We start from the raw sequence: 288,358 nt of genomic DNA on the forward strand, positions 1-288,358 counted from the left end.
AAGAGCGACAGCTTTTGTATTAAAATCTGCATACATATATGTTAAAGTTAAATCTACCATTGTCATAAAATTCTCCATAGAACTAAATGATACGCTTAAATTCTGTTACCTACTTAAAATATAAGTAAGTATAATAATTTTTTTTTAACTTTTTTCTTACATCTTTAACAAGTACGACATTTTTAAGCACATGATGAAATGAATGCACTGATTTACTTTCTTAATGTATTCCAAATTCCTGCGGTAAAATATTATGCAAATATAATAATTGAGTTAAACGCATACATAAAACCAGCGTGACTGTACCTGGGGGTGTCCAGTGGCCAAACGCAGGGGTATCTGACCAAGTAATAATAGCACTGTTAATCGTATTGTTATGGACGTGTTATTAAACTCTTAACCGGTTCTATCTAGTTTGTATTCTTGAATTTGCTTGTTCGTTTTGTTGATGGAAATATTTAAAAATTGTACGAGTGTCTACTTAGTAATGTAGAGATGTTATTTTAAACGGTGTTGTTATTTTAAATTTTCTAAGGTGGAACGTTCTATGGGTTTGTTTTGATAACTTATTTTTTAGGGCATTTTTTATTATTATTCAGGAAATTTCGTTTATTAATTTAAATATTAAATCAGAATAACTAATGCATTCCCATGTGAGATTAGATTACTAGTATGTAGATTTGCAACGTATTGAAATTCATTCGACGTCTTTTTACAGTTGTTCACAATTAACCTAATAGTTAATCAATATCCTAGAGCTTTAATACGTATAAAATCACGTTTTTCTGTCTGAAAATACTTCAATATTGAGTCTCTTTCGTGCTTGTTGGTTTTCGTGATCAGATAAAAGATAATAGTCATAATCGTCTGAACGCTACTCTTTCGTCGTAGTCATTTTATTTGGCAGTATTTTAACTGTGTGATCAGTGTGGTCAAGTTGTCAAGAAACAAGGACTGCATTCGTATAACATCATAACATCAATAAATTGCTCTGATAATTAGATTAAGATAATTATATGTAATACTGTCTTACTATTCATAAGTGCTTGTTGCTAGGCCTACATGAATAAAGTATATTTGAATTGAATTGAATTGAATATAGCGTTAAGGTTATGATTTCATAGCGTGAAATGTCAGTGTGCTATTACTTATCTAGATTTTTTTTTAATTTATTTACCGACAGAATTTTAGATTAGACAGACATTTATGAATAACGTTATATACTTTTTATCAGTAATGCTGGTATAGTCGGAATCCGAACGGTACCTTAAAATACGTCCAGCACATCCGCACCACAACGTCGGCCTGCCACATTGCCGCCATTATGGCAGTCAACATACTGCATTGTCATAGTTGTGTAATTCAGGTAAGTTCGCACAATCCGTAATAGTTTCGCAGAAGATACAAGAATTCTGTTAATTGTCAGCAATTTGAAGTTCAGTAGCAGCGTAACGATGAAACTGATGAACGTAACGATTAGTAGTTAACACGAAGCTGGCTTTGTTATCAGTTAATTGTGGCTAGTTTTGAATGCTTCATTACACTCAAAATACTATACAAATAATGTTGATCTTTTTACAGGCGTTTTTGTTCGGGCATCGGTTATCTTTACATAGTAACGTGATAGGCTTGCAGCATTGTTCAGTTCTAAGCTGTAGTCATTGTTTCAATTAAAACATTATTTGGATTGTGGAAAAAAGGAAGTAAAGAAAAATTCGATCAACCATCAGACAAATACCGACAAATGCTTAATTAGGGGGATTAGGAGGATAAGATCGCCTGTTATCTACCTCTATCATTAATCAATTGTTTTTCTTAAAGTTGTATCTTTTACTGGGGTGTGCCAATAACGAGTATTCTATATACGTATATCTATTGGGTACACGTAATTTGCAAATTTTGGCGGCTTGAAGCCTCCCGTTGAAATAGATGCTGGTTTGTTGTAGAAAAGTTATATTGTTTCACGGCAGTCACCAAATCCTGAAAATACGAGATCAGTACCCCTAGTGTAAATATTTTCGACAGCGAAACGTGACGTACGCGTTTGCGTTAAGTGTCATTTTGTATGAGATTTTTGACTTTCCAAAACGTCCCGCTTGGCGCGCTGTTCAAAAACCCATACAAAATGAGACTTAACGCAAACGCGTACGTCACGTTTCGCTATCGACTAAATTTACACTAGGGATACTGGCATGTTATTGAGCTTTCAATTCTTTTTAAACCAGCAATAACTAGAGATTGTAGGGAGTGGATTAATTGTGCCATCGTTTGTTCGTTCCGTCTGTACATATAATGCGATTGCGCGCTTTTCTGAATATCTTCAAGAATCAAGAACCAATAACAGCAGGACCAGCACTTAGTAACGACTAGCGAGTATTTGCGGCTGAGGACCGCTGAGGTCTGGTTTGTGTTATATTTATGAATCGGGTGTTATATAAATTTACTATACAATAAAACAATGTTTTATTTCAATGACGTATGTGCATATCTAAAGTATCTTTATACTAATTAGGTAGGGATCCGTCATATTACAATCGTAAATAATGAAGTTTGAAAAGATGTTTAGCACAAATATCCCCCGAAGGGGTTTCATTAGCGCTTATTAAGAGCTCCGTAAATCTGCGCGAGGAACGGGCCGGCCACACTTTTATATTTCCACTTCCCGTTTTTTACACGTTCGTTGCGCTAGGGCTAGGAAGAAACAGACCGGCCGCCTAGCGAAGATGACGATCATTAATATAACAGTACCCCTAGTGTACATTTGATCGACATCATAACGTGACGAACGCGTTTGCGTTAAGTGTCATTTTGTATAGGATTTTGAGTTTCCAAAACGTCCCGCTTGGCGCGCTCTTTCTAAATCCAATACAAAATGAGACTAAACGCAAACGCGTACGTCACGTTTCGAAATCGAATTTATTTACACTAGGGGTACAGGTTATTCGAAACTTAAGTGAATTAAGTAATGTATGGAAATAGTCACGTGACTTTTCATAGCATCTGTCGTCCCGATACCTTTCTTTCTTTTCCTTTGGCGTTTGTCGATTACGATTGTTAGCTCAAATATGACTGAACTGAGAAAACCTAAATATAACGAATTTTCGATGTGAGAGACTTTTTGCATTTGCATTTTTACGTTTATTCAACCTCATTTACATTACATTACATTATTTATTACAGTATTTATTATTTACATTATCTAAATAATTGTTTTTAAACCTCTTAAAGAATAAAAAATTTCTTAATGTACTATACGTACAACTTCTCTTCGTTCAGAAGATGTATACAAAGGTAAAAGTAAGTACATAAGTTACTACATGTAAAAGTAATTTCTACAGGCAGGCATATTTACATGTAAAAGTAATTTCCTTTGTTTAATGTTTGAGTCATCAAATATTACCATTCTCACATCAAAGTGAATTATTTCTAATCAATTACTATTACAAGCTTTTATTTACTTTCACCTGACCGTTCTGTTTGTAATCAAATCTTGTAAGTTAAATTTGACCCACTTCCCGGTTTCAAATGAAGCTGAAAATTTGCATACATATGTAAGTCGGGTGACAATGCAATATTATGGTACCATCGAGATGATCTGATGATGGAGACAGGAGGTGGCCATAGGAACTCTGTGATAAAACAACGTAACCTAATTGTGTTTGGGGTTTTTAGAATTGTCTCGATGAGTATTAGTTACTTGTGGAAAGAAAAGTACAGTCAGCGATAAAAGCTTGTACCAAAAATTATTTTTTTGCCAAAAAGTTATTTTTGTCTTGATTGCTGTTATATAAATAAAATCTGTCTTTAAAACTCTCCTGGTATTGAACTACAAATTAAAGTAGAGGTGAATTAAAAAAAATATACATATGTGAATAAGAATTCTGCACAATACAATGTCAGCTCTATCCGTTCCTAACTCGCGAACTAACCCTTTCGCACCGCCAATAATGAAATCCGGGGTGTGAAATAAAAAGAAAAACGCTCTTAATTAAATTTTCTTTTGGGAAATTTAATAAACGCTCGCGTTCGCCCGCGAATTATTAATTTTATAATTTTTACAGCCCTTCCAAACTTTTGTTTTTCTTTTTATCGCGTTCCTAAATAACCGCGCCAGACTGCGTTACATCTGGCATTCTTTCCTAATTCATTTAAATAATAAACATATTTATTTTTTATTAAAAATACTTTAAAACGATAAATTTAATATTTGTTTATAAAAATAATAATTTACGATGCAGAAAAAAAAGGTTTAGCAATTGTGTTGTTAATTAGCTGTTTATTGATGTACAGTCAGCATCAAATGTAGCGTATGAAACAACATACCAGAAGCATCAGCTAATCGAAGTTCGCAAATTGCGGGCATTATTTTCTGTCATTCTTATTACGCCTTCATTGGAGTAAAAGAGAAAGATCGAATTTGCGAATTTCGGTTTTTGCGGTAGGCCCCCTGCAATCCTCAAAAACTTTTCCAAATAGAGATATAAGTATGGTAAACACGCCTATAATGGACGTGGCAGCAGTAATGGGATGGTCATATAATAGTATTTTATGCAACAGTTGTATAAGAAGGGTCAAAAAAGGCGAGTGGCGTGAGTTACAATGTGAGCCGGAGCCGAAGGCGTAGGCGAACATTGTAAAGGTATACGCCACGAGAATTTTTTGACCTACTTATACAACGTTGCATACAATATTTTTCCTACGAGTCAACAAAAATAAATCTTAATTTAGGTAAACAAATTACAGCAAAAGTATATAGCCAAGACGCGCGAGCATACCTTGTTACGCGCCCGGCCCGCCGCGGGCCGCGGCCGGCCGGTCAGCGACGCCTCCTCGTAACTCATGAGGCCCTGGTACTTGCTTCTTGCTAAATTAATTTTTTGGACAGTTTTTTCTCAATTTTGGCCACCGTAGCCTACGGAGACTAACAAGCAACGCTAAGCGGTCTTCGTAGTCTATGGGTGTTGCTATATTACGGGTGTCACATGCGTGTTTCTGACTTATGAAGTAATTATTTTTACTATGCAACCAAATGAATATTTTGTAAGTTGGCAGCAATGCACTTAGTTTAAAACTGTATTCGTTTTGGTTTTGTTAGGTTAGTAGCCATTAATCGCAGTAACGTTATAGCTTATAAAAGCACTAGAGCTTTTATGAGGAAAGGACAATATAGACTTTTCTTGAAATCTTTTATGTATGTTCTTATATTCGTGTTAATGAATGCATAAATTGCAGATAACAGTAGAGGAGTAGGAAAAAAATCTTTAAAATAACTATTTAAGTATTACATTATTTCATCAGTTTTTAAACGCAACATGGAAATTTTTAAACATAAACAAGAGCCATAGAGATGCTTAAATGTTGTTTTTTATTGATTTCTGTTAGTTTTAAAATTTGTGGCACCATACATCATGACTGGAGAATAAACATAGTAATATTGAAACCAATTGCAGTATTTATAATTAAATACATCAAAAACATAAAGTACGAATGGGATATTGAACTTTTAACGCATAAAGTGGGAGAAATTTTCCAGGTTTCGGTGAAATATCAAAAATACTCCAAATATTCTGTTAAATGTTCCATGATTGATGCCTTTAACGTATATATCTCGACAGTTTCTGTTAAAAGTTATCTGTAACAGTTTGATTGTTCTACGTATGGAGACATATCTCTTTTTGTAAGATAGTTATCAGAGGATGGTAGGTACGTTTGGCGCATCGTCTGATATGCTACTTTTAATGCTGACTGTACCCTTTATATCTAAATAAGTTTAATGTCTAACTTGCTGCCTGTACTTGCATGTACGGTCAACCTATTTGATTCCTAGGCCACCATAGAACCATGTCATAATGACTTCTCTACGACAGTGCTTATTGAGTGATGCATGTCATGTATAGAGTACCTAGTTAACGCGACAAGGTTCTATAGTGGCCTAGGCTTCAAATTGGTTGACTGTACTTACGAACAAAGTTAGACTGTACAAAATGTAAGCGAATTTTCTTTCTAATCTTAGGCTTTTAAAGCGCATCAGAAATATAAATTATGTGCGATAAATGCAGCGCAGTGCAGCACGAACTACGGCCGAAATAACAACAATATTACAGCGTTCTAACCTAACGGTGCAAAAACAACAAGCCATTTCCACGTTTGGTCCGGAAAATACAACAAACGAATCGAGTGAACTAGTATTGTTATTCAATGTTTTACCCATCTGATATTTTAGGGTCGTACATAATACAGTACTGTTAGAACCCAGTAAATATAAAACTAAAATTTTGTAAAACCAGAGACTAGTAAATATTTAAGACGCAAGTGTGCACACTAGTGTGCAAAAATGGGTGCACACAAGTTGATCAAGCTCTTGTGTCGGCGAATTAAGAGCTATGGGAGATATTTTTGAATAAGTTGCGTGGACCTATATTTTTACACTTGGCTGTACAACATCATGTTCCTTGGGCCCTTCCCAAGAAGCAAAAAAGTCTCAGATTGCGCACTTTATAAGAGTGGTGAGCTTATAGCGCTCTTATTATTGTTTTGGAATAACAATCGCTCTTATATGAGTCTTAGACAAGCTAGAACAGACTTTAGTAAGGTCAGTCTTATTACCTCGTCTTATATATGTTTATAAGAGCATTTCATAATACTATTATAAGCCTCTTACTCCTATAACAACATTTACAAAGTCTCATTGATCTTGAGAGTACCTGGTCTTATATCCCCTTTCTCTAAGTACATTTGATTTTATATTAGACTTTCTAAATGCCATTGTAAGAATGCAAGACTAATATCAGCATAGCATAATACTATTATAAGCCTCTTGCTCCTACAATAACATTTACGAAGTCTCATTGATCTTGAGAGTACCTGGTCTTATATCCCCATTCTCTAAGTTCATTTGATTTTATATTAGACTTTCTAAATGCTATTGTAAGAATGTAAGGCTAATATCAGCATAGCATAATACTATTATAAGCCTCTTGCTCCTACAATAACATTTACGAAGTCTCATTGATCTTGAGAGTACCTGGTCTTATATCCCCATTCTCTAAGTTCATTTGATTTTATATTAGACTTTCTAAATGCTATTGTAAGAATGTAAGGCTAATATCAGCATAGCATAAGGACACTGTAAGTACGTACTTTTTTGATCTTATTTAAAGCTATAATAAGATCAACAGCGGCACTTTAGTAAGATATTGGAGTGATATAGGATCAGGATACTAAATCACACAAGACAAGTTCAATATAAGATGATTTGATCTTAAATCGATTTTGGGAATCCATAAATTTAACCATTTCGCATCACCAATCTTGTCACTTAAATAAAAAGACATTTAGTTTATTAGTATGTGTCTAGTAATCAAGTAAGGATAAACAAATATACCTATTAAGGGTTTTACTAAGTAAAGCAAGAAACCCTAATTAATTCAACATGGCCATATCATTTGTATTCAGAATGCCAAAGTTAGTGTAAATAATCTTAAAATACTCTAATAGTGCGCTTGAAAAATACACCTACAGCAATGGCTCCCTATCAATACAAATAAATAAATAAAATAATTATAAGAGGATACAAATACCCATATTTGATCAGGCGCATGAAGTTTGAAGCGTAAAACAGGGTTTACTTTACAGTAAATAATATTTTCCCATGTGAATACTTACCGTAAAACATGAACACACACAATGATAACGAGCACGTTATTATATTTAAACATAATTCATAAACAGTTTGATAAATATTTACACTTTTTTTTTGTCACGCTGCAGTTAATTTTATTCGTACACTTATACTTTATAAATAGAATGTTTCAACTCTGTGTGATCTTCCAAAAAATCAAAATAAGTTTATTTAGGCTTACAAGATACTTATGTAAAAGCGATATTAGCCTGAGGTAGCTTAAATTAGTTTTGGGAAGATTACTGTAAACGCAAACAGCATTAAATTAGACTGATATTAGAACGATATTAAAATAAATACGCTTATAATTTGTGCCCAAATCCGGGCTTATACGATGATATAAAATCAATATAAGAGCGAAAAAATTGTAGTCTTGAGACTGTTGTAAGCGTGTTTTTGCTAGTTGAGTTATTACCATTATATAATTTTAGTTTCAAATATACGTAAACCTAAAATTTGTCGCCGACTATTTTTATGGCTCGTTTAGCGGATTCTAAAACTTAAATATTATTATAGACATGTACTTCTGTCTGCAAAAAAAAAAAAACAAAATGTATTTTTTTTTTATAAACGAAAAATTTGGAGACATTCGTATTATTCGAATTAAAAATATTGAATTGAATTGAATTGCGAACAAAATAGGTGACTAAAAGGAGAGTGATGAGTGATTATGATGAGGAGAGTGATCACGTGAGGTGGTGGAGTACGTTCGTCGGAAGACTGGCTACACGCTTAATAATGTTTCATTTGGGTCACACAGAATTAAGCGTTATTAGTGTACTTAGGTATTTTTTCATATTTTACATTGCCAAATTGTTAATCTAATTTAATCTTAATTAACATGTCGTGACAGGTCAGTATCACAGTATTCCGAAGGATCCTACACTCGATATCCGACATCCGAGAACATACATCCGACAATGTCGGTCCAACAGCTGAAGTTATCGGAAGTGCCTCTTCGACATCAAATATGGGATGGCGCCTATGCGAGGAACACTTGATAGTGCCCTATGGCGTCAAGTCCGCCTGTATGTATCAATAGAGATGTCTTATATGAATAAATACAGAAAAACACATATTTTATACATTTTACTTCTATCCGATATCCGGTTGGATAATGTGAGAACGCTCTAAGTATACAAGCAATACAAACTGAAACAGGAGTAAACATTTAACCATACAAATAACTACAGCAACTGATGATACCGCGAACAATAGCAAACAGATATTTAAATAATATAATAGCGGTGCAGATATGCAGAGGGACGGCGGTGTTTGAATAAACACTCAGCTATTGCGATAAGTGCTCAACCCGGTAGCGACTGAGCAACAGATCTGCAGGGACCGCTGCCTTATAGGTAGCTATCTATCGTACCTCTACTTATGCTTCTTTTTAACCGACTTCAAAAAAGGAGACGGCTATCAATTCGACCGCTTTTTTTGTATGTAGGTATATTAACTCAAAACTCCGTCATTTCTGAAACGACTTGGAAAATTCTTTTTTTGTTTGAAAGTGTAGTTGTAGTTCCAAGTTGTTCCGATGATGGGATTCATGAGAAATTAAGGGACTTCCTCAAATCTTGATGACTTCATGACCTACAAACTTAAAACTTACCCGAAGCGCAATAAAGATAGGAAGTCTTCCAGAACGCTGCGTCACTCATACCTAACAAAAACTCAAACCTAAAGAAGAAACTCAAACCTGTCGATTTTCTCTTAAAGTTTGAAGTCAGCGCCAAGTCAACTAGAAAAATAATTATCAATAATACCCCCAAGCAAAGCAACTAATGGACAGCTTTATTTATTTCTTATCGAACAGCACTAATAAATGAATCCAACATTTTCTAAAAAACGAACTGTACAAGAAAATATGAACTCTTTAATTTCAAAGAATCCATATCCACAACGGTCTTCTTTCTACGTCTTTCTTCCTCAACATAAAAACAACCACCCTGACCTATCCTCAATGCTCATAGCTCGAATACCACCTGTAACCCACACCGCCAATTACATATCTATAATTACAGCGACACGCTAGGCTTACTTCCATAGAACTCTTGATTGCCATTCTTATAATCTGACCGTGTTTTGTTCCTGCGCAAGTGAGTCTAGTTCTGAGATTAACCAATGGATCAAGAGCTCGAGATACGTCACAGCTATGCATAATCAAATAGCGCACTTAGAGGAGACGTGCGGGCATCAGCTAATAACGTTGGTTTTCTTCTCCGCTCCGCCGGATTACAACGAATGCTGTTGGTTCCCGCACATCTCTCTTCTTCGTTGATCTCTGTCTCAGTCGAAAGACAGCTTTAAGGTTGCTACAGCGTTGACGCGGGCGTGGGCGTGTCACTGTCTGTTTGATATATAAGTGATGTATTGAACTTTCTAATCCACACCCATGATATGAACACATTTTTTCAAGAAAATCGACATAGATATCGGTTCGCCCGTATCTACGCTGTAGTAGTAAGTATAGTAGTAATACCTAGTAGTAGTCGCTATCCCAATGAAATTATTGTACTGGCTCGACTGAATGTTGGTCTCAAGCTTTTCAAGCATTGCGAACGATATTGGTAAAAAAATGGCAGTTTTTTAGACTTAATATATTTTCTTAGGCTGGCGTGGTAGAATAGAAGTAAGTACTTGATATAATTGATGGGTTCTGAAAAAGGTAGTGGCTAGTTAGGCCGTCGGATTGCGCCGGCGGTAAGCAATTTGACAAATGCATGCGAATCATTTGAGAGTTTAAAACATATGAGTAATTTTAACGGAAGATATATTTTCTAATTAGCAGATTTTCCTTCTTTTGTCAACAAATAAATTTAAACGTTGCTTTTGAACGTGAAGGGAAATTGTAAATACCTAAGGGTGCGAGCAAACTGGCGATTTGCGAACGAGTTGAAAACGAGGCGAGCGCGCAGCGAGTTCTCCGCGAGCGCGCAACGTGTTCGCCGCGAGTGCGCAACGAGTTCGTCGCGTGTACGTAACGATATCACCGCGAGCAATCGGTGCGCGCTCGCCTCGCTTTCAACTCGCTCGCAAATTGCTAGTGTTTGGAGCCCTAAGTGTTGTTATTTTTAAAGCAAAATAGATGAAAATTTTAAACATCTTATATTTACGTAAGTAGTAGTAGTTATTCGTAAATACATATTAAAGAGAATCTGTTACATACGTCCACTTTTAAAGTATTATTTCGTATTCGTTTTAATCTACTACGACTGGTAGTTACAAATGGACACATACGTAGGTACGTACATAAGTACAAACAGTAACAAGAATTTCAAACTTACAAATATACGTTATAATATTTTGCCCTCTTGGCGAAAACCCTCTAAGTCTAACACGCCTTTTCTAAAATCAGGTAAAAACTTTAAAGAAAAGCGTCGGTGAAACGATAAATATCTACAGTCCTATTTTCCCAATTTTACTACGCAACACTAAAAACCAGAGTTTATCGTTGCAAACTAAAGTAAGCCTACATGACACGACAGCGGAATTATTCTGCCCGTTGTTTGTACACCGTACTCATGAACCTTACTCGTAGCTCATGCATAATGTATCGCGCTCCAAATAATATACGATTACGTAGAGGAAAATGCACTTTCTTTGTCTCGCTGCTCTGTGCCCGCCGAATTCGGGTAATGACCGCACGCACACAAACACAAAACATAGATTTGTTTGTGTATGTGTATGGAGAATGGCGAAAATATTGGACTATGGGCATGGAAGCGTGGCGGTCGGAAATATTATGATAGTAGAATTTGGATTTAAGCAGACGGTTGCTATGATTATCTTATGTGAAGCTCTCTTTAAATACGTTTGAATGTACTCGTAGAACGTTGGTTTGTTGATATTTTTTCGAGATATTGGCTGGTGACTTCAAGCTCAACACGACTTGATGCACCGATATTCGACGAACTGTGGGAAGGTGAACGACTGTTACCATTCAAAAGAGGAACCTAATATACCGCCGTCTCACCTACAGAAGCGACCTGCATTGGCCAAGTATTGCGCATGCGAGCACAATTTTATCGCGAAGAATATCTAATAGATCTTGAGATGTCCGAGCCATTGATAATATCTGAAATCCGTATCGCTTCTTCGAATTCTAAACAAGTTTACCTACTATTGAACTAAATTGAGAGACCACTGTATAGTTCACTCAGGAGCAATGGAATCGGATCGGATCACTTTTATTTGAATATTTTCCAACAAAGTGACCCTTTTTATTGCACTTGAGAATATGGGTACTTTACACATTTGGGTTATACAAAGACTGAATATCCTCTTGACGTTTGGATTTTAAAATTTAATTTTAAATGTCGGCCCGATTCGAATAATGAGATACGATAACGATAAATTCTAGTTTAGATAAGTTCTCATTTAGATATGGTTTGTATGTCGTATGATTGACAGAAGCAGCTCGATTCGGGCAACCAATGTCACTTTGACGTTAGAAATATTGTAGATAGATCTTATTGGGATCAAAGCGGAATTTTGACATGTCTTTTAGCTATCGATCTTTAAAAGATCTTTCCAAGATCTTAAACGTGTCTTAATCATTCTTCGAATCGGGCCGTTTGTGTGTGTTCATCAGCAAGTACAGTCAGCAATTCAGCATCGATAGCGGACTACACGACGCGACGCGCCAAAAAATATATGCCCCTCTGGATTACTCTTTCAAATAGAAATATATTATATATATATATATATATAATATATATATATATATATATATATATATAATATATATATATATATATATATATATTTATTCACAGTTCGCGTTTAAAAAGTATCTTTCAGCCTAAATTGTACTACATAAATATACAACGTGTCCCAAAACTCAACGATAAGCCGGCACCAGAGGATGGAGCTGCTTATGATTAGTCGAGAAAAAATAAGGAAAAAAATATATCTCAATTATTTTAGAAATTACAGAAAAAAAATGAAATTCATCGAAAATCGACATCCCTAATGGTATTTTTAACGACCATGTCACAAATATTCAAATATTACTGTTTTTTTTTTGTTTTTGGAAACTTAAGTAGCCCTGCTATCTAACACAGTTCTTAAAAATACCATAATACATGTAGTTTTTACACAAAAAATAATCAAAATTCATTTTGTCCCTACAATTTTGAAAGATTTTTTCTTACAGTCCACTTTCAATCATCATGGTGTAAAAAAATAGTATCGACACCACTATGGCAATTATTTTCAAAAGTTGACGCAACTAACCAAGATTCCAAAATGGTATAATACTTTAGGAAACCTAGTCACAAAAAAAACAACGAATTTTTAAACAAGAATCGACATTATTTAATGTTGGCGGTAATCACTTTTACTGTACCCAAAAAAGGATTTTTGTTGTTGAAAAATGTTGAATAAATGCAAAGAAATGGTACAATTTGTTTTCCTTTTTTTTACGCTAAACAATCCAGAATACGGAAAAAGTCCAATACACAAAACACAATCACAGTCCAAAATAATGCCAGGTCAGTACAGTTTGCAGATCACCAGTCCAAAAAGCAAAGCCAAGAGTTGTTAGTATGAGAGCCACATCAATTAATACGGAACGGTGCACAGCGAACAAAGGATCAGAGTGTACTGACTTGAAAATTGTATTAACTACCCACATTTTCCATTGAAATTTTAAAACTTGCAACAACAACCCTTTTCAAAAGTGATTAATATCAACATTTAAAAATGTCGGTTCTTGTTTAAAAATTCGTTGTTTTTTGTTGTGACTAGGTTTCCCAAAGTATTATACTATTTTGGAATCTTGGTTAGTTGCGTCAACTTTTGAAAATAATTGCCATAGTGGTTTCGATACTATTTTTTTACACCATGATGATTGAAAGTGGACTGTAAGAAACAATCTTTCAAAATTGTAGGGACAAAATGAATTTTGATTATTTTTTGTGTAAAAACTACATGTATTTTGGTATTTTTAAGAACTGTGTTAGATAGCAGGGCTACTGAAGTTTCCAAAAACAAAATAAAAAACAGTAATATTTGAATATTTGTAGACATGGTCGTTAAAAATACCATTAGGGATGTCGATTTTCAATGAATTTCATTTTTTTTCTGTAATTTCTAAAATAATTGAGATATATTTTTTTCCTTATTTTTTCTCGACTAATCATAAGCAGCTCCATCCTCTGGTGCCGGCTTATCGTTGAGTTTTGGGACACGTTGTAGATCCATATTTCTATTTGTTAAGAGGAAGGGGGACGTCCGCTTCTCCATACAAACCTAGTTCCCATTTTTCTCTCTGGATGTCATAATGTCAATACATTATGTAAAATATTTTTACATAATTTGACGTATATTAACCATAGCTACGTGATGTTTGACTTTATCCGATTCAAATATCAAATATCAAACATTTATTCAGCAAATAGGCCACAGGGGCACTTTTACATGTCCATTTTTACAAACAATAAAAATTACAAAAAAACAATTACAAATATGGAATCGATGAAATAATAATGATTTTTTTCATTGTTGTAAAAAAAATGGTGCAAAATACTGATTTTGGATCTATAGATTGGATCTATCGAGAATGAACGCTCAACTCTTATAAGTAATAATAAAAAAATCGAAAAAATCAAACGTATAGGCATAGTCGAATTATTTTCAATAAGAGAGGAAAATGAGGAGTACGTTTGTAAGAAAAGACGATTTCTTGCGGTTCCTCCATTTTCGTCTTTAGTTATTACTTATTAAATAGATCATTGTAGATATTTCGATTAAAATATTATGCTCTATAAGTTCTGAATTTCACAGTATATGTTTTCTTCCAAATTTGTACTTCATCCTGGATTAGATCCTCTGTTATCTCGAATTTGTAGTATCTCGCGGTATTCCCTCCACTGGTATACAATTTTCTGTGGCCTAAGGCCAGGTAGTTGAGCGGTTGACCCTAGGATAGTATACCTAAGTAAATACTAGTAGTTCTTACTTGGGCTCGCGTGACTGCCACCGTGAGACAGCGCGACAGTGCTCTATGAGTGCTGGGATTGTTTACATTACTAAGTACGCCATAGAGCAGCGATGGCCTGGACTGGCCAAGTTACCACAATTTTATGCATACGTCATCAACCATTTTTGGGAAAGTTCGACGGGTTTACTAATGTGTTGCAGAAGTGCTTTTATTAGAATTTTTGTATTGCATAATGTTACTTGGTAGAGATATCGTTTGGCAGAAATACTTTTGGCATACTGCTTTAATATTACCTCGTAGAATTTCTTTTCGCATATTATTATTTGGCAGAAAACCCTGACCTAAGCCACTTAGAAAATTCTGCATAATGAATATTATGCGAAATGACTATTATGGCAAGTATATTTTTTGCAAAAGTATCATTCGACTAAACATTTTTCTGCAATACGTGTTATGCGAAGTATATTTCTGACAAATAATATTCTGCCAGATGAGGTTAGCCCAATTCATCGTCTGCAAAGTATTGTATATGTAACTAGGGAATACTGGAAAGGTCCTTAAGGTATATCCAGGAGCAGCAATGAAATACCGAGCTAGCTCAATCGTGTGTATTTTGGAACTGACAAACACAAAGAAATTCTGAATGCTTTCCAAGAAAGCGAGGAGGCGAGGAAAGGCCTCCTAACTCCAAGGTGAACTGACGAATCTTTATAATATCGCAGGGTACCGCTACTACCGCTGGACTACTGGTCATTGCCAGTGATAAATATATATATTTTTTTAAATATTAGAAAACAAAGTTATTCCAAAAGACTGTCTCGTCTTTGCACCAACGTCATCATTGCCCTCAGGCACGCCCTGTTCGAGTGCTCTCGACATTGTTCGTAATCGCGTTAATCGCTGTAATCGTAATCGTTAATCGTAGTCGTAATCGCAATAGCGTGAAGTCGCATTGGGCTGGGATGGGAACTGATTATCAATCAGCATAATTGGTGTTAATAAAAGTCGTAATAGTCACATTATCGATCTTTTTGTGATGTATTCGTGGTGTACTGACGTACTTCAGTATCAAGTTGGTTTCGAAATAACGGCCTTATTCTGAACACCACCAAAACACACTTCCTCAGCTTTGACCTCTCGGGACGGAAAATGAGGCAGCTGTCAGTACTAGTGAATGGAAGCCTTATCAACCAAGTTACGAGCTCAACATTCCTTGGTTTTGAGATAGACAGCGGCCTCACCTGGGGAGGTCATATAGATAAAACGTGTGCTAAACTGGCAACAGCTTGTTTTGCCTTAAAAAGACTGGCACGAATACTCCCAACTGAGATGGTCCGGGCTTGTTACTTTGCATCGGTTCATGCACACCTGCAGTACGGGATCGAGTTGTGGGCAGCGGCCGCCGAGTGGGAGAGGGCCTTTCGCCTCCAGAAACGAGCTGTGCGAGCCATAGCGCGCTTCGCAAACCAGCTCTGCGAAACCACTCTTCAAGTCGCTGGGCATATTAACGCTTCACTTTTGATACTGCATATGGCAATTAACGTGCGCGAAGAATTGGACGCGAACCCCATTATCGAACCCCCGCGAAGATACGCGACCCGCAGCGCCCGCGCCGGAAGGGTGCCGCTAGAGCCTCGTAGACTTGCGAAATCTAAAAAACTCACCCACGTCATGGGTCGTAAGATGTACAATCATCTACCGCGGGAAATTATAGCAGCACCAAGTGCGTCACTTTTTAAATCGAAGCTTAAAAAATGGCTTCTCGAGCAGACGTTCTACGACCACACGCAGCTATATAAAATGTAATTAATAAAGTTAAAGTTAAACCTATAGTTTAACATTGTATAATATTGTAGTTACATACTGTAACCCTGACATGTAATTTTATATTATCAATAAATTATTATGATTATGATTATGATTATGGTTAGTTGCTAACTTGTGTACTTCAATTTGGATGCTGCTACATTATAAACTCTTTGCTTATGTGATTTCCTAATACGTACAGATTAAAAAGCACTAGCAGTCGAGTTGTGCATTCCAAGCTAGCGGGCGTGGGTTCAAGCCCAGACTCATAGGAATAAGTTTATTTTATCTTGTGTAAGAGGTTTCAATTTATTTTCGATAAAGAACTTCGTGGGGAGGTTCTGAACTAGGTTAGATGGCATCAGTCGCTTCCTATCATGTGTCAGAAAACTGCGGAGTGTTTTAGGACCTATTCAAGGAAATGTTAAGATGTGGAAGAACGTACTTACGATTAAGTGCTTGGTGTCAAAAAGTGTATTGCCGAATTTCACATACCAACCAACTTTTCGCAGAAGTTTCATTTGGGCGATTTCATTTCCCAACTTTACATAATCCAATCTAACCTAACCCAACCTAGTACGCCATTTTTATTTCCCAAGTATGGGTTTGGGAAATGAAATGCTTGCGAAATAATTATTCGGTAAAAGTTATTCGGCCAAATGAAACGTCTGCGAAAAGTTGGTTGGCAAGTGAAATTCGGCAATACAATTTTCGGTAAAAAGGTAGGATACCGTCAAAAATACCCAGGTAAATCCGCTTAATATGGACAATAATTTGAGAATTGCACTTACTTAAACTTGCTGTAGAGCTTTTAGCTCATATATCAGCTGCATGCTCCTTACACGTAAAAAAATTAGAAGCTACATACATCCGTAAACAAACAAAGCCTCCGGCGCCGACACATCGTCACAATACCAACTTTTCATTCGTATACCTTACTGCTTCAAAATAAGAACCACTAAAGGTCAGTTAAGAGTTGTTCTCCGTACAATACCAACATCAGCACCACTGGCCACGCGTATACTTTAGTGCTTCGAGATAAGATCTACCAAGGATCAGCAAGTGCTCATGCCCTCGTCCACACTGCTAACTGACACTCCGTATATCTTATAGCTTCGACATAAGGCCTACCTTCGGTCAATCAACTATAAGTACAATGTGGTACATCTTCCATGCGCGTCACGCACCGCCGCGACGCCGCGTCGCCGCGTAGTAGCCCACACAAGGAACCGGGCCATTTACATGGCACTAGGTTTGGACTTTCACTGAATTTTTATCTAGGGAGGGTAATGTTCTTTGGCGGCCTGATATCAAACACTCATAGGCAAGCTAAAGCTAAGTTGAATATATTCGTTGGACGTTGCGATATGTTCTTTAACACTTTCCACTAAATTTGTGCGACATAGAAACAAACACGACTCCAATCAATCTTACGAGTATGTCACACTCAACTAAGACTTGTTTTATTTGATATATATCATACATAATACATTATGTATGTGTTTATTTATAAACTACCACGTAGATGTAATTTGAAAATGACGTAGCTTGTTGGTTATGTATAAATACCACTGTTTCATTGCCTTCATCATCGTTGTTTTGCCTAAATTACTAATGAAATTGCTCAAGAACATCTACCACCTTCCATGCCATGACATATACCATACATAGGTCTTAGTAGACGTTCTAATTCACTTAGTTACGATGCGTCCAGCCCTTCCCTCTTGCTCCCAATTCCTCCATGTGAGCTCGCGTTTAAGTCTTACCCTTGAAAGCGTCCAAAAGTGTATTGTTATTCACTTCATCTGCGAAGGAAGTTAAATAGCCGCGTATTTGTATTCATTACCTGCGCCCGCGCCGCACCGAATAGCTTACGGACGACATAGCGCGTCTCCATGGGCTGATGACGGACGAAGACCAATGTAGTATTAGATATTACCGTAAGAAAACGCATATAGGGACCAAAAAAGCTAGGCGTAAATTCACGTGTGAGCGATTTTTCAGTAATACGTTACAAACACCGCATCCGTTAGATATTGCAGTGATCTCTTACTTATAGAAATGAAAGAAAAGTCACTTACTTACTGCTGTGGCGCAGCGACCCGAAGTGGATCTTGGCCTCCGACACCAAAGACCGCCATGCTTCTCTGTCCAAAGCCGTTTCTGTCCAATCGACGGCGCCGAGTTCGCTAAGGTCTTTTTGCACTTCATCTCTCCAGCGGTACCTAGGGCGTCCAGATGGTCTTCGGCCATTTGGAACTCCAGAGTACGCCCTCCAGACTCAAAAAAAAAAGAAAAGTCGCTGCTCAAATAATAGGTAGTAACTGCGACCCCAAGACATGACATGAAAAATCTCGACGGCAGATCATATGATATTGTTCGTTTGATATTTCTATTTCGTACTTACTTATGAACAACACAACTTGGAGAAGCTAGCGGTGGTTGAAAAAGAAGACAGCATACAAGGTCGTGGTAAGTCTTCTTACTGGTGTACGGGACGGGCTTCTCACAGGTTCTCACAGGCCTGACGGCTTCAACCGCTATGAAGAAATCCGATGACGAGAATAGATGAAAACGGCTGGTGAAATATCTCTCTAAAAGACTTCTAAACAGCGTATCAGCAATGAAGACAATGACTTGGATAAATTAATCGTATGTCGTATGTGTATGGAGTCGCACACACCCGGCTGCCGCTTGTCGCGGTATTAGTCCGCATTAGACACGGGCGCCGCATTGTAATCCTTCCTTTAGTTCTGGGGTTGACACAGTCATAGCGGCGGATCCTTGTGTTGCTCACAATGACCTGTTGTTGACCGGCAGCCTGTACATGTCGACTATTTGATGTCTGGACTATTTTGTGTATCTCAATGACAAAATGTAAACCGAGAGAGCGGAGAGAGGAATCTCGTATTGCACACTGCGACAGGATCTAAAGTGGTCTAGCTAGAATCTAAGTTGATTGAATGTAGACATAAACAAGCTGTATATATGAGCACAAGTACGTAAAATACATACAAATGTTTGACTCTTTTTTTTACCACTAAGCAGTCACGGTAGCCTATGGACGCCTGCAACTCCAGGGGTGTTACATGCGCGTTGCCAACCCTTTCTGAATTCTAATTTTTTTTTAAGAACGTCATAATGTTGACCCTCATGAAAACCTCGGCAGGTAGCTCATCCCACAGCAGGAGCGCCCGCGGAAGGGAGTTTCTCTTAAACCGCACAGTGCGCGACCATTTAGGTTCTTTGCTTTCATTTCATTCTTCATTCATTTTCTTTTATTTGTCTTTCATTTGCTGCTGCTTTTGTTGATTTTCAAGAATGATTTTGTTTTCATTTTGATTAAAGCTATACCATTACTTCGACAATTCGATAAGAAACGTGGCTGGCCAAGCGGTAAGAGCGTGTGACTTTCAATCCGGAGGTCGCGAATTATTCAAACCCCGGTTCGTAACAATGAGTTTTTCGGAACTTATCATTTGATATTTACCAGTCGCTTTTCGGTGAAGGAAAACACCGTGATGAAACCGGGCTAATCCCGATACGTCTAGTTAGCTATCCTCTGAGTTGGAAAGTCAGATGGCAGTCGCTTTCGTAAAAGGTAGTGCCTACGCCAATTTTTGGGATTAGTTGCCAAGCGGTCCCCCGCTCTAATGAGCTATGATAAACGGCGGGCGCGAGAACAATGATTATTTTGACAATTCAAAAGAAAAACGGTTTTACATTCCGATTATGTTTTTTTATTTATGTTAGCATAGTCAGCAAACGAGCAGACGAGCCGCCTGATGGGAAGCGGTCATCGTCGCCTATGGACATAAGCAACATCACAGGAGCCACTTAAGCGTTGCCGACCCTTGAGAACCCTAAATACCCGCTTCTTGAAGAATCCCATGTCGTAGCGCAAAGGAAATACCTCAGGAGGCAAGTCATTCCACATTCCAAACGTTGTAGGAAGAAACAAGAGAAATTGCAAAATTTTCCCATTAATTTTGTCACGTTTGTAATTATTATTTTTATGTACTAGAAAGTTTGAGCAGTCACATTCTCTACAAAGGTCGCTCGTAAATTACAACCAGCGCGAACTATTAAGTTCTGGCAGCTTTATTAGAAAACTATCCACACTAAAATACTTTCACAATCGTGGAGCCATCCCAACTTTTATATAAACACTTAGGAAGCGCAATTCATCATTCATTAATCAAGTAACTTACATCCGAGCTACGAGCTCAAATCATAATCCGAAGTCAAGCTAAATAGCCATACTTAATCAATGGTGAATCAAGCTCCCCCGCGCTCGTATCGAATCGGAATGACGTCTCATTCGTCCAATATATTACCAATACACACCACTAAAATCATACATCCACAGGATAAAAATGTCTATATCAAACCCACCCGCAAGCGAACGGTTAGTAGAAAGAATGAACCGAACCTTTTCTGACTGTGACTTGTTGTTAGTCGGTGGTTGGTATAGTGTGTAGATGCCGTGACGCAACATTTTGCATGGTGCCTGGCTGCTGGGAACGATAAATCACGTCGCCCGACAAGCAGACAAAGCCGAGTAACGCACCGTGTCTTTGTGGATTTTGAGCGATTTCGGTTTATATTCATTTTTCACCGTTGACGGCTGACGCGCGATTTTACGGTGATCGTCTAGTTATTGCTGACATGATAGTTATGCGAAACTGCGAATATAAGTTTACTATTATAAAACAAAGTTGAATTTACTATTTTTCTATTTTATATACATAATCATGAAGTATGTATTTGAAACAAACTTGAAGCTATTTTAATAAAATCCTATTAATGATCATTCCGTGTACATATTTAATTTGTCTCGATTGACTGTAAAGATGTAAAGACCACTACTGCCACATAGGTATGATATGAAGCGTAGCTATCGATACAACTATCTTGTCTGTGCTATAATCAACGGATGTGTCTCTAATAAGTACAAATTACATGTGCATAAAACCTACTACCACCAAATCAACCACCGTCAATGGTTGATACCATTCCACTAAGCATTAACGCACCCAATAAAGGTATTACCTAATTCATACCTAATAGGAGGACTCGACCACTGTGTATTTACCAACTAAGATTGAAATGAAATAAGTGATTCTCTTATCTTATCTTATCTTATCTTATTACTGTCAAACTGATATCTTGAAAGGCAGCTAGAAGTCGTCAAATAAGGAAAGAGCTGTGCACAAAAATCATGAAATATGTATGTAAAAGATGTATACTTGCGTGCTAAATCTAAGTAAGATTTCATGATATGCTAGACAGGTACAAAGTTCATATCGAGTGCAAGTAGCTTGGATGTCTCACGGGTGGCGTGCGCGTCACGCGGCCAAGGGCGAGTCGGCACGCACCAACATTCCGGCTATTCGCTAATGACCCGTCCTGGCATCTTTCCCATCGTCACTCGAAGTCAATTAACAGGTATAAGTGTACTTCAAGTACACGTAAATAAATATTGTAGATATCACACAAAAATCGACCTAGACCTGTAGCAAGCTTAATAAGGCTTGTGTTATAGGCATCAGACGACGATAAATATAGTATATAAGATATGTACATAAAACAAATTCATAACTGAAGAACAAATACCTGCGATAAACACACAAATAAATACCTTACCAGGTTTTAAATCCAGAACCTTAAGCTTCATCGGCAGGGTCATTACCAAATAGGCAAAGAGGCCTTTAAAATAAATGTAGTACTAAAATGAACGAAGCGCCACTAGCTCCAAGTAACACGAAAAAAAGCCAAAATTGTATATGCCCTCAATATCATTTAAATATCTAACGCAATCCAATTTACCTATAAATGGACTGTAAATACCCACGTGCGAAAACTACTCAATGCGGTTAAATGATCAAAATTTTATAAAAACCCCAAAAAATCATTGACAATCAGTCATAAACATCACTAAGCTGACAGTCGGCGCACATCTCATCAAAAATGGAGCCAACGCGCCCTTCGGGACGAAGGGTTTGTTCCAACCACACACGCATTGGCGACTTGGATCGGGTAAACCAGTATAATTATACTCTCAGAATCTTCATTCATTTAACACTTATTTGTGGTCGTACTTTTATGTGATTAATGGCCTGCTAGAAAAAGACGATGCCACTTTTGTGAATTTATGCCCTTCTTGTATTTGTTTAGAATGTAACTGCATTTTTATTTGATCCTTCCAACTCAACTCATTAGTGATTTGGTTCCTCCAACTTAGCTCTCTAATGTAATTCCGCAAAAGAGTCCAGAGATTTATTTGTTCTATGCTCTTAGTTCCCTTTAGTCTTCATCATTTTCTCGTTAGTCTCGACATTTTGTCACAACACGCTAAGAGAGCCTGTACACCATATACTAGCATTTTAGAATTCCGTATAGTTCTTATAAATCTTAAGGTCACATTTGACTGGTTGTCTCAAGAATTGAACTCATCTGACTCGCAAGCGGCGAGAATACAGGGCAAGCGCATAAACTATGAATTTGGCCAATCGCAGCAGGTGCCTCGATTTATTATCTTCGGCTTCCCCGTTTTATGGCTATTGATGCTATTGAATTATTGAACCGTATTGATTGTCGGTTGTTTTTGGGTGTTTTTTTGAAGTTGAAGTTCTCGTTTACTAAGTCCATCAGGACAATAAAATGGTAAATTCTGGTAAAATATGTGCACCACTTTTTGAAAATCCTTTATTTGATCAAGAGAATCAGGACGTGAAATATTTAGTAAGTATATACATAGATCAGATGATTCAATCGAAGTTACATAGATTGGTAAGTAAAATTTCAGCTTAAAAGATAACCAGGAAGTGGGTCAAATAAAAGCTTGAAACAATAAGGGTAAAAATTCGAATCTGGCAGTCATTTATATTATATTAGTGGGTATGAATTATATAGATACAAATAAACAACCCTGCGCAGGTGCCAGGATTTATTATAGTTTCCCGTTTTTATGGCTATTGGTGCCATTGAATTATTGATTTGAGGGGTTTGTTCTAACAGTGAGATAGATGTTAGTCTAATTCAAGAAAAAGGATAATATACTATATATAACTTTAAATAATTTGAATTAAAAAATTAAAAACCCTAAGGATAAATCATGCAGCGCAATCTGCAAGTTTTCATTCTATTTTAGAATTCTCGCTGTCGTATCACAAACTTATTACAGAAAACCAAAATAAACTCAAACGTTTTGATCGCTTGCAAGGCAACATCAATTCAGGTGATCAAACAAACACTAGCTTAATTAAATAATTAACATTATAATCAGCAGTTACGTTTCTCCGGTTTAACACAATAAAATTTGGCATTTTTGAAAATCTTTGCATTCCATTTCGTCTAACCTCTTCACAACTCCAACTATTGGTGTTTCATAACAATATGTCATTGGTTATACCCAAAAACATAAATTGCGTAGTAAATAAATGATGTTCTATATCTTGCGTCACCCCTGTGATAACGTTCCTCTGGTTTTATGGCAGACAAGCTATTGAATTATTGACTCATATTGATTCACAACTTTTGTTTTGTATTTTACGATTGTTGGTATTTCATTGTAGTTATCAATGGGTAAGCAAATCATCTTTAGAAAAACGGATATGCTTAATTTTAGTAGTGATGAAAACCTCTGATAATATTTACATTACCATCACTATTTTTAAGTCTTTGTTTTACATGATAACCATGGAATACGTGTTATAAAATAAATTATGTTTATGTTATGTTTATTACACTTACTTATTAGTTATTTTTTTGTGTTGCAGTAATAATTTACGCTATACCAGTAAACAAATAGAATGTATACCTATATCACAAAACTATATTTATAATCTCATATATACGTTCGTTATCCCTCATAACAGCTACATTAGGAACCTACTTAGTTAAATATATCCATGTGAATAGTCATGGGCCTAATATGTAGGTTATTGGCCCAACGTCTATGAAACATAATACTAGTTATATGGCCATTTTCACACCTGACTGTCCAATAAGTTTTGTAATATGTTAGTTATCTAACAATTTGTAGAAACATGTGCTTGTAAAAAATTGCTTAGAATATCTAATGCACTTTTAAAAATTTGCTCTAAAAAACGAAAAAAACTTTGTGTAGTTTTTATTTCAGTTAATTACATTGATGAGTTGTTGTGTAATGAAACTATTGATTATCTAAAGAAACTTAAGCGATATATCAAACGCTATCACTCATACTTACTCCTACTTTCTACACCTCCACTGATACCTTAATATCAAGTAACATGATAAGGCCTCAGATATCAATAAGACACCTCATTAACAGAAGGTCATATCATTTTATCTATCATATTTCAATTTTGACTCAAAGTCTTGGAAAATAAAGTTCATTTTGTATGAAGATCGTCTACAGGGTTCTGGTATTTTTAGGGCTGATTTAATCCATTGCTTAAACACCTACGCAAAGCTTTATCAATTGTTTGGACACTGTATCATTAGTTGTCGATGTATGTAGACTGACTATCGTCATATACAGATTGATTTGTCGAATCTCAAATTGCAAATAAAATATCCAACACATGTTATATGTTAGTATGTATGTACAAATATACATACAAAAAAGAAGAATGCAATATTCAAGCCAATATAGCAGGGAGAAAAAACTATAGGTCTATAACAGCGCAGCACAGATGTTGTTAAAATGATTAAGATAGTTTGTTATATACCATCATCGACCCATATCGACCATTTATCAACCTTACTGCATCGAGATAAGGTCTACCGATGAGCAGTGATACACTGGCGCGGTAATGAGCGATCAAGTGCGCAAGCGACGCGCGACGCGAACTTTATGGCCAGCTAATCGCTAATTGCGGGGAGTACGAATAGCGATTGTTGTAAATCGCTTGGCTGTTAACTGAATGAGAGTTAGATAGATGTTTGGCTTTTTTTAAGTTTATCCATTTTGCTAAAGCTATTTGTAAAAGATTTGCAAATTTGTAACAGCAGAAGTTTCTAATGTAAGTTTGTAACCCTTAGATGCATAAAGTATCAATACTCATACTAGAACAACCAAAGTGACAGCCGAATTCACTTTAAATTAAGAATTTAATACTTTCTTATGACGATATAAATTCTTTATGCATCTAAGGGTTACAAACTTACATTAGAAACTTCTGCTGTTACAAATTCGTAAATCTGTTACAAATAGCTAGTAATATACGCATGAAGTATCAATATTAATGTTTAAAAAAGACAAGTGCCGACTAAGTTCTCTTGAAATTAGTACTTTATTATGACGATATAATTTCAAGAGAACTTGGTTGGCACTTGTATTGTTTAAGCATTATTATTGATACTTGATGCGTATATTACAATCCATTGGAAAGCTGCCTAAAGTGTAATACTAACGCCTAATCAAAAGTAAACTGCTATCTAGGACAATGATCCAAGTAAGTAAGTAAGTAAATATTCTTTATTGCACCAACAATTATACATTTTACATACATGTAAAACTACAAATGAATTTTAAAGGAAAATAGAACCAGGGAACAACAGGCGGTCTTATCGCTAAAAAGCGATCTCTTCCAGACAACCTTTAGGTAGCAGGAAATGATGATGGTAGATGTTCCAAAAGATCCGAACGGTTAATAAAGCATACAATTGAAATTAAAACCAACCGACTAATATTGTTCTCAGCTCATTTATTTAAAGCTATTCCAGCATAAGTTGAACTGTGTACGAGGCAAAATTTTACGTCATCCGAGGTCAGAATAATACTGATCTGATTACCGAGAATAACAGTGAACTTATCCTATCAAAGATCGGTACGCGCAGCGGTGACCTGCGCGTGAGCAGCGCCGGCTACTGACAGGCGTAATAGTAATACTAGTGATGGATGCGCCGATTTGTCCATGTCTGAACTATGTTGATTAAATAACGTTTGCCTTTAGTTGATCGAGAACTTGTGTACAATCGAAGTCCAATATGTGAGATATTAATCTAGTTGATTGTTTTGGGGTCTTGTACCTGGAGGTTGGCAATGCGATCCTATTATATCTAAACAAGTTCATCCGTCCGTCTATTTGCCTATTTGGGCTGATTAACTAGGACATGCATTTTAACAGGTAAACAGTTGTTAATTCTATGATTCCTTTCTTTAGTCCTTTCTCATGACAAAACAATTACTTCTTTCTTTATTTGGTCTCTGCATATGCACGCGTTTTCTTTTCTTTTCTTACGTACAGTTTCTTACCTCTAGTCATATTAACAATATTTATGTTAGTTAGTTTTTTTTTTCAAACCAAAATCTTCCATATTCTTCTTCATCAGCCGCCACCGCATTTCTATAAACACTAATAAACGGTTAATGTTAGACTGCCACAGCTCATTGCGCACAACAAACCTATAAAAACTCTAGATATAACTGTAATATGCGTATTTATTGGCAGTAATAAGCTGAGCTTAGCTTTTTATTATTTCTAATGAGGCCAAGCTTCTGATTTACGACCATGGTCTATAATTATAAACGTAAATTTGACGACCCCGAGTTATTAGTTATAATTCGATGTAGATTTGATGTCTAGCCGTTAAATTATGTACTAGAGTACCGTGTGTGAATTATTTTTTGTGGCTACTTTCATCACTTGTAGGTATTATTCATTACAAGTTCTACAACTTTTTGTTTAGAAATCTTTAGACGCCCTCTATTATATATTAAAAAAGTTAAGGAACATTGTTACAACATAATGTTTTAAACGCTTTAAAATGTTGATTTTTGGGTGATTGTTTGTGTTATAGGTTTTCATGACTGTCGTGTGTGTAGAATAAGTGATTATCTATTGACTGGTATTGACTGGTAACAACAATTGTAGAGTTTTTAGGTCATGTGTGATAATTATGATAGTGTATAAATAAAGTTGTAAATATCACCGAACAGATGATCGAAAAATATGGTCATCCAAATTAATCCAGCCGAGCAAAATAGCTGGCATTTATACGCGGAACTTCCCATTGAGGAAAACACCATTCATTTGCAAACAAATGAAAATTGTTTATAAATTATCCCATATAAGTACTACTGTATCTTACCTAGACCTTACTTTGTTTCAATAAATTGTCTCATTGATGTCACAACTCTACTATTTTTGGATCTTATTTACAAGAAAATAAGGTCGATTTAAGACGGCTAACATTGTAGTTTAAACAGAAGCTATTAAGTTATAACACAGTGGGCAGGACAATCAAAGCAATCTGCAATTTATTGACATTTACGTCAGACCATATCTAGAGCAGCTTTGATTAAAGTATTTATAGACGCATCAGTGGCACTCCTTAAAGATTTTTGCTCAATCGGTGATAGTGACTGAGCATTATGAATTTATCAAATCTTAAACTTCGCAAGACAAATGCAATTTTCATTTGTAAAAATAAAGATTCAAAATATAATGGAATGGCAGACCTTATTGTAGTCCTCTAGGTGGCTCGAAATTAAGGGATCTATCCACAATCTATATCTACACTTTAACCCTATATGTATAGGGCACACAAAAATGAACAACCTATAACATTATCGTTTTGTATTTTTTTCTTATGCCCATTTTTTAGGACTTGAAGGAGGTGATGACGCTTGAATCTTGTGTTTTTTAATCTTGACCATTGATAATAATAATAAAGAAAGGTTAATATAGGTTGGTAGTGAATCTGAGTCGTTGAAATCCTGGTAGGCATGTAAAGATAGTTTATATTTTTCAAGTTGGCATATTACAATGCATTTATGACCCTCTGCCTATCGTCTTCATCTCATCTCTGTGTATCCTGTTATTATAAGACAATTGATTGCGTTTTAATTTAGGTAGATCTTATCAATTCTTTATTTTTATTTACCAATGGATCGGTCGAATAAGAATATTTTTGTTGCTTTTCTCTTCATACATTGCCTTCCTCCGCTGTTCCCAGAGTCACCTCCTTCATACATTCCTGTATTGAGACTAGATTTAGTCGACAGTTAGGGTAGTTTTAAGTAGCTAAAGTACTTAGAACGGATACTTATTTTAAACTTTAGAAATAAATGATGACCGTATGAAGTGTTGCGTTCCAAGCTATCTCCAATTCGGACTGGTTCTGGTCACAGTTTCGCCTCATACCGGTCCTGAAGGTTGTAGATAACAGTTATGCTTGTATTTATGTGACTGCGCAAGAGACTGGAAATATCATAGATTCGTGTTTCATAATGAGTGGAACACGTTTTTGTGGGCTAGCGCGAGCTGTGGAGTCGGCCGAGTAAAAAATATGATGGAGACGAAATAATGGCTGCGACTATTGGAGCGGCGCGCGCCACTTTACACATGTGAGCTGGCTGGAAAAAATCAACGTCATCGAGCATGCTTTTTTGTGATATTTTTATTTCAAAAGTTGTTGGGAGTTAAAACGGGGAAGGCAGTCAGGCGGGTTTTTTTTTTCACTGAATGACTATTTACGTAACGGTCACACATTAATAACGGAGTTGCTAACCTAATACTGAAGTTATTACTTAGATATATTTTCACATGTCATACTTTATTAACTCGTCATCTGTTCACCACATAAGCTGAAACTGCAGAAAGCTTATTCTTCTACTACGTTATCCAGTACAGCTACAGATAGATGTCAATCAAAAACTTTTCTACCTTAGCGAACGGATTCGTAATACAGATCAGGAAAACATTAAAGTTCAGAGTATTGGATGAATTTAGAAAACAAATTTGCTTTAAGTTTAACAAATCTAATGTTACCTACGTTAACAATAAAATTATCATAAAATTTTAATGAAATTGATTTTTCTCGAGAGGCTCCCAGACTAACAGGTCCGTGAGCATTTACATCGCGCGGGGCAACCGAGACACCGCACATGTCTCTCGGAATTAATCGAACGTAACACCTAGAAAAACACATTTCCATAATGAATTTCTTATACGAGGGCTGCTACTCACATGACTATCACCGTCTGTGAACCAGCATAACTCGTTTCTTTAATCCCGCGTAAATATTGCGAATCAAGGGGTCAAGTAAAAATGGAGGTTTGGTCTCAGTCGTGTAAAAACTGGTCTGTGAATAGGGGAAAGGAATTCTTGGATTTCATTGCTCATTATGATTATTTTTGTGATCTGAATCCTGAGGGGAGGGCAATTGCAATTAGTGCACGCTACGTTAAGGTCTAAAGCCTAACAATTTTACATTAGCTCAGGAAATTTTAAAAAACTAGCGTCAATTAAATTTCTGAATCGATGCTTTTTGAAATTCTTGAACAGTAAAAACATTTAAGCGCCTTAGTTTTTACACTTAAACGAAATGCCACAGGTTTTAATTATTAAAAAGAAATAAGTCTGTAATCTATGCCAAGACTACAAATGTCAATGACTATAGAACTGAAGCCCTCAAACGTTTTTCTGTTCAAGAATTTCGAATAGTATCGAGTCAGAGATTGAATGGACGTAGAGTTAAATTTCGTTATGTATATGTATATTATTTAATAAAATTGTAGAAACAGAACACACTATCTTTATACTGTTTCTTACCATAGCGATTCGTCTGATCTTTTTTCCACCTATATCATAAAAAAACACATCTAACGGACTTTTTTGTTGCACCGTACTGTTTTTCAAACGCTAATTCATGCTTCTGGGTCCCGTTATAGTTTGAAACCTACTTAAAGTTGTCGACTCCACCACTTTCCTTGTCCGATTTCGGGTGTCCGGGGAGCGGCGCGGACGCACCGTGTGATATACTGATATTGCCTTTTTAGTGCGACACTAGCTTGTGCCACCATCAATATTCTAATACACTACGAAATTAGAACTGAATTTCCACTGATGGCTTTGAAATTTCGTAATTTATTTAAATAGGAATCATTTTCAAGTAAATGTGTTTTTAAAAAGACATAGTAAAACATTTGATTAAATATTAAATAAACTTTAATTAAACAGTATACTATAAGTAAACAGAAATCGGAAAACGATAAATACAGTGATTTAGTATTATATTTACTTCTCAATGTTTACTGCCTGAGGCCACCCGTGGGATGGGAAAAATAAGTACAGTTAAAGATTTACTGCAGTGTGCCTAATAGGATCGAGCTGCCCTTAAAATAGTTGACAAGTTCAAATATCTATTAGGTCATATAGGCTCACTACAGTGAGCATATAGGTCTACAGACCTGAATGATGATACAGATATGGAAAGGGAAAGAAGAGCGATGGCTGTAAGAGGCAATATGATCGCCCGCAGGTTTGCACGGTGTAACGAACAGGTGAAACTACAACATTTTTAAAGCTTATTGGCATGGCATAGCGCACACTTTTATGACATTCCAATGGCAACCATTAGCAATCTAAACCAAACATGGCGTTTACAATCCGTCCGATCTCGCCAAATGAATGCGCCTGATTCTCCACTAATGGTCTAAGATAATTTACCGAGGTGACAGCTGTTTTAACGACGCTGTTTTGAATATCCATGGTGCGTTATTATATCGATAATGTTGGGCCGGTTTTTGGAAATAGCGAAGATTTCAAACTTGTCGGAGCGCAGGGAAATCTAGGTTTATTATTAGAAATTATCGATATGTCACCGTTACCGTTAGATTGTCTGTTGCAGCGTGGACTCGTTTTATAGAGTAGATATATTGTCGTCGTTTACTGTGTTCGTCGTCTAATTTTACAGAGTTTGAAAACGATTATTTCTTGGCTTATATAAATAATTAAATGCTAACAGATATAAATGGACAATGGGGAATAAGATAAAATATCTATGTTTATGCTTGCATATTTTATAACTTGATAATCTATTCAAAGTAATAATATATCTTCTTCTTCCTAGTAGTTTCCTCACTTCTGAGGATCGTGGCCATAATGCTATTGCACACCATACAGAAAGTTCAGCTCTTTAAGCAGCTATAAGATCATTTTCATTTCTCATGCTCAGAAAGAAGGTCATTGTTGTTCTGAAATTTGTGCAGAAAGTGATACGTTTCCGCAACAGAGCATTTTACTTTCCTAGTGTTTTTTTATTTATTAACGATAAGCAATTGCAATTTGGTTTTAGATGGATTACTTGTTATACAATCTCCTCAAGAAATACTGTAGAAGAAAAAAGGCATAATTTAAGCCTCGGACTATTAAACTACCTTGTCTGAAAGAAGTGCTTTTCATCCCTTACAATTAACAATCTACTGTTTATCGAGACATTGTAGAAATGGAATATGCTGTTCGGATTCCAACTGAATAGTTTACACTGATATTTTAGCTCCACTATCCGAGTAAGACTCAGGGCAATTTTTGTTTTTGAATTTGGAACTTTTTTTAATTCTATAAAGGCCACTTGCACCATCCTAATAACCCAGGGTTAATCTGTTAAACCGTTAACCCAGTGTCAAATTGTACTGGTAACCCCCTGATTACCAGTACAATAGCAGCCTATAGCCTCGTGAGTCCCGGTATAGTCAAGTAGGCACAAATTTAATTCTAGTTATGAACTCTTAGCGCCTCTTGCTCTATTCCACTAACCCGCGGTTAACTTAACAAAAAATAATTAACTCAACAAAAAATGAGTTACTGATTAACCCTGGGTTAGTGGGATGGTACAAGAGGCACTAATAGTTCATAACTAGAATTGAATTGGTACCTACTTGTCCAAGTACACTGGGACTCTCAAGGCGATAGGCTGCTATATCACGATGCCTGCGTTGTGGACCTAGCTTATGAGTACTTTGATTGTATGACGACTTTTTGAAACGATGTAATGATCAGTAAACAAAGGAAACCTTGACTGAGTCACCAAGGCGCAACTAGTCGTGAGTGCTGGATCACGTGCGTACTTTACGATCTAGCTGAACTAAACGCCATCGATTCCGCGAACGAAAGCCCACATTTTGGCAGTTCTATTGTGTGTTTTCGTGTGGGTGTTACTTTGATCACTTTATGACTAGATGGAGTATAAAACTTGTGGTCAATACATAATTGGTGCTATTAATGCGTGTGGCGACTGCAAGATCTGCTACGTCATTTGATACTAAGATAAGCCCCATAGCACATGTTCATAAAACTGATGCTAAGTTCCCAAAATCGGTGTAAAAAATTAGCACTAACTTTTTTGTAAGAGAGTAAAATAGCTTGACATTAGCGTCCACTTTCATGATACTACTCTTAAAAAGTACCTTACCTACAAGATAGGTCGTGAAGTAAAGGGAACTGGGGGTAAATAGGAACACATTTTAGGTTGCGATGCTGATTCTTCTGCAACATCCTCTATTCTCTTAGCCCACCTGATGTTAATTTCACCAAAAAAAAATGAGTTCTGCGTTTTTATAGTATACATTGGTGTAGGATGCAATTGAGCTGTGGTGTGGCTCTCGGTGTACCTAAGTAAAAGAGCGCCTTTGTGCGTTAGAAGTTCTCTTAAACGTTTTATTAAACGGAGTCTAAGGAATCAAGTCTGTTGGGTGTTATTTTGACGTGCATTCGTAAACTATCATATCTGATGTAATTAACAAAACAATCCACCGTTCTGACCAGCGTAACTCTGATCTATTCTAACGCATAATTAAAATGAAACCAATGGTCCACGCTACGCACTGACAAAATGTTTGCGAATAGCCATACAGGTTTTGCTGCAAATGCCCAAAATGGATGTAATAAATATAGCTTGCCGTTAAATGTGTTTCAAGTAGGTGGGAAGGCGTGCCTATTAATGTCACAAATATTCGAATATATAATATTTGTGGGATTGCTATAGGTAGGTAGTATGTCTGGAACTTAGATTCAGTGATCCATACAAATATTTTAGGGTTAAACGAAAGTTCGAATTCGAAGCAGCACCCTGGACTGTATAGTCTGTAGGTAGTAGTAGCGAACGAAACGCAGCTGTCACTGCCGTACTAATGTGTGATGGCGTTATTCATAAACGCGTTACTGGCCTAAATTAGCTATGAATCGTTTGTCTTTATCTGTCATTTTTACTAATGGATTTGTAAGAAAGGGATACAACATAATTTAACTAAATCAAGTTCCTAAAATTTTATAATTAAGGGGGTAAGTCCTTACCTACCTAACATTTATGCTTATGGACTGCTGTAAAAAGTAATGAAATAAACGTATTTGTATTTGTTTGTAAGAGTGATAGATAGAGACGAAGCGTTAACGATTGGCACGTTGGCTAAGCACCCAGAGGGCCTAGCCTAGATGTCAATCGTGAACAGAAAACGCCAATCAAAACCAACTCAATAAATGTATGGAAATCGTCCGGTGACTTTTCATTCGACATTTCGATATTTTTTTCTTTTCGTATGGCGTATGATGTACGATTGTCATCTTGACTAGGCCCCCTGAACAAGACCTGTTGCAGATCATTTATCGTCTAGGCCCCAAAAAAAGGATTCAAAAGCAATGCTTACTGAAACATTAATCTATGATCATATTTGTTGATTTGTCTTTAATAAGTACATTAAAAAGAGTAGACAGCGACTAACTAAATTAATATAAATTTAATTTATTACGTACGTACTAAGTTAATAGAATCAGACCAGGCTAAGTTGGCAGCGATTATGATAGCCCAGCCTGTTCAAGTGTTAAAGTAAACGTCATAATTTCATAGAAGTTTGATGTAAAAATACCACTTGCACTGTATTGGCTGTCAAAATCGCTGCAAACTTATCTTGGTCTGACTCTAGTTTAAAATATGATTTAAAATGACCCATTTCATCCATGATCGCCTGATTCTTTTTGTAGAAGAATCCTTCATATATTTCCGCCTCGAACTTGACACCTCAAACATATCAGAATGGCGTTAGAGGATTCAATCTACGCACTCACATATTCACGGAGCAAATAGAGACGCTAATACACGCATTACCATTCCGTACGCTGGGCTTCTATGAACCGCGGGACGTGTCTTAAGCTTTGCTGACGCCATGGGAATATGAACTAAATTAGACGTTTAACACCTTGGTTATATCAGACAACGTTTAGAGAACTTTTAAATTACCACGGAGTTTGTTCTTATAAAGTTGGTTATATAAGTACCCTGTGTTGCCGCGTTAAGACGGGTTGAATCGATTGATATCTCTTTTTTAGGGTTTCTCAGTCATCTATCATTGGATAGGTTTTTCAAAACCAATAAGGGTCTTTTAAACCATTTTTTTGACAAAGTTAATATTTTCTATAAACTCTCCGAAAGTAGAATACATATGTGCCTCTCCCACCACTTTTGAACCATGAGTAAAAAAAAAGATCGGTCCAGCCGGACTTCTGTTCTTAGTAAAAAGACGTACAAAGCGCTGCGAAAGTACTCCCTTAGTCCCTTATGCTTGTAATTTACGTGATACTTAATAGCCCCCCTTTTGCCTGTTCTGACAGAATCGTTACTACGAAACCCTACACTGAGCATGGCCCGACATGCTCTTGGCCGAATTTTGTTATTTATGATAGACAGGGCAGATGAATCACCTAATGGTGAGCAATCGTGCCATCGACATCGCCCATGAACATTTAAAGGGGTTGCAAATGCGTTGCCGGCCTTTGGCACATGCCAAACGTACTCACATGAGTTCGCTCTTTTTTGAAGGTTTGAAGGCTTTTGAGGGGGAGGGTTAATACTAAAGGGTGACGCTACGAACGTCTACGAACATAACCAGATACAAACATATAAGTAGATTGCTATTTTTCTATTATAACGCTTCAAGTAGTAGGTATAGCTATAGCCATAAAGACGTCCACTGGTTGAAATACTAGAAATGAACACAGCTTTCCCAAGTATCTACACAAATACAGGTTATAATGAGCCTGAGTTTACCTACAGGCATTATTCGTGCTTTAAAAAGCATTAGTTTTTCTATGGCTTCGAATTGATGATCTTTCACTAAGGGTTACTTAAGCATGATTCACAATAAAACGGTCCGGGTCTGGGCCGAGACGTTCGACACTTCGTTTTCAATGATGGGTGATCGGTGATCACGTGATGTTTTCTATAGAAAACCAAGTGTCAGACGCCTCGACCCGGACCGTTCTAGCGGAGTCATATTTTTCCTGCCTTCGACGACTTATTGATAAACAACTACATAAGGCCACGGGACCTATCCTAGATGGTAATTGTTTGCAGATAAACGAAACGACCCGCTAGGTCCCCTTAGAAAACCGTCAATTTGATCCACTTGCATAGAATGTCCACACTAATTTTTCCCTGATTTCCCCCAGGCAAAATGTGTTCCTATTCATATAATATCCACAATAAATCCTATTTCACTGATTTTAAAGGAAAATAGCCGTTATGGAAGATGTCACCAGCTTTACTGTTCCAGCTCAATCCAGTTTACGCCTGTTTTCCTGGACTTTTATTGACTGGCTTGAATAAACATTCCTCTACAGCAACTTTAGGTATGAACGCTATGACCGAGGTACATAATACGCATGCTTGTGCACACAATTATTGTGGTGTTTCGCAATACTCGTACCCGCAGAATTGTTAGGAAATAGTATTCGACAATAAATATAAAGTGCCTCTATGTGCTGGCATTTACATATCTTCCTGAGGGTTTAACAATTAAAAAGTATTTTTTATGATAGGAGGCAATCGAGCAGACAAATCGCCTGATGGTAAGCAATTAACATCGCCCACGGATATCTTCAACACCAGAGGGGTTGCAAGTGCGTGACCAGCCTTTAAGATAGGAGTACGCTCTTTTCTTGAAGGTTTCATTCCATAGTTCACCTTAACACACAGTGAGTCCTCTAACTTTATTTTTAAAGGAAATGGTCTGAGATCAGATGCTAGTGTTAAATACAATTAAAGCGATCCACTAAATACCTACACTTGAGCGAGTACACTACGATTTTCTGAGACAATGTCATATGTGGCTTTCCATCAGAGAACGTCCTTATGGAAATTAAGCATGTTTTCTTTAAAAATCGTATCAAATACTTTAGCTAGGTTCTAAGTGCAAATAAGTAGAATGGCGAGTATTTCTCTCAAAAAACACTTCCTTTGATCTTGTAACATTATCATATCTTTTTAACCTTTCATAAGTGTGTGGTGGTCAAACATCGCAGGCTCAAACCGCGGTTCTGCTTGTATAGAGAGAAAAAATGCGCTCTGGAAAATTGCAAAAAAAAAAACTAAAATCTCGGTCACGGTTAAGATATCTACTTATACTTATCATACACAGATAAGATGTTAATACTGGAAGAGATTAATAGGTATTCTTCTTTTCTCTTTGGCTTCACCTTACATATCCAGTTAAGAGGCTGTCAACACCCAATGTCCTTGAAATTGATGTTACTTAAACAGTTTTTTAAGAAAGACTATTTGTTTTAGTCAAGTAAGAAAAATATATGTTCATATTAATTATATTTCAAAGACCGTGGTTGTACTCGATACATGATTGAACGAAATCGGCTCGATAGAAAATAATTGCAAAGATTGGTCTTAAAATCACAATTAAACGGTTCTATGTCTTTATTGTTTTGACTTATGGGTCTGCAATTAAAATCACAATTTCAAAACATTTATATCTAAACCGCTGTTGTGTCAAATATTACACTAATAATCCACTTATTTTTATTTAAATAATTTTCTTATTATTACCTTGCCCAGGCCCAGTAACATGCGATAGTGCTATCTCATTTACTCCGATACAAATAGACAGTATGCGCGCTTTAGGTATTGACAGCCTCTTAACCTTTCATAAGTGTGTGGTGGTCAAACATCGCAGGTTCAAACCGCGGTTCTTCTTGTATAGATAGAAAAAACCGGTCGGGAAAATTGCAAAATAAAAAAAACTAAAATCTCGGTCACGATTAAGATACCAACTTATACTTATCATACACAGATAAGATGTTAATACTGGAAGAGATTAATAGGTATTCTTCTTTTCTCCTTGGCCTCACCTTACAAATCCAGTTAATGGCGAGCCAACTCAACTCAGGCCCTAAATATCATTAACTATGACTGTAAGTACAAACCCTCAATATCCAGATAAACCTCTCGTTTCATGTCACTGGCACTTACCCACTTACAGCGAAACCTTTAACATAATCTCAATAATAAACCCTGCGTACATCGAACGGTAGCCATCTTGTACCATCATTCACAAAACTAATTGACCTTTCATAGACCTTATTGTCAAGTGATAGGGTATATTCTAAGTCAGTTAAGAGTTCTATGATGCCCGGTCTGGTCAGCTAATAAGAGTAATAAGGATATCTCGCGTGCATAATACTTACAGGTGTCTCGCTCTGACGGCCCGTTTCTACATCTATTTTATCGACGTTTATCGGTTTTGCATTTGTAATTTTTTATTAATCTTTAATTAATGTAATGTAGATAAGAAATAATAGTTAATGACGTCAATGGTAGGCCTTGGTATTCTTTACCTGATAGACAGTTATCGGGTTTTGTGGCGAATAAATGTGTCATTTTTTATTTATGAAATAAATCGCGCTTATATAATATCTCTTATAAAAGCATCGCGAAACTAGATTGGTTTATCTCGAATCTCCATTCCGCAGTTCTTAGCGAATCAAACATAACATGCAAAAGGCGTTCGTATTGCGCCTTGACAAGTTTTTTCCTGATAGATGCCCATAATTTGTATTGTTATGTAAATATTTTACTCCGAATTTTCATTATTGTACGTTGCTAGCGTGTCTACATAGTTTTATTTGCATAATAAAAGTATTTGCAAACAAAGAATGAATTCAGGATTATAGCTTAATAATAAAGTGATAAACAATCAATTTTATTTGATATTCATCATTAAAATGGATTCTCATTAAATACGGATCAAGGAAATATTCTCGCACCTCTAGCCACATCAAATTCGCCTAACCTAGGTCCTCCAGGTAATAAAGGTTAGGAAAGGTGTACCTATGGTGCTTATAAGGTCTCCTTCGTAGGCTGCGATGTAAGCTTAAGCCTACGCTTACACGCCATTTGATCTCCTTGCAATTAAGATGTGCTGACAAAGTTGCTTGCTTGTCTTTATGCAGTTCCTGCGTCCATCCAAGATGATCCAAGCGACATACTTATCGCCAACACAGCTAGGTTGACTATGAGTTAATTTAATTATATCAATGTAATTAAAACTTCCATATACTAACAACTACCACTTCATTCGGACGATTGGCGAAAGAAGGGTAGAATGACATTATTGTTTGCAACGTAGCAAAACTACAGGACACAGCATTGAATCAACGCATTTTTTTAAAATACTGTGTCGCTGCCCTTGTAGGTAAATTCCGGCATGTGCGTGGTTTTTAAACTCGAAATTAAACCCAGAAAACGAATAAGCAAATATAACGGTTTTTATACAAAATTCAGCGCACATGCGGAATTTTCAAACATAACAACAAGTTCTGATAGATATTGAGACTTCTGTACAAAGTACTAGAGTCGAACAAACCTAATCCTGCAGCAGATTTGCAATGATAAAGTGTGGAAATGTCAAATTCTAGAAAATATGTCGTTTAAATATTGTGGCTCCACTCATAGTATCAATTTAGTTACTAATATAGATGCTTAGTGCTATGAGTATAAAACGTAGGTACATTCACTATGTTAATAGGTTAAGGGACTAATTAGGTTTAAGTGTAATTGAAAATGTAGGTATAATTAAACTACTTACATACTCATATTTACTCCGTTGGCTCAGTGACTCAAAATGAGTCCTGATGAATGTCCTGTGCTCCTTTTCGCCAATTGTTAACTCGGAGTTCGAGCAGATCCGCTTTCACCATCCCGCTCCAGCGATTCGTGAGACATTCGACAAGACGTCCTCCGGCTTGGTGGCCAGGTATGTATCTTTTCACATTCCGATCTTCATCCATTCTCTCAAGGTAAGGTTATTAAACGCATTGTGTTGTTGTAAAATACTGGGTTGAAGTCACCACGTCATCCAAATCCAGGACTTCACATACCTTTTCATTTCTTTACAGTGTGCAGTTTCCTTACATTCGAATATTTAGTATTTGAGTTAATAGCTCAAGCCAAAACTCCAAAACAGCATTAAAAACCGTTCGAAAGTGGCGTAACGCGAAAACATCGTTGGTTAGACGCCGGTATCGACCGTGGCGTGCCGTGGCGTTCGTATGCCAGCCACGTACGCCGCGTCGGCAAGGTGGCTCTATTTAGACGGGTGGTATTATAGTCGCTTACCTAACAATAGATAAAGGCTTAGGTAGGCCAGTATATAAGTAATAAGTAAGTAAGGCGAAAGATCCCAACCCAACTAACTAGATGTCTTGACCAAGTTATGAAGGCAAGTGGTCACGAACCTCATTAACAAGGGACTGACAACGATGAGAAGAGAGAGAGGGCAGTATAAGTATGGTCTTCAAATTAGCATAAGTTATTAAGGCCAGGATCAGGACATGGACCATTAGGGCGACGAACGATGGGGTAAGAAGTTACATGATTGGACACTATGGTTAGGTATCAGAAATTATATATAAAAAAAAAAACATTACATTGCGAGATCGGTACCCGAATTATTAGCATACATTAGGAGATGTCGAATGTTCTGCAGTCAAAGATGTTTAAAGCCCCATAGAGAAGAAAATAGAAGTGTTTTGATAAAATGAGGCGATCTTCGAGAAAGCGGATCAGGCTTGAGAAATCTGCAGAAGGAATAAGGTCGGATTCGCCTAAGAAAGTAGTCTCACTCAACTGCCAATAACACATGCTAGTAGAATAAATAGTTGCCGGGGCAGCAATATTCCTGACAGCCGATGTACTGAAATTAGGACTAGTGTGTCCCGATAATTAAAACTGTAGAAAACCGACGGCAGAAAACAAAATACAACTAATTTGAGTCTTTGGGCAGCAAGAGCAGCAGTCTATTGAGTGAAATCGTATTATTTGGTAATTATAGCTATTGGCCATCCAAGATTATACTTGTTATACAGTTTATAGAAAAATATCAAACAAGTGAGTATCATCGAGGTCATGTTACTTTGGTTTTCAACTTGAGTCGCCAGCATCTGCGCAACCGTCAGACACAGCGCAAGTCCCTATTAACACAATTGAGTAATCATAGTCCTTATTCCAACGTAATACGGTCTAGCAATGTTCAGGTTATGCCAGTGGTGCCGAATAAGGCACCGGACGTCTGCGCCGGGTTTGAGCCGTTTAGGTTGGCTTGATTGACAGGTATGACGATAATAAAGGTATGATATCGCAAACCGCTTGACCTTTGAGTCATCTTTATTTTATGGTTTACGAAGGAACGAAGACGGGATAGGGTGAAGCTGATGGCATCCATCCAATGATTATCCAAAAATAGGGACCAAAGAATGAGATTTAAAAGAACAATCATTGCATAGTTTAACCTATATGCGTATGACGCATGTTCAATAATTATTATCCCCAAAATTGACCTACCGATAAACCAATTGAGTCATGGTTTTCTGTCCAGGATAAGTGATACACCAGCGATTGTTTCTAAGAAATTTAACTAGGTACCTACTCGTAGATGGCGGTGTTATATTTTTAAGACACTTATTCATCATTCATTATCATATTTATTTTGTTTGGCAGAGTGATCCTAAACCTTTATAAATTCTGTAGACACAGTAATCTGTTGGCGATTTCAACTACTAAAGTTGAATGCCATAATAGTATAATATAATGTGCAAATAGTAGTAAGCTAAAAATAATATAAAAGTAGAAATATATGTAATATATATAAGCTAAGGCAAAACAAACGTTCACAACAACAGCGAAAGTGGAGCATATCTCTCGACGGACAGAAGGAAAGCATTTCCCTGCCTCGCCCGCACAAGGTCAGCGATCCTGCACAACGCACTGTACGAATCTAAACAACGCTTCTCCAGCCTTTATACACCGTAGTGTAGAACCCTACAAGTTAGTGCACATGAGTGATACGCATTTTAGAGTATCCTTAACTCATTCGCGTCTTTCCTGTAGACATCGCAGAGTTCTGGGAATCTAAAACTAGTTATTTAATTCAGTACTTTACCCTCAAACAAGAAAAATGGGATATGGATATGGGACTTTTATTGTGTTATCCACAGAAGTGACATTTTTATAAAATGGGTTTGACCAACATATAAGAAGGGAGGAGAGATAATTCAAGTCCGTATTTGACCGTGTAATTTTTATCAAACAGATTCGTCTGTGCTAGCTAGCTATATTCTATTTGGGCTTACGCCTCTCTAAAGCGTATAAACAAAGTGGAAAGAATGGATAAATTCGCTCGCTTCTGGTAAGCTTCAGCAGCTCAGTCGGTAAAGAGCGATCGAGCCGGTGTTCTAAAAGGCGCAGGTTTGAGTTTTGCCCGAAGTGGTGAATGCTTGCATTTTTATTTTAATATAAAAAAAAAGTATCAAGGTATTCAAATCCATCGAGAACCTACCCACTATGCCTACGAAAATAGCACATCATATACAAAACACATTTTACCGTCTCCACTAATCAATATCATAAGTTGTGCCCGCACTAAGCCAGGTGTCCACCGCGATAAACACTAAGGGCAGCTCAGTGATTACCATAAACTGTTTGCGTTATGCCCGCATCGCCAATAATATAAAGGCTGGGAACATTTTCCTTTTAATAACGAGTTTTTGCTTGCCAAATGGAATTGTGCGTGCATAGCGTAGTATTTAGAACGAGTAAGTAACAGACCAATTCGAACGTACAGAATAATATAATATTTGAATCATTCTATTTAGTTATTGTGCATTTCCATCGTACTTGTCCGTTCATGTATTGGCGCGGTCGAGACGCATGATAACTGAATAACATGTTTCAAATATCATTCTGATGTTAGTGTACGTTTGAATTGGCCTGTAAGCTGATAGTTGTAGACTACCCCGAGTTTTAGAGAATTCCATGCGATTTCAAAGGTCGTTGGTGCGAATATCCAGTTATAATATCGATAATCTAGGAACAACTGCAGCACACACATAAGTTGGATACCATTTTCTCTGTATGAATGCATGTTATTTTAGTTTAACATCCTACTGGGTTCTGTAGGGTGAAATTTTAACCACAATTTTAACATTTACTTTGCGTAGTGATTTAATAGGTCATACTGTATGATGTATGACTCATACATAGGTGCTACTGGCAACATTAAAATATGGGACCAATATGCCGAAATTACGAACAAAATTTTGGCCGTCCCATAAAAATCTGCGGCACCACATCAGCGTATGAAACAGCCAATTTTTTTTCGGGATTTCGGCATTAATAAAACTTGTTCAGTATGACCTATAAAGTCACTACGCAGAGTATGGCTAGTGGTTTAAATTTCACCCTGGAAACACAGGAAATCCTAGCTCAGAACCCATAGGCGTGTATGTATGATGTACCTACTTGTTTTTTGCTAATAAATATTTCTGTGTTGTAATCTTGATCATAAATATATAGACGCGAAAAAGTGCGTCTTCCTCTTGATTCATGGTAAGTAATTATGGTTTATTAGGTATATTTGGTTTGAAAGTTTGTCTGCCTCAGAATGATTTTCTTGAGTTCAGACCGGCTATCATGACTTGCTTGCTTGCTTGGCTTGCTAGATGTATGGAATCGCGCACGCAAAGGCATGTTATGCTAGCCGATTTCTAGTAGGTATGTTTTTATAGCTCCCACAGTCATACAGCCACGCAGACAGTGAGTTATCAATAAAGTATTCCGGTAGCTAGCTGCCGGCGATTACTTACCCGGCCCTACGTGACTGTACTGCCAATGATTGCAATACATTCTTACCTGCTCGTCAGATGGAGCACATGAAGGTGATACATGTGTCGTGGCCAGATCTTAGAATTGATCATTTCGTGTGGCAATCATTTCATGGAATGATCGGTTGGCCACATCATCAAAAACATACCTAAAATATAAAATCAAATCTAAAATATAATTTCATTAAATTATTAAATTTTATGATCTGGCTACGACATATGGATTGAGAGAGCAGCAGCTTTACTGTTGCTGCAGCGTTGACGTCGGCGATGACGCTGTTAATCTCCTGGATAAAATGAGTGACGCATTGAATATTCTTATTGCGATAACAAAAGAGAGGTATGGGCATTGTGAATGTCATCTCCCTTTGTGTGGTAGGGCACAGCCGGTGGATGTCATTCCAGATCTAGAGCAGAGCCCAACTGGGGAAGTACCTCCACCTTACAGAAAACAGCAGCCAAATAACACTAGACCCTACTCATAGTGTTGTGTTCCTGCCGGTGAGTAAGGTTGCCAGAGCTCAACGAGGCGACCCCCCCACGGTTTAGGGTCGGCAACGCGCATGTAACTCCTCTGGAGTTGCAGGCGTACGTAGGCTACGGAGACTGCTTACCATCAGGCGGGCCGTATGCTTGTTTGCCACCGACATAGAATTAAAAAAAAAAACTCAATTTATCAAGTAAAATGACAATGACATCGCTCGTGCCAACGCTGCAACAGCCACTGCAACAGTACCTAAATATGACATTCGGATGGCAACTGCAGCTGGACGACATTACTGTTAACGCGGCCACTATCACTGTTACATAATTTCGTTGATAAAACAAGTAACGTTAGTTGCCGCATTACTGCCGCGATTAGAACGTTCAATCCGTCACTCATTATAAATTGACACTTGATAATCGTAGCTCCCACTTCAACGCCGCGGCAATAACGTTGCAATACAAATGCTGCTACAATTACCATCCGAGTATCACACTAATGTTGCAGTATTACTGCTGAAGCGTTGACGTGGGCGATGTCTCGGTCAATCTCCTTTGTGTCATACCGTTTATTTGGTAAGACTGAGACTGTCATATTTCTTTAACAGTGCGGTGTCTATGTGAGGTGATCTACGTTTTCGATACAGTTAGTCGCACTAGCTACGCATGCTCAAAATTATTAATACGCTACTCTATTGCCCAGGAAATAAGGTTTGTGCAGATTTTAGCAAGTGTAGTTAAGTTACGTCTGCAGACTGTACGAAGCTAAAGACGCTATAAAAATAACTGGGGTTTTAGGCTATTTTAGGTATTTAGGAAGATTGCGCGCGTTGCAATGTGAGCAATTTACTGAAGCAGTTTAAAAATTTAAAGGATTTTGACGAGCAATTTAATGCATTCCAATCATGATTCACATTATGGGTGTAAGGACATTTTTCTTTTATTCTACACATTTAGGTACCTTATCATTTTCCTAGCGTTTTCCTCGTATTTTTTCAACGGCCCACTTATGATGCCTGGGATCTCTTCCTAGATCTAATCCCAAGAGTTGGCTTATGGACTAGTTTTACAACAGCAACTACCATCTGACCATTCAATTCCTAGGCTAATTTTATTAATATTAGACAAATCTGGAAAAAATGGTCGAAAACGCGCTGTACGATGATAAACGTAAACAAAGAGCCCTTTCTTGGTTTTTATTTGTCAAGTATTGAGTGGCCCACAAATATGTTGTATTTTTATTACTGCAGCAGTATTGATTGATAAATTTAACAAAAGTTTGCGTTTGTGTAGCAAAGCTTTTGTTTTAGTTAAATTATGTTAGTATTTATTTCAAAAACATTTTGTAGAAGACGTGTAAGTAAAACAAAATATTCTTATTAATTATTTGTCAAAGTATTTTTGACCCAGCCTGTATATGGAGAAGTCTAGTATGTAATCGATCAAAAGTGACCTTTTAGGGCGTTGACATTGGCTAGAAATCATCTAAAAATAACCCTCTAGTGAAAACGTCGAAGACAGAACACCCGGATGCGTGTGTGGTTGCGTATGTGCGGCGCGCGCGAGAAAGCGGCTCCTCACGCCGACCGATTTCTAAATGACTAAAGGGACCTGAGACCTCAGGGTCACCATTGTAGTTATTGTTCACATTTTGTAGAAAAACTATTTAACGTTACCAACGTACAGTTAACATCAAAAGTAGATGATCAAACTACCTGTCAAAATGATCTGCCATTATATAATAGCTTTACTGAAAGGGATATGACTCTATATGTAGAACATTTAGACCGTAACAGATATTTTTGTAAGCTGTTCAGATTTATATCTATTATGAAAATATTTTAGAATAGAATATAATTATTTTTATTCGTAAACACAAACAAGATAATTTACAGAATACAACAAAAACATTGAAAGTATAAAGTGCTAAGAAATGGCACTACTTCTGGTAGCACTTTTCACTGGTGGCAAATACTTCTGGCGGGTTGTTTTATCTGCTGATATTGATGCTGTTTGTACCAATACTCGTATCTAGTATTGTAATGAGATCACCGCGTTATGGCTTTTAATTAAAGTTACTTTTATTTGCGTATCTCAGTACCTTCTCTATCAAAATTTGAGAAGTTTCACAAAGATAGTTTATATTCGTTCATAGATAGTTCGTACCAAACTTGAATGTTAATGTCAAATTTCTTGTTATTTCAGAATGTCGTTGTAAATTGAGAGTGTAACTGAGATTGTATGGCGGCGGCCAGGTTCGTGTAATCCTTATGTCTGGCAATATAGTTTAAGATTTAAAAATTGACAGTGTGGACGCTGTTAAGGTAAGACTGGACCTGGACGTCCCGGCACCTGGTCTGAAGTTCTCGGATATCGGTGAGATCGCCGATAAGATGAGAAACGCCGCGCGATCGTATCGTCAACGATGAATATTTACTTATTTACCCGACCAATTAGCAACTTGTCATTAATACAGGTTCAATATAAAAATATCTTGGTAAATATGTATGCATAACAAACATAAACATAGTAGGTAGTTGTAGATTTCTTGCGTTGCAGTTTTAAAGGACGATACGATGGAAGAGCCAAATAGAAGCTCATATAGACCTTATCTCTGAGAATTGCGAAAATACGTGGGTTTTCCAATAACTGTTCCATGGGTTGGGCGATATCGGTTAACATTGCTGACTAATGGTGACTGGCAAAAAGTGCTAATTTATTTAAAACTGACGTAATAACCAATCTAAAATATATTTCAATTGGTTAAAATATCATTACTCATATTAAAAATGCAAAAGTAACTCTATCTGTCTGTCTCTCCTCTTCACGCTTAAACCGCTGAACCAATTTAGATAACAATTGGTATGGAGATAACTTGGGGCCCGAGAAAGGACAAAGGGTAATTTTTATCAATTAACAAAACAAAATATTGCTACTTTGAAGTTATATTACAAATAATTGGTATTGGTGCTCTCAAAGTATGTTTCCCTGTGTTTCAAGAGCCAGTTCCTTCCCGATTACAGGCGTGATGTTACAATTTTAGATATTATGTAACATAATTTCAACAATATTAAAATCATCATCATCATTCCACGCAGACGAGTTACGGGCAGGAGTTAGTGTTTGATAAATGTTTATATTTCCGCGTTGCTCTGCTATGCCGCATAGGCGGTAGAAAGTCGGTGACGAGACATATATCATCTCGGCGACGCGGATTATGCTAAATATATCGTCGAATGTGGCTCGACAACTCATAAATCACAATCAGAACGAAAATATGTTATTTCAATATTTGGAAATAATATGCTTAATCTACACTTAAAGCTTCACGAAAACGGCTAGTATTGCTTATGTAAAGAAACTTGACAAAGTATTATAATCTATCGATATTTTTTAGAAAAACATCCGTTGACATACAGCTCGGAAGAATTCAGTAGTTATATGTTAATATATAATTAGCAAAATTGTAGGAAAATCTTTCACAATCTAAAGATTCCATAAAATGCACATCCAAGCTTTATTTAAGCAACTTGATACCTTCGTTCAGCAAGTACTTATTCATTTTACATATTAAGTACTTAAATAATATAAAGGTCACTCATGCCAAGGTCTGTTTAAGTAAATGATTAATAAGACTAATAATGGAAACACAAGCATTCCTCACCACACGTAGAATCACCAAGTAAAATCACCAACAGTTGATCATTGTATTGTTGCAAAGTTAAGGAATTCACCCGTTCACTTCTTGTGAGTCCTCATCCTACATGCAATCCAAATCCACATTGTATACAGAGACAGAAAGTAAACAAAAGGCATCGCTCAGCCGTCAGCAAAAACGGGCCGTGGTAATAAGTCAAAACTGAGCGGATCCCTCGGACACTGGGTAACTTACACCGGGGTTTTTACTGGCTGTCACTCGTCAACCGACGGAGCCATGACGGGCTGCTTCGATGGACGCCCGCCAACCTCCTCCTTGAAAACAGAAAACAGTTGTAATTACAACCCATGCCAAGCAATTTGAGACTTAAAAAGAAGATATCAAGAGTTTGAAGTTACTAGAAGCACTGAATTAAGTTAGGGTTGTCTGCGGTGACAATGTAAGCAAGTGGTAGTGTTTTTTTGCCCTCTACGACCTGGCGGGCCCGACGGAAGACTGCCCCATTGTATGGTAATTCTCGACCGGATTTTGTTCGGGCTCAATTATATTATGAAGCTCAACCACACGACGAAAGTCAAAAGTCACCCGAGTGTCTTTTGTGCGCGGGCGCGTGCTGCTCCCGCCCGCGCGTGACACGCGAAAATCGCCTTAAACGTGTTAGGATTACAGGCGAATGATTTCGACATACATCTGACACTTTATCGCAATGTATTTAACGCTATTTTCGCTTGGCACTATAATCCTATATACATAAATCCCATTTGTAGTCACAAAGTCTTGAAGGGCCCGGTACGGTAGTGACACTATAAGTTTGAGGACATTGTTATATGCCTTTGACGCAATTCTTAGACAGTCATTAATATTCTTACCGAAACTCCCATTTTTTAAGTATACTGCAGGGATCAGATGATGTAGAAATATATACATACTAAATAAATGGTCCTGATGCCTAGAGTTCGAGAATAAACAAGGTAATAAGTACCTACCGTAAAACTACCCAAATATTTGTACCTAGATATAATTCAAAATTTCCCAACTATGGTCCATAAAAAACTCGAATTCTCTCTCAGCAGTGTTTCTACCAATATGTGTTTCGAGACTGAACTTTCTTAACTTTTTTGCATCCATATTTCGTTCTTCAGTTTCATAATTAAGGCAACTTGCTGAGTTTATTTAAACCTGCAGAACATTAGCGACGTTTGACTTGCCTGGTTACCTATTTTATGTCAAATATATTGCCATGGCTCTATCGTATTCGAACACTTCATGCTCCACTCCATAACTCCCTGACATGCCGTTATAAGTTACCGATACCCAAACCCGGGCCTTTAGCAAACTAACAAATTACGATAGCCAGGGCTTCTCTCCGGGACTCCGGGCATCAAAGCGGCCGCGGCCGTATACTCCGATATTTATCACCCAGCCCAGCCGTAAAAAGCTACGCGTGTGATTGAAAAACGTAGTTCCCACACAAAAAAAAACAGCACCTTTATAAACTATTCGGATCAAATTGAAAAGCCCGTCTTAGATTGGACGCTTAAGCTACCGCTATTGATTCTAAATTATTGCCGTTAGATATGAGTGGAACGAATCGGAGAAGTCTTGCTACTAGTATTGAGCAAGCGAAGTCTCGGAGGTCGGACTTGTTCCAATGCTGAGTTGCGTAACTTTGAAATTGTCTCGAAATCCTTAACCCTGGTGCGAGGACGGTGCAGTGGCCTCGGTGTGGACACTACAAGTCTGTTCATATGATGCAACCCTGAAATAGAAGCATTTAATAAACAATCCAAAACTCCCAAAATATAAGTCTGTTTCTAAATCCCCTGACTATCGAAGGAAGGCGTACAATATTTTATAGGTATGTACTTACCACTCAAAAAAGAACCATATAATGAAATAAAAATTAAAGGATATTAAAATTTACTTTAAGGTAATATTCTCAATTAGACTTTATTTGGTTCAAAAACGTTTTAGTTTGAGTGAGGTTGTGCATCTTTCTCGTGGGCATTATAAAATTTTATCCTAGTTTTCTTGATGAGCCCTTATAAGCGGATTCTACTTCTTCAAAGCTGTATGATGGATGCAAAATAAAATGTACGCAAATACGTTAACTTTTGAAATGTCTACTGGAAAGATGCCTGTTTCTCGGAACGTTTCTTACTCAATGTATTTCAAAGAGTTAAAAGATAGTACAACACTGAAACACGGTGCACAGTTTTAACATATAATATATGGATTATAATTATCTTCTTCTTCTTTCTCGTTTCCTCATGACTGAGGGTCACGACCACATGAGATCGTTATTTTGTGTACCAAGGCTCTCCATTCTGCACGATTTTCCGCCTTCCTAATAATAGGCGCCTATGTAGATCCCTGGTGTGCTTTCTTTACAATTTCCATCCAGCGGGTTGGTGGATGTCTACTACCCTATCCTGCATCCACCATGCCAACCATAATGCGCTTATTATAAGTATACATAATTACTTACATATATTCAATATCCGAACTTAGTAAACAATACATCGAATTACGGTTATACCAAACGAGCCCACTTAAACTCCCAAAAAACACGAACCGATTGCCAAAGCTCATGCTATCATTTTTCTATTTAATATAAATGTCCGAGCACTCAATTAATGTTGGGCAGCTTAGGCAGTGGGCCCCACGCTGGGCACAATTTACGGCGCTGCCACGCCGAATTAGACTCTATTATGGCATAGTTCCAGCGGTCATCGCGTTATGTAACCAGAGCATGGGTGTATTGGCACCTTTTTGGCAGATCCAATGGTCTGTTTCTGCTGGCCTAACACTATTGTGTTTTTGCTGCAATGCACTGCTTTAAGAACCATAATCAAAATAAACACGAAATCCTGACCATCATATCCTTGATATGAAGATGGGTAACATCTCAAAAGAGAAACTGTTAAGTTTTTATAGGTATATAACATTGTTTTTTGTTTAATTATAGAACCGGGTTTAATAAATATTTCTATAAAAAGGGGAAGATGTTTGTCGTTAATTATACTGTAATAAATGTATAGCTATTTACATAGGTAAGATATTGTAATCACTATATATATTTTTTGTTTTGTTTTGTCTGTTTTATCTTAACCTGTTTATGTTCAATAAAGTGACATACATACATACATACATATTTTGTACACAAATAGTACAATTAAGATGGTCATTGGTGTCGACTCAAATACTCCTCATATAATGTATCTACAATATAAACTTAAGTTTGAAGCCAGACACAATACACTGATAAACTATACTTATATTCCTAATAAATATTCAGATATGTCTCATTTACTTCATAAGCTTTAATACAAAGTCATTTAAATACATAAAATATAGGCCATAAATAATAGATTTAAATTTGATTACTCAAAACATCGTTGATTACCATGTCATGTCCATTATCAGTGCGAATAAAGCAAATAAATCAATTCCAAGTATACGAACCAGGATGGCATACTAAACGCGTCACGGCACCTTTAACCTCCTGTCCCCCATTTATTCCATTCATTACAATTCAAATCAATTCAATTCACAGGCGACAATGACCATTCGGCCCGATTTGTACAACGGCTTTTTATCACTGCGTTACTTTAACATAAGTTAAATCAATAAATTTCCCATCGACGATGCTCCGTAATTTGATAGCCTTAGACTGACCGGTGGTCAGCTTGGTCAGTCCACCTGCTTGGATCTATAAATACTATTCAATACATCCCTTTCACACTTAAGAAATTTTACATTCGCAGGTTGAGAGGCAAATTTCCGAATGGTCACCGATAGGGTTGTATTGTAATTCGATAGTTTTGAGTTTATGGGCAGCGCTGATCGCTCAATTACTTGTGTTTTGTCCGGTCCCGGAAGGTGTAAATATCGGACCGGATCGGGTATCTGGGAACGGTCGGATTTATGTGAGATATTCAAATGATTATCAATCGGTGACCGTTATTTATTGTGGTAGTTGATAGTTGAAAAATGCCAACTGCATTAGTTGTTATGCGTTCAAAAGTGTAGGTATCACAACCCCTACCTTATTAATATGAAATAGTTTGTCTCTACAGTATACAAATTCAGTGTAATGTTGCATAATTTTGTGTAAAATTCAACGACATCAAGCATTGACAACATCAGTATTATTTTCTAGGTATGTATATCATTGACATCAGTAAGTGTAATATTTGTAATATTTCACTGTCATGTAATCATAACAAGTTAACTGATCATCAAAAAAGGGTAATGTCGCAGTATAATTATGTATACGTCACACTGATTACGATGGTTAGTGGTTTTTTTTACTGAATATACATCAATAAAATATCTAGTTCGATATTAGAATATATGGCCTGGTTAACAATTTTCTAATAGTCATTGACAAGCTCCGATACTACCGAGTATCGTGCCAGAAAGCTAGTAGCATGCTAATAGTATGAGCGTGGATCGCTAATGTGTTTTTTTATGTCTTCATATCTATATACGTACGGATATCTTGAAAATCAAACTCGATAAATAACTTTTTTCTGGAAAAACAATTAACACGCAAACTTAGAACATGGTACTTAACAATTGGTTTGATATGAATTTATTGTTTCACTTACTTTTACTGGTGTAATGTTGGTGATGTCGCTGACTGTATCTGTAGGTTGGCATTTGTATTTAAAGTTGTAAGTGACTTTAGTGTTAGAATTGGGAATTTTAATATTTTTTCGCTTCAGAATCACGAGCTTTTTACATTTTTACTGAGAATAATATGTCCCTAATTTTTTAGTACATTTGGTTACGTTTTCAATACGACCTTATGAATGTAATAAAATGGACAAAAAATAAATGTATGAAATGAGGAGAATTTTATCTCGTATTGCAATCGAGAGATCTCGTGACTCTGAGTGGAAGTAATATTATATTCTAAAATCTAAAATGCAAGGGTACAACTTTCAATAGAATCGCACAGGTATGTGCAGTTAGCACCAATAGTAGCGGATGATACAATACGTTAAAAGTATAATTAGGGTAATCCTGGATAGTTAACTTTTCCAAATAGAAATAAATCTCTACAGTTAGCGTTCAAAAATATATTTTATAAGTTAATTTTTGAATTAAGAATGAATGTTGATTACAATCTGATTTAGTGTAAAAGTCCAAATAATTCATGAGGACAAACGTTTGGCAAACAAATTTGCAAAGGGTTTGACCAAAGTTAACAACAACCTGGGAAAATTACGAACTTATTTAATGTTTATGATATGTAGATCATAAACATTAAATAAAAATATAAAAAGTTATGGCGTATTATTTGAAATCTACTTCATTTACCGCGTTTACATCGCAGATTACTTTGTAAAGCCTACTAACTGACCTTCTATAAAAATAATTCTAAATCAACCTTTACGGATATATAATGTTGTAGGTATACTGTTCTTGATATCGTTTTAGGTCATTCACAAATGAAAATACTTACTTATCTATTTTTTAAGACTTGGCGAATGTGTTCGTTCAAAAACTCGTATTCTGTATAAAAAAAAAAAAAAAAAACATTATATGAACGAGTTAGCACACAGCCTTTTTGTATTTGTATGGCTATGGTTACCGTTGACAATCATGCGTATTACGCACTTATCGGGTTTCACTTCGTACGTGCATGATTCTTATTTAGATCTTAATAAATAGTTCCCATTCATGTTTTCTACACTCCTCGGTACGTGGGCGAAATTATGTCTCCACTTTTGTGCGTAAAATATCAGGTTACAGTAAGTATCATGTCGGTGTTTTGAGTCTCAGATCACAGAGATGCTTGCTAAAAGAAATATTATAATTTAAAAGTTAGCTTAGGTACTCGTAATGTATGTTTTTTTTAATGATATATGAGACAAACAATCAGATGAATCGACTGATGGTAAATAATTATCATCGCCCGTGGACAATTGGAGACGTCCTGCAATACCAGAGTGGTTACATGTGCGTTGCCGCATTTAAGATTGGAGTAGATACACTCTTTTCTTGAAGGGTTGAAGGTCGTATCGATCAGCAAATATCATTTACAGAAATGATATTTGCTGAGAAACGCACAGCTGCGGACTGCCAACCATCTAAGTGGTAAAGATTGTCCTTACTGTGCATTTTTTACAACTTTCTCATATTATGCAAGATGAATTTCTAAATCATATTCGTACTGAAGAAATTTTATATAATAACTAAGTTAACTAACTTCGCAAACGCCAAAAAAATTTATGTTGATGTTTTCTATAGGATAGCCAATGTTTCTTCTTACAACCTTAATTTAAATAACTTTTCTATCTTTGATTTCGCATTGTAAATAAAATTTTGGTTTAGGTAATGTAACAACAATGCAACAAACACCAACAGTCACAATTAAAATCTTTTCGCAAGTAAATGAAGATCCGGCTTTACTGCTCATCTTTAACAAGCACGTCTGTATGATGGAAGAGAGGCCTCCATCAGATAATACGAGTATATCCACTCCTGCGCAGGGAACGCGACCAAAACAACCGCGACCTTGTACCGTTCGACCGGGAGATAACACTGAGTTGTTGACAAATGTAGCTGGTTGAGTTGATGTGGTCGTTATTATTAAAGAATAATATTTTATTAAATATGCAAAGATTGTTAAATATCTTACGATTTGAGGACTCCCCTCAATTCTTCATTGAATCCATCATCACAACTCGACCTTAACAAAAATGTTGCTGTTGCAGACTCTTTGCAGCATCAGATTACATGTTTATATGTATAGGTTGGTTGTTGTCATTGTTATGATTTTCTTAATCCATTGTGAATATTTGTAGTAAATTAATATCAAAGGTAAAATTCCCTTTTATTCCATACATTTAGTAAACATCCTACCACTTCATCCTTTCTATTGGTCCTTTACCTCATTTATTCAGTGTCTATTTAGTTTGCAACTTATGTTTTTATGTTTACATTTATTTTCATTCCATCATTTACTGGCTTTGAAACCTATCTTTTTTGAACAAACTTAACGAAGAAGACATTTCGCCAAATGTGAAGGACGTGTCGTTGAGGTGTTCCGTTCTGGTCTTCATCAGCTGTTCCACTTCATATACTTTTAGTGTCCTGAACGTAAATGGAAATGGAAAAATATTAATATGATTGGCCTATAAGATTTGGTCGATCTTAAAAGCAGCAAGGAGTGGCGCAAGTGCGTTGGAGATGGTCGCAAGTTCTGCGACGAGGCCTCGTTTGCGGCACTGGCAGACAAAAGGGAAAAAAGGCACCGTAGCGAAACGTCACAAATCGTCGCGAACTTCCCTTGCCAGCTCTGTGGCAAAGTATGCCGCTCTCGCATCGGTCTTTTCAGTCACCAGAAAAGATGTTTTTCGGACATTGCGCCATAGATCGTCTGAAATAAACGCTAAGGCCAGTATCGTATAAGATTTGAGAAGTTCCCCTGATTCCTAAGGGATCCCATCATCAGAACTAGATTTTGACCGAATCTGTAAGTCTACTTATACAATCAATCAATTTTTGAAGTCGGTTAATAAAGATAGCAACTACAGACATGTGTCATAGTATTAGTCATAGGATAACGAGTAGGTAAATAAGTAATAATACAAGTCTTACATAATTTGTTTAATGAACGTAGGTACCTAGTTATGTATCTTCTTCTTGCATTTTATGTGACAATATACTTTTGTCTTCTCCTTTACAATGAACCAACCAATCACACTAGCTGACATAACTGTTGGCATCAAAACAAACAGCCTTTACAAGTGTACAATAGTCGGTAACCGCTTGTTTGCGCTGTTGATTATGAGCTCCGTGTGATGCCACTTGCCCAGGCGCAGAAGTTATTTGAGAAAGCTATAGACCAGAGTAAGGTGATCTCAAAATTGAATTCAAAACTTCATTCTACAAGGGCTCTTTTGCAGATTCAGTCCTGTTATGTCCCCTAACAATAGCCCCGAGATCTCATGCAAAACAGCTTGGAGACAAAAAAAGTGCGATTGTTATAATTTCACGTGATCCTTTTTACGTGAGCGAAGGCTCTCGGATTCTTTTAATTGACATTGCATTTATGCAGGTGATAAATTTGCATCACCTTCAGTGATAATTGGTTCTTGTTATATTTATTATTCAGAATAAATCAAATTGATTGAATGTGCATGGCAATAGTATAATCTTACGTAACATCGACAATTAAGTACAATGATCAACTCACAGCTCTTGTCTACAGCCCAACGCCTAAATTCAAAATGTTTCACGATGATCAAAAGATATTCAAATCAACAAAATATAGCTAAGGGGTGCAAAATAAATAAATATAAATATTATGAGACAATCTTACACAAATCGACCTATGGCCAAAATAAAAGCATTAAAACAAAAGAGAGGCGATCACGTATACAGGCTTTTACTGAGTGCGAAAAAACAGGCAACAAATTAAAAAAAACCTGACCACTTTTGGATTTCTCCAAACCCTCCTGTGGGTGTTGGATTTTGGAGTCCGCCTGTTGTTACCTACTAATTTAAGTCCTGTCTTTGTTTGTAATGTGAGCTTTTCTTTAGTACTGAACAATAAAGAATTTTATTATTATTATTTCTGTAGCTTGAAAAGCATAGACAATATATACGAAAAGCTACATCCAGGAGATGTGGTGGGTGATTGTATGTTAAAATATACATACTAACAGGACAAAAAGATTAGTTCATCCAATAAAATTAAATTCCGAATTCAATTCAATACTTCAATGTCCAATGCCACATGACATAATTCCAATTTTGGTTACGCTTTTATTCGTAGACAAGCGTTCTCGGTCACGACGAGATCTATGGTTATTTTGGTTCGTAGAGACACCAGTAACCATGTTTGCTGTGATGATTATGAGTGGTCAAAGCCGCCGCAACACCGGCTGCGCCCGCGCTTCGCGTGTGCTTGCCGCTTTCGGCTGCTTTTGGCTGCCGTCGGGCAAAGAGTAGAGATCTATTACTGCCAACGTGAATTCTTCAGTTTAACTTAAGATTTAAATGTGTGATTGGACGCTAGATATTACATATTTCGCACAAATGACATATTTCGTGACTAGTGTATATCTTAGAAGAGAGCAGTAATTTTACCCAAGCTGTTAATGTTACAGAATAGGACAGTAAAATGTCCGTGGCCCGTGGTAAACATACGTGTGTGTGTCTGATCACACAATCTATACGTTTGTAATGTTAATGTAATGTTATATCATAGAAAACCATGGTATGAATACTTGATCAGAATCTAAGGCACAGTTTATTGGAGAGTGTATAATTATATGTAGGTATTGTATTGTTTGCCCGCGTCTCATATTTAATTATTATCTATGGCGTTATTACTTGGTCAAAATCTGTCATCAAAATCTATGCAATCAGTTGATAGTTCACAGGTCTCGTAGAGAAAGCGTGTATAATTATAATTTTTGCCCGCGGGCGTACATCTTCCATACCCTCATCTATGGTGTAAACACATAGGGAAGGAGACTTTAGTTGTCCCTCTGTGGTCATCATCTATGCAATCAGTTGACAGTTCACAGGTCTACACAAAGTGTGTGTAATTAAAATTTTTGCCCGCGGGCGCACATCTTCCATACCCTCATCTATGGCGTAAACACATAGTCAGAGAAGGAGACTTTAGTTGTCCCTCTGTGATCATAATCTATGCAATCAGTTGACAGTTCACAGGTCTAGTAGACAAAGCGTGTGTAATTATAATGTTTGCCTGCCGTCGCAGCTTCCCGGAACGGTGGCGGTGCGCGTGAGAATCCAAACTCGAGTGTGCCTGAAATATGTAACAAATCTTATTGACTTATCGCCATTTGTTCTGGCCGAAGGCAAATAATGATCCAAGATGGGAAGACTTATTGTTAGTCACGCATCATAGATAACATAGAGATGATAGATATATACTTTTTATTATGCATATTTTTGATGAAAACAGTAGGCCATACAATTTTCAATCTGTGAATAATAAGTACTTACACTCAACCTTGTCGTCGCATGATAATACTTATAGCATTCCTTAATAAAAGGAAATAGTTAATAATAACACATTTTTTCAAATTCAAAGCATAAACAAGTGTTTGACCCCCTCATTATGGGTCCAGCAGATACGATGCACCCTACAACTTTTATCCGAAGCTTCACTTTTTTAATTTTCGTGTTATGAACACATCAGTATTGTAAGCAACAATTGGACATAAAAGATTCTGAATTGGCTTTAGTTCACCTGTTCTCTTTAGTTTAGATTAAAGGGTATTATTGTTATATTGAACAAAAAATACCGCGCCTATTTAACTTTGAGTGATGGAAATAACTAATAAATCAAGACTCGTGTCACATTTGTGCAATTTTATCAGCTAAATCTATTCCAAAATTACACATATTAATTACACTTATATGGAAACTAAATACTAAAATATAACGTTTAAATTACTACACACTTACATCACAATAGTTTGAACGTGCTTTAACACTCGCGCTGAGATCACCCGGTGCACGGTGTGGGCAGATTTGGCATTCGAACGTTTGTTGTCCAACGGTAGTTCGAGAATACCGCCGTAGGCGCATGCGCACAGCAAACACACAGATAGCACTAACGCAAGTACTTATGTCTTTAGAAAATGCCAAATGACATCTGACATCAACGAAAGTCCATAAAATTGTCTACTTACGCTATGTCATTTCTTTTCGGGGTTCGACACATTTTAATAAACAATACTTATTATATAAGACCCTTTGTACCACAAATCAGCATGCCATATAGTGCTTATTTTATATATAGGTAACCATAATACCTCTACGCAACCTAGGCTAGGCTAAAGGCCATAGTATTCCGGGGTCCTAAAGCAGTAAGATCTATAAACAATAAATAGTTTGCATTTTATCTCGCGCTCTATTATCTGAGATAATTTCACTGTTGTTACCCATTTGGAGTCAAGCATCATTATTGTAATGCTTAATACTTCGCACGGCCTTAGCCATCCTTTTTTGTGGGACATCAAAATCATCCCTTGGTATCAGCTTTTCTTGAAACACTTCTAGAGTTTAGTAGCATTTCACGTGAGTCGTAAACACGCATACCTACCTACTACAGTTCTGATGGCAAGCTTAACCAACTTAACGCTTACATTCGGAGCCGTTAAATGTTCTTCCCAAATTGGGGATTTGGGAAGAAGATTTAACGCCTCCGATAGTTGTAGAGAAGTGGCAATTTGACATCGTTTGTTTTGCAATTCGTATCAAAGATAGATTGTACCTATAATATATCAAAGGGCAATCGGTATATTAGTAGTTTCACAGCGCCTAGTCTGCGCATGCTCATACCCACAATACCAGCGCGACCTTGGCTCCGGTACTCAGTGGGACCAATATTTGCGTACGCAGCCGGCGCGCGCCGAGCTAGCTGCGCAAACATAGGAGCAATGACCACCGGAATTGTGCTGATGTCACTATGGACATAGAGAAAGATGATAGGAAAAGTTGGAGATAATAGTCAGTTTTGGAAGTAAAAGGATACAGTCTCAGTACCATTTTGGTGTCCTAACAGTCAGTGCAGCGAACAGAGTCGCTCGCGGTGGTGCCTTAGCTGTGATCCACTCGGCTGTTTATTTTTCTCGCGAACTCTTTCGAGGATTACATTACAAGTCAGTACAAGCAGACTAAACGTTACGAATCAGTTATATATATAGCAGTAATATGCTAAAAATTACGTAAAACCTTTAGTCCACAGAATAACAAACTTACAAACGCTTTTATTACATTTAAATGTATTGACGATTATCGATCTTATATCGGCGTATTCCATGGGATTTTGTAAATATTTTGACAGAATTATTTGGATGGTTACGTAAGACACTGGAAAACTCACTATTGAGGTAGATTTACTAGCTGACCACTGTCCTCATTAAGTTGTCAGCTGGCCCCTGTTTCACCAATCTGACATAGTAAAGAAGATCTTTCAAATCAGTAAATTTTGGTGACGTTCATAATACAAGTATTTTGGTTTATCTAGTTCATGGCATCAAAATGTGTCTTTATAGCCCTTAACTTCGGGTATGACCACAGGAGAGACGTGAACCCACTTACTAAGTATGTAAGTACTATACAGAAATAAGTTAGCTTTGAGTTGCTTACACTGATGTCCTTACTTAATAATAATAAGTTGTATGGGAGGTACGGTGAAACGTATGATTAATGAGCTAGCTTAAAACTTAATACTAATTAAGCTTGAATCTTATCAGAAATAAGTTTTCGGTGATTTTGTATAAAACTTTTAAAAATAGGTTTTTATCTATATATGGAGTAAGTAACACACAGCACACAGCTTACTTATATTTCTACGGTATGAATTAACATGAACTTAAGTCACGAACAGGTAGTCACTATACTAAACTATAATAAAATCTCGAGTAAAATAAATATGTGCTAACATAATGGTCGACACACGTAGTAGAGCTAATGTGTTTTGAATCATAATACTCCACTACGCAGTTTGCTTCTGTATCGTATAAAAACTAAACTATTGCGCTTTAATTTGTAATGCTAGAAAAATCCTACAGATAACGCTTAAAAAACAAAGTTTGTATTATGTATTTGCGCCCAATATTCTCATGAATAAAGATGTTGTTGTGGTGTTAGCATCGCTATTGTAGACATCATTGCATTTACGACTACACTTTTCTATAAACCGTTATTGAAATTATAGGTAAGTACATTGAAGTTTTCTCCTTCTATTAAGTAAGTAAGTAAATATTCTTTATTGCACCAACAATTATACATTTTACATACATGTAAAACTACAAATGAATTTTAAAGGAAAATAGAACCAGGTAACAACAGGCGGTCTTATCGCTAAAAAGCGATCTCTTCCAGACAACCTTTAGGTAGCAGGAAATTTCGAACTCATACAAAAGTCAACAGGTAGTGCAAGGAGCTAAATATGGAGACTATTAAATACAAACACACATTACCTATTATAATTTATTTGATATTTTAACATCTTATCAACCGAGTCAACGTGTAAAACGATGGTTTAAAGTTATTTCCGAACCCCAAACACACAACAACAAAACATTTAAACACAAAACGCATGTTAAAAACAAGACCAGCTTTTTCTGTGTTTTCTATTTAGAATGGTACCCAATAATAGTCGCTCGCTCGGAGCAACGTGGGAGTGACAAGCCAATAGTTTGTCGCCTCCAGCAACATGCCCTTTCCTTATTAACTGTTATAAAAACTAAATAAAACGATCGTTCCTTGTAGGAATTGCTTAGTTGAGATGAATTGCCAGTGTTCTTTGCTTTATGGCCATTCTTGGGTGTACGGTCAAGTTCACAAACATCTTTACACGCCAACGTTCCAATAATATATTTACACGACCTTATTGCCAGTGTCTTAGAGGTGTGGTCAGGAACTCTTAAAATGAATCTTATGTCACTCTTAATAAATTTTACCAATTTTACGTGTCGTCTTATAGGTAATAGACGAATTTTAACGTTTTATTGAGAATCTATCCATGTCCAATAAATTATGTCGCAATGGAAACTAGTCGAAAACTTCGTCCATTTAACGGACATTATCAAGTTCGTAAGTTTATTTTAAAACAGCGATAATGCCCAATTAATTAATATTTATTGTCACACGAAGACATCATTTAATTCGATATTACAAAATCGTACGGGCCCCGTCCGTGACATGGCCACATTAAGTTTTATAGCTGTGCGTTTTATATTTCGCTAAATGTGTGAATCCTTGACATTCGGTGACATGGAATATTCAATAGTACTAACGGCAACATTTTTGATTGACCATTATAAGATCTTATTCCTTTGCAATAGGGTTGTTTATATGTCAGTTAACAGTATTTACTATAATACATGTGAAGCGATAACGTGATTAAATTAGACACTAATTCAAGATCGAATTGTGTAAAATATAGAACGTCTGCATAATGTAGAACGTAGTAAAACAGTTGTTGCTAGAACCGGCTCTATCAATATGATGCGTTATAAAAATCTACATTTCCTTAAGTTTTATTCCACTTTATCTTACAGCTATTTGGCGAGTTCTTCCGCATTCAATTTATTTTGGACAAAAAAGTACTACGTAGTTATATTCTACCGTGCTACTTGGAAATAGGTACCTATAGTCAGCCGTGCGCTTATATAGGTAGCAATGCGAGTATAAAACTATCCCTATCCGTTAAAAGCATCTGTTCTGTATACGTATAGCTGCAAAAGTGCATTCACTTTTGCGGCTCGCTGTACTATACTATTTTGTAACAGCTTTACAAAAAGCGACATTGTTTAATACATATGGAATGGAAAAGATATTTAGGTAAAACTTTTAGGCACTGACCTATACTTTTGGCGCGTTGCATGTGCTACTTTTCAAGCTGACCACCATTTGACAAAAAAAATCTCGGGTACGGAACTAAGTAAAAACTAACGGCCCTCAAGTGCATTTTAGCAGAAACTAAAAGAAAGTAAACTAAGCCCGAATGGACAAACATCTTGAGTAAATAGCATGAAGAGGTATTCCAATGTTTGCCGTGTCCGGCGCGCGCCTGCCCGACATCTGACAGTCCATAATCTGTAATCGGACAGGTCAATGGTTCGCATTGACTCGGGCCTCCCAGGCCTGATATTAATTCTTAAGTATGCTGTCAGTGTTTTCATAATATGGCTACCGGGAGTTTGACGACGGATTGTATCACGTATTTTAGCGGGAAGAATATAAAATAATGTATAGCTTTGTTAATGAATACTAAATTAGGGAAGTTTAAACGAAACATACAATATACAGGATGTAACAAAAATAGTGGGGATCCAGTTAAGGACATATTCGGTATCGTGTTCTGATTATGAAAAAGTAGAAGAAACAAATTTTTGACACGAAAAATGTATGGGCTTTAAGGGTTGGCAGACTTTATAAAAAAAAACTTTTACTTTTTCCAAGGCATGTTTCAACCTTCTTTCTCTGAAAAGTTGGTTAATTAAATCCCCAGTAAAAGTCTAGTAAGGTTGTCTGAAAGACATCGCTCTTGACCGATAAGACCGTCTGTTGTCTGCCTCTATCACTAATCAATTGTTTGATCTGTATCTTTTACTGAGGTGTACCAATAAAGAGTATTCTATCTATCTATCTAAAATCGTTAATAATTGAATGGCCACTGGAAAGACGCCAGTGCTTCTGAACGTTTTTGGCCTAAATAAGTTCTCGATTGAGATGGGAAGTTTACCCAATATTTACTTTTTATAAGGATAATCATCTAGCTATGTCGGTAAATTAATAACAAACCTGTAAGTGGTTGGTTCTGATCTTGCTTTAGAAACTTTGCTGCATTTCTACTCTCGACTTTTACTTCGATTGATAGCGCGTCTATTGCTTACTTTCTTAGATATGGGAATGCGTCAGTTCATCTTGAACTCTAACTTTACCGGTAGATTATAGATAACAGATTTCCTCGCTATCCCCACGTGACCTAAAAAGACCTAGTGCATTTATCCCCTATTTTTTTCCGGGAGTATGGAAAAGCCAAAAGAGCAGCGATTTGAACAGTATCGTATGTATGTTCTGTATATTATTATTACTCTAACGTATTAAACTTACTAGTTTCTATGATGGAGTATACGTTAGGTAGCCGATTATGATGAATAAAAAAATATGGGACAATCTTCCACAAATCGACCTAGGGGTATGCAGTGAGCTCAATAAGGCCTGCGTTGTGGATACTACTGACGACAATAGATAGATAAATACTTTACAAAATTCATCACTCAGGAACACACAAATAAATTCCCTTACCAGGATTTGAAGCCAGGACCTTCAGCTATGTAGGCAGGGTCACTAGTCACTACCGACAGCAGGTCGTTAAACAACAACTTAGTTTATTATGATATTAGGTTGTAAGGATTGGCGATTACCAACGATTCTTAAAGCTTTCTGCTCCCTTTACTTACCAGTTTACATTTAATTACACGTTATTCCTCGATGGGAAATAATATGGTGACTGTAAAAATCGGTTACTTTTTATGGAACATGGCCTATATTCTAAAGCTTCCTGCTCCAACGTCCATCTGCATTGGGCAATGTTCTCACGCATTTTCCCGGCTAATAGAACCGAACGACACCAATAAGAGCGCAGGTTGCTGTGACACTCCGATATGGCGGACGGAATGGATCGCTTGTGGGCGACTAGGGACAGTTGCGCGCGGGAGTGAAGCAGGATTTAATTAAGAGTTGAACATTATTCATATTTTTTTAATTAATTCATTAAAAAGTTACATTTCTTCAATACAACAAACAAATTTCAATTAATAATAAAATCATAAATTGTCCATGTCATTTTAGATTACAATTTGTGTAACACAAAAAAAATACAATCATTAAAACATACTTAAGGACTAAAAATAAACTATTAATACCTAAACTTAACTATTAATAAAACTAACTTCTATAAAAATATTTTTACTAGAATTTACATTTTCCTAAGAATTTTAGTAAATGAGCGATTATATTGGAATAAAAAACTAGGTATTTATTATATGTATTGTTATTATAACGCACGCTGTGCGCTTAATGAGGACAAGGGTTTTTCATCTGAATATCTCTATATTTCGATAATATTTTACATAAGGAATTTCATGAAACATACATAGCAATATTGCGGATAAAGCTAATAGTTATTAATCTGGTTGTATTCTTTCTAAAGCAGCGTACTAATTCTATTGCTGTAAGCAAACTTTTTTAACCGGAGTCATTATCAAGAAAATCTCGTATATAGTAATTGACTGTTATCTTTTAAGATTCCATTGGCTGAAAGAAGGGTGTTAAGTTTTCATCTCTCTTGAAAAAAATCTAGTTTTATTAAATCTAATTTCTAACACTGGCTGGTTCTCTCCCGCGCACCTCCGCCGGCCGGTTGTCACCGCGATGTCGAAACGCTGTCGTGTGTCTGCGTACAGGTTTTTTCTACGGTAGATATTTGCTCTTGCGTCACCCTCCGAATTAACCAGCGCCGTTACAATTGTCTTCAAGTTTATGGTTAAAAGCTAATCAGCTGTTTATTACTTTTTTATTGGTTTTAAAGTGCCCGGCGTGGAGATGACCAACCAAAAGAAGTGTTAGATGTCAATACATATTATACAGTGTTGAAAACTTTCAAATTGTTACTGACCTTATTATTAATATTTAGGAGAATAGTTGATATAATTATATGATCGGTGTTTTTCAAACTGCATTCAAGAAAATGTGCATAGTTTAGACAACTGATGATAATAAACGTATAACCGTTTAATTAAATCTGTTGACCGATGCTCGACTAGTTTATGTTAATATTAGTTTAACTATATTTAAATACGCTCCAACCGACACTGTATCAGCAAATAATGACAGCTTGGTCAAATTTTTTTTGATATGAGTTAAGGTAACGCCATTTGCCTTTGGATGTCATAAAATATGTATTTTTTATCAAAAAAAAAAACACTTAAGATTAGGCAGAAAATATTTGGCCAAACTGAAGACAGTTCTTTGTTTGCGAATACGCGCTTTCAAATAAATAAATGTAGTTTAAAGGCTAATTTTGCTATCGGACCCTCATATCAATGTTCCAACCTTCAACTTCTTAAAATTTGTATGATTAAAACCTCAGTAAAATGTGCCAAAAACATTAATCTTCGTATTATCCACAGGAAAGATGCCAGATTTCGCTAACGTTTGTGATTGTGATTATATACCTAATATTTATTTAAAGAATTTCCTCACTTTGATGAGATATTAACTGTGCAGTTTCGAATCTTAATAATGTTGGTCAAGCAACAGACAAGGCAGATCGAAGACTTCAATACATTTTCCAGCGGAATGTGGTTTGTTAAGGATAACTGGCGAAGGAGCGTGGTTACGAATGATTTAGAGGCACAGCTTGGAATATGCGATGGTCACAAACTGGTCTGGTTGCTAATGGACTTAGCTAATGTCGCAGTGAGGTTCAATTGGCGTTTAGCGGATCAGATTATAAGAAATCTTCAATTCATGCCTCATTGCCAACTTATAGACTTAAAAAATCTGCTTTAGGAAAATATACAAAAATATGACGTTATAGGATGGTTTTTACTTACGATATCTTATTGTCAAAAATCCAGTAAAATTTCAAGGTTCTTTTAACAATTTTGACTAACAGTACGACGTTTTGATCTTGGTTAGATAAGGCAAATAAAATTTGTTAAATTACAACATAAATATTAGATTGTTTTAAGTCAACTTTTTGCATTTGAAAAGATTTTTTCTACTTTATACAGCACCTCATATATACCAATAATTTTACCACAACAATCAATATGAAAGATTAACCAACAGTACCATTTATTATTATAGATAAATGAATCAAAAGTAGCCTTTCCTTCCCTTATCATATTATGATGTTACTAAGACTTGCTTAATTTACGCAAGTATAGAAAATTTGAGTCAGGCAGCTGAATCCTTTTTACACTGTCTACAGTTTCCTTTAGTAACACATGGATTCTTAATTAAGTACATTATTACACAAACAGAAAACAAATCGGATTCCCAACCAAATTTATCAATGCCTGTGTCATTCGTTATCAACCATCAGCACTGCAACCGACTGCCAACTTGCAGTTTTGACAGATGTAAATTAATAACAAACTGCAAAAAGTAGATGTAGATAAGTCGCGGACAACTTGCGAGTCTAGTAATTGATATTATCGGACCGCGATCGGTCGGTTGGCTTAATAAGTCAATGCGGGGTGGCCGCTTGGAATTGAATGATTCTGGTGGAGCAACTTAATTACCAACATGATGTGTCCTGGCGCGATCTGTATCTGATTCAGCGAAGATCTCCTTGTATACTCGTATGCAAAGGAATCCCTGGAAGCTGGCTCATAAACATTTGAGAAAACCAGTGTCTTTTCTGCGGACATTACAAAAGTTAACAATTTGGATACATTTTCTAAGACTATCAGTATAGGTACGAATTTTAAGAATTTTAAGAAGTAGAAAGTTTTTACATGCCTATAAGAATAAAGTACAAAAATGTTGTCTTAAATTCCGTTAATTTGTGCTGTCACAGGATAGTTGCATTTTACAGCTTATTCATATTTGTATTCTCTGATTCAGCCGGTTGATTCTGTATTTAGTTAATGTTTATTTTATTGACAAGCTAAACTAAAGCTAAAGCTCACAATTGAGTCATTAATTACAGTCCAAAACAGCTATAATTTTAATCAAACATAATGAAATTTCACAGTTAAAAGCATTGACAGAGGGTTCCAGTGTGTGCTCCGTTATGCTTCCGTGCATTTCAAAAAGATCTTAAGCTCTCGAACCCTTTATTAAGATACTATCTTTAGAACTAGCATGGCGCAGACTGCTTTTGCTTTCAGAGTGCCAACATAATAACATGAACATTTAAAAAAATGGGGATTTATAGTAATAGACGTCGTCGATGAAGTGGAACAAATAGGTGTTGGTCATTGTGCTAGGGTTCTTCTTTCGTAATGGGTTGGAAAGAAATAATCTTCAGTTTTTCTGTGCATTGCGTGTTTCCCTTCGCAGGTGCTCCCATGCCGTTAGTGAATTGCTGTATCCAGTGATTGAATTGTGGCTAATTAAATGTTAGACTTGAATGTCAATGGACCTGCACCTGGGTTAAAAACGTTTTTAGTGTGAGTAATAAGTAGGTATATTATTTTGCTTTTCTTTTTAATTCATTGATTTTGTTTTTTCTCTCTGCACCAATTGTGTCTCTGTTTGGCCCTATGGTTGACTGGTAGAGAATGTCATTTGACATTAAGTACGCCATTTGTACATTGTTGTATAATAAATAATTTTAGTTAAGGTCTTTTCTGTGGGCATCATGAAATAAACGGACCTTAAAGTAAATTTTATTACTAGACAAGTCTCCAAATTGTTGACTTTTGTATTATCTACAGAAAAGCCGATTTTCTCAAATGGTTTTGACCCACCATCTTTTTCACATGTCGCTCATCGCTCGGGATTTTGCAGTCATACCCATAACATCTGACATTCTTTCCATGGCATTACTTTGATCGTCTCAATTATCTGCAAGGGATGGTGTATTGTGGCCAATACGAGTATCTGTCGATATTTCCAAATTCTTTCTTTCTTTGAATCCCCAGTCAGTCAGTCTGGGATTCAGTCGTCAGACTTCGGACCGTCAACATCTCCTGAGGATGCCTCGTAGAGAGGCGAAACACGTGTCGAGTTTTGTATTTTCGGTGATGGGTTGTTATATTTATTTGCGTATTTATGTTTGCGGTGGGAGTGTGGGTACATTAATCGCATGTAAAAATACGCAAGTAAGTATAACGGGTTAGCACTGATTGACTAGCACGTTATCTTTTCGCGGATAAGCAAAGTAATACTTTTTGTTTTAAATTTCAATAACGTTTTTTCACTTATTACGATGCATGTTTTCGAATGATTAAAAGTAGGGGAAGATTCTAAGTTTAGCACTATTAAATAGTCTAAATCCAGTGTTCTTCTATAGTACATTACGATACAAGTGCGAAAAATAGGAAATTCGAAACGAGTGGCGATAAATTAAAACACGACCGAAGGGAGTGTTTTAAATCGACACGAGTTGCGAATTACCTATTCGCACATGTATCGTACAACGTTTTACAGTACATATTATGGCCCTTTAAATGTTCGACACAGTAACATAATATGCTACTCCTCGCACTAGTGCTATAAAGTAGCCCCATATGTACTGTAAAAGTATTTTCAGTCCCATATTCAGGAGACATTTGATTCCTTGTTACATATAGGTTAAATAGAACAGATTCGTAACTTTTGATTGGAAATTATTCACATGGATTTAGAGCAAGAACCGGAACCTTTAACCGCACTTTTTTAAAACCTTTAAACATGTCTAAATCAGTTTAAAACTAAGATAAGAAAACAACACCTTGAAATTGAATAAGTGGACAGGGCGCGGGGTCGGCGCTCGCTTTCGACTCCCAAACGAAAGATCGAGATTGTGTTAATTACGATTTCGCCTGTCACGGGCACTGGCTGGCTTAATGTCCGGTATATTATTGTACCATCCACACTGTTAGCTGACCAATTATATAACTTATTACAAAGACGTAAGATCCATCGATAGTCAGTAACGAGTTGAGGTTAGTAGTATACATAAAAACTGTAGGTTTGGGCTTTCTTTTAGGTTTACCTGTTTGAGGAAAGTTCTATCTATCTTCGCGTATATTTTTATCATTCTCTTTCTTTTTCATAATTTTAATGGTTCTTTAAGCCGTTATGGTTTGCTAAGTGAATTGCATTTAGCTTTAATTTACAAAAAATATTTCTGTTGTTTATGTTGGATTGGACAACGTATCGTAAAATAAAATGTTACACTTTTCTCTTTATAAAAACTACGCAAAAAAATGTTTACACATTAAAAGCTTTTTTTTTGTACTTATATTAACGAAGACAAGTTCAGAAACAATTTAAATCCTGTTTACAATTAACCGACTACGACCTTAGGGTTGTAACGTTTTATGAAATGTGATAAATGTCCCTTATCCACGGTGCATGACCACAATAATGACCCTAATGCATTTCCAATTTAGGAAATAAGCGACCGTGACAACTTGCACGCACCTCCCCACATAGTTTTTTTTACTTAAAGGTCATACGGCCAGAAATGATTATTACTGGATTGAATGTAGGGACAAATTGATGGGAAGTACGTTTATGGACTTATTCTTAGTATTTCAGTAAGTCGCTAATGATAATAGGTATTTTTCTTGTAAGCAGTTTTTATATCGGTAGCATTCCTAATGTCTTGTGATATTATGGAGTATACAATGGAATCAGGATTTACCTCATGTGTGATGAACTTTCTCGAACATAATCGATGTCAAAATTTTTGGGTGTTAAGTCTAATACGAATTTTTTGGTTCTAGTAGAGTAGTTATATTTGCGAGAACCTTCTACATCACGATTTTCTTCTCTTCTTCCTCGCGTTGTCCCAGCATTTTTCCACGGCTCATGAGAGCCTGGGGTCCGCTTGACAACTAATCCCAAGATTTAGCGTAGACACTAGTTTTTACGAAAGCGACTGCCATCTGACCTTCCAACCCAGAGGGTAAAACTAGGCCTTGTGGGGATTGGTCCGGTTTCCTCACGATGTTTTCCCTCACCGAAAAGCGACTGGTAAATATCAAATGATATTTCGTACATAAGTTCCGAAAAACTCATTGGTACGAGCCGGGGTTTGAACCCGCGACCTCCGGATTGCAAGCCGCTAGGCCACCAGCGCTTCTTAACGATTTTCTTATTATGAATAAAGTTAATATTCTTATATAAGTAAATTTGCTTGCCTTATTTACATAGTGGTTTTAAATCGAAGGCAAATTTTTTTTTTTAGAGCCGGACCAAAATAACTCTTCACGGCATTCGTAATGAAATTACAAAGTTTGACAATGTATAAAACAGCCCAATTCGGGGTAGGTCCCATAGTAAAAGGTGCTCTGTACGACCTATATATTCACCCCATAAATTATTACAGTTTACTAAAAAGACAGCCTGTATAATGACTTACCTCACTTTGTGTGAGTAGAACAAAGTGAGGCTAGTCATTATACAGGCTCGCTGCAAACTTAGCTTAGACGGACTCTATCTCTAAATGTTCGTTTTGTTCGCGAGAAATATCATCATTGTAATGTACTAGGTACCTGGCTAGTGGCAAAGCAGTATCTATTTTGGTCTCCAAGATATTTCATCGCCATCGCTTAAGCAGTACAGCCTCCGGCCAAATTAATTACCAGCATCACGCACGGGAGCTAAACTCATAACATATTTTACCAGGACACCGGCTGTTCGAGGATTGATGACAATCCGGAGACCGATTTAGAACCTCGCTTGAGAACTGGTTTCGGTATTAATAATGTAGCACGCGACTCTAGGGCTATTCGCAAAGGTTTTAGATTCAATTGAAATCATTTTTTATACTACGTCGGTGGTACAAGCATCCAGCCCGCATGAAGGTAAGCAGTCTCCGTAGCCTATATACGCCTGCAACTACGGAGGAAGTACATGTGCGTTGCGGACTCTAACACTCCGCACCCTCGTTGAGCTCTGGCAACCTTACTCTCCGGCAGGAACACACATCAATTGCACATATTATATAAGTATTTTGTACTTTAAGGGCGTTCGCTATGTGACGCGGTTGCACGGTGCGGGTGAGCGGGTTTAACGGATCCACTGATTAACAGGTCGGACGGTATCAGTCAGTTGTTCGGCACTGTCAACTTTTTATTCTAACTGACAGGCCGATACAGGGCTGTTAATCAGTGGGCACCTTTATGAAAAATCGTATAAGGAAGGGCGCGAGCGACGGATTTTACCAACATTAGCACAGCCTGCGTGCATGCGCCCACTGTGTGTACCCGCGCCAGCTAGCGAACGCCCTTAAAATCCGTGCTAAATTAAAGTAGTAAGTTTAGGGTCGGCAACGCGCATGTAATGCCTCTGTTGTTGCAGGCGTTCATAGGCTACGGTGACTGCTTACCAGCAGGCGGGCCGTATGCTTGTTTGCCACCGTCATGGTATTAAAAAAAGTAAATGAAAGCCCTTTGTAAACATTTTAGTAGTTCTCCAGTACCAAAAGTACCAAATGATATAATATGGATTCCTAATATAAATGCAATCACGCCATCATATTCAAAAATAAACAATTTGTGTTTAAAATTTATATCGATATATCGATCTTTTAGATACTTTGTTCCTTGAAATAAATTATTTAAAAAAAACCTAATATATAATTTTGGTTTTCGTCCAGTATTTAATTAAAAACTGTTTCAAAATCGTTTTAAACACGTGAACTGCTTTTCTAAATAAGAACGAAGCATAATTAATCTAGCTTAAAACAATGCACGCTTCTCCTGAGGGCCTGATCCGAAGACACGAACGCCTTTTCTGTGTAATAAAATATAGCAACTTTTATAGTATTTTATGCAACAGTTGTATAAGAAGGGTCAAAAAAGGCGAGTGGCGTGAGTTACAATGTGAGCCGGAGCCGAAGGCGTAGGCGAACATTGTAAAGGAATACGCCACGAGAATTTTTTGACCTACTTATACAACGTTGCATACAATATTTTTCCTACGAGTCAACAAAAATAAATCTTAATTTAGGTAAACAAATTACAGCAAAAGTATAATAGCCAAGACGCGCGAGCATACCTTGTTACGCGCCCGGCCCGCCCCGGGCCGCGGCCGGCCGGTCGGCGACACCTCCTCGTAACTCATGAGGCCCTGGTACTTGCTACTTGCTAAATTAATTTTTTGGACAGTTTTTCTCAATTTTGGCCACCGTAGCCTACGGAGACTAACAAGCAACGCTAAGCGGTCTTCGTAGTCTATGGGTGTTGCTATATTACGGGTGTCACATGCGTGTTTCTGACTTTAAGTAATACTTCTTATATACTTACTTCATAATATGAAGTAATTATTTTTACTATGCAACCAAATGAATATTTTGTAAGTTGGCAGCAATGCACTTAGTTTAAAACTGTATTCGTTTTGGTTTTGTTAGGTTGGTAACCATTAATCGCAGTAACGTTATAGCTTATAAAAGCACAAGAGCTTTTATGAGGAATAGACAATATAGACTTTTCTTGAAATCTTTTATGTATATTCTTATATTCGTGTTAATGAATGCATATATGACAGATAACAGTAGAGGAGTAGGAAAAAGATCTAAATTTGCCTCCGGCGTCGAAAATTAAGGATAATTTATGAACATGAAACAGTTTTATGATTTTTGTCACTTTATTTCGTATATATATGTTTATTGTATGATCTTCATCAAATACAAAATGATGAGTACTTTTTAGATGTACTTATGTTTTATCATTTTTATGATTTCTATCAAATGATGGGAAAGTACCAGACAGAGAAAAACTGAGTAGGAAAACAATAGTAAAAGTGCAATATTTCTTTTGAGACTATAAAGAAGGAAGGACGCCAGTTTAAGGCAGACCAAGTAGAATATAGAACATATTTTCGGCCTATTTAGGAGTAATATCGTAACTACGGAAGATGAAATGCTCGCCTTTACTTCTTAGAGAAAAACGTTACCTGAATTGAGGTATATTAGTTAGAAACTAAATAAAAAACTAACTCCTATTTTGCAGCTAAGTTTAAATTTCATAGCAGATCACACTTATCTGTCTACACTAAGTGAGCAGGAAGTGAGTGGTTACAGGTAAGATAACTAGCATTATCAAAACTCGGATAAAAGAAACTGCGTAACATAACAGTAAGTTAGCGTACTAATTACGACAATCCCGGTGAAACTCCTCCATACGACGTTATAAATCTCCACTAGACTCGGTCAGAATTAATTGGCCGTCACTCCGTGGCTGTAAACCCTCAAAGCGTGTCGTCTCCAAAACATAAACCCGAGAAAAAAACAACCCGACACATTACAACACAGTGTTGAACTCCCCCAACAGTTGTACCGTACGCATCGGTGTGCAACACTGCGCTGTGTCGTAGATGGAAAACGTGAAAGGTCCGAACTAACTTTTGACTTTGAGAAATTAATTAGCGTAACGGCGATGTTTTTAATTACTTTAGTTCCGATGGTCTCGTGTGGTTTTAGGAGGCTACAGCCGGGGTTCGCCGGTCACTATGCGGAATAGAAAACAATGAAACTTTGAGCGAGGCCTGTGGTTTTCTTTTCCTTAAACTTTGTATCATTTCGTTTGATCTTTGTAACAGGTATATCAATTACAATGGATTATGTTTAGCTAATTATGTTTATATTAAGAGTTAAAATAAAGTACAGAGCTCGTGTATTTTTTTAGAGTTAGAAATGGTTGGTTTCATACAGAGTTCAAACACGTCTATTTTATCTCATACGAGTCAAGCTACTGACTTTTTTCATTGAAGCTCACTTTTATCTCAAATAATCCCGAAATATCATCGATGCTACAACTATCAAGTCCAAAAATATACGGATGGGCTGTTTTATATCTAGCATATTTGTGCAAATCTGACGTAATTATTGAAATTGTGTATAATACACTCGATGTGCACACACAGCTTCCTTGTGGGCGTGACGCGGGCGCAGTCCTTGAAGCGCAGGAGTCGGAGTAATAGCTACTTTATGTTAACGTGTTCATTATGCGGTTAGAAATAGTAGTAACTAAATTGTGTCATTAGTCAATCTGTTACTACAGGTATGACTTGATGGTCAATCAAGTTTCTTCCTGATAATTTCAGGACTAGTTCCATATGAATTTGCCACTGTCAATGATTCGAATACTCATAAGTTTAGTCCTGTCATATATATGTATTGTGTATACCTATGTAGTGTGTAAAAGTATATCACTTTGTCAGTTTCCAAATGAATTTCAATGTTTGCAGTAAATGTCTTTAAAGTTTAATAAAATTTTTCGAAGATTTCAAGAACTATCAACATCTAGCTGATTATTTTAAAGACTAATGTAAATATTAGTTTATGGAGAATTTTTAAATCGAGGTTAATACATGCCACGCTGTGTTGCGGCTCCGTAAACCAAAGATCCGCATCTCAATATCATTCTTTCCATAGCCCATTAATTTCTAAAATTTCCGCATAACGAAGTCAAGCAGCTGCGAAAGAATTTGTGAAATCTCCATTACAAAGTTTAAGGTTTAATAATTAACAGATACATGTACTTTAAAGTTAGTTTGTGTTGATGGTGTTGATCCATTTGATTTTCTACCCTAATACTAATAAATTAAAGTAAATATTTAAAACGCTCAACGCTTTCGTACGATGTGTTTAATATTGACTTTATGACTATTATAACAAGGTGGAAAATTCATTGTATATAAATGTGTCAACCACAAACTGAATTGTACCTAGGCGCTCACTTTACTTGCGACTTCTTCAGGATAAGGAATCCATGACAAAATATAGACACCATGAGGCACTCAGAAACAAAATATGTGAGAAATTCGATTTCATTGCGCGTACCGTCCTTGCATGTGAAGGCATCATCAACAATGTCAAATTTACGCGATGAATGCAAATTTTATAAGTTATTTTTAATGATATATGATGGACACAGTTATAGGTGTGATACAGCATACGTCAATATTTAACACCGCACGATTCAATCAACCATACCAATACTCAATCATACCAATAACCGCGACCGTCATATCGCACAGGATAAAGACAATCAAAAGCTTTACAAAAATCTATGATCCTAGCAGAACCATAGTAATCTTATTACTCCACTTCTAAACCATGCACTTATCTCACCAGACATAGTAGAATGCCAATTTAGAGTTAATTTACATTTCATTAAATCGCGATTTAAATAACCGCTAACCGTCGCACGCGCCGATCTCGTCCGAATTTCCGCCTGTCATTTTTTTCTCAGTGCGCACGTCAAAGCGCATGAATTAGTATTGTAATATATGCAAATGCGCTAAAGATCTGAGGTTTTTGCTCTCTTAATACTAGGGACAGTCCACAATTGAATTATCATAATGGTGAAAAAGTTAAATAATATTCATGACATGTTAATTTGGTAGTAGAGGTGTGTAATTGCTGCTCACTGCGGTCTTGTTTACATTTGGGATTACGATGTTGGCACTACTGCTTTGAGAAGGCTCGTCTCTTTTATCGGGCCCGAGACGAGTTACAGTAAAGACTGTCATTATTATCTAAATGGTCGCGCGCTGTGTGTTTTAGAGGAATCACATTTCACATTGCATGTTTATTCTGAGAACGTTACTGCGGCAAAGTGTATGAGTTTGTAAAAGTCAGCAACGCTCATTCTGGCTGTTCGCATCAATAGGCTATGGAAAGTTATTTCCACCAAAAATTATGCTTGTTTTCCACCGTCGTAGTAAGATGACATGACTGTTGCGATGTGAATTATTGCTATGAATAAGTTACGACTTCAGAGATATCTTTTTTATATGTAAGTATTTAGGGTCCGTCTAAGCTGACTCTGCAGAGTCTGCACCGACTTTGACAGAACTATGTGTAAAGTGTCATTACAAACGCCATATTTTCGTAGAAATTCGACTTTTACTATTACCTTCCCTTTGTCTTGCAGAGTTAGCTGGTTCGACTATGAGGCTCTTTGACGTCTTAAATCGCCGTTTATTAAAATTTATTTATTTTTGTTAGATCGTCAGATTGTGAATTGTGACCACCATAAGTCGCTTTATATTGTAGTAACTCTAAAATACACGCGGTTCATCAATTACTTATCTATTAATAATTCAATGGCGATGGCGTCAGGCGGAGGTCAAAGCGACATCTAAAATCCTGTCTAATATGGCGCGTCACCGTCTAACTGCGACTTGTAATATTGACAGTCCATTATTTATTAGTCCCGGGCGCTTGAGATACTGTTTCTTGTAAATCGTTACTCTTTGCTCCTGTGAATGATTTACCGTTGGCCATTGATGTTAGATATTCTGGGAAGAGATGTGTCAATGGCAGATTTATTCTGTGGTCAGACTATGGTTGGTTTATAGTCTAGTCCAGACCATATTACTGTTAAATTCAGTGTTAAAGATATTTGCTTAGCTTTTTTTTAAGCATGGACACAAAAACTCAAGAAAGAAAATATACTGCTTGTTGCCGAGAGGAAAATCCTCCGTAAGATACTGGGCTCTAAACGAAGACCGGATGGAAGCTGGACAGTCCTTAAGAACCGTGAGATAGAAGACCTAGTGGCTGAACCTAACATCATGGGAGAAAGTAAAGCCCACAGACTCCGTTGGTTGGGCTACCTTGAGAGAATGGACGAATCGGAACGTAAAAAGAGCGTACCTGGGTCGCCTAGCAGGAGGACGTCCTATCGGACGCCCTAGGTATCGCTGGAGCGACATGGTGGAGGCGGATCCGCGCAAGCTTCGAGTCGACAATTGGCGAGATGTCGCACAGGACCGAGAAATGTGGCGCTGTCTTGTGTCGGAGGCCAAGTCTCATTTTGGGTCGCTGGGCCAACGGAGTAAGTAAGTCAGTAGTTTTATTTTTCACTTTTATATTATACTAGCCTTCGTAGTTGTTGAAAAAGAAATCCTATTTCCACCCTCATAAGAATATAATTTATATTCGTTTAAAATTGAATGGTACTGCTCTCTTTAGAGGGTTATTAAGCTAGGCTTTGTACAGACAACTGACAGCGGTAAGTATTTAAACAACGGGACATTTATTATAAATATTTTGAATAGATGGATATTAGGCCGTATTGCATTATTAGGTGTTTTTAAACTAAGTATATACTTTACCTCATTTTGAGTTATAAACTAATACATAGGCTTCAAGCATCGAATATAAATTTACAAATCTGCATATTTCAAGGGTTTGATAAATACTGGTAATGAAATGTCAATGTTTACGAGTACAACTAAGCATGAACTGTGTCGTGGACATTCACCTAGACTGCCTTACTGGCTGGAATACCTAGATCAGGCTATCTTGGTGACAGGTCACTATAAACTATTAATAGCAAATTGCACTAGAATTCAGCGTTAGTTAAAACGGGCTTAATAATTGAGTAAATTCTCGACTAGACATTAAGCTTGAAAGCAATTAGGTATAAAGACATTACCATTGCAGCATGTGGCAGATGCTGTGAAAGATAGAGATAACTATGATTATTTCAATGAGCTGAAATATATATCATAATTATATGAAATAATAAGTCATTAAGTGACTTGGCTTTAGAGGCCGGGTAGCCTAGAAGTCCAGGGCGAGCCGCGTAAGCTGAAGACGCCTGTCGGACCTCAGCCTCTGGAAAGCTTTTATCACATTTTCTTGACATGACATCTATTTCACTTTATCATTTATATACAGCACCTACTTACTTTCTGCCCTGCTTATGTGACCCAAACAAGATCTTGGTCTCTGACACAAGAGAGCGCTACTCTGCCCTACTCTGCGCCACTTCACGCCAGTTGGGTATTCCGAGGGTGGACAGGTCTTTAAGGGACGGGAGTAACGAACTCCAGCGGTACCTACCTAACTACCTAAAGAACTGAAATCAAATTACATATTATTTAATAAAAGAATTAGATTTGTCGCCAAAGTTATAAGCATCGATAAGGTTGATTTTAAATTGTCACTCGTTATGCCTCAGGACTAAAGAATTCCATAATTTTCCGATCCAGTATAAAGTATAAAACATGATGAACAGACTTACGGAGCCGAGTGCGCGCGCGCAGGTCTATGCTAATAGCGGCTCCCGCGTTACGTGCCCTAATAGGTCCAGTTCCAGGCGTGTTCTGACCAATCATGGAGTCTGAGGTTCAGATTAACCAGTATAAGTGTTTTTTTTTTAATAATTTTATATAAATGTGCACCCACACCGCTTTGCAACACTGTGCAACACGGCAACATAAAATAATTTATCTAAAGATGACATCATGATCATCATCATGATGATGAGCCAGATGATCGGACGATATCAGAAAGACGGCAGGGCCGACCTGGCATAGAACCGCCGCATGCAGAACAACATGGCAATCCATGAAAGAGGCATATATTCAGCAGTGGACGCATATATGCTGAGAAGAAGAGAAGAGAAGAAAGATGCCAGGACAGGAGACAAGTGAATATCAAACAATGGCACTTGGTTCTCATCTCCGCTCATTCCTTAAAATAAATAAATAATAAATAAATTCCCTCACTCATTTCATCTCTTCTCATCTCCGTAAATTTTCGCCTAACTGAAAAGGCAGACTTACGCCAGTACTTTAAACAGCTTTCTAGATACTATAAGATTTTAATAATTAAAACCTAATTTATGAAGTACAGCCTATTCTTTCATAATACGAAACTGAATTGATACAGATCAAAGTTGAATTATGTCAGTTAGCTCGAAAACTCGACTAATCAGCGCATGCGCGGTGAATGTCACACGGTCAGCTTCTGCGCCGATCTTATTTATATCGACCGTAAACCTTGCGCGTACGCGGTGTTTCAAATGGCAAAGCGAATTGATTTTTAAGGAATGTCTATGAATATTGAATGTTTGTGGTAGATGTAGGGAAACGCAGCATTCTTTGCCAAAAAGAAAGGTAAAATCAGAAACTTAAAGAAATATCTAGTCAATTTGTAAAATATTTTTATCTATCTTGGAAGTTAAAATATCTTGGACTTCAAAAATCTGCATTAATTATGTTTTTAATCGTATTGTTCTTGTTGTCCTAAGCCACCCCAGAGGCCTTTACAAGCTCGCGCCACGCCTTCCTATCTTCAGTTCGCCTGGTGGCCTCGCTCCAGCTCAACCCGACCGCTTGTAGCTCACTTATGACGGACCGGCCGGCGGTTTCCAACTGAAAGCGGTGGTAGCTTTATTCGTTTCCCCTCTTCGAATAGTATGTGCTGTGTTGCGATTTCTTCGTCAATGGGTTGCCGATATACTCCATAGGTCTTCATTTAGAATGTTTTTTGGCCAGAAATCGCGAAGGATCGACCTGAGGGAGTAGTTGACAACGACCTGAACGAGTCCTGAGTCATTCTCCACGTTGCGCAGCCATAATCATAATAGGAAATAAATTGTAATATTATTTCAGTACATATTCACTGTCGTCCATTCCGTTAAGAACGTGACATGACAAAAAAAAACAATAATTTACTCTCAGCCCGTCAGCGTCAAGTTATCGTATGGTCGTTCCTTAAACACTTTAACCGCCTTAAGGTCAGTTTAGATCTTGATCGCCATATTGACATTGCGCCTATCCGAGGTCGGATTATAACTTTCATCCGACATGTCGTGTTTCAATAGCAATATACACCGTGGGCAAATTAAACCCGACAGATTTTATTCATGCTCACTGAAGCCAAGATTAGTATAAGCGTGCCTATAAATTGCTGAAAACATAGGTACCTACGTTTGCTTAATAACTTCGCCTGATCAATGTAGATCCTCCGTAAAGTTATTTATGTCATGTTCCTACCTTGTATGACTTTAATTCACTTATCATTAAAATGCCTGTAGGGCCACTCATTCTTAAAATGTCCTAAGAATTATTTTTTATAATAAATATGTCGTATCATTTTGTTGTAGGTACGCAGTAAATGCGGCCAGTGAGGGTTCAATTACTGGTAATTATCACCACGGGCGATTGGAGACGAAGCTCGAAGAAGTTCCATTATAATTACACTTGCCTTATAGTTAGGGTCGCAAATTAATAATTTTGTCACCAATAAAAGCGGTTAGCATATTTTCATATGTTTGCGCCTTTTTTTGTTTGTCCACTTTTTCTATGTTCGAAATTCATTGTCAATAATTTTGTAATCTATTTCTCTGAACATATAAAAAATATAAAAATTACAATAATATATCCAATGACGAATTTCAATTTTTTTTTAATGGATTTTAGTTTAGTTATTATTTCTCATAATAAAACAGAAAGGTTCGTTCTAAACTCATGGTTAAACCTAATTAAAGACTAAAAGCATCAACTGCCTATATCTCGCGTTAGAATGTCTGCAGTCTGCACGCAAATGTCAGTTCGCTATCCCTGTTGACACAAAAGGTCTCAATACTTGGACTCGCCACGCTTGTACTAATAACACTTGACTATTGTTAGCCCCTATGCCTTTTCAATAAGGTATATGATGCGTCAGTTAACTATGTCGACGATGGTAACCAATATACTGTGGTGCCTGGGGCCGATGTATTACGTAATAACTGTGCATCTTATAATAATTGCGGACCGCAGCGCACCGCGGGCGATGCAGGTATTGGATACCTTAAATTTATAAAAATCGTTCGGAAATTTTATAAATTAAGAGCTGCTGTATGTATATACTCGTAATGGAAGTAAGTACCAACAAAACATCTTGGAAATTTTTGCATGAGTTGGTCAGGCATATAATACAGCCATAGCTTCAAGTTATAATAAAGATAATATGATAGATTAGGAAAGATCTAATAAATTATTTGTTTTTAAATATGTAAATTCAAGAAAAAGCTGTGAAAAGGGAGAAAACTAGATGATATTACTAATGAAAAGGATGGTTAAATATAAGAGCGTCGGTAGAGAGTACCATTTTGTTCCATTTGGCGTTGAAACTCTAGGTCCATGGGCTCTGGTTGACTGGTTGAAGCGTCTGGTTTACGTAACTGCTGGTAACCGAAGAGCTGGCAGCTTCCTCACACAACGTATCAGCATTGCGATACAACGAAGAAATGCCGCCAGCATCCTTGATACAATGCCTCAAGGGCCTATTTTAGATTTAAGCTATATAGTTATTCATAGTAATACCTCTGTATACTTTGTAGATATAAAAGTCAGAAAGATGTAATTATGACGTTTTGTACAAATGGGAATTTCTTTGATAACAAGCAACTTCAATGAAGAGATGTCAATCATACGAGTATAAGCAAACGTGCGTAACCCTAAGGTCACATATTACATAAAAGTGTGAGAAAGCAAGTAAAAGGAAGACCATTGTTGATCTGTTGCCATATTTAGTGCGTACATATGCCAGGCGTGAAATTAATCCCGTAAATAATGTTGCCTTATACAAGAGGTTGGGAATCATTTTTTCCACCACCATCACGGTCTATCAGTTCTAAATGTACTGGTGATAGATTTACGTCTTCGATTTATTCATGAGTGTAGAAAGAGATTGCTCACCAGCTGGTGTTCCAGTTCTTTCTGTATTCGCGTGAATAAATTGTAGAGTAATTAGTAAGTAAGTAATGGCCCGGGTTCAAAATCATTTCAATCAGGTTTTAGCCACTCGTGCAGGAATATCCCTAAAGCCCATGCAAAAGCTCGGTTTTCGCAATTTATTGCAATTTTTCTAGACAGCAAAACAATTCTCTTTCTATCTTCTTTTCTAAACCTGTGGGTTGTAAATAATGTGTACTTATATTATGTCTTTATTAGCGAAATAATAATAGCATTTAAAAAGTGCCACCTTATAGAAGTTATATAATTGTCCTATAAAGGAGTTATAGATATTGTGACAAATTCTTCACCATACAAAGCCGAGTCATGTCAACTCAACCCTTAGCCTTAGCTTAGGTGATATCATAGTGAACACATAGCAAATGAAATCTATACAATTCTGATGCGTACCAATCTTTAAGGAGCCAGCAAGCAGCTCTACTATGCTTTTCGGTAAAACATGTTTCATAGTTTCCCTAGGTCTTTGTAGACATAAAAAGCCATGTACATGGCCATAGCAGACACTCGCGGTTACCATGTTTCACTTTACTGTAATCAATTTGAAAAGCGCCCGGAGCACACGCGTCGGCTACTAGGGTTGTGGTTACACTCGACCTCTCGAGCTCAAACTCATTACACGAGAAAACATGAGATTAAAACTGCTAAGGAGCTTCTAGGGCTCAAAAGACACAAAACTTGCGAGGTGATATACGTAAATACTGACAGGAAACTGCAAGTTGAACAAACACATGCCAATGTTTTATATAGGAAAGAAATAAGACACGGTACGCAGGTTCAGGCAGGCAAAAAGGCCCATAACAGCTTACTAAGCTAAACGTTTGCTTTATAAGCCGTCTCTTCAAAATCCTATTGAAGAGATGCGTTATAAAGCAAAAGTCTAGAAGAAGTGGAAGGAAAATCTAACAAATAGCGCATTCAGATACTCGAGTTTCTTAGATAATTTTGAACTATTTTATTCTAGAGAAAGTCTGCATGTCTACTATAATTGCCTAATTTATAGGAAAAATTAGTAAACACACACAAAAATTCCATGCCAAAACTACCAGATCGCCATTAGGTCAAGTGAACGTTACCAGAATTTTAGTCAGAATTGGGCGGGCAGTCACTAGCTTGTCTAGTTCTTTCAGCCCATTTTACAAGCTTTTTATTAACTTGCAATGTACCTTATGTACGGGTCAAATCTTGTAAGTTAAATTTGACCCACTTCCCGGTTTCCGATGAAGCTGAAAATTTGCATTTGCATAATTTGCATACATATGTAAGTCGAGTGACAATGCAATATTATGGTACCATTGAGCTGATCTGATGATGGAGACAAGAGGTGGTCATAGGAACTCTGTGTGAAACAACGCAACCTAATGGTGTTTGAGGTTTTTATAATTGTCTCTATGAGTATTAGTTGCTTGTGGAAAGAAAAGTACAGTCAGCAATAAAAACTTGTACCAAAAATGATTTTTTTGCCAAAAACTTATGTTTCAGGTATAAACACAATTTCAAGTGACAAGAATCCCAGCAACTTAACGCATCGAGTCAAGACTCATAAAGAAAATAAGTTCAGATCTCCACATCACTATTCGCTAGTCAGGCATCGCGAGCGTTGGCCGCCGCCGTAAAAACCGATATATCCGTAAAAAGCGTTAATTGCACATCTTCATTTGACCGTGGCAGTTCCGCTCGCCGCCCTGGGAAACGGCGACAACGGACTAATGCCCATAATTACAGGCGAGGGTCGTTCACTGCGTTTGATAGGTTTAGGTTTCTGGAGATTGGAATCTGAGGGCCTATTCCGAAATATGAAAATCATAATCATAATTTAGTTATCTGCCTCTCTATCACTCTTGCATATTCGAGCAATAGAGAAGCAAATAACAAAATTTTGATTTTAGTGTTTCACGGTTGCGATTAATGATATTAGAATTTGTCACATTGGATTTTCATAGGAATTTGGAGTAGTCGTGTTAAAACATTGAACAGCGTAGGTAAGGGGTTCCCACCCATTGGACTGTCGTTGGAGAATTCTTGGCAGTGGCTGTATCGGCATGTTTAACGGTGAAAGCACTTGAACAAAAGTGGTATGAAAATGGATCTTTCGAGATAACTTTTTACGCTCTTATTATGAGATTTAAGATATGCTGTGCATGATATTCAAATCAAATCAAGGGATTTCTGTAAATCGTCCTTTGATATGTTTATTTAATTATTAGGTACGAGTAGTTAAGTAGTCGTATTAGATAGTCATGATTTCTGTATATTCGTTTTTTTTGTCCCAATTTAAAGCGTTATTTTTAGGTGAAAAACAAACATTATACATAGCTTAAAAATGGCGTGCAGCAAATTTACTGTCAGGTCACGGAGCATAGCCAAAGTAAAGTTAGGAAATTAAAACCAAACATCACGGCAGCAATCATAACGAACCGTTTAACAGAACTATGCATCAATTTGCACCAAATGTAACTTATGAAAGCTCATAACTTTTCCAACTGACCTGGAAATCTGGACTTTAATCTCAAGTCGTAAGGTCGTGTTTAAAGAGATACAGCATGAAAATGGCTAGAAATGGATAAGTATGCATTCACGTATATGGTCAGATTATTTACCCAAATCGTTTTGCGCCTTTTATGGAAAAACGTAGCATGCAAGGTACAAACAGTAGGTAAATTAAGAAAACAAAAGTTTGAACAGTTGTTTGCTTATAAAATGCGTCATCTGTTGTTGTGTAGTTTTGTAGAAACCTCTATGCGGCAGTGAATTTTAGTAAAATTTATATATGCTGAAGCAACAGTAAATCAATCAATTGTTGTTTTTTCGACCGGTTCATTACTGTCTGGTTTCTGTGCACCGTACTTCATACATTTGACAACGTAACATCCATTGAATGCATCTGTCTTAATAAGTCCGGAATAAACAGAAGTGAGAAGCAGAATGCTTCGTGCATTCAGCTTCTCTCTTCGACTATTTAACGAATTATCTGTATAATAAATGCGCAGGATCCTATTTTGGTTGTTACGGGACAAAATTATCAATTTGAAACGAGTCAGTTGATTAGTTGGATTTTGTGTTCAACTACACACATTACATTGGGAATATTGGGATTGCAGGGAAATAGAGATTGGACGCTGGTGCTGTCTGAAATCGCCAATTAAATGAACCATTTAGTATTATAGTATCAGCGCAGAATACGGATAAAAAAAATCAGAGCAAGATTGTGGTCCTTCCAAATTTAGATGTAAATGTGGAATATAATAGTTTGTGAAATACATACAAACCAAAACCTCAAATCTTTCTTTAAAAAATATAGCAAGCATTCATTAAAACAACCCAAGTCAGGTTCGTGATAAAGCTGACATTATCAGTATCTTGTCGTGTCGAGATTATCCCGCGCGCGATAAACTAGTGAATGAATATCGATAGTTTCATAGTAATGGAGGAAAGCAAAAACGTAGCAAAGCGGCGTAATTCAGAGGCAAAAGCGATAAAACAAATAATAATAATAAATTTCTAAATACCTACTCAGGATATATTTCCATTCAATAAGAATAAGAATACGAAATGTTGGGCCTTTTTGAATTTTTGGCTTTGCCATGCATTAAACTGTGTAAGATCATTGTAATACTCCATCGTCGATTTAGTAGTAGAAGTAGTAAAACACTTTACTGTACAAAAACAGACATAAAAAATAACGTTAAACTAGAACTAAGTATTATTATCATTTGGAATTTACTGTCTACGCACATTTGTACATTTATTTGACGACCGGTCTGGCCTAGTGGGTAGTGACCCTGCCTATGAAGCCGATGGTCCCGGGTTCAAATCCTGGTAAGGGCATTTATTCGTGTGATGAGCATGAATATTAATTGTTCCTGAGTCATGGGTGTTTTCTATGTATTTAAGTATTTATAAATATTTATATATTATATATATCGTTGTCTAAGTACCCTCAACACAAGCCTTATTGAGTTTACTGTGGGACTTAGTCAATTTGTGTAATAATGTCCTGTAATATTTATTTATTAGTTATTTGCAATATGTTTTGGACCTATTTCTTCTCTATTCCTTTCTTTTAATGGGGTTACACCTATGTATACTTTATATTTTATACCCAATCGCATGTTATATTCTCAAAGCAAAATTGTATGTATTAACTTTCAGTGGAAATGTTTCGGCTAATATGTTAAAATACCTTTCTTAGGCTATAAGAATTATATATGCTGTTTGTTTCCCTAATCAATACAACAAAAATAAAACAGAAAAAAACACATCATTTGTACAAAGGCGACCTTCCTTTCAGGGATCTCTTCCGTTAACCTTTAAGCATTTAGAATATGCTATGCTTTAAAAAAATCTACAGCCATAATACCAGCTTGAAAATCTAACTTAGCCTGTTTCTCTGATGGATGACAATGTAACAATCTTTATCACTCTTCTTTTACTTGACTTAAATCGACCGGGATATAAACTGTGATTACCTTTTATATCGTTTTTGAGCTCCCGCATTTTGACGCAGTATGTCTCTTGTTACCGGGTATTAGTCTAGTGAAATGAACCGTGAATCATTCAAAACTGTCTCTCTTCTTTTTTAAACCACAATTCTAAACGATCCTCCCAATTCCCATTACTGCCATCAGTTCATAGCTTACAGCCTTAGAACACGTTATTGTCACACGCATTGCTACGTTTCAACGCTCAAGGCACGCGCATCAACCGCTAATATATTTTAATTTGTTGCAATTATACACATGTACGGCGCTGATATTATAATTTGTAATTAAAATGTATCCAGTTAGCGGCGCCGATTTTATAATGATACACGTAACTCTTATCCTATTCTGTTATTTTAAGAAGCAATATATGTATATTTTCCAGCAGCGCAAGCAGAGGTATGGAAGAATTAAAAGGAAGCGTCATTTAAGAGGAAGGCTGATTTGATGAATGAATGGGCAAACAATAAACAATTTGACGGAGTATATGACAGAGTAACTGGTTCCTGGCGTTAGTTATCTACAGACTCTGGTTCGAATCCGGTCCCACCACTGGCTTTATCACGTTTCCTTTAGTATATGACATTTACTTCAGTTTAGATTTAAATCAGTTTTTATTCTTTTATCCATTGGTAGATCAATATCCATGTTTTCATAAATCGATGTATCCACTCGGAAGCTACAAAAAGTTAAACTTAAGACAGACATGGGGATATTACCTACACTTTATTAAATAGGATAACTCTCAAGTAAAAGATGCTTCAACACATCTCTACAATAAACCTCGATATTTAGCTATCGACTCAAACCTATTAGGAGGAGGTATTTCCATCACATATAAAGATTATCAAGTCTTTGATAGTCAAACCAGTAATAATAAGTCTGCAATAACATATATTTGAAACGGATCTACAGGTCAGATGTATTTTGGTTAGTTTAAGGGAAACTCTTGGGAATAACATTATTTCACAATTTTTCCTCACATGCGATCTATAAACGACACATAATTCTATACAGGCTATAGACGCTTATGATCTTGTGGTTTTGGCGTGGTATATCTGGCAGTTATTGAACATCTGCGCCGACGCTGGCCTACGCAGATCGTGCAACGGTATTGGATAGTTTGAGGACGTGTATACGGGCGTGTGAAACGCTGCGTTTTTAACAGCTCTTGTCATCTAAGTTGGGACAGAATGAAGATACAGTTTCTATGCGGTTAAATGTACGAGTATTCCCTGTAATTCAATTGCAAGAAATGAATCAGGATATAACTTTAGCCTGTTATGTTCTCGGAGGCTGAGATACAGAACAATAGTTCATAAATTTCAAGCGCCTACTTAACACTTCTTTTATCTTAGTAGTAGAACTTGAAGAGTATTACCCAACAAAGGTTATTTATAAATATGAAACTAAAAGATACAACGCCATTGAGGTCAGAAGCAAAACTCATTTATTTCCAAACTACCTTCAGCTGTCATTACAATTCAATCCTGCAAGTACCCATCTAAATACATAACATACCTTTCCACCATAATCAACAAGTCTAAATCAACACTATTAATTACAAAATCATTATACAATTAATAATCATTAGGAATTCCTATGATGTCGGGCCATAACTCTGGCGGTGGTATTTCAATAGGAGGATCTTCTTCTGTTGTCGACTGAGATCCAAATTCAAGCGGTTGTTGGTCCCCAGTAGGAGCTTCCACCGGCTGTCTCAATGCTCGAGCTATGATTTGATCAGCATGACGACGATGCAGCTCTCCATCTTCCGTTCTTACCACATAAGTACTGGGTCCCTCTATTGCCTCAATCTCGCCTTTTGCCCACTTAGTTCCTGGCGTGTACATTCGCACGAGCACAGGTTGATGCAGATGGAATGCACGCACGCACGGCCGCTGCGCTGCCTGTTCTAGCTGTTGTTCGGCACGGCTCGGTGTGCTCTCCGGGTGCAAACTTGATATGGCTGTTCTATATTTGCGTCCATTAAGCATTTCCGCTGGTGTTTTATTGGTAGAGCTGTTAGGGACGGTACGCAAAGCGTATAAAGCTTTCGCCAGTTTTTCACTCCAAGGCATGTTTGTGGCAGCCATTTTCTTCAATTTATTTTTAAATGTCTGCACAGCCCTTTCTATTTGGCCATTGGTCGCTGGGTGGTAGGGCGGAGTAAATATGTGCCTGATATGGTTCCTCCTCAAAAATGAATTGAAATCTTCGGACGTAAATGTCTTGCCGTTGTCGGACACCAAGACATCCGGCAAACCTTGTGAGGCAAAGATGCGTCTCAAAATTGTAATTATAGTATCCGAGCTCATAGATGCAACAATTTCTGCCTCTATCCACTTGCTGTAAGAATCGATTAATAGCAAGAAGGTTTTTCCCTGGAAGGGACCAGCAAAATCGATATGGACTCGACTCCAAGGTTTGTCCGGCATTATCCATATTTGCGGATCTTTAGGTGGGTTGTTTCTCACAGACTGGCAGTCCTCGCACTCAGCCACCACCTTCTCGATATCCTTGTCCATGCCAGCCCACCAAAGGTACCCTCTAGCGTATGCTTTGGTCTGTACAATCCCGGCATGTGGAGCATGTAGCAATTTAAGTACCTTTTTGTGGAGCGAAGTAGGTATGACGACTCTGTTACACCACAATAAACAATCTTTATTGTGTGAAAGAGCATCTCTGCGGATCCAATATGGTTGCATTTCAGGATCTGTATTGGAGCGCGGCCACCCATGGAGTACGTTAAATAGCACCTTCTGTAGCATCTGATCTTTCTTGGTTTCTTCAGCAATTGCTTTTACATCCAGGTTCCATCCCAGTGGTTGCTCTTCTAGCAAAAGTACCTCGCCTAGACAGTCTACATTTGGGTTCACAGAAGACGTCTCCGGTTCTGTCCACCTGCTTAAAGCGTCCGCATTGCCAATCAACTTGCCTGGCCGATATTTGATAGAATAACTGTATCCGTTAAGTTTTAGCGACCACCGTAACATTCTAGGCGATATTTGGTCAGGAATTGGTTTCTCCGGGTTGAACAGACCAACTAAGGGTTTGTGGTCAGTGATGATGCAAAATTTCCGTCCGGCCAGGAATTGATGATACTTAGTTAGGCCGAACATTATCGCGAGGGCTTCTTTGTCAATTTGCCCGTAGCGTCTCTCATGTGGTTGTAATGTCCGAGACGCCATCATCACTGGACGTTCGGATCCATCTTCCATGATGTGGACCAACGCGGCTCCCAAACCATAATCTGACGAGTCGCAAACCAGTAACAAATCTTTATTTAGGTCATATCCGACTAATGTACAATCCGACGACAAAAGATTCTTAGCTTTATTAAACGCAGCTTGTTCCTTCTCACCCCAAGTCCACGGTGATTTCCCTTCCAGCAACCGGTACAATGGTTCAAGCAATGTTGCTTTGTCAGGCAAGAATTTCTCGTAGTACGTGTATAGTCCTAAAAATGCTCTTAATGTCTCTTTATTTGTGGGCGCTGGTTTACCCTGAATCTCTTCTACTTTGTCCGGTGTCGGATGAAGCCCCTCGGCGTCCAGCATATGGCCCAAAAAGGTGATACTCCGTGAAGCAAAGACGCATTTATTAACGTTTAGTCGAAAACCCAGATCTTGCAGCTTTTTCAGTACTGCGTTCAATCTCTGGTTATGCTCTTCCATATTTCTCCCTGTGACGGCCACATCGTCTAGAAGACACGCGACTCCTTGGCAGACATGGAAGGAGTCGCGTGCGTGGGTGGTAGACATAAGCCTCTGGAAGATGCCCGGCGCAGCGCTCACCCCGTAAGCTAAACGATTCACCTTCATTAGTCCAATGGGTGTATTTAGTGTTAGCAGCGTCGCGGTATCATCGTCCACCTTGAGCTGGGTGTACGCCTGCTTCAAGTCCAATTTGCTAAATATGCTTCCCCCGCTAAGCTTCACGAATGCCTCTGTCGATGTAGGGAGCGGGTATGAGTCAGCATCTATTGATGCGTTAACCGTAGAACGATAGTCTCCACAGATACGCAAAGATCCATTATCTTTCTTAACAATTCTTAAGGGAGTTGCCCACTTTGAATATTTGATTGGTGTTAATACACCGTCCTTAATCATCTGACGCAGCTCATCCTCCACTTGCTGTTTTAGTGGGAATGGTACAGGTCTCGCTTTCATGAATCGTGGCGCGGTCCCGGGTCGCACATGCAGTGACACTGGTGGCCCGGTGTACTCTCCCAAACCCTCCATAAACAAATCTGGGTATTTATTCTTCCATTCAGCTACTTCCTCTTCTGACCAGCCCACGCCATCCACTTGCAGCCCCAGCTTCTTAAACCAGTTCCTACCGAGCAAGCTCGGTCCGCAGCCCGCGACCACCAACAGTTCACATTGAGCCTCCTTGTCGCCTAAAACTACTCGTACGTGTAACAACCCTAAAACTCTTAAAGGGGCACGGCTCCACGTAACTAGTTTCACATTTGTGGTATTTAATGGGGGCGGGTTGAACCACAACTTTTTAAATGTCTCCTCGGATATTATAGATCTCGAGGCTCCGGAATCTATTTCCATTAATAATTTGGTTCCATTAATATCCACATTTGCTCTAATCGGTTCACAGTAATCCTCCGCGCAGACATAAATTCCATTCATCATGTCTTCCTGGTCAGAGTTGGAGTCGCATGAACACTTGTCATCCGTCAGATGGACCTTACCTAGTTTCTTATTGCAAGCCGAAGCAATATGCCCATGTCGCTTACAATAATAACACTGAGCCTTACTGAAAGGGCACCGCTCATTCGGTTTGTGAACCCGGGCACAATGTTTGCAATTCACTATTGACTGTATTTTATCAATTTCCATCTGGTCACTTTCGTTATGTGGAGTTTGCTTAGATGTACTAGCACGCGCTTCAGGGTACAAGTCTGGGAACGTCGCCTGGTAGTTAAGACAATACTGAACGGCCCCCGTATACGTGAGGTCCTTGGTCTTCAACAATTCGCGGCGCAGGCGCTCGTCGCGCACCCCCAGTACTAGTCTATCTCTCAACTGTCGCTTAAGATCGGCAAAGTTACATTTAGCACCGAGTAAACTTATCGCGCCGATGAACTCTTGCACGCTCTCTTGTTGTAATTGTATGCGTTTATGAAACTTTCCCGCTTGTAAAATTTCATTTACTTCCGGCTCAAAAAACTGATCCAAAACACGGATAATGTCCTCAAATGAAGCACTTGTTGGCCTCTGCGGGACCAGAAGTGATGCAATGAGCGAATAAGTGTCCTTGCCACACTGGGACAGAAACAACGAGCGCGCCCGAGCCGGGTCCTGCGCTTCGCCCGCCACGTCCAATGCACATAATAATTGTTCCTTATAATCACACCACTTGTCAGTTTTTGGGTTGAATTGTCCGAGAAGCACCACATTTGAAAGATTACTGTTCATTTTGCACACAAATTACATTAATTTACCATAGTCGCCAATAAAAGATACAACGCCATTGAGGTCAGAAGCAAAACTCATTTATTTCCAAACTACCTTCAGCTGTCATTACAATTCAATCCTGCAAGTACCCATCTAAATACATAACAGAAACGAAACAGAGAAAACTATCATATCATATTCTTGTAGATATAGTGTAGTTCAGTAAGCTGCAGAGTTAGTGACCCCTTATGCTAAGAAATTTTTATTCAGGGAGGATCACTTCACTCTGCAGCTTACTGTACATATTTATTGAAATCTGACACGAAATCAGTGTTCTTAACGTTCCTTCCTCAAAAATTTCTTAGGGCAGAAAGTTGAATCCTTCAGAATATTCTTCTTTACCACTTGAATGATTAGGCTACTCCAAAATAAGTAGTTATCGGCGTACAAAAAGCCATACTCCCGCGGAAAATCGCGTCGTAATAATCGCCCGTGTGTGAGACCCATAACGACTCCTATATCGGGTCTCCAATGAAAACTACGAGTTTATGTCCCCGATCAACGATAAACCTAAAACGCTGAGGCGTCGAATGATAAGAAAAAACCGACAGGTTTCCGCTAGTACCTTCGTTAAAACGTTTTATAGTTTTTGTTCGTGTTGGTTTCTACGTCTTTAGGAAATTTATAAATATAGTACGCCTTATACTGTGCTAGTTATGCAGGTTTTTTCTAGTATTTAGGGCTTCTTTTAAACACGTTCTACAGCTATACATGGAATTTAGAATCCTACTTATTTTGCGTTTTTTTATGTCCTAAAAAACTCTGCCCTTTTTCCCTGCCTGCTAGCAAGACTTGAATGAATACAGAATCTTCATAATTAGTTCTTATTTTTATTTAATTAAAACAGTATGCTCCATTTGACAGCGCTAGCAGCCTAGCGGTAGAAGCGTGCGACTTTCAACCCGGAGGTCGTAGGTTCAAGCTCGGCTCGTACCGCTGAGTTTTTCGTTATTTACGTACGATATACCTATTGTATCATTTCATATTTACCAGTCGCTTTTCGGTGACAGAAAACGTCGTGAGGACACCGGATAATCCCAATAAGGCCTAGTTTCCCCTCTGACCTTCCAGATAGCAGTCGCTTTCGTAAAAAAAAGTGCCTAGACGCCTTTTCTTGGAATTAGTTGCCAAGCGGACCCCAGGCTCCAAAGAGCCGTGGAAAAAAGCAGGGAAAACGCGAGGAAGATGACAAGAATGCTTAATTTTGAAGCATTTGTCTATATTAAGAAACACAGCTGTCATCCTATTAATTTGAAAAATAAATAAGTATAATTTGTGTTCATCATGAAGACATTTATATAAAAATGCTGTCAAATTTGTCGTGAATTTTGTAAAGATTTATCTGTTTGATGACAGCTGTACATAAATAAATAATAACATGTTGGTAGCTGCCGGTCTCAAAACAGATAATATTGATTGGAATAGATACGCAATTGTCACAAAAGTGGGTGTATAATTATTGGTTTCAAAGTATTGGCATTTGGTGTACAAAATGCACCTTGACATAGATTAATGTTGATGAAATATTGCCCTACAACTATTAAAGACAAAACATATGAGTAGAAGATATTGGTTTTGTTTTTTAGGGTTCCGTATCTCAAAAGGAAAAAACGGAAACCTTTATAGGATCACTTTGTTGTCCATCCGTCCGTCCATCCATCCATCTGTCCGTCCGTCCGTCCATCGCGTCCGTCCATTGTCTGTCTCTCCGTCTGTACTTTATCTCGGGAATGCGTGGAGGTACCGAGTTGAGATTATAACCATATACTCAGATCTACAATCCCTTGAAATGTTAAAAAATCAAACTTCTAAGTTAACGGAACAAAAAGTTACGGCCGTTTATGCCGCAAAAAACATATACAAATTGTGTCACTCTCAAGGGAATCAAAATTTATAGGGCACTTTCCGTTGGGCACAACTATGTAATTTTTTTTGACGACCGGTTTGGCCTAGTGGGTAGTAACCCTGCCTACGAAGCTGATGGTCCCGGGTTCAAATCCTGGTAAGGGCATTTATTCGTGTGATAAGCATGGATATTTATTGTTCCTGAGTCATGGATGTTTACTATGTATTTAAGTATTTATAAATATTTATATATTATATATATCGTTGTCTAAGTACCCTCAACACAAGCCTCAATGAGCTTACTGTGGGACTTAGTCAATTTGTGTAATAATGTCCTATAATATTTATTTATTTATTTATGTAATTTGGCAAGTAATATAGTCTTAAAAACGTACAGTAACGTCGTACAGAGAAAAATTAAAAACTATAAATTTATAAAAAAAAAGTTAACTTTGTACGGAACCCTCGGTGGGCGAATCCGACTCGCACTTTTTCATTAAGGTTTTCATGGTTTTTAAATAAGTATCAGCTACATTTTGTTGTCGAATTAGTTTTTCGTTAGACTTGGATAAAATTTTGGTAAACATCATTTCACATTCACAGTAGATAGAGTGGTAGATTAGAGTTTACCAGCCGTGTTGTACGTATACACGTAGGAGGGCTTAGGTCTTTCCTTGTGTAGTTGGCGTTGGCGACTTGTACGAGTATTAATGTGTCACTGGGAGCCATAAATACAGTTAGAAATATGTTTTTACTTAGCTGTTTGCAATCAACAAAAGAGGTTATATGTTTGGGGCGTTCCCATACGACGTGACACAAAAAAGTTGAAATGAAAGCTTTGAAAGGATGTTTTTACCATGTTCTTAAGGAATAGGATATAAATATAAACATAAATGAAGTGTGAAAAAGGACCGAATAAGGGTGACTTAAGCTAGAAAGATCCGAGTCCAACTTAAGACTGTCCGACCGAGGCTACTGACTCTTCGTTTTTCGAAAACTGAAGTGTTGGACGCCTTGGTCCGAACCTGGAGCATTCGAGGGTGAGGTATCCTATATGTATGGGAAATTAGACCAACATATTTAAAGCACGATTTTTGAGTGAAGAAAAGCATCGTAAGAAAACCTGATCAATTCCAATAAAGCCTAGAGTCCGACCAAGCTAAGTGGGCAGCGATTTTGACAGCCAAGCCTGTGCAAGTGTTAAATGAACGGCATCATTTCATAAAAGTTTGACGTTTAAAATAACTCTTGCACTGTCTGGGCTATCAAAATCGCTGCCAACTTATCTTGCCAAGTTTTCCCTCTGGGCTTTTTTTTTTATGACGTCGGTGGCAAACAAGCATACGGCCCGCCTAATGGGAAGCAATCATCGTAGCCTATGGACGCCAGCAACACCAGAGGTATTACATGCGCGTTACCTGTACACTCCTTAGTTTTGGCTGGAAGATCGGATGACAGTCGCTTTCGTAAAGACTAGTGTTTGTACTAATTCTTTAACTTATGTTACAGAACGAACCCTAGGCTTCTCAAGCAAGCCTTTGCAAAATGCTGGGACAAAAGATAAGTGTATGATGTGGTGTGGTTGGATGGGTCAATTCTTTACAGAAGTCGATGGAAGCCACAGAGATAACTCACATCAGGAGGGCTAAGATGGTCGGTTTTTTATCATGTGTCATCATGCCTGTCACGTTCTAACAAGTATGTAAGTGCGAAAGTGACGCATGATATGACAAGTGATAAAAGAGCGACCATGATACCGCTGCAGATGATTACGAACTTCAAACGTGAACTAACAACTATAGATAATGAAAATTCCAATGATACGAAGATGTATACTCTCCAGTGCTCAAGGAATTCTATTGACATTTTAGCTGTAGGTATTCTTATCCTAGACAGGTTTTCAACTGTGTAGCCCTTTTTCTAGAATAGTCTTGGGCCCTACCCTACCTGTCGTAAAAGGTAACTGAAGGGTCCTGCATGAGAGTTTTTTTTTATGGTCACAGTACTCAAGGTCACAGGTTAATACCCTGGAACATCGTTATTGACAAAGTCGTTATAATGAGTTAATATTCCGTTGGAATGTTTTTCCACATGTTTTGTATAGAAACCATTTTGTTCTCAAAATGGAAACTTCCTTTACTTTTTGTAAAAATCACACATTTCGGAGAACTTTTTCGGCTTTTTGGAAGTTTTTCTCAACTTGCACACCTAAACTTAGTTTAAAAGCACTGTTATTTTGATATCCCAGATTCCCAAAATTTTTTTGAAGATGGTAAGCCGTGTAAGCACCCACCTCATTCATTAATTTATTTAATTGTATACATGTAGTACAAAATATATTAAATATTATTAGAAGTTTGTACGGTGTGGATTACAACATCGTCATTACATAGTGACATATTGATAATTTATTATACTACGTCGGTGGCCAATAAGCATACGGCTCGCCTGATGGGAAGCGGCTACCGTAGCCTATGAACGCCTGCAACTCCAGAGATGTTACACCTAGCCTAACCCTAACACCCCGCACCCTCGGTGAGCTCTGGCAACGGGTCTAGTGTTGTATTAAAAATTAAACTAAATTTTGCTTGAGTATGCAGCATTCCCAAGCAATAAAGTACCTATAAACGATCAACATAGGTAAGCATGCGTAACATGCAAATTAATTCTATTTTTTTTATTTTTTGCAGGTCACAAAAATAGGTGCCGAAACCACACCTATAAGTATCTCCCTCGTCACCAACATGGAAACCTGATCCAAACAAATGCTAGCTACAATTAATTATCTAGTCACACAACCTGATCTGCCCCTTCAACTCAAACACAACCGTATCCCCTTAGAACAGGGCCTACATTCGCCTTGTACCGTCATAGCTATGACCATTAATGTTATCAGTAGTTTTGCGAAGGTCGACGTCTGAGGGGGGAGGGGGGTAGAGACTTGTTTTAATTAGCACAAGGAAGCGTGCTTCAACGATTTCGATCTGTGTACGTTGACGTCAAAGATATGTATACATATTTCGCCTTATTACGAAGGGGTAAGGTGCAAAAGTGTAAACTTATATTTGCCGTCGACTGTATGTTCAAGACAGGTTATATTATTATGTTTAAAATTGAGTTGGGGTTTATGGAGTATATCTAAAAGCTTATTTTTCTGCTGGTCATTGATGTGTGTGACGTGTTGAAGTGTTTAAAATTGTGTGTTATAAAATTTACTTTATTATGTAAAGAAATAAACGTAATGGAATTGTTATTTTTCTTACTTTAGTTATAATCCGCAGTTTATGTACTTAATTATAACTGTGTAACTGATGGCTATAGACAAACTTAGGAACGAAGGATAATAACAATCTCTCCTACCTAATTAACAACTTGAGTTAGAAAAGGCGACTATAGGTCTAAAATTTTCGGGAAAACTGGCGTATTTTCTGTGGACAACACGAATATTAATTATTCAGGTACATTTTACTGGGAGGTTTAAAATAAGGTTGAAATGTACAAGAAAATTAGGCTTAAAGTCCATTTATTTTATAATGTAGATTATTGTAAATACTGGAAATACACATAACCTTAGTTCATACTAAAATAGTTTTGACCATTATCATACTTATTAGTAATTATCTGGATAATATTATTTAACAGTATTTACTTTCACTTTTCATCAGTCTTTATTTTGACTAACACTGGTTAGTTTCTTTATAATGCGCACAAAAACATCTTATTTTACCACTTACAATTAACTGCAGTAAGTTGAAATGGAGAATGTAAGATTAAGATGCCATATAACATATAATATACCTACAATATTATAAACCCAATTAGTCATACCTTTTGACATACGTCTGCTGCTAAATAATGTGGCCCGTAGTCAGGCCACGACAGATCTACAATGGTGCTTAAAGATTAGAGTCAGACCAAGTTAAGTTGGCAACGAATTTGATAGCCCAGTCAAATATCAAATATCAAACATTTATTCAGCAAATAGGCCACAGGGGCACTTTTACATGTCCATTTTTACAAACGATAAATTAAAAAAAAAAACAATTACAAATATCGAATCTATGAAATAATAAATACTTTATTAGAGATGTATACTGTCTCTAAATGTCAAATTACACAAAAAAAACTATGATAAAAAAATAAAACCATAAAAAACTAAAATTCTTTAGAGATGTATAAGTCTCTAAGTGTCAGAGATAAAATATAAAAATATATATTAAATTATCCTTAGAGATGTAGAGGGTCGCCAAGGCTTGAATTCTTATATAAATAATTAAAAGACAAAAAAATTAAAACAGACAAGAACCGAATGAAGTGTCTCACGTTAATGTCAGTCTGTGCAAGTGTTAAGTAAACGACACAATTTCATAGAAGTTTCACGTTCAAAATAACACTTTGCACTGTCTGGGTTGTGAAAACCGCTGCCAACTTATCTAGGTCTAACTAATGAGGTCTGCTAAAGGGAAGCCATCACGTATATGAAAATTTCATGAGTGCGAAAGAAGCAGACCAAAAATTTAAAAACCTGTACACTTTTGAACTTGATAGTGGCCGCTAATGGCTCGCTTAATTGTAACAAAGCTTTCGTAAAGTTAGCGGACTAAAAATACGAAAACCTGTATTCAAGAGATACGGTGTTTGTTACGGAATATCTTGGAATATATTGTTACAAAAGTAAATAATTTAGGCAATGACATATCATTCCCAAATTAAATACGAATCACACGTGTTTTTTTTCTTATGTTAGCATAGTCAGCAAACGAGCAGACGAGCCGCCTGATGGGAAGCGGTCATCGTCAGCCATGGACATAAGCAACACCATAGAAGCCACTTAAGCGTTGCCGACCCTTGAGAACCCTAAATACCCGCTTCTTGAAGAATCCCATGTCGTAGCGCAAAGGAAATACCTCAGGAGGCAAGTCATTCCACATTCCGCACGTTCTATGAAGAAACGAGCGAGATACCCGCTTATTCTTGGTGTGCCATGTATCTAAGAAGTGGGGATGAACTTTGCTTCTTTACGTGATAAAAACGTGACGATGGCACCAATTCAAAAAGTTCCCCATTGTACAGACGGTAGAACATGCAAAGAGAGCCAACGTCTCTCCGAAGACTAAGAGGTTCTAAGCCTTCAGTAAGACACGTGACAACATTCCAAACGTGGTCGTACTTTTGATATTTGACAGTCGGGTTTCGCTATCTGTTGCGACTGCAACTTAATATTATATAAAAAAACAATGCAGTAGCTAAACGCAGCCGTCGGGCTCGGCTATTATTCGGAGGCTTTTTAAAAGCACCAATAGGAGCGCTCCACATAATCTGTATCGCGGCCAATTGGAAGCATTTAAATCTAAACCTTTTGTACTGATCAAATCAAATATTGCAAATCACTCTTTCATCATCCTCCATACTATCAACACCTACTTTCTACATTGAACCGTTTTGGCAAGAACCCTTGTAAACCAGTACCTTTGGGATGATTATACTTCACTTCATTATAAATCGAAGTTTTATTTAAGTCGTCGAGGCCCTGACCTGCACGGCGGCTACACTATCAAACACATATTTACTTGCCATAAGGTTTGTATATCAACCTTGCCCAACACCACCAGATAAACCTACTATTAAATTAACAGCATAGATATGAATGGGCAAAGGCCCAGAAACACTTATCACTCATGCATAATTCAATACGTCAGGAAACGCACCCTGTACTACAATATTTGTTTTAGTAATGAATTTCGAGTTTAAACAATTTATGCATGTCCATATGTATGAAGTGAGATAGGGGCCGATTCTGCTTGGCCAGTTTGACATGGATTTTACATATCAATACGACCTTGTATCATATTATTTTATATGCAACTCATGCGCGTCAATAAATGAGAACGAAATGCCTTATTGCCTCTGTGCAATTCCTGATTACATTTTGTCACCATCAGCGTTGGTCTTTAAGGGCCATCCCACATTAGTGTCTTTTAAGCGCCGGCGTAGAGTCAGCGCTATAAAAAATGGCGTCTCTGCACAGTTGTGCCAAAGTTGTGTCGAGCAACAGCTATAAAGTTGACTAGACACTGACGCTCGGTGGACGCTAGTGTAGGGTGGCTCTAAAGAAACCCCACACTAGTGTCTTTTGAGCGCCGGCATCTAGTCGACTCTATGGCTGTTGCTTGACGCCACGTTGGCGCAACTGCGTGGCAGCACCATTTTCCATAGCGCTGACTACACGCCGACGCTCAGAAGACACTAGTTTCAATGTGAGCATATGGTAACGATGCTTAACGCTGATTGGTGCGTGGTCAAGGTAGCATCAAAGCATTATCAAAACCATATAAAATTGTTAAAACATAATCAGCCTCCATATGTACGAAGCTGAGATATTCTTATTTACGAGTCAAGGTCGTAGTTTGCATAATATCAAATTGCTCGCGTTGATTTGGTATTCAAATAAATTCTTGCATTGTGGTCGGTCTAATTGTGAGATTTTTAGGGTTCGTCAGTCAGTTTGCGGTAATGTATGTGTTGTTGTGTATATATTTATATTTGGGGTGGCGATGAGTTTATTATAGTTAAATTAGGCGGAAGCTTTTTACTGAAGCATTATATTAAGTACCTAATGCAAATTTATGGTTATTTAAACTGAACTGTGGTTATTTTAAAATGTTATAGAAATAATTTACTTACATATTGGAATGGTTTGGTGAATATACATTTCCCTAGCAGCATGAAAAGATTATCAGATGATGATATTAAGTTTTTGCCTAGCCAATCAAAATAATTCGTAGGTTTAAACTCTGTTTTTTTACTAGTCTATTTTAGTGGAAAGGCTATTTTAATAAAAAAAAACTTTTATTACAAGTTTATCTTTTGTTTATATAAACTACTTAATGCATATAGTATTTTTTATTAACTCTTCAAGTGGCATACGTCATTCTTGGGTTGTTGGAATTTTGATTTTACTTCTATCAATCAAATTTAAAATTTTATTGACGTAATCGGTCGGGAGCCGACGGCCAACCACTCTAACGGTTAAAGAGCACGTTTTGAAAATACCCATAAAATGGTTTGTAAGACCCATCATTATTAAAATATTGTCCATTTGACGTAAATGGTACGTTTGTTAGAGCTACTTGAAGATACTTCTTGAACTAGAAGAAAATAGCGTACTCTCGTCTTAAATGCCGGCAATGCATTTGCAAGTTGCAACCATGCTTACGTCATAGAAAAATTTAACAATTTTACGTTCAACGGAACCAAATATTTAAACAGTAGCGACCTACGTTTTTTCAGCAATAGTTCGCAATTAGGATGAAGCACGCGTCGATCTCGTCATTAATTATTAATAATTTGACTTGTCTACATGTCTGCGTTAAACTGTAGGCTGTAGCCAAGGATGTAGCGCTAAGCTGAGCGACAGCGAGAGTGACAGCGGATAACGTATTGAGTTTTCGTATTTGCGATTAGGTCACGGTGTCCTCGCAATATCATATGCTCTTCGCATAATTTAATCTAAGTGTAACAAAAAGAGTAATTAGGATTATTCTTGATCAGCCAATACATTAGAAACTTTCGACAATGATACATTTTAATCAACACTCAATTTTTAAACAATGACAATGACTAGCGTATTGTAAAAATAAACTCTTTTAAAATGAAAATCAGTTTTTTTACTTAAAGTTTGATAAAACATTTTATGATATATTTTTTAATTACGTATTCTCTGACTACAATCTGAACCGCTGATATTTTACATTTCCCCGCCCCGTGGCCCGCGGACGGCAGGCGGCAGCCTTACCAGCATTATTATGTATTATGCTCGGGTTAAGGACCGAGTTTTGTTTCCATATTTTGCATATTCATTCACTTGCGGTAGGTCGCGTTTTTTCGCCTTAATTTATGGGTCGATCTGTCTGTGTGTAAACTCGTTGATAAATTGAGTTCATGCTCAGAAGGGTCATAATTGGTTGTCTGGTTGAACCACATTGCATTCATTATGAGATAAACACTATTATTCATTACAGTTGTGTTAAACAAGACACATATTTTCATTTCTATTTACTGCTTAGTTTACACGAAGTTTCTTTTTGACATTTGTCTTTGTGGGTCTGTGAAGACAACATTATTCTGCAGGTAGTTCTCCAGAGCTCTTTTACAAGACAATACAAAATGTACAGTGAGATCATAGTAATGTGAAAAATACATAGCAACATATATATTATAAATACTACTACTATACTACTATTACTGTGGAATGAACTGTCGCCTGCGGTATTTCCGGACCGATACGACCTTCAAACCTTCAAGAAAAGAGCGTACTCCCATCTTAAAGGCCGGCAACGCACTTACAACCCCTCTGGTGTTGCAGGTGTCCATGGGCGGCGGTAATCGCTTACCATCAGGTGATCCGTCTGCTCGTTTGCCTCCTCTGCCATAAAAAAAAATGCAACAGCCACTGGGTAAAAATTACATTATATTAATCTTAAAATAAATAAATAATAGGAATTGTACACTTTTACAGTAAAATGTTGCTAAGAGGAATTTAAAAATTTATCAAAGTTAGTAACGATGATAAATATAATTTTGATATTTTAATTTTTTTACTTATGAAAAATTTTTTTTTTGAACATTCCAAATCATTTATTTTTTTTATAGTGGAAGGAAAATGTAAAAAACACCAACCTCCCCCCTTATTCCCTTATGAAATTGCCTTTACAATTTCTGTGGAATTTTCTTAATTTTATTTTTATTTTTGTGAATGTTCCATTTGAATTTCACCCTAAAATAACAGTCATATACGAGCCGTCTGTCGTGACCCGTTCCACAATTAGAGCATTTTTTGTATATTTATGATATGATAATACCCTTAATTGGCGTGCCGCGGAACTCGGCAGTAAATCATGTGTGCTTAGCGTTATAAGGTATCGGGCCGTCATTGTGAATACAGACACTGGTAAATAAATTAGAATTTTTGTGACTAAAAGAAGGTTGACACATATCTTGAAAATTGGCTTTAAAGTGCATTTATTTTATAATGTCCATAGAAAAAACATGTACCTTAACTCCTAAAAAAGTTTTGATCCACGAAGTTGTGTCTATTTCCTTGTTATCACTAGCTTTCCTTACTCGTTGATTTAGTGTTTTAATGTAAGTTTGTAAAGTAGTTATAAAACATATATCGCACAAAACGCACTATTCTGCAGAAAACTTTGCTCTGATTTTAAACTTTTTGCTATATTTAAAGCAGAATTGCAGATCGCCTTGTACTTTGTAGACGGTCTTCAGAAATCATATGACCTGTTCTAATATAGCTAGGGTAATGGCCGCATTCGTTGACACCTACCTAATAGATGTTTAATACGAATCTGAAATACCTTCGGTGTTTCTTGCTAATTAGCTTTTTGATTGCTCGCATGGTTAATTTTATAAACGCTGCGGTTTAAACGTACTTATCTTTTCTAGAAAAAACTACTGCAAAACCATGCAACATAGTCCAATACTACAATTATGGTTCTCAGTTTCAATACGTTATAAAATATTAAAACCAATGTTATCTCTCTATCTATCTACCGTGCAAAGAACTTGCCTCAAAACAGCGTCATTTAAAGATATTCAACTTAATTTTGGGCCATATTTGGGAGGTGACCGCAGCGTAGTCACGTTAGGTACCTACTTTATTTCTGAAATCTCTTCTGATATTATAAATCCGAAAGTAACGGTCTATCTGTTACCTCTACACGTTGAAAACACTGAACTAATTTTGTATTAGTATATGAAATTTTGTAAGGAGATAGTTTGAGAGTTTTTAAAAGAAATAATAAATTAATTATTAACTTACATGCTCCATGCTTGTAATGTAACATAATTACATTCAACCCGTCATTCAAATCCATTGCAATTCAATCAAAGAAATTAACGCCTACAGACTTAGATAGAGATGTCTACACTCCGCCGACTTAAAAACGTTACATCTCGCACACAATGTAATCACACATAATTTCTATTAAATATCTTTAGAAATCACGATTAAATTTAAAGAAAGTCATAAGTCTTTCAAAAGTTAACTACCATTACGACAATTTCAAATACGTTGTTTTAGAATTCACTATCGCTGATAAAAAGGTCTCAAGTGTATGCAAAGTTCAAGGTACTTACGCCAGTTTGGTTATGTGTTGGGTGTTACGCCAGCGCCGGTGCGCGGCGACGTCACGCGTAGGTGCTCGCTCACCTTGGGCTCCCAATCGGACTATTAATAAAAACTAGCCTTTTACGCACTAGCATAGACACGAGATTCTGAGATTCCTTAGTTTTGCGCACTTGCTTGTTAGGTTTTTGTAATAAGATGCCTTGACAAAGCTCGTAACTTAATTGAAAACAGTGACCTCCGGTAACAGCAACGAGATACTAGTAATTATATTTTTGACTATACTTATCGTCACAATTTTGAATGATTCACGGTTAGTTTAACGAGACTTACATCGACCGGGACATGGATATGGACCGTGATTACCTTTCGTATTGTTTTGTGTAACTGCGTCGAAATATCGGGACATCGGGAGCTTAAAAACAATACAAAAGGTAATCACGGTCTATATCCCGGTCGATTTAAGTCTATTATACTTACCGTATACCTTCTAATTCTATTGATTTTTTAAAATTTATGTCATATTTCGTAAGAAAAGCGACAAAGAATATATTAGACTCTTACGTTACATTTTCGTATTTTAATATACCAAATGCCTCGAAATTATTAATTATAATAGCTTCTTGTTTGAGGTTAAGATCCCTTTAATTTTTAATTTAATTGCCTTTTTTATTATTTGGTGTCATACCTATTAGAAAAAGGGCATTTCTGACGGATAGACGAGGCATTCATTAAATCATTCGGGTGTGGAATTCAAAAAATAAAACAATTCGAACTAGCACCAAAAGCATGATGAAAAACCAAGAGTTTTAATAGGTAATTGATACTAGAAAAGTTTCCTTACTAATTTTAAATTTTAGTAAGAAGGTAACTGTCAAACGATAATTCGTAAATATAAGGATTAAAATCATTCGGAGAGATTGGCGTCTTTCGTGTAGACAATACGAATGTGGCTTTAATCAATCAGTCTTTAAGAAAAAGAAGGTTATAACGAGGGTTATCGTAAGAAAATTAGGCTTTAAAGTCAACTTTTAATAATGTCCACAGAAATGACCTTAACTCGTACTTAAAAGGTTTTGACTCAGGAACATAAATTCTGAAAAAAAAATATTGGTACATACGTTTTTTGATTCCTCATTTTCTTCCGAAACATACATAAACTTTCATATCTATTACACTATCTAAGCTACTTAGCACAAAATATCTCCAATATTTCAACTGCAGCAAATTCAGTAAATATCAACCAGCAATAGTTCTCATGACCCGCGGCAACAAAACAACAGATTGGTGAACGCGCTCATATTAATATTTATGGGGCCTATTTGAATAGATGCGTGATATGGCTCGTTAGCACGTGGCTATCTATTCCGTACAATTAGCTTATCTGCTGTTTTTGTGCTACTGATACTAGGGTTTTTAGCGAGATTACAGGTTTATTGAGCATTAATCAAGCTAAGTTTGCTAAAAGAGATATTAATATATTGTAAGATTTTTTGAAGTCCGCATTGTAGACAAAGCACTGCCGTAAAATTCAGACAATTTTAAAATCGTTTTTTGAGCAACGATAAACAATAATAGGATTTTTTTTGTATTCACCATGACGATAGCAAACAAACATAGGTGCCTACAGCTCCTCTGATGATGGTGCGTAGACTTTGGAATCTTTAGATGCTTGCAACTCGAGGCGTACTACTTGCATTGCCGGTCTTTATACACCTGTATACAATTAAGAACAAAAAAGTGGGCACTTTATTGTTCAAAGAATATATTTTTAATAATTTTTTATCACCTATTATTAACAAATTTTCATCATCACAAAATAATACAGGATATCCACGCAATTAAAGTGCACCCACAAATAACTTGTTCATTTTACGAGTAATTCAAACCTAGTAGTCAATGCCAGGGGCCATAGTTTTTTGAATAAGCCGGGTAATCTGATTATAACCCGTGAATGGGTCACGGGTGCATTCATAGTGCACCCATTGACGAGCGTATCTTGATGTAGTACACGTTTAACTTTAAGAGAGAGCATTGGAGTTTCATCTGTTTTAACCACATACACTGAGTTCAAATTTCGTTTCCAAATTTCAATTAAAATGTCACTAAAGTTTTACTTCTATCTATTATATTTAAAATCATTCCTGTTTTTTGTATTGTTTTATGTTTATTTTTATAAAAAGTAATTAAATGTGGCATATAGCGTTGTTGTAACACGGGCATTACATTGAACTCAACCAACCAATTGAAAATTGTGACATATCAATGTCATTTCGAAAGTCGATCGTCCGAGATAGTACTTACGTTTAGTAGCAAATGTATCAACTCGTACTTAACAGTAATCATTGTAATCAATAATGTAACCTAAGACCTAAGGCAAGTGTACACGCTCATAGGGGCCTTATAAAATAAAAATTAATTATTGATTATCTCCGAAATGGAGTTAATTAGAATACCGGTGTCTTTGAGAAAGTTACTTAATTTAAGCTCATGGATGCACCCTTGAAATTAACGGAAATAAAAAAACACGGTGTATATATATCACAATTATAATTTCAAGAAACTTAATGCAGGTAGCTTACAAATCGATATTTAGACCCTGACCCCAGAACGCTATGTAACTCGACTGCAGTTTTTCAATGGCGTACTTTTTACCAATAGCCGTTATTGTCTATAGCTTACACTTTTTATAACAAATCTGTCCACGTCTCATATCCCGGCGTCGGGCCTAATGCGGCGATACTGGTCGGATAATAACGTCTGCGGCTTTGTGAGGCACGTACGCGCATCCTTCCTTTTGTTGCTGCGCAAGGGAGTGTTTTAGGTACTATACTGTTTTCCTATGAGACTAATTGATCAAATTATTGTCTGATATATGTACCCTTTGACGGTCCAAAATAAAAATAATCCACGATTTAAGCCTCTTTAAAGTTCTACAAATTCTGCACAAGAAAGAATATAAAGATATGATGTTCTTACATATAAAAATATGATCCTCTTGGATAGTCACTAGGTCTTGAGAGAATGGACGAAGATCGGAACGTAAAAACACAGGACCGAGAAAAGTGGCGCTGTCTTGTGTTAGAGGCCAAGTCTCATTTTGGGTCGCTGAGCCAACGGAGTAAATAAGTAAGAGGATAGTGATTGTTGCCGTATAATATCGAAGTGTGCCCTATAAAGGGTTAACGCGGACTTTCGCGTTTTGATAATTTGTAATGGGGCTATCGCGAATTTATTTTGTTTAAGGCCGGCGCCCCACTGCAGCGCACGCTATGTACACGACCCACGTTCCTATACAAAATTTCGTGGGCTTGCCCACGGTTTGTATTAAAACGTGGGCCGTGGATGTAGCGTGCGCAGCAGTGGGGCGCCGGCCTAACTTTAGTTCCAATATCTCGACGCAAGTTATACTATTGTTCTTCGGACGATTGATGTCCGAGCAAAATTATAAAACAGTGATACGAATAAATGTAGAACTACTGCGTTAAAACGTTGATAGTAAAGTTAAACTAGATATTCAAATAAATAAATATTATAGGACATTATTACACAAATTGACTAAGCCCCACAGTAAGCTCAATAAGGCTTGTGTTGAGGGTACTTAGACAACAATATATATAATATATAAATATTTATAAATACTTAAATAAATATCCATGCTCATCACACGAATAAATGCCCTTACCAGGATTTGAACCCGGGACCATCGGCTTCATAGGCAGGGTCATTACCCACTCGGCCAGACGGGTCGTCAGAATATTCACAATAAACCTGTTCTAAATTATGGTTTGATATGTTGTACGGTTATCTTTCTAATTCTTATTTTTATTTTTGTTAGGCGTTGGACCAATGACATTGAAACGTTAGTGTACTCGTAACTGTGAGTGTATGACGTAAGTACTAGTAGGGTATTTTTTTTTTTTTTTTTTTTAATTTATTTGAATCAAAAGAAGATTACAAAAAGCCTTAAACTACTAATCTGCCAAACTGCAGTACAGTTTGTTGGCAGAAAAAAAAACTAAATCTACCCTCCATCAACTAGTATTGTAAATATTAATAACTATAGCCGCTTTTGCATACGTATGTATATTGAAACCTTGGTATGTTAAAACTTAAACTACAGAGTGGTTATCACATACTGTTATTGATCACAGGTCATTGTATTATGTAATTCAAGCTAACATTAACATTGTACCTAAATTAAAATAACTGCTAAGTTTAAGCTAGTTATTGGTTTAGTTTAGTCGCTGTAGAACCCTTGTCAATAAATGATTTTACACATATAAGCGAAACAAGCCTGTTCATAGACCCACCACAGAACATTCCCACAGAAATTGTCGTAGTAATCTTAACTTTTTTAAATATACGTTATGCTAATGACGTTTTTAATGTGGAAAGGCTCCACACCGGGTCTGGGATCCATCTGATTAGTTACTCTTAGTAATCCTAATCCTTTTCCTTAGTAATATTGTCCACAGAAGTGACATTTTTCTTACATAAAAAAGATCTATATTACTTAGTTAAGTATATATACTTAGTGACTTAGTTAAGATAACATAAGCGAGTCAAGAATTCTGCTCGAACCTGTCCAATAGTGATTTCTTTAGCCTCTTTTTATACACAACTTTAGACACATCATGACAGGATCTAACTTGATCGGTAACATTATTTAAGATCATGGGCACCAAGTATTTCCTAGTCCGTTTCCCAAAATAGTTACAAGTTTTTGGAATCAATAGTTTACGATGAGTTAGTTCCTTGGTAACGCTTCTTGTTTGTAGTTTGTGATTTAATGGTTTTTTGAACTCGTCACGTCTATATTGTTCTAAGGCTATGAGTAGTGAGCATTTTTCATGTACTGGTAATACATTACAAATCGAAAAAAGTCTATCGTAACTGTTTTTACATGACCGTTTTGTTTTTTTGTCTACTAAGAATTTTAAAAATCTGATCTGAATTGCTTTAATTCTGTCTAGGTACGAGGAGAAAGTCCGACCGTAACTGCTTAGACCGTAAGATAATATGGAATCTACAAGTGCGTGATATAATGTATACAATGTGGCCCTGTTTGCTATACTTCGTAGATGATAGAATTTTCCGAGCACAGATCTAAGTTTGTCACATACGTTATTTACGTGCGCTGACCAAGACATGTGACAGTCTACTGTCAACCCAAGGTACTTATAGCTTTCTACAAAGTCGATTTCGTTGCACCTGCAATCCCGCCCCGCTTTATGTAAACAATCATAATCATGCCCAATCACACTTAGCTGAGCCTTTTCTGTTCTACAATATGGCGAGCGTATATGGAATACGGTATGGAAGTTATGTTTTGTATCATTTTTACTTACGTTATTTACTTTAGAATTTCAATCTTATCATAAAAATAATGAGTCAATAAATATAGTCAGTGAGATTGTTAACAGTAGTCCTCATGCAGGAAGAAGTCGTGAAGGTATTATGTTAGGTGTGTCATAATCGTGACCGCCGGGGATTCATCGTCACAGCTTTAAGCCTCTTTTTATACCACACCACTGACTCAATAACACCAGCAAAAACAACCCGCAAAAAAATAAAAATATAACCATTTTTATTATCAAGGAAACCGATTGCAATCGGACTTCATTCACTAACCTTTAAACGAGTTTTAAACAAGAAAAACAGAACTCAAACATGACGGACTGAATTTAAGCTTACATAACACAATCAGCATCTTATTTATTTCTAAACCTTGCACACAAATCCGTCTGTCACAAATTAACGACAACTTTAAAGCTGCATTCAAAACAGACACTAAAATAGAGACCATAAGATTCAAAATTAATAAAGAAATTGGTAAACATAAAGTTGTTGAAGCAGTGGGATCCGATTAGAGTGGATACGATAATGTAGGATCCGCTGACAATGGTGGTATCGGCGATCTCGCGACGAACAGAACGACACATTGTGAGGTAGATAGACAGATTAGAAGTGCGTCAAGGGACATGTGACTTCCTTAAATCATAAAAACCTTATGGCAAGTTGACGTGTATTTATGTATTCTTGAATTGCTGGATTGAATGTGTCACTTTTATTTTAGGTACTAAATAAATCTTCTGTATTGAAACTAAGGTACCGATAAAAGTTTTACGATCGTCAGACAGAGCAGATTTATATTCCAGCTTCGTTAAAAAAATGTCATATAGGAATATGACATAGGAATGAAATATTAAAAAAAATGTTTGCCTTGATCTGAACTGATAAATATGTAGGTAAGTAATTGGATTTATTTGTTGATTTTTAGGTCTAGACAATGTCAATAATGACAATAACACATATATGTATTTTTTTTAATACTACGTCGGTGGCAAACAAATATACGTCCCACTTGATGGTAAGCAGTCTCCGTAGCCTATGGAAGCCTGCAACTTCAGATGAATTGCCGACCCTAACACTCCGCACCCTCTTTGAGCTCCAAGTGATTGCTATCGTGTATATTAAAAATATTCAAAAAGCAAAACTTAGCTTTGCCACCAACATCCAGCAAAAGAAAAACCCTCACCGCAAAAAAACACAACATGTTCTTTTCAAAATGTATCGCGCCAGAAAAGACAAAAGCCTTTTTCAGATCTTTTCCGGAATTGTCAGGATATCTCAACAAAACACTATCAAGTTTTCCTAGCACCACAACCTAAAGCCCTGCACCTACCAAAGGCCACGCCCGCAAGGTCAAGACCCTCATAGTAACGCAGTAGCGAGGTTATCATCAAAACTTAGTTTTACTGCAGTAACACATAATCATTCCTAGAAAAAGAGAAACCCTGACTGCATGAGACACAACGCGTCTTTTTCAATCTTTATCGTGCCAGAAAAGATAAAAGCCGGTCTTTTTCTGATCTTTTCCAATGTTTTCCTGGCACCAAAACCTAAAGCACCAGCACCCGCCAAAGGCCACGCCTGCAAGGTCAAGACCCCCGCATCAGATAAGCGTCCCAAACCGTGGGAGCTTGTGCTGCCATGCGTAAATTTGTAACAGCGGTAATTAAGAAGCAATGGATGACATGTTGATTTGTTGATGACAAGCTTTGTTTATATGTAGTTTGGTTGGAGTTGGCAACGGCTGAACATGAACAAGATCTATAGGAAAATACCTATTTATGTAAGTGTTTGGATGCGACATCTATTCACTATCTTAAAGAATGTACCTTAAGATAACTCCGAGCTAGAAATAGTGTGTACAGCGCAGTGCCCAACAACACTCATATCTGTATCTGGAAACAGGAGCCTTATTTTATTTTAGATTATTATTCTTAATTCTGGTGAATTTTGATATTAATTAATGATGCAAATCATGTCGCTTTAGGTTAATGTTTTATTAATTGTGAATAAGCCCTTAAGGCCTAATCAAAGAACCAGTCTCCCGTTGACCACGAGCGCTCTAGAGGGTGCGAAATGTCGGGATGTGTTTTAATTTCATTGTACCGAATTTAATCCTATATAGTTGTATTTCATGAGCATGACTATCTATCGCGGTAATCAAAGACAATACTACGGAATAAGAGCTTGAATTTTGTTTACTATTTGATGGCATTGGTTATAAAAAATATATATAACCAGTGTTAAATGTAACAGTAACAACTCTTAAGCCCACACTAAATCACACTCCAAAAACATGATAAAAATCCAAAAATTCACTTTTGTTTAACTTCCAACTGGCATATCATTATCTCCCACGTATATCTGAGGTACGTTTTAATACAGCTATTGTTCTAATAGTTTCCCATGTGACCAGTGTATACTTTGTAAAAGCCAAAATTGAAGACAGGTACTTAAAGTGTTTGTGGTAAGGGATATATTGCAATGGCATGTAAGAAACGCGGTAGTGAGTAACATAGATCTCCTGCTATAGATCCCGCATGATGAATCATAGAAGTTACCTACACGAAAATTCGCTCACACCACACGTAAGTGATCTTAATACATTTATAATTAATGTAACACGTGGCTACATAATTAGGAAGCGGTATTGAGATTCTGAAATTTGTTATTGTTATGATAATAATGTAATACGATTGCCCGCGCTTGATGGTGCGCAAAAAATGCATCTCGCTTGCACGGTTGTTGTATTTTATTGTTTTTAGTGGTGCTGTACCTAATATACAATAATATGTGTTTATTTCTAAAACACCCTTTTGTTATTGAGGGCAAATACAAAATTGTAAGTTTGAGACATATGAAGCGGTAGAGCTCTCATACATCAATAGTTCCAAGCACGAAACACTCTTAAATTACCGTCGGTGTACCCAATGCCCTTACTATAAGGTTTACGCATTGCCAGTTAACAGTGTGGAACTGTGGACCTTAGTACATAATAGCACGTATGCGGGGTACTCAACGCGTACCTAGTTTCTACGGCCATCTGAGCAGAACAGGCCCAGATAGTCTGTAGAATCTCATGATCACTAACCGCATGACAAGCAAGCGTATGGACTTATGGCGGACAGAAAAACGTCAGAGATTATATAGAGTTATTTTACAGGCCCGATGCAGGCCCAAGAAACAGCGACTTGGAGAGCACTGTTTAAGAGTGTCTACTGTCCTCACATCCTCATGTCACGAATATACGACAAAGAAGATGGAGATTCGAGGTAAGGGCGAATCGTCTTCAATGCGCCATCTAGTGTGCAAGTCGTGTAAGTAGTAACGACCTGTACGTGCTGTTTGGATCGTCGTATTGTCAGTACTGATCGTGATTGATATCTTAACTGTTAAGGATTATGGACATTGTTTTGCTATAGTATTTTTGTATTAATGACACAACAATAGCGTAGTGTGGAGTGCTACTACCAATTAGTTTGTCAGCGACTGCAACCTATAGGTGTTTAACATGAACTAACGTTTCTACCTTCATTCCCACTGTTAGGAGTCAGACTAACCTGCCGAAAAAGCCCCTCTATACAATCCAAGATACGCATCCCTTTTGAAATGAGAATATGCTTGAAATACCATATAAATAAATAAAAAAAATCATTTATTTCAGAATTTTAATCCATATAACATTGAGACAAATACCTAGAGTCAGACTAAGATAAGTGTGCAGCGATTTTGATAGCCCAGGCGGTGCAAGTGTCAAGCAAACGTCATAATAACGCGCATTTAACTCCTCTGTAGTTGCAGGCGTACATAGACTACGGAGACTGCTTACCATCAGGCCGTATGCTTGTTTGCCACCGACGTAGTATAAAAAAAACATAGAAATTTGACGTTAAAAATAACCCTTGCATAGTCTGGGCTATTAAAATAACTGCCAACTTATCTTGGTTTGACTCTAGTACAATTCTGTGGCCCTAGTGAAAAAGGGTACAAGTCTCTGGCAGCGCAGGTGTAAAGGGGTGTAAGTTCCACGTAACACTTATGCCCTTATACACCTAAACTGCCAGAGACTTGTACCCTTTTTCACTAGGGCCACAGAATTGTACACTTATACAACACAATGGCATACTACACAACACAATACATTATAATCAAATTAAAATCTACTAGTATACTACACTAGTAGTGGTAGTATCTATCTAGATTCCGTTGCTAAAAATATTAAAATAAATCGTCCTCGTTGTCTTCGTACGTAGATAAAAAAAACATAACACATATCTCCGTGTGGTGATCACGAGTCTGTCTTTAGGCCGTGTTTTCTCTAGAGATTAGGAACCAATATAATCATATCTACCTATCCTCGCTTAGCGCACCTCTAATTGACATTTTTTTTATCGGTTCTTAACAAACACATCCCTCTCTACGTATCCTCCCACATATCTGGTGGAAACGAAGCCGAAAGCACTATCTTATGTGTAGTTGAAGTGGTATTTGTATCATATATAGTTTTATAGACTGGTTTGAATTGTCACTGGATCGCGTCACGGTGAACCGGAACGCGTATGACGCATATCAGCAGAATTTATTTCACATCAAGAGGAAGCCACGTTATCCAGAAATCAAACCCAGCACCATTAACTTCAGCAGATTATCTAATTATGGAAGATTTTTATTTTATTCATATACCCAAGTTAACGCTCTATCTCTTTGTCTTAATAGAGATATAACTAGTTTATATCATTGCAGGATTGCGTCACGGCAGATCGGAACGGATCAGTCGAATGGCGCAACAAGGAAGCCACGTCTTCCAGAATTCAAACCCATGACCATCAACTTCAGCAGAGTCACTGCATGGATTATCCGAGAACGATCTAATTATAGATTTTTATTTCCTTTATATGTGCCTGTTTAGATATAATGAACTATCGTCTGTGGTATTTCCGGACCGATACAACTATCAGAACTTCAAGTAAAGAGTGTACTTTCATCTCAAAGGCAGGCAATGCACTTACAACAACCCTTTGGTTTTGTGGCTGTCCGCTGGCGATAGTATTTCACCTGCTCGTTTACCTCTCACATCATTAAAAAATGCCTAAGCCAACGCTCCATCTCGGAGTTTTAATAGAGACTTAACTGGTTTATATGTTATCGCAGTATCGTCACGGCGGACCGGAACGCATATGACGCGTATCAGCCGGATCGCTTCCGCGCGAGGAGGAAGCCACGTCTTTGTTCGTCGAGGAAACGTCTTGAGCGAAGGACTGCTTTGCTGCCGCATCGTCGCTTACTATTTTACTTTTATACAGGTACCGTTTGGATTCAGGCTATACTTGCATCAATGCAGCAGTAATGCAGCGCGACATTACTGTCGACTATGTTACTGCTGCAGCCGACTGCATTTTTGCAGAAAAAGAGGCATTGTCAAGAGAAAATATAAATGTAATAATAATAATAGTTATCCTTGCTTTTGTCTCTCATTTAGGCATTGTCCCGACCTTAAATGAGCATCAGTGTTATACCAAAACGAAAGCTCCGAATAATCAAAATAATTGTATTTAACAAGTGGTGAACAGTATTAAAAATACTTTATATTTATGCCTTCTTTGTAGTGACTGTTTGTTTACCTAAATACAAAAAGTCGAAAAGGTAATTTTATCGAGAGATTTATATGTATTAAAATTGTCAATTACTGTAACAACGAAGTCGACTGCCACAGTATAACAAATGTCAAAATCGATTATCGATTAGTTTTGTGAGTGTTTCGGATTGATTAGTGACAATCTGGCAATGGATCGCGGACCGGCAGAGCATTGAACATATAGGGAACATGAATGTATCTTACCAAATGATTTTGACTTACTACCGCAGTGTCTACAAATGACAAAAGATTTCACGTATTTTGTACTAAATACTTATTTTGGAAGGTAATGCAATCTATCAACTCACCGATAACAACAACATAACAAAAGTTCCTAGTTAGCGATAAGCATGTTTGTTAACAACTCCAACGAGGAAGCGACGATACGCACCAAGGACGCCCCGTATGTGAGTCGACTTTACGACAACACGAAATTGTCACAACAAATGTACGTGGTTATGAACCACTGATACCACTATTCTATATGTTAAATGCGAACTACGCAACTATATACGACAAAGTGACTGTCTGGGGCCTATCGCGAGAAATGGATAAAAAAATTAATGGACATAGACGGTCTTAATTTCAATGTAGGGAAGGATACAGTGAACTCATTCAGATGAGGCTCTGTAAGAAATCCATGAGTGCTCAGAGAAAGATAAGCCAATTGAATGCCAGTGATCCAACTGAATGAAAGAATACTACGACTAGGAGTAATAGTACATTACGATACAAGTGCGAAATAAAGAAAATTCGTAACGAGTGGCGATAAATTAAAACACGACCAAAGGGAGTTTTTTAAATCGACCCGAGTTGCAATGTATCGTACAACGTTTTACAGTACATACACGGAAAAAACAGTTATGTTAAATTTACACATAATTTGTAAAATTTACAGAGACGTGTTAAATTTACAGATTTCCCTGTAAATTTTACAAATTATCCGTAAATCTTACATAACTGTTTTTTCCGTGTACCTATACCTATGGCCCTACCTATTTACAGTACATATGGCCCTTTAAATGTTTTACACAGTAACGTAATAATACTAATTTTTAAAATGATTTAGTAAACTTGTACTTTGAATTCTGACAATGAGGTTTATTGGCCATTGAGAGAATTCGAACTTACAAACTGATGTCAATGTGAATTCAGTTTGAAATCAGCCGTACTTAAATTATATTAATAATTGGAAGGTAGAGGTAAGGAATAGAATCTCCATGCCCAAAAAGTCTCCGTTAAAAAACCTTAAATATGTGGCGCTACAATACCTACATTAAAAATTCACATCATAGACAGCGCACTTCACTCCGTCAATGACGCCTACGTTGTTAGCTACTCTAGCGCTACTCTGGATTTTTGGATTTGGACTGGAGATTTGGATTTTCGTTCTGCCTCTGGAGATTGTATTCCTTACCTTCCATACCTGTACCTTCCATAGTTAAAAAGGTTATTTCTTACTAAAGTAATTGTAGTTTGAGGTAAAAATATTTAATAAACGCGCAAAGCTTTGATAGGTACTATCAATTATATTGATAACATATTTAAAACGATTGACTATTAGTTTGAACGTGTGTAATTGTTGGTGCAGGAATGAAATATGTTCGCGGTCCGATAACGTGTTGGACAGATAAAACACAACTTTCCGTTAAATCATTCTAATTGCCGCTATCCAGTGATCGCACTAACATTCTAAAGCTGGATACACATGAACTATATATTACACACATGTAATAATAAATAGATTCAGCTAGACATACTTAGTAATAAAGCTCCAAAATTATCTATAAATGTAATTACATAAACTACCTATTTTAATCGGGTTAAGGTTTTCTCTCTTCATAAGAAAATTTTAAAACATCGTCAGTTTTACACCGCCAAACAAACTAGTTCGAAAAACATACATTTCAGCAAAAAAAAAATACATTTTTAAATCGTTATTATGTTGTTCAGGCTTAGTAAAGTCAAGTAATCAAAAAGATTGGAGACCCACTCAGGAGGAGAGAAGCAGAAAATCGAGCTGCTTGGAGGAGATTTGGAGAGGCGTATGCCCAGCAGTGGGCGCATACTCACTAAGGAAAAGAGCAGATAAGTAATTTTTCTGTGTTATAGCAGTAACACCTAAATATTCTGTAATTAACAGAATTCCGTAGTAAATCTTTATGCCACACATAATTTCCTATAAAGAAATGGTTATCATCGTAACCATGGCGGAATCATCAACATACCGGGAACCGGTTGTGATAAAATCAAGATAAGTCGATATGCAGTTTGACACAACCACTGACTTCTGTCACCTGTCCAGTCAAACGTTGAACGGTTATCATCAATGAACGACAGATCGACATGATAAAGTCATAGTAGATCTATAAGTAATAGTTCATCTTATATGCCGCATCTAAGTGCAAGATGAGAATAAGAGGGTATTACCAAAATTATACTAAAGGGGCATTCCACAAAAAAATCTTTATAGGGGACGTAGTGCTTATGTCAACTACCTACCTTAATAACCTACAGAAACCTGCATGATTTGAAGCAAATTCATCAAACGTTATAGTGCCAAATATTGGCTCCTTAGTTTTGCCAGAAGCAGACAGCAGACTTTTCTGGAATGTCCTTTAACTATTACAAATAGATTTAGACAGGCAAAAATTATAGCAGGTCAAGACAGATTAGACCACACAGTCAGACAAGTCCGAGACGAGTAGCAGCAGTTTGCGATGACAGACTAAAAAGAAGATGATGATTTTAGATGCTACAAGGCCGCACTTTTCCTTGATTTTACCTGAATTATTAAGGATGAGTGAGTTTTAAACATGAATTCATAGTACGAAACTTAACGATAACGAAAAAACGATCCAAGCGAAGTCACCCAAACTTAACGTTCACAGCGTTCAACAAATTTGCTTATGTTTATAGTAATTTTTTGTAGTTCTAGCGTATTTTTAATGTAACTCAGCAAACGAGCAGATGAGCCGCCTATTGGGAAGTAGTCGCCGTTGACCATGGACATATATTATGCAATATCGGGGGAGGCACTTATGCGCTGCCGACCCTTGAGTACCCTGAATTCTCAAGAAACGCCATGTCGTAGTGCAAAGGAATTTATATCTCAGGAGGTAACTCATTCCGCATTCTGTATGTCCTTGAAGATAGCTTACTGTCATTATTTTTATACTTTGACGGCACTCGATACGGTGTGTATTCAGCCTAACCGTCAATTACTAGCTTAAAAAACGTGACCTGTCATTTATTGAGCAAACAATTTATTTTGAACCGGAAACTAAATGTTAAAAATAACTGTAGTTTATACATTTTCTGTAAAGTTGTCGAACAGGTCGTTTTAATTGATAGTTTGAGGGAAAATTGCAATAATAGCTTGAGTAATAAGGTTCTTTTTAATTTTATAGTAATGGCAAGTCAATTTACGGCGGTCAGTTTATAGTGTTTATATTTTTAACGTGATAGGTAGAAAGTTCAAGCCTGGTAATAAAGCTTTATAAGGTCTTTAACGACTTTAATAAGGTCAATATTTTTATTTTTCCTTTTTTATTATTGAATTTGTTTTCGAATTCTGTCAGCTTGCTCAACATGGCCTTACCAAATATTGCTTGTTAATCTGAATTCCAAATAATAGTGAAATTGTTGCCTTTCTCCCATTGGTAGGTAAGCAATGCTAAGGAGCTGACTACAGTAAACTATACATGTAAACCCCAACCCTATAGCCGTTACCAGGTTTACTCTAATCCAGGTGACCGATGCGAATTTCTCTTTAATTAGCCTTAACTGTGTACTGTAGCTTGTAGCTTAATGAAATTAATTGAGGTTTTTCCAAAAGATTATAGAGAATTCGAGTTGGTAATGCATATGATACCCCTTCGAAGAAATCAGAAATGCACATGCGATATCTTTACTATCGCAGATAGCCAAATTTGGTCGTTTAACCTAAGAGCTGTATGCTTATTGAAAAAAATGAAAAAATATTTATTTACCAAAAGTTATTACAGTCAAAGTTGATAAGCATTGGTAACCGCACTAGGCATGCCTGTATCGCGGCGAGTCGCATCGCAGGCGAGCGGCAGCCGTCAGATTTTTGGCGCGAGGCGTAAATGTGATGTTTATTGTTCCGATGTAGCCCACAAGATGGCAGCACTTACTATGCACAAGAAAACACGTGACGTGTAAATGTACATGTTTATGGTTCCGAATCAGGCCACAAGATGGCAGACCCTCCAACGCGCACGGTCCCTACACATTTAAACATTAAAACTAAACTAATAACAACTGCTTCATAATCATCAATATAGCCTCCTGTCGCCTGTTGAGCGAGGACCGCTCTTCGTGTACACCATATCCCAGTCCTGGGCTAGTCTCATGCAGTGTCTGTATGTTTATTTACCACCAACATGATAAGCCTGCTGAATGCTGATGCCTTTCTATATTATCGTAAAAATGATGGAAGCGTGGCATTAGAGTATTGTCCACCCTTTGGTGTTACCGGTAATCCGCCATCAATCGTGCGCACAATGGCATTACCCTCCTTTACGGTTTACCCTACTGCGTACGCACATTGGCACATGGAGCTATGAAGCGAGGTGGCAAATGAGTGGGCATTAATTTTTACATGTGTATGAAGTTACAGCATACATAAAGAAATAAAGTAGATACAAAAAAAAATTGTAATTGTATCAATAAAGGAATATGAATATGAATATGAATAATACATAGGTCACTAGATAAGTTTTGCAATAGACAAATAATTATGAAACAATGAGGTGGCCTATCGCATATATTTTATAAAACTATATTTCCATAGACAAAGTTTGGCCGGAAATCATTTACCTTATTTTTAAATTTACTTATTAAAAATAGATTTTAACTTTGAAAACGTCGGCGGGCGTGGGCTAAGGACGATTTACGCATATTTTATACATTTTAATTCCATACAAAGTTAAGATTTTTTAGTAAGTATTAAAAAGAAAGTAAATCTTTACCGGCCAATCACTGTCTATGGTAATATAGTCATAAAACTGGCCAAGAGCATGTCCAGCCATGCTCAGAGTAGGGTTCCATAGTTACTTTTCCGTCACAATAAGCTAAAATGGAGCTAGATTGTTAACAAAGTGATGAACTGTGGATGTACGTCTTTTTACTATGAAGGGTAAAGTTTTTGTAATAACTCAAACAGCTAAACAGATCATGTCTGCTATAGTTTTCATATAATGTCTTTCTTAAGCTCTACTTCCATGATTTTTTTCATATTTTTTGGACCTATAGTTCAAAAGTTAGAGGGGGAGGGGGACACATTTTTTTTTCTTTCGGAGCGATTATCTCCTAACATATTCATTTAATAAAAAAATGTTTGTTGAAGACCCTTATTACTTTTGAAAGACCTTTCCAACGATACCCCACACTGTAATGCTGAAGCAAAAAAAAAAAATTCACCCCCACTTAACGTAAATATTTTTTTAGATTTTATTGTACGACTTTGTCGGCTTTATTGGTGTATATATCCATGCCAAATTTCAGCTTTCTAGCACTAACGACCACTGAGCAATGCCTCGGACAGACAGACAGACAGACGGACATGGCGAAACTATAAGGGTTCCTAGTTGACTACGGAACCCTAAAAAAGTATATGTGATAGGCCACCTCCTTGTTTCATATTTGTCTATTGCAAAGCTTATCTAGTGACGTATGTACTTAAGAGTCACACTAACTAAGTCACCGCCATACGTAACAATCGTTCTTACGTTCTCATTTTAAAACGCCATTCTGACGACATACATATTAGTTTAGGTTACTGGAAACTGGAATACAAATAAATTATAGCGAGTACTTACAAAACGTAAATGTTCATGCCATTGACATATATCTAAAGACGGGCCTTACGGGCACTAAAAATGGTGCTAGTGCTCGTTTAAAATGAGGGCGTAACTTCGATTGACAAGTCAATTTCACAAAGAGACATAGGATAAGAATACTCCTGCTTGGTGGCAAGTCTTTTGACGATGAAAGCGAGCTGGTAATTTTTTAGCGCTGTGTAATATTATCAGTCTGTTTTTGGGGTCGGAAGTTTAAAAGTTTAAGCAAAATGGCAAAATAGATTCGTCGTGTTCGTCTGTACGTGTCATGTTGCATTTTACTAAGTAAGTAAGATGTAGGTAAACATAAAATGTCACCGGGTTCTTTTATCGTGATTTTCTTTTCTTTTTAAAAAACTACCCTCTCCAACCCTTCCCACATCGCTCCGTCCCTTATAAGCCCAGCACAATGCGCGGACGTCATAACACCCATCGATCAGAGCTGATGACGCCCCGCGCAGCGTCTAATAAAGACTGGATCCCTCAGGGTATCTACGATATCTTACTTTAAATTAAATCGTATTTGTATTGATACTAGTACAGTCAGCATCAAAAGTAGCCGATGAAACATTGCGCCAAAAGTATCCACCTCAGAGTACTTTCTTAAATAGAGAAATACAGTTCACGTTCTAAAGTATCTATCGCGGTCGCTGTTCTACATATGGTGACATTACTCTTTTTAGGGTTCCGTAGCCAAATGGCAAAAAACGGAACCCTTATAGATTCGTCATGTCCGTCTGTCTCTCCGATTATGTCACAGGCACTTTTTTCCGAAACTATAAGAGCTACACTGTTCAAACTTGGTAAGTAGATGTATTCTATGAACCGCATTAAGATGTTTACACAAAAATAGAAAAAAAAAGATAAATTTTGGGGGTTCCCCATACTTAGAACTGAAACTCAAAAAATCTTTTTTCATCAAACCAATACACGTATGGTGTGGGGTATCTATGGATAGGTCTACAAAAATGATATTTAGGTTCCTAATATCATTTTTTTCTAAACAGAATAGTTTGCGCGCGAGACACTTCCAAAGTGAAAAAATGTGTGCCCCCCCCCTGTAACTTCTAAAATAACAGAATGAAAAATCTAAAAAAAATATATGATATACATTACCATGCAAACTTCCACCGAAAATTGGTTTGAACGAAATCTAGTAAGTAGTTTTTTTTAATACGTCATAAATGGTACGGAACCCTTCATGGGCGAGTCCGACTCGCACTTGGCCGCTTTTTTAAACCTATCGGAGAACGGTAGATATTAATTTTGACGCAGTCTGGTACGCTACTTTTGACAGTGACTGTTCATACCAAACAAACACACAATATGTATCCACTTTTCTTTAGAGTTATGGAAACGTGGTTATTTAAATGAGAGCACTTATTGTACATAGTAATAACAAGTGTGTCCAACAAGGCCTAGTTTACCCTCTGGGTCAGATTGACGTCACTTTCTTAAAAACTAGTGCCTACGCCAAATCTGGGGATTAGTTGTCAAGCGGACCCCAGGCTCCCATGAGCCGTGGCAAAAAGCCGGGACAACGCGAGGAAAAAGAAGACGTGTTACTAGTAGTAATACTAGCTATATTCAGGAATTTGACTGCAGCAGCAGCAGACGAATAGGGTAGGTTGGGGAGAAATGAACAGGGTAAAATGAATATGAATAAATCATATCAACCCGCATAAAATTAATTATTTTTAATTTTGTTAATAGTTCTTGAACGGAGGTATTTTCTAAAGGTTTTCTAACAACAATTTGCGCGATAGTTATGTAGTTATGTGTGCTAAACTACGGGTTTCTAAGTAAAGTGTTTAACGAGTACCTGACTATTTAACTTGACGTTAAATATATCTTCGCTAAGCTTGAATTAAAACTGTACTAGAACCGTTAGCGCCGAAAAAAAGATGCGTTTATATGTTAGTAATTAAAAGTTCGATGGCAGGCGGCAGTTGAAATGGCACGTGATGATAAACGGTAACATTTTTTTATTAAAAAGTTCGACAACAACAGTGGCGGTTGGTGAATGGGGTGCGCACCAATGTTGCGCACTAATTAAAATTAATTTATTTGCTAGCACGACGATGTTCTGAAAACCGATTACACTAAATTACGTTTAATTAAATACACAAATAAAGCATTCGTTTGTATCTGTTACCGTTTAACCACAAGTAAGTAATCCGTGCCCATGGCATCTCAGATAATTTATTGTGCACTATACAGTTAAAAATAGACCGGCGGTCTTATCGCTAAGAAGCGATCTCTTCCAGACAACCTTCTTCGACCAGACAATCGTCTTGTCGATATCTGTTTTTTAAACTTGTATGTCTAACCAGCGAATCACGTCGTGTAAATGGTAAATCGAAAACACATGTCTGAACAGTTTGTGATGGAACCAAGAAAGAAAGTCCTGCCTGGGGCGTAAGTATACCAACGGAGTACATGGCAAATTTATCTAATGGGATCAAAGGGGGCCTGTGCCCACGGCATCTCAGGTAATTTTGGTCGCTTCACCACCGTATAGTTACACCACTGTGTACTCTATCCTCCTAAGGCTCAGCCATACAGCCATACAAGAAAACTATTGTGTAGGATTATTTTTATTGAAAATTGAGCGAAACAAAACAAATGCAACTTTATTCCATTTTTTTTTTTTTTTTTTTAATCGAACTCAAAAAGTACTGTAGGTAGGATCAAATGTATTGTATAAAGTTATTGGTAGTTGGGTATCTACCTGGCAGACTCAACTGGCCGTCACGGCACCACACATCGCGGCCGCGTAACGAGGGTCCAGTCAACAGTCACTCTTCACTACAAAAACTAGAGTTCAGTAAAATTGCCATGCCATATCCAACAGCAACATTTTACTTTTTTTAGACATATATGATGAGGTGGGTAAGAAGAACAGGACAGTAGGAGTAGTTTTGCAAGGGGCATAAAGAACATTGTAAATATCTGCAAGGACTCTTCTTGTCGCGGTATACACCTCAGAATTTCGGGCACAAATCCCATATAGTGTTAGTACATACAACAATTATTATTTATCTATCTATATCCGCCTGTTGTTACCTACCAATGTGTATATTTTATCAATTTCTGTATCTGTTTTTTATGTAGTGTGCAATAAAGAATTTTATTATTATTATTATATATCTATGTTAGTGTACAATATAAAAACAATAATAATAGGTATTTATTATAGTTGGGCCGTTGGGCTCATGCAATTGGTTCCAACGCCTCATCAGTGGGCAATCCTTTCTGACGACAAATGCGTTTAGGAGACTGTTGGTGCTACCCTGCAACCTATGCAATAGGGATGCCGCTCTTTTACGCATAAAAGCATAAAAGTCATCCGTACGGACATCGGCGAACATCTCCGACGCACAGCAGTGCCGAGGCAGACCCATCAGTATCCTAAATGTCGAATTGTTTCCAAATACATAGGTAAGTACCTACTTTATGTCTTTGCCTACGGTAGGTAGGTACGGTCGGTAGTGACCTTGCCTACGAAGCAGGAGCTTTCGGGTTCAAATCCTGGTAACTAAGAGCATTTAATTGTCTTCATCACAGATTCTCAGTTATGGATATTTTCCATGTATTGAAATATTTAATATTTAACAATAATTTATCTATTATTTTTATATCTTTATCACTAGATAAAGATATAAAAATACACTAAGTACTAACTTAATGTACACGAGCCTTATTGAGCTTCGGTGGTAGATCGATTTTTGTAAGATTGTATAATATTTATTATGTTATTGAATTCAGGGACATAATCAGTCCTACGTTAATCAATACTAAATAAATGAATATTTATACACCAATCAGTTATCATTTTATTGTGTTGATACCTATCGTCACCTGGACACAATATCACGCCCATTTCAGCGTACTTGTCAAGCGCTGACAGAGATCGACGATTATCCAACTATCGTGACGAAATTCGCAGTTGCTCAGTTAATAACAAGATAATTTACCATTTGAGAACTCGTCACTTAGTAGACTAATAGACAATAGGAAATAAATCTAGTTATCATCACTTTTTAGATCTTGATCGATTTAAAAAAATGTAATTTAATTGGATATCACTTAGATTATCTGTAAAATATTTATTAATTAATCAGTCTTGAGTCAATTGGTGACAATAGAATTGTAGTGCTTGTATTTGTACCTTGGTATTTTTTTTATTAATTTGAATCGCTGTGTAATTTGTTTTTTTATATTGTTCGACATATTTTGTCATTTACTTAAACGGGAGGACAATCTTATTACAGATCGATCTAGCTCAAAATTAAACAATGTTTGTAGTAGTAGTAACAGCAGTAATCACTTTTTTGTACACAACACAGGATTACATAAGATTTACAGGGATCTCTTCCAGCTAGCCTTTGTGTATCGAGATGAATTATTTGTACTCTAAAAACGTCACAAAACAAGTAAGTGATAATTATGATAAATACACGAATAAATACCTTCAGAGAAATTCGAAATCGTTAAATAATGCACGGAAATAGTCACGCAAATTTGGTAGAATCTGTTATCTTGATTTTTTTTATTTTGTGTTTACAGAGATTAAATGATCTTGGCTTCTAGGCCTCCAGATATGACACACGTCATATCATTCCGTACAGGGCGGGAAGAAGTTAGTAACTCGAGAGACAAAATTAAAGAAATTTGAACCTTATATAATTATTTTTTAGTTCAAATTTCTTCAATTTTATCTCACGAGTTATCAACCCGAACCGAATTCATGTCCAAAGTTCTCACTTTTCTCAGCCATTGAGCTGCGTCCGGAGTGAAGAAAAACTGGTCTTCAAAGGCTGATGCTACGAGAAGACATGTGACTTTTTCCATACGCTATTGAAGTTCGATTAATGTTTTCACTCAACGATTGTCACCTTGGCTAGGCCTCCAGGGCTTCCAAGAAAGGCTCTGAGATGGCTCGGTTTATTATGCTATACGATTTAATACATTAGGGAGGCTAAAATCATTGCTATTAACCCTGTTACAATTATCACGTGAAAAGGAGTCCACGTAATCTGAGCTATATTTTCATCAGCATTTTCGCAAGGCGCAGTGATCGGTTAAACACGCGCGTGCCAAGCATAGCGGTAATTATCGTCGAATTATGCGTGCGGGATGATCGGAGCACGTCAATGCTGGCACGATTGTATTTTACACCCCATATTTATATTAGTTTTTCTTGTAAATTTTTGAATAGAAGAAAATACGCTCTAATAACATATCGATAAAACGCGATCTACTCCATGCTTTTTAGTTTTAATTTTCAGAGCCACCCCACACTACCATCTCCCGAGCGTCGGCGTCTAGTCAACTCTATGACTGCTGCTCAACGCAACGTTGGCGCAACTGCGCAGCGACGCCATTTTCCGTAGCACTGACTAGTGTGGGTTGACCCAAACAAGGTACCTATTAAAACATATTTAAATAATAAAATATCTGAAATAAATTTTATCGACGCTTATTTTAATACCAAACGTATAATGTTTTGTTTGTTTGTGAAAAATATTATTTACGTACCTAGTAGATTACGAGTACCATCCAATCCCAATAAAATAATAACTGTGCCCAGGACGTAGATTTTTATTTTGTACCAAAATATTCAAGATTTCTTTCAATAGACATCAACGCAGTCGCTTTGAGGGCTTAAGCTTCCTTTAATTAAATTTTGTCAAATCTAACCGAGCTGGGTTTCATGAAAATATCATAACCACTCTTATTACATTTTGTTCCTTTTAACAAACACAAATGTTAAAGTGACAGACAGGGACAAACGATTATAAACCGAATAGAATATTAATAAAAAAAAGAATGCCTTAAGACTAGAGTCCGTCTATGCTAACCTTGCATCGACTTGTATACGTCCAGAAGAAAGTAAGGGAGTATCATTAATTGTGCCTTATGGCATTAAGTCCGCCTTTTGTACTATAAGGTTTTCTTTTGTGCAATAAAAATTAAATAAATAAATTATTATACTTCAAATCTTCATATAAATTTCATATGAATGATGACGTTTTAGATACAGCTTGGTCCAACTCTATCTCGTGGTACAAAAAAATAACATCACTGTAACAGTTTTTCCTAATATCTTCTAATTCTGGCGAGGTGAGCGGTCGCATTCCGCGCTGCGCCCGCGCCGCCAAGGCGACCCACTCGCAGCCCGTAAATAACCCAGCTATAGCATAGAGGCGATAACACACAGCACGCACTTTGATATCATACATATATACCTTATAGACTAGCCATACGTATGTACAATAATAATGATAAACTGAAATAAATGTCATATCCCTCCTTGCATCGGTTTCCTCATCACTGAGGGTCGTGGCCACTTCTATGGAACAGCTTGTCTTTGACAATTTGCCGCCACCTTTTTCTGTCTGTCGCTGAATGCAGGGCACCGTGGAGCGTCACCTCAAGCGTTGAACGAATTTGGTCTGTCCAAATGTCATATACGAAGGAAAAAATTACCAAGGCCACAATGGCTTTTGGGTAGGTAGTGAGTTTACTTGAAATAACACAAATTAATATATTTTTATAGGAAGTAAATTCATTTGTTCTTAGAGCAATAATAACAATCTAGACTTTTGCTGGGTGCCTGGATTAAGGGTCAGTTGCAGAAGGCGGTAATCTTGGACAAGGCGCGCGTCGGTTCCTCACTCTGCGGCCCTGACCACCGGCAGCTTGGGTACCTTGGTTAGGTATAATGTATATTTTTTGTATTGTTTTTTAAGTGCTTTTATATTTTACTTTTATATTCATATTTATATTCATAACCTAAAAACTAATAGTTATTTACGATACAAGTGCGAAAAATAGGAAAATCGTAACGAGTGGCGATAAATTAAAACACGACAGAAGGGAGTGTTTTAAATCGACACGAGTTAGCAAACGAGACAAATTGCAACGCTGTTATTCTGCCAAGACCTTGGGGAGTGACATATAAATATTAATAAATAGGTTTATATAATAAAATAAATAGGTATTAAAAAAACTAATAATATAGTAAATGAATAGTTATTGAAGATTAAATTAAAATATGAAATATTCATGCCAATAACAATTTATACCTCTAAAATAATAACAATAACTAAATGGATAAAATCATAGCATTTAACAATTATGCCTAAGTGTATAATATGTACTAGGTTTGTGCAGCACATACTGAAAGTTCCTGGAATCTCAAAAAATTCAAATATCCCTGACATATCATTTTCAAACAGCATTCCTAAAATACAAATCATCACCGAACAAATTGTATCTAAAAATAGACAATAACTTATATTTTCAACAAATAAACATTTTCATTGCATGACCTCTACCTATAAATGGCTCATTCCAGAAACTTTCAGTATTACCCACGTATGCCACGATTATATGATCGCCAAGAATGTTAATTCTAAGCGATAATAACACAGCACTTAATTGGCCTGTGTGCTCGTAACTTAATGATAATTTATAGGATTGTTTGCAGTAGACGTAGGAAATCTTTGATATCGCAATGTTACAACTCCAACGTAAACAGAATTAATTTAACACTTAGTGTCAAGATCATAGTATACCTTTATAAGAAAACTAGGTAGATAAAATATAAGTATACCTAATCCCTATGTGTCAGGGGGCCTAGCCAAGATGGCAAACGTTGATAGAAAACGTCAATCGAAACTTAAATCGTGTATGGAAATAGTTACGTGAATTTTCGTAGCATCTGACATCCCGATACATTATTTCTATCTTTGGCGTCTGTTGATGTACATTTGGCATCTTGGCTAGACCCCCAAGTCAGCATCAATAAGCGTTTGTAATAAATCATTTTTAAACTTTGCGCTCTCTCTAGAGCCCCCGTCCACAAGTACAGTCACGTCTAAAAATATCGATCCGGGCAGACTGCTAAAAATATGTATACACTACCTTAAGATATGGGCAATAAGGTCCTGTATACATATTTTTGTCACTTTGTCTGTATCGTTTTGATGTCAGCATACCAAGGTACCTAATCAATAGATGCCTTGGATGCCTCCAAGGGCCTAGTTCTAAAATGGTTTATCTAAGCTAAGGTTTTTTTTTATAAATAGGAGAAAAAACTAGAGATTCCACAATTATTCGGCAACTATTCAGTGTTCAGCCGACTAGTTTTCACAAAAAATGTGACTCGAATGTACAAATGTTTTACCGAATATTCGGCCGCCGAATATAAGGCACTTCAGCAGAGAGTGTGGCCGAATATTAAATATTTCGTATTAGGCCAAAACCAATATTCGTGGCATCTCTAGAAAAAAAAAAAAAAAAAACAAAAAGATCAATGATATTGATCTTAATTACGTATTGACCTTGCGAACCATAATTTTATTTCTGGACTATAGTTATATTTCTGTATATATTTGGCGTTGAAACTCCAGGTCCATGGGGTCCCAGCGCGCACAAGTTTTTTGGAGAAATCGCGAAACGTCTGGTTGACGTAACTGGTGACCGAAGAGCTGGCGGGTTCCTCGCACAACGTATCAGTATTGCGATACAACGAGGAAATGCCGCCAGCATCCTTGGTACAATGCCTCAAGGGCCTATTTTAGATATAAGCTAGTTATAGTAATCATCTGTATATATCCATTATGTATATTGTTATTGTAAATAAATATAGCATTGTTAATAAATTAAATATTTTGTATATATTATTTATATAGCAATATGTCTATATATATGTAGTAATATCATTTCTTAACATTGTATATAATGTTGTTAATGTCCAAAATTGTTAATAGTTATTCGAAATTGCTTATAGTTGTCATGTTTTCTGAATTATTTTTCTCCCTGCACCCACATTCGAGAATTTCGGTTTTGCCCTGTGGTTGACTGGTAGAGAATGCCTTAAGGCATTAAGTCCGCCATTTCTATTTGTTTTTATTGTGCAATAAAGTTTAAAATAAATAAATGTAGTCGGGTGGTTATATGGTATATCTACTACCTTTGCAATGTTTATTTACGGAGTTGGGTATTTTTATTCGTAATATTTTTTATAAGCGTGTACGCATAACAACCACGAATTGTTAGCATCTAGTTAGTTAGTATGATATATAATATATACAGGAAACATTACGCACAAGCTGCGCTTGCGTCGAAACGACGGAAAATGCAATAAATAAACTAGCTTATTGCACGTGTATGTCTTCTTCAAGGTCTAGGGAAGAATGAGATATATTCTCTATTAGTTATAGTCATCAGTGCCAGCAGCATGGTTCCATTTTTATCACCTGTCACTATGCCCGTCAATTTCACGCTTACAGACTTTATAGAACGTGACAGGCATGGTGACAAACGATAAAGAGCCGATCATCTTAGCCCTGCAGTAGGGGTAACTAGTCTAAGCAGACAAGATGTTAAATTTTAATGGGCCCCTGCGGTGGCAGCATGGTTCCATTTCTATCACTTGTCACTATGGGCGTCACTTTCGCGCTTACATACTTGTTAGAACGTGACAGCCATGGTGACAAATGATAAAATTGATAAAGAGCCGACCATTTTAGCCCTACTGCAGTGGTATCATGGTCGTGTTTTTGTCACTTGCCATATCATGCGTCACTTTCGCACTAACGTATTTGTTAGAGCGTGACAGGTATGGTGACAAATGATAAAAAGCCGTCCATCTTAGCCCTGCAGGTGTCAAACAAACTTTACATAATATTTCTGACAGTGAAAGTAGAATTATAAAAACTGGTATTTAATACTTGTAATTAATACAGCTCATACTCAATCTTGTCGAAATGGTGTTTGGACCCTGTTCTGTCAAAAAGTGTATGCGTATGTCCACAGTTTCAGCAGGTCATAGCGTGAAATTGCCATGGACCTGTCTTGAGATTAGATCTAGCTGATTTCAAAACGAGATCAGATCAATTAAAGCTAACATTTCAAAGCACTCGACAGTCTCCGACCTTGCCGCGACAGATCGCGCGATAAGTCGGCCTGCCGACCCGACTTATTGTCACGAACAGTGGTCAGATATAGAGCAGTAGAGTGTAAGAGACAAATTCTAGCATTTTGGTAAATTACCTACTTTTGGTGTCGATGATTAGGCAGCCGTTTTTGGATGAAAGAAGCTCTTAAGCTCGATAGCTGAGGTACCTTGTAGCCATCCTAAAAAATAAACAAAAGTTTTTTTTTTTCTCTTCCAATCGAGATGCCACCAACCCCTGCTGAGCATAAGCTTCTCTTGTCCCAATACTAAGCCAATCTCCTCTAAAAGTGGCCCGCAATCTTCCAAATATCGATAAGAGGGCCTACCGCGAGCACCGATGCTCAAATATTGCGGGCATCTTTCTCTGTCACTCGACTTTCACCTTAATTGAAGTAAAAGAGTCAGATGCCCGGAATTTGCGAACTTTGGTGTTCGAGGTTGACCCTCATATCGATATTTGGAAGATTGGGGGTCACTTTTAGACAGGATTGACTTAGTATTGGGACAAGATAAGCCTATGCTCAGTAGGCATGGTGGCATCCCGATGGGATCTAATTCACTTTTGTTTATTTTTTAGGATGGTCATAAGGTACCTAAAAAATCTAAGTCACTCAACAACGACTTCAAATTTATGCGTTAGTGTGATAAATGGCATAAGTGATATTTGTACCGACTTCAAGGTTTCAATAGGAGGAGGTTATCAATTCGGTTGTATGTTTTTTGACATTACTGTACTATTTATTTTCGCATATTTCAGATTGCTTTTGTTTCTTATTGATTTTATTTTATTGTCGCTTTTCTATAAATTCTAGCTTCACGATCCTTTTTAGGTGAAAATTTGAAATTTGAAAAAAGGTGAAAATTGCGACCGTATTTTAGTCATTATAAGAATTTATTTTTAACGATCACAACATATAAATAGATATAAATGTAATGAAATAATTTTAGTAAATTGTTATAAAGTACCTAATAACAATTTTAATTGGGCAAGTCGACTGACCAGCCTATTCGCACTGCATCTCCTCTGTGTGCTGGGCCCTCATATAATCCGAGCCAGTTTTGATGACCCATATCGCGGACACTTGTCGCCTGACGCAATACTTTAAGTACCTCCATTGAGTACCTGTGGTCAAACACTGGCGGACCACTTCATAGCTTGTCACTATAACAATCACGTTGTTATGAAATTCTTGACATTGTGACGAGGCTTCAAGTTATTCCTTTTATTTTATATGACTATACGAAGGTGGGATAAACGCCAGGAGGGAGATGATACAATACAATACAAATATTATTTATTGCTCATCAATATGAAAAGAACATAATGACATACAACTTAAAACAACTTAGACTATAGGTATGATCTAGTGTCGAGCAAATCGGTTAATGTATAACTTTAAAGCTGCGTTTCCGCCAGAGATTTGCAAGGATGCGTATTAGCGAGGAATGTTTCTAAAACCAATAGAATAATTGCCTGCTGGACGTGGAAAACAAATGAAGTGATTCTGTTCGTTCTTTATAAACACATCCCTCGCTACGCATCCTCGCACATCTCTGGTCGAAACGTAGCCGCACACACACACACACACACACGAATTTTTAAGTACTTAGCTGCCGCTGTTCAATAGATGTTACATGTAAATAAGTATGACATACAGTAAATTTAAAAAATCAAGTAACATATCTATGTATGGTACAGTCACAGATTTTAATTATTGAGCCATTTAGGGTTTATTTTACATTGGACATTTCATACCGTTATCATTAGGTACCGTTAGTATTTCATACCGTTACCGTTAGTATTTCATACCGTTACCGTCTGTATTTCATACCGTTACCATTACCGTTAGTATTGACAACCAAATTAGCTTGAACCCTAAAAGTCTGTGACGTACTAGTTTTCGTTGCTAGATATTCTAATCCAAGTAATTTAGAGCGAGTAGAAATTTTACTTTAAAAAATTATCTTCGCTATGTCTTCAACGAAGAATATAGCTCGTTTTTTTAAACGTTAGAAATAAGGTAAGCGATCTAGACGTGTCTTTTTATTAAAAATCACTTTTGAAAAATTTGTCACAGCAAATATTTAACAGTTATAAATCACAAACGATTATTTATTTATTTTTGCTTCCATAGGTATTAAACTAATTTTTAAAAGCGGTTTGCAATAATTTTTGACAAAAAGACACGTCAAGATGGTTTACCTTTTTTAATGCCAAAAAAACGAACTATAGTATGGAACATAGACATATAATACCTAAATGTTCATGCCAAGTTTCATGTCATTTCAAAATGAGAGCGTAAACTTCGATTTGCGTGTGACTCTTAAACAAGTATAAATCGCTAAACAGGTATTATGAACGATAATAATTTATTAAATAACTGTTATAATTATGTTGTTGTAGTATCGTGTCTCAAACAAAATAGTTTCACTCAATTAGCTATATAAATATGTATAATATTTTCCACTTGGCTAATTCGCACGTGCTACAGATTCAACAGTATTTGTGAATGAATATTTATGCTCAATTAAAATTATAACGCTGCATAATATATCTACTTGAAGTTAATTATGGTAAAGCATGCTTTAATGAATTTCGATCAACAAGTGTGACTGAGTGCTGACAAGTGTTATGTATGGCTTATGTTTGCATGGATTTCCTTTCTTGGAAGGAGTGATTTCTCTCAATTCATATTTTATACATCATTTCACGCCGCCACATGCCTTACCGCTCATCGAATGAAAAAAGTGAAATTGTATAAACTGATACATATTTATATAATATATCAGGCGGGCCTTCAGCTTGTTTGCTATCGACGTGGTATATAAACAAATGTGTCCAACTTTAAGCTGCATTGTGGCCGCTTGAATGTGCCAACACGTGAGGTTAGCGGACTGTAAACAACGAAACCCGCTTCTCCAACACGTTTTGCACCCAACATGTACTTGGTTTCTTCGGCCATCTGAGCAGGAGAGGATCAGATAGTCTGGAGATACTCATAATCATTAGCCGCATGACAAGGAAGCCTAGGGATAAATAACGTCAGAGACAAAAGCCACATTAACCGGGCCCAAGTTAGAGCTGCTTGGAGAGCGCTGGTGACAACCTCCAAGTCATCACGTCCCTCGGCAATCAAGCAATGCAGCAATGAGGATAGGGGAAAGATGAAGAAGAGGAGAGAAACTACGAAAAGCTATATTCAGGAGATACCATGGATGATTATATCTTGAAATATTGTGTTACATATAATTATTTCTGAATTCAATACTTCCGACTTTGGTCGAACTTTTGATCTACAATCTTTTACATTGTATATCTATGATTTTCATAGATATTTGACATTTGCCTGCACTAAACACTGCCTCATCCTAGTGGTTCAAGATATCAACTTGTAGGTATAAACACATGTATCTTGACGAAATTGATTCACGTGCAACTGACTCAACCCTCAATGTCAGCCACATATTTAGGCACCACCATTTGCAGATCACCGCGATTCCTTTGTCCTCCAGACGTCCCATCTTCAACCCATTGTCACCGATCCTATACCTTATTGCGAGTGAATAAGGGTTAAAAACGGTCAGTCAAGTCCCAGTGACGTCATGGCATTGTGGGCCCATATGTGTCGGGTCGTTCACCGCCATGATTGATCGATGCTACGTGACGCCATAGGTGTCGATAGTCTTTATCTGTGCTGAACCAAAGAGGCCTATAATATGTACTAACAGAAAAACAATTTAATTGAACATGGTAGGAACCTGGGAACTTCTCTGAAATAGGGCATCCAAATTGTTAAGCAACAGTGTGATGATATACAGATATTTAATATTTTTGCTTGTGAACGTTACACCGTATCATTTATCATTAGAAAGAATTATTACGTACCTTTTTTTTATATTCGTCACTCTTTTATGATATAGAAAGCAAAGGATCAGACTAATCGCCAGATGGTATGAAATTACCGTCGCTCATGGACACCCGAGGGGTTAGAAGTGCGTTGTCGACCTTTAAGATGGGAGTACGCTTGATTATTTACTTAGGAAAACCCAGATTTGTATTCTTGTCAAAAATAACAAGCAATATTGAGTTATGAGGCTTTCTGTAATAATTCAATTCAAAACATACAAAAACCTCGAACCTTTAAAAAGAGAGCCAGATGAAAAGATGAACTCTTTATGACATTTCATCAACGGAATCAAGACGTTACGTAAAAAGTCTTAATGAGTTTAACATACCTTGAAGTCAAATCGAGTGATAATTAGAGGTATAAATTACAATTAAAACAGCAACTCTCCGTGAACCATAAATGGTCTTTATCCCTTTGTATTAAGGTTGAAGTATTGTCAGTTAACTGTGATGGTATTACTTACAGTTGCGCGTCTTAATTGCAGACGGACAGATACATTGTTTGCTGAGAAGTTGGCGCGACGATGAAGAATGCTGAGATAGGGTGTCTATTTGTTTCTATCTGTTCAATGTAGGTATGTTCGCGATAGCTAAGGACACCTTTCCGAAACTCGCCTTCACCACTGGTGGGCTTCGTTACTTTTTCTGTAATGTATGATGACATCTATATATATGTGTGTGTATATGTTATGTTCGGGTCAAATCTTGACAGCTTTTCGCTAGCCATACACACTAGGGTATACCTGTGCAGTTTTATCAACTGTACAGGTAAATTAGCTCTCTGAACTTTTTTTTTTATATTTTAGTCTTCTGACCGACTCAAAAAGTTTACAACATGTGGAAATTAGGTTAATTAGGTTTGGATAAATGCGTCTGCATATTATAGACGCGTTTACCCAGATTATACTATTTTCTGTCTGTGGTCGTTAATAACTGTTTTTGATCCCTTGTATTGGCCATATCTTCTAGAATATTGTATTGAAAACATGTTTTATGATTTTTTTAAAGCTACATCGTTATTGATAGTGAATTACTTTAAAAATACGCAATTATACGAACTGGTCGAAGGCGACTAAATTCCCGTTTTTGAATAAAATCTCCGTTACTATATCGTTTAATTATAGAAAAGCAAAAACGTTACAACACGAATTTTCTTCTTAAAGAGTCGTAGGAACCACAGCGCGTAAGAAAATTTCTGTACACTAATTAAATATTGCATAACTTGGTGTTAAAGGAGAGTATAAAATATTTACAAAAACGGTAACGCCATTACCCCGGTTGATCTCTTTGATCCCGGTCGGTCCCGGTTGACTGTAAAAAAAACCTCCTTCCTCCTTCTCTTCTCCTCTTTCTCCATCATCAGATCACCTTGATGGTACCATAATGTTGCATTGTCACCCGACTTACATATGTATGCAAATTTTTAGCTTCATCGGAAACCGGGAAGTGGGTCAAATTTAACTTGCAAGATTTGTCCCATACATACTAACAGGGCAAGTTAAATAAACACACATACAGAATACAGTTTTTATCATATCAATGATATGATATATGAATTTGTGGTAAGTTATGTCTGAGTGAAGTAATAAGTGTCTTGTTTTTTGCCATTTCAACAACATAACCTAAAATAGTATAGTGTTATCAAACATAAAATATCAGGCACTTTTTCTGTAACGATAATGTTAGCAGTAAAGTGGTAATAAAATTACCTAGAAATTAACTACAAGTATCTTATAATAGTTATAATCAAGGTAATTATATTACTGGTAAGTTTTTTAATTTACAGTAAACATACCACGCTTACCAATTGCACTGTTTCCTAGAAACGAGTGCGCGTGCGATGGTGTTCAGACTAGTTTTTTTGCTCAGCTATAATTGTTAGTACCCAGTTAAAGATCATGCCTATAGGTCAACAACCAATTCGTACATGTTATGGTTTTCATTTCTTGCTTTAATGTTTAAAGGTTTTTTAATCATAATATCTCTGACATTTTGCTGGTTATCAATACAATTATATTTTGTTATCATATATTTAATGGAATTATTAAATAAATAGAACTATCACATCACCATCCCCCATGATGAGAATCTCGTGAAAGCCGAGAAGGACAAGTCCAATAGACTTCGCTCACAAGATAACCACTATGTGGGATGTTGATTCAACGATCATTGTCCCGATAGTCGTTTCAGCGAACAGTCTCATAGCGGAGAGTCTCGACCAACAAACACCTTGATAGACTCTCGCTTGATGGTTGGATCAACATGCTAGAAGGCGAACTTGGACACGGCGTGGATAGTCCGGCGGTTCCTCTCTCTGCAGCCCTGACCACCGGCAGCTTGGGCCCTGCTCCGCTGCTGGCGGCACCCTAGGTTAGGTTTTTATAATGTGTTTATATATAATTTTGTATTGTTATGTAAGTGTTTTATATTTTACTTTAATATTCATATTGTAAAAAACCTAAATTAAGACCTAAAATAAGTAAAGAAATAATAGAATTAATAATGTACAATAAAAGATAGTCCATATTGATAGTAAACAGAGCTTTTCCGAAAGCGACTGCCATAGGCCTTATTGGGATTAGTCTGGTTTTCTCACGATGTTTTCCTTCACTGACAAGCGACTGGTAATTTCAAATGATATTTCGTACAGTTCCGAAAAACTCATTGGTGCGAGCCGGGGTTTGAACCCGCGACCTCCGGATTGCAAGTCGCACGCTCTTACAGTTATCGCTAGGCCACCAGCGCTAAGACTATTTATGTATTAAGAACCATTATCTATTAGTAAGTATTTGAACACAAATGTTATATTTTAAAGGTAGTATTTTGGAACTTTCAAAAAAATGGAACCATTCTCGATAATTTTAGAACATTTTTACCCGAAATTAAGTAAACTTTTTCCATATAAAAGTAAAATAAAGTGAATTATTTATGAATATTTTGCATATTTTACCGATGGCTCATCTATAGATACGATAAGGTGGTGGGTTATATATTTTAAATATACAAATGGGAACTGTAAAAGATACACGGTATCTTGTACGTCCTCATTAATCTGGCGAAGTGTGCCGATGTCAGATGCTGCCGAAAGTTTATCTGGCTCCATCGCCTCAAATAGATAACATTAATATACTAAACGGCTATGGTGTGTTCCGCTTGGGACTGCTCGTTTTGATACCATCAAGCTCTAAAATACGTTAAATAATGGACTTTGAGAGGCTTTGTTTAAGTGTGATTGTAATAAAAATATTATTAATTCAACTTTAAAAAATTACGGTAATTTATAGCACTAAAGTAAAGTTAAACATTTACTTTTTTGGAGCAATTTTTTACAAACAAATATTATTCACTACTATTTGCCTACACATCACCAGGGCTCATAACCGATTTTCTTCAAGGTCCCGAAATAGCCCAATATTTTCAATTATTTTATGGTCTTTGCTTAGGACTGAATTATGTATTTAGGTAACAACATCGTATTATTAGATTAGGTATTCCATTAAAAATAAAATAATATATCAAACACCGAAAAAGAAAGTAATAATACCGGTTTTTTTTAATGAAGAAAAAACCGGTTCTCAGCCTTTCACATAACTACTCGTCGACATTACGATACAAGTGCGAAAAATAGGAAATTCGAAACGAGTGGCGATAAATTTAAACACGACCAGGGAGTGTTTTAAATCGACACGAGTTGCGAATTACTTATTCGCACATGTATCGTACAACGTTTTACAGTACATATGGCCCTTTAAATGTTCGATAAAGTAACGTAATATGCTAATTTTCGCACTAGTGCGGTAAAGTAGCACCATATGTACTGTAAATAATTTTTAACGTTCTAGCAACAAAAACAAGTGAAAACCATAATATACCTAAATCGCACTTTAAAAAATATAGGTCGAAAAATATACGAGTATAAGTAAACATAGGCCTATAAGGAAAACTATTAAAGTTAGTAAAGTTATTCATTATTCCTCATTCTACATAGGGGAAGTCACGGGGAGAAACGAGAAAGATATAATACGCAATCTGTAGTGTAGATATAATTCTCAACGTAGGTAGTATAAGAACAAGATCAAGTCAAGCCACGTCAAGCCTTTAAAATGTATTTATGGTGTAAATATGATTCTCAAAATACCTTCTAAAAAATAATCTGTATTTCAAACCTGAGAAAAAAGAATTTGCCAAGTCGTCGGTAGAACACACCTGCTAATTGATAGTGTTGAGCACTCGGGCCGAAAACTATAAAAGTAATATTAATGGTGGTCGGCGCGGCGACCCCCGACCTGTGCCCGCGCTCAGGTTACGCAAATGGACAAGCAAAAGTCCATTTCTTTTAGCATACTTCCATAATTCACTTTTCACCACACCAGGGGGCTTAGCCAACATGACCATTACTGATAGAAAACGGCAATCGAAAATATACGGAAATAGTTACGTGACTTTTCGTAGCATCTGTCATTCCGATACAGCTTTTCTCTTCGTTTGGCGACATAACATTGTCTTCTTCGCTAGGCCCCCAGCTCGGAAAGACTCACTTTATTATTCAGAAACAGATAGCAAAGTTTCAGTTCACCACCTAGAGTGGCAGAGTCACTTGATGTAAAGCTTAGAAGCAACATTATATTGTTTGACCCTCTTTTTGCAGGATTGAACTTATTAATTTTAATATTTTGTACGCTTTAAAGGATTAACTAAACAAATACCCTGTGACTGTTTTTAAATGCGTTCACATGTGACAATTCTGAAACAGTCTTAGATGACTAAAGGTTACTTTTTTCTAAGACACCTTAATAACTTCACTGGTTTTTACACCAATTCCGAAAACTAAAACATCTTAATCACACCGTGCATTGACCTAAAACCGTGATTAATTTTAACTACGCTCCATACCTTTACTCTTTCAGCGGCTCTCTCTTCACGTTTTATGAAGTCTTTTGTGTCGCTGTCCAGTCATTTCTGAGCTCCCTATTCCCCCTGGTTCCTTACGAACCAAGTTACAAAGGCGTAAAGGTACAGGTAAGAGGGTTCTGGGTAAACTGGTGGTGTTCAGGTGGTACAATACGGCTGAGACAATGGTCCTGATGAATATGCATGGTGGCATCCGCGCTGCAATTTGGCCACAGTCTTGTAATGACAATGTGACAAAAATAACACGCGTACTCACTAGGACGGTGAAACGGGGTTTTGCTTTGCTATAGGGTAACATTTTGTACAAAGATTTTTTTAACCGACTTCAATTTTATAGAACGAATATTGACGACCGGTCTGGCCTAGTGGGTAGTGACCCTGCCTATGAAGCCGATGGTCCCGGGTTCAAATCCTGGTAAGGGCATTTATTCGTGTGATGAGCATGGATATTTGTTTCTGAGTCATGGGTGTTTTCTATGTATTTAAGTATTTATAAATATTTATATATTATATATATCGTTGTCTAAGTACCCTCAACACAAGCCTTATTGAGCCCTCTGTGGGACTTAGTCAATTTGTGTAATAATACTAATAATGTCCTAAAATATTTATTTATTTATAGAAGGAAGAGGTTCTGTATTCAGTTGTGGCTATTTTTTTATGTACGTTCACTGATTACTCCGACACCCGTGATCCGATTTGAGTGATTCTTTTTTTGTTTGAAAGGAGTTACTTCCAAGTTGGTCCCATTTTAATTTGGTTTTGTTCTAATGATGGGGTCCATGAGGAATTGAGGGAACTCTTCATTTTTTAAAGGCACGTGTACGGTGATTTGCTTGTTTTCTTAACCAAATCGAGCATTTTCTCTCAAAAACCAACAATTTAATGACGTGGATCTGATGATCATGATTTTTAGAAGATAACGATGATGATTTTTTTTATGTAGTATGTTCACCGATTACTCCGACACCCGTGGTCCGATTTGAGAAATTCTTTTTTTTGTTTGAAAGGACTTATTCTCCAAGGTGGTCTCATAATATTTTTGGCTCTGATCTGATGATGGAATCTACGAGGAATTGAGGGAACTCCTCAATTATGGTGATTCGACTATATTCTTAAGCAACTCAAGTAAACTCCCGAAAATTAGCCGTAATCCAACTGTAGCCTTACCACGAGTTTGACTCTACATATTAGCTGACGTGTTCGTAACTTTTTATACATTTCACTCGCACTAATAGGATGCCAGTACGAGCGAGATGCATAGAAAGTAAGTTACGCTAGCAAATATGTCAGTGTCAAACTCTTGGTAAGGCTACTTACTGATTATGAAGGCTACGGGCGATATGTGGAGCTTCCAATTGGGTGTATTCTGATTTTTAATGCAGGTAGTGTTGGAAATAAGAGGTGAGGGGTAGATGTGAGAGGTTTGTGAGGTAGACGGAGGTCTGAGGTTAGGACTTAAGTGAGGTTTTGAGAGGTTAGGGGGTTGAGGGGGCGGTGAGTTGATGGGTCGGGGAGAATCGGGGGGTAGGAGACGAGTGCTCGAGGGTTGGACGTTGACGAATTGGGGGTTAGGATTAGGAGTGAGATGGTCTGGGGTTGAGGGGTCGGGGAATGGTGGTTGAAGGTGAGTGGTTCAGGGGCAAGGGTTTCAGTGATTAGGGGTTGATGTGTTGTGAGGTTGAGTGATCAGAGGGTTGACAGATTGGGGTCAGTGGCGGGGCGGAGGATAGATTTAAAGTAGTAGCAGGAATGATTTCCCAGATTAGTCATTTAGCCATGTATTTATTAATGTTAACCAATTTAGTGTATAACATGATTGTGATTTTCATTCATGCGTCACGCGTCACTCATAAGCTCTTAACAATACCTTAAAATTAAAAATGGTAAAATAAAAACTAATTACAAAAAAAAAGAAAACCGACTTCAAAAATGATAAAATAAAATATAATCCTTTTTTAAGTATATGCGTTACCAACTGATATGTTTAAAGTCGGTGCCAAGCCAATTAGTAACAATACCGGTCAAAAATAATCAGCTTTATAGACATAAAGCTGATGATGTGATTTATAGACATAAATCACATTACAACTGTAGTAATTGGTATTATAAACGTGAAATTAATGCTGTCTGTCTCTTTGTTACCTTTCCACGGCTAAACATCTGAATCGATTTAGGTGAAATTTGGCATGAAGGCAAAAAGTTTAAGCCCTGAAGACAGACCTTGAATTATTTTATATTTTGAAATCAAATCAAGTTCTCTGGATAAGGACTGGAAATAAGCCAGTCTCAATTCCACACTTGCCTGCTATGGACAGTTTAGTTAAAAATAGCTCTTTATAAAAACGGCGGCAAATAAACGCATTGGATTTTTACTAATATACCGCCAAACATGGTACGGACTGCGCTAAGAAAGGTTCGACCTTGTGTTCTTAGGTACCTACCTACAGGAACTAAGTTCATTGCTGTCGTGTAAAGCTATCCAACGTATTGTTGTATATACTTATATAGCCGCATCCTTATCGAATCTCACCAAAATAGTGGTATGCTTCAAAATTTGGCTTGGCACCGACTTCAAACATATCAGTTGGTAACTCATATACTTAAAAAAGTATAATATTTTATTTTATCCTTTTTGAAGTCCGTTTACTTTTTTATGTAAAAAGTTTTTATGTTCAATACAGTTACTTAGTAGGTACCTAGTACCTGAGTTAAAACGCTCAGCACCATATCGCAGTGCGTCAGATGACGTAAGCGCACGCGCCTATGCCCGACACCTCCGCTTCCATTACAAGCGGCCCAAATGCTACGTGCGGCAAGCCTAATATATACAGGGTTATAAAAGGCAACGTGCATGTGACATTCTTCACTCGAACGTCTTCAGGCTACTATGATAACCTAAAATTGGGTGATCGCACGAGTGTTTATTACAGATATAACAATTCAAGAAAAAAGACCCTTTAACGGACCAGTTTAACAAATCCTCAATTTAAGTCTCAGTTCCACTAATAAATTCTCCTAAAAATTTTCCTAAAAAAGATAACATTGGTAATTTTTGCCTTAAGATATCTGATTATGTCCTATAAATGGTTACAGTTAGAAACGCTGAAATGAAAATTATTTTATAAACGAATAACTAGAACCATGACCCAGAATTGCTTGTACTTTTAGCCGTAAAGATTTTAAATATTATATGATAAATAAGTATAAACCCTATTTTAGTATCAGCCCAAAGAAGCATTACGTTTCACGACTACTAGCGCCATCTACCGCAAAAACTTGGCAACTGTTTTAATCAATCTATTACTAGTTACTAAAAAAAATATCATACTAAATCATCATTTAAAAGTAAATTCTACCAGATAACATAAGGAAACAACTCAAAATAGGAATCTGACTACTTTGCCCCACATGTGGATAAAATGCAATTTTGCAAGAGGGCTTTTACGAGCTGGTGTGGTGAAAATAAAATTCCTAATGAATTTCCATATGTGTACCTACAATTAACTAGGTAGCATATATGGCCGTAGTACAACCAAGTCAAAAAACGTCATTAGGTAGTCGTCGTATTGACAACCCATCACTGCCCTTTCAACTCTGCCATCTGCCCCGTTACGTCGCAAAAAACCAACGGAAACATACATTTGCAATGCAAATCATCGCATTCCTTCAGTAGGGACAAACATTGACTCACTCCAAAAGGGTTAAGAACTTGAGTAGCGTAACCACACTTATTACGTTATTCAAATAAACTGAATTAGCATATAAATATCAAGTGATTTTTTTGAATATCGATGCTTTGGTAATTCATAGTCATATTTGCATGATTTCAGAGCAGATGGTGTGAGTTTGCGATTTATTTAGTAGAAATTAGATAGGCTGTTCATTTTAGTTGATTTATTGATCATTCAATGTATATTTTACCTACGTATTGGCATGTACACAACGTCACGGACGGCTTACATTGCTTGCTTTAAATCCTTCCACGTACATAAAACATGATCAAATAAAAACTGGTGTAGTTTGCAGTATTATCATTTACCTATTTATTACTTTATTGCACAAAATACAAAAATGAAATATGTAGATGTAATACCTAATAGCATTCTCTATCAGTTAACTATCGAGCTAAAATCACAGAGTTAAAGACAGCAAAGCATGTTGCTACTGATACCTACCGTCGAATGTTTATTAAAATATTATTGTCTGACAATACAAATGATGACAGTATCATGGGATTCATTATACCAAAAACATAAATGTGAACAAACGCAAAGTTCGTTAACGGTTTCGCTAATAAAAGAAGCGAGATCTAACTGGAAACCAAATTCTTTTAAAATCCCTTAGACCACAGCTCTTGGCATGCATAAAGTTTTTCAATTGATTAAAATGATTTGTTATGTTAAAGTACTATTCTTTTTTCACTTTAATTTATGTTCACAAAACCTCTTTCTTAGACACATATAAGTGCGAAAGATTACTGTCAAACAATGCTTTTGTTTTACCACCTTACCAGCGTTTACCTAGTGAAAAATTAAATGATACAGCTAATATAATAAATAAATCTAATGACGATCAAACAGCAGCTGCAAAACAATTTGGCCACAATTTATATTGCAAACTGTTCCACCTTTACCATTCTCATGCTAATCGTCCAAAAAGCTTCGATTGGAATCAATGCATTCGCATAATTCTCCTATAAATCATACCAATAATGCTAATTTTACTATCAAACGTTTACAAAGGTAAATTGTTTGTCGTCCGTTACTATATTTATGTGTTTTCCCTTCAACATTCCGCTTTCTACCATACGGCACCGTTATACCTAACATCACATTTTATATCTAACATCGCTACTTAATTATCAGCCCAAACATCGAAAAACATGTCAACACGGCATCCGTGTACAAATTGCTATTTAAGATACTAATCATACGATTATTTTTAATCGTCTTAGAAACAATGGGAGCGGCCCATCGATAAATTTGCTAAATAATAGTTATCGAAAATAAGTCCAAAACATTATTGTGGTCCGGAAAGCATAAAAATATTTCAAATTGTCAAGACAATAGAGCGGAGACAATGGCTCGGCGCAAAAAGGGGCCAAGTGTTTTTTCTTTAAAAAAGCGTGTTTTTTTGCGAAGGGCCGTCGTCGACAACAATCGGTGTACCGCCCTTTTTGGTGGGTATTGATTTTTTTTGAATAACGGATCTGAGGTTTGTTTATTTTGTCCGTTTGCATTATGGGTAATGGGCTTTTATTGCGGCATGGTGGCGATGCAAAGGGTTACCGAAATGACGGCAAGATGCTCTAATTACCTTTTAGCTTTGAAGGTGTCACTAAAACTGACATTAAATTTAAGTACCTACAAAGATTGCGCTGCTAGAATTTTTATTTTAAATTACCTGTCCGCATTTTTTATTTATATTTTCCACAGCTGTATGTTCATTCTTCGTCTATAATTTTTTCTCTGTACAAAAAAAAAACAAGTTCTATATACTCAATATATTTAATAACCTACTAAACTACTTAACTTACAAGCTTCCTTTCAAAATACCTGGATTCCTTTAATAACAAAATGTGTTAACCCCAAACCTGTGTAAATCCATACAAACGACGTAGTTTGCATCACAAAGATGCGCCCGCGCCGCGCGACCCGCCAAGGTGTAACCGCTAACGGACCTACAACCGTTTCCGAAAACCGTAAAGGAAGTAATTACATATTCTAATCCAGCCCGGTTCATGTGTCACCAGGGCACAATAAAAACGCAACAAAATGCCTCTAACGGTAAGACGGGCCTGAGAAAAAAATGCATCAAGAATCGCATTTCTAAACAAGCAATACTACTAAAAAAATCGCATACTTACTTATTAATCCGTAAAAAATCATCAATACCATTTATCAAATATCGACCGTAACGAAATGCAGCAAAGCACAATCTCGATTAATAGCTCCCCTGTGTGTGGCAACAAAATTTATGCACGCATTTGCATAATGTGCATAGCCCCTAAATTTTATTGTGTAAAAAAATAGGATGGGTAGAACTTTTTTGCATAAATTCTTACAAAGAAAACGGGTTAAACTATTGAGGAAGTAGATCCGCTCCCATCGAGGTCTCCAAATCAAAGTTCAAAAGTTCATCCGCACAAAAAAGGACCGTAGTATAAATAAATAGAAAATAAAATTGCAAAAATTGTGAATTGGCCGTAAGGTCTTCTGCGAGCGCACCCCTCGCGGACGTATAATAGAGCACAATGTACCTGACTATAATTTATGCGAGAATATTAAGAGAAATGTACCTGCCCTTTTTTGAATGTTAAGTGCAACCTAACCCCTGACATTATTGAATAGGGTTAAGATACTATTTGAAAAGGAATAATACAAAAAATGCAAATAAACTGTCCCAAGTTCGCGAGGGGTACAGGTATAGAAAAAAAATCGCACCGGGAAGCAAGTATCGCATTTGTTGTAAGCGAAATGTTTGCAATATTTGGGGTTCTTGATGTGCGCCAGCACTTGTCATCTTGGCGTATAATTTGGGTGTGTACGGGCCCTTTTCTTATGCATATGCGTGAGGGGTGGCGCATAGATAATTCTCTTTTTAATAGCGTTTTTATATTATGCTCCGTATGCAAAGATTTATTGTCGTAGTTCGGGATGTGCGTGAGAATGCCGGGAGACTGGGTAGATAATCGAATTTGCCTATAGCATCCCTAAGCAACCCTTTGATATCGATTGAAAGGATCCTGGGAAAAGATGTATATTCAAACAAGGTGTCATCATGCTGAATATCGATTGCCGTTGGATCTTTTATAAACCCTGGGAATGATATTATGAATAGGAAGATCGGTCGGTTTTTGCATAATCTATTAGTTTGGTCACATTGTCGTGAGTAACGGAATTTCTTAAAGGGTAGATCGTTAAAAAATTGGAACCGTTACATTTTTTCCGGCTACTGTCCATTTGTGGAGCACTTTTTGTGCGTATTTTATAACTGTTTTATGTGTACCCGAGTGTTTTGTCACACTAAAAGAAATTATTGCATAGCAGTAACCACGTTTGTTACTTATGAGTTACACAAAAATTTGGATTTGTGTTACAGCGGCCAACTGGTCGGTTTTTATAAATAAAATCTGGTGTAGAATATAGATCCAAATTTATTTCTTTATTAGTTATATTCAGTATTTTTTTATTATTCAATGAGTTCGGCTAATTATTATTTTACGTGTTGGTATCTACCGTTTGCTGGAATATGAATAGGTAACAAAACATCTAAACCTTCTTGTTTAGTGTGTATACAGTTGCTGTAGTACCTCTGTATATATCTAAATTATTATGTTAATTAAATTGTTAATCGAAATTAAACTTTCGGGGGACATATTCTAAAATATTTCGATACCACGGTTATACTCACTTGAACTCGATATGTTTTATTTAAATTGTTATAAAAAAGTAATGTTAAGTAAATACGATGAACTATAGTTTCTTTGCTTTTCCGTGTATTTTAATTGTACTGATTAAATATTTATATCGATAAAAAAGCTATTAAGAAGTCGTAAATATAGTAGTAAAATAGTAAAACTACAGCTTTAGTTATTTATATTGGCAAATGTTGTTTACCTTTATAACACGTGTAGTATATGTTAATCGTATTCCTTATAGTAAACGTGCCTAGTTGATATTAAAATATACATATATTCGTAACGTCATGCATTAGTTTATTAGACTTAGTTGTATTAATAAAATAATATGATTCCTAATTATTTTAGTTTTAGCCTAACTAAATTAAATATAATTAAAATGCAAACACATTAATAACGTTAATTCATAACTCATAATCATTTATATAAAAGGTACTTTTACATAAAAGGTATTACAAAAATTACATGTCCCAACTTGATGTTTTTGACATTTTGGATTGTCAAATAGTTATAAAATTGACCGTTATATACATGAGCTTTACCTAACGATGCTGTTGGGCTAATTTAGTTATTTAACTTAGGTACATATTTATCTATGGATTGAATTTTTTTTTTGTATTTATTGTGTATTTGTATTTATTTATATTTGTAGGTATTTAGCGTGGGGACTATAGCCCGAGCCCTCTTGCACATGAGAGGAGGCCTGTGCCCAGCATTGGGACGTATATAGGCTGAATTATTATTATTATTTATATTTCATACTCATTACCTGTATTACATTGATAGGCTTTTATTTAATCTATATAGTACGCTACACATGCTAAGCATGCGCACTGTTATCAAAAATAATTCCTAATTCTTTCACGAAATTCCTTAATTTATTTTAATTGATCATTCTTTGCGTACCCATATTAAAAATATGGTCTCATTTATTTTTCTACAGTTACAATTTAAAGATATTTTTCAACTCCAGCAATTTTATTTGTCGATTAAATGACTGCCAGTGGTATCGAAGTCAACTTATTGAGAAGGCCCTTGTATAGGAGCGTAAAAGCAGTGTTCTTAGGAATATTCATACAATATTATGCAACTGCTGTTTTTGTTTTTAAATTCTAGGCAAAGATCTATAAACCAATATTCACGTTAATTTTATTTACAGTACATATGGGGCTACTTTATAGCACTAGTGCGAGAAGTAGCATATTACGTTACTGTGTCGAACATTTAAAGGGCCATATGTACTGTAAAACGTTGTACGATACATGTGCGAATAGGTAATTCGCAACTCGTGTCGATTTAAAACACTCCCTTTGGTCGTGTTTTAATTTATCGCCACTCGTTTCGAATTTCCTATTTTTCGCACTTGTATCGTAATGTACTATTATAATGTTAGGTGTTAGCAGCTGTCTTTAATATTGTATGCAACATGTTGTATAATTAGGTTTTAAAATTCTCGGGCCTGTCTTTAAAAACTCAGTCTGTTAAGAATCCATATTATGTACCTGTTGCAATAATAGCAAAGCATAAAACACCGAAGCTACTAAACGATTCTAAAATCCAATTCTACAATTTTTACTGCTAATGAACCTTATTAAGAAGCTGTAAGATCCACCTGTGGTCTAGCTTTTTAGGGTTCCGTAGTCAACTAGGAACCCTTATAGTTTCGCCATGTCCGTCTGTCTGTCTGTCTGTCTGTCCGAGGCTTTGCTCCGTGGTCGTTAGTGCTAGAAAGCTGAAATTTGGCATGGATATATAAATCAATAAAGCCGACAAAGTCGTACAATTAAATCTAAAAATTTAATTTTTTTTAGGGTACCCCTACACGTAAAGTGGGGGTGAAATTTTTTTTTCGCTTCAACCCTAGAGTGTGGGATATTGTTGGAAAGGTCTTTCAAAACTAATAGGGGTTTTTAAGAAACATTTTTTGATAAAGTGAATATATTCGGAGATAAGCGCACCGAAAGAAAAAAAAATGTGTCCCCCCCTCTAACTTTTGAACCAAAGGTCCAAAAAATATGAAAAAAATCGTGGGAGTAGAGCTTAAGAAAGACATTAAATGAAAACTATAGCAGACATGATCAGTTTAGCTGTTTTTGAGTTATCGCAAAAAGTTTTCCTTTCATAGTAAAAAGACTTACTTTAATTAGGTACTGATTATGCAAATTTGCCTATTTGTTTAACTCGGGTGAAAGGTACCGTTTCATCCCTTGGCTAACAATTTACTATACTTTAAGCTCCAGTTTAGCTTATTGTGACGGAAGAGTAACTACGGAACCCTACACTGAGCGTGGCCCGACATGCTCTTGGCCGGTTTTTATATTTTATGGTAACAATTGCCTTAAAATGCTTTAAATTAATCTAGTGAACTAAAAATTATAGTAATTGCACTCTAATTAATATAAAAAAAACATACACTCTTGGCTTACTTTAGTGTAAAACTGCTCTTTTTTTATCGCTATCAACACAGTCATGTCCAGTTACATTCATCTCTCAATTGCAAAGCACAAAAAACATAGCCAAATGATTCTAAACCCCATTTTACAATAAAAAACTTGTTACCAATTTACTTTGTACCATCCACACTTTGAACTACAAATAAACCTTATTTCCAAGACCTACGATTCAAAATTGGTCAGTTAAGAAAGTCGGTACGTAGTCAAAGGGTTGCTCCAGTTTTTGCCCACTGTGTCCCAAAACAAACAGTGGTCATTGATATTGTTGCAGTTTGGACACGTAACAATAGGGAAGTTGGCAAAAACTTGTCGTAAACTTGATTGTGTCGCGTAAGGAATACAGGGTACAGGGTGACCAACAATTTTACATTCTTTATTCATGTTCTTTCTTAGACAAGGTTATTGACTAAGCGTCAGCAGAGGTCTCTGTTGAAGCTCTGGCAAAAATGCTTTCGCATGTCCGGATGTTCTTCGCAGGTCGCATTTCTGAACCGATTTTAGTGAAATTCTGTGAGTAGGTTCGATAGTCGGATTTTTTTTCATAATATTGAAAATGGCGGAAATTGGTATAAAGGTCGCCAGCAGGGTTAATGGCGCTTAAGACTTTTTTTTAATGGTAGAGGAGGCAAACGAGCACACGGTTCACCTGATGGTAAGCGATTACCGCCGCCCATGGACACCTGTAACACCAGAGGGGTTGTAAGTGCGTTGCCGGCTTTTAAGATGGGACCTTAAGACCTTTAAGACGATTGTAACTTCGCTGTGAAATAATTACTCAACCAAGTTAATGTTTTTAATTTTTATATTATTCAAGCTATCGCGAGGTCTAGAGTTTACAGAGCCACTAGTTTATTATAATATGAGTATAATTAAAATACACACATACAAAAAACATACAAATTCACATTACTCATTACCATTAATTGTATTTAAATTGTTTTTTTTTCCTATTGTTGTTGTGTAGTACTAACCAAGCTTGCAATAAATGATTGTTTTTATTATTTTTATTACTATCATTTGAATACATCATGAAGAATTAATGTGTATTTATAACACAAATAATATAGCTATCTAAACTGCGAAATAATTCAATTAATCTATGGATACAGTGATTTTTTTATACTACGTCGGTAGCAAACAAGCATACGGCCCGCCTGATGGCAAGCAGTCCCCGTAGCCTATGGATGCCTGCAACGCTGCTCGTTGAGCTCTAAAACTAAATACATAAATAAGAAAATGCGTTTTGCATGTACTCTTCACAACGATAATTATTTTGATTCACTAACTTATTACGGAATCTATTTTAAAGGAAAACATACTTTTTTTTGTTACTTTAGCGCAGTAAATTACGCCATTGATAAAAACAATTATTGACGACAATATATTACGGAAATTAAATAAACTAAGGTAGAATACATTATTAGTTATAATCATGGAAATTTAGAACTCGTGACGGTAGAGATATTAATAGAAATCTACTTTGGCGTCAGACTCTTATAATTCTTATAAAAAAACATCATTAAGTTGTGATCTATGAAAAATTACACACGAGGTTCACACACGGAAAATAAATTTTAATTTAGCTACACTTAGCTTTATATTAATTAATTTAATGCGAACAGTGGCTCTAGAAACGCGCAGATTAGTTGTTACCAGCTTTCATACAAACTTAACGAAATTATTAAGAAAATGTCATTTAAACCTTAAGAAAACGGGTTAAGGTTGACCTTTGCTTAATCAAACTGTTGACTGATTTGACGCGACTACTAATCAATAGTCGAATTAATTTAAGATTTTTTAATGTATTCTAATAGAGATCGCTGCGTTTATGAATTTGGTCTAATTCTGCCTAAATTCCGGCTTTCTCTGACCAATGGCGGGGAGTATTGAAGTGAGCGGAGTGGACTACTAAATATAAAAACATTTATTTTGCTAATTTTATTAACATTATTAATTTTTTGTATTTATAATAACATTTATTTTAAATAAACAGAGCCCATAGTAAGCAAAATACTTTGGTTTGTTCCGATAAGGTCTACTGCAAACATAGAATAAAAAAAACATAAATATAAATAATGGTATGTATTACAATTTTTCGTCAATAAAATTGCGCCTTGTTTCACCCCTATTGGTTTATGTATTATATACACTGTATAAATTGAAATAGATAGTATAGTTTTTATAAGCAGTAGTACTACTCAAAATAATACAACTCAAACTATTTTAAAACAATAGTTTTATTTGTATCCTATAAGTAGTTATGCAAAAAGTAGACTGACGGACAGACAAGATACGAGGAGACATAATACGTAATTACATATAAGGGTTCCGTTCTTTAGTTGTGATGTTAATTCATTTTTTTATGGGCACGCTATTATTATATTGAAATTAGGCTTATTTTTAAATAAAAAACAACCCTTATTCTAATTTCACGTGCTGAAAACATTTTCGATAAATAAAATTTAGCGTGAACATCTTAAGAGGAACGTATTAGCATACTTATTAACTTGACAACACAACACAACAGACACAATGCAGTATTCGTTTCGGGTGAATAATTACGTAATACTGATTTAATTCTTCGTAGTACCTTTTTCTCGCTGAATACAATACAAGTGTAGGATGGCTCTATTTTTGGTCAAATAAAATAACACATTGTAAAGGGAATACAACTCGAAATTAACTTAATAACTTTTGAATAAGTAGTCTTAACAACATATTATCTTCCGGTAAAATACTTTTCTTAATATTTTTAAACTTATTAATAAGAATTTCACAACAAGATACTCAATCATTTTTATTTCAAATAAGCTAGTCTAGAGTGTTTCTAGAATAACATCTAAATGTCAGAAAAAACACAGTTAAATAAATAAATGAATATTACGAGGACATTATTACACAAATTGACTTAGTCTCACAGTAAGCACAATTAAGGCTTGTGTTGGAGGTACTTAGACAACTATTTATATAAATCATATCATCATCCACCTACATCATCATGTACCTACTTGACTATATTTAAGACCAAAATGTACAAATGAACATGATTCAATGGAATAAATGATATGATATGATATGATATGATATAAATACTTAAATACACAGAAAACAGATATAACTCAGAAACAAATATCCGTGATCATCACATGAATAAATGCCCTTACCCGGATTAAAACCCGGGACCATCGGCTTCATATCCAGGGTTAACGCTGTAGCAGTAGGGTTATAGTTAAAGTAATATATACCTACATTGGAATACTTATCAATGAAAGTTGGAAGTTTAATGGTAAGTGAATATATGTAGATAGGTCGGGGTTGAACATCAAGTGATTTTAATTTTTGCAAAGGAAAAATAAATATTTTTAATAATAAGTGTTATATTTTGGTGTTTGCAAATAAATACGTAGCCAAAATTAAAAGCATTAAACATCTCCGAGATGGAGCATTTTACATACAATAACTTTTTTATTTGGAAACCTTTACTTTTTCAATAACCGTGGCGTCATAAAGAAATCGTCAGCAAACGGTGACCGTTTCTTTTTTTGCCCCAATAAAGTACGCAGGAAAGGGTTAAATTATGCAAATTGCGATAAACAAAGTCAAAAACATGGCGGACTTTCCGAAGAAAGATGTTTTTATGAAGTAACTGTTTTGGATAATTAATTTGTTTCGCCTTGAGCTTGAACGTTGTTGGTGGCTTATGGATGGTGGTATGTAATAGTGATGCAACTTGCACAATCAACGAATTAAGATTCTGGGTTACTATGTATTTTATCATTCCGGCAAAAATATCTTGCCAGTCTGTTTTGTAAAATGTTTGCAAGTTCGGGCTAATTTGCAGAGCAAAAGTGCAATTTTTTTTAGTTGTCTTTCTTTATACGTCAGATTTGATAAAATTTGATAAATAGTTTTCTATTTTGTACAATATAAGCGCAAGTTCAACGTATGTCCAAGAAAATTCACCCGAGGTATGAAAATGATATTGTCGTAAGTAAACGTAAAGTGAAAATCATTTTTGCCGTCCCAAATTGGGATCTCATGTTTATTCCGTCCAAAATGAGAAGCTTACTTTTAATCAAATGCGACAAAAAATCGATAACATATACTCAAAAAACCTAATAACTTAACTTCATGTTAAATAACGGGTAAATCCAAAAATAAATAAATATTATTGCACAATCTTACAGAAATCTACCTACGGGTCAGTTCACAACACTGACTGACAGTATCGTATAGGAATCAGATCGTACAACTAAAACTCGAATTGGCTAGTCTCACAAGCTCAATCCCATAACCATATAGATCAAACATCTCAGTATAAGTAACTACAATATTTGTATTCATTGTATAAAACATAATATCGTGTCCGTCTGTATTTTAATACATACTCCTGAACGGAGCTATAAGAAATAATAGTATTTCCATTAAAAATAACCCAACATGATTAATAAAATCTACAACAAATTACTTGACATATCTAATTATCTCAGCCCATAACTAACCCTTCCATTCACCTGTCCTAGAACAACTACATACAAATTCCAACCATATTGCGATAGTAAAAGGTCTGTTATCAATTGCAGGTAAGCTAGGGAGTAAATTGTACAAACAAAGTAATAAGCGAATCGTAAAGACATCGCCGCTGATACAAGTCAATAAAGAGAGAAACTTACTGGGATTCGATACCGGCTGATTGCAGAAAATGGACAGAAAAGATCTTAAGCGTTTATAGAGATGGTATTATGTACAATCGCGCGCGAGTTGATCGCTCGGTTGGACTGGACCCAGTTTAAAAGATGAATAAGTAAAAGTAATGAAACAAGTAAATTATGAAATTCAAAGAACAGTAAATACTAGTAATAGTAACTAAATATTTATTGGAAAATATTATTACGCGATTTGACGTATGTCCCTTCGTTTGATTTTTTCGATTTTTTAATAATTTCTATGATGGATTTTTTTCTCTCTCAAGTCTTATTAATAATCAAAAACTCTAAAAAAGTCAAACGAACGGGTATTGCTATGGTTAATACTTATACAATAAATTGCTTAAAAATATTTTTCAATTAGTTAATGTCTAGGAGGAAAATGTGGTCTATGTTGGTATGAAGAATCGGTCGTCCACTATATTCTTAAACAAACTAGAAGAAACATTTAAAAAGGAATTTGACTTTTTTCTCATGTTTAAAATGTTAAGTTACTTAAAATGTTAGTTCGTTAAAATGTTAGAAGCGCTGCGCTGGTGGCCTAGTGGTAAGAGTGTGCGTTCAATCAAACCCCGGCTCGTTCCAAAGAGTTTTTCGGAATGTATGTACGAAATATCATTTAATATTTACCAGTCGCTTTTCGGTGAAGGAAAACTTCGTAAGGAGACCGGACTAATCCCAACAAGGCCTAGTTTACCCTCTGGGTTGGAAGGCCAGATGGCAGTCGCTTTCGTGGGATCGCAAATCTTGGGATTAGTTGTCAAGCGGACCTTAGGCGGCCATGAGCCGTGGAAAAATTCCGAGACAATACGAGAAAGAAGAAGAATTATAAAATGTTAATTGTAAAAAATATTTTAATGCGGCTAATTTTAGCCTAATTCTAGATCTTTTTTTGACAACACTCGAAGCCTCGTTCGTATAAATTATACTTGCAATAAATAATTACTACTCCATAACAGAAATGGTCTCTATGGTTTATATAATACATTAAATTTGGAGATGAAAAAGGTCCCTAATGTCAACAACAACTGGATCTAAAGGTCATGATATGCTGGTCCTATAACTAACTGCCTGTTCTGACTTGCCTGTTCGCATCAGTGATAGAATATACCGCTCGTTTAGGTATAATAGGGCAGAAGAGGCAAAGGATATTTGTAATGCATTTCATAAGCAGACTTTTAGTAATGCTTATGGATACCTTTTTTATGTGAGATGAGACGATATAAGGTGAAGGCTAGGTACTGTTTGAATGAGTTCGTTTTGATGAGAACAGGAACTACAGTCACACCGAACTTTGCACTTCTATTTCTGTGTTTAATAAAGGTGCTTATAGCGTCAGGCCAAGCTAAGTTAGCAGCGATTTTGATAGCCCAGTTTGTGCAAGTAAACTTCATAACATTAAGTATAGATGTTTGACGGTCAAAATAACATTTGCCGGTGTGGGCTATCAAAATCGCTAACTTATCTTGGTCTGACTCCAAGTACAGTATCGGCCAATAATATATCACCTTCAGGTCTTTACGGCACTTTTTTAGGGTTCCGTAGCCAACTATTAGGAATGGTATGTTATGAGTAGGTAAGTAACCTAAACCCATGGTATGTACGATCTATGTTGTAGTTGATTTTGGTGGAAAGTCAACTGTCAAAAATGATTAACTAAAATCAGTTTCAAATTCTTAATGAAAATGTATGAAAATATGTCCTTATCAAATTCCTAAAATCATGTTCTTAACGCCATCTTGTACAGAATGACTCAACTTAATTTTATATCTCCCAAATTCTTATTGGTAAAATAGAATGTAGAATCACGTAACTACCTTGACTTGACTTATCGACTACAATATCAAAAACTGTACGAAAGGTAATCACGGTTCATATCCCGGTCGGTTTCATCCTAGAGTGAAACTAACCGTGAATCATGCAAAACTGTCCCTTAACTTAGACACCAAATAAATATATATGTACCATAAATTCTGATAGTCAATAATTTGTATCTTAAATAATTTAGTATGAAAAACCGACACTTGGCTTTAATTGCTTACATTTTTTCAATACCTAAGAGAACAGATTATGCCAGAAATTGCTTCTTGAACTGTTATATAACTTCGAACAAATTTAAGTGCCGATACCAACTGACACCAACTGCAACTTCAGCGTACAGTTCCGCCATCATCATTGGCCACAGCATCTTTGCAGATGATACTTGCAGCTACTAAGGAGGTATTTTGAGGAAGTAGTCCGCAGCCTATATCGACTGCGAATTCTGTATAGACCAATGGTCGATCGGCATTTCTTGACGCATCAATCACAGTTGTGTGTTGACTCCTGGGGTGGTCTAGCAGCTCTGCGAGGTCGTTTCTGCTTGAGGTGGTCCAACCAGAGCTCGTCGTGCTTTGCCATGTCTTCCCGGAGGTTACGACGCCACTCTGGTCTCATCTCCGCACGTGCAGTTCCGTAGGTTTCTGCCTAAAATATACCTAGGTATCTGCTAAACAAACTCCACCCTCCAGTCCTAATACCGAATCTGTTGCATCAGCCATAAAAGATACATGATCCTTTAATTCTGAGGGCGTTGGTGCGTCGCTGGGACAGCCCTATGCTGGCCCGCTGGATAACACTGCATGCGCATTAAGCACTTGGTGTGTACATGCAGAGCTATTTATTTACTTAGATATAATTTATCGTAATTTACTAACATTTTGTTTCATAAGTACATGTATTACTAACATAATATGGGCTTCAAGCCTGGAATAAAACATTGAATTGAATTGAATTGATTACTGTGTCTTTTTCGAGTCACTCAAAAAAATTAAGCTTTTTCTGCCATTTGTATAAGTAGGTACCAAGTATAGGCAAATACCAACTAGGCTAAAATGGTCATACTTTAGTGGCAGTAATAGTACGAGTAAACACCGGAATCATCAGTGCTAAGTGTTCAAGTAAAGTGCGGAATGACATTAACGCACAAGTGATTGGACGATCCCGGATCCATCGGAGGCCAATAGCTCTGAATGAGTATCGAGTCTTGCTGGAAACTTGTTGGTACGGTGGGCATCATGATGTTGTCGGTACGGGTCATACACATTTTATAATACGCTTTCCTGTAGCCATCGCAAAGGGATTCTAATAGGTTCTCAATTGGAATTAAATATACCTTTGATATTTGATGATCTCAATGGCTCTCACCGTTAGTTTTCTAAACAAAGCATGGCCGGATAGGGACTGCTTCGCGGTCACTCTACTCAATGCGCCTGCAACACAGCACCGCAAACATGGCGCACCTCCTGGCATGCCCCGCGTGCCCGTACTCCTGCTCGGAATCTGACCTGAGGGACGCGACGGTCAGGGCTGTCAGCTGCTGCTTTCTAGGCATCCACTGTTTAAAGGAACGAAAGAAGAGGAATCGCTCTCAGAAATAAGCCGTAAATATACATATAACCTATATAAGTGTAACGCAATCAGTTCTAGTACCTCACATGTGTTATAAGAAGCATGCATGTTATAACGGGACTTGTAAGGGCATATTCCAACTTAATGATATTCAGGCTGTTGATATAAATTATATCTAAAGCAATCCCACAAGCATACTTTGCGCGATCCTGGGCGTCTGTGAGCCCGTTTACGCTTATATCTGCTTTCACGACATCGAGCCCTCTTTTTTTTGATCTACCATGGAGTCGGGGGCCGTCAAGAGCTAGGTTTAGGCATTCTTGGAATGTGTTATTTTGATATAAATATTTGGCATTCTGAGGTTCAGACCCGCGAAAACCGAAATTCGCAAATTGCGGGGATCTTTCTCTTTTACCCTCACTAAGACGTAATTAGAGTGACAGAGAAAAATGCCCGCAATTGACGAACTTGGATTTTCGCGGTTATACGGCCCAGGTACTGTAACACTACACCGTTTAGAGATGGGGAAATTTGGTAAATGGGTAAAAGAAGATTAAGATGTAATGAGCCAAAGCGATCTAAGTAAAATATCAAGTAATTTGCAAACCTTAGGTAACATGACTCGGAGCTGAATACTAGTTTTAATTTCTTGTTCTGAAACTGTTAATTTGATCTGTGACCATATATTACTTGTCCAGAAAAGTCACTTTTTGTTGCAGAACAAAAAATAAAAATAAAAATCGGGCTCTCGGGGACCCATTTAATATATTATCTATACGAAAAAGGACACACACTCTTATTGGGTTGTTAGACCAAGATAAGTTGGCAGCAATTTTGACAGCCCAGACAGTGCAAGTTTTATTTAAAACGTCAAACTTCTGTAAAATTATGACGTTTACTTAACACTTGCACAGGTTGGGCTATAAAAACGCTACCAACTTATCTTGGTCTGACTCTATGTTACAAATTACAATACCATTTAGCCTGTGCATGGTCGGTCCTCCCTGGCGTCGATGCCTATTAACGCTTGCTACAAGACCATTACTCAGCCATCTCAACAACTCGTGCCAAATCGAGACGAACACTCAGGTGTTTTTCATCCCAGTCGCTTTGACTCTACAAATATGTTACTTTGAAGTAAATCCTATTACAACTAAACACTAATAATATTAATTAATTTTGTTAAAAATGTACCCTTAAGATATACTAAAGAATCTTAAATTATATAATTATAATCCTGTTATAAAACGGTTATTCATGTGATCTGTCAGCTGTCAACAGTGACATTTCTGTTATGGCAATCATAACCCAGTTCATGACAAGAAATTACTATCGGAATATGCCTTCAATTCAATTCTCGTTTACAAAGGGTATTACAAACTTTACAATGATACGGGTTTGGAATGTTTGGATGGTGACAGTATGAACGTTTTGCAACCAAATTGTGATATTTTACATTTAAAATAAGCTTGACAGCTTAAAATTGACAGCTTATTCTTCTTCTTCTTCCTCGCGTTGTCCCGGTATTTTATTATTCGATATACAAAATTGTCGCCATATAAATAATAAAAAAAAAAAGAGTTTTGTAGCTTCCGCTGGCCAGTTTACACTAACCTCTTTGACGAGCCTAGCCTAGTGGTTAGTTACTCGGCCTACGAAGCAGGAGGGCCTGGATTCGAAACCTGGTAAGGGCATTTATTTGTATGTTTATCACAGATTTATTGTTTCGAGTTATGTATATTTTCTATGATTAACTTAGTTGTAACCGTTAACGTTTGTAGTTCCAGCCCAACTGCCCCAAGGAACCTTCTAATACGTATTGTGTTGTAAGTCATCCGGCACGCGAACTCAATTGCAAACACAAACCAGTAAACTGGTCTATGATCTTGCCCATTTGATAAGAATTCAAAGGCCAAGATATACTAGTTTCTAGAGAATTTGATGCGTGAACTAAGAGAACGCGTAAACTAAAGTTACCGCTTAATAACTTACAGCTGTACTGTCCATACATTGGACATAAATTATAGTAAGAAACTATAAATTAGCTGGAGAATGCGGGTAGCACGCTATTCATTAGGATGGTATTTACAAATTGTTAAAGAGAGTAACTAATCTTAATTTTAGAGTCAACAAAATTTTCGGATATATTGGATAATTTTCATTATCATTTTAGCCTCCAGTCACTGCTGATCATACGCCTATCTTCGTGTACGCCACTTATCTTGGTCCTGGGCGCTAATCCAGAAGTGCTCTGCGTTTTTTCCTGATGTCATCCACGGCGTTCACGCTTCGAGCTAACGGACGCCAGGCGCTTCTTTCATTCGAAAGCGGCCACCGACCCGTTAACATTCTGGTTTACCTGCCATCACTCTGTCTGGCAACAGTGTCAACATGACCTGCCTTATTCCATTTAAGCTTAATTGTTTTTGAAATATAACAATTAGTACTAAGAGAACCTGATGAGGAGGTTCTGGATGAGACTAGCCCTGAACCGGGATAAGTGGTGTACACGAAGAGAGACCTATTCTTAGCAGGCGACTGGAGGCTGAAATGATGATAATGAAGTACTAAGAGGAATATCATTAAGGACGCTTTGAGATAACATATATTATAGCCGAGCAAAGTCAGTAATTCCTAAATTCGGAGATCGAGATCAATCAAGCAATCACAGCATCCTTGGCGCGTGACCTTAAGGCTAGAAATCTCCTCAGATAGCAATTATATCCATGCGTGTAATTGCGGACGATTAGCTGAAGATGTTCGCGGGGGGAATCTTAATAACGGTTATTTGGGAAAAAAATGGATTGCTCTTTGGCAGTCTATTAGTGATTTTAGTTGCAAACGAAGGGATAACTTTGCTATGTTATTATTTTTAAGAGTCACACATTGATATATATGCTCCTGTTTTAAAACGACATGCTTAAATGTGACGCTTGTGATGTCGATAAGGTTGATTTCAAATTGAAGCTATATGGAAATAGACAACCGACATTAATTAACATTTTGGTTGCAAATGGCACAAACAACATGAAAATTGGCATGGACATTAACGTAACATATATATATGTCTGGCACTATGATGTGGTGCGTTGTGAATTAACTTTAAATTGACCGACCAGGTTGTTTTTTAACTACCTTTTATATAACACTGAACCTAGAAGTCATACAGAAGGGCTTTGACGGGACTAATGTGCAATTCACAGTTCCACAGAACTCTTCAAATCTAAAAAAATACCTACTAAAATAAAAATGTATCATGAAATACTTATTTATTTAACAATTTGGGAACCGAGTAAAAATCGTTCAGTTTGACCTACAATTATCGGATAATCACAGTCAAAAATTACGTTATTGTTTGAAGAGACGTCACTTTTGACACTGACATATCCAATCCATGTCGTATAGACCTAATATTTGACGTATCTTAAAGATTCGAATCGGGCCGTATTTTTTGAAATATGGCCAAGGATTGAAATAATACCTTGTACTTATTGATGTGTACAGAATTTCATAAGAACATAACTTTATATAGTCTAATACCTAATAATAACATTAGTACAGTCAGCGTCAAATATTTAGTAGCAGTCAAAGTGGCCAAATAGTTCGGTACACCATACTAAATATATGGTGTACCGAACTATTTGGCTACTTTGGTTGCTACAAAGTATTTGACGCTGACTGTACTAGACCCAAAACTCACAGCCCTTAGAAGCAACCGATTGATTTCGATGATGATCTTTCATTAAATTTTCATTTTCCTTTGAAATAAACTGTCGCCCTGTCTGCATAAAATACCGCATTTTCGGACCGATTATACGACCCGATTTAACCTTCAAAAAAAGAACACACTTCCATCTTAAAGGCCGGCAACTCACTTGTAACCTCTCTAGTATTACAGGTATTATCCGTGAGCAACGATAATTGCTTACTATCAAGTGATTTGTTTGATCTTTTGCAGGGGCAAAAGATATAGGGATGTCATAAAAAATAGCCTACTTATATATCCCTGGATTCATTTTACCTACATGATGATGGACCCTGTTTCGAAAACCTCATATTAAAATCTTGTAAACCCCTAATGATATTTGCATGATAGTGTCGTATTAAAGAAAATTACAAAAACCTGGAACCATAGCGTGAGCATAAGCACGTGGCTTCAGGCAGGGATCAATCCCGAAGGAGATCCAAGAGTTTTGCAAGTATTTGTGAACTGTGGGCAAAGATTAACCAAACGTAGAATGTGCAAACAATTTCATGAAGATATTATTGTCCTTACCTACCTGCCATACTACGAGTATATGACAGATTATTTCAAAATCTGATTTTAAAAATGGTAAATATCTACTAAAAGAAAAGCGCTTTCTACTGTAGGAACCTAGGAACAGTAAGCAAGATGCATTGGTAAGCGTTGCTGTAGTGTAAGTGTAGCTGGCCGCGTAGCCAACGTGCTAATCGTTAACGCTCCGTAGCGTATCGTAGTCATCTCTCTCTATCACTCTTCCCTATTAGTGCGTCAGTGACAGTTGCGTTTTGTTCGCTACGGAGCGTTAACGATTGGCATGTTGGCTACACGGGCAGAAATGTGACATTTTCAACATTTTATAAACTTATATCAAATTTGGCAATCATTAAATTAAATTTATACTGTATTCTGACGGTTAAACCAAACTTACGACGTGCCGTGATTCTTATATTAAGTTATGCATGGAAACAACACAACATAATTTACTATAAATAGACAAAATGTGGCTTATATTATTGTGATAAATTACTTTTATAGCTGTTTTTTTTTCTTTATTTTAATACAATTTTTGTGTCATTTTTTTTTATTGTTATATCTTTTTACATAAATACATAACTGAGTAGTTCTTAAGCTAGAGATTAATATCAAAAGCCATATTTTGAAGTTAAAAATAAATGAGTTTGTTGCCATATACTAGTCTACAATGTTATAACTATTCTGGGACGGCTCGCGTGCTCACGCGCCGCTAATCGTTCGCGAATATGATCGGCATTCGAGAAATTTCGATTCACCTCCGATGCACTTATTAAGTTCGGTTGCATGCTCCCTTTCATGTCAGAACCATCTTATCTTTAAACAGCCCTATCTCCTGTTACTTTGACTGGTTTATACGACATTTTAGAATTAGAGATGTTTGCCCATTATCTGACCTAAGTTATGGCTTGCGGCACAGAAATAAACAAATGCCGATCGAATTATTGTTTGCGAATACTAATCTAGAAATGTTTGGGATTCTTGGATTTATGGTAACGGCGAAAAACTAAAGGTTGTATAGACTGTGAGGTCTTCATAGTGAATAAAAATAGACCTTCTTAGGGTCGAAGAAAGTGCTGAGAGGTAATAATTTACTTTCAACTTTTTTCCTACATGTTCTTGAATAATAGTGTCAATAGTTATCTAAATCATAATGGATTTGTCATAAACATTGTTTTATCTGTTCTGAATTAAGAGTCTGCCTTCTAACTTAATCTAAAAGAAAATCTGGGCTTGGTTTCCTCGGGATGTACAACAGGCTAATTCTAACAATAAAATATTATGGGATCTGACATTATTCCAATATGAAATGGTTCCAATCTCCTTTTGATAACAAAAGTAGCTGCGATTCGGGCAATAAATGTCACAAAATGACCTGGATATGAGCCTGATATCTGACAAGAGGACCTGCTGGATTGCGCGTTATGTCAACCTCCAGTCAAAACGTCACTTTTCACACTCATAAATCAGTATCGTATTGGAAATAAAATAAGATCGAATAACTATAGCTCGAATTGGCCTACAAGAAGCGTACTTTTGCACTCGCTGTATACGGTCAGAGTCCGTATACAGCGAATGAAGTCCGTATGAAGCGCATAGATAGTACCTATTTGCTATCGTTGTTATACTTTATTACCTACAACAGGTTTTAGTAAATCGTAACCTTAGTAATTATCTGATTTTGTTCAATAAAATATTTGAAGACAATCGACAAATATTTGAAATTTACACTATATGGATGAATAGTCGGATAATTGTGATAACCGATATTTGAATAATATTGGAATCATATCAGTTAGCTGTTTTGCACTAATACATGTGCGGACAAGTGTGAGCGAAATGAACGTTCGAATTGGCCTTTATCTTCTTATCAGATAGACACAAGCCAAAAAATTTGAATAAAATCTAAACCAACTCAACTGTAAATGAACGGTGTCAACAATAAAATAAAACCCGTTAAATATAACGCCATATGTTTATTCATCTCCAAAACCTCCACAATTCCACTATTAATAATTAAAAATAGTTTCTACCAAGGTAAATGAGTCTATCAATTCACTTTAAAGAAAAATAAACTTTGCTGTCATGCAAAATAGTTTAAAATCGTTTGTTTATTAAAAGGATTCATTTTATAATTGGCCAGTTATTTCAATGTCATGAAAATTTACAACGCAGCCTCCAATCGTGCTTAAACCTTCATTAAAATTTGAACCTTAACACAAACTATAAGAATATCAATTCCAAGTAGCTGAATGCGTAAGATAGGTTGTTATTAAGGTAATTGTTGGATGATCGGGTAAAAAAGAAGTGTAGCACGTGTGAGTCGTGCCGTAGACGCGGAAGAGATTGCTATCGACCGTTAATCACAACGATCACGACTACCGAATGGCGTTTATGGACTTGGTACCTATCTGTCATGACGGGTAGATATCGATATAATTGTGGTCAAGTATCACTATTGTTTTAAGATACACCTTTCCTTAAAACAGTTGTGATACTTGGCCACAATTATGTCGATATCTATCCGTCATGACAGACAGGAACCAAGTACCGAGAAAGGTGTTCTTAAATTTAAAACTAATCCATAAAAAGAGAAACACGGAAATGGAAATGGTGTGGCCACGTAGCACGTTCAAACAAAGAAAGATGGGCTAAAATAACCACGTAAATGACGAGGCTACATCAGGACCAGAAAACACGGGAAGCCCAAAGAAAGGTGGGCCGTTGAAATAGTTGCTGGCAAAGATTGGCCATGGAAGGCCAAGGATAGAAAAACTTGGCAAATACTGGAGGAGGCCTTCACCCAAAGGGGGTTCTTTACGAACCAACTTTAAACATAAGGAAATTTTATATTTATTTAACACATATTGTAGATAATCAATAAAGGATTTTTATTTATTACTACTGTTTTACAACTATATGTATAAGTAGCCAACAGCGCCAAGAGGGCCGATTTCAAATCAATGGTTCATCATCATCCTAAAGCATTTTGGAATGATACTCTTAGCGACGACGCGTGGTAACGTGACTTCGTTACTGCCGACTGCATTACCACTGCAAATATTGAAATCGATGCTGCTGTCCGGATTATTGAAATTGGTGGTAGCACTGCATTGCAATACTACAGCATCAAGTACCTGCAGCCGTAAAAATGCATGCCGACTTTATCAATGAATTCTTTCATAATTGCTCCACGTAATTTCGCAGCTCACCTAACTAAAGCTGGCCATACACACTAGGGTACGCCTGCGCAGTTTTATCTGTACAGTTCAACTGCACGGGAAAAGCTGGTTAAAATAGTGCACAATCGAAGATAAACATAAAGATATTCTATTATTCAAGTAGGCATATTACAATGCGCTTATTTTTTTTTTTTTTTATTTATTTAAACTTTATTGCACAATACATGAAGAGTACAAATGGCGGACTTAATGCCAGAAGGCATTCTCTACCAGTCAACCATGAGCCAAACCGAAAGATCATAATTGGTGCAGGGTCAGAATACAGAGTAAAATGACAAAAAAAAAATCACAATATTACCTATATAAAATTATACGTACATAAATAATATGATACATAAATATAAATACATACATATATAAATATATACCCATTGTGAAACATCATGAGGACGACCTTTGAACCTTGTCAAACAGATGCTTGCGCAACATGCGCTTGAAGGAGAATTTGTTCTGGGCTTGTCTCATAGAGAGAGGAAGATCATTCCACAGCCGGATTGCCTGAATGTTGAAGGAATTCGACATGAAACCTGTACGATGTCGAGGGACAATAAGTTGAAGGCTACGGGAGGTTCGGAGATCGGTGCCGGGGCGCGGAGTAACAAATTTGAATTTGGAACGAAGGTAATCAGGGGCTGAAGGATTAAATAAAATTGTAAACAAAGTGCAGAGAATACGCAAGGATCGACGTTCACGAATAGGGAGCCAGTTAAGTTTTTTGCGATAAGCAGAGATATGGTCGTATTTTCGGAGTCCAAAGACAAACTTATGAACGTCTAATAAAGCTACACCGGCTCTAACCCTACACCTCTGACCCGAGAAGATTTAAATCCCCCCTCCATTGGAGGAGGGTAACTCAATATGGACCGGCAAGAAACTCGGAGGGGCACATCTTTTCAAAACATTGCATCTTATAATGAACATGCAATAAATAAGAAAAAAAATACAATTTAATGCCAAATGCTACGTTTTACCAGTGCAGTTAGTAAAACTGCGCAGGCATACCCGTGTCCCGTAGTGCGTCGGGAATGTAAAAGAGGTAATTTTATCTAAAATTAACATTGAATTAGGCGTTTCCTAAAGCCGGCTGCAGCAGTATTGCAGCGCGACATTACTGCCAACTGCATTACCGGCGGTCATAATCGATGATGCGGCCCTGATTTTTGATATTTACGGCAGTTTCTGCAGTAGGTACCTTAAAACGTATTGTGGTCGTATGTTTGAACAACCGGACAAGTGCGAGTCGGACTCGCCCACCGAGGGTTCCGTACTTTTTAGTATTTGTTGTTATAGCGGCAACAGAAATACATCATCTGTCAAAATTTCAACTGTCTAGCTATCACGGTTCATGAGATACAGCCTGGTGACAGACGGACAGACGGACGGACAGCGGAGTCTTAGTAATAGGGTCCCGTTTTACCCTTTGGGTACGGAACCCTAAAAAGGTTTAATCGCACAAATCGTGTACCTACATATATTATGTACTCACAGAACATTAGCACACATAGAAACTTATCATAGAGATTAATGTTTGCGTTAATGAAATTAATTTACAAATTAAATAAAGTGTCTATTCCTAAGTTACATACTTATTCATTTTTAACACGAAAAAACACTTTCCTTAGACAGGTACCTATTTAATGTTTGTCGAATCGAATGTCTGCAAAACTATTACAAATTGTATTTAGGCGAAAGTTTAACCTTTAATAGTTTAATTAACTTGAAACGTGCTCAAGTAAGAAAAATCTAACGAATGATGGTGAAAGTCCAAAACCATATTTTATACACTTAATTGATGTAATTAACATTCAAATGTACATACACGAACACAATGTAAATTGATTAATAAACATTTATTCACTCTAAATACGTTCTGCTTACAAAGAGACTCTTAATATGTATTTGATTGGGCGCGGACAGTATATTAATTTTAATTAATTAATTAACATCTTAATCTGTGGTCATTGTCATGATTTATGGGGGTCCATTCGAATGGGGCATCTGCATAATGACCTGGTAGATGATTGTGTATAGCTAGACCAATGGGAAAATCCTCACTCTAACATTATAATTTATATTTTAACGGCCACCTAGCCTTGCTGAACCGGTCACTACCATGCCTACGAAGGAGGTCCCGGGTTTGAATCCTGGTAAGGGCATTTATCAGTGTTTTTCCCAGATATTTGTTTCTGAGTAATATGTAGATTTTGTTATAAATAAAAATTAAAAATATGATACGATTACTCGCGCTCATTAGTACTCGCGAAATGCATTGCGAGTCGTGTCATAAGTCATCTCGCTCGCACTTATTTGCGGTCGTATCGTAGAAATATAAAAAAAAACCGGACTCGCCCACCGAGGTATCCGTACTTTTTAGTGATAGTTGTTATAGCGGCAACAGAAATACATCATTTGTGAAAATTTCAACTGTCTAGCTAAAATAGCCTGGTGACAGACGGACAGACGGACGGACAGCGGAGTCTTAGTAATAGGGTTACCCTTTGGGTACAGAACCCTAGAAACGGATAAATTGTAAATCTTAATACCGGCTAATAAGGTCTTAAGGTCTATTTATTAAAGTCGTACTTGTCCTAGATAATATCAGTATTTCCACCCATTACATAACCGTTTAGCACGACAAACTAGACCTCAAGTAAACACGCTGGATTTATGTTTCCCGGATATCGATAAATTCCAGCTGACAGCGAGTGCTTTATGCGATGCGCCAAGGCCGGTGCGACGTTTCCACTCTTGCGCATGTGAACTACCTACCTACAGGCTAATACTAACATACTGATATATCATTCTGATGTCAGTGTACGATCGAATTGGCCTGCTCAGCTAGCCTAGTAAATTAAACGTGAGATTTTGTTTAAGTACGCCTTTTTTCCTAGTTTCCATACTGTTTTCGCTCTAGTTCTTACAAGGTTTTGACTTGTAATGTTTGTAATAATCGTGCAAACTAAATTAAATCTACTTCACATTATTCGGTTGAGCCAAAGAGAATTTGAAATAGAGGTGTACTGTCAGAGAAAACTTTGTCGCGACACACATTTACTGCCATCTTTCGACACATAATTAAAACTTTTAGAACGCCATTTGGGTTTGATCCTTAATATTTCATTGATATGTGTTCTGTACACAATTTATATGTTCATAAAAGCTTGTCGCGAGGTTTAAGTACCTATAAGTATTAAATTATATTTAAATGTTTGAAAATTTAAACTTAGCAGATCAAGTTAAATGAAAGAGGTACTAGTTTGTTTATACAATTAAATCGCGCGACAAGCTTTTATGGACATATAAATTGTGTACAATGAGGTTATAAGTTGATGATGAAAATTTTAAAGGAAAATTTTATTTTCTTCTTTTTAGAGCATTTAAATAAAAGCTTATGTTAAAAAAAAATACTTTTATTTTTTTATTTTGTGTATATGGTGAACGCTATGCTGGCAACGCATTGACGCTTCTAAATGTTCAAATACTTACAGCTTTTCTTGTAGATTTAATTCATAGATATTAGAATTGAATTTCTCAATACGAGTAAGTACGTCAGGAATGAAGACAACTGCAATGCCGTGCAGTGACAGGATTTATTTACACGATAAATATCTTTGGATTTATTAAGGCAATTGTCATCAATCAAGACATACTTATTTATTTATATAAATAGCATTGCATGGGAGCGTTAGTATAGTATTTTTCAATCTAATATATCAAAGGCCAAAGGTATGGCGGCATCGTTTCGAGTGATGGCGCCACAACCTTTAGCCGATGCCCGGTAAGATGGCGCCACTTTTTGATATTTAACAAATTTATCGCATATCAGTGAAAGAATAAGGATCAAAAGTCAAATAGTGTTCTAAAAGTTTTTGTCATGTGTCTAAATATGGCAGTAATAATGTGGCTACAAATTTTTCTTTGAAAATCCGCCTGTTTTTAAATTCTCTTGGGTATTGTCAAACAGCTTGGATACAATGACAAATATCATCTCAATACAATTATACCCTGAAAACGCAAAATCTCGCAAAACTCTATAGTAGTCTGGCGATAAAGCGCGAGACTTTCAAACCGGGGATGGCAGGTTCACAGCCCGACTCGTACCAATATGTATTTCGGAACTTATGTAGATACCAAAATACCATTCCATATTAAGTGATGGAAAACCTCTACCTTCTACTACCACTACTACTACCTACGCCAAATCTTAGGATTGCCTGCAGAGCTGACCCCAGGCTTTCATGAGCAGTGGCGAAAAGCAGGACCACGCTAAGATGATGATGATAATAATTATTGCCTGTAGAATCAAAATAAATTAAAATGTGATATTTAAATGACGTCATTTAGATCATTTGCGCGTGCGTTTCGCTCGTACTTGTCCGTACATACTTTGGCGCGAGTGAGACGCGCGGGCGCATGATTACAATATGACATCGTTTAGATATCATTTGGTTATAAACAGCCAAAGAAACTCGGCCATGTGTGAGTCGAACTAAAAAACGGAAAAAAACGCACGTTTGTTGTATGGGAGCCCCCCCTCAAATATTTATTTTATTCTGTTTTTAGTATTTATTACTATAGCGGCAACAGGAATACATCATCTGCGAAATTTTCAACTATCACGGCTCATGAGATACAGCCTGGTGACAGACAAACAGACAGACGAACAGTTTTAGTAATAGGGTCCTGTTTTTACCCTTTGGGTACAGAACCCTAAAAACTAAAACTAAACACCTAATCCTACAATTTACTTTCATCCACGATTACTTCAGGCATTCTGAAAAATGCCTACGATTTGTAGCTAACATTCCGATTATCTAGAGCCTTACGTGGTGGTGATAAGGGTGGTATTCGAGTGGGGATGATATGAAAGTCTGCTGATTGCCTGCTTCGATCTGACATCGATCCGAGTAATGTGCGAGGGGATTCAAAAGGCAGGAGGTAGCGGTTTTGAGGAACTGTTGCAAATACTGGAATTTGAAGATCACTGTAAAAAAAATCAGGCAAATAAGGTTGCAAGTGTATAATTTTTATTATATTAAAGGAAAAATAGAAAAAAATACCGTTTCGGGCAAAACTCAAACTCGCGACTTTCCGGATCACCGATCCGATTCGCCATCATTTTTAGGGTTCCGTACCCAAAGGGTCAAACGGGACCCTATTACTGAGACTCCGCTGTCCGTCCGTCTGTCACCAAGCTGTATCTCATGAACCGTGATAGTTAGTCAGTTGAAATTTCTACAGATTATGTATTTCTATTGCCGCTATAACAACAAATACTAAAAGCAGAATAAAATAAATATTTCTTTCCAATCTCGAGGTTCTCATCCAATCACCGAAGTGAAGCAACGTCGGGCGGGGCCAGTACTTGGATGGGTGGCAGTTTTTATAGATAATGGTACGGAACCCTTCCTGTGCGAGTCCGACTCGCACTTGGCCGGTTTTTTATCTTCTTTAATATAAAAAAAAAATATTTTTCTCCGTACTTATCATTTTTTTCTTATTAGATAGAATGTAAATAAAGTCGGTAAAAACAAAACTAAACGTTTTGATCAGCTTGACTTGGTGTACGAACGAGAGCTTAGAAAAGTTGGTCATCGTAATCCTACAAGGAAAAAGGAAAGCAAAGCCACGTAGCAAAGCCAAAATCTTAAAGCAATGTTAACTGACTTAGCATGCTACAGCGTCGACGAATTTGTTGAATCGTTCACTAACCCTTGTGCTTTGAACATGTTTTTATTTTATAATAAGTGACATTTATCCAAAAAATGCTGTACCTACCTCAAATTGACCTGTAAAACATTGACTTTTATCAATAAAGTTCTTGTATCTTGTAGGTACTCGACCTCAAGTGTCCATTTTATAGTTCACGTCTATACGCTAGTATAGTATGTGTCCGTGTCCGTGTCAATTTCGCGCGACTTTCGGGATAAATAAGTATTAACTATATACGCTTACGCCTGTCGCTTACGTCGGGCGTATCGCAGCGTGCTAGGGTAAGCAATTGCGCGCGTTACGCATGCAGCGCACTTTGTCGTAGAATTACGCTCCTGCAGGACGGGATTCGGTCAATCGATGTGTCTTAGTCACGTAGTTATACCATGCGTTGTACGAGCTTATACTACGCATGTCTTCCCGCGCTAGCCGCTCTCTACACGCTTACGCTTGTCGCTCGCGTCCGGCGTATCGCAGCGTAATAGGGTGAGCGATTGCGCGCGTTATGCATGCAGCGCACGTAGCGGGAGAATTACGCTCCCGCAGGACGGGATTCGGTCAATCGATGCGTCTTAGCCACGAACTACACAAACCTGGAGGAATAACCTATTTTATTTATTTATCTAATTACCTAGTTTTAGGTACTTCAATTGGCTGGCTGACCATCGTAAAAGAAATGTTGGCAGTAAAGGAAACAATTGTGATAAAATAATATTGTTTTTTTTTTTTGCTTTAAAACCAAACAAATACAACTCAGACCGAATAGAAATGCTTTAAATGTCATTTGATTTAATTACGAGTAGTAGGTATAGTTCACGATGACGCGCAAATTTGTCAAATCCTTTAGGTAATAACATGCAGGTTACAATTTACGTACCCACTTTCGCCATACTAACTGTATATGTAGAAAAGTGGATACTATGGTACCCCCTGTACTATTATTAGAACCTTGGGAGGATAAGGATGACGTTTAAAAATATTTGGGGACGTAGTTAAAACTAAGTTATTTCCCGATAAGCAATTATAGTATATTTACTAGAACTTCTACATATTTATTACGTGAACTTCATCGTATACAATTCCATTGCTGAAAAATATGGAAAAAAATGTTCTAAGATTCGATTTTCCTAAGGACTCTTAATGTAGTGAATTGAAGTATATTCTGTCGAGACAATATGGGGGTTTTGGGAACTGGGGGCCTAGCCAAAATTACAATCGTACAACGCCAAACGGAAAGCTAAATGTAGCGGTATGAAAAGTCAGGTGACTATTTCCGTACATTATTCAATTGGCGTTTTCTATGAACGATTGTTATCTTGGCTAGAATGGGTACTTTCGTGCGTAGCGCTACTATTTAGATGTTTTGGCGTTTAAAATAGGCACTTCAGGCATTGTACCAAGGATGCTGGCGGTATTGCCTCGTTGTATCGCAATATTGATAGTTGTGCGAGGAAGCCGCCAGCACTTCGGTCGCCAGTTACGTCAACATGTCATTTGCCATGATGCTAATGCATTTCGAAACCTGTTACTAAATAATTGTGACATGGACAACAAGGTTCTACAAAATATTTATTTTGTTAAAAACAAAGGATTTAAGAAACCATAAAAAAGTACTACGGTGCAGGCTGAACAATTCGGAAAGCTATTTGGCACCGACGCAGAAACATTTATGTTGTCAAGATATTGGGAAGAAAAATCTAGTACTACCACTGCACAGAGGTTTATCAATGTTTTGTCATACTCCAGGGATAAAATATCATGGTCATACTGAACAACTTTCGGTATGGGATCTACTCAAAATCACCACAAAAATAGGTTGAACCATAGAAAACTTCGAAAATTAATTTCAAAAACACTATGGCAGGAACTTGTACTTGGATTTTGAGATAGGTCTTATAGTTACTTTTACTATTAGACCTTCTTAAGTATGATTAACGACTACCAAATTATGACTCGAAATTAAAAAAATATCCTGTATTATTATGATGTTAAGGACCTGTTTCACAAAGTCTTAGTAAAGTCCTGAATAAGCTACATACCACTTCTGACGAATAAAGTCATCGTTGGCGTTTCACAATCCTCAAATAAGCATAACTGGTAGATAAAGTACTAAGTTTTGCAGAAAGAGAGTTTTTTTTTTAAATATTATAGGACATTATTACACAAGTTGACTAAGTCCCACAGTAAGCTCAATAAGGCTTGTGTTGAGGGTAAATACTTAGACAACGATATAATTATATAATATATAAATATTTATAAATACTTAAATAGATACTTAACACCCATGACTCAGGAACAAATATCCATGCTCATCACACGAATACATGCCATTACCAGGATTTGAACCCGGGACCATCAGCTTCGTAGGCAGGGTCACTACCCACTAGGCCAAACCGGTCGTCAAAGTTCTTTGTTAATTAGCTCAATACTTTATTTGGACATTGTGAAACAGGCCCTAAGTTTTCTATATTAAAACAAACCAAATGTAAAACATAACCACAATGTCCCTGACAACCGTTCACCCGCAGAAAAATCAATCCCAATTTTAAAACCCAAACCATGTAGCCGTAACCAGTCACAAGCGAAACTGTCGTAACCCAAAAAAATATATTTTTGAGCCCCCTTCTAATGCGCGCGCGGCGTACGTGCGTGACAATCACGCTTTATTGCGGGCGAAGGGAATTGAATGGATCTCCGTGCGTTTTTGATCTGATTAAGGTTATGCTGTTTTATGCGTCGGGCGTCTGTTTTAGTGTGTTAGGAAATTGTATAGAAAAAAAAAGTCTGATCGTAGCTGTGTATGAGAAACTAACTTTATTAAAGTCACTTTTTAAATTAATTTTACAACTGGATACGTCTTGGTCTCTTAAACAGATAAAGAGCTCATGAAACAGTAGCAGAAATAATATATTCAGATATTATTGACCTATTTATTTAAACTTTATTGCACAAACAAAGAAAAATGTACAAATTGCGGACTTAATGCCAAAAGGCATTCTCTACCAGCAACCATTGGGTCAAACAGAGATATATAATGTTGGTGCAGAAGATATTCAGGTTTATGAATTCCAAGTACTTAAACAGAAAACAAAAGTTGACCGCCTTAAACTACTTAAATTTCAGTGATACTAATATAAAGATAAATCGAAACTGATACTGAAGTAAGTATTTATATAACTTGTGATGAACATTATTTTATACGACAACTAAAATGGAAGTATAGATATAACATGTCACCAACAAGTCAACATAACTGCCAAAATATTAAAAAACTCCTCCAACTTCGGCCCAGGAGGGTCCCCCTCACGTCCCGACTCTAACTATATTTCCTTTTAAATGCGAACCGTTATTTTTTTGACAGCCTACGGTTCCGTACGCGGCTCTAATAACATCTTATTTTCTTGTTATGGACGAGGATTCATATTGTGGAAGATATTGTTAAAAAGTGGTCAGTGAAATGTGGGGTTTTTAAGATATTTCGTTTTGCTCTGGGGCCCCAATGGTCTATGGGAAGTTTATAGAGGTTATAAAAATGTATTTTATACTTATACAAACTAACTTTAGGTTGTTAGTTTTTGCTTCTGTTTTCTTTGGTTTTATCTCATGGCCAAGTAGCACATGTATTAAATTAAAATTATTTATAGAATAATTTCTATTATTAGTTTAAAGTAGAGATTAGAGGTCAATAGATACCTATAAACGTCAACTATACTCTTCTCTACCTTTTGAGTAGATAATATAACAGTGTCTAAATAAATTTATTGTTCAAACATTAAGTAAACCTCTAAATTTATATCGGTTATACTTTTTTATTCGCTTTAAAGGTTATAATTGCACTTGCTTTGACAAAAATATAGAAAAAGAATAAATTATTGTATATAACATTTTGTTACAATGTATCGAAAAGACAGTGGCTCCCAGAAATCATGTTTGCTTTTCTCCAAATTAAGTCGATATACCAAACCTCATAACGAAGAAATATCCTTAACCATATCCACAAATAAGAGCAACCCCAATACATCCAATACACCAAAACACACAAATTATGCATGGCGCCGACCTAATACCATTTAATACCACTATTTAGATCAACCAATCGTACGGATACCCAGTTTTTTCCCAAGTGCGTGAAATATTGGGACGCCGTAAAAAGAGCTTTGGCTCGTAAAATGAACTTGGCAGTCAAACTGGTGTAATATTTGGAAAATCTTAAGCGTATAGGCTTTTTTGATTCTGAAGTATGATAGAGATGTAGAAAGCGATGTAACGCTCGATTCACATCAATAAGTCAAGATTATATTGCATGGATATAGAGAATCGTAGCTGATTTCTCCACGAGATGTGAAATTGATTTTAAACCCTAAATAGATAGAAACTTAAGTACTTTAATTAATTGTATGTGTCAGTTTGCAAAGTATTTTTGCTTTATTTTTTTGTAAATACCGTAAAATACTAATGAATATGTGGTAGCCTTTTTGGGTAAAATACTGACGGTGGTAGATGGATTATTTTTAGTCACGACAAAGGCTCTAATTTATTGCCAAATTATATAATTTATTTTAACTTTTGTACGGTTTTAAAATAATAAAATAAAATAATAATAGAACAAGTTGTCAGGCATTTCTTGCTTTATTACCTAAGTAAGTACCTACAAAAGGATCACAAAGTAAAAAAACTGACATCATCATTTAAAAACCAAAATAAAAAAGAACTCAATAAGTACGAGTAGGTACATGAAAAAAAACTCCAATAATTTACTCGTTTAAGTACTTCACTTTACACGGAATTTCTATGTACAATGACTTGTTTTCACTGCTCTTGAGTAGAGCCAGATCAACCACAACGACGACGACAACACTTTGAAAATGTTTATTGCAAATTAACCACCACAATTATCGCATTTAAATAATGATTTGTTTTGCGCGTCTTTTCTGTAGACATCATACAATAAATGAACTTTAAACTCTAATTTTCTTCTCTTTCTGGACCCTTACACGCATGTACATACTAACTCCTTAAAGATCTACTCGTATCAAAGAATCAGAAAGAAGGGTAGGTTCCCGGTCAGTACAGGTTAGACCGTAATAGTAATTTACACCCCCGACCCGAGTATGCCCCGACACAATACATTTTTATCAACAGTACAATGATACGTTACGGATATACCATACAAAAAGGTACTTAAATATGAAGCAGTCTAAGAGGCAAAATGACTTTATTTTACAGAAGATCTCAGCAATGTTGTACTTTACGAAATAGTAAAATTATTCCACAACCGAAATGCATAGCGCTAGTCCCTGAACATAAAATTATGTACAGTCAGCATGAAAAGTAGTGGATCGAAAAATGTCTACCATTGTCTAATAGTTAAAAAAAGGGACATGTTCCTATATGTAGAACAAATAGACTGCAGCAAGTACTTTTGCACTAGAACTGTGGAACTGTTGAAATGTCTCCATGATCCCTTCATCAAATCCTGACGTGATGACATTGATCAACTGTGAGTTACTCGGGTAAATATCTTATTGAGCTGTGCTTGTATAGCGTTACCGAGTACTTTATGAAATTAAATGTAAGATAAAATGAATCCGATAAAACGAATATATATATATATCTGGTAAAATAATATTGAATCAAAACAACATGTTATAAAAATAAACATATAATTTATTGCAAATAAATAAAATGAAATGAAATGAAACCCAACGTAAACGACGGCAAATAAAATTCAGAACTACCTTTTTTCCATTTAAAAACGAAATGGATATTTGTATGAACTCTACTTATGTTGTACGTGTATAACATTAACAAACAGGTTTTATAATGGTTTGCTCAAGTTGAGTACAATGTTTTAGTAGATTATACAACAAGAACATAAAGTAACCCATTTAATCCAAGGAAATTAATCGCTCCGAGTGTAAACGGAAGCTATCAAATATTTATGGCTATTTTGCCTTATTCATTCAAGACTAAAATAATCTTAATACACTATATACACCCAAACATCTTTATGCCGCTTACAAACAACTTTAGCACCAACTTTTTTATGCTTTAATTTTACGAGCATGAGATGTGAAAAGTCAATGTACTGCCAATATCTCTGCTGTTAGTCAGTAACTACGGATTATCGCTACGTTCCCTAACATACGATATTATTTGCGATATATCTGTTGTCCTTACTGAGGGCTGATTGTGCTTTACGGCTGCTGTACCTATAGTGATTGGTGGGTTCATATTTTATGAGAAGATATAATGCTGATTTGTGGGCATCGGCGATGAACTTACTTTCTTTCAATTGTTTTCATAAATAAGCATGAATAATAGGTACTTCTTCTTCTTCTTCCTCAGTGAGTATGCGCCCACTGTTGGGCATACGCCTCTCCAAATCTCCTCCAAGCAGCCCGAGTTACTGTCCTTCTCTCTTCTCTCCTCCAGAGTGGGCAGGCAATCTTTTTGATATCATCCTCTCATCTAGTTGGAGGTCTGTGATCTGGTCTTGTTGAACGAGGCCAATAGAATGAAGGCGAGGAATAGGTTCGGCAGCATATTTCATGACGTCATGAATATTTATAATGCTATAGATGATATAGTTAAAGATAATTATGTAGTTGCATATATATAGTGCATATACAAATAGGTAAAGACTATGGAACATACTCATACTCATACTCATTTATTGATAATATTCTTAAAATATTACATGTCAACAACAGAAAATACATTTAAATCATTGGAAGTAGTAAAAATAAAAAAAATATCTATATATGTTTAGAATTAAAAGTACAATAAAATCGTGATGCCTAATAAATTAAAATTTACAATTTAAACCAATATGTAAGTCATAAATGAAATATCATGTCATCAAATACATTGTTATTTTGGTAATACATTAGTTATTTTTGTCAAACACTAAGAAATCCATAACAGTATAAAAGGTCTTATCATTAAGCCATTTTTTTAGTTTGTTATTAAACATATTACAACTCTCTGATATTTTAATATCATTAGGCAGGGCATTGTAGATCCTAGGGCCTAAGACATTCAACAGACTTGCTTAGTCTGTGGGGTGCTGCTATTAGTCGTTCCTTGCTTCCTAGACGGGATATCAAGTTATTTTCACTAAGCACTATTTATTAATTATAAAATAAACCAAAATGTCTATTAGTTTTTGGTTCCTTCCAATGCATTACCGTCATACAAAGTCAAGGAATAGAAAAAAAAATCTTAGGACACTTATTTTGTCCTAGTAGAATTGAAAGACCTCTATACTAGATTCAAAGTAGAAATAACATATAAAATCTCTAATTTGAAAAAAAAGTTTTTGTATAGCTTTAAATAAAACCGCCCATTTCGACAACCTATGATATGCCACCAATGTTGCATAACCCTTAACATGACATCGTCCAAAATGCTGGATATACCTTCCCTCCACCTCATTTTGCATTTTTTCCTCCCAAATCGATTACAACTATTGAGCGCCCAGGAGGTTTAAACACTTTAAACTCACGACCTCCTTTTTATGTTTTTTGACATCTAGCCCAACTAGGTAGTTGTCAAGTTTTAGACAAAAAAAAACAACAGAACCCTAAACCTACTACTATTATCGTACTGCACTATATCAACGTCTGTGTATACCCTACAAGCTCCTAAACCTACGTCTGCAGTAATTAGATTTAGTTTTGTATGGTCAGGCCCGGTCCGTATTGCGCAGGCGACTATTCCTATTCTATTTTTATACTTTAAATGTAACCTTATTGCGTACTTAATAGAATTCAATTTAAAGTATAAATTTGTCTAGGCACTTAGGTTTGTACGTAAACTTGAAGTCTATTGCGTAGGTAATATGGGCAAAGGTAACAGCTGTCAAAGAAATGAGCGGCTAGGCGCTGTGAATGCTGTGATAGATGTAACATCAACATGTTAAGGTAAGTATATTAGTAGAATGACCTTGTTAAGACAGCAGTTATACATAAAGTGGAGATCAATAGAAATGGCAAATAATGTAAATAAACCAATTTATACCTTTATTTCTTCCTAATCTTGCACTTTTTGCGGACAAACATGATTTTATCAACAGTTTATATACTTAAATCTTTTATTTATATCAATTAGTAGTTTTATTTATATCAATTAGGTGTGAATAATCATCGCAAAACTTTTAGGTTATACGTCAAATGCTAACAAAGTCTATCATATTTGTTTACATTATTTACCTTTTCTCTTGAACTCCACTTTAGACAACGCAGTAATACTTGGACGTTGGTGTTATGGTAAGTATTTTAGTAGAATGAATCTGTTAAGAGGAAGCATAGCTTTGCGATCCTAGCGAAATAACGGTACTTTTTCTTTGAAATTACGTTTCCGGAGAAAACGTTTTTCACTAACTAAATTTTATAAAATCACTTTGATTTGGATGTCGGTCGCTTCAGCATAATATATACTAGGTTTTAGGTTTCACTTAATTTTTTTTATTACATATTTATAAATAGAGGAAAACGTATAAACCTAATTTTCATTGTGTCAATAACATGCTAAATAAGTTTTTGGCAAAAATTTCATTTTTGGTATAAGCTTTTATCGCTGACTGTACTTTTCTTTCCGCAAGTAATACTCATCGAGACAATTATAAAAACCACAAACACAATTAGGTCACGTTGTTTTATCACAGAGTTCCTATGGCCACCTCCTGTCTCCATCATCAGATCATCTCGATGATACCATAATATTGCATTTTCACCCGACTTACATATGTATGCAAATTTTCAGCTTCATCGGAAACCGGGAAGTGGGTCAAATTTAAGTTGCAAGATTTGATTACAAACAGACAACGGTCAGGTGAAAGTAAATAAAAGCTTGTAAAAATCATGTAGAATGGAAAATATTTAGAAATGTTTTCTCTTTTTGTATTGACAATCATGTGGTATACAGCAGATATACAAAATTGTACACCATATGGTGTATTTTTTGAAGCTTACATATTTAAATTTCAAAAGGAATGGGTATTATATTACACCATGCCATGCCACCATTTATTTATTTATTTAATCTTTATTGCACAATACATGAAGGTACAAATGGCGGACTTAATGTCTTAAGGCATTCTCTACCAGTCAACCAATGGGTTAAACCAGAAAGATTAAGAAGGTGCCGTGTCATTTAAAGTAAATCGTACTTTTTTTATTATTATTATTATATGTCTTTCCCATCACGGAACAATGGTGCTCCGGACCTTTGGGAGGCGTGCGCGGAGCCGAAGCCAACACGTAGAGGCCCTTTTGACACTTTAATGAAATGTAAGGGGTACACCTAGCGGATGCTGCCCTTGCCCGTGTCATGGGACGCACGCAGAGGCAGCACCCGCCAGGGTGTAAGGACTATTTGAGGGTTGATGGAATCTAAAATGAACTGGGCTATTGGGTGAAAGCGATGGACTAAATACTGGGCTATGGGATAAAAAACCGGACGCCTGCCTAATAAAACGGTATTCAATTTTATTTCCGGCAGACGGTGACTCGCCCCCACAAGATAGGCCCCCACAAAAAGCGACATCTAGGATGGCTCAAGGGCAACACCGGTGTGAGGGCTCAGGGGTGTCGAGAGGTGTACGCCGCTTTCTACCCAGTGGCTGCGAGCAGCCACTGTGCCAACTCGCGTCTTATGCAATTTTTCACTTCCACCCCTGGAGCTTATAGCTCTAACGACTCCACTCTGGCCGGCCGGCTAAGGCAAGCCAGAGGCAGAGAATCCTTTCCCACCCACCCTCCTTGCGGCTAACAGAACTCCCCAGGAGCACTCGGGTACGTGAGGTCGCTACTCCCCAACAGCTCGCCACAAGCTGCCCTGCGTTGACTGATTGCACTGGTAAAACCAGCGGGCGATGGGGTCGTCACATCCCTACGCCTTTTCACATCCCTACGCCTTTTCACATCCCTACGCCTTTAACCATACATACTTTTATACATTTATTATTATTATTATTATAATCATATTTATTTACTTGTCTCTCCGACTGGAGGAAGTTTTATTCCCATATTCGCGGGCTTTTGGCCAAACGAATACAGAAAGTGTGAAATAAAATCCTACTGTTCTAGAGTTAGGAACTTACGAACTATCCTGCATGTGTTCATAACAGCAGCTTTTTGCAGGAGGATATATGTGAGTGGATGAACATCGAGAGATTTTAGGCTGGTATGCAGAGAACGAGGGATAACACCAGTGGATGAAATTATAATCGGAATAGTTTTTACGGTATTCACTCGCCATTGAGTTTTAATCTCTATGGATAGATCTGTATATTTACTGATCTTTTCGGTGTGTGTAGTGGTGAGATTGTGGGTGTTTGGAATAGCAACGTCGATCAGATAAACAGTCTTTGCAGTTTTGTCATGAAGTGTAATATCAGGTCTATTGTAGTGGATAGTTCTGTCTGTAATTATGGTTCTGTCCCAGTAAAGTTTGTAATCGGGTGATTCTAGTACAATCTGAGGAGTGTATTTATAGTAAGCGGTCCTGTTTTTGATGAGGTTGTATTTGAAGGCAAGATATTGGTGTATGATAGCTGCAACTTGGTCGTGACGATGCTTGTAGTCAGTCTGGGTTATGGATCGACATGCTCCTGTAATGTGCTGTATTGTTTCCGAGGCAGCATGGCACCTACGGCATAGGTCTGTGGTTAGATTGCGATCGCGGATGATATGTTTTCTGTAATTTCTGGTGTCTATTATTTGGTCCTGGATGGCTATCATAAATCCTTCGGTTTCCGGGAACAACTCACCTGTCTTGAGCCACATGTTGGACGCCAGCCTATCGACGTTGGGATTAATCAGGTCGAGTCGATGTATGCCGTGAAGTGCCTTCTGTACCCACTCTTGTTGTTTTTGTTGCGGCTCTATGATGACTTCACTTTTTTGTGCTGTGTGGTCGTTTAAATTTAGCGGAGTGAATTTTTTGTCGGTCATGACGACGGCCTGATGCATTGGAGAGCGGGAAGATTGGTCGTGGAAGAACTTTCTAAGTGACCTTACCTGTTTGTTGTGGAGGTTCCTGATATCAATCAAGCCCCTTCCACCATCAGCCCTCGGTAAAGTCATCCTCTGTGTGCAGCTTCGTGGATGGTGCTTACGGTATTTAGTCATTAAGGTGTTGATGATTCTTTGGAGATTACATAGATCTGTTTGTGACCATTGGATAATACCGAAAGAGTATGTAAGTATAGGGATTGCGTACGTATTTATTGCTTTAATTGTATTTTTAGCATTAAGGTGTGTGTTAAGAATTTTATGGAGCCTGGCTGTAAACTTATTTTTTAGTGAAATTTTAGTTGTTTTGTAATGGATTTGTCGTGTTTGTTGGTAACCTAGGTATTTATAGCCGTCTTCATCATTAATAGGGTCGATTTGTTCGCCACTATTTAGAGTGTAACTATTGTGTTCTGCTTGACCATTTCGAATTGACTGAATTTTGCACTTATCTATGCCAAAGTCCATACAGATGTCTGATGAAAACGATTGAGTGATATCTGCAAGGTGGTGAATATCTTTTAAACTACTACTAAAGAGCTTTATGTCATCCATGTACATTAGGTGGGATAAGGAGTGCGAGGTGTTTCCGTACTTAAGTTTAAATCCAGATTTGCTATTGTTTAATAGGGTAGACAGCGGATTAAGTGCCAGACAAAACCAGAGTGGGCTAAGTGCGTCTCCTTGGAAAATGCCTCTGCGGATAGTGATAGGTTCCGTTTCTATGTTTGTTGTGTTGCTAAAAATTTTAATAACAGTTGACCAGTGTGTCATGGTATTTTGCAAAAATTGTATTATGCTGTCATGTACTTTGTAATGTTTAAGAATATAAATAAGCCAGGTATGTGGTACAGAGTCAAACGCTTTTTTATAGTCAATATACATTGTGTAGATATTTCTTCGGTTAGAGAGTGCTTGTTTGCTAATAACGGTGTCTATTGTGAGTTGTTCTTTGCAACCTTGGCTTTTTTGACGGCATCCCTTCTGCTGTTCCGCTAATATGTTATGTTGGTCAATATGCCTGCTTATACAAGAGGTAATGATTTTGTAGATATTTTGTAGACAGGTAATAGGCCTATATTTAGCAGGGTTTTTTGTGTCGGTTTTATTCTTCGGTAACATATAAATATGTTGTTCCTTGCGTAATATATTGTGGTAGGGTTTTAGGATCATGAAGGAATTGGTTAATGTGTTTTAACAATATTGGGTGCAAATAGGTGAATTTCTTAATCCAATAATTGTGTATTATTATTATTAACTATTAATTTAAATGAATTTGTAACCGAGACTATATATGAATATAAACTATATATAGATAACATATATAGACATATACACATATACTTAATACAAATAAGAATACATTTATTAATACATACATAATTATACCAAGTGTGAATCATTAAGTTGATGAAGAAGAAAGTTTGTCAAGGAAATACTTGCGCAACATTCACATCAAAAACTATGCAAGTCGCTGTCCAGTTATCAAATCAATCAACGACCATCAGTACCCCTAGTGTAAATATTTTCGACAGCGAAACGTGACGTACGCGTTTGCGTTAAGTGTCATTTTGTATGAGATTTTTGACTTTCCAAAACGTCCCGCTTGGCGCGCTGTTCAAAAACCCATACAAAATCGAGACTTAACGCAAACGCGTACGTCACGTTTCGCTATCGACTAAATTTACACCAGGGGTACTGATCATTTAGGTAATCTACATTCGTACGCAGTAAGTTTGCTCCGTATTTTACGAGAATCATATACATCTGGTCGATATTTGATTGCTCGCTGTTCTCAACTTATTATCTGCTGCGGGCCATGTTCAGATTCAGATTAGTATAATTTATGTTGCAACACGAGAGATTACCTCAGATAGAGGCCACATTATAAAGATTTAAAATAATGCTATGTTTAAGCATTGACTTTTATAAAAATCTCAATTAATTGACATATTTCACAATTTTCATCTTTAAAATAAATTATTTCTTTTTGGCATTTAATGTATTTCGATAGTCTTTTTTTACAATCTACCAAAAATAACCAGAGATTAGAGCCGTATTTTCGTTTTAGTTTTGTTTTGACATGTTTTAATTTTAGTTTTAAGTTTCTTTGTAATATTTGTAAATATTTTGTAAATATATTCTATGTGATATGATTTGCATGCCTTCTGGCTGAATGCGCTGATACCAATATTGATTATGTCTGACAATAACATATATTATGTACGTACATTTTTAGCAAATAAAATTTTGAAGTTGAAGTTTAAGTTGAAGTTATCCAGGTATTGGCTGTTGTATTTACAATGTTGCTATGTAATTTTCATATCACTATATGATGTCATAGTAAATATTGTATTGACGTGTGAAAGAGCTCTTAAGCGTTCATGGATGTATAAAACTGAGCGTATTCGGTTATATCGCATAGTTTCTGCATATATACAAGTCACGAAAAAGAAAAGACGAACAGAAAGAATGATGGAAATAAAATGACACACAGGTAAAATAGTACCTACCTATGGTAGTATTCTAATTTCGTAATTGGGCTGATAGTTTGTCGTCTACTGATGCATCTATTTTATTTAGAACAACAAGCAACTTTATAGTAAACACAATGGATTGACAAAAAAAAAACATTAAATTCATAAGACGTCTGTCCGGGAATTGTGGATATTAATATATATAATTTAGGATAGCTTAGGAGAGCAGAACGAAACAACCAAGCTTTCCAGTATAGATTTTTAATGACAACTAAAAAATAAAAGAAATATACATAGAAGGTGTCAAATGAACATAGACAATATGTATAAAAAATATAATACATAACCTATTTACACCTCCACAACGTCTACTGCTGAAGATATAGGCTTTCCGCTAAGATCTCCACAACGACTAGTCTTCTGCTGTATCATCCAACGGTTCCTTGCAAAATGAATGACAAAAACACTCATGTCGCATCTACGGTTCCCGCGAAAAATGTTCAGATGCTCAATCGAATGGTAAGAGATCTGTGGACCACAATAACAGTACCAAAATGCGAGGGTTTCGAAGGTTCTCTAATTAGGCTTTCAATGTCTAGTTTCGTAATTAATTTGATAGCAATACTGGCAGCGAGGTGGCCACGTGTAAGGCTGATGATTGTTGTTCTTCCGTGTCCGTATATCAGTCAGACAATTTTTGAAACTTAACCTTTTTTTTTTTAAATTGTGTTTTTTTCGTTTTTTACGGAATACATTTATTAATAACAATATACATAATGGATATATACAGATGATTACTATAACAAGCTTATATCTAATATAGGCCCTTGAGGAATTGTACCAAGGATGCTGGCGGCATTTCGTCGTTGTAGCGCAATACTGATACGTTGTGCGAGGAAGTCGCTAGCTCTTCGGTCACCAATTACGTCAACCAGACGTTTCGCGATTCTCCAACAAACTTGTGCGCGCTGGGACCCCATGGACTAGGTCCTAGGTAAAATTTCAACGCCAAATGGTACAAAATGGTACTCTCTACCGAGGCTCTTATATTTATGTATTACGTTTCAAAATTTCGGCGCTTTCCGCCGCTGCACCCGCTTTTACCTTAGTCCGTTGGAGGTGGGACGGTGCCAGTGTGTCTACGCAGGTAGCATCCCACACTAACATCCGTCCCAAGCTCCAAGGAACCAAGGACACCCCATCAGGCCTCTTGCCATCATCCCTGATAATGCCAGTCGGCTCAAGAAAAGTTTTAAATAAGTTTTTTTGTGAAAAGAAATAACATATATATAACAAGCTTTTATCACTGACTGTTCTTTTTAGGGTTCCGTAGCCAAATGGCAAAAAACGGAACCCTTATAGATTCGTCATGTCCGTCTGTCTGTCCGTTTATTTCAACAGGCAAGTAATACTAAAATGGAGACAGTTCTAACAAACCCAAACATAATTATGTTGCGTTATCTCAGAGTTCCTAACCTCCTGTCTCCATCATCAGATCAGCTCGATTGTACTATAATATTGCTTTGTCATGTAATGAAATATTGTGGGCTTAGGGTCGGCAACGCGCATGTAACTCCTCTGGATGGACATAGGATACGGAGACGGCTTACCATCAGGCGGGCCGTATGCTTGTTTGCCACCAACGTAGTATAAAAAAAAATTGTCACCCAACTTTCATATGTATGTGAAGTTTCAATTAAATCGAATAATTGGAAGTGAGTCTAATTTAACTTTCAAAATTCGACCCGAACATATACAAAAAAATACAAGTTAAATAAAAGCTTATAAATAAGTGTGCGAATGGGATTTGAAGATTTTGCACAAAATTTCGTAGGAAAGGAAAACCAAACCTAGATACAGATAAATACCTAGAAAAGTAAATGACTTTATTACATTTCAGTACTAATGTCATTATCTCCACGCTACTTAACACTTCTGCCCTATCAGCCAGTTAACCCTCCCTCTGCAAAGACCCAATCTTCCCTTAATGAGTGGAAGGGTTGAAGCTTACGGGATTTGGAGCTAATATCGCGAGTTTAATGTTTTTTAATGTGGTCTTGTAATGCCGGAGGATTTCTTGAGGGAATTTATGAGTTTGCAGACATTGTCTAAGTATTCTCTGTCAGTAAGTGAGAAAATAAAGTGTAATAAGATTCCTGTTAAGTTTTACCTTTGATAGTAAGTTTTAAGGAGGTATTTTGTAGATTAGAGTAAAGAAAAGACGGATTTATGTGCCTTGAGCCATTTTATAAGAAATTTTAAAATTGAAAAGAAAAAAATCGTTCACTTCGAACTATTTCGATCTTTTAAAATAAAAAAAATAAAAAATTCTTCCGTAATTTTTTTTCATTGACTATAATTATACTAGTTACTATAAACTATATCAATTTCGGTTAACATTCAACATTCTTTCATTTATATCACCTAGGAACTCATGAGGAATGAAAACATATCTGTAAGTATGTATACAAAAATAATATATGTTTTTTTTGTAATTTTTTGTTTTGGTGAGAAATCCACTTTTCCGCCCAGTTCCCATTTAGTCATAGCGCAATAAATCCGAGTATTGCCAGTGGTGGGTGCGTAAATAAGGCCGCGCACACACCTGGCGACTCCTACGCGCAATTGCCCATGCCCTAAAGCGCCTTCTTAAATTTTTATCAGGAGAAATACTACTGAGACATGTGAAAAAACTACTTCATTGTTTGCGGTTTGAGAGCACACCATTTTACCCAGTCCGGCGCATTCACGCCAGCTTTGACTGACGACGCCTAGTTTCCGGAGATCTACCTCCACTGTTCCCGCCCACCGATACTTAGGATGACCTACAGAACGGCGTCCAGTTGGTCGATTCAAATATGCAGCACGATCTTCTCCCATTCTTTCGAGGTGGCCCAGCCAACGGAGACGATGTGCTCTGATCTCACCCATTATATTCGGTTCGGCTGTGAGTAATAACTCACTCACTCTAAGATTCTGAGACCCGTTAATAGGGACGATGGAAATTGGAGGATTCGGAAAAATGCCGAAATAGAATACTATCAGAATCTTTCTTAACACCTTACATCCTGTGAGTAGAAGGCTGTTCTTCTCTTTGAGTGTTAGTGTCCAAGCCTCACACCCATACATCAGGATGGGGCGGATCACGGTCTTATAAATCTGTAGCTTAGTCTGTGTACTAAGCATGTTGGACACCAGCACCTTATGGAGCGCAGCACTGCAGCGTAAGTGTAAGGCCTGAGTGGACGCTAGAGTTGGGCGTGCAGCGGGGCGGGGCGTGCGGCGTGCATGATAAACAAATGCAAACGTATAGGAGCAGCCTCAGTGCACGCTGCTCACACCACTTGTGAGCCCGACGCCACGCTGCACGCCCCGCCGACCGCTCCGCTTCGAGCGTCCACTCAGGCCTTACACTAAGGTGTCATAATGTTCTCTCTTGTATGGGTATCAGTGATAGTGCACCCGAGGTATTTAAACTTGGACATTCCCTTGTAGGTGTGTACTACCACAAGTAGGTTCTCTCTACGGACCGGACTGTTCCTATACCGCTTCATGTAGAGATACTCCGTTTTTCATGGTTGATTCTGAGATCCACTTTTAGTGCTTCATGCTACGTTTATATACGTGAAAAAAGAAAATAAGCTTCGGCTTCCCTACGAATATTCCTGACGGGCCGCCACTGCGCCGACCAACTACTGGCCAACTTATTTATTTATCGTATGGTATATGTATGTCACTGGATTATTAGATAAAATTATAATTAGAATTTCGCCCTTCCTAGGTACGCGACTGCTTCTTCTGTAAGGATCTTAAAATCATCTACATAGCCTGTGTATCTAGTAAGGGGGCACTCCAGAATGATGTGGTTGATGGTCTGGTCTGGGTGCCCGCAGTTACAGGCAGGAGAGGAGCTCCAGCCCCATTTGTACCAGTGGTGGCCGCAGTTGCCAACTCCTGTTCTTAAGCGGTTAAGGGCAGACCACTCCCGGCGCGGTTCCTTGAATCCCACTGGGGATACTCGCCAACTAGTCTACCACCAACTAGTCTACTACTGGCCAACTAGATACATATCATAGCAAGCGTTAATAAAGAAAACAAGGAGTGAATTATTTATTCACGATTCCTGTTATAACTCAGTCAACTTTCTTTCATACTCGTTTATAAATAACAAACACCGCTAAAATCAAATAAATAACACCTTTTGCATATTGACGGCTTATAATTCAGCTATCTTATTAAAGTGTGACACCCCTAACCGAATAATAAAGCATAGATAACGAGACGCTTCATAACCTACACCGGCCAGTAGGGCTGTCAACTAGTGAAGTCATGCTCTCAGTTCCTGGGAATATTGAGAAATTTTGAATTAAGAATAATAGCCGTAACAGTCTATGGAAACGTGATATATTCCTAAATATAATACCTACCCATAATAAGTGCTAAGTCAAATATTTAGTATAGTGGTATTAATATAACAAAAATTGCAAAAAAAATGTGAGAACCGTTTTGTGTCATACCTTTTTATCTATCAAAAAACAAATGAAAGCACTGGAATATAATTTGGTGACACTTAGAATAATTACTTTTGTGCGATTTACGAGTTATAAGAATATGAATATATTTTATGCCGTGCGAATTGAAATATCAATGTGCAAAAAAAAACAATATCTTCTCAGATTGTATGCGTGTGTAGGTAATTAATATTATTTAAAGAATATTCTCAGAATACGAGAAGGAATGTTCCCAGTCCTGGGAACATTCCCTGGGCACATCACTAGCTGTCACACAAACAACATTATGTTTGCGCGCGCAATTTGGTCCTGTCGAACGGAGTTATGGGACGGGAGTTATGGTGGACAAAAATGGCGTTGTGTGGTCGGCCGGGAAACAGAAAAAGTGAGAATTTTAAAGGTTAAGTAATATAAATTATGTGTCATTAACAAAATTGCAAAAAAGCTTCTAAGGAAACTAGAAAAGGTAGCTTTTTATTAATTTTGTGCTATAGTCACAAAAAGTACCTATGCTTGAACTAATATTAAGGCAGTTGTACGTTCACGTCTGAAAATATAGATAGTACGGACGTTAAGGTACCAAAAATATGTATACATCTCAATACATGGGCAATAAGGTCGTGTCTACATATTTTTGGTACTTTGTTCGTATCGATATTTTCAGACAAGACTGTAAATGATGTGCGCTCGGAAAAATTAAAAAATTGCGCAATGTTCACATTGAAAACAATTCAGATAATTCGTGTTAACTCACCGACGACTGATGATCTTTTGGACATTCAAAAAGGAACTAGTATAATAAGACTTGTCAGTCATATTTTCTATTTTAAAGCAATTGCTAATATACTAGTATACGTATGTATGTATGTATATACTTTATTGTACATAGAAATAAAAACACGAAAAACACAGTTACAGAGTAAATTAACTCCAGTTAACCTTATATTAGTAGTAAACTAATATACTAAATGGAAAAGTAACTCTTTCTGTTTGTGTATTACATTTTCACGCTTATACGGCAGAACCGATTACGATAAAATTTGTTTTGGAGATAGTTTGAGTTCCAAGGAGGGACGTACGATGAAAATTATCATTCTACGCGGACTAGATCGCGGGCAAAAGCTAGTATAGCATAAAATACATAGATACAAAAAAAGTACCTCAATTGTTTTTCTTTAAGCTGTATCTTTTACTGACGTGTGCCAATGAAGAGTATTCTGTATACCTATTCACATTGTGCAAAGCGCTGGTGGCCTAGCGGTAAGAGCGTGCGACTTGCAATCCGGAGGTCGCGGGTTCAAACCCCCGCTCGTACCAATGAGTTTTTCGGAACTTAAGTACGAAATATCATTTGATATTTACCAGTCGCTTTTCGGTGAAGGAAAACATCGTGAGGAAACCGGACTAATCCTAACAAGGCCTAGTTTACCTTCTGGGTTGGAAGGTCAGATGGCAGTCGCTTTCGTAAAAATTAGTGCCTACGCCAAATCTTGGGATTAGTTGTCAAGCGGACCCCAGGCTCCCATGAGCCGTGGCAAAATGCCGGGACAACGCGAGGAAGAAGATTGTGCAACGAGGCGGGTAAGTGAAATATACGAGAGTCTATATAAGTATGTGACATTTCAAACATTCGTCCTCCATATTTTGATTTTTTTGACAGGTTAGGCATCGAAGGCACAGACTTATCCGACGTTCAGCCACAATAAAAAAATGTCTAAAAATATTTCACACGGCTATTAAATTAATCAAATTAAATATTTGACATGAACAAAGGTACTTAATTATAAATGTTAATATATTAAAAGTAAAACTCATTTATACCTAGTTAATTCGTATGAATTATTAACAGGGAGTTATAGCTTTTTTTTTTCACAATCCATAACTCCCACGGGGACAATATAGGCCTTTGTCCTTCAGTACACCTGCATGAAATAAGATCTTTTTCGAGCAAGTGTGATGTAAACAACATTTAGTTTTTGGTACAATTAGTTTTCCGTCTTTTCTCATAGAAATAAAGCAACGATTACGTACATGTATTTTACGGGCATTTATTTTGGAACATAAGTAAATAGCAGAACTGGGTGCATAGTAATTTAAGAAAATAAGCTATTACTTCTAAATGTTCCTAACTATCTACAAATTGGCCATAACAACTCAATCTACTTTCAACATCAGCAAACTAAAATTATAATTTGGAACGCCACAAAAACTATACGCCGAATATAATACTTAAACATAGTAATAAACTTCGTTCGTACCTATTTCCTACCGTATCGTATCTAATTACCTCTCTATTGCTCGAATATGCAAGAGCGATAGAGAGGCAGATAACGAAATTTCGATTTTCGATGTTCACGGTAGACCCTGAGGCCGTAACCCACTTCCTTAGTGGTTTTTTTAATCAAATTTACATACAAACAGAGCATTACTGTGGCATGCAAGGATTTATTGTCAATCAAAATTTGCTGAATACTGTTTGGGCCAACATTGTATGCTTCCATCAGTCAAAAGTCTTACATAGAAGTAGTTTTGAGCGTTTGAAACATTTCAATTTCTTATAAAATTAAATTTAATACATGTCTTGTCTAATACCTTTAATTTTGACGTCGAGGAAGCGTTGCGTCGTTGGTAGCCCATCGGTAAGCGACTTTCTGACTGGAAATCATGGTTTCGAAACCCGGCACGGCACCAATGGAATTTACGAATGACATTTGATATTTAGGTATTTACCATATATTTTTCAGAACAGGAATAGATACATCATGAGGAAACTGTTTAGTGTTAATAAGGGGGTAGGTCAGCCCTCTGGGTTAGGGCAGATGGCAGTCCTTTTCTTTTAAAAAATGTGCCCGTGCCTTGGCATTACGTTGGCGAGCGGACCTCAAGGTGTCTATCAGGTGGCTAAAGGTGGTTGATTTCTTTGGTAAAGCAGATATATTTTTACTGGTAGTAAAAGCTACTTAGTATTAAGCTCTTAAAGTCAGTATCAGACAGTGATTAGTGAAGACAAATGCCGATCGAAAAATAAAAAGTACCTAAGAAAAAATGACAGATTTTTTGTTTCGTTTAGCGTTTTCTACTAACAATTATTACTTGTCTAAGCTGTACCTATATTACTTGTCTAAGTTGCATCAAATCAAGATCAGATGTAAAGTTAGTACTGTAACCTAGTCTTACATAGGCATTTAGAATAATACCTACCTAGGTACGTCGCATTCCTTGCGGCGGCATTCCTCGCGACACGTGTCATGCTGGTACCGCCATGCCGACGTACACTCGGGCCTAATTAGATCAAGTAAATAAAAAAGACATTTTTTTAAATTATAAACAATTTACGACCTAGTTGTGAACAAGTTTAATTCGGTTATCCCGGCCACGAAGCGACATGAATTGAGTTTTGATGCTCATATAGTAAAATCGAGTTCTTTTTGAAACTGTAGTTTTTTTAACAGTCAACTGTGTTGTTATTGATATATTCTAACCAATCCAGACTCAAAAGTAGCGTTGTTTTCTCGCCTGTTTTTAATGAAGCACCGGTGTCCATCTTTAAATTCGCTTCTAGTCTTCATAATATAACATTCACTGGTTTATTATTTGAATATGCCAAATTTCAGCGCAATCAAAAACCAAGGAGTGGCCGAAAATGGTTTGCAAATGTTGTAACAGGTCCTTAAACAAAGACATACGTATGTTAAAATTAGAATACGGGAAGTCACAGGCTACGAACATAGCATGTTAAATAAAGCTTTTAAAAATCCTATTATATCAAGATCATCCCGAAGACCTGCATACATCCACGAAAAATTACAATTAGTGTATGTGATTGTCCCTGCTTTGGATCAGCGCGCCTGACCTCCTCCCTGTGCCCAGCATTGGGACGTGCATAGGCTGTTTTTTTTTTTTATAATATTACAAACCAATTCAGCTGAGTATACCTCGCCAGTAGTTCTGCCGCCTACGCGATAACTCTAATGCTTTTTGTCACTGCACATATCGCTTCCAAGGATGTTTTCTATTTAATCTACTTATTTACTACTCGTAATAACGAATAAGGAAGTGAATGGTTTTATATGGAAGTACTAGCGTTAGCCTAAGCTAAGTTAGCAGCGATTTTGATAGCCAAGACCGTGAAAGTGTTAGTTAAACGTCATAATTTGAGAAAAGTTTGACGTCTAAAATAGCTCTTGCACAGCCTGGGCTATCAACATCGCTGCCATCTTATCTTGGTCTAATTTTATATTACCCACTTTCTTATATAAGTACAGGATGATTATGTAATATCGTATCTGGCAATTCTCGGGTATTTTTTTTATGTAGAGAATTCTGAAAAACTTTTCCCATGTGGCTTATACACGTACGTATAAAAATAAAAATCGACGAATTATGATTCGACGAAATGTATGAAACAGTTTTTATTACTTACACTCATGTTAATAAGAAATTAGTAGATACTCCTTTATAAGTAGAACGGAGCTCAATCAGAAAATTGGTTTTTTAGCCCTTGACTCCGAATATATCCACAAGAAAAACGTGTAATTTACACCTATGAACTGCTGTAAGAAGTAATGAAATAAACGTTTTTGTATTTGTAATTTCTTTGTATGACCCAAATTTTAAACTCATTTGATGGTGTCAAAATAATAAATTTAAAAACGTGACGAATTTCTACAAACAAATCGATATTTCTAAAGCTGACGTTCGACATCCGACTACACCAGCATTAGTTCAGTTTAAATATATTTATTTCTCTAAGATTATAAATCTAAATCACTTAAACAAGAAACAAACAAAATAGTAATACTTAACATAAACTCCGGTTAACAACATCGTTTTTCAGATTTCTACAGGAAAATTAAAATTTAATATAAATTTCTCGATAATTGACATTGTGACCTGCAGTAATAGTGCCGTGCACCATTACTGCCGCAAATCTCAAAATCGATGTTGCTACCCGGAATTATAGACCTTTGTGGTAGTAATGCAGTCGGCAGTAATGTCGTGCAGCAATATTGCTGCATTATTGCTGGTGTTGTCTTAATCTTGTGATGTTGCTTATGTCCTTGGGCAACGATGACCGCTTCCCATCAGGTTTCCCATGCCATTTGTTGACTATCACATAAAAAACCGAACGGTACCTTAAATGATCTACGAGTAAACCCGTGTCAGCCAAAACCACAGTTCACGTTTCACGTTACATAAAATTTAGAAAGTATAATTTAAGAGAATGCCAATAACCATAAACATGTCATCGCGAAGGTCAGATAAGCAGAGCGTCTTATACAAAATTATACAGAGTGGGCCCGCGTAAACTGACCAACTTTAACTATAAATTTCCGTTGTGAAGATTAGGTACTCTGTTCTATAAGTTATTTTTTCTACTCGTCGACTGTATGGTTGAATTAAGATTTCGTATACCAAACTGTGATTGGGTACTTTTAATGTATCTAGCTTCCCAACTCAATTATAATATTCATTTCGAAACGGTTTAGTCAATTATAATGAAATGGACCAATCACAGCTTGCCGCGGTCAAGAGGACGAAACAAAACGATAGCTCAAATTATTTATTTATTTTAGGTTGTATAGTAGAAACAATTGCTTCATAAGTCATACATCCTTATTATAGCAACATCCATAGTTAGTATTGTTAGTCTCCATAGGCTACGGTGACCAAAATTGAGAAAAAACTGTCTAAAAATTAAATTTAGCAAGGAGCAAGTACCAGGGCCTCATGAGTTACGAGGTGTCGTTGACCACCCTGCCGGGTACTGGCCGGCAGCCGGGGCGCGTACGAGTATGAAGGTATCGCAGCTGCTCGCGTATCTTAAATAGCTGTATACTTTTGGCTTGTTTACCTGTATGATTTTATTAGTTTCAAGTATTATTTTTATCGACTCGTATAAAAAGTATTGTATACAATAGTGATATACTCCAGTAATAGTGATATAATCAAGCTTTTCAATCTCGTACCTAACTTTGGCATTCAGCAAGCTTCGTTGCCTAAACACGGTACTCGACTGAGAAGCTCTCTATTATATCACGATTGTATAAAATACTATTAAGTGTAGGCAGAAAATGCAGTGTTATTATTATAAGCCTATACGGTGTCCTACTGCTGGGCAAAGACCTCCCCCCTCGATCTTCACTCGTCTCGGTTTTGAGCAATCTCCGGCCAGTCGTCAAGATATGCGTCCAGGTCGTCCCGCCATCTCCGACTGGGCCTACCCGATCCTCGCCCGTCTTGCTGCACCCATACCGTGGTAAAAAATGCAGTGTCTTTACTTATTTTTTTCTTTTTAAGAGTACAATGGGCGGACTTATTATCTTTAAGGCTTGTCAACCATTGGGCAAAAAAAAACCAAAATAACAAGTCAAGAAATCTCTTGGCAAATTCATCCTATTTAATCAAATGCCATCCTCCCACTCAGTCAGTTGTCAATTATTTTACCACAGCGTGACCTAAAGGCGCTGTTTACAAAAAAATAAACAATATTGGATTGTTTTGCTCCAGAAAATAAAAATTTAAACGGCAAAGTTTCACCTTTGTTAATACAATATTTCTTACTGGAGTACTGCAATGAGCATAACAGCTATTTATCCAAAATTGGAAAATCTGTTTAAATTAGAGTCTTCAATGGCTGTTAATGTCTAATCGAGTCTATCTCTGTATCTTTAGGTATTTAAATAAAAGTAAACAAAATATACCCTCAAACGGCTCCTTAAGCCAGTTGAAGGTAGATGAAAATATTACATGATCAAATAATGTAGGTTATAGTCAGGTCGTTCAGTGACAGATCCAGGCGGTTTCGTATTTGGTTGGTTAACCAATAAATATTATAACTACCCGAAAATGTACAAATTGTTTGTTTACTTTTATTTAAATACCTAAAGATACAGAGTTATAATTCGAGTTTAAAACTTGAAATAAACAATTATTATTATTATTATTTGTATGTCCTGGCTTCAATTAGTTATTTAGCTCCTTTCTATTTAATAAAATTCAAAGTTCCTGTTACGTTAAATGTAACTTAATTAATTTTTTAGTTAAATTTTTGTTTCTTTTAACCATTGTTTTGTTATTGTTAATTAGCAAACCAGTAAGGAAGAGCGGTATCTCTTGACACAGGTATCTTTTATACTTAAAAAGAGACGCCAACCTGCATATTGTTAAGTTATGAAGTTACTGAATAAATTATTTTTATTTTTTATTTATTTTTTATTATGTCCTTTCATATCTCGGGACCATAGGGCCCCGGACCTTTGAGAGGCATGTTTGGGGCCGAAGTTAACAGCACAGAGGCCCTTATGTAAAACACCAACTGGAACCCATTCACGGGTACAAATAAATACCCGTTATCGGTCCCAGCTGGCATAGGAGCTGTTGTAAATACAGTGGAGAAGTGTGCCGGTTATGGTGAATTATTATAATAATCTATAGATAGTAAATTAACTAACAATTTCGGCTCAGTGTTCCAAAAATAACCTTGGCCTCCGAAACGAGAGCGTGATACCTGTCACGATCCTACGGAACTTTCTGGCAGTTACTGTCGCAGAGCTGAAGCAGATCCCCCGCCACACTATCTACCCAGCGATACCTGGGCCGACCCCCGGACGGCTACCAGTCGGTCGACCCAAGAACGCCCTCATGACAGCTCGATCCTCTCCTATTTTGAGTGAGTGAACCAGCGTTGTCCATAGATAGTATAGTGGATCAAAATACCTACGTGATTAACACTTTGCGGGTTATTGGAGCCCACCTTGTATTTTATCAAACGAATGTTCACTATTGGATTTGTATTTGCATAATTGATATCGAAATGTACCGCTTTCTCGCTAATGAGGGACACGCAAATCTTGTAAATAAGTTCAAATCCGGATTGGTGGTATACCGGTGACATCTGAGAAGAATCGCTATGATATATCTACTTAATCAGGTCGATTTAATAAACTAAGCAAACATATTAATTAACATTAAGACATTATTTATTTTTACATATCAGTTAGTGGCCCTGACTTGGCAGATGCCCGGCAAACGGAAACATGGTCGCGCTAAATATACTTGGCGCCGTTCTGTGGAGCAAAGCTGGGTGTATTTGGGATGGGGTGGGATGAGGTTACCCAAGCTGCCCAGGACTGGAGTCAGTGGAAGAATATGATTCAAGTCCTACACCCCTGCAGATGGTAACAGGATGAAAGAAGATTAGTTAGTTTATTGTAGTAGACACACTATATTCAGACATTGACAAAAAAAAATCGTCAAAAGATCAACTGAGGTAAAACATTAAAAAACGCCTTATTTACGCGGTGTCAACCAATACTATGTCTTCTTCTTCTTCTTCCTCGCGTTGTCCCGGCATTTTGCCACGGCTCATGGGAGCCTGGGGTCCGCTTGACAACTTTAATTAATTAATTTTGTTTCATTTTTAAATAAATTACCCGAACAACTATAGTACTTATTCGAATGAACCAACCGTAACAGAAAACATAATAGGCACAATTCCTAATAAGATTGCACTACCCTAATCTTAGGGCCAACGACGCATAAAAGGAAAAAATTACAAACAATCAATAGAGCTTCTAAAATTGCCACTAAATCTAGCCACCCTTCGCAGAGGGAACTTTAAAAAGGCCAAGTTCAAAAGTGTATCTTGTTTAGAGGGTGCCATACCGGTATTTTAATATTTGCGACCCCTCTGAATCGACCTCGGCTAACTTAAAAATACGTTGACATGACGCCTCAGTTTATAAGGCAGCAAAAGCACAAAAATAACTTTACTAACAGGCTAATTCGACATTGATATTAGAATTATATTTGAATCATGTTATTTAGTGTATTGTGCGTCTCACCCACGCTAATACATTTACGAACAAGTCCAAGCGAAATGCACGATATTTGTATAACATCAGTTAGATGTCATTCCGATATCAGTGTACGGTCTACTTGGCCTGTAAGTAGTACCATCGTTTACCAACATGCATACAGCTCGCCTAATTGTAAGCGGTTACCGCAGAGTATGAGCACTTTAAGGTACTCGTATTATTTATAGTAATTAAGTGTAACCTCGATTATCTTAAAACTAAAGTGGAAACAGGCAATAATGTTGCCTATGTATGTTGTTGTTAAAATGTATCTTTGGCCCACTTCTTTTTTAGGGTTCCGTACCCAAAGGGTCAAACGGGACCCTATTACTGAGACTCCGCTGTCCGTCCGTCCGCCCGTCCGTCCGTCCGACCGTCCGTCCGTCCGTCCGTCCGTCCGTCCGTCCGTCCGTCCGTCCGTCCGTCCGTTCGTCCGTTCATCCGTTCGTCCGTTCGTCGCTGTCACCAGGCTGTATCTCATGAACTGTGATAGTTAGCCAGTTGAAATTTCTACAGATTCTGTATTTCTGTTGCCGCTATAACTACAAATACTAAAAACAGAATAAAATAAGTATTTCTTTCCAATCTAGAGGTTTTCACCCAATCACCGAAGTTAAGCAACGTCGGGCGGGGTCAGTACTTGGATGGGTGACCGTTTTTATAGATAATGGTACGAAACCCTTCCTGTGCGAGTCCGACTCGCACTTGGCCAATATTTTTAAATTTCGACCGTCTTTTTGAATTACCTACACAAAGATCAAAGGTGTTAGGACGACATGTGTGAAATAAGTTTTAAGCGTGTTTTACTTTTATAGCGTCACCTAAATTAATTATTCAAGACTTAATTTGACTAGTTGTAAATTTTAACTTAATGGCCTTCTACGACGAAACGTTGAAGCAAGAAATATCTACCGAGCGAAGCAAAGGTCTCCACTTCGGTTTGGGCAAAAATACTTTCGCATTTCTGTTCGACTGTTCTCTTCTATAGCTTATTTTTCTACAGATTATCTTAAAATAAAAATTTGAGTGTTTTCAAAATGATGGAACTATCGTGTTCGCGAGGTCTGCAGCTCACAGTGTAAAAATGGTTTCCTTGTTTAAATATTTGATACGGAACCCTAAAAATAACCAATTGAAGGGTGGCTTACCTCGCGAGATTAAGTACAGTCTCTTTAAACTGGAAAGATTAGGCAATTATGAGAAAAAATCGGTCCCAAGTTTAAAATAGCCTCTTAGGAGTCGTAACTGATGTCCGGTGTCAGATGCTAGTAATATTACGAGTAGTTTTACGAATGAATAATAAATAAATAAATTAAATAAATAAATATTACGGCACAATCTTACATAAAGCGACCCCGAAACTAAACAAAGGTTGTACTATGGGTACTAGGCGACGATATTAAAAAAAAAAATATAGGACATTATTACACAAATTGACTAAGTCCCACAGTAAGCTCAATAAGGCTTGTGTTGAGGGTACTTAGACAACGATATATATAATATATAAATATTTATAAATACTTAAATACATAAAAAACACCCATGACTCGGGAACAAATATCCATGCTTATCACACAAATAAATGCCCTTACCAGGATTTGAACCCGGGACCATCAGCTTCGTAGGCAGGGTCACTACCCACTAGGCCAAACCGGTCGTCAAAATATGCATTCGTATATAGGTAAAATAAATGGATTTATAAAACACCCATGACTCAGAAACAAATATCTGTGTTCATCATACAAACGCCTTTACCGGGATTCTAACCCAGGACCATCGGCTTCATAGGCAGGGTCATTACCCACTAGGCCAGACCGATCGTCAAACACTGTTTAAACACTAATAATTAAACACTGTTTGTTCATTTAACTTACCTTTCGGTGCAGTCATACTTAGATAGCTTAAGTGACGGCCAAAGTTGTTAAATATATCGGAACAAAGTTCTGTATCTATGACATTCACATTTTTTTCCGTTCTAAAATTCTCAAGTTGATTGAGTTTGCCTTCACAAACAGATACGGCCAAGGAATTTAATACTAGTACCATTTCGAATCTTGTCACAGTGGTAATAGTATAAGATCCCTAGCGACTTTCATATTGATTTTCACTGCGACAAAGTACACAATGGTACTGGAATTAAGTCCTTTGATTGGACCTGCAATTTCATAACTCAGTCAATCTTCGCGTAAAAGGTTAGCTACGCACTTATTAACACCTTTAATCTTATAAAAATACTTCATTAGATTACAAACCAAATCTACTTTGAAGTGAAATTAATAGTTTGCTAGCTTTAGAATTCCAAATGATATTTAACAAATCTAACAGCTGATTTTAGTGATAACTTAAGACAATACAGACATCCCAAAAACAATAATCACTCATTCAAATAACGATTCTAAATCTTCATTATCTAATGCACCTGCAGAAGGTCAAGGCCCCATCCTAGCACAAATCATTCATCATATCTCGTAAATAAATAAATCAGCCACGTTAATCTTGTACGTTCAGTTATTTACAACATGGACAAAAATTTAAACCCAATGGCATCATCAAAATCTCATCACAGAAGCATCTGCTCAAACTGAAATATACTTTAATTCTTTAGAGTAAGGTATCTTTTTAAACTTTTTGGTTGAAAGAGATAAGAGTTTGTCAAGGAAATATTAGTTAATGTACTTATCTACTATAAATCAAGTGTAGTGGCATTAACGGCAAATTTCTTCGGTTTCATCATACATTTCCCACAGCCAGGAACTTATGGGTTGTCATAATTAAGAAACAAATTGAAAATTATCGCTCGAAAGCGGTGGACTATGGAACAAACACAGGTTTGGAGACATAATAGATGAGGCCAATCGAAAGTTTGATTTTGATTACACTAAATTAATTTTGTTTATGTGTTTTAGTAGCGCGCGTGATTTATTAATGTGTGTGATTTATCTTTATATAAATTTATAAATATTATTATTTAGAAAATATTCCGAAATATGCAAACAAACTAAAATAATCTTAATTATAGTTAATAGTTATTCAAATAAAGGTAAACCTTTTTTATAAAATTGTTAATAATGATATTTTCAAGTAATGAATGATGTTGCATTAAAAAGATAACAAAGATTATTTTTGCCTTGCATACGAGTAATATAAGTTTATATTACACAATCCGATGCCTTTCTATTATTTTTAATACCTACTTATCAAAATGTATGTTTGCATAAATATGCATACCTTAGTAAACCGCAACCATTCCATAAATTCCACCAACTCCTTGCCAAAATTAAATTACAAGAGCTACAGTTGCATCCAATTTCTTCTGCAACAAATTAATTTGCGGATAAATTTCCCTTTATGCGTCTTGCACCCCCGGTTTTTTGCAGCGATCGGCTGCCGCAGGGCACACTTCTTGGACCCTAATGCTTCCTGCCGCACGTACGGGACATTTTTTAGACGAGGGGTAATGAGACGACTTTTTGCTGGAGATACCGGCTAACAGTTATCGTTTGCTTGTTTTAAGCTGCGGAAAACAGTGTAAGTATAGTGTTGGCTTTAGTGCATTCAATTATGACAACAAAAACAGTACTAAACAGCTTTATCTTATGTTTTTTTTTGTTAATTTCTACCAATACTTTTAGGTCAGTGAGTATACAATTTTTATTTTTATACAACTTCCTACTAATAATTTAAATGTGATAATTTATTTGTTTGGGTGTTTTCATATTTGGTAGTATGGTGTGTTCCTCAATCACGAGAATATGACTGTATACATTTCGATGAAATGTGGCACAGAGATATTTTAGAATCTGGAAAAAAACATATATGATAATTACCTATCATCCCGGTTTTCATCTCCAAAGGGGTAAACAATATGGGTTACAAAGTAGTACGAGAGTACTACCGGGGAGTGAATGGAGCAGTTTAATATTTTAATTCTACACGGATGATGTCGTGGGCAGCGGCAAAAAATACGTAACTTAGAGTTCCCAACCTGGGTACCTAGCCAAAATAAAAATCGTGTTGACAAACGCCAAACGAAAAAAAAGTCTATCAGGATGACAGATGCTACGAAAAGTCACTTGTCTATTTCCATACATCATAGCATTTTACTATCAACGATTATCTTATTGGCTAGGCCCCCTGGTTCTAATTTTAAATCTACACAGCATCTCTCATAATTATTTGAAAAATGTCTAATTTCTTCACCAAATGTTAATATTCAGATATACATTTTGTAAAAGTTAAACCTTATCGCATCCATCTTTAATTACGATCTTCAAAAACATCCATCTCCGTATCTCGGTGAAGCAACAGTAGCATCTAAGACTCAATCAAGTTTTTAATAAGGCCTACCGGCATCCACTCGTTAATTTATCCAGTTCGGACACGATGCGTGTTAAATTTTAATTACATGTGTTTGCCTTTGATTTTACTGTTTTTGGGGCAATTAGACAACTGATGATACAGATGTTGAGGGTTTTATGATCATGTTGGAATGTTGTTAAGATTTAAAAGACGTTAAGTCTCACAAGTATGTTTATGACTCAAATAAATTTATCAATGATGCAAGTGCAGTTGCAGTAAATTTTAAAAGAAAATATAAGATACAACAGGGAATTGATGGAAGCAATAAAATAGATTCAAATAAAGATACTGCTAAAATAAAAGAAATTCAAAATACAACCCAACAAAGCGGTTTGTCAGAGGGAAGTACAACCCCACAATAACCTGAGTCACGTAAAATGTAATGGGAAATTACTCTAAAATAAAAAAACGTCTCCCCAGCGGAACCCTACCGTTACAGCGATTTGGATAAGGCTCCCCAGGCTCGACACTAAAAATTCCACTTAGAAGAAACTCCCAATATGCGAGACGATACTACCGACCCTTTGATTCCAAAAAAGCAACGTTATATGCAACTCGTTGCATTTTACTCCCTTTTTACTCCAGGAAGACGCAGATCTCATAAACCAGCCGCTACCGTAAATGATTTCTGTAATTTAGTTACCTATTATTTTTAATGAATGTAAACATTTTATTGCCAAATTTAAAGTTTGTTTACTAGTGTTCTTAATAACGGTTTGTAAAAGCTGCGGATTAAGTTTTTTGGATTTTAGATGTCAGGTAATAAATAGAATTAGGAATTATAGATGTAATTTAGCACCGCCGCTAAAATTTTAATAATTTTAATTAAGACTATTTAGTTGGTTAGGCTGGCTCATCAATATGTAAGTATTATTATAGAGAAATAAGTAAGCTTACTTATTTATTTCTCTGTGGTAGTTTTTAATTTTTAACACCTTTACATGTATGTACACTTATGTATGGCTAGTCTAGAGGCTTAAACATTGGTTACACCATTCGTCTGTGTCTCCAAAGTGCACATATCTATGTACTTAGTGCCTAGAGTTTACACCGAGACTTGTCATTTCAACCCTTATCGAGTTACCAAATAACAGACAACGACAGCAATATCCAAATTTCACGGTCCAATACACTGAGAAACGAATACATATGTCAACAATCAACTTTTAAAAATGTGTTGTTTTTTTTATGTTATAATCACGTATCGAATTTTTCTACGAACAACTGATAGTTTTCTTTATAACGAGGTTTGCCCCATACTAAAAGTGGTTTATATGACGTCATGGGCGTCATGTAAACAACTTTTGGTGAAGGTACCTCAGATAAAATGTAAAAAAATGTAAATAAATATTTGGGGATAATCTTACACAGATCTACCTAGCCCCAAATTAAGAAAAGCGTGTACTATGGGTACTAGGCGATAATATATATATATATATATATATATATATATATATTTATTTGTAGTTTCACATGTATGCAAAATGTATAATTATTGTTGCAATAAACAATATTTACTTACTTATATATGTAACGTAGATAAATACATATCTATGGAAGTGCATAGAAAACACCCATGACTTAAGAACAAATATCTGTTTGTGTTCATCACACAAATAAATGCCCTAACCAGTATTCGAACCCGGGACCATCGGTTTCATAGGCAGGGTCACTACACTCAATACCCACTATGCCAGACCGGTCGTCAAAGTGTGTACTTATACTTTATTTTATTTTAATTTATGAAAGTAATTAAGTGTTATCTCACATCATACTTTTATATCTTTTGCAATGAAATTGTCATCATTTATAATGTCGACCTCCACCGGTCATAAACATCTTTTTTTTTTTTTTTTTTAATTCCGCTACCTAAAGGTTGTCTGGAAGAGATCGCTTTTTAGCGATAAGACCGCCTGTTGTTTACCTCTTCTTTATGTGTTGTATTTTTTGTACTGTTTCTGTATTGAGGTGTGCAATAAAGTATATTTGTATTGTATTGTATTGTATCTTTATCGTTCATCAATGAAAAACTTTATTTCCGTTTCGGCTGCTTTTGCTGTTTTTTATTTTGGTCTGTACAAATCCTAGTACATAAATCAGCTCATTGTCTGCCACGTTATCGACTTCAATAAAACAAGGCAGGCTTAGCTTGTCCCCGTGACGCAAACAGAAGCTTTTATGGCCAGCGCTAATCCCTTCCCAAAAAACAACAATAAGCCAGCAACGTCATAAGACTGAGCTGAATTATGATCCCAGTCATTCCAACCCCACCGGGCTATCTCTGCAAAGCGTTTGATAAAGTGGATCACAAAACGCGTTCCTTTAGTATAAATAAAAGCGGGCCCATAAGTGGCCCTTGCGGTATCGCGAGCCAACCGTGCGAAACGCCTTCTCAGTTGTGAAATATGAATTATAAAAATAATAAAAAATGCGGTGGCGGCGGGGGGCTAAACCGGGCCACGCGGCGTCACGTGCCAGACACTCGTGCCACCCAAAATATTGAAAACTTTAACCGCTATCGTCCTCTAGGCTACCGGGATCCTTTTAATGCGACACGCGACTCTCTTAATTTTTCCTATTAAAGTGAGGAAATACAATTAAATTAGCTTATTATGTCCTTTGGATTGATGCGGCTGTTTGATGGGTAAAAAACGGTTACATTTTGTGTTACGGTTATCTGCTTTCTATATGTTTATTAAATGTTTTAGACTTAAGTGGAAATGGACTTAAAATATACCCACATGCTAGAAAGCATTTGTCATTGCGCGAATGATTGTGCCAAGCTTCACATCTAATCTGGATTATATGTATCTTAAAGTACGATTAAGTAGGTTTTTTTTTTATAACGTGTGTCAGAGCTAGTACACTCGAAATAATAATAAAAAGCATCTTCATAACCCAACGTTCCAAAAAAATATTTACGCGCCTCTAAGTGACTGACGATAAGGTTGGGTAAATTTATTTACAGTCCTACTTTATCGCACTAGTACGATAATTAGCCCCTACGTAATTATGTCGAAAATTTAAATGGCCATATATATGATGTACTGTAAAATATTGTACTCATGTCGATTTAAAAGACTCCCTTCGATCGTGTTTTAATTTATCGCCACTCGTTTATTTCCTATTTATCGCAATTGTATCGTTAATGGACTATTTTGGAACATTGACTTGTAAAGATGTATCTACTAACAATAAGACTACTACCTAATCTTTCCATTACTTCCGTATTAACTCCAACTTGCCCAAACTAATATTAATTAAGTTTCGTCGATCATTAATTCCCTCCGTCACCCACCTACATTCATCGTCGCTTAAGACGGCTTATCGCCCTCATCCTATATTTATTTGCCGCGCCATTGTATTAATACTACAAAAATTTAATACTGTTAGTGCGCCCGAGGATTACTGGGGGCACTTTTTTAAATAGGGTTAGAGCTGGAGGGGATCGTGATAAATGACACATGCACATTTTTCGAAATACCCAATTTCGGATTTAAGTCACCCCAAAGTGGCCTGGTGGCCGGACAATAGGGTGAACTGGGTGAAGCGTAATTTACACGGGAAAGGGTGTTTGCAGTTTGCAGGCGATCGGTTATAGCCTCTTAATAATTCATTTCTATTGCTTTCGTAGATAAACTGTGCGTAAAATTGGTTGCGGAAAAAGTTAACGAGCGTAGGTAATCATGGCCGAGATGTTCTGTTTTTGCGTCTAACCTAATAATCACTCAGACTTCAACGGGTTTTGTACTTATATAGCGAAAGAGAGCTCGCGGAGAAAAGCGTAGTTTTTTTTAATGTGATAGTCGGTAAACAAACCACCCGATGGAAAACGGTCAGCGTTGCCCATGGACATAAACAACATCGGAGCAGCCACTTATGCCCTTGAGAACCCTGAATACATGCTTCTTGAAGAACCTTATATCGTAGCGCAGTGAAAATATCTCAGAAGGTAACTCATTCCATATTCTGCACGTTCTGGGATGAAACGAGCGAGATGCCCATTATTCTTGGTGTGTACAAAAAAAAAACAATTACATCTATTCTCTTTTCTCAAATACCTCATTAATGAAAACTTTTCTGTCAAGAGCAAAAAGATTCTCGTAATAAATAGACTAAATAGAAGCGATTTTCTACAAGAGACTTTGAAACGTAATAAAGTATCAATTTTATTGGTTCGATTGGTTTTTGCCCATCTATACTCGGGTCCGTGCGTAATGGCCCGTGGAGGCGCCAAGTCTCGCAAGAAGTGTTCCACCACACTACTTTCCTCGAAAAAGTAATATCCTTCGACATTTTCCAACAAACATATGACTTTTTGAAACTGAGTGCTCTTGACCGCGGAATAACTGGACACCACACGGTAATTACACTACTATTTCACCACGTCAGTGCGTATAAAAAAGATTAACAAACAGTTACAGTAAGGTGAGTGCTGTGAAACTATTACTGAGAGCCATTTTCTACAGGCTGACATTTGCGAAGTTATCGCAAATGGTTCTTGTACCCTTTCTGTTACGGCGCAATTCGGTCAAACTAATAAGCAATAACAGTTGATCGGTTCAGCTGTCTTTTAAATTCTGATTGAAATTCTAGCTGTATAGTCGTGTAAGAAATTGAAAATTAAATTATTTATTTTGCCAGAGACATGGAAAAAAATAGTTTCTTTAAGAATGTTGAAATACGCTAAAAGGCGGAGAGAATCCAGCCTCAATTGGTCACAATTCACAGAGTACGTAACTTATGTTTTAGACAGAAATCACTGAAAGTATGTAATTAGAAACTGAAATTTTGCCTCTTCGGTGCGTGGGGATCAAATACATCGTTAAAAAATTTACCTCATCAAAATACTATAAAACTTATAACACACATTATAGAACTATAAAAAAATTATCTTATTAGGAGTACATCTAGTTAATTTAAGTAACAGCACATTCTAATTTTCTAAACACGTGCAAACTAACCTCACTTAAAACTGCTTAAACTTCCCTCACGAAACTAATGCTCTTTTAAAGTTGCTTAAACTTCGAATGAACAAATCAAACCGATATAAAACAGTACTCAAAATGCCGTCAGCTATTGCCTTATCTGAAATAGTTTCACTTGAGCCTTATGCTACTGTAATAATGATCATAATCGCGTGTTTTCGTGGAATATGAACTTCAAGTGAGTAGGTACATTTCTTTATGATTTCGTGGCAAATGCAAGTAGTCTTTTGTTTGGGTTGAAAAGTTTTGCATGTTGTGATAAACCTTTAATCTTGATATATTGCCCTTTGTAGATTTCTTGGAAATAAAAGTGAAATTCGGATGGCGACTGCAGCAGTCTTTTACTACAAGTATGCAACGTTACTGCTGCAGCGTAGACGCGGGCAGAAAAAATGAATGACTTATTGAACGATGTCACCATGATCATCATCATCTTTAAATATAACAATATTGTATTCGTCACCGAATTCCACTCCTTATTTACTTAGTTGGAAAAAACGAACGGTGGGTAACAGTAATTATATTTTTCTTTCACACGCAAACTAACCTCTGCATTCCTTAAATGTTGCAAACTTCCACTCTATAAAAAAAGTTACGATCCAATAAAATCATATCTGAAAGCAATTAAAATTCTTAACAACAAAAACGTGGACAAAGTTTTGATAAACGTGTTCCTTAAACCATCGATGATTTCGGAATGTGACCATATGTAAGCCGTATTTTAAAGGAATAAGGTTTAGTTTCGGTAAATAAAATGTGTTTTGTTTGCACCATCGAACACGGTGGGAACATTGTTCAGGACAATTACATTGAACTAAGTTTGGTAAGGAATCTTGGGGCTTTACGATAAATCTGTCAAATTTCAGCCAAAACATACGAGTAAAGTACACAGTTATACTGTAATACTTTTTGCTTATTTGGAAAACACAACATTCTTTCTAAATTATTTTTTTATAAGTACGTCTGCGAGGGAAACTACAAGTTGTTTAATTATAAAGGAAAAATGAAAGTTTCCCTCTTCAGGCAAGATTACTGTTTTTTGCCGAAGGGTCGAGTTCATAATGTTATTCGACAGAAACGCTGCTAGCCTATTCTAACTTTCTACTATTCCTGAATTATAAAAAAATACTATTCCATATTTCAAATTAAAAGCACAAGTAGTATTTGGCAATGTGACAGACAGACGGAAGAACGGACGGACAGACAGAGTCGAACCATAAGGGTTTCTTTTTGTACCTTTTTGGTACGGAACCCTAAAAACATGCCATTGCCTACCACAAGACATTTAAAAATCCAAAATTGCTCAAATAACCGACCATCCTTAATGAAAGACCAAAATATATGACTTTTTGAATTTACTTAAGTAATTTACTAAGCAGAAATACTATTTAAGGGTATATAAAACTATAATAAGACCAATCCTTATGTACGGCTGCGAGGCTTGGACACTAATACTGGAAGAAGAGAGTCAGCTCCTGGTAGCGGAAAGAAAGGTGTTACGGAAGATCCTGGGACCTATCAAAAGAGATGACGGCACCTGGAGGATCCGTAAGAATGCCGAAATCGAGGAGTTAGTGGCCGAACCCAATATCATCGGCAAGACAAAACGCCACTGACTTCGCTGGTTCAGCCATTTACTGAGGATGGGTGAGGATCGGGGTGTTAAGAGAGCTTATTTGGGACGACCGACTGGTCGCCGTCCAGTGGGTCGGCCCAGATACCGCTGGAGCGACAGTGTACAGGCGGATCTGTGCCAACTCAAAGCCGATAACTGGCAGAAAGTGGCACAGGATCGGGACAGGTGGCGTTCTCTCGTTTTGGAGGCCAAGACCCTCTTTGGATTACTGCGCCACAATAGTTAGTTAGTTAGTTACTTATATGTCTGTCCAACTGTTACATATGTACTTATTTTTCAACTCTCGTAAAGTTTTGTGACCTTCTGTTTAAGAAGAAAAAACTTAGCAGCTTTTGTGTGTTTTTGTCTATAAGTTTTAGATAGTCTCGCGAGGTTTATAGCTCTCAGAGACATTAGTTGAAGGTGATAATGTATGTAGTTTGTCTTAGAGATCAAAAAAAATAAAAAATACATATTTAAGCGTAAGGTGAAAATAAAATTACGCTGAACAAAACCTCACCCCACAGCCAATGGCTCGTGACACCCCTTTGATGGGAAAAAGTCCATTTCTTAAAGAATGTCTCCTTAAGCGTCCCCTGTTAATAAATGTCACTGGGTGACATTCGCCCGACACGGGTGGTGGCCGACGATTATGGTCACACTACGCGACAGATCACTGCTTAACAGATGAAGCATGAACAAGTAGAATAACATAGAAATAATTAATTCGTAAGCACAAAAACAGAAGAGCCAATTACACAAAACAATGAAACATATAAAAAAGAAAGTGCTACGAAATTGACTCATTTCAGCATGACACTGGCTAATTCCAGCGTTGATCTTACGATAAAGAAACAATTACAACAGGCAACAAAAATAACCAACCAAAAAGCATACAATAGACACAAATAAAATATTAGTTTTAATGAACTAAGGATTAAATAGGTAATACAGAAAAATATGCGAAATAGAGAAAACAGTGAGAACACTCATTTTAGTTATGACATATTAAATATATGAATATGACCATTTGATCTCACAGAAACTTGTAGGTTGTTCGGGATCGAGTAAAATTTAGAAAATAACAGTACAATAATAGTTACATTTTATTTTATACATACATAACATACATAAGTATACATATTTATGTAATTAAATAACATCCAGACCAATTACATTTATTTTGAGTGTGATGGAAAAGTGTAAAATTAGTACCACTATGGTATATTGTTATCAATATAATTTTAAACGAATCCGGGACTTAATCGCGTAAACTTACGTTTTTTTAAATATTTGGCATGACATTTCGCACTTGACGTTACGTTCGTGGTCACAGGTAGACAAGCGAGGAATTGCATAATTTTCTGGCTTCGCGGGTTTTGCAAACTACCCACTACCCGCACTTGATATTGATTAGTCACTTGTACACTAGGGTTGTCATTATGCCACTAATATCGACCCGAATAGACTTATAGGAATAAACATCGTCTAAAATGACTACAGTCATTTTAATAGAATTACAGTATCATAGCTCGGTCTCTGTAGGGCCGGGCCGGAGCGTCTGACTCGTCATTTTCTGTGACGGCTGATAGATAATCAAGTGGTGCTTTCCATAGAAAACGAATAGAAGGCCCCGGCCCGGTCTAGCGTAAGTCGTCCTTAAAGCGGAGTCTATCGGTGGTAGTATAACCACTACCCTTTGGTGTAAACTGTAAAGTGCCCATTTGTTGACGAGTAATGGAAATAGGCTTACAAATTGGTAGCGATTCATCAATGTAGATACCAAATGCTTTGTGGTATAAGCATGGTTGTTTAACTTGGTAGAAGCGTAAATAAATTAGTGGCTTATACTTTTGTTTATGAAATTTATTTTTACCGTAGAGAAAAAAGTTCATTTCATTAAAAAAAACCATTTCCTTTCATTTATGATCTGTACCCCTAGTGTAACTAAATTCGATTTCCAAACGTGACGTACGCGTTTGCGTTTAATCTCATTTTGTATTGGATTTCGAAAGAGCGCGCCAAGCGGGACGTTTTGGAAACTCAAAATCCTATACAAAATGAGACTTAACGCAAACGCGTTCGTCACGTTATGATGTCGATCAAAGTTACACTAGGGGTACTGACCAACTTCCAAAATGAAGTGAATTCTCGGATTTTATTTACAAAATATATTTTGATACAGAATTCTGTTCCAACTATCCTATGTTCTTCCCTAGATCTCAAACTATCTCCATACCACATTTAGGTTTAGCGGCTTATGCGTGAAGATGAAGAGGTACAGAAATACAGACACACAGACACAAAGTTTCTTTCTGTTTTTTTTTTTAAATATTGGTAGGCATATACAAGTTGCTAAAGCTGAAAATATAAAGAAACATGCATACAAGTGTAATAAAATTGAAGAAAAATAAAAAAAAATATTACAGTCACGAAAAACAAGAAAAATAGTTAACACGTAACATTATACAACAAAGTGTTATTACAACAGTAAGATTGGTCTGTCAACGTTATGTTAACATTGAAATGGAATTTCTTCCCACTATAAAAGGTGTTACCAGTAAAGCAAAAAATATGTGCACAAACAAGCAATCATTATAAATACAGCTGAGCCAACGTTTTGACAGACCTAGCCTTGAGCAGTTACCACACACAAGTGCATAAAGACCTAAACGCTTAAAAATTGTTTCTTACATATTGTGTGCTTATTAGGGAAAAATTCATATCTGAGATGTTTACGTCGTAAACTTCTGTAGTAAGCTGTATTATTTATCCTTAATTATACACAGGTACGGAATTCAATTTGAGTTTTGAACTCAAAAAGTAAAATTAACTATCTACAACATTCAAAAGCGCAAAATCTGGTTTAGGTCTCACAAGGTTATTTATTGACAAACGTAGAATGATGGGTACAGACAGCCTCAATAATAGCGGATGAAATAAATCTGCGAAATTATTTTTCAAATAGATATAGCCTTCTGAGTCCCAGAGGCCCCTATAAAGCATAATTTTAACTTTGATTATATAAGTCAAGGTTCGAAATTCAAAAACGAAACTAACGATTTTGGGACTATAAAGGATATACCGGGTGTTTCCTGTAATACGAGAAAATAATTGAACCATGTATTGTACTCCTAAAACGATATAACTTTTGAATAACAACTTTAAAAAATTGCGAAATCTTCAGATTTTATCTTTTTCATACAAATTTAATATTATCTTCAATGTACGCTGACATCAGTGTGTTTGACGTTGCTTGTCACGCTTTAAACGTAACAAAATTCGCAAAACATTGCGTCTCAGAATTAACTTCAATGTGTAATAAAAATTAAAACATAAGTTATTTTTCAAAGTAATTGAACAAATGTTGGTCAGTTTGAGGAGTACAGCCTACGGTTTAATTTATTGCTCCTGTTACAGGAAACACCCGGTAATCTACAGTTTACAGTCCCTGCAGATACTTTTGATTCGTCTGATACGCTATTTTTTGATGCTGGCTGTAAATTCTGTACATAAAGATTTTAACTTATAACCTAACAAGCTAGGTACTTCTAAAAATAAACACCCAATACACCAAAGGTATGAAATGATTAACGTTCACCACCCCATTGTTGCCGCGATTATGACGTTTATTCCGTCACTTGTTGTATAAAGGAAATTAACAGATACAGCAGCGGCAACAACGACGCCGCTACAGCAATGCATCGAACTCCAACGTCTCCTTCAATGTGCAATCTTACATCTGTAAGATTGCACATTGAAGGTGACGTTGAGGAATCTTCCTGGTCTACATTTATGAATGCATTATCAGTAATAACGTTAGCGACATCGATGATAACGTCGCTTTTAGTAAATACCTAACCACCCATAAGTCTTTTAAAAAACTACTCTGGCGCATTTCTTTCCTTTTAAAGTCCGCTTAATTACACTGTTTATTAACTTCACGCTCTATTGCCTCAACAAGGATTACCCGTGGCCCACTAGTTCTACAACCTCGTATACTTTACAAATCTCAATGGAAATCCAACCTTAACATAACGATTTCTAAGTCTATTTTCGAATACAGTTTAGAGGTAACGTAAACTAGAGAATATAATATTTTTAAACATAAAATTACACGTGCAGATCCCATAAATACCGCTATTAGAGGGAAGAAGACAAGTTAATCGTGTACTGTTGTCTAATGGCGAATGTAGGAATTGCGCAGAATGCAACTCGTGTTAACATTTTAATAAAGAAATATAAATATACTAGTATAATCACGTAACGAAACATAAACTTGGGTGCACTACGTTATTGTATTTGGTATATACTGGGAAATCCTTTATTAACGCCTAAAGAACCTTTTTTAAGATTCATTTGTGCAATTTGCTTACGTCGCACCGTCTCGTTGACGCTAGGCCGCAGAAGGTCAAAGGTCGTACGCACCTCCCTCTTTAAAATTAGGCTCGCCGGTGTTTTACCCGTTATCGTGTGTGGGGTCGCTCTGTAAATAGATAAGAAATCTTCCAAGGCAGCATCCAGATCAACCTTATCCCGCATAGCTTTTTTGAAAGCCGCTTTAATAATTTTTACGCAGTTCTCGGCGCATCCATTGCTACTTGGTTTGTAAGGTGTCACTGTTATATGATGAATACCTTTGTTTTGTAAATAACACAATGTGCTATGCACGCGTGGGTTCGAATCCCATCCTCATCGCCAAATGGTATATACTGGGAAATACTTTAGAAGGACGGCGAATGAAACACACGTAATTCGAGACTGTCATTTATTTGTATCTGCCGGTTGGCAGCAGAAAACCAAAGTACCTACATGTTTATACAATATACAGCAGTATTTATTTCATATTTTTATGAATTAAACTTAGTGTGGGTGGGTTATAACTTCTTACTCATATTTTTCGTAAATGCGCCTGAATTATTATTTTTCTTTCAACTGCTTTACTCATCCTTTGTCTAAATATCTGTGCAGAGAGCCTAGTCAAGATTACAATCGTTAATATAAAACGCCAATCGAAACTTAAATAATGTAGCATCTACCTTTCCGACAGATTTTTCCTTTGATGTTTGTCGATGTACGATTTTCATCTTGGCTAGGTCCCCAGATAATGTTAGAGGGATAGTTGATGCCGTGTATGTGCTCAATAACATAAAACACAAACACTCAATCCATTAAACAGACGCATAAAACATTAACAAGTTCAATGCTATAAAAACGCACATTATGCAAGCGAAACACGCAAGAATGTATATTACTTTATTTACTCAAATAGTAATCAAATTGAGCGTGTTATTCCTTCAGCGAAGTGTTGCATTCCTAAAATATTACATACTCGTTTTTAAACCGGTACCAAGTCGATTTGAGTGTCATCGTGTTTCACAGCGTAATTGTAGATGTAACGGCAATAATTGTTCCTTCATTAATAATGCCTACTTACATGCTTAATGCAATTACTGGTTGAAAATAAGGTTAGAGATTCACCTATTATCTGTAAGGGAGTCGCCATGCGACAAGGATGGTTATAAGAAGGTGGAAATCTTTTCTTCAGAGGAAGTAGCTCATCGGTATCAGTGCGGTACGGCATCGATTTGACCGCAATGTTCCAGTAAGCATATATTTGACACTGAGGATTATTCTATTTATAACGTCAGTTTAGCAACTTCATCTGGATATGATCTGTCAGCAGTCGAAAGTGATATTTCTTCTCGAAGAAAGGTCACTGTTATTCATAAGCTGTACATTACAGTGGAATTCGTCATGATAACTTTATTCTAGACCAACAATACTGATGACACTTACAAAGTGTACCTTTTTTATTAAATTTAATAAACAGTTTGATGATTTAATTTCAACATAATATTAACAACAGAATATATTCCATTTTAACAACAAGGAATATAAAATAAATTTTAAACTAACTTAAACAACAAAATAAAATGAAGTACCTGTAAACAGTTACAAAATCTTAAAAATCCGTCTCAGAGCAAGTTGAGATCGTAATCCAAAGTAATAATTTTACTAGCTACTAAATTATAAATTTCTGTGAAAATGATATTTGGGTAGATCATAAACAAATGTAAAGATAAAAGTGGAATTCACATACCTTCGAGTTTCATATTAAGAGAATGCCCCCTAGAAGTGTATAAGCGCTAAACCTAGATACAGCAAGTACTTTCTTTAACAAGATGCATTTTTTCGCAAAGGTATCTAGGACTTTTTTGTATAGAATTTAATAAGATTTTATGTTGTCCTACACCATATTTTCCTAGATAACGTAAATTTTGAGTAAAATGCGAATTTCTCCAGCATGGTACTCATTTTCCTAGATGGCTGCGATTCCTTGAGGTCCCCAAATGTCAAATGGAGATGAAAAAGGGGCCTTTAATTTACATACATAACAAATTTCATGACTGTTCAAGAAACTTTCGAGGTTTGTTCTATTCCAATAGTGCTATAAGATCAAACACATTATTATAGTCAAACATTTATATCACTTGTTAGTTAACACTGCATATATTACCTTCAATCCCTCAATCAAAGTAATTCCCGAGCTGATCACGCGACCGATACTTGATGAATAGAAACTTCAACAGGCGAAGCAACCGATCATTATCGAATAAAAACCATTGTCTCACACTGACAATTTGCATTGATGTGATACACATTTACATTTCTATGCGGTTATTGTAAAATAAATCTTAACAGTTGCAAATATGGTCTTATTTCGAGGAACATAATTTTGGTAAGCTGGTAAGTGTGAAATATCACAAGATTTTTTCTGAGTACAATCTAGGATTAGGATGACGATGATGATTATTATGCTTAAGGCGATTTTACTGGTTAAAAATACATGCTATTGCTATCAATGATATAAAAATAAATACTATGGATTTTATGACATCTAATTTCGAAGTGGAATAAAAAAGTAGCCTACGGACAGACATGTCCTATAACAATTAAATTGACATTTTATTCACCATCATGTGCAGTAGTTTCGACGCTAAATTGGAACCCACTACACAAGCAAACTCATACATGTTGTACACATAGATGTTTTAAATCATAACGCGTTCCATGTAAACATTAATAAATACACTAAATACTAATATTAAATATTTATTAATATTACACGGTATTATCCAGCGGGATAATACCGTGCGCATTATGGGCACTTTTGCACCGGAAGCGATAAGGAGCGGGTATGACTTAGTTACTTAATGTAAGTAATTGTGTAATTATTTGTAAGGATTTAAGGTTTAAATATATAATATTAATATTTCATATTATTTTTTAAGTAATACATTGACTTATATATAATATTAATATTGATATAGACCTGTTTTATAAGTGAAATAAACAAAAAAATACATAAAATAATTTTGTATTAAGGAGAAAGTAGACACGTCTACAGATGATCCTACAATAATTGATGTCATAAAAATCAAGTTGATACAATTATGTTTTATTTAAAACCATGAATCAATTGGCGATAGTCCGGCTAATGAAAGGTGAACCTGCAACAACGGGGCAGTTTAAAAAGAATCTGTAGCAAGGAATTCTTTGATTAAAGTCTTTTTTAAACTCGAAGGGTAGGCTGACATGTCACACAAAGCAATTATAGGGTTGTAGTTGTAACTTGTGACAATGCAAATAAGAAACGATTTTTTACGAACCTCGATTAAATCTGTAAAGGCCATATAATCGATTCTATTAGTGATGATTTATATTTCTAAGTAAACATACCATCACAATTTAACGCGACTGAAACGATTTGACACGGAATCGATTCGGTCTATAAGTGGAGCCAAACTCTATTGCAAATAAGTTACGTTTTATGTAATGAAACTCAGCGATATTCAAATCTATGTTTTTATTTTTATAACATAATAATATACATAAATTGTAAATAGATACAGATAAAATAACAATGAAAAAAACAATGATGACCAACGTGGCACGTTGATTAAGGCACGTTTAAGATCTTTGACAGGTCTTTTTTTTCCTACCCATGGCTTTTACTCCTCGCCACTTTTTAGGAAAGAGCCTTAAAAGATCGATAACTAAACGACATGTCAAACATGACGTTTATTTCGATTCCGCTGTGAACCCAATAAGATCTATATACGATATTTCTAACGTCAAAGTGACATTGGTTGCCCGAATCGAGCTGCTTCTGTCAATTATACGACATATAAACGATATCTAAATGAGCACTTATCTAAAAAAAACCAGAACTTATAGTTATCGTATCTCATTCTTCGAATCGGGCTAATTCTGATTACCTAATTTTAATGCGATACATTCCACAATAAAAAAGGAAAAAAATATCTTCATTCATAATAATATACAGTTTGGTGATTTATCTCTATTTTAATGAGATATTCTAAGCTACGATGATATGTATTTTTGTCATATTGGGATTCAAGTTATTTTTTCAAAAGATCAGTCTGAAACTTCAATGGAATGAAATAAAAAAAAAATTCACCATACCCTTCGCGTTTGAAAAATACTATACAAGGATTGCATAATATTGTTACTTGTTCTCATTTCTATATTATATTCAGCACTTAATATCTTTTCCGGAGTTACATTTGCAATATACGTTTTTTGCTGACGTAAGTAAGGACAAATTAAAAATTGCCGCGGTTTGCGCCGCTTTCATTAGCCGGTCTCATTACTACAAAACTCATTTCCATCGAAGATTCCTCGCTTGACATTATTACAATTCTCACACATGCAAATACAATGTTAATGCACACAATGAATTGATACTGGTATTACAATAGTTTTTAGCGCAGAGCCATTGCACGGAACGATACGTTCCTTATTAGTCAAGTTTAATTGCGAGGAACAAGAAAAATACATAAGTAAAGTGGTTCTAGACTGAGGTGTAATTAGGAAATGGCGTCTTAAAAGAATACACCATCGATAACAGTTCAATAATAGTAGTTTATGTGACTGCTACATAATAAAAGGCATTAAAATACACGAGTGTTTTAATGCCCAATTATGTACAGTTACATACACTATTTTATCTTACTTTTGCTATGATTACTTTACAAACAACAAAATATATTCATTTTATACTTAAAACTGATTAAAAGATAAACTGTACGTCAAATGGCTGTAAATGAAAACTTTATTCACTCATGTCACGCATTCGTAGTTTTTTTTTTAAATTGAGAAACAAACTAGAATCTGGGGCCTAATCCCGTATCATTCGATACAAACTAACATTCGAGATATGTCATAATTGTATGCAATTAACATTTCATTTCGAACAAAAATTCATATCAACTGATATTAGAAATATTAGAATAGAGGTCAAATCGAATTGCTTTTATTTTCAGAGATGTTCCAAATTTGAAGTCATAACCAAATCGATTTTGATGTAGTTATGAAGCAATTACAACATCATCACAGATAAGAAAATTGTTGTAACAAAACAGTTTATCGTAATGATGGCCATTATTTACGGATTTTGAAGGCATCGTAGAGGATTTATGATATGTTTGTAGATAAATATTATTTATTTAATGGTAAAATATTTTTTGTATTCCTGTCAGCAACAAAAATAGTTTTAAAATCTTTGTTATTTCATTCCGTATATATGTATATATTATCAGCAATAAAAACAGATTTACTTACCTACCTAATTAACCTAGTACATACTATTCTTAATTATACTTTTTCTTCTTTGCTATGACGGATCGAAGTGGCACTTTTCTGTTTTAGGACATGATTGTTTTGTTTACTATTTTTTTAACTGAAATTATATTTTGAAGCATAACAATTTCCTCACAATTGATGTGAAAAGTAGTACGTGTCACACGTTAGCAAAATTATTTCCACTTTCTGCGTTAACACTCAAATCCCTCACTACGATCAGGGTTCAATTATATAAAACTTCGCTTCGTTCAGGATTAAACGTACGCCCTCGTCTTAAATATGTCATTTTGCTCCCTTGTGACACAATCTACTATTAGGTAGTTATTGTTCGATCCCGAAATAAACGAATATTATTCCTGTTTTCGTTATTTGTTCCATTGATTTTTGTTTAAAAGTGTTGTGTATGCTCTTATCTAAAAATAGCTACACTAATAAATTAATGATCAGTCAAATCAGTCAAGGAATTCGAAGTCTGTGCCACTTTGTACCTTGTCGCAGTGACAACCAATATACAAGGTGCCCGTGAGCATTGCGAGACATTTTAACTAAGCATTCCTGGTAATAATTAGAAACTAAAATAACATATAATTTTTTTCTAGTTTCAGAGATAATTAAATGTTTTTCGAAATCATTCTTTCGCCATAAGTCGGTACAAAACACATTTTTGATTGCGGTATTGCCACTTTGAGGTCTAGTCTGGAGAAACCTATTGATTGACATCGAAAAATTAAAAAAATGTATTCGAGAGGCTACCCCCAAATAAAAATTAAACTTTTAGGTTAATTGTACGTTATGTGTTTATCAATAAAAATTACCTTTTATGTACGGACTCTATGGAGTGTTCAAAAAAAGAGAAAAAAAAAAAACAATTTTTTTTTTTGTCGAATTTCAGAAAAAGTCATAACATTTTTTGCTTCTGTTGCCATCAGGACTGCACCGTTAAAATCTCTCGCAATGCTCACGGGCACCTTGTATAGATGGTAGGGATCTCACAATTATTACTGTCACTGTGACAAGGTAGTAGGTACAAAAGAAAGTTCCACAGAAGCCAAATACGTTCATACTTACTCTTACAATGTCCCTCTTACAATTCCCTCGCAACCCTGAACATTTTAATTTGTCTCGTAATTGTTGTTCTTACGCATTTGCGGCGCGCGCGCATCAGCTGATTTATGTGACGATACGGCGCACGTTACGAACGATTATAACGTTTCGTTATGCCTGTAATGAACTGGTAAATTTAATTTTAAAAATAATTACCATCCTTTGACGTGTTTTGAAGTACGAACATAATTTGAGCTAACCTTACTCACCGGCAGGAACACAACACTATGAGTAGGGTCTAGTGTTATATGGCTGCAGTTTTCTGTAAGGTACTTCCCCAGTTGGGCTCTGCTCTAGATCTGGAATGACATCCGCCGCTGTGTTGTGCCCCACCACACTAAGCTAGATGACATTCACCTCTCTTGAGGACGTAGTTTAAGGACGTACCCGGGCAAATATTACTTCTCCTCCGTCTCGTTACGACCATGACAATACATTTATTAATCGGCAATGAATGCATTCCGTTCCATCTGTCGTTTGTTATGTGTGTCACATGCCGCTGTTACGGGCTATTAAACATTTTAGTTATATCATCGTATCATCATATGTACGCACACGGTATCAACCAAAGAATTAGGGCTATGGTCGAAATTGTAAGGTGAATTTCGAGAAAACAGCATTAATGGGCATGTTACTTTCTTTCCTTATTTAGGTAATGACAATTCAGCCAGTTTGTCAATTGGCAATGAATGCGTTATCGTCCATCTGACTGAAACTGTCGTCCGTTGCTAATCACTCGTTACACGCCGCTGTTACGGCTTTTGTTATTATTGCTGCCCCGGGCAAGAAAGTGTATTACAGTACCGGACTACAAGTTTAACCGAGAAATATTTTGTAAACTCGTAAAGCGCACACTCTCTTACACTCATTAAAAAAATTAAAAAATAAAAATTGTTTATTTCGGACCATTAAAAAAAATCCATAGCGATATTAGTAAAAAATCTTAATAGCTATCTTATTAACTATGTTAATCATGATGAAATTTAAATTATTTGAAATCGTTTTTTTTTTGCTTTGTTACATTTTCAAATTATTTCCTTATACATATAACTCAAATGTCATGGGCAATTTTTTTACGTTTTATGAGTTTAAGACTATCATTAAGGGCCACTTACACTATCCCACTAACCCGGGTTAACCGGTTAAACCGTTAACTCAGTGTCAAATTGTACTGGTAACCATGGTAACTCCAGGTTTAACCGGTTAACCCCGGGTTAGAGGAATGGTCAAGTGGCGCTTAGAAGTTTAGTTTAGTTTAGTTAGGTTTTAGTTTTAAGTTTGACTATCGTTATTACAAATAGAATAAAAATGATGTGTGTCTCCATATCGCTTGTTTGTTTTTCAGCTTCAGTTTTTACTTCAGTCACATTAATAAATAATGTAAACAAATTAATCATTTGAAACAGCTTATTTTGTACCAAGCAATAAATGGTTTTCAAATTTTCACGCATCTTTCAAAAAGTGATTGTGATTTTGAGTGGCATATTGTAAGTAATAATAACACGTTTCATTGTAAAATAATAAAGTTACAATCTTTTCTAAACCCTAGTTTTTTTTATGAACAGCATATTACGTTCTAACCCTCCACCTTACAGAAAACCGCAGCCAAATAACACTAGACCCTACTCATAGTGTTGTGTTCCTGCCGGTGAGTAAAGTTGCCAGAGCTCAACGAGGTGGGGAATGCTAGGGTCGGCAACGCGCATGTGACTCCTCTGGAGTTGCAGGCGTACATAGGCTACGGAGACTGCTTACCATCAGGCGGGCCGTATGCTTTTTTGCCACCGACGTAGTATAAAAAAAATATATATTACGTTTTAATTTTTTAACGCAATACTAAAAATAGTACTTAAAAAGAGTCTCTGTGTTAGATATAAAGAAACTTTTATTGCAAACATACTGTCTCTTACCGGAACCCGCCGGACCCACGGAAGGTGCGCCGCCAACGGTCGGCTTGCACCTTGCGCGCGCGCACCTTGCGTCTCGAATAACGTACTGTGTCCAGATACATCGAGATACCATCCACTTTCCACCCAAAACGTCTTAACTTTCACCACGACTGCAGGCCATTGTGAAATTTAATGTATGCTATTGGGGTTGAGTGTTTCTCCAAGGTGTTTTGAAGCGGAAAGACTATAGATAAAGGTTATTTAGCTAACTTTTTTATTACCTTTTTGTATTAGTGGATACGGTTGTCTCATGGAATTAGAGGTTTCGCCTAATTTCTGTCCGTTGAGATCTTATTCGATAGCGATTGGTGATCGTCACGGTGGTGGTTTTCTTGGCGCAGCTGGATATTTAGCGATGTGTCAGCCTATTTGATTATTTTATTGGCGTTACTAAATAACATGGGGGAGATTGGTCTTTTGATTCTACTTATAAGGGAATTTCCGGAGTACCTAATTTAAAAAAAACCTATACGGTAGGTAGTTCTCAAATAATCTTCGTAATTGTTAAGGATGATTCTCTAGTCACATTGCCTACAAGTTATTTTTGATAAATTTCAGTATTTTTTCTTTTATTTCTTGTCTATATTTATAAAAATGGTGAGCCTGAATAACTGTCTAATGTTTATTTAATTACGACATTTCACAACACAACAGTAATGCAGCTGCAGTTAACATCGTATATATAAGTACGTAAAAATAAAACTACTGCAATGGATTTAAGTGCAATGGATACATGCAGTTGCAGAGGTATGCCGCAGTTGGTACAAGTACACATTTTATAAGAAAAGGTTGAGTTCTGTGACACAACTCCCGTAGCGTGTATGTATTTTATTTCGTTGATTAATATATATCTGGCTTAGGTTAAAAGTAGGTCCATATAAATATGTGAAATCACATTGTTCTAAAATTATGTTTTTCATACAAACCACCTTACTGTTTTATTCCGTGAATTTTTTTCCTGAATGTGATGCAACAACGCATTTGAATGTTACAGCGAGTGGTATGTAACAATTAACAAGAAACTCCTGTAATGCCTGCGTGCGGCTTGATGCGTTTGTCAAACCAATTGCATTCGCTGTTAGATAACACCTCTATAATCGATTGTATGCAACGTTGATAAAGTGTACAGCATTGAAAAGAAATTATTCTTGTTTTTTGGAGTAAAATTAAATTTGTGCTCAATTATTACAAACGAATTAGTGTGGGATCGACTCGTGGAGGCTAGATTTGACCAACTTTCCGATTTCCGATTGAGCTGAAATTTTGTGCCAATGCAATTTTACGATGATCCATGTCATTTGACCTACTTCCTGGTCTCCGATGAAGCTAAAATTTGCATGCATAATTATGTAAGTCGGGTGACAATGAAACATCGAGCTGATCTGATGATGGCGACAGGAGGTGGCCATTGGATCTCTGTGATAAAACAGCACAAAATAATTGTGTCTGGAGTCGTTAGAATTGTCTCGATGCGTATTAGTTGCATGTGGACATAGAAGTATTTTGAGCGATAAAATATTGTACCAAAAATGTTTTTTTTTTCTTCAATAACTTATTTACAAGTCTAACATCCTTACTTATTCATAAAAATTAGCAATCTCTTACATATTTGTGTTAAATTTTGTTTCTTTATAACAAACAGAAATGACAGAATGACGGATACGGTACAAACGAACAAACGATTATCTATAGTTTTTTTAATTTAACAAACGTTTGATTTGGCCATAATTTAGCGGTAATCGCATAGCATCAGGTGATCCGTCTGCTCGTTTGCCTCCTGTATCATAAAAAAAAGAATTTTATAGTTAAGTAATACAATTTGAAATCAATTTTTAGTAAATGTGATAAATCTTACGTCCCCAATGTGGATTTCTAGATAAAAGCTAATGTCTAAATCGAGCAAAAAATCGAATCTCAAATAAAGAACCTTGTTCTCACGCCCTTTGGCCCTGGACCCTCTACAGGACCCTCCATAAACCTGCAACTTTGCACCCGTAAACTGTCTACTGCGTATATCAGCTCTATTCTTAAACCGATATCGGCCCTAGCTTACCACCAATATAAGTTGACTCCTAGTTGAATTTCCGGACAACTCGGTAAAAAAAATCGAATAGGCTTCATAGTATAATCACCTCTAGATTTTTCATTTTTTAAACAGTTTTGGCCCTACCGCGAAAAACGCGAAAAACTTAATAGCTCTTGAATATTCGGGCGATCTGCTTCGTTTTGAATCTATATTAAATAAATAATAAATAAATAAATAGTATAGGACATTATTACACAAATTGACTAAGTCCCACAGTAAGCTTAATAAGGCTTGTGTTGAGGGTACTTAGACAACGATATATATAATATATAAATACTTAAATACATAGAAAACATCCATGACTCAGGAACAAATATCCATTGCTCATCACACGAATAAATGCCCTTACCAGGATTTGAACCCGGGACCATCGGCTTCATAGGCAGGGTCACCCACTACCCACTAGGCCAGACCGGTCGTCCAAGGGTCGTCCAATATTGATTGTGAATTGCGGAACAATGATTATTTTCGTACTTTTTGTAGGTACGATACGGTTTTGAATAATAAATCAATTATTTACATAGTTTTTAATAATAGTAAATAAGGAACCCTAATTGTATTATAGTACATAAAAGACAGATTCTTATTGCCATTATCAATTTTCATAATATCGACAGTTCCTGATCGTCACTGTTGTTCAGTTAATTCTTTTCATGATTTAAGGCCGAAAGGATTGTTCATTATATTTCTCTAAGATTGTAAAGAAATTTTATGATCTGACCAAGTTAACTCTGTATAGCATATGCAATAACAAAGTGTGGTAAAAAAAACTTTATATAATTTATTTTACAAAATGACTTGAGACGAAACTAAATTAAAATTAACTATACAATACGACTTTTATAATGCCACTTTCTCACTTTGCTTTATAATGAAATCGGTGCAAAGTTAGCTTAAACAGACTTTAATTGCTTCTTGCGTTGTAGTTTGAAGCAAAACAAGACGGTCCATAAAAAATGGGCAAATCTCAAAAAACACTTTTCCATCTTTAAAAGGGCTATAAAATCCATTCGAGATCAGAGATCAGGGTAAGACTGGTGTCACTGTGATGCTGTTGAACTGTGTGGGTTACACTGGTCCGGTCATCTGATAAGGCACGCAGGGGTTCACACTTACTCCGTAGTTTTATTGACTAAGATAGGAGATGTTTTAGAAGACAATACTTTAGAGGGGACATTTGAAAAATGAAGTGGACTTTGATAGGCTACGCAATTTTGTTGAGGATCTAAGTAAGTAATAATATTATGGTTAAAAGGTACTCGTCCGATTATAAGAGACTTTTGTAGGTATGAATTAGGAGGAAAAACAAGTTACAACTATTTTAATCCTTTCCAAACAGAAATGAACTGTGTATCACAATCACAAAGGATATACTTTGCTAAGCGTAAAATGTACACATTTTGCTTCAAAATTCGAAATTTAAATATTATTTTTAATCGTTATATTGTGGTAGGTCTGTTGATATATCATTACTATCACATTTTATTGTACCAGTTAAATGAGGTTGTAGGTAGGTCTTCTTCTTCCTCGCGTTGTCCCGGCATTTTTGCCACGGCTCTAGGGAGCCTGGGGTCCGCTTGACAACTAATCCCAAGATTTGGCGTAGGCACTAGTTTTTACGAAAGCGACTGCCATCTGACCTCCCAACCCAGAGGGTAAACTAAGCCTTGTTGGGATTAGTCCGGTTTCCTCACGATGTAGGTTGTAGGTAGGTGGCAGTAGGGAGCAAATTATTTGAAATATGTTTTGCTCTAAGTTTTTGATTACGTCTACCTATTCTCTGGGATAACATTTGATTTCTGTTTAATTTAACTCATTGAATTTATATAAGATATATAAACGATAAGCATTATTGCACTTATTTACTCTGATAAAAAGAGAGACGAAGAACACAGTAAATTTTAGGCTACTACTTTAAGCACAATGTATACCTGTTGTTCAACATAATTTTTTTTCTAACCTTTAAATTTAAAAACTTTACACGAAAGTAATCCAAAGATTTAACATCGATTTTAAGAAAAAACTTACCTATTCATCATCATATATGCTTGTGTGCATACATTCGGCCGTCGAAGAAGTATTTCTTAAACCCATTCGTCCCCTGTCCGTCGTTAGGGGCCCCCGGAGAGGCCCTAAACGTTTCAAATATTTGCTGTTTATCGCTAAGGGGACAGTTGAGAAGAATTCCCGTATAACAGGAACTTGAATATGTTGCAGATAGGACACATTATCAGCTGATGCAGTGTTTGGATTTTCTCCTTTTTGATTGCTATTCAAATATCGGACTATATTAATTATGTTTCTTGAATTACTGTCAGTTAGAGGAAGTGCTTTCATGTGCAATAGTTTATCTGACGAATACAAGTATGCTGGCGTAAGAGTTAAAGGCTCTTCCACTGTAGCAGCACTTCCTTTTTCTTCTATCTTCTTCTGCTTTTTGGGCGAAGCGATGACAGAAGGGTCTTCGATCATTCGGTCAGAATAGAAAAGTAATGCTTCGCGAGTGCAAACGCATGTTTTCTTCAGATTGCGCGCCTAATTAGCGCAACTCATACAAGACTCGTATAAAACGCGCAATCTACATAATACACGCGTATGCACTTACGATGGTGCGGATGTATTGGCTAGATCTGGGATCATTAAGGTACCATTCAGACTATACCACTATTGCTGCCAGCTGTATTACTTCCGCAAATATCAAATTCTATATAAATAAATTGACCGTTTTGGCGTTTCCTGCAGCAATGCATTACTACAGTAGTATTGCAGCGCGATATTATTGCCGACTGCATTGCTGCCGCAACTTTCAAAATACATCGATAACTGTCAGAATTTTTGACATTTGCTGAGCTGTGGTCTGAACCCGAGCGGTACCTTTTATATAAATAATAATAAATATAATAGGACATTATTACACAAATTGACTAAGTCCCACAGTAAGCTCAATAAGGCTTGTGTTGAGGGTACTTAGACAACGATATATATAATATATAAATATTTATACAACTTAAATACACAGAAAACACCCATGACTCAGGAACAAATATCCATGCTCATCACACAAATACATGCCCTTACCAGGATTTGAACCCGGGACCATCAGCTCCGTAGGCTAGGCCAAACCGGTCGTCAAAATATTATATGATGAAAGTATCCAAACTTTCTCGCCGAAAGAAAAGCAACAGTGCCAACCATCACAAGATTTTATTTTGGAAATGAAAACTATTTACTCCATTCATTGCAGCATATACGAGTACCTTACTCGGCCTTAAACTAAGCCAAAACAAAAAACGGAATCAAAATGGCTAGTAAATTGACGTAGGGAAGTAAACCTAACCCTTGTGATACCCGCTTGGTGTCTTACATCCACGGTGCAAGTTTAAAGATATTAGGGTTTTAATAATCAATTTGTTTCTAACTAAAACATACTCTAGTATATTCTGTGTACATAGTGAAATACTATTAAGCGCAAAACATAGATATGCTGGGGGATGTTAGATGGTTTTATATAGAGATAATCCTTATTATCAATGATGTTAATATATATACGATTCATATTGAATACGAATACGAACGCCGCTCCGGTGTTAGAGCGGGACATCGCTCTGTGACGCTCATACACCAGAGCAGCGTGCAAATTCTCATGAGTGTGATCTTCGTTATCTATTCACAATTTCAAACCCATATCAATATGCAGAACTTATGAATTGAAATGTCTAAGTACGGTCAGCGTCAAATACTCTGTAGCAGTGAAAGTGGCCAAATAGTTCGGTACACCATACTAAATATATGGTGTACCGAACTATTTGGCTACTTTGGTTGCTACAAAGTATTTGACGCTGACTGTATAAAAATTTTACTTACTAAAATCAAGGAGATACATTCTATTAAGTGCAGGACTTTTATGAATTGTACCACACACGAATCTTAATACCTGACCGGTGTCCAGTGGGATCAGACGCCGACTTACGCAAATACGGAGGGAGCCTCGCCAAGCCATCCAGAAACATCTATACCTCCTAGCAATTGAAGTATACATACGATCTTTCTACACTGTCCAGAAACGTGGGCCTACTTTAATTGGCATTTAGTTTTAAAAACTGACCGGGCGGATTTTGAAACGCAATTTGTCCGATGTTTGTAGTATATGAGACGCTAAGGCGACAGGCCAACCGACACATGTTATTCTGTGACATACAAATACACATATTATGGCAGATCTGTACCCCTAGTGTAAATAAATTCGATTTCGAAACGTGACGTACGCGTTTGCGTTTAGTCTCATTTTGTATGTGATTTAGAAAGAGCGCGCCAAGCGGGACGTTTTGGAAACTCAAAATCCTATACAAAATGACACTTAACGCAAACGCGTTCGTCACGTTATGATGTCGATTAAATTTACACTAGGGGTACTGGGGGCCGATTTTTGAATTTCGATCGCTCGATTTCGTGTATGTTCGCTACTAGGCATTTAAATTATACTAATAGAATTGAAAACGAGTGGTCTAACTACTAGATTCCGAAATTCAATCGCTCGTATTTCAAATATTACATTTCGCCGTTATCCACAGATTTTGGAGTGATGAAATCGAGCGTTCGAAATTCAAAAATCGGCCACCAAATATCACTTCACTGTTAACAGTACATTTTGCTCCATTTGTCACTTTTTATTCTCTCCTCTCATCTACCTCAAAGGTTAACTGGAAGAGATCCCTCAACTCAAAGGGTTAAGGTTCGCCTTTGTACTTCTTACTAATTGTATGTTATTTTTAATTAATAATTTTAATTTTAAAGTGTTTACTACTACTACTAACAGTTGCTTAAAGATATTATGTTTCTTTGTTTTTCAACTCGTAACGATACCTACTTTTATAATACGATTTTTTTTTCAATTGTAGTTTTAATTGTAAGATGTATATGGACTCTGTCTGAAATAAAAGAATTTTTTATTTTATTTTTTATTTAATAACAACGGAAAGTTTCTCTCACTCGTTACTCTTGAACTGCTTGTGTAAAGATAAAATTAAAATAAAACTAGAAACTAAAGTTTAAAAGGAAAACGTTTCCAAGAGTTTAGGATACCTACTGAAACTTTTTTTATTTTTATACCACTACGGTGGCAAACAAAGCATACGACCCGCCTGATGTTAAGCAGTCACTGTAGCCTATGGACGCCTGCAACTCCAGAGGACTTAATTTTTGGACACTAAATTAATCCGCATCGATTAGAATCAGGTAAAAAACCCTGACAAAATAAATAAAATAATAATCGTGTGTGTTGGCAACACAGGTAGAAATAGTACATATGTTACATGTCTTATAATATTATTTTTGTTTTTTGTCATCAATGGACTGTGAAACATGCTGTGCACGTTTATACCACTAGTTATAGTCTAACAAAAACTCACCTACAGTATAATATGCTTTGTCAACTAAAAATTAAATACCTTTCTTTGAAAACAAATCAAATCTGTTGTATTTAATGACTAAGAAATAGGATCAAAAGTGCTTATTCCATTTTAAAGGTTTTATACCAATACATATTTAGAAATGCAAATATACTTTGAAAATGTGGTCTATAGATAAAACTATTACACAAACTTTCATAAACTTTCTTCAATTCAATATAACATTTGTCCAAAGAAACTAAAAAACAAAAGCCAAACTCCATAAACATACGCGTACTATAAATCATTGTCCGCAGATTCCGGGCAGTGCATGACCATATGTCACCGTCCCGAGGAATGTGGGGGATGTCGAATTAGAAAACTTTTATAAGTCGGACGTGTGAATTTCAAGGGTTCTGTGAAGAATGGGCGAATTTAATGTGACACAGGAATTTGGGAGGTTGGACATGGATCATTGATGCGAAAGAGTTTGGGTGCGATTGTATTTTGTCGTTTTACCAGTACGTTTATTAAAAGGTAGTAAAAGACTCTTTGAAGGCTTGGTTGTGAAAATGTAATATTCAGACAAGTTATAGTCTGAAAACTCTGCTAAATACTAGCAAAATGCGCACCTTCTTGACCGTCTGAGCGCAGATGATTTTATTTATAATTTTTATTCTAGTAGGCGTTTGAATAGTTGTAGGAACAGGAACGATCATACACGGCAAAATAAGCCTTATAACCGAGTAGTTAGCAAGTGGGTCCCTGCGGGCGTTAGTCGTCTCGTTTGCAGCCCATTACGCGTGCGGCCGGCCTAATGGCTGCGGTCCAAGGGGTAACTGAGGTCTTTGCAACGGATACCAAGGGCAATAAAACTTTATTTACAAATATGTACAATCTTCTTCTTCAGTCGGACTCTCAATGCTGAGGATCGTGACATCATGTCCTTCTGAAGACCAGGTTCCTCCTTAGGCTTCTATTCCTCGCCAAGCGCATGGCTTCGTAGGATGGTATAGGTGCACACCATCCCCCCCTACTACTAGATGGTGTGCATTTGAGCACACCATCTATTAGGGGGAGGGCCCTGAGGTCTGGTGCCTTCAACTTTGCCCGTCATAATAACTCTCTCCAGGCTATCCGGGGAGCGACGTGAGAGATGTCTGAAGTATATAAAAATTAGGTCCTGGCCTATCGTTGACAACCGGCGATATGCGTAGCTCTTCCAATATGGACTTAATACTATACAATCGTTTAAGTATACTACTGCTGGGTGTAGATATAATATAAAATGAACTGTCCGTAGAACTATAAGGACCGGAGGTCGATTCTAATTTAGCATTAAGGTTTTGAACTGGTTTTGATGAAATGGATTTGACTTTGACGATCGTCTTAGTGATAAGAGCGCCTCTCACGCACGACTCGCTTAATTTCGCATGCACCAATCATGATCGATATTTAAGGTCGTATCAAAATTAGACCAAAAACTTAACTAATTGTTAAATTATAAGTAGTTTTAAATCCCCCGAAGCCAGAATTTCGTTTCCGGAGGGTTATATATATCCTAGAACATCAATATCTCTAGCACCTCCTGATGATACCTCGTAGAAAGAATCAGGAACTTCTTGAATTCCACGGGCGTTAGTAATGAACTTTAAATGGCCGTCACGATAGATCACTGCTTGGTCGTCGTGGCACTCCAAGTCCACGAATCAAGTGTCGAGTTTTACTTTGGGTGGTATTTAAGGTAGGTATATTAAATTAAATTAAAATTAAAAAAGCCTTTTATTTCCTGCAAACTAAGACTATACATTTTGCCATAGCTAAAAAAACATTAAATCTAGATTTATGAATAACACTAACTTTTCTTTTTTTTTTTTAGACTAATAGTATTTAACGTGCAAGAACCCCTCCGCAGGTGAAGGCCTCCTCCAAAGATGCCCATTTCGCTCTGTTCTGGGCTATTTGCATCCAGTTTGGACCAGCTATTTTATTTATCTCGTCCGCCCATCTTGTTCGCGGTCTTCCGTTACCGCGTTTCCCACGTGGGCCTTTCCACGATGTCACTCTTAGGGTCCATCGGCCGTCTGTCAGTCGTGCTACATGCCCGGCCCATTTCCATTTTAGCTTTTTGGCATATTTTAGAGCATCTATAGCTTTTGATATGTTTCTTATTTCAGAGTGCCGTATTTTTTGGATTTTTTTAATATTTAGCATGCTTCTCTCCAGGCCTCGTTGACACGTGACAATTTTTTTCTTTATTTTTGCTGTGTACTTCCAGGTCTGGCAAGCATATGTTAAGAGGTGGTGAGGTAGGTATATTACTTACATGTAATTGCTAATTCACGTCTCAGATTCTGCGCGAAAATATACATCCCACCAAGATCTAAACTTGTTGATTTTCGTAATAAAAAACAAAAACACATTAGGTTACCCACAAACGGCGCTTGATATCCCGCAAACGATCTAACGCTTAGCACCAGTAGGGTCATAGTTTTATTAGCTGGGTTATTATGGTATTTACTATGTGGGTTGTATTGAATAAATACTTGTAATGAAGGTCGCTTTTATAGAAATTTGAACGATGTGGAGGTAAATTTCAATTTAATTTTAACTTCCAAAATTCCTTTTAAATACAACGTCAGTGGTAAAGATGCATACGTCCCCCCTGTTGTTAAGCAGGAGCACATGCGCTTTGTCGACTCTAATGTAACTATTTCACGTCTTTATGTTATGTCGTTAGGTACACGTTGATAGATTTATTTTCTTTAGATATTAAGCTGTTTTATTTGTGTTAGTTTTTATTAATTTCCTATTTCATTGAATTGTATCGTGACCTATTTATAATGTACCTAGTTATTTTACTTGCATTAAAATATATATTAGTCAGAGATCATACAACATCCATGATATCTTCAGCGTTAGATTGATATGTGGCCCTCGATCCACTGAAATTTGTAAGTTTATTTTACTTCGTAACACAAAATACTGCAGGTACCTTTTATGTATCTAAGAATTATGTAGGTACTAATACATAAAACTTACATTAATTTAATTGTATATCCCTATATAATTCTCCTACCCTGTCCTACAAAACTTCTGTTTGAGGACTATTTTAATTATGACGATTAAGAATTTCTGATTATTTTGGCTAAGCACATTCAAAGTCCTAGTGCCTACATAGATATTTACCTTGTTGTTGGCAGAGAACGCAAAAGTCCCTTCCCGTAAGGTTCCATATATTTTCAATATCTTTAAATGTCGGCACAGCAAACAGCAGATTGCTGGGTAAACAGTGGCAAACTAAAAGGTTTGCGCGCCTGATTGTCCCGCCAGTAAATATGGACGATTCACCATATTTTTAAGTGTGTAGGTAGGTTTGAAACGAACGTAGAAGATAAATGTATATTACTTAGGCTGTCATAAAACTGACGATGATTTAGAAATATTTTCTATCTAGGATTCTATTAACGGGAACGTGTAATGAAGACAGAATTATATAGAAGTTATAAATCAAAACCTAAGGAGAAACGTAAATGATAGAACTTTCAGCAATAATTATATAACATGATGAAGATTAGTTAAGTAGATAGTTTTTTCAAAATATTTTCGATCATAAAACTCCTTGTTGTTTTTTTGAATAAGTATCTACCTAATGGAGGTCTGAGATAACCGATTTCGACTAATTTCCAGAATTAATTAGATCAGGTGCTCAAAATCTGAGAACAGAAAAGGAAAACTCAAACCATTGCAAACAAATCTTAGTTTAGCAACTTAGTATGTGATCTACTTTCTAATTTCTTTCTAAGATGTTTTATATACATTCGTATTACCAAAAAACACCCCCAACACAGAACATCAATTACAGTCAAATTGCCAGAACTTAAAAGAAGTGTAACTTGTCAATCATTCTAAAACCGCATACTTATAAAATTACTTACTTAATACACCTCCGCAGACCGCAACTCAACTTCAAAAGAACCTCCGTCCACTCTAACCTAAGGATCGACATGTCTTTTTAACGGCGTACAATTCTGTATTTGTCTTCGGCCGCAAGGGTACGGCCAACAAATGAGCACATTAGCCCCATTAGGCGAGGGGAGGTAATTGATTCGCTCGCTTTTTTGCTGACCGTAAGTGCTGTGAAAACCGCATTCGTGGTTTTTTAGGTTTTGTTTTTTGTTGACCTTTCACTGAGTAATGACGTTTTAATTGTGTTGAGCTGTTGGGTTTGCGGTTGAAATATGATTTAACTGTAGCCTTTCCACTCTTTTATCATTTAGTAAATGCCATAGATAATATGATCGGTGTAATAATGGTTTCGCGTTTGTTATAAATAAATAATGTTTTCATGTATACAAACACGACGCGCGTATCTGACTATTTTTTTTAATCAAGTAACGTTAGAAAAAAGTTTACAAAAAACTTAGATTAAAGAATTTTCGAATGACTGCATATTGAAGTAGACGGTGTTTTACGCTACTAAAGTTAGTCGTAGAAGTAACTATAACTATATCAAACTTAACATTTTTATCTATGATATAGGAGGCAAGCTAGCGGACAAATCGCCTGATGGTAAAAAAATAGCATCGCCCATGGACACCTCTGCAACACCAGAGGGGTTACAATTGCGTTGCGTTGTTTCTATGCGTTCTTTACTATTAGACGGATAAAAAAATATCCTCAAAAATTTGTAATTGGCTACCTTCCTAAACACCTGTCTAATCCGACAAACTGCTGTCCAGTGGGACCGGACTGTCCGCCCATAAGATTCCGGGACTATTTCCCGGAAAAAACGTCCGGATAAGGGGATAGATTTAAGAAGGATGTCCTGAGGGCCGTTCTTATTGATAGTTACTTAGAGTTATCGGATTCGTAAGGACGTTTATTTTTTCTACTTAACATAACATTTCAATGGAGTGGAAAAAACGAATTGAATTTCGTAAATATTTTGGAAAGATAATTATATGTATTGGCCTGTCATATTTGAACTTTATTAAAATAAGATTAATAGTTAATATGAAATGGCGATGCGTTTATACATGATATAATTTTAAAGTATTATGCATCTTTAATCTTGCCATACCTCAGGAAGGTAAGCAATCTGAAGGAATAGAAACTTTCGAAACGCCCTCAATTTGTACAAGTAACAGTGTTTTGCGCATCCTCATAAAATGTTGAGAATAGTAGATATTGTGGACAATGTGGTCGCACATTCGCTGCAACAATAAGTCACCTGAGAGCGCACCAGCGACGCTTTAAGCGGTAGAACGCAGTCGCTGTGACCGAAGACGGCTAGGAGATAATGATGATGATGACCTATATTCCATGTGGCGATCGGCATAAAAAATAATGTTGAAAAAACCATTATAGGACAAGAACTCTTGTTTTTACGGTTCCGTACCCAAAGAGTAAAACTGGACCGTATTACTAAGACTCCACTGTCCGTCTGTCCTTCTGTCACCAGGCAGTATCTCATGAACCATGATAGTTAGACAGTTGAAAATTTCACAGATGTATTTCTGTTGCCGCTATAACAATACATACTAAAAAACAGAATAAAATAAATATTTAAGCGGTTCCCATACAACAAACGTGATTCTTTTGCTCTTTTTTATAGACAATGGTATAGAACACTCCGTGCACGAGTCCGACTGGTACTTGGTCGGTTTTATTACGTACGTACGTCGCTCAGACACAGAAAGAAAAATCTTCATTCTCCTTCTCTACCGACCTTTTGTAAGTGGAGTATATGTACAAACGCGAGTTACAAGCTTGTCGGTTTTCCCTTAAAGACGATCTTTCCCAAATGACTTTACCTAAACTATAATTTTAACAAACAGACAGACATGTTTACATATGTATATATGCACTCGTAATATGTAGAGCATGTGACAGTAATTGTTTCACATGAAGGATGAATCCGATAAGAGACTGGACGACGCCCGCGCTGACCTGTGGAGCCACTGAACAAGCGGACGGGTCAAATACTTTTTAGCATCAGTTAAGTTTATGCATATTTCCTGTAAACATTTTCTCCTTAAAGGCCCGATTCAACCTTCTTCTTAAAAACTGATTGATTAACGCCCAAGGAAAATGTACCCAAATCGTTAACCATTCGTATCGTCCACAGGGAATACGACAGGTTTCCGAATGTGTTTGATCCGGGTACTTAATGATACTGGTAATTTCAAGACAACTCTGAAATATAAGATAAGATAAGAAGAGTTTATTAGCACAAAAAAGAACATAAATCATAATACACAAATTAATATTTACAGGAACAGAAAATTGCAAAGCGAAATAACGAAGTAATGGCCCGATTCGAAGAATGAGTTATGATAACGATAAGTTCTGGTTTAGATAAGTTCTCATTTAGATATCGTTTATATGACGTATAATTGACAGAAGCAGCTCGATTCGAGCAACCAATGTCATTTTGACGTTAGAAATATCGTAGATAGATCTTATTAGGATCACAGCGGAATCGAAATAAATGTCAATTTTAACATGTCCTTTAGTTATCGATCTTTTAAAGATCTTAAACGTGTCTTACTCATTCTTCGAATCGGGCCGTAAGTCCTAAGACACACTCCGTGATGCTGATTTTCATTGAAGCTTCGAAGTGCTTCATTCTGTATCTGAAGTATCACGCTAGGGATCTCAGTAAGTAATTGGAACGGTATTCAGACTGATTTTGACGTGATATTAATATGATCTAATATTTTTTTCCATTGCATATCAGTCGTACCAATTCTACAAGTATGCGTCATATACAATACCTAACAAGCAAATCTAATTAAAATCCATATCAAACATAAAAAAAAAAAAACATAAATAAGTTAATAGTAACTATTCTAATAAAACTTGTTGAAAATGCGGTCATTTAGTTAACTGACAAGCATATTATTAAAATCGACATTCCTATTTATTCGAAACACGCTGATTTTAGGGTTCATGTACGAGTATTCACCCGTGTATTGGGCATACTTTACACAACTACTTACTAGTAGGTACTTGATACAACTACATTATTAAATTTTGCGTCAATATGAATACTAAGTGTCTGTAAATTTTGCCAAAATACGCTGTTTTCATGGCTTGATTATAAACTTTGGGCGGACACCGGACAATGCACGCTGGGCGAGCGGGCGTATGTATATCTAGACGTCCTTTATTATATACTGAACTACTCTATATAACTTCGAGATACAGTTACACGAATAGTGCGTGAGTTTCAGTCGTTTTCATAAGTTTTATCGAAACATGCTGTTTTCATGGCTTCTGGCGGAAACAATGTACGCTTAGGCATACTTTATTCACAACTACTTGACATAACTATGAGATAGAGTTGCATGAATTGTGTCTGAGATAGTTCTAGATCTGTTTACTAATGTTTGATCAGAATTATACCTCCTGAAGTTACATATTATGTATTTTTATTTATTTTTATTTTATTATAGGACATTATTACACAAATTGACTAAGTCCCACAGTAAGCTCAACAAGGCTTGTGTTGAGGGTACTTAGACAACGATATATATAATATATAAATATTTATAAATACTTAAATACATAGAAAACACCCATAACTCAGGAACAAATATCCATGCCCATCACCCGAATAAATGCCCTTACCAGGATTTGAACCCGGGACCATCGGCTTCGTAGGCGGGGTCACTACCCACTAGGCCAAACTGGTCGTCAAAAATTTATGTATGTACAATTTGAATATACGGTTATCCTAAGTTGTATAACAGGATATTATCAGTGATTAAAAGGGAACTGACGCAAAGTTGTGGCTTTCATAAAATAAAATAAAAAAACATTTTAATAAATTGAGGGCAAATGTTAAGATAAAATAATTGCAAGGACAATTTTTGATAAAACTTCAAATAGAGGGTAAAGTTGTCTCAATAGAAAAAGAAACGAAAACTTGTTTATTTTTCATCTATTACCGTAGCATTAATTTTAACAGTAACTTTAAACTAAGACACGTTTAAGATCTAGATCTTTAAAAGATCGATAACTAAACGACAATATCAAAATTGACGTTTATTTCGATTCTGCTGTGATCCCAATAAGATCTATCTACGATATTTCTAACGTCAAAGTGACATTGGTTGCCCCAATCGAGCTGCATCTGTCAATTATACGACATAGAAACGATATCTAAATGAGAACTTATCTAAACCAGAACTTATCGTTATCGTACCTCACTCTTCGAATCGGCCTGTATATTATAAAATATCTAGTTATATAGCCGTGGAATCTGACGAACAAAATTTTAAATAGAAATAATTTTCAGAGTATTTATATAATTGAGATTGAAAGGTAAAATAGGTAGGATTGGAAGTACCTCCACCTTACAGAAAACCGCAGCCAAATAACACTAGACCCTACTCATAGTGTTGTGTTCCTGCTGGTGAGTAAGGTTGCCAGAGCTCAACGTGGGGCGGGAGGGGGTTAGGGTCGGCAACGCGCATGTAACTCCTCTGGAGGATACTGCTTACCATCAGGCGTACCGTATGCTTGTTTGCCACCGACGTAGTATAAAAAAAAACCCGCCGAATGGCCATATCATCATCATCATATCATATCTTAGGTTTCTTTCTAATTCCTATTTTTTTTATTAGATTATTAAATTATAACTTTCATTCTATATATAGATATATATTTAGTGTGAACAACCTGTAATAGTACAAATGTGTTGTTGAATTTTAATACCTGGTTGGATTTTGTCGTAGTAGTTGAGCCTTTTTAGGGTTCCGTAGTCAACTAGGAACCCTTATAGTTTCGCCATGTCCTTCTGTCTGTCTGTCTGTCCGAGGCTTTGCTCCGTGGTCGTTAGTGCTAGAAAGCTGGAATTTGGCATGGATATGTAAATCAATAAAGCCGACAAAGTCGTACAATAAAATCAATTTTTTTTTTTTAGGGTACCTCCCCTACACGTAAAGTGGGGGTGAAATTTTTTTTTCGCTTCAACCCTATAGTGTGGGGTATCGTTGGAAAGGTCTTTCAAAACTAATAGGGGTTTTCAAGAAACATTTTTTGATAAAGTGAATATATTCGGAGACAATCGCTCCGAAAGAAAAAAAAAGTGTCCCCCCCCCCTCTAACTATTGAACCATAGGTCCAAAAAATACGAAAAAAATTGTGGAAGTAGAGCTTAATAAAGACATTAAATGAAAACTATAGCGGACATGATCAGTTTAGCTATTTTTGAGTTATCGCAAAAAGTTTTCCCTTCATAGTAAAAAGACACTTTAATTAGGTACTGATTATGCAAATTTGCCTATTTGTTTAACTCAGGTCATCCCTTGGTTAACAATTTACTTTACTTTAAGCTCCAGTTTAGCTTATTGTGACGGAAGAGTAACTACGGAACCCTACACTGAGCGTGGCCCGACATGCTCTTGGCCGGTTTTTTTTCAATCACTTTCATTTGTAGCTTCATATTTGATGTGAACTAAATATAATATTTAGTTCGATACCATAAGCAGCCTCGTTTGCCTTCAGCTAAATACTTACCAAAAACCAAGCAATAACCACTAGACAACAATCAAAAGAGCCCAGTACAGTAACTAAGTATTAATTTCCATATTGAAATTTGACTGGCTTGTTAATTGCGGGTTAGATCTCAATCGGCGCGCGCAGTAGCGATACTCGGTGATTGACAGCGGCCGATGGATTTCATGGGCCTGGTCTATAGTCCAGCCTATAATAAGTAACAATACTATTTATTATTATCAAAAGCAACTTGTATCGTGCCTTAATGTTTCCTGTTGCCGCTGGTGTTGAAGTGTTAATGTTTTGAGTTTGGCTTTAATGCTGATTATACTGTCTAGGTTCCTGAGTGGAGGAGGAATGTTATTCCAGCAGCGGGTGGCCATGTATCTAAAGCTCCCACGAAAAGCTGCTGAGGCATGTCGTGGTGTCACCAACTGAACACTGCCATTTCGTGCCCCTAACGACCTACGAGTGGACATCCATAATAACTTCTCGAACAGATATGATAGGGATTTGTGTTTCACTATGCCAAAAAATGAATTTTGTGTTTGTTCAAAAATGGATTTTTTGTACCATAAGTTGTACTTACTACGTCATAAAAATCTCGTGACTCACACTAGAAATGTGCAAGTTGCAGGACATTCTCAAAATATCCGAAATGTCTGGAAATTTTCATGAGAAATTTCTCGTGCAAATTTCCGCCTAGAAAGTTCCCGATCAGATTAAGGATTACTAAGGATTTTTTAAACTGTTGACATTGTTTGATTTAACCTCTAGCGGCCCACCATACCAGGAAAATTGGCAATCGGATTTGAATCAAAGGCATTAGGAAATAGAGTTGAATTTGTTTTGTTTAAAAATTTAAAGAAATTTCATTTTATTAATATTTAAATTTCATTGGAGGTAATTTGTATTAGTATTAGAGCATTGTTACCCAAGAGGTTAAAAGTTACATCACTACACACGCGTCTATCTGAAGTGTCATAGAAATCGAAACTAAATGTAAGAAGGTTTAGCATCAACCGTGCAGAAAAAATACCGAAAACATATTTAATACTCTGAAAATCTCAATCTCATTGTTTTTCTAAAAAGTGTGCATAAAGTGATACGTTTCTGCACTAGAAACGCACTATGGAAATGGTATTCCATTTCCATTCGGTTATTTAACATAATGGTTAATTGAATGTACAACAGTCAAGTGTAAACATATGAGTGTACACATCTTACTCAAAAATATGTCCCATAGCATCTTATTCCAGTGTAATAAGAGCGTAGTACCATATTTATGAGACGATTCTCTCGATACATATTTTTGCAGCTGACTGTACCGTTAAGAAATGCTATAAAATATATACTTAGTCTAAAAAACATGTATTTTAGTTTCCTCGTATTCGAAATGAAAAGTAGAGTGCTTAACTCGGGTGAAAGGCATCGTCATGAGTGCATTTCATCCCTTGGTTAACAATCTACTATTTTGATTCCATTGTGTTACGAAAATGAAGCAGTTTTTCTTTATTAGAAGAATGTAATGTTAACATTTATAGAATAAGTACGATAAGTATTTCAAACAAAATTTTCAATGTTTGAAAATTCTCTCCGGCACATTGCTACATCACACTAACATTCACCAGCCTCTACTATGAATAAGTGTTAAGTAGTACAAAGCATGCCTTGGATCGCTATAATGACGTTTTTTGTTGTTGTTCAAACATGTTTAGATACAATCTGAGCAGATGAGCTATTAATTATAGACGGTAATCGACAATCAGTGGAGTCTTGTTCATTTATCCCGTGAAGGTTAAAAGAAATAGGTTTAGAAAGAATTATACAAGAAAAAGAAACGTTAATTAATTACTAGTAGTTTTAGTACTCTCCCAAATAATGGCCAATTAGAATTAAATCTGTTTCGTTTGGTAACAACGAAACAAACCCCGACGCAAAAAGAGGGGCATTATATGTTTGACGACAAGGTCTCCAAGGCTTCTGTCTGTCGTATCGTAGCTCTCCAACGGATGGGCCGATTTTGATGTGGTTTTTACGTGAATACGAGTTTTTTTTTACCTATTAAATTAAAAATTAAAAAGATACGCTACGCTATATGCCGAAAGAATCCATTTTATGCCAAAAATGCGTTGCATCATTTTGGAAAATAGCTGATACGCTTCAAACTGCTGGAATCACTTCTATCAACACAAGGAAACTCGCTTTCACGTAAAATAAAACATCGAAATTGGCCCATCCATTGGAGAGATACGATGACACAGATCGACATACATTGGAGTCAAAAATATACCCCACCCCTCTTTTTTGCGTCTGGTGTAAACAAAATGGAAGGCTTGTAAATTGACTGTCGTGCCTTACCACTGTGCAGGAAGAACAAAGTACCTACCTATTTCCATTTATCTCATACATTCGGACCGGATGGCAACATAGATGCCAGTGTCATAACTGACACTAGACACGCCACTCCTGCGCCGCTGTGATGCGGCCAATGTATGACACTAAGATATGAGAAAAATGTGAGATTGGATATGGTAGTTTACAAACTTCTCATTTTCTAATATGGTTGGATAATATATCACACGGTACAAGGTTATGTCAAGCATGATGTTTATTTTTATAGGACTATTAGTGCGTTGTAAACACGTTTAAGTTTTTGATCTGACATTAAAGTGACGTTTGTCAGGTTCTGATGCTAACTGCAGCTGTACTGTTACGACGTTACTGCTGATTTGACGCAAGCGCTTTTACTGTCAATTTAAGTAGTAAAATGAGTGATTAAACTTCATAATCGCGGCAGTAATGGGGAGGCAAACGTCATTCATTTTATCAAGGAAATTGTCGACACCAACGCCGATCTTTATTGACGTTGCAGGTCCTTGAATATCAGTGTTGTTACACTCCAGTTGTCATAATAATAAGATACCTATTTTAACCATTAGGTTTTATTTGTCTTTCTATTTCAATTTAAATGGCTAAGGCGGTTATAATACTGGATGCGATTCGCACGTGTCGCTCCGATGTTTGAGCGAACACTATGCACATAATATAGCGACATCTTGCTCGTACATTGGAGCGACGTCCGAATCGCATTCAGTGAGATAACCGCTCTAGTCACAATCAGTTGGATTGAGAGGAGAAAAAGGGAACATTTTGCAAAGTGGTGCCTTCTGAAATAAACATTTTTAGGTAACACTTTTATTTGCATATCGTCAGGTAACAAGTAAAACTCATTAATTACCACCACAAGTTCATAGCCGTAATGAACCATATTACTATTAAAATAAGGTTGATTTGAGGTTAGTAATTAATGCCTTTTGCATGTCACCTGACGATATAAAAAAATAATCTGCAAAAAAAATATTGAGAAAGTATCACATGGCAGGAAATGGATAAATTAAGAAAATTACCACATCCGCAGCCTCCTAGCTCCCACCCACACAGCTTGACAGATGTCGCAAGTAAAGGTTATAGAAAGCTGAGACAATGCGTCCACAATGGCCATTGTGCGCCCGCGCGAGTCCTTCCTCACGTAATTAGCAGAGGCTACGACAGCTTACGTGTACGACTGTACTACTACTACTTCTGTACTAGTACGTCTAGCGAACAGTTCATTAGGATCATATGTTTGATAAGGATATAAAAAAGGATGTTCATGTGGATAGAGTGCTCACATATACACATACACAGATACACATTCGGGTACATCCATATGTTGCAAGGAATGTGTTGAGAGAATATATTGCGAGGTATGGACGCGAGCGAAAAACATTTAATAGCTCCGCTCCCGCTTCTCTTATTTGAAAAGATCTCGCTACCTCGCACATCTTTGATGGAAATATTCACACCACTCCACATCCTCGCTAGTCGCTACGCATCCTCGCACCGCTTAGCTACCTCGCACAGCTTTGGTGGAAACGCAGTCTTAGATGTCAAGCTTGACTCACAACACCTATCTTACTACGATGTATACAAATTGTATAAAGTTGCCAAAATTCTGGAAAAGTCCTCATATTTTCTGTCCCATTTGGAAAGTTCTTAATCAATAGGGTATTTAAGAAATATCAGAGAACTTAGTATGTGGAAATTTGAAAATCCGTTGGTACGTCCTGGTATCAGTCATCACCACACCCGTCAGTCACCAAAAATAACTGATAACTATGAGTATTATACTCAGAAATTCACTTTAATACATAAAAAAAAACGAAATTCGTTTATTTCGGATAATAAGGAATCTATATACTAATCAATGAAATCTTAAGTCATTATAAGGACTTTTATACTCTGGAAAGGAAAATTTTATACTCTGTATGGGCCTGGAGTATGTAGGAGTCTGTAGTTAGGGTAGAATAGAATAGGGTGTAGTTTTGTGATAATGATTGCCACTTTCACCCGAGGTGGCGAGATATTAGACAGTCTTTTTGAAGATAACTGGCAACAGTTATAGATTTGAATTCAGAACTATCGCCCTGCCAAATGAATCTGCAGCGATGAGCATTTCGAAGGTGGCAGTCATTAATAGTAGTCGATGTTTGTGTTCAAGCTAAAAAAATAAAATAGTATTACAAACCCACGTCTGCGTTTATATTCTCCACCACAGTTCCATTCTTTTACAGTACCTTATAGTCAAGAGATGAAATTTTGTCACTTCGTACGGACAATTACAACAATATATTATTCCTGTAGAGCATAAGAGAGTAGGTAGTAGGTATAATTCATAAGTCTTAGTATAGACAACGTGTTCACCTTCCTTGATTAACTATTACATAAGGATTGTATACAGAGGCTTATCTCTAAGGTTCTATAGCTACAAGGAACTGTGAAGGTCGCCGCGTCACGATTTGCGTGCACGCATGCACAGTGAAACTTTTCTTATCAGTTCTATAACCACAAATAAACGCTTAAAGACTCTAAAAAGAATTGCAGTTTTTCACTTAATGCTATAAAATAAATCGATAAATTATGGGATAATATTAATGATGTATCGCAGTTAGTCAAGAGTTTTCTGAAAGATCCATGTTTAGTGACAAGACCGCGAAACAGTCTACAACGAAGTTTTTTTCACCCTACTGTTGAATTTTGAAGCAGTGACATGGGATGACTTAATTTTTTTTACGGTTAAATATATTCAGCCTATTTACGTCCACTTGTAGGGCACAGACTTCCTTTCATGTGCAAGAGGGCATGGGCTATATAGTTCCCACATAGGCATAATACGGTTTGGGGACTACACATACACAATACGCATACACCTTTGAATTTCTTCTCAGATGTATGCAGGTCTAAACTTGACCGTTATTCCTGTATAGTTTTTATTGAGTTTTGGTAATAAAAACCTCTAGCGTCTACATTTAACATATCGATGCGGTAACTAAAGTGCACGGTTATAATGAAGTCAATTTACTGTACATAATGTTTTAACTTCGCCTTCCTGTATCAGTGTTATCTGCTTGACTTAGGATACTGTCCGGTGATGTATTATGTGACAGCAATAAATCACGAAACTACGAGTATAATTACGAATGTGCCAAGATCGTAATCGTGATTGGTAACTGGTGCAATATGAACAGCAATACTCTTAATTGATCTTTTGTGGTCTGTATGTCTTTGTAATAAGGATTATGAATTGTCAGTTGACAACCTAACTAAAGCAAGTGTAGTTTTTTGGGTTCCGTACCCGAAGGGTCAAACGGGACCCTATTACTGAGACTTCGCTGTCCGTCCGTCCGTCTGTCACCAGGCTGTATCTCATGAACCGTAATAGTTAGACAGTTGAAATTTTCACAGATGATGTATTTTTGATGCCGCTATAACGAAATACTAAAAACAGATATTTAAGGGGGGCTCCCATACAAAAAACATTTTATTTGCCGTTTTTATAAATAATGGTACGTATACGGTTTGTGCGCGAGTCCGACTCGCACTTGCCCGGTTTTTTTTTTTATATTGAATTACACGTTTTAAACAAAAATAAATGCCATGAAAAAAATTACACACGCAAACTAGACTATATTTGAGAGGGCGGACTCCAACGAAAACTTTAAAAGATTAAAACAATCTGGGTCTCTTCACGGGTCGGATAAATAGGTATCTCATAGATAAACGTGCTCCACCGTAGACCGCATCATCACTTACCATCAGGTGTGATCGTGGTCAAGCGCCTGCCTATCCTCCATTGTGTTCCTGCCGGTGAGTAAGGTTGCAGAGCTCAACGAGGGGGGTGGGGTTAGGGTCGGCAACGCGCATATAACTCCTCTGGAGTTGCAGGTGTACATAGGCTACGGAGACTGCTTAACATCAGGCAGGCCGTATGCTTGTTTGCCACCGACGTAGTATGAATAAATAAAAAACAGGCTCGATAAAAAAAAATCACGAAATCATGTCAAAGTTTCATTAATTTTCAGTTGTATATCGTTATCCTGTATACCATAGCAGTATAATTTTATTATAAAATAGCTAATGCGAAGAAGCGATGCGAGCAAAATTTTAAACAGATGATGAAAAGTAAAACCCGCGCGACGGCCATATCTTCCGTAGCAAGTTTCGTACGGCGCGTCATATCTTTTGTTTCTTTCTAACTTCCTGGCTTTACGCTCCGTCTAACCTATTCAGCACTATTCACGACATGTTGTCGTTTTGCATCTATGAAGCATTCCCGTTACATACCAGGAAATCCATGTTATCGGTTACGACTGTAGCTCATCGGTAAATGTGTTAACAAATTCGCGAGCTACGCGGTGCGAGCGTAGCCGATAACATGGGAAAACCTGTATGTAGCGAAACGTGCCTACGGCAGTGAATGTAACATAGCCAGAAGTCAGGCGCCACAAGAATGCCAATTTTTTATTACTGTAATTGCTCACTTGATAACCATATTATTACAAGTCCATTATTAATAAAACTATACAATAATTACGTCTTATCTTTAGTATCGTAAAATTCAATTACTGCATATTATTATAATTATTGGTGTTAACTTTAATCGTTGTGCATTTATTTCAATATTATAGATCCATTTTTAGTTAATACACAGTACTGTTATTCACTTCTCGAGTATAATAAAACCACAAACACATACATAATCTACCTAACTATAACCAAGGTAGAATGTTGGGTGGAATTTGAGGTATTTGTCCTCTTTAAATATATAGTTAAATTATAAAAAAAAAATTCTTTTTTTTTCACAAACGTATTATGAGACATCATATTAAAATATAGGTACTTATAAGCATATTTTTATGAACTATATCAACGACAACTATTTACGTTTAATTTTATTCGAATTTTAAATTATTATAAGAGGATGTGTATGAAATCTGTTTTTCACTCCGAATTTTTACAATAGTAAAAAAAATCGAAAAAGTCTAACGTAGCTATGGTTAATTTACATCAAATTATGTTAACATATTTTCCATAACGTCAATATTCAGAGAGGTAAATGGGGACTACGTTTGTATGGAGAAACAGCCGTCCCCTTTCTTAACAAAAATATATAAGTCCCTGTTTGTAGACCAATTAAACTGTAACAGATACCGTACTTAAGAACTGTGGCGATATATCACTATTTGGAAAAAAACTAGGATATCACAAACTTTTGAAGCGTTTGCCACTGAGTGTACAATTTAGTAAACAATAAATTCAACAAGGCAAACGTACCCAGCCTCGAATTTGTCACAACTGTCATAGCTAACCATATGCGAGCTTTAAAAGCCATAAATCGTACTATGTTAATTCATCAACATGCATTAACATATGCAGCCGCATAAACATAGTGCTATATTTTACTCAGCCATTAATTTGAGATTTGTATGCTAATGAAATTGTTAGAAAAATTGGTTTGTCTGTTTAGGCTTTTAACTTTTTATTGCTTTATTACTTGTTGCATTTTATTAGAAAACAATTGGACCCGGGTACGTCCTTAAACTACGTCCAAAAGAGAGGTATGGGCATTGTGAATTTCATCTCGCTTTGTGTGGTAGGGCACAGCCAGTGGATGTCATTCCAGATCTAGAGCAGAGCCCAACTGGGGAAGTACCTCCACCTTACAGAAAACCGCAGCCAAATAACACTAGACCCTACTCATAGTGTTGTGTTCCTGCCGGTGAGTAAGGTTGCCAGAGCTCAACGAGGGGGGGCGGGTTTAGGGTCGGCAATGCGCATGTAATTCCTCTGGAGTTGCAGACGTAGATAGGCTACGGAGACTGCTTACGATCAGGCGGGCCGTATGCTTGTTTGCCACCGACGTAGTATTAAAAAAAATGTCCTATAATATTTATTTATTTATAAGAATAAAATTAAGCAAAAATTTTAATGATGACAGAGGATTTGGTGCACTGAGATTTATCAAATTTATTCTGTGCGTAAGATAGCGTCTACGATGGAATCCAATATGATAAGTTGCTGCCCCATAATCCTGCAATTCGGACAGGTTTGAGCGTAGATGCCTTATTTGGAGCACTTAGAGTGGGCAAATGTTGATTTAGACTGGATTTCGCACCTGTTTTCTGGCCTGTATTCCAATTGCTTGAAAATCGCGAGTTGAGATCTCGGTCGGCCAATGTACAGTTACTCGCGTACCTGATAAATATTCGTTGCACTTATCCTCACCCGGACGACTGAGGCCAAAAAAATGGGGATAATGCTACAAAACTCGGTGATCTTTCAAGTTATAGTTTGAGTCTTGCTCCCAGAAGGGAAGCAAACCCGCATTATTATGAAGTATTTCATATTTGTATAGAGGGAGAGCCGACCTCCTCGCGGACGCTGACGGCTCTGGAAGGACTCTATCGCTTCTGCCATACATAATGTATAACATATAGAAAATGCATTCCGGCGGCGCGGCCTGGCCAGTCGATCGGTAGGAATTATGTTTTTTTTATACTAGGTTGGTGGCAAGGCATACGGTTCGCCTGATGGTCGGCAGTCTCCGTAGCTTATGTACGCTAGCAACTCCAGAGGAGTAACATGTGCGTTGCCAAACTTAACACTGCGCACTCTCGTTGAGCTCTGGCAACCTTACTCACCGGCAGGAACACAACACTATGAGTAGGGTCTAGTGTTATTTGGCCGCGGTTTTCTGTAAGGTGGAGGCACTTCCCCAGTTGAGCTCCACTCTAGATCTGGAATGTCATCCGCTGTGCTGTGCCCTACAACATAAAGCGAGATGACATTCACTATACCTATACCTCTCTTTTGGACGTAGTTTAAGGACATACCCGAGTCCAAAAGCACCTCACAAATGTGCAAAACTTTGCACAATTTGAGTACCATCGTAGACTGCTTTTCCACTCAGGCGGAAATGAGAGTATATGTGATGAGATGCATGAGAATCAAACAATAGCATTGCTTCTCTTCTCCACTCCGCTGGATTATAACCACTCAACTCCGCCTGTCAAAAGGCAGCCCTCAGAGTTAGTGTATCTCGTGCTCGCTAAGTGATTGCAATGACACTCCTATTTTGGATCTAGTTTGGGTGTTTCTGTCAGCTTGTCTAGATAAATGGTAAGGTGTTGCGAAATTCAGTACACTCCTTAAATAAATACTATTTTGGTGTAACAACTACAGATAATCCTGACTTAAATTACAGGACATATGCATTGAAGTACCTCTATTCTCAGGCTTAGATTTACAAAGAGTTCCTTTAGGATGCAACCGGGAAAACGTTAAGATGAAGTGGAGGAGATACTTTACTGGTAAATTCCAACCGAAAAGAATGCCCTTCTCTAGGCCTAACGGCCCGATTCCAACTTTAAGATACGTCAAATATTAGGGACGATATGGATCGAATATATCAATGTCAAAAGTGACGTTTTGTTTGAATAAAACCTAATATTTGACGTAACTTAAAGTTCAAATGGGCCGTAAAGCGAAAAGAAGGCCGCTCAAGACTGTAGAGATCTGATACGTGTGGCCATATCATCAATTATGTCAAATATGTATAAAAATATGACGATTCTAATGACACTCCCCTACTTTGTTTTGATCAAGTGCTGACTTAGCTTAGACAGACTCTTCGTAGCTCCTTGTCACTGCACAGCATTACAGTAAAAAAAAACCAAGGCACTGTGAAACAACAAAATACAACAGAGAGAGAGACAAGGAAACAAAAACTACAAATAAGAACCAAAGACAAATAAAACATTAGATTTGGGCGACGACACAACAGCTTAGCTCCATTGCGTCATGCTTGGTGTAAGATTCGCCAGAATGCACCGGAACCGCCGAAATACTACACCCTTCGACCAGAAGTCCGCGCTTGCGATAGTGCCCTTCAGCGATCGCGGCACGCGGCACTGATATGATGATGATCAAAAAACTTGCATGAAAATTTTCCACACCCGCAGCCGCCGGACAAACTAGTCTGTCAATTGAATGACAGCGAATATCAATAGCACTCCGCGATAATTCCATGCGCACTTTAAACAGCCAATCAAAAAACAATATCCATTATCGGCTCCTCCATTATTGATGCAGTTTTAACCTAGCCAAAAACAGAGTAATACGGAAGCCATGTAAGTATTTACAATTCAATGAAAGGCTATTTTAGATATTTTCCGATTAAGTGCATACGATCATTATGTGAATACATTTTAGAACCAAATAAATGATAGGCATGTTGTTGAATTGAGAACTGAGTTTTGTAGACGTAAATAAGTTCCAGGTAAAGTTCGCATAATTCGTGACGTTTTTAAAGGTAGGTACGACATTCTCGGTTGTCGACAAGGTTGATTTCAAATTTAAGTTTTATGGAAATAGCGTCTAATTGACTACCGACAGTAAGTACCCATTTGGATGAAAACGTCACATTTTAGGACAAGATTGACAAGCGTATACTGATTTTAATAATAGGTTAAGAATTAGATCTGGATTAAATATGGATCTGATCTATCAGTGTCAAAATTGAGATTTAATCCTCCACCTTATTAAAATCAGAATACGGCTGTAAATCAATCTATTAGTCTTTATTTAACCAGTGAAATGATTATAATTTTAATCGACTGCTACTTCTGAAACTAGTTTTTGACTCGGTTAAAGTTACCTTGTATTTCTCCTAATTGATTATGAAAGTACAAGCAACAAATTATAAATATAACTATTATAAATATCTTCGCTTGCGTATAACCATTTCAAGCAATCATTACAAATACCCTATAAAAGATGATAACCAATCATAGGATTCAGACGAAGTGGTCCAAAAATCAACCGCCTTATTATAAATAGGCAGCTTACTTCCTAATTTCGCCGGGAGATATTTTGAGCCGCAACAATTTCCGTGGAATCCTCGGAATCCCGGGATTGCCCGGGACGCGAATGCCGGGAATTCCCGACGATTAATCAAGGGCAACACTTCATCGCGATTATAAGCTTTTAAATATCGGGGGTGTAAATTAGCTGGCGGAGAGGCTAGGGTAGGTATCGATATTTTTCGTTTAATCAAAGTTGGGAAATTATGTTGGGAAATATTTTTAATTTGATAGTGCTTGGAACTAGTTACAAATCACTTTGGCGTATTGTAAGTCCTCATTACACTGTTTCGTAAGAGAAAGCTTTTTTTGAATATCTAGCAGTGAAGTAAATATAATACAGCAATTACGTTTAAAGTATTTTTTACTAGCCTATCCCATTGCTGGACAAAGGCCGTTGTTCGCCATGACTCCAGACTTAGTTCCCGTCTGAATTCCGGCCAGTTGTTAAGAAAGGTATCTAGGTTGTCCCGCCATCTCCGTCAAGGCATGCCGCGTCCGCGCCGTTTTTCTGGCATCCAGTTGGTAGCTACACTAGCCCACCTGTCTGGTGCATGCGGCAGACAGGCTATTTCAACACGGCGCTCAATTTCCTTGTCTTGTCTGTTGCTGAAAAAGACTAACAGGAGTAATTATTACAATTTATTTAAAAAAAAGTAGAGATATTAAAGGGAAAAAGCAAACATTGGCAGTGCTATAATTTTAAATATTATTAGTACTTACTTAGTAGTCAAAATTATTGCAGAAAGTACATTATAAAAACATAATTTACGTTGTAATACTCGTAATAAAAAACCAGATCAAATACTTATATAAAGGCAAATACAACCATTTTCGTCAGCCTTTAATTTTAATGTTTAAATAAAAAGGTATACTGGATGCCTAAAGCTCGCAAACTAATTATGAACATTAACAGGAGTTAATCATTCATAATACAACTATTTCTTACAGTAAAGGTGACGTTCGGATTCAGGCTGCACCAGCAGTATTGGAGCGCGACATTACTGCAGGCCGTTACTATGTCAATATATCGAGAAATTTATATTAAATTTGACAAGTTGGCGGTAATGTCACGCTGCAATACTGCAGCAGTCATGCTGGTGCAATTTGAATACAAACGTCACCTTTATACAACAGCTATATATTATTATTTTAAAATTTCTTGAGATAACAATATACATAATGGATATATACTGATGATTACTATAACTAGCTTATATCTAAAATAGGCCCTTGAGGCATTGTACCAAGGATGCTGGCGGCATTTCCTCGTTGTATCGCAATATTGATACGTTGTGCGAGGAAGCCGCCAGCTCTTCGGTCACCAGTTACGTCAACCAGACGTTTCGCGATTTCTCCAAAAAACTTGTGCGCGCTGGGACCCCATGGACTTAGAGTTTCAAATATATATATATTTATTATATTAAGTTATGATTTTACTCCAGATTATATAATATATATTGAAGCATACAAGTAATAAATTCACATGTGTTTTAGTGAATCCATCGATATTTCGGCATCACTACCCAACCCTTTCCCGCCGGCGGCGCAGCGGAACGGTTAACTAAATTAAACTGAGTGTGAACCGCCGCAGGGTTAACTATTCCATTTCGTTTATTGCGCAATTCCCTTAACCCTCTCTTAATAAAGATATAGGGCCTATTAGCGCGTTTTTAAATACGGCATGCCGATGACGTAGTTAATGGTCGCCTCGGGAGGCCACCTGCAACTTTATAGAGTAGACAATGATGTCATTAATCCTATTCTATTTTAATAAAATATGTAGTAAATGCATCAGTACCCCTAGTGTAAATAAATTCGATTTCCAAACGTGACGTACGCGTTTGCGTTTAGTCTTATTTTGTATTGAATTTCGAAAGAGCGCGCCAAGCGGGACGTTTTGGAAACTCAAAATCCTATACAAAATGACACTTAACGCAAACGCATTCGTCACGTTATGATGTCGATCAAAGTTACACTAGGGGTACAGAAATAAAATCTTGAAACTCTTTGTCTTTGTGAGGCTTAAAAAGTTATCGAAAAATTAGATTAGATTTGTTAAAAAAAGCATGTTGAAAAATGTTTAAGGGCGTCCCGCTAGCTGGCGCGTTTGTACGGAGCGGGTAAGCGGGTGAGCGAAAATTAGTATGAGCAAAGCGAAACACGGATGTGTGATTTTACCTACAATGGCACCCGCGTGCGTGCGCCCGCTTCGTCCGTCACCCGCGCCAGCTAGCGGACGCCCTAAAGGTGACGTTCGGGAGCCAGCTGCAGCTGCATTACTGATGCAGCGTCATTGTCGTTGTATCTGTCTATTTCCTTAATAACATGAGTGACGTTCACGTCACAGTCAAAAGCTGTCCCGAAAGTAGCTTACATATTTATACACCGATATTTATTGAATTCTGCTAATATATTAAAACATAATTTTCTTTTTATATATTTTCTTATAAAAGAAATAATTAAATGTTGCATATAGCGTTGTTGTAACACGGGCATTACATTTAATTCAACCAAACAATTGAAAACTATGACATATCAATCGAACATCAATCGTCCGAGATAGTATTTACGTTTAGTAGCAAATGTACACACTCGTACTAAACACTAATCAATATGTAAACAGGCCCTAAGTCAACTGTATACCCTCGTGAGGGCCTTATAAGATAAAAATAAATTATTGATTATCTCCGAAATGGAGTTAATTAGAATACCGGTGCTTTTGAGAAAGTTACTTAATTTACGCTCAAGAATGCACCCTTGAAATTAACGGAAATAAAAAAACACGCTGTATACTGATTGAAACTTTCACGTTTATTCTTCTTCTTCCTCGCGTTGTCCCGGCATTTTGCCACGGCTCATGGGAGCCTGGAGTCCGCTTGACAGCTAACCCCAAGATTTGGCGTAGGCACTAGTTGTTACGAAAGCGATTGCCATCTGGCCTTACAACCCAGAGGGTAAACTAGGCCTTGTTGGGATTAGTCCGGTTTCCTTCACCGAAAAGCGACTGGTAAATATCAAATGATATTTCGTACATACGTTCCGAAAAACTCTTTGGTACGAGCCGGGGTTTGAACCCGCGACCTCAGTATTGCAAGTCGCACGGTCTTACCGCTAGGCCACCAGCGCTTCAAACTTTCACAATTATTACACATTATTATTTACTTAAAAGGAACTTTAACACCGAGGTCTAGCCCTAAGTTCCGGTCCATCGCAATAGGAAACCTTTCAACCGGGACCTACGTTAACATCGACACTCGATTAGCCGTCGTATTAACGATAAACGACCTCGCAGTAATTATCGACTCGCCCAACGTGTCCCATTTCCTCTAAATTATAGGATTCAGCGCGTTCTGCGTTTGCGCATGTGGGTATTGTAGACGGGCGGTTAGGACGCGCGTTTTTGGATGTACAAAATCGGCGTAATATTTATTGTAGATAAATAAACAACGCATGCTATAAACTTAAGGATGAATAAATAGCTAGGTTAAATAATTCCTATCAAAATAATAAATAAACATGTTAACTGCCATTTGTATGTCTGAAAAATACGGCACCCTACGCCTAAAACTGAATTTGAACATTTTGAACTAATTAGCAGGTTTAAAATTGGGCGTTCTAAAATATTTGTTTAAAAATATTTGCATCGCTTGAGAGATACTGATGTCTTAATTGCCTTGAACTATCGATACACATAATTAATATACACGCTATGACAAAGTTGTTCAGTTTAATACCATTGAATTTGATATTACACTTCATACTCAAAAAATACCAGACCAATGAAATAAATAAACTACTATTTTTTTCTAGATAAGAAGAAATCAACTACATTTTCACATTTCCATCACATCTTAGAAAACCCTTAAATCAAACCCCCTTCTAATCCGGGACAAACAATAACCGGGACGAGAAACATTCAGAAATAATCGGAATCAGTAGCATATATCAACGCGCGGCGGTAAATCTCCCTATCTGCCTAACTGTAACATATAGCGGTGGCGCTAGCATGCTCTGATGTTTATTTTGTCATTTGGTTTTTGAGACTACATATTTCAAATGTTTACGATAGTAACATATTAGATAGCTATATAGATAATAGTTTATTCCTCACACATGATAAAGGTAATTAAAATATACATCATGTACATAATATCTATACTACTAACTAGTGCGACTAGTCAGGTTCCAATTATGATATTTGCCTTTGGCAGACTTGCATTTACAAACATGGGACGGAAAAACGTAACGGGAGAACGTAAAAATATAACTGCTTTTCGATTTACTTTGATTTTACACTGCAAGGCGAATATGATGTTAATGTGGGCTAAACAATTTTGACGTTGCATTAGACAATATTATTACTTTATTACTATGTAGCTTTTAATATTATGAAAAATTTGGATATAACAAAAAGTACTCCTATACCTTACGTTATTTAATTTAGAAGTAATGACTGAGGTTGTACTTGTTTAGCATATACCAATTTTTCATTTATGTGCGACAGGGCATTAAATATTACAAATAATAATTTCCAAATCACGTTTTACAACAATGAAAACGGACTTTTGTGGAAAAGTGATTACGATACGAGTATCAAACTAACGCACACCATGTTAGGGCGACACATGCACGGCCCCGCGTGAGTTGTAAATCTATACGTGGCAGGCTGCGTAGTGACGACTCATCTGGTAAGTGCTTAGGTGCGCTTAAACCCTGGTAACTTGTCTCATCTACTAGTGCATAGTGCCTAAGCTTATTTACATTATTTCAGTAGTATTTTACATGTCATTTTACAATTTATAATAGATAATTAAATTAAATTACTTCTAATTAATTAATTGTATAATAATTTTACTAATAGGCAGGTATCTGATTATAAGGTGGTCATTTTTGCCGTGTATATCTAAATATGCTCTATAATCAATTGTTTTTCTTTCAGCTGTATCTTTTACTGAGGTATGTCAATAAAGAATATCTATCTATATATCGCGAACGAATTTTAGTTTCTGTCTTTGTCAGTTGTGGACTGCATAGAAAGATGATTTCCGTGATCCAATTTTATCTCAATGAATTCAGTAGGTTAAGCGTAAAAGATTACAGTAACTGCTGTTAATTTCTACTTGCGAATAGACGGAGTTAGAGTCAGACTACGCTAAGTTTACATACCAAGTGCCATGTCAAGCATGAAGCTTATAGGAGTATGTATGCATTGTCTTTCTTACTGTCAAATTTGTGCAAAGTTAGCGGTCAGAGTCTACTTTATATTTCATATTTTTTCTTTATCATATGTATATAATATTACTAGGATTTTGGTTGGTCCCGTGTAGGCTGTTATGTAAGCCCCCGTAGCTGGCAACTCATCTAGTAAGTGCTTAGGTGCGCTTAGACAAGGATAACATGTCTCAAGATGCTGTAGGTTGATATAATACCTACTGTACGTGGTAAATATTACTTTGCTTGTTTTAATTGGGGAAATAGCCAGCCAATGACGTAGTGAGTGTTGTGTGCAACCCATTATTTGACAATAATGCCGTTACCGAGGGTAGTTTCTCGCCCACGGTTAACCTTATAGTAACGGACTGCCCAGAGTAACTACCTCTTCTTCGACTTCGCCAGAGCACGAACAGAAGTTGGTAACAATCCAACACCTCTTTTTTAACCTCTAAGCCTACCCACCCACGGCCCACCATATTAGAAAAAAATACAGTGAAAAATCAACAGTGCCTTAAGTTACAATTGAAAGTTTTGTTATTTCGTACGCCAAAAAGCACATCATAAAGCTGTTCCTCTGAGTTACCACCTATTTGTGTACCTGTGATGAACGAATATAGAATAGAATTGTTATAAAATCTAACTAAATAAAACGAGTTTAACGCTATTCCAATTGAAAAGAGTTTAAATGTCATTTAAGATGATTAGTAATAGGCTAAATTAGGACTGTGTGACGATATATAAAAAAGTCCTTTTGGGACCTCCCATTCCATTATTTTTTTTAACATCTTAAAAATTATATTTGTCTTGGCAAGGTTTAGACGTGATGGCGGGTAGAGGTTAAATTATTTAGTTTCATTATTTACCGTCGTTTCTTCCCCGCCCGTCTGCACCGACGGCCATAACCGCCGCCCGCGCACGCGCAGCCTACGATCGCGATTTATTGACGCCTGCGCGACAATATAATTACGTGCTGTGCCTAATTGTGAACCAAACATACGTTATTATAGCAAGTATCAACAATAAACTATAAAACTATTAATTCAATAAAAAACAACTGGTACCAAAAGATCACTGACCTATGTATATTCACCACACCAGGTCCTTTATTCTTCAAAAACTGTAAAGAAAATTGCATTTTATCTACAGAATAGCAAATTACACATGTTGGCTGGTGGAATTGATTTTTAAACGATTATTTTCACTAATAAATATGAACGAATGATTTGAATGTATTTAATTTGCAACGTTTTACAGTTAGTATTTTTTTGAGATAAGGCCCGATTCGGACTTTAAGATACGTCAAATAGGTTAGGTTACGTCAAATACGATATGGATCGGATATCAGTGTCAAAAGTGAAGTTTCTTCAAATAAAAACGTCACGTAAAAGTCGAATCGGGCCGTTGGTGTGGTGAATTTAGCGTTTCACTCGTTGGCAAAGTTTCTTTAACCTTGGTGCCATAAAACACTCGCAACTCTGAAAATCCCAGTTTTTATATTTTTTTTCTAGGTACTAATATACTATTCAAACCTTTGAGATGTTTTATAGCTTCATTTACCAATAGCGGACTTCAAAGCTTTCCAATTGGAACGCACAAGTTGGACGTCGGTTTTAATTTTATCAATTGAGTATCGCCACGGCAATGAGGTTGGCAACTGTAAAAGGTTTGCATAGATGGTGATGGTGGTTGTGGTGATGGTGGTATACGAAACGAGCCTACAACGCCCTTCGCATTCAATACAACAACGCTTTCAGAATGCTGTTGAGACTTCCAAAATGGTGCAGTGCATCAGGAATGTTCGCCCAAGCGCACACGGACGATTTTCACGCGATAATGCGTAAAAAAATCACGTCGCTAATGGGTCGCGTAAGGGAAAGTCGAAACAGCATTCTGAAGGTGATTGCGGACAGATTTAGCTGCCCCATAATGTGGCATTGGATGGAGCAGGTCAGATCTACTTTGACCTATGTCAAGTAGGTCTGATTGGCATAGTATAACCTTTGTGAATAATATAGGTTTTAAGTTAATTTTACTAACCATATATGGACTTCTGGGTCTGAAATAAAGATATATTTATTTATTTATAGCTTGCCCATTGAGCCAGGCCAATAAATTTCCAAAAAAAAAAACAAGAATGTGACACAATTCTAGGGATTGACAGGGCAAGCTATGCTGGTGCTATCTGTAAAACACTTCGACCAGCCAACCCCATCGTTGTTTTAATTTCAATATTTAAAATATTATCTAATACATACACTGTAAAACATTGTACTCTTTATAATTATGAACGTAAAACATATATTCAGAGTTGAAAGTTCTTTAATTTCAAAATGTTAACTTCCCGATCTGTGGGGACTGCGCGGTAAATATTGCACAACTAGGCATTGTGCAGCAGTCAACAACGCACTGGCATTTATTGTACGAATTTCACGGTGGCACGTGGGGTGGTCTAAAGCGCGGCCGGAGTGAGTTGATATTTGATAATAAACATACCCCGGGATTTTGGGTTCGAGAATATTTTACTACCTATTTTTAATTCATAGTTTGTTTAAAATTTACAAATCAAGCTTTGGTTTCATTGCACCTAAGTATCATAATGCGACCTTTATTTGTCCTAAATTTCAAAACAACTAACAAGCCAATTCGAGGTTTAGTTATTCAGAGGGAAGTATAGCTTTTCAAATCTAACGAAATAACGGTAATTTTTCTATGAACGGAAGAAAACGTTTTCCACTAATTAAATCTTATGAAATCACTTTGTTTTTGATGTCGATCGCTTCAGCATAATATATTATAGGTATATTTGTTTTGCAAATTTTGAAAAAAAAAACCTATAAACCTAGATATTCATTGTGTCATTAACATACTAAAACATCATGGAGAATGGAAAATATTAAGAAGTGAAAAAACGTTTTCTCTTTTTGTATGGACGTTCACGTATACTTCCCTCTTAAATCTCATTCCAATATGATACAGATCTGTCAGTGTCAAGAGTAACGTTTTTGGATTCGACTTTTAGTTACTAGATCTCATCCCAACTGATCAGAGGACTTACCGCGAACCACGTTCGACGTGTTGCCTCCCTGTCATGCTTACGTACAAATTTACAAGTGCGACAGAGAGGCAACACGTCGAACGTGGTTCGCGGTAGGCCCTCAGTTACTGATCAGTCAGTGTCAAACGTGACTTTTTTGATTGATGGTTGACATAGTGCAATTCAGCAGGTCCTCTAAAGGAGGAGGAGAGAATTATAATTGGCCTGCTAATCCCACAATTAATAAATATCACATTATTTCCTTCTTATTAAATTTTAAGTTTGTCTGGATAATATCGTTTGATTACTTTATAAAATTATTATTAAGCGTTTTACGAGCAAAATAAAGCATTTACGTACGGAATGTTTTTTTTACTAACAATCAAGACATTTTAATCCACCAACAGCGCATCCCCAACCGCAGATCACGGGAAGGGTTACGCACTTTCGACACGCTTGTCGCCGCCTGCGCACCATACTATCACCACCCCTGTCACAGTCTAAACAACAACGCAGCTAAACATTTTCTAACTTCACTTCAGAGCGGGGTACTTTAACGTACATTTTTAATCTGTGGCACGTTTAAAAAATAGTAAGCTTATTATGTACGCATTCGAAATGTACCCTTTTCGTCACGCGGTGAATAAAAATACTAATTTTAAGCAACAATAGCGTTGGGTAACTAGTTCCTTGTGCAAACAAATTGCTCCATTCTTGCGGTGTTCGGTCGGTGCTTTGAACAAATATTTGGAATATTTTGACTTTGGTTTGCATGATTTGAATGACAATCTAATCAGGGGTGTATTTTTATATGTAAAATACATTGTATATATGGTTATTTAATAAATCTTTGTTTGGATACCTACATAATTACAGAAGATGAGAATAAGTTGGTTTTTAAATGGCCCCCGAACTTAAGTAATTTTTTTTTATACTACGTCGATGGCAAACAAAGCATACGGCCCGCCTGATGGTAAGCAGTCTCCGTAGCCTATGTTCGCCTGCAACTCCAGAGGAGGAAAGGAGAGGAGTAATATGTTTTTGTGTTACTAAAATTCATAAGTAGTTTGACTAAGTTTGAACGATACACTCTACATTTAACACGGTATTTAAATAGGAAAGTCTTAAAATACTATCGAAATATCGACATTAAAATCATATTTGACGACCGGTCTGGCCTAGTGGGTAGTGACCCTGCCTATGAAGCCGATGGTCCCGGGTTCAAATCCTGGTAAGGGCATTTATTTGTGTGATGAGCTTGGATATTTGTTCCTGAGTCATGGGTGTTTTCTATGTATTTAAGTATTTATAAATATTTATATATTATATATATCGTTGTCTAAGTACCCTCAACACAAGCCTTATTGAGCTTACTGTGGGACTTAGTCAATTTGTGTAATAATGTCCTATAATATTTATTTATTTATTATTTATTTATTTGCCTGATTTTTAAATGCATCTAAAGATTGATTACATGTTTTTTTTGTTTTCCATTTTCACATTCAAGTTATCTACCTACTTTCGAAAATCCTGTCATATTTTCAGTAAAACGTTTACGCATAAAGGGAGCAAATTGTTCAAGCGCTAAAACGAGCAAATATGAAATTGTTCAGCACGTCAGCGAACGTCAGAATCACAGACACTTTAAAATTCGCTCACTTGGCAGTTATTGTTTGCTAACATTAAATTAAATGAAAATGAACCTTATTTTATAAATAATAGGAACTAAGTTGAGTGCAAATGGAGGTTGGTAGATGTAGTTTGCATAGATTGTATGGCAGTCTTTTTGACACCTGAGTCATTTGAAAGGGAATGGTTGGAAATACGTATACTTCTATACACTGTGGTTTCAAGTAACCCGACAGATTTTAGTAATCACGCATTCCTGAGGTCATAAGGAGTAAAAAATGTATTTTGGGCAAATTAGACAAAAAAAAATATTTCTGGTCACGACACGTCATTTCTTTTCACATCTTGGCGAAACAAAAAACATTAAAAATAAAGATAGTTTATTTTACAAGTAGGCATATTACAATACGCTTATGAACGTCAAATAAAGCTACGCCGGCTTTAACCCTATACCTCTAACCCAAGAAGATTTAAATCCCTCTTAAATCGTAGGAAACCTATCCCAATATGGGACCGGTAAGAAACTCGGCGGGACACATATTTTCAAAAGAGTAGATCTTATAACTTACATGCATTAAATAAAAAAATACAATTTAATTTAATCTGGAATAAAAAAATCGTAACATAACATACAGTAGGTCCTTTCTTATTGAAATTTAATGCACTAGATTGCTAATACAGTACCCCTAGTGTAAATATTTTCGACAGCGAAACGTTACGTACGCGTTTGCGTTAAGTGTCATTTTGTATGGGTTTTTGAACAGCGCGCCAAGCGGGACGTTTTGGAAAGTCAAAAATCTCATACAAAATGACACTTAACGCAAACGCGTACGTAACGTTTCGCTGTCGAAAATATTTACACTAGGGGTACAGGACGTTATCACTACCAAACATTACAACGAATAAGTAAAGTTTGTTTTTACTTACAGATAAAAGCTACATTCCTTTAAAACTTTAATGTATGTCAATGAGTACGTCTAAACTAAATCAAGTCACACAGTGGCAGTGTCGCAGCCAAAAGGCGTTTTTCACAGAGTCATTACAGAAACAAATTTTTACAAGAATTTTCATTATTATAGGTACTTAAAAGAAGACCGAATCCAGGAAACTTTGAAAGGTATTTTAGTCTCAAAATGCAGTCATGACGATACAACTTTAAAATCTGTTGGGTTATTCGAGCCCATGGTGTATATGATTTTTATTTTATTTCATTCAAACACAAAAGGAAATTTTAGAGTAGGTACTAAAGGCAGATTTAAAGCTATTAATAAATTATAAAAACTCGCAGTTTATTTTCTACTGTGGGTTTCCTAATGACGCCTAAGTATATTTTTTTATTCAAACCTTGAATTTACAATTAAAATTTTCTTCTACTGACTAATAGTAAAATAAATACTGCATCCAAAGTTTACTAATGAAGGCACATTCTGATTGAAACAAACAGGTTATGAATTTGATCTGGATTTGTTATGGATACCATCTGTCAAAATAACATTTCTGAGTGAAGAAATGTCACTTTTGACACTGATATATCATATTAATAACAAACCCAGTTGTATTCCATAAATTGTTATTATTTACAATCAGAATACTCTTCCTCATATTACATTTCGGCCTATACCTATAAGTATGCAAGTTGGGATAATCATCGGAAAATATAATTAAAAAAAAATCAGTCACTTTTAGTAAAATTTTAATTATATTTTTGGAAAATCTATATCCATTACGAATTACATTATATCCATTATTTGACGACCGGTCTGGCCTAGTGGGTAGTGACCCTGCCTACGAAGCCGATGGTCCCGGGTTCAAATCCTGGTAAGGGCATTTATTCGTGTGATGAGCATGGATATTTGTTCCTGAGTCATGGGTGTTTTCTATGTATTTAAGTATTTATAAATATCTATATATTATATATATCGTTGTCTAAGTACCCTCAACACAAGCCTTATTGAGCTTACTGTGGGACTAAGTCAATTTGTGTAATAATGTCCTATAATATTTATTTATTTATTTATTATTTATTACACGTACAAATAATCCTTCATTCTCGATAGATCCAACCAGTAGATCCAAGATGGATCTAGTGAGAATTTTTTTGTTCGTTAGATCCAACTTCCGGCCGATGGATCTAACGAGAACTTCTTTTAGTAATAGATCCAGTTTATTAGCAGCCACAGTAACACATGCTCAATCATTCCACCATTTCTATAAATTATGACTATTAGTAGCTATATGTAATTTTAAAACCAAACCTTGGCAAAAGGGTCGTACTTTCCACGCCTAAAAGTCTTACATCTACGAACGCTCTTGGCGTTTACGTCCTTATTAATTACCAAGTCGCAGTACGTTAACTGTAGGATTTATTCCTAAAGGTCTTATATCCAAGACAGGCCCGTCGTTTTGCTTTCCAAAGCTAATATCTGCTTGATTTTTGACTGACAAATCGTAACCTAGTAACAAACAGTTAAGGTCTAAATTCATTTGATTAAAATCGAGCACATATTAGGTTTGGTAAGCGCAGAGGCGCTGTCAATGGCGCATACGTCATTATAAACTAACAGGGTTATAGTACGCCATATGTGTATAATTCCCGCCTTCTAATCCCGCGATGGAACACATTTTCTAAATGTTTGATTAGGTGATTTAATCTGATGTATTGGATTTAGCTGTGGAGAGCTTTTGGGCAAATATGTGGTCAATAGTTTAAACGGTGGGTGAAGTTTAGGATATAATACAGATGACAAATATTTCAAATGCCTTTATTAGGAACTTGCTACCAAAAAACTGGACAAGTGGGAGTCGGACTCACCCACTGAGAGTTCTGTTCAAATTTATCTTTTTTTTTTATCTATAGATTATATGTATTTGGAATGTAAGCAAATATGACTTGGAAAATTTCATAGTTATAGGTTAACGGGAAGTACTATATGAATTTTGATTCCCTTGAGAGTGTCAAAATATACGTTTTTTGTGACATAGACGGTCATATCTTTTTTTTATGTTAACTTAGAAGTTTGATTTTTACAGCTTCAAGGGGCTGTAGACCTCAGTAAATATATAGTTTGAATTTCAATTCGATACCTCCACGCCTTCCCGAGATAAAGGATCTTGACAGACAGATAGACGGACGGACGGACGTACGGACGAACGGACGGATAACAAAGTGATCTTATAAGGGTTCCGTTTTTTCCATTTGAGGTAGGTACAGAACCCTAAAAATAGCTTGCACTTTTGAAGCTTACTCCATTGTAGTGAGGCGAAAAATGAATATTACATATCTTTGACGCCGACTGTACTTAGATGTTGTGTAACATATTAGTAAATGCCGCATTAACTGCCAGTGCAAGCTACACGCAACGTTGATAGCCGATACCACGATTTTCCCGCTATGTGGAGAAAACCGTCTACGAACAGAGAAGCTAGGCCTAGCGGGTTGCTGACATAGATGAAAACAAAGGTTATAATCAGATCAAGGTTTTCTTGGCAACTCGGGACAAAGTAAATGGTGATATATTTTGCGGAATAGTGAGAGACAAATACCTAGTTACTTACATGTATAGATTTAAAAGTAAACTTTATTCACGCGTAAAGATCAAGCCAAAAAACCATAAATCACGAAAATCCTATGGAGATCTATTTGGTTTTAGAGTTCGGTTCCGCTCATATACACCATCCTCACTACTAACTGACAATATATGAATCTTATTCCAAACATATTAGGGTCCACTTTAGATCAGTACAAATTGTTAGTACACCCCCGTGACGTCACATGATAGATGAGCGCGCGACGTGATCGCGTCGCGTCGCGTCGCGCCGTCATTTTTCACACATCACTCGACCGATGCGTAATTACACCGATATGGTGTGGCGTTGGTGTTAGAATTTCTAATGTTTCCTTAGACCTCAGTCAGATCGAAAAGCCATCTTAGTTTAAATTAAAATATTTTAATTTTGCTAGTACCAAAATAATATCTTGAATCTTATCGTCGGCAAAACTGGCATCTTTCGTAGACTGTACGGATATTAACAATTTGGGACTTGGGTATATTTTAGTAGGGCTTTAATCAATCTGCTTTTAAGACAAGTATGTTGAAACGTACCTGTAAGAAAATGAAGTAAGGGTAATTAAGGGTTCGATACGAAAATTAGGCTTAACAGTTAATTTATTTTTCACCACACCAGCTGGTAACCTCTATCTTATAAAAGCTCTCTTGTATAAGACGTGTGGCAAAGAAATATGATACAAATTTTGAGTTGATTCCTTGTGTTAGCTTGTAGAATTGAATTTTATATGACGATTTTGACGACCGCTCTGGCCTAGTGCGTAGTGGTCAAATCCTGGTAAGGGCATTTATTCATGTGATGAGCATGGATATTTGTTGCTGAGTCATGGGTGTTTTCTATGTATTTAAGTATTTATAAATATTTATGTATTATATATACCGCTGTCTAAGTACCCTCAACACAAGCCTTATTGAGCTTACTGTGGGACTTGGTCAATTTGTGTAATAATGTCCTATAATATTTATTTATTTATTTATTTTGAATGATAAATATTTAATAACGTTTATTTAGATTAGACTTTGTGTGATATACAGTTATAATTTTCCTCGCGTTGGTGTGGTGAAAAAATTTCTGTTTCACTCGGTGGAAAAATTTGTTTAACCCCCGTGCCTTGAAACCCTCGCAACGCTGAAGATTCCACTGTTCGGATCACTCGCTACGCTCGTGGTCCTCTACGCAATTTTGGAGTATTCCGCTTACTCGGGTATCAATATTGGCACGAGTGGTTAAATAACAACTTTGCCCCTTGTAAAACAAATACCTTTTGTAATGTCCACGCCACCTCTCTTCTTTTGTAGGTTTCCGTACCCAAAGAGTAAAACGGGACCCTATCACTAAGACTCCGCTGTCCGTCCGTCCATCCGTCCGTCTGTCACCAGGCTGTATCTCATGAACCGTGAAATCAACTGTGTAGTGAAATTTACACAGACGATGTATTTCTGTTGCCGCTATAACAACAAATACTAAAAAGTATGAAACCCTCGGTGGGCGAGTCCGACTCGCACTTGTCCGATTTTTTTCTTTTCTCTCTCTGTTCCCTAGATTGATTGAAATTATAAATAATAATGTATTTTCATTCCACAAAGTTCCCTTTGAGCAATTCTACTTTATTTCATTAGTGGAAACCTTTTGTATTAGTCATGTAATTTATATCCTGTATTATTTTAAGCTGTTTGTTTCCCAATAAAATAAAATAAAAAATAAAGAAGGACGCGTTCTTATCTTAGCTCATACAAAATAGTTTTTAACTCAAATAGCTCATGCAGTTTGTTACAGCGCTTAGACTACCGCAGGGTCGCAAGTTCGAAACTTGCTGGAGGCAGTGAATTTTTCGTATATTTTTTCAATTAAAAGTAAAAAAAATAAGATCTGGAATCTTAATAGTTAAATTTTTTTAATTTAAAGATGAAGCTCGGTAACTCCGTAAGCAATTTCATTTGTTAAAGGTCTAATTTTGCTCCTGTTTCTTTGTTTATCCACATTTCACCACCATGGAGTAATATTATGAGTATAAAAAAGAAAATTTGGCCTGACTAACAACGATTTTCACTGAAAGTTATAAACCCTTACTAACTCTTCTCTCCCCTCACCAAAAACTATACTTCCTAATAATTTCAACCACTATTTTTAACTCCATGCAACCACAATCTCAGGCCGTAGCAGTAAGTTAATTAAGCCTGAATAGGAAAACAATAACCGAAGGGCTGTGTCAATACTGCCCCCAATACAGACTATCAAAAATATCTCAACAAGTTTGTACCTTGTTACCTTTATAATACGGCGTAAACTGTAGATATATATTTAAAGTCTGCTGTGCAAAGGTCTAGGAAACGAATGAAGTATCCACATGAGAGATATGTGAAGTTATGATGTTTTCGTTTTGGAAATGGATGGTTGAGAGACTTGAGAGAGACTAACAAAGTTTGCTGAGAGTACGAACTGACTTACTAATAATATAACAAATATACGAAAACTACCGACCGCAGTACCGTACTAACTGCCTATCATGGATTTGTTTCATCAACTCTACGTTATGGTTTAGTTTTCTGGGGAAACTCTACATATCGACAATCTGTATTTAGGGCACAAAAACGATGCGTAAGGGCTATCTGCGGACTAAACCCTCAGCAAAGTATTATGCTTCTTTTCGAATCGCTAAAGTTACTGACATTCCCATGTCTCTATATTTTCGAATGCTGCGTTTTTGTTAAAAGTAATTTAAACTTTTTTTCGTTTAAAGAGCAAAAGCGAACTTGCAGCCTTCGCCCAAGAAAGCCAGCGCTATTAGTGAGTAGGTAGAGTAGCCTTGATGCAAAAAAGCGTACTAGTGATGGCACCAAGGATATTTAATAAGTTACCAGAATCATGGCAAACGGCACCAATACAAAAATTGAAGACCTTATTATTAAATTTTTTACTAGTTAAATGTTATTATAGTGTAACTGATTATTTTAATGATATTGACATATGCCAAATGTAATTAATTGTAATTTTTTTATTCTCATTATTATTTTTTAATATATCTATATGAATTGACTTATTGAAATATATGTTTGCATATGCCATCTCATTAGCTCATTGCCCGTGTAAATAAATTATTGAATATGTATATAGTTAGATAATAAGAAATTATTTCGTACGCCAAAAGGCACATCATAGCTGTTCCTTAGAATACTGAGTTACCACCTATTTATGTACCTGTGATGAACGAATAAAGAATTGATTGATTGATTGATATGTAGTAAGGAATAGGTATATAGAATGATAGGTTTTTTTTATTCGTCAATTATACGGATAACATAGTGATGATGCTTTGAAATACTATATTACTTTTCTTATTTTTTATTATATAAGAGCAAATGAGCAGATGATGGTAAGAAATTTCCATCGGCAATGGACACCCGCAACACCAGAGGGGTTATACAAGTGCGTTACTGGCCTTTAAGGAAGTACGCTCTTTTCTTGAAGGGCGGTCGGTCGGTCCGGAAATACCGCAGGCGACAGTTTTTTTTATACTACGTCGGTGGCCCACAAGCATACGGCCCGCCTGATGGTAAGCAGTCTCCGTAGCCTAATATGTACGCCTGCAACTCCAGAGGAGTTACATACGCGTTGCCGACCCTAACACTCCGCACCCTCGTTGAGCTCTGGCAACCTTACTCACAGGCAAAACGAAACGAAACCATCTAAGTGGTGAAGATGGAAATGTTGTCGCGTAGAGTGATGGCGGAAAGAAAAGGCAGAGATAAACCTAACAATTATGATTGTTAGACTGTATGTAAATAATAGTAGTTAACACCGATTCTATAATGCGCTAAGTTGGTATCATCATGACGAATTTGACATAACAATGGAATAAAAAAAACAGCAGAAATACGGGCGTCTCATGCAAACAAAAATAGATTTCAAACTCTCATGGCTACAGTAAAACCAAAATCTTTCCAAACAAATGTAGAATAATCATTACGATCAACCACTGTGCAAAGTTGTGTTTTCGAGTTACAACCGCTAGCCATACAATATTTCAATAATTGTTGTTCTTTACGCTGTATCTTTTATTGAGGTGTGCCAATAAAGAGTGTTCTATCTACCTATTTCATTTGATAATACTTATAAGTATTTATTGTCTTTTTTTAAATTGTTTACCTAAATTTAAAATCTAAAAAAGGCCTAATGAAAACACAGGTGTTACATACAAACCAAAGCATGAACAGGCTTTAAATCTCCTTACATTACAAAAAAACGAAACCAAAATTGCTCCCCAACAATTTAACAGCCATGCAAAGTTAGAATGATCAACCACGGGGTAATGTGCAAAGTTGGGTTTACGAGCCGCGGCCGCGTCCATGCTACCGCGACACACGCTAATGTTGGTTTTGGTTTATTTTCGTGTAAGGGGCTTGTATGATTTCGTCAAATGGTAATCCTAATTTTTGATTTTATACCGTTTTCATTTTTGATCAGTACGCCTGTTTATATGTATTATTTTTAATACATTTACATTTAATCAAAAATAATCACTTCTAAAAGTAAATCCTTTAATAAAAGTAAATTGAACTACAGATGATAATGTTAGGTTTTGAAACGCCACCAGTATGCAATACCACCAACCTTCCATACATACACCAAGCTTCCTTTCATAATCCAAAGACTTCAGAAGTCCCAATTCCTGTTCAAACGATGTGAACGTTGTTCCGTAGCTAAACCTATTTTTTAACATCAACTTTTTTCATAGATTGTTTTAGACAAATGTGTTTTTTTTTTTAAAAAGCTGACAAAGCCGGCCAGTTTATCGGAACTTGGCTAGATATTGAAGTACCTGCATTGCAATAAGTTTCAAGAATAGACAATTCTGACATATATTGACATTTATGTTGTTATTGTTGATATGTTGGCAGTTGACATATGTTGACGATGATAGTTAGGATTTTATTTTAAACGTAGGCATATAAAATATAGATGCGCATGAAGTCAAGGTTCAAAAGTGCCCGCCGACGTTGCAGTTGGCGTGCAGTCGGCGTGCAGTTCCCATACAAATTGAAGTCACGTTGCATTCCGTCTGTATCAGCCGTAAGTATAGAGTAAATCTTGGACTTGGACATAGAGGTGACTTAAAAAATTACCAAATCACTTTTGAACAATAACTTCATCCGCATCTATATTTTATATACTCGTACCTACATTTACTTTTTGACTCCTGTCAATCAAAAGGGAACCACGTTACAATACGGCCCCCTCGCGGCTAATAAAGCTGCCGCAGCCGCGTCACTCACAACTGTTGCGTCCCTTGTATTTACACTGTGAGTATCACACTGTGGTTTGTTCTAAACATATGTGGTAAGTTCAGAGAAATATTTCGTGTTAATCGTAACACCGGTTCCAAATGCGAGAGACTTATTTTTAGAAGTGTTTCATGGTTTTTAACCAACTTCAAAAAGGAGGAGACAGTAGGTTCTCGATTTTTAAGTTTATTCATTATGCTCCCCTATTTCTTTGATTCGGCTGGATATAATTATTGTCATCATATCCGACGACCGGTTTGGCCTAGTGCGTAGTGACCCTGCCTACGAAGCTGATGGTCCCGGGTTCAAATTCTGGTAAGGGCATTTATTCGTGTGATGAGCATGAATATTTGTTCCTGGGTCATGGGTGTTTTCTATCTATTTAAGTATTTATAAATATTTATATATTATATATATCGTTGTCTAAGTACCCTCAACACAAGCCTTATTGAGCTTACTGTGGGACTTAGTCAATTTGTGTAATAATGTCCTATAATATTTATTTTTTATTTATTTATTTATATCGGGATGAGAATAGAATCAACTACGAGTATGATATAAGGTCCTAGAGAAATCGAGGGAATTCATGAAATATTATGGAAGCACCTGCAGTTATAATATAGTTTTTTTTAAGTAACTCGAGGATGTACAGTCAGCATCAATAGTAAACGATAAAACAACACTCTAAAAGTATTTGCCACCCTTCAATGTTTCTCCACAAAGCTATATATGTTTACAGTTTGTGTAAAAAATATTATATTACAGTCATTAGACTGTTAAGTTCCAAATGATGATACACTCTTTTTGATGTTGACTCCGATGAAGGCCATAGCTATATTTTTATTTTATTTTATTTTATTTTTTTATTCAAACAGATTACACAGTATTACAGAGAGACACTAAGGCACTGTGGAATGCATACAATATAATTACTATCCAAAAACGTAAATAAACTTAAATACTAACCGAAGACGCGTGATCATCCATCGCCTCACATAACCTCTTACATTTTCCAACTTCACATCTTCCAACTACTGGCAAAAACATCACAGTCAGGAGCTGATTTTGACAAGGGCGTTTAGGTATTTTTTTTTTTTTTTTTTTTTTTATATGGTTTGCAATCGTCGAGTGAAGACACAGGGCCCTCGCTAGGGATACGGGCGACCCTGTGCCCGCGGTGACATACACGAAAATGTTTCTATGTTTTATGCGATGCCGGGTCCGGCATCACCATCAGTTAAAAACAATGGTGATGCTCAGTTTAGAGACCCGGCTTTATTTTTATGATTGAGCTTTGTTTTTGGACCCATGGTCCTCGCATTGAGTACGGGCGACCATGGGCCCAGGTTGAAATTTGTAAGTTTTAGTTGTGGTTTTATGATGGTAAGGTTGAGATTAGTTGTTGTTATTTTATTATTGATTTAGTTGGTAGTTTTTGTTTTAGTTAGTGGTTTTGGATTTAGTTAGTAGTTTTGATTTTTAGGTTATAATTGGTTTGGTTGGAGGGACCGCAGTAGAGATTAATAAATGCACGCAACGGACGCTGCTGCCCGTCCGTCGGTAATTCCCTTAGTCGCCTTTTACGACACCCACGGGACGAGATGGGGTGGTGCTATTCTAACGCCGGCACCACACGGCGGACGTTTAGGTATTGTAAGGCGCGAACTAATGGTGAGTTCCTGTACGCCACAGTGCGCGCTTTAGGAACTGCCAGTAAGTCGCGCTTACGTGGCCTAAAATTCGTCTTTGATTGAAACAGAGGGGGCACTAGAAGGCGTAAAAGTTGCGAGACCTGCCGAATATATAAAGATTATTCATGGTAAGATTGACCTTTTCTATTTTATTTACCATTCTCCTTCGGTAGGTTTTACTGGGGGTCATTTCTCGAATGGTATTAGTCTAATATTATTAGTATATTTCCATGGTAACCCATATGACTTGACAGTTCGTGGACTAATAATATTAGTCTAACACCATTTGAGAAATGGGCCCTTGGAGATAATAAATAATAAATAAATATTATAGGACATTATTACACAAATTGACTAAGTCCCACAGTAAGCTCAATAAGGCTTGTGTTGAGGGTACTTAGACAACGATATATATAATATATAAATATTTATAAATACTTAAATACATATAAAACACCCATGACTCAGGAACAAATATCCATGCTCATCACACAAATACATGCCCTTACCAGGATTTGAACCCGGGACCATCAGCTTCGTAGGTAGGGTCACTACCCACTAGGCCAAACCGGTCGTCAGATGAATATTGGTAATGGTATGGTGCAAGAGGAACGCTTGTCGGGAATCTTCATACTGTTTGCCGCAAGCAAATCAACCATGTTTATTTTACCCCACATGACCGTAATTGGGATAGTATTTGATTTGGTTCAAAAAGGTTCCTCCTGCACATCTTACAGGAGGAACCTTTTTGAACCAACTGCTGCGTTACATCTAAACAGATAACCCGAGCCATTAACGGAGCTAATTGTGAACGAGTTCCGCCACCGGCCTGCAGAACAAGCTTAGGGAGACCACAAACTATTGCTCATTTTACCAACACTGATATTTATACTTCTTACCCGATTATTATGATCTCAGTTTAGGGTTTATGCGGAGAAGACTGCGTAGAACAATTTTACTCAGGAAGACGGTCATAGAACAAGATCCTTAACATGTGTATACTTACTTCGCTCAGTCAGAAAGGAAGAGCTTCGCTACAACTACTGTACCGACCTTCTGTTAGTGGAGTACGTGTACAAATGCAAGTGTAACAAGCTATGAAAGAACTTGTAGACTGTCTTACCTGATAGACGATGTTTTCCACATTGACCTTATCTATAAACTGATAATAGATACCTACTTTAATGTTACGGTATACGACCACTAAAAATATATTTCTTAGACGTGACGGCTTCTACTAAGTAGGTGAGTCAATGTGTATTATTGCGTGTTTCGTTGTGCATGATATTATTGCAGGTGACTGTATCTACTTTTATGCACGTCAAACTTATACAACTGCAGCTAAAACAAAGATTATGATACCTTTATTTCTGAATCAACAAAGCAAATCAAATTTAATAAATAGCAGTAAACTCTAAGCTCAATATAGTTTGCGTTATCCTGATATACTTTCTCTTCAGTCGCGATTTCTATTGATAGTTTTTCTTGAAAGGTCATGCAGTGCAACTGTATTGCAGACAAACTTGACCTGCCTGCATACAAACTTCTTAGGTAACTCTGAAGCTTATGATCTGGAGCGTATACCTTCTTAAATAACTTTTTTTATGCCAGGACGAGGCAAACGAGCAGGCAAATTTTAATATCCTGATGGTAAACAATTACCGTCGTCAATGTATGCCGGTCCCAGTCTGGGTCATGATAGATGGGAGTACGCTCACGACGTACGACATTTCAATCCACAGTTTAACTGTGCGAGGCAGAATATTTCCGGAGAAACGCACAATTGAGGTTTGGGGACCCTCTAAGTGGTGAATAACTACAGAAATTGTATCTTTATCTTAGTAATCGTTATCAAAAAGTTTTATACTTAAACCGACGTTCATGCTGCTCCCTACTCAGCCGCCCTAACCCGCCACGTACGCCGCAATCGGCACGCAGCGATTTTATCGTCCATGACCGCGGAGATTGCTGCTTTTAAAAAGCGCACTTTAATTTTGGGCGCCTCCGCTCCGCTCGTGCGTACGCGTTTACTTTATTAGCTATAAAATGGTTGGAGCGGATAGTGTAGTTCTTTAACATTAAGTCGTAGTCGGCTTGATGTATAAAATGTTTCTAAAATCTTGTTTTTCTAGAAGTCTTAATTCAACTAATTTGCAATAGGTTTTGGTACGTAGTATTTTTTTTCGTTTTTCGGATGTCGTTCATGAAACTTGGTGTATCATTAAGATCCAAGAGGACAGGATTGTTCAACATTTATTTTGTAATACAAGCTTTTATTACCTACTGAATGTTTTCTTTTTGTATGGGTACAGTCGGCAATTACTTACGGTACGTCAGGATGATTTTAACAAGCTGAAACTCGATCAGGTAACATTGTCGTAATTTGGAGTATCTATAACTTTCCGTGCAGTTCAGTTTTTTAAAACATAATCGTTTTTGTCTATTGGAACAATACAATGATACGACAATTTTCCTAATATCGAAAGTATGTTCTTAAAGCAAAACGTTGTATGGTGATAGGCTCATAGTGAAGCGATTGCTGGACTTTACAAACAGCCACGTTGATTGCCCGCTGTTGGCTACAGAACGGTTAAACGTCTTTCAAGATTAATCTTTCATTATCTGCACACTTTCACATTATTTTATTGCATAATAAACTATCAATATTACTCTTTAAACAAAATTAATGAACGAATAAATAAAAAAGTGTTAAAATAGCTTAAATTAATACAAATGATTGAAAATTCTTCAAAATATCTCAGCGGAAGAACTTCCTACATATATAGGATCATTGCACGATAACCAGGTGTTTGTAAAACCTTTAAGAGATTCTTAAAACCCACAACACTTCCAAACACAGTACAAACTTATGACAGATTTCGATACAAAACAATATTCGAACGAACATCAAGTTCTCCCCTGGACGTTGATATATCGATACCTTATTTGATTCGATGGTGTCATCGAAAGCTCATCCCCCGTCGATTCCTGACGTCATTACGAGTAACTATTCGGTTAGCGTTTCCTGGAGGGCCCGTGATTTGGGAGGAGGGAATTGAGACAGACGTCAGTTTTCCGTAGTTTTTCCGTGTGGATATTATCTGTTTGTCTTTCGCTCATGGAGTCATGAAATAAGTGACTCGAGGAACACTGGCTGTAACCAAGATAGGGTAATCATTGTTAAAATCATAACAACTGAAGATGATTTGAGTTGTTGTGTTACTTTGTACGTCTTTATTTTTTACTATGTAGCAGCGTTTTTGTTAGCGTGCAATGTGCACCCAGCTGCAAAATTGCATGGCAATTGTTGAATGAAATTTATAATTTATAAAGTGTCTATGTAACTTTGCACGCTGTAGTTAATCATTATATAACACCATCTTACAACCTCAAGTGGGCATAGGTATTGTTACAATGACCACCGCTCCTTGTACGGGATCATAGGGATTTCGACTATTGTCATCCATAGGGACAAGTACTGTAGCAGTAATGAATAAGTTTACATTTAAGCAAATATTTTAACTGTGAGTACCTACATCGAACATTTGGAATAAAAATTAAAATATTTTACGTAAAATCAAAATCAAAAGTAGCTTATCACTTTTTACATCTTTGCTAACAACCCTATCAAGCAAACTTGGGGTCAAACACCAATTTAAGCGTAAAAAATAACAAAGAAACGCTGTATTAAAAAATCGATTAGCGTTACAAATGGCCCCCCTGACAATACATTCCCCGAACTAGGCTGAATAATGGCCACCAATGGAACTTACAGCAACAATCTTAATTAACCATTCATAGACTTAGTGTATCAGTAATAAGGTTGGTTATTGGTTAAATGTGGACGACATAACTTTTTGCGAACAAATAGTCTCAAGGAGAAATTAATTTGACAAGCTCCCGACAAGTATTAATTTATTTGGACGGGAAAAAATGTGGAGTTTGGAAGTTGGGAAAAGACATGCCGATAATATTGATCATGAAGTTTGTTAGTTTGGCGTTAGATGAGATCCCTGATAAATTATCACTGGAAGGCACATTTTGTAGTGAAACATAAATTGCTGTATAAGAGCTATATTTAACCTATGTTTACAAAAAAATATAATTTAATTTTAGATTTATTGATTTTTGTACATTATTGTATTAAAATACAATATTTGTCGACGACCGGTCTGGCGTAGTGGGTAGTGACCCTGCCTATGAAGCAGATGGTCCCGGGTTCAAATCCTGGTAAGTGCATTTATTTGTGTGATGAGCATGGATATTTCTTCCCGAGTCATGGCTGTTTTCTATATTTATTTAAGTATTTATATATTATTAATATTATTATATCGTTGTCTAAGTACCTACATAACAAGCCTTAATTGAGCTTACTGTGGGATTTAGTCAATTTGTGTAATAATGTCCTTATAATTTATTCATTATTTTAGATAATAGCAAATTATCTACATAACTCATGGAACTTTCAAACCGGAGATCGTGGGTATCCCCGGCTAGTACAGTCAGCATCAAAAGTAGCGGATGAAACAACGCGCCAAAAGTACCTGACATTCCGGATAACTTTTCGAAATATAGATAAATTTCTAAATATTTCGCGCTTAAAAGTATATCTTTTACAGTCTTAGTTGTTATATATTAGAGACATCACTTTTTGTAAAGCTGTTACAGAATAGTAGATATTTATGAAACGTTATATGATCCGCTACTTTTGATGCTGACTGTACCAATGAATATCCCAAAATGTGTCTATGATATTTAATATCATTATTTTGATATTACAATGTATTTCTTTACTTTAGTAAACGAAAGGTTCAAACCATTTCTTTGGCACACATTACCAAGCGGACTCTAGGTTCCTTTTCTAATACCTAGGTATAACAATAGATATTTATTAGTGTAAAGTGTCAAACAAAGAGGTTCTGTGTTGTGTGATGGTGGGACTTTACTGGAGGTCTTCAAATTCATAAAAGCACCTAACAATTTAAACACCTTAATATCTCTATCTACATAAAATTTCGTCTTAATCCCAGCGACGCATTCATCAATTGACTCCTCAACCCATCCCGAATTCGTGCCCCCCATACCCTGTAATCATTGTCTGGGACATATCCTACACATAACCAAACTGAATCAACTCTTTTCACTTCTAGTTGGAATCTCAACCTTGGATTGTTGGATATAGAGTTCAGATTTGATGTTCCTGGTTGGTGGGGTTAAAACTTTTTTAAATAAAATGTTGGACATGTCACAAAGCACGTGGTCGGAACAATACCGTCGTGTGAGGCGACTTTTTGTTTCCGCTCGACGCTGGCGCATGGATCTACGAAGACTTTAAAATTAAGGTGTTCGAAACCCCATTATTTACACAGAATAAAATAGCGTAAATGGGCGAATTAACTCTTCGACCGACACTTTTCACATCTCTGGCGTTATCAAAACTATCTCTGAAGTTACCAAGAAATCACGTTTACAATTTTATATTTGTCTAAATTTTAGGTTTTTTACAGAGGCAATCTCTTGTCGGACGTGTAACATAAAATTATGTAATGATGGTAATTATTTATAAGCAAAAATTTCGATAGAAGTTTAAATGTCGTGGATAAAAGTTAATTCGCCCCAATAACAACTCATAAAGGAGCATTCTGAGAATAAGAATTGTAACAAGAAATTATTTTTATGGAGTAGAGTATCAAATGAAGACTAATTATAATAAGTAGAATAAAAAAACCTTCCTTTTCTGTGCTGTGATATGTAAATCTAAGAATCTTTACAACGACTGACCACAAATGATTTTTGTCACTGCGACAATCCGAATTAGAAATAATCAACATTCTAAATACGGTCGAGCGACAGAGACGTTGAAAGATACGTTTAGTCATTAAAAATCTTATATTCCTATAAAAAGATGTTCGATAATTATCATGTAAAAATAAACGTCACTTTCGTGTTTGTCCTTCGTATTAGAACATTTAGAACACTACGTTACTAAGAATTTAGACACTTGAAATTTGCCGCATCCTTCCTCCATTTTCATCCACCTCGCACGGACGAAGTCTGCAATTAATCGTCGCGTGCGCACCCCATCATTACGGCCATTGTTAATTGAATACGGAATTTATCGAGAGGTCAACCCAGGTACAATAAAACGGATGATGTTGTAGTTTAAAGTCTAAATTAGGAATTTACGGGGATGGAGAGCAAACAATAAACAAAGGAAAATAATGACCACATAACGATGCGATTTAGTTTACCTTGCGAATGTTTATAATAGACGCATTTAATTGACAGAGAAACTGCAACAACAAAAGAGAAGAGGCCCTGTTAAGGTAAGAAATAAATATGATTACATTTTAATCTAACAACAATAATATTGTTTTATTACATTTTTCTTCGTCGGTTTTCTCAGGATATCATGGACTCAGACATTTCATTGACAGGCACTAAATATTCTGTTTATGCATTATTATTTATGTATGTATATAAACACTTTATTGTACATAAGACAGGTTAAGATACAATAAAATAGAATGTTGACAATTTACACATACAATGCGTAAATTATTGTCCTAATCATGTCGATTCGGTGGATTGATTAAATTTCGATAGCTTTGGAAAACTTCATTCAGATATGACTAGCCTGAACTGAACTGAAGCTAAACTGAAATCGATATAAGAAAAAAGTGACCAAGACCTTATTTCATATAAGGTATATACGTTTATTTTCTAGTTTATAATTTATAAATACTTGTTTCTACTAAAAAGTAGCACAAATCAAAATAATTTTATTTCTTTCCTAGTTAAGTTAATTTTTTTCACTTAGAGTCTAAAAACTAGCAGTCATCAAAACCCACAGTAAAAATCGTGATCATCAACACCTAACACCAAGTAATCACGTATTCTTGATTCGATCTGAAGGTGGTCACGCGCTCAACAATCATAGTAATCCGCGATAACATCTCGCTGATTGTCGACGAAGTATGAATTGATCGATGACAATGACATTTCGAGTTCGTATTATCGATCTGGCTGAGCGGCTTTACTAAATCCCTGAGGGTGTTGGATTGTCGAGGAACGTTAATAGTCAGATTCTGTGTGGTAAAACTTAAGGTATTTAGTAATTTTATTCAATGACGTGTATAACTTATTGTGTTTACAGTGAGATATGTTTAAGAAAACGTCTATACCCAAGTAATTTTACCAACATACGAATATGCTGTATTTTTGTGACTGTTTCTATTTTATCTTCTTAATAAATGAATCAATATATAACAGGTACCTCCTATGCTACTCATACTTGATGGTGTAAACTAAAGGTACTAAAGGTACCTTTAGTTATTGATAAGGTCTTTACAATATGCTTTGTAAGCTCAGTTTACAATTTTTGAAATAGAATACACAATAGAGGACCTCTTAAAATGTAATAAATACTAAAGTCCGACCAGAAATATATGATCATTGTCAAGAGGGCGCTGTTATTCTCGTGTATATGGGACAGTTAAGTTTAGAATGAAAATTTTTGTTCCAATGAAATTCTGCAATATCGCGTGTGATCAATGATCATATACTACTGGTCAGGCTTTAAATTATTGAAGCGTTTACAAAATCGCAAATACTCTCTTAAAATAGAAAAATAAAAGCACTATTTGTCATACTGATACATTTTCTAACGTTAAAAACAGCAGATCAAACAAATTGACATGAATTCAAATCTTTATGTTGTTTTGAGTTAACTATACATATTTTTTCTAATAGTCATTTATTTCAATTTAATACATTCACCTTTGTAAATCTTATCTCCATATTAAGATTCAATAGATATTGTTGAGCATCTCTTTCATATTAAAACCCAACAAAACTCATTGGGATTACTAAAAAACTATTGTGGCTCGTGTACCCGTTTATCAGACACCATCTTCATCACTCGGTACTTGTTACCATGACTCCGCATTTACAAATCCTGGATCTTCAATCGAAATACAACCTTCATTATAAGACTCGAGGATTGCTTTTGGAAAGGGTTGAATGGAATCTATAGATGAGTCACCCATGATAAAATTGTCCTGTTCAAAAAAGTGCCTGTGCCTTAAAGCTTTTTCCACAAGAGCGTTTATTGTCTGTCTTTGGATTTGTCGAGTGATTGTGTAAAGTTGTTTAATGCATTGTAGCACATAATATGCGCGTCAATAAACTTTCATGTGCTTCATTCATAAGCTAGACCATTCATGTTTGGACTGATTTGTACTGCGATTGAAAGATGGTTCATTCATGGGTTTTTGAAACCAGTGCATGTTATAAAACTACGTCACTCCGTCATTCACGTGTGTTGATTACCGTTGAAAGACAATTGTGTCGGACGTGTCGGACGTGTCGGTGGTTTTATATTTTTTGTACTAGTCGATTTATACGGGCTGGTTTGAGATTTGTATTTAATAATTTGATAGTATTTTTTAAGTATTTTAAATTTAATTAAATCGTACCATTGGTACAGTCAGCATCAAAAGTAGCGGATCAAATAACGCTTCATAAGTATCTACCATTCTGTAACAGCTTAACAAAAAGTGATGTCTTTAATATAGAACACCTGGGACAGTAGGTAAATGATATTCTTTTAAAAGTGAATTTTAACGAATTATTTATTTTAAACTTTATTGCACAATAAAAATAAGTACAAATGGCGGACTTAATGCCTTTACCAACGACTTAATCTTTACCAGTCAATAGGGCAAAACAGAAATTCTCGAATGTGGGTGCAGTGAGAAAAATAATTCAAAAGGAATGACAACTATAAAAGTAATTAAAAAGCCTCGGACAGACAGACAGACAGACAGACGGACATGGCGAAACTATAAGGGTTCCTAGTTGACTACGGAACCCTAAAAACGAGTCAAGCACATATTTAAAAGCGAAAATTGCTCAACATGTTTCACAGCATATCGAGTAGCACCATCGAGAGTACGCGTTGGCCGACCGACGTAGACTCGAGCGATGCAGTCGTCAGCATGACGAGCAATTTACAATTAAATATGTGTGTGACTCGTTATAATTATATTTAGATAATGTATGTGTTTTAAATAGTTACTTTTACATTTTTTTATAAGTTGTAGTGGAAAAAGGCAAAAAAAAAATCCCTAGTAATTTTCTCATAATTATTCTTAGGTAAAGTTACAGGTGAACGAATGTCACTCGCGCTCCTGTCTCTTCAATTTATCGGTGGCTGTTAGTCTTGTTAAAACGATGTTTAAATTAATAACATTGTCGGCAGGCGTTAGCGAGACGACACTGAATTATAATTTTTATTCTGTGCTGAACTTATTGCTGGTGATCTAAAACTTTATACAATTCTTTATTACCCTTTACAATTATTTTAATACCCTTGCTTTACTGGACTTAAATCACTCCAAATAAGCTGTAGAATAACCCCCTTGAAGGAATACGACGAATTACCAGTCACCCTGTATATACAGATGTATTACAGTAACTGTACAAATACTAAACTACATTAATAACTACAATAGTTTAAGGTCCTGTTTCACAATGACCAAGTATTGGATAGCTAATTGACAAATAAATTAACTGCCAGATATAACTTCCTGCAAAACTGAGTACTTTATCTACCAGTTAAGCTTATTAGAAGATTGTGACGATGACTATATTCGTCAGACAAGTAGCTAGTAGCTTATTCAGGACTTTACTTGGACAGGACAGGCCCTAAATCTAAAATGGGTCTCTATTGTTTTCCATCAAGTTTTAAGTTATAATGTATTGTTTGTCCGCATTTTCGTTAGCCATAATTTGGTTTTTCTCAGAAACGCGTAACTTTTCAGGATTGCCATAAAACAAACCTAACCTAACCTAACCCATCTATAGGATAACCTAAGGAAATTCCTGAAAAGTTAACGGTTTCAGAGTTATGACTTTCGATAATTATGCGAAAGAAAGGGATCCGATCGAAAATAGGTCCCTGAGGCATTGTACCAAGGATGCTGGCACGTTCTCGTTGTATCGCAATGCTGATACGTTGTGCGAGGAAGCCGCCAGCTCTTCGGTCACTAGTTACGTCAACCAAACGCTTCGCGATTTCAAATTTAACAATACAATACAAATACTCTTTATTGCACACCTCAATACAGAAACAATACAAACAATACAACATATTAAGAAAAGGTAAACAACAGGCGGCCTTATCGCTAAAAAGCGATCTCTTCCAGACAACCTTTAGGTAGCGGAATTAAATAAATTAATGTCATGTCAGTAGGCGTTCCAGATGCAATAAAAGAAGTCTAGCACAGAATAAACACAAAACAAAACAATATATAATTTTTATTAGGTACAACAAAGAATAACAAAACAAAACAAACAATAACTAATAGCAATTAAATTAAACAAAATATATTTGCAAAAAAAAAGGGTTTTCTTTTCTGGCTAGGCTGATATTTTGAAGGTAGTCGTTTACCCATTAGAGGTGTTGTAAGTACAAATTCAGATCATGCATGTGGTAAGTATATCAAAATGGTCTTAATCGTTTTATTGCATTAAGAGGAAAGGGGACGGCTGCTTCTCCATACAAACGTAGTCCCCATTTCCCTCTCTGGATATTGACATTACGAAAAATATTTTTACATAATTTGATGTATGTGAACAAAAGCAACGCCCTTACGTTTTAGAATGAACGCTTTAGTAATAAGTTATTACTAAAGCGTTCATTCTTAAAGCGTTCGTTCATTTATTATTACTAATAACAAATGTATGAATGAAAAGCAACGAAAAAAAAAAATTTTAAATCGTAGGATATAAAATTAACCTTTTTAAAAATAAGATAATTACCCGACTTCAAAAATTATCCTAAAACAAAATTTTCTCCCTTTAATTCTTAGATATGTGCTTGAAATTGATATGCTTAAAATCGGTGGCAAGCCAAATAGTAACGATTTCTAAATCCTGTGCCCCTGGTGTAAATTTAGTCGATAGCGAAACGTGACGTACGCGTTTGCGTTAAGTCTCATTTTGTATGGGTTTTTGAACAGCGCGCCAAGCGGGACGTTTTGGAAAGTCAAAAATCTCATACAAAATGACATTTAACGCAAACTCGTACGTAACGTTTCGCTGTCGAAAATATTTACACTAGGGGTACTGGTAAGGGCATTTATTCGTGTGTTGAGCATGGATATCTGTTCCTGAGTCATGGGTGTTTTTACGTATTTATATATTATATATATCGTTGTCTAAGTACCCTCAACACAAGCCTTATTGAGCTTACCGTGGGACTTAGTCAATTTGTGTGATAATGTCCTATGATATTTATAGTTATTTAGAGAAAATGGATTGTTTCAAATAAAATAATAACCGAAATAACCGGTTACGGTTATTCGAGTTTCAAATAATCGGTTATTTCGGTTGCGGTTATAGCTTATTTGCATTCCCTATTCCCAAAGCAATAGAGAGAGAGATTATTTATTGTACGTAGCAAGGGGTACGGCGGTGAAGAAAGACGTTGACAGGTCTTCGTCCTGCTAGTTTTCCGACTGCATCTTTCAAGTGTCCTTCGCTTATTTGGAAGATGCCTTGTTTAGTTTAGTTTAGTTTATTTATCTCTCAATACAATGTTCAAAGTTAATGTAAAAGGATACATAAGCAATTACTTATCGTATAGTGATCGTCGGATACAATGTGAAATTTAATATTATTACAATACAATATAATGTTATAGAGGTAGTTATATACAATGGTATATAAATCTATCATATAATATTTGCCATATCAAAATGTCAAAAATAATTAATTGGAATAAAAAACTGAAATTGTACCATGATACTACAGAGTACCTATCAATGAATAAGTTAAATATGATATTCAAACAATGTCAAGTAGAAAATAAAATAAAAAATGTCAACTGAAAACAAAAACCTTAAAATAAATAACAATAACAATATACATATTAGAAATTACAATCTACATGTAGTTGGTCAGATTCAGTCTATTTTGAGAGATATTCCTTAACTGAGTAGAGGGATTTCTTTAGTAAAAAAAATCTTAGTTTAGGCCTGAATGTTGCATCACATGTCTCAAAGTCGGACCTATTACTCGCGGGTTTTTTTTTTTTTACTAGTCTAGTTTTGTTTTCTAGTTTGGGCTGATGATGTCCAATCTTTCTCCAAATGCGTTGGTAGCGATGTTTATACTATATCACCATAGTGAAAAAAGAGCAAAGATGGTTTTGGCTATCATAGTGCCGGTAACGAAAAATCCAAGTGATTATTTGTGTCGCCGATAGGTACGAAGTTGAATTGTGTGGACATGAATGAAATGCTTGCGCTCGAAACCGTGTACTAAATTGGAAACAAACAAAAAAACACGGTCGAATTTATAACCTCCTCCTTTTATTTGATGTCGGTTAAAAAATAGAATAGCAAGACTTCGGTAGCTAAAGGAACATTTTGTATTTGACCGAGTAGGTAATTATGAACTGACGTCATATGTTTTTTTCTTTACATCTATTTAATCTCCTAAACTATCTCTACAAGCAACAGATACAAATTGCCGACATCAATCGGATCATTATCTGGCTTAAGTAGATCGTCCAGTATGGCAGTTTCTCGGAATAGTGCAGAACCACTGTGGCGGCCAATCAAATCTTCACTGATTGATGAAACTTTTTTTATGTTTCATTTTGATAGGAATAGGTAAGCGCGATCGATTTGGTATAAAAAATAATGCGTTTTTGTTTGTAAAAACCTGTCAGGAATTTTATCGCATTCATTTTTCGATTACGAAAAATTTAGGGGTTCTAATATAAAATGTTTTGAAAATAGTCGTTGACATTACCGGTACTGATATTTTATTTAACTACATATATACATGACGTAGGTGCCCATATTATTATCATATGTAAGCCGCTTTTAGTGACACAATCTCAGGACCATATAAATATTGTCAGGCTAATATATTTGTTAGTAAAAAGAATCTCTAGTTCGTCCAATCCATAAAAAGGGTGACCGTAAAGTATACTTAAAGTATCGACCAATATCCATTCACTCCAGTATAGATGACAAAGTATGTACAATACTTTACATATTGTCTCTTAACATAGAAATTAATATATTGCTCTAAAAATACTTCTAAGCAATATGTCAAAATGTAAGCAGGAATGTGTAAATAAGTAAAGAATGAGATGAAAGTTCAAAATAAATGTCTTCTCTTCCTTGACTTTACTTATCTAATGTCCAATATAAGCACACCATTCTCAGCAAAAACGTTTCTTAAACTATTTTTTTTTTCGTTTTCTCGTCTTCAAATCCAGTTCGATGTTCCATCAGACCTCAATCAAAAGACCTCCTCCCACGTCCACGGATCTCCGATCCCTTAAAACTCAACACAATAGCTTTTTTCATCTCAAATGCGATCATCGATTACTTTTTTACCTTCAAAAATATCAATAATCGGTAACGCCCCCCGTTAAATAGAATTCTAAAACCAAAAAAGCCATATCAGTGTAATCATTGCATGGACCTAAGACTTTATGACTTTAACGGCTTTGATTCCTGACACGTGGCTCATGATGATGCGCTTTCTTGACTTTTATTTGTTTCTTACCATTTAGGGAATGACTTGCGATATTATATTGCCTTTGAATTGAAAAAGTGGCCAGTGTTTCGTGCCGATTAGTGCCAGTATTCATCTTATTAAGTAGGGCTATACAATCGAAAAGGCCTATTTCTAACAGTTTAACGCCTTGGACGCCAATAGCGTCTCACGATCCGTGTTATACGTTGTCAAGGTAACCCTCCTGCTTTCAAGTAAGAACACCAATACCTATTGGTTTGCTTACTACCATATATTTTGCGTGTGAGTGACGATTTTGTTTATATAACATATCGTATATTGCATACGGTCACATCTCAAAATTTTGGATTTTTGAAGTTTAGCCTTTTTTTGTGAGTGATCGTACCTATACATATTTCCAAAAATAGTCTACTTTTCCCGGCAATATATACAGCCAATTAGCCACAAATCCAAACGGCGTTTAAAGGATCAAAAGATAGCTAGGAAATTTCTTGTTTGAAGGCGGCTCCTTTATAGCAAAAATAATATTATTCAACATAAGAAAAAGACGTCCATTTTTGGTCAACCCACTCAAGGATTGCTACAATAACTTATCACATGATACGTAGGTAATTCGCTATTTTGGAATAAAATCATCGTTGCTAATCCTAATCCTAGAATGATCTACTTAGGTTTATATTAGGAAAGAGGAAGCCCTTGAGCTACTTACAGAATAAAATTTGAATTTTAGGCTACTCATAATAGCCAAAAATTCTTAAGCAATAATTGCTAAACTTATGAAAGCCCTTACATTTATCAAAATGCACGATCTTTCTCCTCGAAAAGACACTCAAAAAAGTCGATTGGGGTCAATTGCAGTCCCATTTAGCAATAAAAAAGCTTAATAAAGCCTTTTAAAACTCCATTAAGTCCGTCTGTCAAGCGTCGCTAAACGCTAAGGAGTCCATTAGTTGGCGCACGCGCAGGCTTCGCCAATTTACTGTAAAAGCGGCCAATTTTGAGTAACAGCCAATTTTGAGCCATCAGATGACAGCCAGGTGTTGCTAACAATAAAAAGATGTATTTCTGTCATGACTGTTCAAAATTAAGTAGTTTTTTTTGTTTTGTAAGTTTAAAATGATTTCCCTGAGGAATTGATCTTTCTTGTTAACGATAGTTAATGATTTTTGTGTTAAAAGTATCTTTTAAGAATTTATAAAACTAAAACGGTAAAATTGTCAGCTGAATTTCACTTCTACTAACATCCGTTCCAATTACATTCTTATTTCGGTTTTTGACAATATTTAAGATAATTTAGATCTTGTGTCCTTAGGCTTGGGTGAAATTCAGCACAAAGCGCGGATATTTTTATTTTTAGGAACAAATATATTCTAGTCCCTTCCCTCCCTCCCTTTGATATTTAGCTCCTTCGGAATGACGCATGCGTTACTCTTTGTCTTTGAAAACTAGATTGACTATTATTTCGATTAATACATTCACAACACAGGCCCTGTGTTCAAACACCAATAAACAAAACATTGTCACCTCCAAATCAATTCGAAAAAACGAAATCATCTCAAGCTGTCAAACAATACCCGTGAAGTATTGTTACTGACTAATGACTTAGCGAAACTCGGAATTAAACCAGGTAAAAAACCATCCATCTTGAGGATCTGAACAAATTAAAGCGCAGCATGAGTCCGGCCCAGGGCAAATATAAACGCTGTCAGTTTTGTGTAAATTGGAGATGGTTGGACTTATAAGTTATGGCATTGTATGCGTGTGAGCCGGTAATGATGCAAGGGAAATTACGATGTTTTGACTATTTAGGCTTTCGTTAAAGTAGAAGCTAAAATTGAAAATACCTCTATGTTGACATTACCATGTCTTGATGTCCTTTCCATTTGTGATTTGTAAGATTGCTGTCCTCCTATTTTAGTAGACATTTTTTTTATAAGTCGGATCCCTTTTTTTGGCATAATTATTGAAAGTCATAATGTAATGATAGTCATATTATCATTAGTCATAACTCTGAAACCGTTAACTTGTTAGGAATTTCCTTAGGTTATCCTATATATAGGTTAGGTTAGGTTAGGTTTGTTTTATGGCAATCCTGAAAAGTTACGCGTTTCTGAGAAAAACCAAATTATGGCTTACGAAAATGCGGACAAACAATACATTATGACTTAAAACTTTATGGGAAACAATAGAGACCCTTTATAAGTACTAGTGTTTGAATTCTATTTCATAATATTTTAATTACCAAATTCGTAAATTTAGCAGGAACTAAAGGTATATAAAGTATTTTTAACCTAAATAAATTATGTGTGATGTTTCTGGGAAAGACTGTATCTCCAAATACTTAAGTTAACCTACTTTACGTTACTTAGGTACTTTGTGGTTGTACAATTCGTACATTGTTTCTACTACTACTAGTACTTCTACTAAGATATCTTACAATGTATCTTTAAAGTAAGGCCAGACAATATCTCTCTAGCCCGATGTAAGCCTGCCGTTCCTTAAATCCTCGTAAAATACCACTTCTTCATGTCAACTTAGTACTTACAAAGACATCTACTGGATTTTAGATCACGGTAAATTAAAACAAGTAATATTACTTTGCTAATCCGCGAGAAAATAACGTGTTAGTCAATCAGTGCTAACCCGTTATACTTACTTGCGTATTTTTACATGCAATTAATGTTCCCACCCTCCCACCGCAAAAATAAATACGCAAATAAATATAACAACCCACCACCAAAAGTACAAAACTCGACACGTGTTTCACCTCTCTACGAGGCATCCTTAGGAGATGCTGGAGATGTTGACGGTATGACACCCGACAACTGACCATCATCATCATCATCATCTGATCATCATCTGAGGGGTCGGGTGTCATACCGTCAACATCTCCAGCATCTCCTGAGGATGCCTCGTAGAGAGGTGAAACACGTGTCGAGTTTTGTACTTTTGGTGGTGGGTTGTTATATTTATTTGCGTATTTATTTTTGCGGTGGGAGGGTGGGAACATTAATTGCATGTAAAAATACGCAAGTAAGTATAACGGGTTAGCACTGATTGACTAACACGTTATTTTCTCGCGGATTAGCAAAGTAATATTACTTGTTTTAATTAGCATGGATTTCCGCAAAGTAACGCCTGATTCTATTAATTATCACGGTAAATGTAAAATTATGATGAGAATTTTATGATTTAAGAATTAAATGGTAGACTGAATGATAGATTACGGTCCTTATGAAAGTAATATAATAAATAAATAGCCCTAAACAAAGCAAAGCTTGTACTATGGGTACTAGGCGACGATATGCATACGTATATAAATAAATACATACTTAAGTATAAACAGAAAACACCCATGAGTCGGGAACAAATTTAATATCTGTGTTCATCACACAAATAAATGCCCTTACCGGGATTCGCATGGCAGGGGCACTACCCGATCTGACCGGCTTAGTAATAAGCGAGCTACAGTCTTATATCGTGTATAACTTAATGTGACCTACAGGAAACTATTCAATTCATGGGGTTCAAACATAAGAAAATGTTTTTCCAAGCAATTTAAGTCAACTTAGGTATTTGGAGTCTGGGTTACCTAAGAGACAGACTGAGCCTAGTGTAGGAGCCAGAGTAACTTGATTAGTATATTTCATAGCCAAGGTAGGTATACCTACATTTTGACAATAGTATCTAATTAGGTTAATCTTAACACCCCTATGTAAACGATTTTGGGTACCTGCAATAAAAAAATTGAAGTTTTTATTATTTCATCATTATAGTGGCGTTACAAGGACGTGCTCAAACGACACCTGAATGCTTGCAACATCAACCCTGAGCGCTGGGAGGAGCTTGCTGCAGACAGAGCCTCATGGCAGTCCACCATTTTTAACCACATCAAATCGTTTGAGGAAAACCGCCTCAATGCCTTAGATATCAAACGCCAACAACGTAAAGAGAGACCGAAGCCCTCTTACACGTATACAAAAAACGCGTCTGGTCAACTATATTGTAACACCTACAAAAGAGTCTTTAAGACCAAGTTCGGCCTGGCCAGCCTCATTAGGGCCTATAATCGGCGTAATCCGTAATTGCTGAGGTCGCCGTCATCGAAATCGATGAGGAGGACTATATATATATACTAATAGGTGATATGAATGTTGAATTCAAATACATCTACTAATTAATAAAGGTATCAGAGCCGCGAATGGACGGACAGACATGCCGACAGTATCTTCCTTGACTATGATTCCAGGAGAAATGTACTGTACTACCAATTTTACTTCACAACTAATAAATCTCAAAACTCATGTCTTTATTAAACTATTATCATAAATCATGAATATAAACTACCCATGAAAGAAAGCCGGATTAAACCGAAAAATCGGTCAACGGTTTAAGAATAACCGTAACTTAACCCTCGTTTGACGTCCAAATTGCAATCATTAATCACAATCATTTAACCTTCCTACAATCACAGTAGCCCGAAATTATGAAAATGTCGGTTTTGGGAAAATGTCAATGTGTTGATGGATTTGTGGGAAGGAGAAAATAAAATGGCCGACGTGGACAAATCGGCGCCGCGGGCCGGGCGAGATTTAGGCTCGCAAATTTACTCCCACTTTGGTATGGAGTATGGAGCGTACCTCGCATAGACTCCGTATTATAAAACATTGTATTTATAGGGTAAAGACGCCCATACAGATAGAAGCAGAAGCAGAATAACTTTGTGACATGTGTCATTATGACCTACGATAAAATCTGCTTTACTTATAAAAAATAGGGCTAGGTAAATAAGTACCTACAATAAAGTCCGAAATATCTAAAATTCTGCAAGCAGACCTCATGAGTTCTTTTTATAATTCAATAAAATATTAACAATAAGATCTTATAATGCAATGAAAAAATAAACAGCAACATTTACAAATACAACAGCCAATAGATATAATAATAATAATCTCATCAGGTCATCAGGTTGACTGGTAGAGAATGCCTCATGGCATTAAGTCCGTCTTTTGTACTATAAGGTTTTCTTTTGTGCAATAAAGATTAAATAAATAAATCTTCACTATAAATTAATATTGTACGTTTTGGATGAAATATTTAAACATTACATAATTACATATTGATATACCTTCGTTTGTGATTCTGTTAGTCTTCTCAACTCACAACATCGCCACTCTTCACCACACCACAGTTGCATTCTATAACAATTTACAATATTCAAGATATACTGATTTGTGCGAACGCTACCCTATATTCTTCGTTTAATAGGTAGGTAAGCGATCTGTGGTTTGGAAAAGAAACTTTATGTATCGTTTGACAAAGAGGCTTGAGAGTAAGTTTAGTACTTTTGCTTAGTTTTTCACCGTGTCTTGGAAATAGTATACCTAACGTAAAGGCAGCAAAAAATACAAAGTATTTGTATTAACAGTGAAATAACTGCATTTAAGTATAATTAAAATAGTACATTGTGCAACAAGGGGGATAAGTGAGATATTGTAAATTAAAGGTCCGAGTTTGCAATATTCTTATTCCCGGAGTTACACACAATGTTTTTCATCACACTTGCGAAGAAAAAAATAAATTTTCTTAAATACGGACCATACCATGTTGAAATGTAAGCTGCAGTCATCGTCATAACATACATTTGCATAGTTGACGTATCCTAATCTTTAGATTGGCTTTTTTATTTACTTGGTCAGCCACAATCGACCGAATGGGTGAACCCAGACCATGTTAAGTTGATTTATCGATTTTGCCAATCGTTTCATGGGATACCCTTATTATCATCAGTCACTTATAAAAGAG

This window comes from Cydia pomonella, chromosome 7, assembly GCF_033807575.1.
Source record: "Cydia pomonella isolate Wapato2018A chromosome 7, ilCydPomo1, whole genome shotgun sequence".
Taxonomy (NCBI): Eukaryota; Metazoa; Arthropoda; class Insecta; order Lepidoptera; family Tortricidae; genus Cydia; species Cydia pomonella.